Genomic DNA, 288358 nt, shown 5'->3' on the forward strand with positions numbered 1-288358 from the left:
TAAATCAAACAAACTGCTGAACACATCACACAGCTTGCCAGAACGGCTCTCTGCCAATTAGCTTTTCACTGCATATTCAATAAGCTGGGGGGGGGGGGGGTAGAAAAGTGAGGGAGGAAGAGGATTTAACTGGCGTGTCACTGCTCAATCAATAAATAAAAGTCAGAAAAGCTGTAACTGTTTAAACTTCGAAGAGTGTATTGTCTTTCAGTCACATCAAATTCGCTGAAAAGAAAGATTTGTCTAAAAGGTTTGAAGTTACAGTAGCTTTAATATATTCTACATTTGCAAGACAAACAGCAAGTAAAAGCCCCCTTGGCAATGTAATAACTTGGACACAATTTCATAAATGCTCACCATTGTACAACTCTGATTTTTTTCAATAATTTGCACCGACAGTTTTGAATCTTTATCCACACATGAAGATGGAAAACTTTGTAAAATTAGAGCAGCTGGAATTAGAACTCTACGTTCACACACTGTCAGTTTTTACAAGTTATATTGACTCCTGCTACAATGTAGCCTACGTATGTCATTGTTTGGTGCATGAGAGCTAAAAATCCTCAAGAACAAACTTAGTTCTGGTATCAGATTAAAGTATTCACAATTCTAGAATTTTGTTGACATGAAAAATAAGAAAAATGGTCCCAATCTGTTGAAAACCTGAAAAAATCCAGTGGTTTTCTCTAGCAGGAGTGCACTACCAGAGAGTAAAACAGAGTTTTCAGATATTACATCTGTTCTTTAAAATGCCTGAGTTTTGTACCACTTGTATGGTAAAAGATGTGATGTAACTCAGAAAGAAAAACTTTACAGAAAATTCTCCCTATAAGGTGCCACTATCAATGGTCTACACAACAAGCAAGTCTGCGTTCCTTGTAATTTGGGGCATTAAATACTAGGAAAATAATATGTCCTTCTGCTGTTTTTATTATTATTAGTTCTGCTGCAAATATGCAGTGAGGCATAGTTTTGTTTTTGTCGGCTTTTTTTTTTTTTTTCCTTTCAGTTGAAAAATTCCAAAAAGGTTTATAAACCTTACCAAGAATAGTTTGCAATCGCTCACTGAGGTATATTAGGTGTGCTGGTTGGCCAAAGTAGTGGTTGGGATACATGCCATGTGGCTTCTGGAACTGTTTTCAGGTCATGAAGAGTGATCTGCAAATGCTCTATGTCAACCCTTCACAAGCATTTGACAGGACGGAATTCACACATGGCTGATTTGCCAACCTCCACAAAAGGCTCATTAATAAGCTAATTTGTTTCCAATGAGTACCTGAACCAGATGAAGTTCTAAAATTCAGAAATCCTTGGAAGTTGTTAGCTGTATTCTTCATTTTACTATGAGGAATTTCTGTGGGAACCCCTCATTTTTTATTTACTTCAGAAATTGCTTCCTTTTCTACTGTGCAAAAGGATGTACTAAGGCTTTTGTGTCTTAAGAGAAAGTGGAAACTTCATAGAAATGACTTTAGAAGACTAATGTCATCAGTAAAGCAATGGGAAATCAGATGACAGCATTTGTCATATACCATCTGTCTTAACTTCTCATAACACTCTCTTATCTAAACATGGAAAGGGAAAACATTGTTTAATTTAGGCCTGATACTGCAACCCTTTAATAGTCATTAATTACTTGCTTGTCTATGAGAACACAGAGAAAAGCAGACTCATAATTAATCTAGATTTAACTTTTCAAGAGAAGACACATCCTGACCTGACAGGGTTGTACGCAGCACAGTGAAAAGTGTCCTATTCCCTGCAGTTTTCTACTGGAGCCTGAAGAAGCTGATGATAGACAACTGGCAACTAATCTCTTTTCTACACCATCCCACACAGTAACTTCTGTTTTTCTAAGACACACTTAATTTTCTAGACTCTTCAGATCACTATATACACCAACATAATTTTCCAAAACACATTAAACGTTATGTATTTGTTGCTTTCTCTCTCTCTGTGTCATTTTAGATGATTAGACTCTTCTGATGTGGTATGCCTGGACCGATAAGGAAAGGCAAAATAATTTCCAGTGTGAGAAACTCAAATGAATTATGCTGAGCTGAGCAATCCTCCCCCCCCCCCCCTTTTTTTTTTTCTTCTTTTTCTCCAAATCCCATAATCTACTTGTATTCTGGTAAGAAAATAGGAGTACCCTGTCTTGATTTACAGGAATCTGCCAATCTGCCTCTAGGCATTTTAGAAAGAGCAAATCCAGGTAAGTGTGGCATTAAGTAGTAACAGCATCCTCTCCACAGAGCAGGATCTGTATAACCATTGAGCTGGAAGTTCCTATTTCCTCAGTCTTAGTAGAAATAGAGTGATTTTGCCTTCTAAGTAGAAAGGTAAGTGTAGGAAGATTTTGAGCTCTTTTTACAAAATACAAATACTTTCCAGAAAAGGAAGACATAAAATTTTAAATAATTTTTCCCAAGAAGGAAGAGAAGAAACATTAAAGTAAAAAGTATAAGTTAAAGTTTAACTCTATCAACAGAAAAATAACAAACCTGAAGTTTAAAACAATTGTTCAACTACGGTTTATTCATAAATTGTAAATGCAGAAAAAGGAAATGTAGATGTTTGCTCCCCCCCCCCAAAAAAAAAAAAAAAGAAATAAAATTGATGTATGAACACAAAAATTCCTCAAAATTTGAAACATTTAAGTTACTACAAAATAACAAGAAAGAAGAATGAAAACATAGGTAAACATAAAATAATAATTGAGCAAGGCATATGTTAAATTAAAATATTAGGCAGCAAAAATAAAAAAATGAATTAGAGATCCTTCTGCTAAGCAATGACAACAACAAAAACCATAACACTTTGGCAAATTCCATCTGCTAACAGAAGTAAAAAATATATTACCAGTAAGATTCAGAGAAATAATATAAGTAGTAGTATGAATTGACACAGTACTAGTTATTCTATATAAAACCACAGGCCACAATGCAGCAAAGAACTTTAAACATGTGCGCTGCAGTTTCCCATGATGATGTGTGGTAAGTTGAACACATTTTCCTCCCTAACTTCTTGTTTTACTGGTAAGTTCTACTTTTAAGTTACTAATGGCTTTTCTCACAAATTTGGTGCTGGGTCTACTATGGACATCTGCCTTTTCTAAGATTATTGTAAATGTGTGATAAGCACCTAAGTAAAGGATCAATAAGGAAATTTATGAATGTTACTTTATTTTCAGGAGTAGATGCACCAAGGAAGCTCCTCTTCTAGGTCAGGATAGCATAATATATGGAAGACAGAATGAGTTTAGGGACCTTTATGGAGGTGTCTGCCTGAACGACAAAGGAATAAATATGTGTCAGTTTTTGAGCTGGAAAGCCGTTTTGCAGAAAGGGCCTGGGAGTCTGATCCAGCAGCATGCTGTCACGGCAAACATTCTCCTGGGCTGTGCTTTGAACAGCACTGCCTGCAGGCTGAGGGAGTTGATCCTTCCCCTCTGCTAAGGGGACATGGTGAGACATCTGGGGTGCTGTGTCCAGTCATGGACTTCCCAGTACAAGAGAGATGTGGAGATATCAGAGACAGCCCAGCAAAAGGCCACTAAGATGTTAAAGGAATTGAAGAATCTCTCCTATTAGGAAATATTGAGAGAGCTGGGATGGTTCAGCCTGGAGAAGAGAAGTTTCATGGGGGAATCTTCTGCATAAATACTTAATGGAATGATGGTGAAGAGTACAAAAGAAGGAGACAGACTATTCTCAGTGACACTCAGTGATGAGACGAGGCAACAGGCACAAATCAAAGTACAGGAAATTCTACTTAAACTTTTAAGTATTATTACATTTTTTTACTCTAAGGATGGTCAAACACTGGAAGACAGTTGCCTGGGGACATTGTGGAGTCTCTGTCCTTGGAGGTATTCAAAATGTGACCAGACAGAATTCTGAGCAACCTGCTCTAGGTGACCTTGCCTGAGGGGGAAGACTGAACTAGAAAGTCTCCAGAGGCACATACCCACATAAGCTGTGCTGAGATTCTGTGACTGTGAGATGAAAATGAGAGAGATTTAAAGAATACAGAGTCCTGTTAGGTCAGGTTGTCTTTGCATGTCTTTGTGTAGGCATGCTCATGTAAAGGGTAATCAGCTGTAAAGGACTTTCACAAATTTCTTGCTTTTGTGAAGTCCACTTACACAACTGCAAGTTGAGAGGTTTTAGAATTTTTTTCAGCCATTTTTCATACGTATGAATGAACAGATATCTGTATGTAGTGGGTTGGGTAGGTCAAATCTCTTCTTAGACATTGTACTCACAAAACTACTTTGAAAGTTTATAGCATGTCATTGTTAATCTCAAAAAGAAAGAGGAAAAACATAATCAGCAAGAGAAAAAAATATCTATGAAAGAAAACATAGCCTTACACGAGGAATCCAATTGTACAGATGAGTGATAGAGAGTATCATGCTTCTCTTTTTGGCTCACTGTAACCCTTATTGCCAGTTAGAAAAAGGCTGGAGAAAAGGTGAGTTTGTGATACTTCAAAGCCCTTGCAAATGCCTATTTTACCTACCAACCTTATCAAGACAGAAAATCTGGTGTACCCTTTTTAAAACCATCTTTCAGGCACTATATGAAAACAATAAAAGCTTTATTTATGAAGAAGTGATATAGACTTAACTTAAGATAACAAATAAATTCTAATCCTGTAACGTTAGAAGCCATGTGTTTAACATCTTTTCCCCACTATCAGTATGTATCTTCAAAGCAGTTCTTTCACCATACCTTATTACCTGCCCATTGAACCTCTTTCACTAGCAGGGTAGGGGCAAGGGCATTTTTTCATCTTTGTCTTCAGAACGGTCTTGAGGATCTAGGTGCTGCCTGCTGGCACGTCTACCCAAATTTGTCTGATGACTAATGTGAAATTGCTTGGTAAGCCAGACTTCCCGTACAGCACTCCATTCTCCTGTGTCATATATCTAACTGAAGATTTCTGTATTTTATCTGTTCTGTCTTTCACAATAAAACTGAAATATTTGTGGCCATTTTTGACTTTATATTTTATTATTTTATATTATTTTAATTTATATCTGCTTGGATCTTTACTTTACTGTGGAAACTCAATGTTACTTCCTTCCCCTCAATGTCTTACAACCAAACCAAGTTTCTTCCTATTTAACAGTGGCTCCTGAGGTTATGTGCTAGGATCGCAGGTTAACAGCTTATACAAAGAGGAATGTCTGGCATCATGCTGCCATTTTCAGCAGATGTTTTTTTCTTCGCTGTTTAGATCTGGAGTTTGGGGAATGTTTGGGTGGAAATTGTTCCAGCTCCTCCCTGAAATCCTACAGCAGGATTAAATACATAGTTCTCTTAGGCTTATTTCTGTAAACACTTTATGCATCTGTTTAACACTTGTGAGTAGTTCCACTAGACCCATAAAATCATTCACAGGAGTAAAGTCAAATGACAGAGGATCAGGGTGTGATTTAGAAGAGTGTATACAATGGTTGCTTAGATCCCCCTATAATCTACTGGGGTAGGTGTTGTTTTATGTTTCTTAGTGTGCTTGAAAACTGTTTTTTCTCTTCTACCATTGTACTCCTGTTAATTCCTTAATTAATGTCAATCTCTTAATTATGACTGTGGAGACAGGTGCTAAATTAAATGCAGAATTCTTTTTTACATAGAGTTATACTAAATAGTTTGCAAAACCCACTACTTAAGCTAAGATGAACTCAGTAACTAATTGTTTTATTTAGGAAAGTAACTGGAAAATTTAAAATAGAGAGTTTCTAATCTCCAGTTTCTAATTCTCTAGTTTTTGAATGGATATTTTGCCTTCAGAAAAAGGCATGGTACAGTGAAAAAGAGACAAACTTCTTAGTCATATGAAACTTCTGAAGAGACTGCTGTGTAAGCTACTGCTATCTGAACCAGGAAAATGTGTTGACCACTAAGGAATCAGATATCAATTATCTCCATATGTAAGCACCACATGTAACATTCCTCTGTCTCAGTGTCTTTATGTCATCCTTTGAAAACAGTATTTAAACTGTTTATTAATTTCCATATACATATGCATGCAAACACACATTTTGTGCTTTTATATGCATCACACCAGCCAGACCTGTTTGGACTTTTAGTTCAGCAGTGTCATCTTTATCACATTCATCACATAGCATTCACTATGATGTATTCATCAGTGTGTACCATTCTTGCATGATATTCAGGTAACACAGAGCCAAGAAAAAGCATGAAAAGAAATTCCACTTTCAACTTCAGGTCAAATAGCATAAAGGTGGAAGAGAAATTCTGAGTCTGCTAGTACATGAAGAGCTGAATCCTCTGAAATAGTATAGAAAAGTTGGGAAAACAGTAGCACAAAGGGATGTTGCAAAAAATAACAAGGAAGGAGAAAAGAATACATTGAAAATGAAAAAATCACAGAAATAGCATAAGGGTAATATATGTGTCAGAATACAAGCAATATTATATAGCACCAAAACTACTAGCATCAGTCTAATTTCTGAAATGTCCAGGGTGATCAAGGAAGCTTAATATAGCAGAATACTGGGGAAAAAAATAGAAGCAAGCTGTTAAGTAAACTTTGTAATGTACATATATATTCACAGTCTCATCTGTTCTACTTAAAAACATCCTTTCATCTCTAACTTAAAACACCTATGTAGTTCCTCAAATTTCACAAAATGCTATTCAAAGACACCCACTTTGAAGTTTGCCCTCACCAAGTGAAGACAGCTAATAACTTAGCCACCAGAAAGATAAACATGAGGTCAGAACAAAGACTGTACATTTTTTTGAAGAACTGAATATGAGGCTTGCACAAGGTTGTATGCTAAAATTAAAGGGCTTTTATTATCAAGCTGAAGGCGCTGAAAATAGCTATGGGTACAGTAATGTTTGGGTGGTAAGATGTGTAAACTGAGGTTGGTTAATGCTGGCTCCACTAGTGGTTTCCTTGATTTGAAATGGTTGTGCTGATGGGAAGTGCACTTGAGCAACCTAACTGTAAATGCAGAGTTTTGGAGGTTTGGGGATTTCCTTTGGTTATTTTCCTTCTTTTAAGTTTAAAGAAAGTATTTCTGATCTCTCAACATTTAAGCTCCAGCTTACCACACAGTCTTCCTCTATGCTTACTGCCTTCCTTCCCCTTCTACTTGAAGTTATTTCCCTTTCCACTCTGCTTTTATCAGTTTCCTTTCCTCATTGACTGCTCTTCAGATATCATCCTTCCCTATCGACCATACTGTATCTTTCTCAGTAGAACTTCTATCCACTAAAAATATACAGAGCTCTCCACATGTCTTTTCCTTATCTCCATTCCACCTCTGTATAGACTGCAATATCCAGATTTATGAGTAGAATTGGAACATTAGAGAGCCATGGACAGGGAGAGAAAGAAGCCTGGAAAGGGGAGGAACAGTAGGGAAAGTAGAAGATAGTAATGGGTGCAGACCTTAGCCTTAGCAAAATACTACTACTATATTCCAGTTCTAATAGATAAATAAATAAATAAATATATTTGTAAGAAATAGAAAAATAAAAAATATATTCTTTAACACTTTATTTCACTACAGCTCCATCCATGCCATCCATCCAGCTAGGATGAAGAAATCTCAGGGAGTCTATTATTAGAATTTTGACCACAAACCACTCCTTCAAGCCTTCAAAAGAGCTGATACTTGTCGCATCAAAGTAATTTTTCAGCTATACTTTATTGCACTTATTTCAATTACAGTCAGACCTAGAAACCTCAGCCTGCCAAGAATTAATACTCAATTACTCAAATGTTGTTTACATTGTTACAATGTCTGTTTTTGTATTTCCTCAATAAACAGAACAATAAATGGCTTTTTGGAGGTTGTCATGGACTGTCAAGTCAATACAAATGTAGGCTATTTTAAGGTTGTTTATACCTGATATCATCTTTGGTAGAAGAGAGCTGTCTTCCTACTATTTTTGAATGAGCTTTATACTATAATCCTAAGTACTTTAAAAAATATACTACTGGAAGTTATCTGTCAGCTTATGCTGCATCATCTACCATTAAAATACAATGTAATACACTGTTCAGAATAACTTTGATTTTTAACAAAATATCTCCAGAAAGCTCATTCACATTATTTCAGACATATACAGCAAAGCTATTATTGGACTTCAGAAACGTAGCCAGTTTTTGCTGGGTCAAGCATTTCTAGAAAGGAGGTTGATGCTAAGAACACAACCAATGGCTTTGTAGAGCAGTACCAGCATGTACCTCCATAATTAAATCTATTTTTAAAATCAAAATCCCTGTCAATCTTTGGATGTTCTCCTGCTGTGATCATAAAAAATAGAAAATAGGTAAGTGTTTAAAGTGTTTTTTCTTGAAGTGGAAAACAGGACTAAAATAAACCTTATTTAAAGCCAAATGCTACCAACCTCACAGAATATGAAGTGTGTAAACCTAATACGTATTTTCTTTGCTTTAGCATGGAAATGCTTACAGAAATAGGTCAATGTGATAAAAACATCCTGTGAGCCTCCCAGAGAAGCAGTCCATCACCAAACATAAAATAAAGAAAGACAAGGTACATCTTTTTGTGCAATATATAGGCACATCCCACTTACAAAGTGGAGATTTCTGTTTGAATTTTAGGCATAAATATTACAGCTGTCCTGACCATTATTATTATTGTTATTATTATTGTCGCTTTGCTTTGTGTGAGGAGAATGTGTATTAGACTCAGTGCTTTCACAATATCCATGATCAAAGATTTATATACATACAGAGAAAAGGAATGCTAGAATTATTTCTGTTGGAGACCTTAGGGATATGTGACTGGACAGGACATTTGCATTTCAAGCCAAACACACCCAAGCACAGGTCAAGTTAGATGTAAGTTGAATTCCAAAAGGCATAAAACAGCCTGTTCAGCAATAAGTGGAGAAAAAAAAGGAAAAGTGTCTAAAGTAATCCTATATTGTTATTAAATACACTCCCCTCACCCAGTGCTTAAGCACTGTTTATATTGTGGCACGAACTGACAAAAGCCAGAAAATTCAACATTACACTGACACCTCATCCCTTGCTCTTGGCTTTGTGAAGAGAAGGGGAAATAGATATCACAGCATGCCCTGAAGACAGTATCAGACTTAGTTTTGAATTTCTTGGCTTGCATCACAAGCTTAATGTTACTTAAGCTTAAGTTTCCTTAGAGTTTAACTTGAGGGAAAGAAGACATTAAGAAGCAAACATGCTTATATTGCCCCTGAGACCAGAATAATTTTTACAACTGTTTTTGCAGATAAAATGATAGTTAAGTGATTTTAAAAGAATGCTTATTATTTTCTGGTATATATATTTATACTGTGGTAAGTTCTTTCTTATTCAAATATTTTTATGGCCACTTACTGCCTATCAGGTAAATACATATTTTGGTACATGTTCCAATTTTCTATATTTGTATAGTTTATACATTAATTTATAATATATATATATAATTAATATCAGGTTCCTGCAGACCTCATATAATCAATTGATGCAAATCTTCGTTAGTTCTTAACTTCATAGGCCTTCTTGGCTACAACCTATTGTACTGATCCACCAGTCACACGTGTATTAATCTACTGAAAGGATGTGTAATAAACATTCTCAAGAAATGTAAAAATAAAAAAACTTGTTCATTCCCATTCTGTTCTTGAAACAGTTCCCCGCCCCCTCCCCCCCGCACCCCCCCCAGTGCCTACACATGCTATTCTAAGCTATAAATGAAATGTTTATAACAAGCATGAACTTTATTTAGTTATATGGGCAAAAAATCATATTTCACATTTTATTATTTTAACACCTCCCAGGATTTAAAAAACAAACAATAAACAAACAAACAAACAATAAAAAAAAGAAATTACTTCCTCTCCATTTTTAAGTATCATCTAGAAAGCCATACAGTTTGTAAGCTAAGTACATTGTACAAAAATACAACAGATTACTTCTGTCTTCCTAGCAAACTGCCTGTGTAGTACTACCATACATCTTTGTAGTATTTTCCATCTAGTTTTCCAGCAGCTCTTTACCAAGGTCTGTATTAGCACATAAAAGAGGGTCAGGACAGACGAGGGCTTGAGCAATGACCTATGCTTTTAGCTTCACCTCCATACGCTCTTATACAGGTGCAACTAGCATTCTCCCAGACATGCCCAGGTACCATTTAGGAAACAGTGTGTGCCTGGGACCGTTCCCAGTGGGCATTTGGGAGGCAGCCATTTTTTGTTGTTGTTTAGAAACAAGCATTATTTAACTTGTGGGTGGAAACCCATCTGTGCAATTTGACCTCACAAATAAAGCAGTGCATCCCACTACAGTAGTATAGAAACAGCTTAGCCTATATGGGCTCCCTTGATATAATACTCTCTTCCTCACCTCAAACAACCACAGATGAAAGGGAGTTTCCAGGGAAACCTCACTGGTGATTTTCTCCATTATCTCATTACAGTATATGTATACACTAGTCTCTCTTTTTATACAAATGTGTAGACTCATTGAATAACAGAACCACCACAGGTTGGCCTCAGGTTACAAAGAGACCTTGGCATGTCATCTGGTCCAACCCTCAGTTCAAAGCAAGCCAACTTTGAAGTCACATCATTCTCCTGAGGAGAAGATATTTTCTTTGTTTATGGATTAAAAAAGAAACATTTTTATTCAGTTTGAAAATACCTAAAATAATTTAACTACCAAAGAGTAAACAATATATGATGAATCCTTTTGCTTTAGGACAGAATAACTACTTCAGAAAACCTATATATGTTTGAAATGTTATTTAGGGGAAAAGTTACAAACCACCCAGAAGTGGTCCATTGAAGAGATGGAGAAAAACCTTAGTGCTTGAATTTCCTCGGTGTAATAGATTGTTCTCTACACTCTCCAAAGAGCACTTTATGTCGAGGTAAAGAAAGATGGTAGAGGTCTCAATCAATCTTTTGTTTATAGTAAGTGGCTCTGGAGTGGGGGAGTAACAATGTCCTTTGAGGAGATCACTTGCAGTGTGTCCCTCTACCTGGAGAAATACAGGAAGGATGCCTGGAGAGAATGCCTTCCTCCTCCAGGATGGGGAACACTTAATGGAGTTGTTCTTGGCTGATACTGTAGAGGTGCAATTATCTCCCAAATTGTCTAATGCTAATCAAAAGTCCATCATGACATTGACATAAAATATAGAACTGTTATTTTTTTTTCTGTCATAAAGAAATACATATTAATATAAAACACATCTATATTTTAATGACAGGTGTGCATTTTGGTTATAAAAATATTTTCCAAACACAGAAGGTTTTGAGTGGGAAGGAGTTTTTACCTCAAAAATGTTTTTTTTGTGTGTGTGTGTGTTTTTTTTTTTTCCTAGATCATCAATAGCAAAGTAATGTGTCACTATAGAAATTTGCACTCCTCTCAAATCTGTCCTTCAGAATTCCTGAGACTTTGACAGAAAAGGGTGCTGAGAATCCAGTGAAACTCATACAAACCCAGTTATACAAAATATCTTAAAATTAGATATTAGAAGCATTTAAATTATGTTAAAAATGGAATGACAGCAGACTTCTGAAGATGCAAGGTATTGAAGATGCCACAAAATGCAATCATATTCAGAAATACAAATGATGTATTTTTGCTTTTGTAAACTGCCTCCAGCACTCTAACAGTAGAATATTTCACAAGATTTTTCTTTTTATTTCCCAGTTTGTCCCAAGAGAAACAGCTTGATTGGTATGTAGTTTGGGTATCTGCTGTTTCTTGTGAACGACAATTTAGTGTTGAGCAATAAGGTTGAAGAAACCAGCTCTTAATTTGAATCAGAAAGGAGTTACAATTTTCAAGCACTTCTAGGTTTCAAAGCTTATGAAAAGCCTATGAAAACTTCACAGGCATCACAGAAATGGTCCCAGTAATTCTGCAAGTGTGTGTATGTGTGTGTATGTAACCGTGTGTGCAGTCTGGGGCATGAATCAATTTCCCAGAGCCAATAATAGAGGCGTAGCCAATTCTGAATACCTTGTATACTTAGATGCTTGTTATACGTGACTGAAACAACACTGGTGCAATGGGCTGACGTGTTGATGGTCTTAGTCTGTTTGCTTTTCAGTGTGACTTTTTGAACTTTCAGAGGCAAAGAAAGAATAAAACAGACAACAAAAGTATAGATGTTAAGGATCAGTTTAGAAGTCTGAGGACAATGGCTTTTCATGGCAGAGGACACTAGAAAAGAAGCAAGCCTACCCAGAGTGCTGCAGTTTTCCTACAGTTATCACTGCAGTTTAGTTTGGACCAGATGCTCTTCATCCAGCTGCTCTTTATCCAGCTGCTGATTTGGAAGAAGAGTCAGTGAGGAAGATAGGAGTGACTGTATATTTACAGTAGAATTAAGTAATGCAAAGTGGCTTCTCCAGAGCTGGCTATCATCATGTTGACATTGGCTAAACATTCAGTGAGGCCAAAATGGGCAATATTTGATAGCCCTTAGGTGTTACACAACAGAAACTGGAACCAGCTGAAATATCTTTGCTGCAGAATCAGTCCAGGATCATTGTTCTCCCTGCCAGTCCTGCATTTCAACAAGGAAAAACAGTGGTTAAGTTTCCTGCATATTATGGAAAATTAATTATAAAAAATGAATATGATCATTATATCAAACTCACGAGATAGATGCTGAATGGGCTATGTGTTTAATTCATACAGTGCAAAGATTTTACTTTATAAACTCACTGGGTAAATGCAAAAAAAAATATAAATCTAACTGTTAATATTTTAATGTTTTAGCAATTTTCTTGAATATCTCATTGGTTTTCTCTATTTACCATAACACCCCATAATTTATGGTCATGTTGGATTATATTTGACAGTTATTTTCAGAGAAACTACATATTTCCTGATAATCAACAGGTATTTTTCATTAACATCTTGAGCAATAAAGCAACAGAGTCATCCTAACAGCATTTAGGCAACTGAATGTGAAAAATTTAGTCCTGTTGAGGCATACAGTCTTCCTCAACAGTCAGTAAAGATTTTCCTATTTCCATTTCTAGACTCAGCCAGCCAGACTTGTCATATTGCATTTAAAAACAGAGGCCATAGGATTATTAAACCTAATAAATGACGGAAGAATTAACCTTAAACTACTAATGAAGTAACTCCCATTAAAAAGTCTACTGGCTAGAAACATTTCTTTCCCTTCCTTTCTGCGGAAAAGGGAACAGATATAAGGAGAAAGATGGCTTGAGTTATCCATTTTTACCATGTAAAGTCATTTTCTAGTTTCATGCTCAAAAAGTCTACAAGATTCTAGGGATTTCAAACAAAACTTCATCTGCCATTTGAACTAATAGTTTAAATTAACTTACACCACACATACTCTCCACACCCCCAAATGGAAGGAAACAAAAGCAGTTTGTAAATTATAGCTCTGAGAAAAATTGCTTTCGAGCCTCAGAATAAAAAGATAATCCTACATGAGAAATATGGAAAAAGTGTAACAGTATCCTAGAATATGATTACGTTCTTCTTCTACCCCTGCTGCTCGCATCCCAGAAAGATCAGGAATGGATGAAGCAAACTCCTATGGGAGACATATCCTTTCCTCATTCACCACAAAGTCAGGAAAGCAAGGGAAAAGAATGAGAAGAAAATGATTTGTCTCCTTCCCTTCCATGAGAATAAGGAGGATCCAAGAGATCACACGTAGATTTTCACTAGTTCAGAGAACATCCTTCCCATTTGAGAAAAGGTCATTTCTATTGTTACTAATTTCATGAATACTAGCTAGCAGAGATCTTGGGTATTTGGCAAAGTACCTGAACACTAGCAATAGAGATGCTCATGTTTTCCAAGCAAAGCACTTGCTGCAACTACTTGCTGCATCAGGCCCACTGTAATATGGAATTTGTCAAGAGTTACTGTTCCTGCTGGCATATTGTTTCAATTCCTCCTTCAAAAATTAGAGAGAGAAACAAGTGGCTCCCTGTTGGATAAATAACAGATCTACTCTGTCAGAAGGACTGTCTCAGACCTCACAGACAGAGCCAGTCTGGGACATCCTGCAAATTTTCCTAGACACTATCCAAAATATATGGTGCCCTGTTTTTCAAATATCACACCATTTATCTGTGCTTTCTGGAAACATTTCAGACAGACACACAACATACCAAGATGATTGCTAGAAAATGGAATATTCTTTCTTCCTATCTAAATGAAAAATGTTGGCAGCTCTTTCTTTGGAACAAAATTAATGCTCACCAGCACGGCACATGCAGGAAGATCAAGTCATAGCTCAAATTACAAAGTGAGTGCAAACATAACAGGAGTTTAGCATGAGGAGGGAAAAAAGGATGGAGATGGTATTTGGCCAATGTTCAGATGGGCCTCATTACCAGAATTAGGCCTGCGATTTTACATGTATATGCAATTTTTCACATTTTTCTGTGCTTCAACTGTCAGGACAATTTTTGAGATTACTTTTGGGAATGTAACCTACTGAACATGAAGCATAAAATAGAGTACAAAAGGGAAACTAATGTATTCTTAGGCTAACTTCTAATTTATTTTCAAGATTTTCTTCCCATTATCGTATATTAAAAATCAATAACATTGAGGATGGGAACAATTCAGTAATATGTTGAGAACTCTGCCTAATTAAGACAGAATCAAACAAACAGGCTTAATTCCAGCAACCAAATACCAAATGCTCAGAATGCTTCACGAAAGTAAGTCTTAGGAAAAGACCCTGTTATAACTAAATCCAGCCACCACACACTTCAGTCTGGGAGGAATTCACAAGCCATACAGTCCTTGGACAAACCTTGTAATGGAAAAATTCTGTGTGAAAATCCTGCAGACACTTTCCCCTTATAAACAATGTTGTTATTTCTTTGTGAAAGACTTATCACATTGGAACTTTATCTTAATTTATTTCTCACACAAGACAAGAAATGGTTGTGTACTTAATAAAATAAAAAATCAGATTGTTACATTATTTGAAATTGTTACGAACAAGACAGTGACTAAAATTAAAATGGTGTGGAAGAGTTTTCACAACGCTAAACTCAGGTGCATAAGTGGGGACCTTGGCATCCTTAAATCTTTTATACAGTCAGTGGAGAAACAGAGCAGCTCCCACCAAGCAGTGTTTCAGAACAAGGATTAATTTTAGTGTTCTGAAGTACACTCTGGCAAAGATCATTAGAGAAATTCAGAGAAGGCCATGAAGGGTGAGTAATGCTTTCTGTACTAGGACTGAGTAAGTATGCTAGGGCTCTTCAATATGCAAAAAAAAAAATAGATAAGGTGAAAATATAACAAAGGCCTATGAAATCATGAGTGACTTGCAAAGTTGGAATTGGGAAGGAATGTTTATTTGTGTTATCTGCTTTATGAGCTGGTTGCCATCACTTAACAGTTGGTAAATTTGAAATAAAGACAAAAATGTGATTCCTTACCCTCTGGCTTGGAAGCCATGAAACTCATTTCCACAGGGTGTGAAGATTATACATAGCAAAAAGTAGAGTGGACGAGCTGATGGAAAAGAATGTTTTTGCAGCTTGTGAGACTTATCTTTGTCTCAGGATGTCTGTAAACCACAATTTACCAGAGTTTGAAAAATAATCGAGGACAAATAATAAATCTACCTTTGCCCCTTCACTCGTTTTTTAGGGTTGGACCAGATGACCTCTAGAGGTCCTTTCCAACCTAAATCACTCTGATTCTGTCCTTCTGTGATTCTATGGTGTCTACATTTGTCCATTGCTAAAACTGAAGAGTAGGCTGAAAGAACCTTTGGTCTAATTCAGCTTTGCTGCCCTGTTCCTACCTCTTAGATTAAGTCCTTCACAAACTCACCTCCTGACATAAAATACACTGTTAAAGACTGAAAATTGAGTTTTGAAATACTAATCGGGGTAAATGCACTCTGCTGCACTTCCCTGACAGCAACCTTGGAGACAGATTGGCATTCTGTTAGTGACCCCTTTACTTTTAACAGGGAAATATCTGACACCAGGTTTGTGTTTAGAACAGCATACTTCCTTTGCTGAGTCAACACACACAGGTTGGATAATCTGTTCTGGTGCAACTGGCAGTGGGAGAATGGGATTGTTTTTGCCATCAGTCTCGGCCCTGGCAAAAACACAGGTGGGAAGTAGTCAGTCTCTGGAAGTTATTTCTCTTGAGCTTAAACCTGAGATGCCTAGGGAGTAAGGGGGCAATTTATGACTCTCTATATTCCTATGTGGCTGGAAGCCAGGCTGTGATCTGGACATAAGTTTAATGCTGTCTTTTCTCAGATAAACTCCAAACTCCTGCAGCCAGAATTTGTCTGAGTAAGAATAACAGTAAGATGAAACATTTCACGTCTTTAGCTTTAAGCAGAGTTAAATTGACATTAAATAAGGGATTTGGGTTCTCTTTTCTTTCCCTGGAAAGATAATGACAATACATTTTTTTGCTTCTGAGGCACTTCATTGATAAAATGATCTATCTCTGTTAGCTACTTTCTCTGTAGAAATAGGACACAGATTTGGGAGAACCAGCAGGGCTGGGGCACATCTTGAACTCTGTAAGTACTTTGCCATAGCAAAGTAGCTTTGGTTAGTGAAGAAGCTATTTGTGATTAATGATTTGTGATTATATGTGACTAGGCACCTATTTTCCCTAAGAACTGTAAAATCCATTTCTCAGTAGTAGCAGTTTCAGCTGCATATGAATAAAAATCTTTCTCCTAACTTTTGGAGAAATGGCAGCAATGATTATTTCCTTCCTGTCAACCACAATGTTGTAAGATATTTCATTTTGAAATTTTGGAGTCACTAACTATTCTGCGTTTCAACATTTGTGTGGAGGCAAATGAACTCTGTAGCCAGAGGAAGAAAAACTTACTAATCCTGACCAGTAAAATTATGGAAAAAGTAGGAATCCTGTTAGGGGATATTGTGAATAAAATAAAATAAAATAAAATAAAATAAAATAAAATAATAAAATAAATAATAGTTGAATGCTTTTAAGAAATTCCAACGTGGTTCTCTCTATAATCACATTTACTTCACAACAACAATAACAAATTACAGTAAAAGAGACATTTCCAAAATGCATTATTCCATTTTAAAATAAATGTCCAATGCGGATGTAATGATCCATCTCAAAACTGCCTGTATCTTCCTATTCACTGTAGGGGAAGCCTAGATTATTGAAACTAGATATATAGTTTTTAGGTAGCTGAGGATAGGGGAGTTCACTTTGATTTTCCTGTTGCACGGTTTAATTTTCGATTTATTTTCAATGTGAATCTTTCTGTTCTCTTGAGCTGACGTCTACTGTCGCTCACCCCTGTCACAGGGGATGTGTCATCATCATTGTCACAGTCCCTGGAAGGCAATTTTCACCTGTGGCAGCTAACATGAAAATCCAGAAACATATGTTTTAACCCTCATTTAAATAGAACCTGCAAAGCTTCTGACATTTCATATGCAGTCCTTGCTAAATTAAACTGTGTGTTTCCATCTTGCTTTTTATTGAAGCTTCAAAGAACAGTTAGAAAAATGTTGACATCGAGAAACAAGCTGAGAGCAACTAATGCATGTTTCTCTGCGTGCTGTGTATGTACAATGAGACCCTTTCACTGTATGGTATTGTGAATTAAGAAAACGATATTAATGGTGTCAATAAACACTATAATTTCTTTCTGAGCCTCAAAATACATATAAAAATTAAATTCTATAAAGACTTTGGCTTGGCCGAGCTCATTCATTTATGGTGTCATGTGCTTCATGACACAATTTAAGTATCTTTTTGATTGCACAAGGTAAAAACCAAAGTAATTCTATGTCCAGAGCTAACCATGAATGAGGTTAATGTATGGCAAGTGATAATGCTGAAGAAAGAACTGGCAGTAGTACATGTGGGCTTTCTCCTGCTCTATGAGGTTCACTCATTGGAAGCCATAAAAACTGGTTGGTATAACAGCAGTGTTTGTAATTAGAGTTAATGGAGTTAGTTGAGACCACAGGAGGGGGAAAGTAGCTTTGATCCCAGGTGGCCTCATAGCAAGAAGGCTCTCAGCAAGGGAGCACTCTGAATTGGAAAATATTAGAGGCATTTGCTGCAAAACCAAGAAGTCACTGCTGGAAAAGACCTAAGAATATAATTTACAAGCAGCACTAATTTAGTTTTCCATCTCTATCTCCTCAGCAACTTTCTCTCTAGTCACAACATTCAAAATAAGGATGAGTTTGTTTAGCTAAAAATGCTAATCGTTTCTAATTATTTCTTGAAGTTTATATTGTCTTAATCAGGAAAGAAAAAGGTAGAATTAAAACAGATCTACCAAATCATTCCTGAAGGGGAAGAAACATCATATTAATTATTATTAATAAAGTAACAGTATTGTTTCATTATAGCTAAAATATTTGATTTTGTGGCTTTTGGGGTTTTCTCTTGTCACTGTTACTGAATGGACACTCTTGGAAAACCTGTGAAATAACTACCTTACTTAACCAATTTATTAAGATTTCAGCTCACTTATAAATAATATTTAGAGTCTCTCTATGGTGTGATTAGTGTATCATGACAGACTTTTGGAACATTACCTAAGAGATTTAAAATTACTCATTACTTAAAGACATTTGTGATTTACAACAATAAACTAAGCAATCAAACTCAGTTCAATCAGATGGAAATTACATTTGCAGGCTGCATTTTATTTTTCATAGAAAATGATCTCCAACTATGTTAACACTTATTTTTGCTTTCATCTTCCCATAATCAATGAATGAATGAATTTAAAAGTCTATTGCAACTTATTTGGTTAAAAAAAAAAAAAAAAAAAAAGAGAGAGAAATCATAAGAAAGAACAAATTAAGGAAAAAAATGACAAATTAAAGAAAAAAGTGTCTGGGGCCTTCTGCACTTCTGCTTTTAGCTGAGTACTAAGGTTGCAATGGGAAACTGCTGAGATGGAGGGACATACTATACCGCAAATGATAAAATCTATCAAGACAATCCATTTGTAAGTTCTAGGAGTTTGCTGACACCATTACTTCAGTAATAAAGGAAAGAGTTGGGGAGCATATCAAGAGAAAGTTATGTAGTGATATTTCAGGATCATAGATTTTTGAAATCGGAAGGTGACTTTTAATCAGATATAGAGATATATGGGAGAGGACAGTAGTTGTGATCTGATCACACATCTCTGCACAAAAACTCATGAGCCTGGGCTTTTGGGAGCTTTCAGATGGGAACATTTTAAGGAAAGCATCCACAATATCTTGCAGATGAAACAAAAACTTGTGTAAGGATCTTAGGAGAGCAAGACTGATGATTTACAAGGGAAGAGATGCGTAAGTGTTGGGAATAAAGTACTTTGGATCTAAGTTTGCAGATGAACCCATATGTACAGATGCTTGCTGTGAGGGAACAACCTGGTAGGCTACACAGTAACCAGGAACAGATAATGATAGGAATGTCACTGGCACCTTTGGAAACAATTTGGCAGCACAGATAATGGAAAACTGGGGAGTCACTTGGCTCCATCAGCCACAAGTGGAGGGCACATGGTCTGTGAAGACATGGCAGAAAATGACTGTGCTTCATGAAGAAGGGGTTTAATACATTTAGCAGAATCAGAGGTTCATTATTTAGTTTTAATCAACAATATTGTTCAAAATTTTATTAACCAGCCAGAGCTCTAGAGAGTGATAAAAGTAATCTTTTTCTGGGACCAGTTCAAGCAGAGTTTGAGCCTTGGAGGTGCCTGGCAATTAAAGGGTGGATTACTCATAACCAAATAAAATGTTTGCTTTGGGAGGTGGAATGAAGGCAAAGGGAGTCTCAGTGCAATTAAATATACCATCTTGAAGAAGCTTGTATATATATATATGTATATGTATATAGATATTTACACAGGCTATTGTCATTCTGTTCTCATGCTGATGACCTCAATATTCTGCATTAGGAATACTCATTTAACTATAAATATTTCAGCTTTATATTGAGTGTCAAAAAGGCACAAAGAAAAAGACAAACAGGCTGACTTCAGATCTCTGTTAAATGCTCTAAGATCTCCTCTGACTTTACACCACTGCTGTCACACACATACAAGGAGATTTATGTGTCCATCCAGTCCTTTAACTGAATTTATTAAAGATGGTATTTCCGGCTTAGTGAAAGTGACTGCCAGCTCTGTCCATTCCCACACTTGAGCAGCATTTGGCAAAGATAAAAAGGAATTTATCAGTAAACTATATTTTTTTATGTTTTTCTGTGCACCTTTCACTCCCCCACCCATTATTTTTTCACCAAATATCAACATTCTCTATGGAAAACAGTCACTTCCTTTCTGTCTGATTAAAATCAGCAGTGAAGGAAGGGGGGGGGGGGGGGGGGGGCGGGAGGGAGTAAAGAAAGAACCACCCAGTGCACCGAGAGAAACCTGAGAATGATCAATTAATCTTCTGTTTTCAATCTGTGAGCTCTGCTGTCTTGAGCCCCATAGTCTTTTGTTTGTACAAATAAAATAAACAAATTAGACCTGATTGAGTGTACTGGAAAAAAAAAAAGAGGGGGGGGGAGGGGGATTTTCAGTAGAAAGTTTAGTAATTACAAAAAATCCTTGCAGCCATTAGATAAATTCCTGGGAAATATGAGATTCTCCAAATATTTTCTTGTACCCAGTGTTCTGATTCCATCACGTCCTATGCACTATGGCTTTGATTACAAATGAATCAAGGCTCATCTTTTTCTTGGGCCATGGCAAGTGCATTCCCAGCATTTAAAAAGGGAGTTTTTTACATGCCAAGATCATCTGTGATTTATTGGCTCATGGGCTCATCTGGATTTAATTTTTGAGTCTGGCACCAAGTCCCTAATTGGTTTGGTCAGTTCATTCAATTTCTCAGTTCTGAAGCTCCTCATCTGTAAAACTAGAGGGATGATAAACACACCAGAAGCCCTGTCAGTAACTTACTGGAGCCCCTATGAAAACAGCGGGGACATAAAACATGGCCTGAGAGAGTAACGGTGTTACCTTGTAGGATCTTGCCAAAGACCCACCTCTTGCACTTCAAGTCCTAGGATGTCACAAGGAAGGTAACAAATGCAGGCTCTGACACACTGAGGTAGGAATATTTTGCAGCTGCTTCCTGCTCTTGATTTTAGTTCACTGTACAGAAAAAGGGTATTCCACCATGTCACCACCTACATGTGATCTTTCCTCAAATAGTGCACCTGGTTTCAGGTAATTACTTTCTACTGGATGTTAATGCATATTTGTGGTGTTTGGATTTGAATGGAGATGACAATCATAATGAAACACATAATTGTTATTTTCCTTGTATTTTAAAAAGTTTTCATAGGTGACTATAAATGGAACTGTAATTTCAAATAAATGCAATTATTCAATCTGATTTCATGTGCACTGCAAGTGGAAAAAAAGGAAAAGAAAAAGCACAAGCCGGTGCTGAGCTGCTTCTCTGGCTTGCTATTAAACAACTACAACAACAACAAATTCCTTCAGAGAAAGCCCTCTGCTACTTACTTACTTTCCAAGGAAGATCTCAAGGCAATGAATAAACGAGGAGACAACTCTCCTTGCAGGAAAGAATTTACCAGTATGTGCTCGGCCAGACCAGAGACAGGCTTACGCTACTACTCCATGACCTACTTCGTTTGGTCATTCAATTAATTAATTTATTTATCATTTGCAAATGGAAAATTGCATACAGGAATGAGAAAATGAGGTTATATACTTTTGGACTATCAATAAGTCCTGAAGAGATTTCATATAAACTACCTGGGGACATATACATTCTTCAGGAATAACAGGGGAGATATCTTGAAAAGGAAGTTCATGAAGTTCAGTGAGGAAAGTGCAGAGTCCTGCACCTGGGGAGGAGCAGCCCGAGGCACCAGAATGTGCTAGAGGCCACCCAGCCAAAAGCAGCTTTGCAGAAAAGGGCCTGGGGGTCCTGGTGGACACCAAGTTGAATGTGAGTCTTCAATGTCCCTTGCTGCTAAGAAGGCTAACAGTATTCTTGACCGCGTTAGGCAAAATTTTGCCAGCATGTCGAGGGAGGTGACCCTTCCCCAGTATTCAGCACTGCTGAGGCCTCACCTGGAGTGCTATGTCCAGCTGGGCCCACCTGTACAAGGGAGACATGGACTTACTGGAAAGAGTACAACAAAGGGCTACAAAGATGATGAAAGGACTGGAGCATATGTCAAAAGGCTGAGAGAGGGGATTCTTCAACATGGAGAAGAGGAGGCTTGGGGGATCTTATCAATGTATGTAAACACCTGAAAGGAAGGTGCAAAGAGGATGGAGCCAGGCTCTTTTCAGTGGCGTCCAGGGACAAGACGAGGCAATGGGAACAAAATGTAACACAGGAGGTTCCATCGGATAGGTTGGAGAGCTAGGTGATCGCCAACCGCATGAAGTTCAATAAGAGCAAGTGCCGGGTCCTGCACCTGGGACGGGGAAACCCTGGCTGCACGTACAGACTGGGCGATGAGACGCTAGAGAGCAGCCTAGAAGAGAGGGATCTGGGGGTCGTGGTAGACAGCAAGTTGAATATGAGCCAGCAGTGTGCCCTGGCGGCCAGGAGGGCCAACCGTGTCCTGGGGTGCATCAAGCACGGCATCGCTAGTAGGTCAAGGGAGGTGATTGTCCCACTCTACTCTGCGCTGGTGCGGCCTCACCTCGAGTACTGTGTGCAGTTCTGGGCACCACAGTATAAAAAGGACATGAAACTGTTGGAGAGTGTACAGAGGAGGGCTACGAAGATGGTGAAAGGCCTGGAGGGGAAGACGTACGAGGAACGGCTGAGGTCACTGGGCCTGTTCAGCCTGGAGAAGAGGAGGCTGAGGGGAGACCTCATCACAGTCTACAACTTCCTCGTAAGGGGGTGTCGAGAGGCAGGAGACCTTTTCTCCATTAACACCAGTGACAGGACCCGCGGGAACGGGGTTAAGCTGAGGCAGGGGAAATTTAGGCTCGACATCAGGAGGGGGTTCTTCACAGAGAGGGTGGTTGCACACTGGAACAGGCTCCCCAGGGAAGTAGTCACTGCACCGAGCCTGTCTGAATTTAAGAAGAGATTGGACTGTGCACTTAGTCACATGGTCTGAACTTTTGGGTAGACCTGTGCGGTATCAAGAGTTGGACTTGATGATCCTTAAGGGTCCCTTCCAACTCAGGATATTCTATGATTCTATGATTCTATGATCTAAATCCATAAGACCCACTACTGAAAGACTCCTCAGAGAATCATAGAATCATTAAGGTTGGAAAAGACCTCCAAGATCATCTGGTCCAACCATCCCCCTACTACCAATGTCACCCACTAAACCATGCCCCTAAGTACCACATCCAACCTTTCCTTGAACAACCCCAGAGACAGTGACTCCACCACCTCCCATTACAGTGGAGCAACCCACTCCAATGTCTAATCACTCCTTCTAAGAAAATTCTCCTAATTTACAACCTGTGCCTGAATCTGAACTTGAGGTCATTCTCTTGTCCTAAAAGAAGTTGGGAAATTTTCCTCCTTGGAGATAGTCTAAAGCCATCTCGGCATGGTCCCAGAAAACCTGCCTTAGGTCACCCTGTTTGAGCAGGGGGGTTGGACCAGATGACCTCCAGAGGTCCTTTCCAATAATAATAATATTATTATTATTATTACTATTTTAAGTACTTAGTATGAGAGCACATGGAACATTTTCCCACTGGCTTGGAGAAACAGAAGAGAATAATGGCAACACTATGAGGAAAAAATCAGGAACACAGGTATCAGAAATGTAGAATATGGTATGAGCTTACATATAGTATAACCTACAGATGACTGTTCTGGTGTCTCTGATAGAAACAAAACATCCTAATTTCTCTCATCCATGAAACAGTGTTTATGCCTGAGTAACATTTCCTGTGATCACACATTCAAGTATAAATATTATTTCATATGCTGATAGCAGGCAGAAGGAAAAATTCCTTTTATACTGAAAGATTAGAAAATAAGCAAACATAACTCTTCTAATTTTTTTTTTTCTTTACATGCTCTGGATTCGAAAGAATGTAGCAGATGCTTTTTCTCAATTACTCTTTATCAAGAATATTACATACAGATGTGTTTTGGAAAGTTTATTTTTTCTTTCAATTAAAAACAACAAAAAATGTTCCATGGGATGGGGAACACCTCTTTCAAACCTTGACTTGCCAATATGTTAGTGGTCACTGGGTAATTTTATTATATAAATCCACAGCTAGGAAAGAAAAAAAGAAAAAGAAAAAGAAGAGAGAAGAGAAGAGAGGAGAGGAGAGGAGAGGAGAGGAGAGGAGAGGAGAGGAGAGGAGAGGAGAGGAGAGGAGAGGAGAGGAGAGGAGAGGAGAGGAGAGGAGAGGAGAGGAGAGGAGAGGGAGGAGGGGAGGGGGGGAGGGGAGGGGAGGGGAGGGGAGGGGAGGGGAGGGGAGGGAGGGGAGGGGAGGGAAGGGAAAGGAAAAAGGAAAGGAAAGGAAAGGAAAGGAAAGGAAAGGAAAGGAAAGGAAAGGAAAGGAAAGGAAAGGAAAGGAAAGGAAAGGAAAGGAAAGGAAAGGAAAGGAAAGGAAAGGAAAGGAAAGGAAAGGAAAGGAAAGGAAAGGAAAGGAAAGGAAAGGAAAGGAAAGGAAAGGAAAGGAAAGGAAAGGAAAGGAAAGGAAAGGAAAGGAAAGGAAAGGAAAAGGAAAGGAAAGGAAAGGAAAGGAAAGGAAGGAAAGGAAAGGAAAAGGAAAGGAAAGGAAAGGAAAGGAAAGGAAAGGAAAGGAAAGGAAAGGAAAGGAAAGGAAAGGAAAGGAAAGGAAAGGAAAGGAAAGGAAAGGAAAGGAAAGGAAAGGAAAGGAAAGGAAAGGAAAGGAAAGGAAAGGAAAGGAAAGGAAAGGAAAGGAAAGGAAAGGAAAGGAAAGGAAAGGAAAGGAAAGGAAAGGAAAGGAAAGGAAAGGAAAGGAAAGGAAAGGAAAGGAAAGGAAAGGAAAGGAAAGGAAAGGAAAGGAAAGGAAAGGAAAGGAAAGGAAAGGAAAGGAAAGGAAAGGAAAGGAAAGGAAAGGAGAAAAGAAACCACACTATTTCCTTTGTCTGAAAATGTACAGAAAAGTTCAGAAGTAATTGTCACAGCTTTAAATATAGTGACCTCGTGCCCAATTCCCAAGCCATTTATTTCTACCCATCTTGCGTTCATTTGCCTAGTTCAAAATGCTGTTGATCTCTGTGATGCTTTCATCTAAAGCTAAGATTATTTGTATCTGGGTTTCCCCAGATGTGTCCCCCCTTTTCATTAGAAAACATTGTCTGGATGGCACCTGAAGTTCCTGAGTATTCTTCCACGACTTCTGCATGTCTGGGCAAGCAGCAGATGCCAGGGAGTGGAAAACACCGGATGTGCAGGTCTGTTGTCAGAGCATGAGCAAGGAATGGGGCTCTTAAAGAGGTACCATTCTCACCAAGGAGAAAGCATCAGACAAGATAAAGGAAATGTGTGGCAGGGTCAGAAGTAGGCTGCCCTCAACTTCTCACTTGCAACAGATCTCTCCTGAATGCCTTGACTACACAGCAGTTACAAGCTGGGTGCTGTGGTTGTGTCCTCCATGGTCAAGGCAGACGTCCGTCAAGCATACCCTTTGCTTCATGTGCTGTTGTACACTTTCAGTACAGACATTTGATGACTCCTTCTATTAACCCTTAGAAAGCACAGATTTATACCAGCTTGTATTTAGAAAGGCTCTCCAGAATCACAGAAAGAAATTGACTCTTTTTGGACTTTTGGACTTTTTTGGACAGCTTATATAAAAGGAAGCGCGTTTATAATTTATCCATTTATCAAGGAAACAAATGTTTTCTAGCAGGACATTCGAAAAATATATATTTCTTTCTTTGAAGAACATTTAAAAAATCATGTGTCCCAGGGTGTTCTGGTGGCTTCCTTCATGTGTGAAAACATCCAAAGGTTGTAACTGAGTTTTCTTCTTCATGGAGTAGTTGTACAACCTCAAGAAAATAATGTGTTTTAAACACACTACAAAGTTGGAAAGATCATTGCTAAATATGCATTCTTTAGGAATTTAGAAAAGAAATGTATTTTAAAATCTTGTTTCATTTTATCTGTTTTTTTTTTTTTTTTAAACTGAAATGCAATCTTGCATTTTAATATGAGAAACTAGTGGTCAGTATTCCTTCTCATTACTCTTTTCTTACTTCAAGGATGTAAGACTGAATGTACTAATGATTAGTCCCTCTCTCCCCTCATACCCAACACACATTTACAATACAATTAATTCAGTGAAAAGCCTTGAACTTTCTTTTCTTTCTTTTCCTTTTTTTTTTTTTTTTTTTTTTTTTTTTTTTTTTTTTTTACGAAAGAAGGAAGAAAAAGCAAAGCAAAATATTGAATTCTCTCATTGCATCATTAGGAGGTAAATCCCATCTCAGCTATGGCCAGGCTGTCCTAATTTTTGGTATATAATTCTGGTAGTGGCAGTCTACACAGGCTCCCTTCTGTGTGCAAAAATAAGCCCTGGTTTTTATACAGCTTGGTGAACTTCATTAGGAGGGCACTGGGGAGAATAAACCAGTAAGCTCAAACTTTACAGCAGCACAGACACATTCAGAGCTCTGCTAGGTCAACTAGAAGTCTTTTGATATCAGAGAGCACGTGTCCATTGAGAAATTGTACATTAAATGAAAAAGAGATGGGGAGGGAGGGTGAAAATAATTGCTCTGGAAAAATGTGCTTCTTGTTCTATGATATTTTCATGTGACTCTTCAGAGTGAGAAGAGAGCAGCTGGACTTGTGCTCATTGTTTTGGTCAGCCTAGACTCTTGCACTGAAAAACTGCAGGAACTAACTTTCAGGGAACTGTAAACATCATAATTTCATTAATTGCTTTAACATGTGTTTCTTTTACATGTCTGAAAGCAAATGCAATTGAAAGTTGAGGTTTCTGTGGCATTCCTGAAAACAAATCTGACTAACACTATGGACCAAACTTTATAGAATATATTTTGGAGAAGAAGCAGTTATACAAATAATAATTTTTTAGACTGATTACTGAAAATGTGTGACAAGTGATTATTACAATTATACCTTGAAACAAATTTTAGTGTTTATTTGAAGGATATTACACCATTTAAAATACACACTATAAAAGTTCTGACATTGTGAAGAAAGTTAGTAGAGATAAAATCATGGGGTCCTGTAAAATTTTAAACACTCCTACAAGAAGTGATTTAAAAACTACATAGGAACAGGTTTCCCACTGACTTTCAGCTATGTGTCACGTATGTGATTTATCAAAATCTAACAAGGACAGGAATACACAACCAGGACTTACCAAAGGTTGTTGTACCTAGAAAATATATATGGTCGTTAAGGATATTTCATGTTTATCTGCTTTACGGAAACATTTTTTACTTGCTGTGTCACTCATTCTCTCTGCTGTTTTCTTGGATTCTGTGAGCCTGGCTCTCTGTGCTTTTTCACAGACAGAAAACAATTAAGGAAAACATCTTTCTTTTCTGATCTGTCCTCAAGTGAGAATTGTGGGTTACTGAGTAGATACATGCTTCAGAAACAAAGCAGAAGATTGCCTAACAACAGCACGCTTTCTTTAGAAAAATCTCCTGTGCTTCCTATTTGTCTGCATCTGAAATGCTGCAAAATAAGTCCTTTTTCTGATTCCATGTTATTTCTGCTTTCTAACTATCATATCTCGGTCAATTCCTCAAAGAGGAAAATACACACTTTAGAAAAGTATATTAACACAAGACGTTACCTTTATTATTTACAAAAAGAAGCTTCTGTACAGAGTATTAAATGCAACTTTGAGTAAATATTCAAGCAATACTTGAGATATTAATAGAAAAGTAGAAGTGTCACTGACTTGAAACTCAGAAGGCATGCAAATAAATTGTAACACTTTGAGACCGGAAAGGTTACAGAAGAAATCCTTATGAACAGGGACTGTCTTGTTTGTGTAGTTGAATATCACTTTTACTGGGACTCTTAAGTGTTTCAGCAACATCAGGAAGAATAATAAAAAGAATAACAAGAAGTATAATGTGGGCATACTAAAGCTGATAGTACCATGCAGTGATATTCAGCACTGTTCATTCTCCTTTCAAATGGCAGTGCTTAGTAAATAAGAATGTAAGTGACTTCTTTGTACTAAAAATAGGAGAAATAAACCCTGCAAATAACTGAGAATAAGGATGTTAGTATACTATGGGATATTTAAGCCATTAAATCATGAAAACACATTATTATTAAATAAAAGGGAGTAGCTTAACATCAGAGACTGCCAGTTGCCACCCAAGGAACATGCCTGCATACAGCAGGAAGTGTGAGGCAGCCCCTAGCCCCAGCCCCAGCCCCTCCCCAGGCTGGGAGCAGGCGTGCAGCCAATGTCTTGGCAGTCTTGGGCTAGCTGCCTTAAATCAGCACTACATGCGCAGTGCGACTGAAGAGCTTCAGTAACCATGTGCATGCAAGAAGGGTTCACTTTGCAAGTTCTTTGCATTGGGTCCCCCTGCTCAAACGACGTGGAAGCTCTGTGCCCATGTGTATGTCCTTTCAGGGCCAATGGATTCTTGAATACAGCCCTAGTGAAGGGTTGAAAATTGAGCCTGTTTTGTTAGGAGTAACAAAACAAGTAAAAGGCTGTGCTTGTCATTTGGGGAGAAGTTCCTTATTCTGCTTTCTTTTTGGTACTGCTGTAAGAGGTAGCCATGCTACCTCCCCTTGCTGCTGCTTCTTCATTCTAGGCAAATCACCACTTCTGCCTTCCTGGTGTCACCACACCCACACACACACACACACACACACACCCACACCCACACCCACACACACACACACACACACACACACAGACACAGACACAGACACAGACACAGACACAGACACAGACACAGACACACAGACACACAGACACACAGACACACAGACACACAGACACACAGACACAGACACACACACACAGACACAGACACAGACACAACACACACACACACACAGACACACAGACACACAGACACACACACAGACACACACAGAACACACACACACACACACACACACACACACACACACAAACACACAAACACACAACACACACACAAACACACAAACACAAATACAATCACAAACACACACACAAGCACACAAACACACAAACACACACACAAAGTAAAAAAAAGAGGGGGATCATTTTCTGCTGACTTAGCTTAGTGGATCAGCTCACTGTGTGGTCAGGTAGGACCTGAGCTGAAAGAAAAATGGGTGTGCAGCCAGGAGCCTTGGTTTGGAGCTGGACTGCTGTTTTGGTGACACAACCTGTCAGTTCAACTGTAACGTGAAACATCTCTTTGACCTTAATGGAGCTACTTGGTAAATCGGGCAGCATTATGAGGCAAGGAGGCAGAATCTGACTTTCAGAAACAAAAAAGATTCAACTTTGAGAAAATTTGCAATACTTGCTATTGGACACTGAAGAAGGAATGCAAACTCCTGTAGCTTTGACTTTTTCCAGAAGTATAGTTGACTGAGATGTTTCGGTGTCAAGTGTTTTTGTAGAAGAACAGAGTACCACCCACTATTGCTAAGGCAGATTTAGTGTGGTCTTTCTTCTATTAATTGATGCCATTGCTTGTAAAACAGCGGATATATGAAGCTCATAAATGTTAGAAAAAGAAACAACAACAACAACAACAAATCACATGAATCTTGCAGCATTCTTGCAGCTTTTTTTTTTTATGTCAGCAATCATAGAGCAATAATAATGAAGTCTTGATATTCTGTATTCATATATGAAGAGTATCATTGCTCACAGCACCAATGAAATGTTATTGTGCTTAGTCTGCACTGGTTAGCTCGATTTTTGCACCTTCCATGCTTTAAGGAAGCTGCTATTAGTCTATTCAAGGGATTTAGTTAATCAGAAGGCAGTTTTCTCTGCATTGGTGAAAAAACAGGTAAGATACCTCTAATGCATATCAATGCAAAAACAGACTCTTGTACAGGACTGGTCCAAATATTAGTATTTTTTATCTGGAAATGTGACTGGCAATAAAGCAAATTACAGCTCTAAAAAAGGCTGAAAGGAGACAATGAACATCTTTATTTTGGAGCAGGAATCTGACAGAAGTGTAGGATGTAGATGCACTACCTTTTAAGATTTATTTCTGATACTATAAATCATGAAAAACTTTTAGGACAGGAAATCATCTTGTCCCAGATTCTGTGCTTTGATACAATTATTAAAAAACAAGGATCTGGGAGCTTCCACAGTTGACAATTCAAAATCTGGGTCTGCAGTCAGTTTTTCATTTTGATTATTTAAATTAAAGGCATCTTGTTAAAGAAGGTTTGAAACAGGTCAATATGAACCAAACCTTTCAATCTGTGCTTGAATGCAAGTTTGTAAACTGTTCATACTCGGGATAAACTTTTGCCCCCTTTTTCCCATATTTATCAGTAAAATTAAGTCACTTGGTTTCTACAACAGAGGGTTTATTCATAGTTCTCTGTTTTGTTCCTACAGCACATATTATTTCAAGGCAGTATCCCACCTGTATACTGGACTCACTTGGGGGTGATTATAGTTTCCAAGTTTTGAGAAAATGAGGTGCGCTCAACCTAATATGAGTAAACCCACAACAGCCTTTAATCTTTTCTTTAGTTTTTAGTGAAAATCAATGCATAACCCCAAAGGAGAACTTAAGTCTGGATTTATGCCACTAGTCATGAAGACCTTCCAAAAGCTATTGTATTTTTGGTATAATCAAAAGTAATACTCTTATGCAGTTACTGAATACAATTCTATTCTGTAGGACCATGGTGGAATGAAAAAACACAAAACCCCACAGTTTTACCTGAATTTAAACACTGTCAAACAGTACATCACAACTAATTTATCCTGTACTTCACTCACAATTTCTCCTTTGTGCCTCATCACAGCACATGCCTCATTTGTATTTCCATCCACCTCACTGAGAAAGGCATGCCTCACAGGTTGAGAAGCAACACTATAAAATGAGTTCTTTACATACACTTAGCTTGACTGTTTCCAATCTCCTTGGCAATATCAAAGTTCTCTGGTTTAAATTAATTTCCTTAGTTACATATAGTATCTTGCAATTAAGTGTTTTAACTTTTTGGATTGGGTGAAACAACCTATATCCCCATTCCAAATGTATGGGTGGTGCAGGAAAAAATATCTCGATTTTCACTGGGACATGCTTTGCCTTGCTCCAGAGTCCTTCCTAATCAGCTTGTAAATGATTGATCTACACATACAGTTGTGGTCTGTTCACTAAGCACAGACATATTAGAAGCTGGCATAGTGAGGAGATACAGTAACCTGAACGAGTGGTCTAAAGTTGGACTGAGCAAGACGTTTCTGCTTCCTTACTTCTGGAATAGCCTTCTCCTGTAAGGAAACGCCTTGTGTGCATTGATAACACTGCAAAACTGAGCAGAATCTAAATTAAATTAAAAAAAAAAAAAAAGGTATTGAGGGAGCAGTATAAAAAGAAAATTTTAGCCAAAGAGAGCTATTGCCACCTCATAGTCCATATAAGCAGAAAGTACGTTCCTCGTTATGTGAGGAACACTGAAGTCAATTTCTTGGTCTGAAATGCTTTGTGGTGAATCTATCTCCAGATATTGACTATGGAGGCAGCCTTGAAAAATGGCATCAATCTTTTCAAAGTTGCCTTGCATTGAGATTGCAATATGACATGTTTAATTACTTTGTAGTCTCTTCTGGGCATGCAGAGGTGTGCTGTCTTCCTGTACTGTGTTGTATGTATGCTGGGTGAACCAGGAAAAATGGCAAAGGGCTAGCTCCTTTAAAAATAAAAAAAGTTCAGTATTGGAAGTAACTGCCTTTTATAAAGGAGTGGCTTTTTCTGAGTAGAAACATTCTATTAGCCAGTCTCTACTCCAGGACATTTAATGTATTTCATATTAAAGAGCCCTTGGGAAGCCTCACCTTGGGTTTAGTGGAGCTGGAAGCTGAGCTTTTTCCTTCTTCCAAGCAAAGTCGTCTAATTACTAAACTAGGGTGTCTTGCTACAATTTGTGCTCTTTATTCTTGCCCTACTTACTTCAGAATTATTTTCTGCTCAGGTTATGGACTGGAAAATATCTTCATATTTTGGTATCAAGCCAGAATACTCCAGTAGCTTGGATACTCTCTGGGAATATTGAAGATGTGAACTCACAAATGCAGAGAGAATTTAACCCAGATTTTCAAATTCATGGGAGAGGGAACTGACTAGTAGATTACAATGTGAATGTATGAAGAAGTGGAGCTGTATAGTGGTTCTTTTTCTGTGCTTGTTTAAAAAGAAAGTGCCTTCAAAACATTTGCTTAGAATCCTGTCCTTAGAGTCCGCATTAAATCTACATTGACAATATTTTCTGACTCTGTGAAAGGGCAGGTTCCAATGACTGCCTGAAGAATGAGTCTGCTTTGTCAGTTAATGCAAACAGTAATTCAACAACAACAACAAAAAGTGCAGTTCTGCTAGGACTGGATTAGATTAAAACCATAATGAATTTTTGGAAGGCACCCTTGGATAATGCATTTTGGAAGGCCAAAACAAAGTGAGAATTATCTAGAGACTTCCAATTCTCACTAATTTACTTAAACCACATAAACATTCCTCCTTAACACTCATAATGAATTGTTCTAAATTAAAGAGGTCATTTCAGATTTGAAATCAGCTGTGATTAAGAAAAAAAAAAGAGAGAGAAAAAAAGAAAAAACACAACACAAAACAAATAAATGGAACACTTAACCAATCTAACACTTAACCAATCTATACATCTAGGGTTTGTAGCAAAATATCCATAAATATTTGTGTAACTCAGCTTATGCATTATTCAAAATATATCAGTCAGGAATTTGACTAAGAAAAAGAAAACAACACAATAAAACAACAACAACAAAAAAGAAAACGAGAAATAAATAAAGGTGAGTGATGGACAAGATATGACTAGACTATTAACAGCAGTGAATAAAAGAAACATTAGTCTTTTGTTAGGAATGAAAAAAATCTACACACGGACAATCTTGGACTTGGATAAGTCTCACTGGAATACAGGGTCTCTTAGAGCTAAGGTTACCATATGTATATACTTCTCTTGACACATTTTTTTACACACACACACACACACACACAAAAAAAAAAAAAGGAAGAAAAGTAGGATTGTATCATGCCTAGATAAACAGTACATAACATACGTGCTGGAACTCATATTTCCTGGACATGTCAGATCCCCTGAATAATGAATACATACACAGCATATGCAAATGTTACAGAAATAAGGCAGCTGTATTGTGAAAGAGATACCTGCAATTAGGATTCAACAGGATATTAAGGCATATCCTTGCCCCTTTCAGAAGCAAGGGACAGGCAAGTAGCTTGTAAAAGAAGCAGTAACGTTGGCTGAGGCACTACTGACTCCTTCTCTTTTCTGTGTAAGACCTAAGAGATACTGAAGGACAAATGGGATGTCACTCTTCATTTTAATCAGCTCCCCATCATCTTTGAACACTCACACTTCATTTTTCCTATTTAAAGACAAAAGTCTGGAACCCCAGAAATAGGTAGGAACAGCCTGAAGAAATGGGATATGCATGCGTGCACACACATACATGCATGTATGCACACCAATGTTTTTTTGAAAGGGGGATCCTAATAACACACAAAAAGTATATTATGAAATATTTTGGTCAAGATGTGGTAAGGTGTACTTCTACAAAAATAAATAAATAAAATAAATAAATAAATAAAATGGGGCATTTCATTCAGGTAGAGAAATCACACCTACCCTGGCCAAGTCCTTCCTTAGCCTTCCTAAGAGCCCAAGAAAGAAATGCTGTGGACAGTGCTTACCTAAGGGATCACAACCAGATCATCAGGAGCCCCCTGTTCCAGACATACTAAAAGCATGACTTTCTCTGAAAATGTAAGTAGGCAAATAAACACTTCAGATGGGCTTCATCATACACAAATTCTGCATTTGTAGTGCAGAATCCCTAGATGGTCAGAAACTTGGCCTAGAATCTCTTGACCCCACAGAAGCACTTGTGAAGTGCTGAGCACCACATCTTCCTGGCCTATTCTTGAAGCCCAACTGTACGTCTGTTGGAAAAAGAGATGTAATTCAGGGAAGACACATCTCCTGAGAACTGTGAACAAGATACCACACAGTTGGTAACAATAACAATCAAAGAAAATTTTTGCCTGCATGTGGCAAAAGAAAGGAGTTATGGTAAATTCAATATGTAAGAAGCAAATCACATTCAGAAAAGGAAGCAAGACAAAAAAATCACATGCACCCCCCCCCCCCCCAAAAAAAAAAAAGGCTAAATTGCTAAGGTGGCTGCTCAGAATCTAGTCACAAATTAATACTGAAGTGAGTAGAGCAAGTCTGACTCATTTTTTGTCAGGTAGGGACAGGACATGATAGTGGTCCCTTAGTTACTGCAAAAACCAAGAAGTCTTCAACTCAGAGTAGACATATGCTCATGGTATGAATGTGCATATGGACAGTTTCTCAAAAGAAACCAAATCATTTCTTAGCAGACAAGACCCCGATACATCCAGTCTGGCGTCTTGCCTCTGGCAATAAATCAGGCTCAGTGCTTCAGAAACAATCTCTAAAATCCTACAGTGTATCTGCCCATTAGTGTAACATGAAATATAAGTAAGCAACAGGGAAATTCCTTCATGATATTTCTGTCAATCATGCATTCTGGATCATTAGTTTTTCATTGCCCTTATCATAGTACGAATAACCATTAATATTGTTACTGGCAATAAAATTAGTCCACACTTTAAAAAAAATAAAAAATAAAATCAAGTTATTGCAGTTAATTCTAACCAAATGGTGCCTGCAGTGCAATATCTCTATTTATTCTATTTTTGTCTCATATTAAAAAGTAATACAAGTCTATATCATAAAAAATGACAGGTAGGAAAATTTGCTCTTATCTCATGTTTTAGGGTCAATGTTTTAGGGTCCCAAGCATTGCGTGCAATAGATTCACAGACAAAAGGAAACATTTCATCGAACATCACTTCTCTTCACCTCTATTCTGATACAGGCTAAAAAATGGGTAGGTCCGCTTTTTTTTATAACTTTCATAATTACCATATGTTAATCATTTTGAGATAAGATTTTAAGCTTTTGCTTTGCGTTTTCTTTTTTCTTTTTTTTTTGGCATTGCTAGAGCTACCAAAGAGCAGAAAAATATGGGGAAGGTAACAAGATCCAAGACCAAAATAAAGAATGAAATTGCTCTGAAAGGTTCTGTTTGTAATCCCCACACAAATAAACCCCCCTACTGTAAAATTATACATTATCTGTAAATATGTTATACAACAATTGCCTATAATGGATGAGTTCCTGTTTTGCAATTCCTGACAAAAAGTGCTAATTTGTCTTCCCACATCTGATACAAAAGCCAGACATTAGGACATTAGTCTTTCTAATTTAGCTACCTTTCCAATAGCTAATATATATATATATATATACACACATTTATTTATTAACTACTGTACCAACATACTACATATATAATATTCATATCACAGACACAGTAATACACATAGCTAACCCAGTGAATACACCCAAAGTGTTTTCAGTGCCTTCATTAACTCTTTGGACTACTTAAAAGATATTGTCTTATGGAAAGCACCATATAATACACAGCACTGTGTATTTATTTTTGCAGTTATGTAAAGGGGCAAAGAGCAATTGTTTAATCAAACCAACAAATCAGGTTTTCAAGAAAATGAAAACCTGAAAAATGTCACATGAACCTATGGTAAGATTTCATTTTTGTTTCTTCGCCCTTTTATCCGTCCTTCTCCTAAGCAGTGTAGGATGGTTTTCAGTGAAACAGAAAGATATTTCAAAACCAGCACTTGTAATACTGCATATTGAAACTAAGGGTGTCAGCATTTCTAAAATAAAACTGTTTTCTAACCTGTCATGAAAAGTCAATATTGTCAATATCTTTTCCTTTTCTCCTACTGCTAAGTTTAATTGCTAATTTATCATTCAAATATTATTCACAACCAAAATTTCATTTTCAAATTGTTGTTGTTGTTTTGTTGTTGTTCAGCCAAAAAAAATATCTGCAGATAAAATCCCATGCTAGAAGTAAGGTCTGAATCTATATATATATTTTTTTACCTGCAAACAAAACATGAAATCTTTTACAACAAAAATCAAATGACTTGTATTTTATGGTGCACATTGTTTGCTTTAATCAAATTATCCACCACCTGAAAAGAGAGCATTAATAGAGCATTGGAATTTGTGTGAGTGAATTTGAGGAAAATGATGTTACTGTGTCTGGCAAAATGAACACAAGTATTTAATAGTATTTTATAAGTATGCCCCCAGATCAATTAAATCTACACTTCACATTTTCCAGACTCATCTCATTTTGCCATCTCTTGTAAAGAAATTCTTTTATGCCTTTAGCCATATTTATAGCCCTTGTTTGGTACACCTCTCTCAGCAATATTATTTGTCAGTAAGGTGGCAGAAGGATGTGACAGGTTATGGTATTAATAAGAAAGGTAAAACCAAGGACTTTTAAAAAGCCAAATTGCTTTTACCTACATCTTTTAGCTAAAGTGATTTGGGAGATGGATATAAACCCACTCTTCACACATATTTTGCAATTCCAGAGTAATTAGAAAACCCCGTATAATTGATAATATTTGATTATCAGCCACATATTCACCCTCCAATTTTGATAGATTGGTTGAAATAAGGTCCTTTGTTCAGCATAACCAGCTTGTGGCAATTGATTCTGTGGACTCCAGTGTCCTCAATCCATCCATCAGCCATGCTTTTCATGCTCTGTTTTCCAATTCTTTTGCAGCAACAGGTATGACCTAATTATGGCAGGACATGAGGGGATATGAAGTTTGCCAGCAAACTTCTGGAAGGATAAAAGGTGATAGAAAGGACAGGGGATAGTGAAAAAAAAACATTGTGTTGGTTTAATATTCAAGAGCAATGCGTAATCAGAACCTGTTGTTCAAATACAGCATTAGGGTGAGGCACTTGAGATTCTTAGCAAAGGTTCTGGAAAAGAAAAACTTTTTCAGAATAAAAGCATGACATCAGATATTCTTCATGCTAGGCTTATTTTTCTTTGAAGATTTAAAAAAAAAAAAGGAAAAAGGAAATGAAAGGAAAGGAAAAGGGAAAAGAAGACAGAAATCGAGGGGGAGAGAGAGGGAAAAAGAGGGAAATGAAAAGGGAAAAGGGAAAGGAAAAAAGTCCTGGAAGGTTTAGTCAGAGACTTTGGATATAATTTATAGGAGCTGGAGAACTCAAAACAAGTCGTGCTGATCTAGATTCTTCAATCTGTCAATGCCACCATCAGTGACTGCAGTACTCTCTCTGTTCTCAGTGCAGTGGACTATGATATCTTATTTCATACATCACTTCATATTCTGAAATGTATAATCATACATCATACATCCAGCAAATTGCCCTGCACAGCACTGAATGAGTGTTCTGATCTCAGATGGTAAGATTGCCCAGCAAGGTAAGTAAAAATAACAGCTTGTGAAACATTAGGTAGTCTCAATTCATTGTGCTGCTTTAGACAGGGAAAAAAGGTTTACAATATACTACTATTCTGTTCTGGTCTCTGAACATTTCTGTGCTCAGTGGTCCCCAAAGTTCAGTGAAGCCGTGGTGCTTGTGCTGATTTCATTTGATTTCTTCTGCAAGATTACCTTAGCACATCTGGTAAAAATTAGGTAAACAGATTAGTTACGGTTCTGTTTTCAGTTAATTTCTCAAAGCCCCTGCCCTCTCTTGTCTGTTGCAGAGGAAAGACATACATTTCTGATAGGCATAGAGGTTCTCATTACTGGCCCCAGTTAGGGATTGCACAGCCAGTGTCAAGTCTGATTAGATTTCAAGAACTCCAGATCCATAATTTGTGACAATTGCAATGTGTGCTGGTGATGCACCTCAGCTGAGAGCGCTGCTTGTCCATTAAGGAGAGGCCCTCTAATCCACAGAAATATGTCACACACTTGCAGTTTTAATGAAACTGTAATCAGCTGAACCCAACTACATTTCATCTGTATTATGCTATGTAAAATTATTTGGTGGTCTATAAAGCAGGCAAAGGACATCTTAAAATGCTCAGGCATGAACGTTTCCCTGCATTTTAAATCTTTATGTCTTTTTTCCCCTTTAATACAAGATGACTGATAGTTGCAGAATAATTGCTTTAGGAGAAGTGATAAAAACACAAACACACTCTTTTCATCGACATCTTGTAGCTGGCAGGCTGTGCTAGACAGGAATGAGCGTGCATCGCTATCACCATGTCTAATGGATGGCAGAAACAGTGAAGCAGGGAATACCTGTGGCCAGGACTGCCACTTGCATAATGCTGACAAGAGCCGTTTCACACTTCCCAGGTTGTGCTAAAGCTTACCTCACTTAAGGACAGGACACCACTGGTGCTTGGCAATTGAGGAAAATGAATAGCAACAGTAGAAAGACAAGCTTTCAACATCCCATCTGCCAGGAAGTCAGGTGGTTTTGAACAAAGGTACAACACAGATGATCAGTGAAAGCCTTATCTTGAGCAAGGTATCTTCCTTTGCTGGAGACCTTAATATTGGTACTTCAGAATACCACATGATGTACTTTTTTGCCCCTAACAACTTCTAGGTTTCACTTAAATCCAGCATCCTCATGTCTTGGGACTTCACTTTCTGTTTATGATATTCAACTGCTACACTATATTAATTCAATTTTCGTAGGGTACAGTTCTCAAGGAAATGAATACCAAGCATAAAGATGTATTAGATCTCTCTGTTGCTTTCGTGAATCCTTGTTTTCATTCAATCAAGAAAACTTTGTTTACAATTTCAGCCACAAACTGTCTGTTACCAAAGCAGCAATGTCCTGTCTGAGTTTGCACAGAGCCTGAAATCAGAGCTGAGTGCTGCTCACCTCAAGCAGATACCCCTCGTGGTGTTGGGTGCACCCTCAGAGCAAGAAACTTATATCCAGAACAGAAGAAAATTAATCATCTTATCATCTTCATTCAAACAAACAAATAAACAAACAAACAAAAGGCCAAGTCTGGAATGCTAAATATTAAGGCCAAGGAGAGTGCAGCTGGCAGGTTTTGAAGCTGTGCCTTCAATTCCAAAGTGTTGGCAATCAAGAGCATAAATTGAGATGATTGAGAGCTGTTAGGAAAAGGCCAAATTCCCTCCAGGAAGAAATCATAGCACCTTCTAGGTCTGCAGTGTTGCCTGTCTGTCACAGTAGAGAATAAGGCACATAGTCCTTGCTGAGAGGGAATCAAGAAAGGAGCAAAGGTAAGACTTCTAGGACCCTGTATAAAAACCCCTGTTCTTCAGAGTTTACCTACAAAAAGCACTACAATGACAAGGACAACTGTTTCTCAACCTGTGTATACAAAGCAAACAGGGCACCTTTTGGGCACTGATTTTTCACTCATAATTTCCTATTTGAACCCTCAGATACTTGTATGTATAATTTATATAGTGATGGCACAAATCTATAAATGTATATGCATGACTAAACCAACGTTGACAAACAAAATGCAAATGCTGCTTAGAGTCTGCTGCTGCATTTTCCTTTTTTTTTTTTCTCTTGAATAACGAGTTGCACTCCAGAGCATCATATTAATGCATATTGAAAAAGCACTAAAGAATTGCACTTTAAGATAATTATAATAATGACTAGCTCCTGGTTCCCTTGGATAGCTAATATTTTCTCTGATTTTAAAAAATACTCTGATTCAGAAGTAGATCTGTTAAGAAACTCAGTGTTCAGACAGAAATGAATACAGCTATTTAGTTATTATTTTTTTAAATGAAGAACAATGATTTCATACCTTTTGTGTTACAGCTGACTTTAGTTGTCTTAAAATTTACCATGTCATTTAATAGATATTGGCTGGAAGGCATCCCACCTACAGCTATCAGAAACATTTTGAAACTGAACTACTTTGCAGCTGCAAGCTCTGGACCATGAAGCTTCTGGTGAAGGAATGATCTTCATTACAAGAACTTTTCTGGACTTTCTGCTTCTCTCTGATCATTTTTGTTCTCGTGCCAAAGCTGATTGTGATATTGCCATCTGAAGGTCATATGGCTGTGTCTGAGTTAAATAAACAGCACATTTTCTGCCTTAACATAAACATCTCATCTCCACTAAGATGAATGTTGTAGTGTCTGTGCTGTGTGTGCTAGGGTTCAGCTGATTTGCCTGCAGTTCCAGGGCAGGAAATGAGAGCAAGGAGAGAGAAAGTAACATAATCATTTATTCACCTCATGATTTTTTTTTTTTTTGGTCTCAAAATAAATAGTGACATTTGACCTTTCTCTGAGACAACATGGAAATTAAGACACATGACAATCTTTCTTTCTTTCTTGTGCCTTCCCCTTAAGGCAACTAAAACCATTCCTCACAACATGCTTTGACCGTCTTTTCCACAGATAAAAAGCCAACCATAAAAGTAATGAAGCTTTCATGCCAGGCCATGGAGTAGTTAACCCAAAAGTCTAGTAAATTAACATTATTTTATGTTATGTTATTTTATGTTATTTTATTTATTTATTTATTTTTCTCCTTGCATCAAGGGAGAGTTTATAAGCCTTTAACAGGAGGGAGCATGGACATCTCTGGGGGAAATGGCTTGTCTGCTCTGAGCCTGTGCAAAGGTATAGGGAAGGAGCATCCCCTCTGGCTGCGGTGTTCATCATTCATCTCTGTGTGCGCAGAGGGCTCACCTTATCACACTGTGCATGGCACTGACAAGCAGCAATGTATCGTGCTCACGCGATAAGGATGGGCTCTGCCTGCAGAATTGTTTTGGGTATAATACTAGGCTCCCATATAGTGCCTAGATGGCATGTACAGGGCATAATCTATATATGATTGTACAGTGATGTTTGTTCTTCCTGGACCCTTTCCAGCCACAATTTACATCAGATGTCAAAAAAAAAAAAAAAAAAAAGACGAAGAGTTGTAGTCATTTGCAGGCAACTAACTGCTCAGCTGTATCACAGGCTATATCTTGTTGAAAAGAAGGGAAAATCACACTGTACCAATTCAGTCTGTTGACAGCTGAGGAAAGGGCCTTTCCATTTTACAAAGAGGCTGCTAATTAAAGCAAAGCAATTGGAGAGTGAAGAGAGGATGTATTTGGAGTGCTGCTGTACTGGAGAGGTTCTGCTTTGAAAAAGATAAACTGTCCAGGAATAAAAAATCAAACCCTAGAAAACTGAACTCTTAGTAACACAAAAAACAAACAAACAGAAAACTGCTTTGGTGGATGAGACTTAGAGAATCTTTTCTAAGATAAAATAGATAAGATTATAACATAATCCTGCCAGCCCTGTTCCTTGTTCTCTCTACTGGTTCAGCCTGTTGGATGGCATCCCATGTCTCTCACCTTGCAGTTCTCAGCACCTAGTATTGTGCGGGAGTCTGAAATCTGATATACTGACCACCGACTCACAAATGTACAGTGTTGCTTTGTTTGTGTTTTTTGCCTTGCTTCACAAGCCCTTGATGTAAATCCAGTAATTCCTCAGTCACAGAGAAGAAAATAAAGTTAACGCAAGAGACAGCTTACTGTCAGTATGAGCTGAAGTTGCTGGAAATCAAGCCCTGCATTTACTGGGTATAGGTACTAACAAATCATGGTGTTTGCTGTTCTTTTGTCCATGGGGACAGCTGTGTGGCATCTGTAATTCCAATTCAGCGCAGGTCCACCAGAGAAGTGTTTGACCAATTGTGTACGTATCATCAAAGAATTGCATTCCCTAAGTCTGTCTGTGGAAACTATTTTAATCACCCTATCAAGTTAATACTACTGGGAATTCATTTAAAGAAAGGAAATACCATGTACAAAATATATCGGATGAAGTTTTCTGGTTTATGTTTTTCAGGAAGTAAATTCTGGCCTTTAAAGTTTGTGACTCCATCAAGATGGAATGATTCTCCTTCATGACAGCACACGTGTTCTTAAAATCATCACAAATGCCTGGCTTTTATATTTACAATTTCCTGAGAACTCGTTGTTCAGTAGTGGAATCTCTGCAGATAACCTTAAAGTGAATACAACTCAATGTTACTTTAAGGCTTATCAGATAGTCTTTTAAGGAACTTTCTGCTTCTCATCATGCACAACTTCCACTCATGGGATGGAATATGCTTCACAACAGGGCTTTGGAATTTTTAAAGGAAAGATAAAACAAGCAAACTACAGCAACAACAAATCCCTGCATTTCTTCCTTAACGAATTATTGACCATAAATCAAAAACTGTGGTATTCCACTGGCTCCATAGCAGATAGGTAACCTTATGGATTATTTTTATTTTGGGGATAAAGGTTCTGCCCCCTCGAGAGGCTGGGGTTTTCAAGGAATGTGAAGCTTTACCATATACTATAGAAGCTGAGAGTAGTTGATGGCTTTCAGAAAGTACGTTGTAGTTTGAAATATTGAGCCAAAAGAAAGAAGCTGTATTGAAGAGCTGAAGACAATTCGGTACATTGGGTTTCTTATGTGCTGAGTTTCATTTGAAGGTTGGAGTTAACTTTGTTTTGGTTAACTTTGTTAGCTAACTCATGTTATAATTTCAGCATACTACTGCAGAATACAGTGATGAGATCAGAAATATAAATATATTCATTACCTGGTAAGCATACCCATTAGCTTTCTTCTTTGGATTGGCATCCTCTCCAGCCCACCAATAAAAATGTCAGACAGGTTAAGAAATAGTGACATTTTTGCTTCTTTTAAAGAGATGTGGTTTCTAACTGTGGATATAGAATCCTTCTATCCTACAGTCTTCTTGGAAAACTCTTACCAAGATGGGAATACAGATTCAGATGCTTATTGAAAAAATATGACAGCTGCCACAAAACAAGACAGCATGACAGATATCATGACAGTAAGGTAAGGTAATAACTGACTCTCCCTGAGGGGCATATCAGTTCTTCATGCATGTTCACTATGATCAATCCTTATGGTTTAAATAAGAAGATTTTTAAAGTAAGGTATCTTTTAACATAAATTTCCAGACATTTTTCTGGAATGAATACCAAGTTTGTTATTAAACATTTCATTCCTGTACAGGATGTCACACGTGTTCCAACATTTTTTAAACCATTTTTCATTCCTCTTGCCTACACAAGTGAAAGATTAGAACATTTCCCCCATTATAAGAAATGATCAAGAAAGTAGACGGTTCATAGACAGTTCTTTGGTGACATATAGTTCTCTCAACCCACCCCTTCCCCTACCCTCCCCCCCCCCCCCCCCCCCCCCCCCCGACACGCACTCTTAGTTGCAATAGGAATGAAATGCCAAAATAGATGGCCAAATAGGAATGAAATGAAACAGGAAAAGCCATGCAAAGGCAGAACAGTTTTTGCTATGCTATTACAGACCACTGGAAAGCAAGTTAAACTCCCTTTCCATCTATTCATCTACCTGGAGAACGCATATCTTACCAAGCCAACTGCATAAAGCTAATCAATTCTGAAACTAGGCAGTAAAATATTTGAAGCTTCAAATATATTCATGAGATAATGATCAGGGAGGGCATCTATTCTGCATAAGCCCCTTTCTCCTATCTGTTTATGCTCCATTAACATCCTATGCTCTTCCCATCCAAAACCCTTTCATTTTCTTGAAAATGTCCAGCCTGGGACAAATCCATTAAAAAAAAGAAAAAAAAAAGAAAAAAAAAGAAAAAGAAAAAAAGAAAAAAAAGAAAGAAAGAAAGAAAGAAAGAAAGAAAGAAAGAAAGAAAGAAAGAAAGAAAGGAAAGAAAAAGAAAGAAAGAAAGAAAGAAAGAAAGAAAGAAAGAAAGAAAGAAAGAAAGAAAGAAAGAAAGAAAGAAAGAAAGAAAAAAGAAAGAAAAAGAAAGAAAGAAAGAAAGAAAGAAAGAAAGAAAGAAAGAAAGAAAGAAAGAAAGAAAAAGAAAGAAAGGAGAAATCTTAATTGCAAATTTCATCATTTTTATGGCTAGATCGGTGCTTGTTGATGGAAATATTGAAATTTCACTCTAGAGTAAAGGCCTGAATTTTGGCAAGTATAACATTTTTGTCTGCTAGCACTGACAAGGCTGAACTTGGCTGTCTTGCAGAACTCAAACTTAACACATGAGCATATTCTGGCATGTGTGGAGGTGAGAGACTGAATCCTTGCAGGCTAAATTTCCTGTTTGAACTTTGAGAAGAGGGAAGGGAAGGGAAGGGAAGGGAAGGGAAGGGAAGGGAAGGGAAGGGAAGGGAAGGGAAGGGAAGGGAAGGGAAGGGAAGGGAAGGGAAGGGAAGGGAAGGGAAGGGGGAAGGGAAGGGAAGGGAAGGGAAGGGAAGGGAAGGGAAGGGAAGGGAAGGGAAGGGAAGGGAAGGGAAGGGAAGGGAAGGGAAGGGAAGGGAAGGGAAGGGAAGGGAAGGGAAGGGAAGGGAAGGGAAGGGAAGGGAAGGGAAGGGAAGGGAAGGGAAGGGAAGGGAAGGATTCATTCATATTTGTACTGCCTAGCAGTTGTCCCAGGGCCCATGCAGTGCTACTTTGGCCTTTTGACAGTGTGGACAATCAAAGGACTAAGGTCCTGAAATTAAACAGAAAACACCAAAATGACAGTGTGGACAATGCCAGTATTGTCCAAACATGCCTACTTTCTTCTGCTGCTAAACCAGCTTCTGCTGGTTGGTCTTCCAATATTAATGTGACTGCAAAAGACATAATCTGGGTTTGAGGGCTTCCAGAATTGTTAGGGGAGGCTGCATACTTGAGGCAGATGGGAAGGAAGGTGACCTGGCTGGCTACCATGTTACAGATGCCACCCAGCACACTGGGTTTTTGCTGCTTGTGTAGCTGTTTCTGCTAACTGGCTACTCTTCTCCCCTCTTATACATAGCTAAGAGTATGTTGTAGCTTACACCTTCTGCATATTAACAAGTAAAATCTGCCAAGGAGCACACATTCTTACTATCTCAGAGGGTTGCACTGTAATTTTGTGTTCAAAAGCACGGAGATAGAAACAAATATCTATACCAGAGTGATGTTAATCAAAAATGCATGTGATTCCAAATGTCCTGTTTCCCTTGTTCTTATTTGTTGCATCTCACCATATCCAAATACAACTTTTTTTTTTTTTTTCCCACCTTTTCCTCAGAATCTTGTTTATTAAAGGATAAAGTGAAATGTTTTTAAGAAGAGGAGGACTTAAGAAATCTCCTGCTGGAGGTAGCAGAATATTCTGTCTCTGGAAGTGGCAATAGGAGCTGCTATTGGGAACAGCATGGGAGCCTGCTTGCTTCCTGGAGTCTGCTGCCTTACACTCCCTCGGCATCCTCATTTGCTGTCAAGGATCCTTGCCTCACCCTTTTCATATCCATGCTAGAAGGCACCCTTTTGAACCTGATAGTTCTGTCTTCCCCTCTCAGCCTCCTGTGGCAAGCCTTACCCTCCTGAAGCTCACTGCCCGTAGTGGAAAGTACTCTTCTTCTCTCATCTTCCTTGTGTTGTGGGAGCTCCTACCACATTTTGTATTGTGGGACTTGTCCACCACTGTCCATTTTCTCTGCAGTTTTGAAACGTTCGTCATAGACTTCCTCATCTGTCTTTTCTAGAAATCTGAAAAGTCCCAGCTTAGTTTTGGAGGGGAAAAAAAAAAAGGAAGAAAAAAGACCAACAGAAAGAAAACCCCCAAAGCCCAAACACAACCCAAGGTCCTTAACAAAATACAGAAATGAGTTTTTTATGCCTAAGTGGCATTTATCTCACAATGGTCTAACAAAAGCGCAATTTTCCTTGATTTCATATAACAACTGCTAGTTTTCTGTTGTTGAAAAGAAAGAATATTATTTTCACTAAGATAATTAACTAAATAGTTATATCTGTAACTCATCAGCAGTTTTAATATCTTCCACAAATATACAATATCTCTTGGAGCATTCTTTTCATTTCATCATAGAAAGTTAATAGTGTCATGTTACATTAGAAAAAATATGGTACAATTATTGACAAAGATTTCACAAGAGAGGATGATAATAATCCCTACCTGGGGGAAATTTCTGTTTCTCTAAGCACAGAGACATAAGACAATAAAATCAATGTGATATGCATTGGAACAAAATAGAAGTCGTTACAATAGAGTCTGATCCTCATCAGAGTTGTCTTTTTTTTTTTTTTTTTTTTTTTTTTTTTAAGATGGAAGCATGCTTTGGGGAAAAGCTGGATAAGATATAAGATACTGGCTGTGGCCAAAATGTGTGTGGAAAAAAAAAAGCTTCTAATCAGCTACAGATTTTCTTATTCATTCCCTGAAGCCGTGTGGGGAATTATAGATTGACCGCGTTGCATCTCTATAGTTTCACAAAGAAGAATCTTTCCCCTTAGTCCCTGTGTAGCTTTCCAACATAGATATATATGAGATATGTATGGGAAGGGGGGAAGTAAAAATGCCTTTGCAGCTCTTAACAAATGTTAGGGGGAGAATTACTGTTTGGACTGCTTCATCATTTAATGTCAGCACAGTTAAGTAATCCTCAGAAAAGTTTGTGAAGGAGGGAATTTTGTGTTGCAGTACTTTACAGATGGAGAAACTCAGGATGTAGGTAATCAAGGATATTACTGTACAGTAAACTTGGCTGTGAATTATACCTTGATAACTTCTGGACATCAGACAATTTTTTGAAGATACTTAGCTGTACAGTTGATTAGGAACCTCAGTCCCATTTCAGCAAATGGCTTTTCTTGTTTTACAGACCTTTTCCAATTTATGATTTCACTGAGAGCTAGGCATTTTTTTATTTTACTTTATTTTTAAATTTCAACCCATCTTGTTTGTTCACTGTTTTACATATTATTTGTTTCTATTTTTGATATTTAGTGGTAAAATTCCTTCCTTGTCCAGTGTATAGCTTGTCAAACAACTGTGAACTTTGTGGCAGAGGAAGAAGTAGAATACAGAATTCAGTGTCTAGTCCATCCTTTATGCAGTCATCTACTGCATGCATTGTACTATGTTCAATTGCATTAAATTTATATTTGCAATTTAAAATGCAATAGGTGAAGGAAAGTGTGGTAAATGTTTGTGACACATGGCAGGCTATCTTTTCACTTACTCTATTGCAGAACAGTAGGACAGTCATATTTCTCATTTCTTTCCTTGTGTTAGACATTCAATGGACAGACCACTAAGTATGAAGTTGAGAACATTCGTAATTTCAACGCTGACCAACTTTTTCAGAAAGCAAACATATTCCTGCTCTTTTTTTTTCCCTATATTTTCCACAAATATAGGGTATTTTTCTTAAACTATTTTTCAATTGAGGGTGTATTATTTTGCATTTTTCAGGAATATACACCTTTAAAGTGATCCTTTTAAGTGGACTCCTCTCCACTGGCTCATTTAGAACCATTTAATGCAATGCATAATTTGCTGCTTTAGATTAATATGCATGCATTTTTTTCCTTTTTTTTTTTATCCCCCCCCACCTTTCCCAACAGCTACTCAAGACAGTAGCTAAATAATTATTAACTATTCATGAATCACTTGTATGACCTAGTTCTAATATTAATATTAAGTCCTATATCAGTCACAGTTTCAAGACAGAGAAACAGGGGTCTATAGTGTACAGTCCAGATCCAACCACTGCTAATTACAATACTGCTTGTAATTGATTTCATGTTTTTATTTCAAGCCCTGCCTGCCATCCCACCTAATTGAAAGAGGTATGCGTTAGGCCACACATTTCAGAGATGGACATTAAATTCAGGAGAGTTCAGACCCAAGCCAAAGTGATTAATAACAGTTCAAAGGGAAAGGGAAGCACGGGAGAAAAGGTGTTCACTGGGAAAATTCAAGAGCCAGACTCTAACACAGTCTGAAGTTCTTACAGCAATAACTCAAAGCATTGTCTTTATAAAATGATTTTATCTTATGAGTTTATTTGCTTTCCAACTTGGAATCATGTTGGGAATTATCAATCTTCAGTTCACTCATTTTTCCTTTGAAAGCTACCATTCTTTCTGTACAGGGGTGGATTAGAAACAAACACGAGCAAGAACTGAACTTCTGACCTTTCAATGGTTGTATGCCAGTCAGTCTTTTCTGCTTCCACTTTCTCCCTCAGATTAGTTGGCAATCTCTCTCTCTCTCTCAATTTAACCAGCTTTTCAACAGATGAGCTTGCAGGAAAAAATTGTTACCATAATGGCATTTTAAAAATACCACTGCAATTGCTGATATGACAGTACTTCTTTTCCTTCTCCTTCCCAGATGGGCAGAGTCTTGCCACTTCTTTTCACCTAAAAGTTTCCTACCACATGATGCTGACACACATTTTTTTTTTTTAAGCTAGGAACATGCTGAATCTCTTACTTTTAACCCTTTTCCAATTCTGAAATAAAAATAAAAGCAAATGACAATCTGTAGTTGTTACTCTTCATATAATATATGGCTTGCTCACATTCTCCCATTACACGAGTTCAAGTCTAATGATGCTGGCAGTGAACTATTTGATGTCCCTGCTTCTGTAGCAATGCTCGCTTTTCCTCCCAAAATACTCTGATCAACCATGCTGACTGATGAGATCAGTCTTCTACATGGTGGAAAAGGTATGATTCAAATAATATACAGCGAAGAAGGAAATGAAAAGAGATGTTCCACTTTCACTACAAGTGGCCCAATAACTACAGTATTGCTCAAGACATAAACAAATTTTTCCATAGCTGCCATTTTCAGGAAAAATGAGCACTGCTCAGTCTGGCATCACACTTCAAGAGTAGATCCCATGCTATGGGTCTTTTCATGGAAGAAATCACATACAGCCTTTTCTAAGGTTTACTGTTGGCTTGCTTGGTGTATAAGTTTTCATGAATACAAAATCTTCTCCAAAAGCTTTCTATGGATATTTAGGGGCTTTTAATCACCATGATGGGGTCATGTGTTTCACTTTTATGATTGCTGACAATTAGTTCAGCATTGCAGATTTTTGTTTACATGGCTTGGGTTCCTAAGTCCTGTTATCACAACAAAATTATTATATGTCATTTAGACAGCTAAATGCTGCCTTTGTTTTGGTGATGGTGTAAGCATTTTGCTTTACAAAACAATAGGTCTCTTTTTCAAGACTTGATATTTTCTGTAATTCAGGCTCCCTTGTGGCATGTCATCTGATTCCTGAAAATTGTCCTAAAACCCTCCCTGTTTAATTACTCATTGAAAAGCTGAGCAATGACCTTCAGACATAATAAAGAACATTTGGTAAATTAGTTACCTGATGGAATCGCTGTTACATTAAACACAAGTGTGCACGAAGAAACTGAGTGTTAAACTGACTGAGCTAGAAAACTGGCTGCTTAGTGATAGTGTGAGATTACCTCTGTCTCCTGCTATGGCCAATCTGTCCCTGGAGGCTGTGAGAAAAAGGAGCCTAAGGGGGAATTTCAAAGGAGCCAAAACATCATTCAGCAGATACCAATACTAATTTGTCAAAATAATTTGGTAAAATAAACTTTCCATTTTTTTTCTTTGTAAACTACCAATAAAGAAGAACTGGACTTTACTGATTTGTTCAAAATGCCTTGGCATTTGACCAGAGATTCCCTGTCAGACTGTATTTCTTCCATGCTAACCTTATCATTCACTTCCGAACATACAAAAACTATAATGCATTCTTAGCATTTGCCACACAATTATTTCTGTCTTGTGTCGGATATTTCATGGGCAAAACATCTGATACAGGAATCGTGAAAATAACACAAAACCCATTCTATTTTCTCCAGTTCCATTCTTAATGATCAAGGATCAGAGAAAAGGCGTTATGACACGTATTACCATCCCACTGTTTAGTTTTAAAGTTTAAGTAGTTATGAACAAAAGCAATGCACATTTTCATTGGCAAACACATGGAAGAAAAATCAAATTAGTCATCTGCCCAAGTTTAATTAAGTCCCCCATTTGAAAATTGCTTTCCAAAAATGGTTAAGGTTAGCACTCTTATTTTATTTTTTATTTTATTTTATTTTATTTTATTTTATTTATTTTATTTTATTTTATTTTATTTATTTTATTTTATTTTATTTTATTTTATTTTATTTTATTTATTTTATTTTATTTTATTTTATTATTTTATTTTATTTTATTTTATTTTATTTTATTTTATTTTAATTTCTTTTACTGCAGATACTAAGATTGATTGCTAAGCTTGCTGTGGAAAATGGGCAAAAAAAACCGACACCAAGTGTGGATGAATGTGAAGCAAATGCATTAAAACAAGTGGAACAGTTCTCCATGGAAAATGCATTGCTCAGCAATAAGGATAATTTGTAAATATTTCCAAGCTAGGAAGAGTTGGAGAAGAACCCACTTGGAAGAAAACCAAGCTAGAATACGCCCAATTACTGGGCCTTAAATGCTTCCAAGATTTTTTAGAAGGTTGCGCTGGTTCATGCTGACAAGTGTTCCCTTTTGGCATCCCAGCCCTTCCCGGGCATACCAGCAGCACGTGTGCAACAGCCTAACCTCATCAGAGGAGGGCACCAGTCCAGTCTTCTCCTGGCAGCTCTGTTTCCCAATCCTCTTCACTGTTTATTATTCATCCAAGAGATAGCTTGTGTAGAGACATCAGTGTTGTTCATGCAGCTATTTAAACTGACTTTGAAAGAAGGTTGTCCGGTAAGCTACAGGGGGAAAAGAGGGATTAAGGACAATGAAATCATACTGTTTCATAAACACTTTGTCATTACCTTTAACTTAGTGCACTAAATTGCAGCAATATGTCATAGTGAGACATTTCGTTCCTATTACAGCATGTACAGCATGTAGTAGAAATTTGATATCCAAACCAGACACACAAAAGTTGGCTTGAAACATCAGTGTCTTAAAATGTATAGCATTCTTTGTATGGTGAAATCAATCTAAATTTAAAGTGAGTAGAGCTGCAGAGAGACACAAACTCCAGCTGACAAACATGACTGGTTTTACCACCAAGGACATTCACACAGACAGGTTAGAGTCAAAATCACCAGCAATGCTGTCAATATTTAAGGGAAAATTTCTCAAGGAATGCTGTCAGAGATGTGCCAATTGTCATTTACTGAGGCCTTGGCTGACCACTCTCCCTCCACTGGTTTATTCCTATATAACCTATCTCCACCCAAGTCAGCGATGTGTGTGTATGAAAAAGAGTAAGGAATCAAGTCCTTTAACTTGGCTAGTAGTTTGATTTGAGCATTTCATCTTTCCATCTCTCTCACCCCAATAACATAGTCTCTAAGCTCAAAGTTTTTAACAACATGTTTTATAGGTCCATGTGGTGGTTTCACCCTGCTACGGAGCTGAACTCCACCACAACCTCTCTCTCACTCCCCCTCCTCAAAGAAATAAAAGGGGAGAAACTATGATGGAAAGGGCTCAAGGATTGAGATAAAGACAGGGAGATCACTCAACAGTTATCATCATGGGCAGAACAGACTCAGCATAGGAAGATTAATGCAATTTATTACCCATTACAAACAAGCTAGAGCAGTGAGAAATTAAAAACAAACTAAAAACACTTTCCGCTTGTCCACCCTCTTCTACATCCTCCCAAAGAGTGGCACAGGGGAATAGGGAATGGGGGCTGCAGTCAGTCCCTAATGTTTTGTTTCTGCCACTCCTTCGCAGTCACTCTCTGTCCCTGCTCCACGTGGGGTCCCTCCCACGGGATGCCATCTTTCCCAAACTGATCCTGTGGGGGCTTCCCACAGGCAGCAGCTCTTCAAGAACTGCTCCAACAGGGGTCTATACCATGGGGTCCATCCATCAGGAGTGAACTGCTCCAGCACGGGTCCCCCATGGGCAGCAGTTCCCCCCCAGACCCCCTGCTCCTGCGTGGGCTCCTCTCCACGGGCTGCAGCTCCGGCCCGGGGCCTGCTCCTGCGGGGGCTCTCCATGGGCCGCAGCCTCCTCCAGGCCACATCCACCTGCTCCACCGGGGGCTCCTCCACGGGCTGCAGCGTGGAGATCTGCTCCATGTGGGACCCATGGGCTGCAGGGGGACAGCCTGCTCCACCAGGGGTCTCTCCACGGGTGCAGGGGAACTGCTGCTGTGTGCCTGGAGCACCTTCTGCCCTCCTGCTGCACTGACTTGGGGGTCTGCAGGGCTGTTTCTATCTCCTCTCTCCCAGCTGATGCTGCACTGCAGTGTTTTCCCTTTCTTAAATCTGCTCTCCCAGAGGCACAACCAATGTTGCTCATTGGCTTGGCTCTGGCCAGCAGTGGGTCCCTTTTGGAGTCATCTGGAGCTGACATGTCTTATCTAACATGGGGCAGCTTCTATCCCTGCAGTCCCCTTGCTACCAAGACCTTGCTGCGTAAACCCAATACAGCCCAACAGTTTAGGCAAGTCTCACTTATTCTCATCATTTCTGGTAGCATTTTAATGTTGCTAAAATTAATAGTTCTCTCTTCCTCTTAGTCTCTCACATTTTAAGCAGACAAGTCTCTTGTACTCTGACATTTAAGGCAGACAACTTGCTGCCACCGCAAATTTCATATATTAAATATTTAACTTACTGTCTCAAGCTACTAGTCCTTCCCTTCTGTCTTTCTCTTTATCATCAATAATATTGCAAGAAGTAAAAGAAGAGTGTCCTCTGTCTTCTCTTCTTGCTCATTGGATTTAAACACCAGGTCTTTCCAACACAAGCCACTTCAGACCATTAAAAACTCCTTTGTCATTTTTATGTAATGGAAAGTATATCCATTTGCATTTAACTCCACCTAAACATATAATTATAAGTAAAAGACTTATATGAACTACAATTCTAAATTGAAAAAAAAAAAAATCCATCTGAATGTACATACTTATTTTAGGCAAATTTTAGAAAGACAGGGTCACCAACATGGTCAGAATTAAATTCATGCTCAAACTTGTATGAATATTCATGGAAAAAGTTTCAAGAGAGCCATCTAACAGCTCACAACACAATTACAGTTCTTACAACCATTTCTCCACAGAATATGATAACCCAAATGGATGTGGAAAAAATAGAACAAATGTGCTCAAATGTCTGAGCCAGCCCCCAACAAGGAGCATCCATGTCCCTTGTTTGTGCTCGCTGTGCCTGGTTGAATCCTCATGAATTCCATGTTGAATTCCATGTTGAATCCTCATTTGGCCAATGTCTAGCTGGCTAGAGAAAAGTGTAGGCTTGTGCAGACTGTCTCAGCTCCCTTTGGTAAATTTTTCTTTTTTCTCTTGGGACCAGAAGTTAATTCAGGTTGAAAGGATACTCGGGAAGTCCCTGGTTCAATGCCCTGCTCAGGTAGGATCAGCAGTGAGGTCAGATCAGCTTGTTCATGGCCTTATTGAGGGATTTTTGTAAAAACCTTCATGGATAGAGCCCGTGCTACATCTCTGGTAACCCTGATGCATAACTTGACTGTCTGCACAGTGATTTTTTTTCCTTGTATCTAGTACAAACCTCTGTTATTTCAGTTTACACCCCTACCTCTCATTCTCTTGCCAGTCACCCACATAAAGAGCCTGCCAAGTGATGCCACATACCATGCAGTCTACATAAAGCTAAATATTTTTAACAACATAAAATTCTCTCAGGAAAGATAATTACAAGTTGCATTCTTATGTGACTGACTTACGGTCTCACTTTGGAAAGTAAGGAGATAAAGGACAGCTGAGGAGTCAATAACTAAATGAAGATGGTTTCCCAGGAGAATGAGAAGTGTAAGGGAGAACATTTATATGAGATATACTTGCAGAAGTAGGGAATCTCTAACAAAAAGAGGATGGTCTTCATACTCTATGTGCAGGCTAGTGAGGCCATCAGTAGATTGCTATCTCCACTTCTGATGTGCACTAGATTTTTATTTTTTATTTTTTAATTTGCTAAGCCAGAGAGGGTTTGGAAAAGAAAATGTAATAATTCAAATACTGAAAATCTACTCCAACATGAATAAATACACTAAATCTATGTATCAGAATAAGTAGTAAGTTTAAAGCTTGATTACGATTTAGAAGACACTTCATAAAGAAAAGATTTCCAAGTAAACAATAAGTAAAATTGTAAAATGAAATAAATTAACTGGAAATTGGATATTGCAACATCTCAGAGGTTTTGTTCTAGATTCCAGGGTGATATTTTGATTCAGTTTACATGCAAACTGAAACCCGCAGAAAACAGAACGAAAACGTATCTGTTAAGACCTCATTTCAGGGAAATCTCACCTCATTTCAGGTTTCAAATCTTTGACTCAGGCTGCATTTATAGGAAAGGACTATAATGTTTACAGACTTTTAAAAGAACCCAAACCTATTTGCACAATACTGGTTAAGAATTCACAGATTTCTAACAAAATCAGGCAAACATAGTGGGTTTAGATGGAATTCTACTTTGAAAATTTGAAGTGAAACTTAAGGGTCAGCTATAAAGAAAGTGTTGCTATAGGTTCATACAATCAAGCTGCAAGGTTTTCAACAATGCTGTGATTGATGACCAAAGGAAATACATCTTGAAGAGGACAATTTTACTTCATTGTGGCTACTGGCAATAATTACTTTCTCACAACAGTTACATATAGTACCTAGAGTCATAAAACATCAGAAATGTTTATAAACATTCGCAGAGACAGCAACAACATCATCTCCACTGCCATCAACTATACCTATGAATCTATAATAATTTAAGTTGCACTGAATAAGGGTAATTTGACTTTTATTTATTTATTTATTTATGAGTAATAAGCATGGCTTACAAATAGTTACAAAACACTAACTTTATTAAACAGTGATTGTTATTAAGCTCTTGAACTATTTTCGTTATGAAGCATATTTCGGTAGCTGATGAATTTGGTTAAAATGAAGAAACCCTTGAAAAAGTATGATAACACCAGAACCAAAGAAAAATAATGAAACTCAGATCTTTTGTTGTGAATGAATAGCCTGTTCCTTCCTTCCTCTCAACTGAAGAATAGGTTTCAGTAACTGGAACTGGAGTGTCTAATTTCAGTCTAAATTACCTCAATCTGCAGGTTTTGAAGGAGAAAAAAAAAAAAAAAAAAAAAGGAGACTATACGCCAGGTGTAATTTTGGTATTATCCTATACAGCAAAAGGTTGAATATAAGTGGGAGTAAAACTAATGTTGTAATGAGTAGGAGTAAAACTCATGTCCTCCGTGTCATATTTGCAGATGATAGTATGATCCAATTGCTCCTGCATTCATAGGTGTTGCTAATTAGAGTCAAAAAAAAAAAAAAAAAAAAAAGGCCAGCATAAATCTGTAGTCTGCTCACAGTCCTAAGAAGTTTACAAATTTAAAACTGTTAACCGTTTACCTTGATATTCACATGGTATTTTGCATATACTAACAAAAAAATGTCACTGCTAACCTTCCAATCTAAGTGCATAACTGTGATGCAGAAGACATTTTGAATTCATTAAATCAGTGGCAGAAGTGTCTGCAAAGAAAATATTCTCACATAGATTCTGGAGAAATATCTCAAATATATGCAGATATGAGCAGGTACCCGAGGAAAAAAGCGAACCTATAGTGATTGAAAAGATGGAGACAAAAATTCTTTCTAATGACATGGGAAACATAAAAACACATTTTCACATTTAAGTTTATGTTATACCTGTACTGATTTAGTGTACTTCCTGGGTCCACCATACACGTATTCACATGTACTGAATATCAGCACTTAACCTCCCCATGCCTGTGTAAACGTGTAACTTGAACCTACTGAATGGATATACACAATGGCTTTTATTGAATTGTTTCAGGTTTCCTATCAAGGCTTTGTCTCCCCCCTTCTGTCTGAGTGTTCAGATTTCTAGAAGTGGTTCTTTGATGTATGCTCATAAACACCGGGGGATTTCCCCTCCCTTCTCTTTCCCTTCAATTCCCTCTTTGTGTTTGGAACAGTAATTCAACTACTAACCTTTGTCTGTGCTGTATTTACAGCTACGCTCCTCTCAAAGGGCTGCTTTATTTATTTATTTGGGCTGGGAGGGGCTGACATGCATGCCAGAGAAGCGATTTTGGAGAATCTTTTTTGGTGTTCTTGCAGGCACTGCTTAGAGAAGAGCAGCTCCTCCAACATAGGGATTTTTTTTTTTTCTATCATTTTTACCTTTTCCAACCAGCTGATGCATTACGATACAGCTATTTTCAATTTGCCATCGTGTCTTTACAGGTGAGACTTCATCAGAGCATTTATAGCAAAAAAAGGGCCCTCTCTCTTTTGTTTTGATGTTACTCATTCCCAAACTGGTTTGGCAAGTCAGTTAAAAATTACTCCATGCCCATACATGTGTGCAAAGTGGTCTCCAGCAATCAGAAACATCCATCTCCCCTGGCTGAAAGTTCCTATAAAGAATATACAATAATCACCCCCTCTCCACCCAGAAACAAAGGGTTTGTCTTCTGCCCCTAAACCTTAATAGAAAAGACCTTAACAGAATAGATCAGTACCTCCTTAGCACCCAATAGCCTCACATTTGGCGCTCTTTCTTAGCCACTGTATTAGCTTCAAGGAAGATTTGTGGCAGTTCATTCATTTGCCTCTTCTCTTTTGTTGAGAAAAGTGTAGTATTTTTTTTTTCCTTCTCTGTTTTGTTACCATGAAGGCTCAAACTGTAAGGCACCTTATGTGTTCTGTTCTTAGACATGCAATACTCCAGCTGGAATTAAATCTTTTTTTTTTTTTTTTTTTAAACTACAACTCTTATAGTGTGTGCCATTAAAAACATTTGCTATTCTGAAGTGATTACAATCCCACAGCATCTTCTGCTCCATAAAAATACTATGGTATGAGGGACTGAATAGAGGGACTGAATGGTTTTCCTTTAGGGAGATGTACATCTCCTCTCTCCTGAAGAAATTCACACCTTCTATGAGCAATGGTGATGATTTCTAATTAAATAAGAAAGGCTAACCTCCTTGATGAACAACATTAAGTTATTAGTAGACATTGTGACAAGCCCTTTTGTTTATTGTGTTTTAAGAATGACATACAAGCAGTGTAATGCATGACTAAATGTATCCAACTTTGCTAACCATACAATTTGTTCCCCTCTTACGCTATTTTTCACTGATATATTGTAAGGGTTATATGTAATTCACAAATATGTAAGAGGGTCGGGGCTGTGGTATTTTGCCTAAAACAAACCCAGATAATGTCTCTTTGAGAATACTCATCCTCAGCCCTTGCTGCTGTCATCCTGCATATAAGCTGAAGAAGTAGTATCACTGGGGTAAACAGTTTAAAAGTTTCAGATCATGGATGCCATTTAGATTTTCCAAGTCAATGTTTTTCTTGTTAAGTTTCTGCACTAAGAATTAAAGAATCTACGGACAATGTGATATCTGTGTGCTGGTGTGGCCTCACCTTGAGTACTGTGTGCAGCTTTGGGCGCCATGGTATAAGGACATACAACTATTAGAGTGTCCAAAGGAGGTCTAAGAAGATGGTGAAGGGTCTGGAGAGCAAGACGTGAGAAGTAGTTAAGGTCCCTTGGTTTGCTCAGCCCAGAGAAGAGGAGACTGAGGGGAGGCCTCAGGGTGGCCTGCAGCTTCCTCACGAGGGGAGTGGAGGGGCAGGTGCTGAGCTCTGCTCTCTGGGGACCACATACAGGACCTGGGAGAACAACATGGACCTGCGACAGGGGAGGGATCCAGGGATGGTAGGAAAAGATTCTTCACTGAGAGGTGGTCATGCACTGGAACTGGCTCCTCAGGGCAGTGGTCATGGAATTGAGCCTGCCAGATTTCAGGAATTATTTGGACAATGATAATAGATATATAGTTTAATTTTTAGCCAGTCTTCTGTGGCGCCATGACTCGGACTCAATGATCCTTGTGGGTCCCTTCCAGCTTGGGGTTTTCTATGATTCTGTGACTCTACGTTCCAACGCCTCAGTTCAGGGTATCCATAAAGCAACCTGTTCCAAAAGTAGAATGTCGAGGTCTTTCTGAAAATAAATAAATAAATAAATAAATAAATAAATAAAAAATCCGCAAACCAACAAATAAAACCTAACAGGTGAATCCCATATGCTGGTCTCCTACAATTACCTACTGATAGACAGTTTGGTGGGATATTTTTCCTGTCTTTCTGCCTTTGGGATGGCTTCACTGGGTACTTGGAGGGTTCCTTTGTCCTTTAGCAGCTCCCAGGTCCAGCCACAAACTGGGAAAGCTGTTCTATGCTGCTTTGTGACCATGACCAACTCTGCTCTGTACGGCTTTTTTTTTTTTTTTTTTTTTTTTTAAATGAAGAATGGCTTAAAATACTCTTTCTTCTCTCTAATAGATTTATTTGATTACTCCCTCCTTTCCCCCTACTTGTTGGCAAATATCTTCAGAGGCAATAATGAGATATGTGAACATATGTAGTTTTGTATGTGGAAAAAGAAATGCTGAATTTATAAATATTACATATATATAGAACTTGCAATGCATAAAGGATGTCATTTGTCTCTGAAAATAAAGACTACACTTACTTTTTTGAAGACATACCAAACATAAACAATGTTTAAACGTAAAGAGAAAAGTCTCATTTTTGCTGTTTTGAAGACCCTGTGCCCTCTGTGTTCAGGTATAAATGACCTTGTAAATTCACTGGTTTTGTTAGAATAAAAGTGGGCTTGACTCTCTTCAAAATAGTCGGCTATGGCAGGGTGCTACCTATATTATCTGTGGCACATCTAGCTTGGTGCTGCTTGCCCTCATGAGTGACAGCTAGCCAGTGTATACTGAAACTAAGGCAGGTTCCAGGATCACATTTGCACCTAAAAGCCGAGGCAATGGAATAGAGAAGTCTATCCAAGCGTATTACATGCACTCCTTTGTCTGCCACTCAGCCAGACAGCTGTGGGGCTTTCTTTATTACTACTACTATTATTATTGTTATTACTACTATTATTGCAACACTGTTTTCCTTCACAGATCCTATCATGAATTTACTTTTCCTGCAGCGAGACTGCTAATACCAAAAAAACGAGGGGATGTACAAGAATGGGAGCACTCGGGAGGACAAATAGGAGCCAAGGAGAGGGAGCCTACTCTCCGTGTAGCTTCCTGAAACTAATCTTGGTGCTCTGGAAATTACATGAATAGCTAATGTTCTCCATGGCTGCTGGAAGGAGGGGGATGGCGTGCAGCTCTTGTCTGACTGCCTCCTGCTCCTGTCATCAGAGGGGGCTCTGGGAGTGAGAGGTCAGGGGGATAATCCTGCACCTGCAGCACACAGAGGGCCGGGTGCCCAGCTCCTGGCCAGCCCCGCTGTAATTGATGCTAATTATTACAGAGCCAGCGTGCCCGTCCATGGAGGAGCAGGTGGGAGCCTTTGTTGCACTCGGGACCATTATCCTAATAACAAGCTTACCATTCTCTGCACAGGCTTAGGAGTACAAAGACACAGGCAATACTTTGGGGAGACCCTTAAAAAGGTTTCTTGGGCATCTCCTAATATGATGAGGTAAAAGTCCCCAAAAGTGGAAGGGCAGAACAAACCAGTAGATAAAAAAGGTAGTACCTAATGGCCAGCAGCCCCCCCTCCCTCCAGTGAACCTGGTGGATGTTACTTTGGGAGTTTTAGACAGCACCCTATGGTTTCTTTGGGGGTAGAGATTTTGCACCCTGTCAGCTGTGAGAGGAGTCAGGTGTAAGCAGCCACTTCAGGGACCTGGAGGCCTCCCAGGGGAATCTGTTCTGGAGCTGTCCATCTGTTTGCAAGTTCTGATGTGAAGGGCTGGTCTCAGGAAGGGGCCTGAGAAATAAGACAAGAAAGCACGGGAGTCCAGATGCTGATATGATATTGGATTTTGGCCAAATAAAAAGTCAATAAATGTTAATACTAGAAAGCTTATTTATTTATTTATTATTTACTCCTTCCTCTGTGCTTAAAGGGATTGTTCCCCTCCCATTTCCCAGAATGCCAGGCACCCAGATGGAAGAAGATACGAGCTGCCAGCAGTTTGAATGAGTGAACACTGTCTATACTGAAAGATACATCCCAGGATTTTGCAATCATTTTGGTAGCACTTTAATAAATATCAGAGAATTAAAGTCAAAATTAGAGCTGAACACTGAGGACACAATAACTAAAAATAAACACTTTAAAAGGGCTAAATTACTGTTTGTCAATGTATGGTTTGTGTACTCTGTGTAGTGTGTTAAATGATTGCAAAAATATTAGAACATTGCTCCTCAAAAGCCCACACTTGAGTTCCTGTGTATTCAAATAAACAAACAAAAAAAAAAAAAGAGGAAAAATAAAAGAAGAAAACAAACAGTGTAGGCTAATTTTAACAGGCTTGTAAATAAAAGTCTGGAAACACCATGCAAAATGGGCTGTGGATTTCTCAGAAGCCAATTAGAGAATCCTTTTTAAAACCCTGGAGTAGATGACCTTTTGGATAGGCTTTTCTCATCACTGATACACAAATATGTGATTTATAATGCAATCAGCGGATTGCATTAAAAAGTTAATGCATGCTGCTTGAGGATGTCACATCCTGCATCAGTTGGTATAGATTATATTGACCATTTTATGTAATTTACTGTTATTTTTTTTCAGAGCTTGACACTGAGGTGTAGTTAAGCTCCTAATTTAATCATGTGTCTCTTAGCTTTATGGGATCACTGTGCCTAGGGAAGTTGACATGATGATTCATTAAAAAGTCAGTTATACTTTGAAAATTGAAAAAAGAAGATGAAGAAAAAAGAAATATTCTTGAAAGCATTAGGTTAAAAGCAGAAAGGGGAGACATCATTTATGAAAAATCGTAAACCCATTCAGACATCACAAGAATACATTTTCAGATACAGACCTTGGGTTACTCAGGGGTCAACAGTCACAGCCAAGCATCACCTGCTTCTTCAAATCCCTTCTAATGACCCTGGAAGTGTTAGTAGCCTTTGCAGTTTTAAAAACAAACCCAGACCCATTAGGTCTGCAGAAGTCATGAATTTAGCTTAAGAATCATAGCAATAAAAAATAAATGGCAATAAAAAAGCAAGCAAACAAACAAACAAAACCCCATACAAAACAACAACAAACAAACAAACAAACAAACAAAACAACAACAACAAAAACAAGCCCCAAATCATTGTCTGGGCTTCTTCTTATTTACATTTTCAGTACTTGAACCCTGAAGGCTTGATTTTCCCTGTAGCCAGAGAATTAAAAAAAAAAATAAAATTATTTTCTTGATAAAATATTTTTCTGAATAAAATTTTCAAGAATCACAGAGTTCCAGGAAGTGGAAAATCTCATCTCCCACAGCATTTTTGAAATACAGCAAAATTGACTTCAATTTTTAGTGCCATCATACCTGGAGTATCCAGACAAAAGATTTAAGTCATTAAGACATTGGAAAGAAAAAAATAGATAAATACCTGTAATAACTGACTCAATTATTATGTTGGATAGTCTGTGCTGTATCACAATAATTTATTAGAAGTTTTGCTAGGAAATGAATCTACAGAATGGGTATGGTTCTTGTCTTTTGCATCTCATCAACTTGGAGGTGATGAAGTGATTTTAGGTGGTCTGGCTCAGCCTATTGAACCTTGCAGACCACATTTTTTCCAAGAAGATTTAAATACTTAAGCCTGCTGGGAGAGGAGCAGTGAAGTTTCAGACAGATATGTGCTCTCTTGTAAGAAGGTTGGCTTCCTAAATGGCTCTGCAAGTTGTGAGTATATCAGCAACTGTAGATAAGAAGAGGATACTCTGGGCAGGAGCTTCAGCTGCAGTTCAATGCCACAACTTTTCCCCATTCTGTGTCCTCAAATCCCACTCTCTGCCCTCAAATTCCAGGAAAAAACAAACAAACAAACAAACAATGTTTGGTGGTCACTGTGTAAGGCTGACAGTCTGAAACTGTCTTGTGGCTGGCAGAGGAAGAAAGACATGGGCTTATTTGTAAGAGAAAGTGGAATAGACACCAGATGTGTGATACCCACATGGACATACACATTGAGAAAGCTTTAACAGGCCTGTTGGGATGTCTGTACAAAGAGACCCACTTCACAATCATGTCATGGAATTAGATGATCTTTAAGGTCCCTTCCAACTAAAACCATTCTATGATTCTATCATTCTCTGTCTGGTCTGCCAAGAAGAGAGCAGTAGCCAATTCCCCAACACTCAGAGCTGGGAAAATTGCATCAGCCCACTCAAGGAGGCAAGGAGGTAAGCTTGAGATCTTGAGGATACTGCCTTTGAGCAGATACAGAATAGAATTAACCTTGTAATGTCCATGGAGGTAGGAGGGTTAACCAGAGAGTGCTGAGAAATAATATTCCTCTCCTTGAAAGCATCCCTGAGAAACTACTAACTAGAATACACAGTTCCTTAGAACTGTACTATAAGCTGCAAAGCTTCTTGTTTCATGGTCTCATTGTCTGCCCTTCACTACCAATGTAGGCAGGACATAATGTAAATGAAAAGGTAGTCACCAGCCAAGCAAATTAGAATAGTGGTAGCATCAAAGTTGTTCACTGCAGTGATATAATTGTCTGAAAATTATAATGCTTTGCAAAGAGCTAATATTTGTATTCATTCTAGATACTGAGGAACAATTTTCTGATGAGAATGCCAACGACGTGATGCTATTTTTCACACATTCCCTCACCAGCCTAATTAAAATAAGAGACTATACAAATTGGCAGAGGTGGCAAGTTATCTGTATTTCCTTTCCCATTTTTCATGAAGATTCTTGTCTAAATAAGAATAATTCTATTTGTTTTAAAGGAAATCGTATTTTCAGGTGCTCCATATTCTTATGCGTACATTGATAGAGAGTAAAACATTAACTAGAGAAAGAAATCAAAATAAAAAAAAACTCACAAATGGAGACACACAAGAAAAAAAAAAAAGACCATTTATGTGGTTATGTCTGTTGCACCTACAACATGATATCTTTCAGAGTTTCCTGCCATAACATACTGTTGATATGCCTGTCTTACTCACAGAAATGGGCTAGGTGTGGCTTTGATTTTTTCAAGACTATTTGCAAAGACTCTTTGTAAAGCTTCATGAACTCTCCTGCATTCTTTTTCAGGCAGAAAATATGCAGTTGTTATCAGTGTACGGTCTAGGAAATGCTCAGCTGCTATCTTCTGTCCATTTAATTGCCATTATACAACTGTGAAAAAAAAAGTATATTAAAAAAAAATCGTGTTCTTTGTGAAAAGCCAAGGAAATATGTTTGAGAAAGTCTTGCCATACAAACAAAGAGTTGGCATGTTGCTTCAAATTTTCATGGATTCTCATGTGCTGGCAGGCAATTTTCACAGGGATAAAAGTACTTTGATCTTAGTGAATGACTCCCTTCTATTTTCAATAATGCAATAAACCATTTTCTTTTCTGCCAAACGTATTTTTATAGAGATGTTTTGTTCAATTTTCTGTTATCAAAATACTAACAATTAGTCATGAAGTCATATTGAACAAAGGTCAGAGAGGCTTTAATCAAACAACAACAACAAAATAATGAAGCACATAGAGTTTTAAGATACATTTCTAACAAAAAATGTGACAAAGAGCATTTTTGTGAGCTTGGGATTGGTTATGAACTGGAATTCACCTTATCTTTGCCTAATTTTGAAAACATTTCAACAATCTGATGTTAAAGTTTAAATAAATTTTTTGGACAGTTTCCATGGGAATGTCTGGTCTGAAGCAGTCATTATCAGTTCTAACTGACTTTTGTGTTGAGATAATTAACCACATTTAAATTCAAACTTTAAAGCAAATTTTCACATCTTAAGTACCAACCTCCACCAGTTCTGCAGCAATAATATTGCAAAAAAAAAAAAAAAATTGTTGGTGAGAAGAGATGTTTTTTGTGCCACTCTGCATAGATTCAGTTCACAGTCTCTGCAGACTTTTTGACCTAGGTAGTCAGTAAATGGAAGGTCCAGATTGTTCTAATTTTTTATTTCTTCTTGCTACAGTTTTATTCAGTCATCCTTGTTCCTGAACAGATACAGCAAACACCATGAATGCTATTGCACTGATTGCTGTATTTCTGCCTTTTGAATACAACATAATCTGTTAACTTGTTTAAAACACTGAGAAACAGCTCTAACAATTTTGGGACTGCTTTGAAGACCATTAGTTGCAAATTATTAAATGCACATTGTTAATAATGGATAAGACTGAGAACTAATGCAGTAGGCATTATTCCCATTGAAGATAATGGCTCTTTGCCAAATGAGTTTGCAGTAATGGTGCCAATTGTGAAATCTACTGGGCATAAACTGAAATAAATGGGAATGGTTCTTCAATATATTCATTAATTATTCTCTTAACTACATTTTAAAAGTGCATCTGGACACTGGACAAAGTCTTCAGAATCCAAATGAGCCAAAGACAAGCTCTCTTCACAGCACAACAGGGGAATTCAACCAAATGCATTTATTATACTCTGAAATCACAGCTGACTTCTAGGAGTGCCAAAAAAAGAGGTTTACACAAACTGCTCATAATTTTTTAAGCACTGATTACAGCTGAAGTGCTATTTTTCTGTGTGAACAGAATTTGTTATTCAAGTGCCATGTCATAGAATATAAACTTTGCATAGGTCCAGAGACTTGGATGTTATTTCAAATGTACTTATAGAAGGAAAAAAAAAAGGGGGGGGGACACGACAACAACAACAACAACAACAGCAACAACAACAAAACACCTATTTAATGATCTATTTTGACTCCATTACCCTGCTTTCATACCTGTATTCCTTCACAGAGACAACGAAAGAGACAGTATAAAATAAAAACTCAGTTCCATCTCAGGCAAATTTGTTCAAATCATTTTCTGCATTTGCTCAGGTAGTTTCTTGCAAAAAATCAGGCTTCTACCAGGATTATATCAGTCTAAATAAGTAAATAATTACAGAATTGTCTAAGAATTTCCTGTCACTTTGCTCATATATTCTAGGTTTAATTACAAGCAAGAAGCATTTTGTGGGGTGCAATGTATAAAGATCAGTGTCATTTCTTCCTAGTCCCATTTTTAAGTAGAGAGAAGATATCCCCCATCAAAATTTCATTGTTATTATTTTGTCTCCTGTTCATCCCATTTTTGTTGTTGTTGTTGTTGTTGTTGTTGTTGTGTTGACGTACCTTTTGTTCAGGAATTGTTCTCTTCACAAACTGCAGAAGAGAGTTAATCATATGCCATACTCCAGTGATGATACAGTCCTCAGTAAATTTCATGTCACAGTGTTTCACTAAGGCATTGCTTTCTCCTTTGCTATTTGGCCCCGGGGGAACAGATTAGAGGGTACAACCCAAGCCTCAGAGTGTAGGCTAGGGGATGTTAACAAGGAGATTAAGGGAGTACTTGGCAGCAGTTCCAAAACTGCTGATTTATCTCTGAAAAATTAAGCGCCTAGAATAAAGACTGCAAACTCTTCAGCTTAGAAGACTTGGACAAAAAAACACTCATGTTCCAAATGGTTAGAAGCTGAGCAGTGTCCTGGGCTCAGAAATGTTCATACTTCAAGCTTGCCAGTTTGAATGGCAAGTATGTCAAATGGGAAGGATGCCAAATAAGAACCTTATTCTGTGAAATTACATCTCCTGTCACCTGGGGAACATGACAGAATTCCACGTCTAGAGGGTCTCTCACCCTGGAGAGTAATATTTGTCTTACAGATTTCTTATTGTTTTGACTGTGGTAGCACACCCATACTAAAATATTTGTTACCCAACTAACACTTGCTAAAATAGCTGTAGCATCAAATCATTAAACCCTCTGGTATCCTAGTTTTGCCAAAGGTTCATGTTTATTTGAAGTGAAGAGTTGACATCTTTAACTCAATATATGTGTGCAAAAAAGCTCTTGCAGGAACTGAAAGGCAACATATCTCATGCGTACTTGCTTCTGCTAGTACTTTTAATGAAATAACTTTTTAAAGGGCCAAAGAAATAATGTGTCCCTTCTGGTAAAAATATGTGGTGCAGTAGAAATAAATGTATGTAATGAAGTGCTAAAATAGTCTTAAACTTTTCTAAAAGTTTGAGAAACTCAGAGGTCAAGAACATCCAGTCTTCTGATTACCAGCTTGAAATACAGTGTTTGTGAAAACTCTTCTTCTTTTTATTTATTTATTTTTATTTTTGGCCATGTTTTCCTATTGACTTTGCTGTAACTTTCATATGGAAACAATTGTAATCTCAAAAACACACACTTCCTTGGATGTTTTCAGTCTCTTTCTTTCTTTTAAGATCACTTGGCTGCATAGCTCCCATCCCAAAGAGGTAGGTGTTCTCCTTCTCCATCCATGAACCCAAAGCCAGAAAAAAAAAAAAAAAAAAAGAGAGAAAGATATCTTCTGTCCCTGCCCGTCTCACCTCTTGCCCTACCTCTTGCACATGCATACACAAACAATCATAATTTGCAGCAATAGATGGAAAACTTTTCTGAAGGTCTAGCCCCTGGTCCTAATAAACCCTGGGAATTTACAAAATACCAGTGCTGAGCTGGTAGGGAAGAAGAGTTGCTGACAGGTACCAAAGCTTCCTAAAGCAAAATGGCAAAGGAAGAAAGCAGTTACTTTTATTTACCTGTCCTGACTCTCGCCTTTGCAACATGTGTGTATTCTGTGAGTTTGAAAGACTCCAATCAACAAAGGGCTTCCTGACTCCCTACATATCCCTTTTTATGATAAATTTGATTAGAATTCCACTGATGAAAACTTAGAGAACTACTGTGAAGACATACAAATATAAAATCTCAGTTTGTTGCAACAAGAAGAAACTCAGATAATAGTTTTGGCTTTGAAACTATAGGCATGAAGTTTGGTTGGGGATATCATGTCATTTGAGAGATAGAAAAACATGTTTGCTTAATCTAAATACAGCTAGTTCCCTTTAGTCACAGAAACTACACATTTTCTGCAAAATACTCAGTCTACCAGTGGTACATATTCTTCTGGCTTATATATTCTGCATCAGGAGACAAGTAAAACAGATTAAACGATACACAGGAATGCGGTTTCTCTTTTAGTAGAATGACATATAAACAACAACAACTTTTGTTATCACTTTGGGCTGGGATAACAGTATTTCTCATCTAGGTTCATAGCTTGTATTCTGAACCAGAGAATATTTTTTAGTCAGCCCACTTTCTGTAGTCATGGCTGACCCCTTTCTCCTGCCCTTACTGTTCATTTCATCTTCTTTACCCAGAACTTGTTTGGTCAGTTAAGCTTCCTGTGTGGATTCGTGGCTTCATCTTGCATTTTATTTCAGTGATTTGCAATTCCTCCAAAACCTAAGACATATTAGTGTCTTCTCCCAGCTCCAGTTTTACCATGCATTTGAGAGAACTGTTATTAGATAAAACATTTCTCCCTTGTATGTCTTGGATACACACACAAAAATAAATAAATAAATAAATAAATAAATAAATAAAAATATTAGTGGCTACACATATTGCCATGACAGAGCATTGCTCTTGATAACAGCTTCATAATTTCAACATAAATAAAAGTTGAACTTTGGAAAATTCTTTAAAACCTTGCCTGTGAATTGTTCTATGTTGTTATTGATTATTCTGCATTTTAGCAGAATTATAAGAGTCTGATTAATGGGACCTGATACACATCTTCTATCCCCAAATGATGAATACTGAAATACCAATTTTGTCTCAGAAATGTTTCTTGCGATTTCAAGGCAAAGCTTTTAATTAAGCAGAGACAAAGCCCCAAATTCTAGGTTGGATCATATATCCACTTCTAATTTCAACTTACTAAGATATAATTTTCTTGAAAATGGTAAACTTAAATACCTAGCTATGTATTTGATAATGTATAACTGATAGAGCTTCTTAGATGTATGGAAACAGTAAGTTGCTTTGTCATAGCATATAAGAACACTATATTCTGGCAATTAGAACACCTATTAGTGCAAGATGAGCTAATTTTCTGAAAACCACTTATGATTTGAACTGTAGAAGTATCTTGAAAATGCAGAATAAACAAAATTGAACTAATCAACTTAGATCTATACACTATATTCTACTGAGAAATAGTTAATTTATGCTACAGACAAAAATAGATTGCATTTGTTCATTTACTGTGCAAAGTTTAGCTTTGAATGACAACATCTAGGGTTCTGTTACTATCTCAGATTCAGCAAGCTCTGTTTTTCCCACTCTCATGTTTCTTTTATTCTTTTTGCCAGATCTTGTTGAAGAACAGGCCTGTGTGAAAATCAGGATAAATTTTCATTCTCCGGGTCTCCGTGTTTGAGGACCTCCACATACATCAGCGGAAAAAGGAACCAAACCAAGGCACACACCCACACACCCAACCTAACAAGCAAACACACAAAAGAATTATTTTGATGGTTATGTGTACAGATCTTGAAACCAGACATCAAATACATGGAAGTTTCTTCAGGTAAATGGAAAGGAAAATTCTTGAATCATAATTAGTCCTTGATCTATTCATGCTGTAGTCAGATTTAATGGAAATTTTAAATGTGGACTTTTGTTCCTAGGAAAGATAAATAGGACAGGTCTGCAAAAAGTTAAGCAAATGCTTAGAAAAAATCTTTACAGGTGCTAAAACTTTAAATCCTACTAGTTTCTTTTCTTTTTTTTTTTTTTTTTTTTTTTAATGAAGATCACATGCAAAATAGTTTTAGAAATTACTAAATGCTAGAGGAACATAATCATTCCCTAAAATAATGCCTTTTATGGGTTCCAGTTATGTCTGCAGACAAAAAAGAGGCAGTGTTAATTTGGACCAGATCATCATTCTAGTAAATAAATGCAATCTTCATTACACTTCATTACAAGGCATTCTAAGCCCATTTTTGTTTGTTTGTTTGTTTTTGTTTGTTTTTGTTTGTTTGTTTTCAGGTATAAGACATCTGTGCAGTTTTTCTAATATACCAATATGATGCTTTATTCTCTCATATATTGTGTATTAAAAAACATCAGTTCTTGCCAAAGGACCAACAGTGATAGCAGTGATGTAGCACAAACTTGAGGATTTGAAACAATCTTACATTAAGAAGTCAATGACTGATATTATAACACAGCAGTCATACATTAGAATGAACTATGAACTATGTTAGGGTACAATGTAATGATACTGAAGTAACAGCAGCTTGTTTTGAACTGCAGCTTTGTGATTAGTATAGACTGGCTTTAAAAGCGTATCAGTGTAACCTTGGTATTGTCAGTCATTTATACAGGTTGAATGGAGCACTCTTACTTGATTTAACTTGTGAAAATTCAAGAACAACATAAGAAAAAATCACCATCATCCACATTTATGCCACTCCCAACCCTAAAATAAAAGCTCAGGAAGTGAACACCAAAGTTTGCTTGCATTGCAAACACAAATTACTCCAAGAACTACCCAGAACAGAGCAGGCTGTAAAGCTCTGGAAAGGACAATAGCATACCACCAAAGAAGAATAAAAGGAGAGGATTAATGTTCAAAGTAAAACAAACCAGTGCATTTGTAAATAGATAACTTGGACAAAGCAAGATATTGAGGTTTTCAAATGTACTGTTGCTTCTGCAAAATCTAGATTCTTAAATTTTATAGCCTTTCCATAGCTTTTATTTTATTTAAAAAAATGTTTTCAAAAATGTTATTTATTTTATTTTATTTTCAAAATATTTAACATTTTGGAAGAAAAATACAATTTTTCATAGCCACTATATTATTTCTTGATTTTATGTAAAAGCTATTCATGGAACATACATATTAGCATAATAAATAGAATTATGTGCATATGGGGAATTTCTTAATTTTCTTCTGATGCCATTAACAGTCTCTTTCCAAACGAGGAATAAATTTTTGTTCAACAGTGAACTCTACCTTCTTTTAAATCTCACTCACCCTGACTTTTAATGTCATCATCATCAATACAAAATGTGAGCTCTTTCCATAGGATACAGTGTACCTGCCAGGTAGGCATACACATTTTATGCAATTTGCTATTGCATTTCTAGAAGTCTAAATGCCACCTCAGTTTTGAAACTGCATGAGTAGCAGCCTCAGACCTAGCTGATTGATACACTGTGGCTTCCTCAGGCAAACCCTTGCTGAGATAGTTTACTCCAGTAAAAAAGGCAAACCTGCTAAAGGAAAGTTTCTGCTACCGTAACTGCATCTTTATTAGTGTTTCTGTTGACACAGAAACATTTCACACATTTTAATTATGGGCATGAGTAAATATTCACCAGGACATAGACCTCAGCCTTCAGAAAAGTGTTTTCCCACAAAAGCACTGCATGAGCTGGTATGACTGCCACTTACTGAAGAAGGATTTGTAATAAAGGTGGGAGCAAGAAGAACCCCACGTAAGGTCCATCTTTACAAAGTCTGGGAAAGCTGTGGACTGGCAGATATTACTTTTGCTAGAAGGGAAGATAAAGATGGGAACCAGTGTGTTTTGTCATTGTAGAGTTTTCCTGAGTTAACTCCATTCAAATTAGGGACCTGATTCACAATTGCAGAGAATGATTTATGCTAACTGAAAGCTGTCCGGCTGGGTTGCGCCTGCCCACTTGGAGGTTAATATGGCAAATGGGGGGAGGCTGATACATCACCTATTCAGATGAATACTGTCACAGGGCTTAGCACAGAAGTGGCTTGTATGGTCCTAAGTCATGGTCATCCACCACTACAACTGCAGCCCCAGCAACTGTAAATAAGAGCCCTGTGTTTATCTCAAGGGAGAGATATCCAACTTCAAAAAGCTACTGCTGCTGGGAAACATATCCTAATATGGAATAAAGGGAGAACAGGTACCCACCAAGATGAGGAGAATCATTAGCCATTCATCTGTACCTTGACAAGTCAACAAATTCAAGTTTAAAGCCTCACTGAGTTTGATCTCCAAAATGTTATGAACAGGACTCAGATGCGTGGAAACACTTTATTTCTGGCTATCATCAGCACTTCCTTACCCAGAGAAAACTCTGATGTCTCTACTGGGCTTCTGGTGATGCAAAAGTTATTAAAAACATGCACCAATTTTCAAAACTTTTATGTTCTGTTCTGTCTTGTTAAGAATCCAATAAAACAAAGCAGAATTATTTAGAATTCAGCAGTCAGATTAAGATAATAAAAGTTTTCAAAAATCTTAATCTCCAGTGAATTTTTCTATTGTAATTACTTTACACTCAAGCATAATGTATAGAAAGCATTTTCACTATTTTTTTTTACCCCGGAAAACATGAAAAAAATCACACACAAGGTTTTAGTTTTACAAGAATCTTTTTTTTTTTCCAGATTCTAATGTCTGATTAAAAGACCATCAAGATTTTTGCTTAATTACAATAGTAGATTTTCATAAATGAAATAAATGAAGAGGACCTTAAAATAGATTAATGTTATTAGCAAAAACCCTTACTGTTCTGTCAAAGAATACTATTCTACATAATTTTCAAGGGAGCATCTCTGCAAATGCAAACAAATGTCATATCAATATATATGTCAATTCTGTCATTAAGGAAAATAATGGCAACTAAAATAATTAATTTCCACTAATAAGCATTAAATTTCAAATTTTAGAACTAAATATAATATAGTTTGACAGACTGCATATGCATTTATGTGTACATATGCATAGAGAGCAAGTCATCAAAACATGATTAAGAGTTAAAACTGTTGCATTAATGTAGAAATACTGGATTTCTCACCAAAACTGACTGAGTTTCCATTGAGCATGTCCTGACTATAGATGTACTTGATCTTGTATGTCTGGTATTGCACTGCATTCCTCTAAACTTATTAAACTAGCAGCATTGTGTTAGAAATTATCACTTGTTTATGCAGATGAGAGACATACGTGACTTCAGAAACTTCCCAGTTCACTAAGCATACTGCAGAATGATTGAAATTGTACTCCCAAGTTATTAGGATACCTGAAGGGAATTCACCCCTCAAGTTAATTCAAGGATGTAAAGGGGATCTAATGGTAACTCGGAGTCTAGCACTGGATTTTCTATATTTTACAGTAACAGTCTCTGCTGTTTCTTTCTCCGATTTTTCAGAATCTTTTGGAAAGCACATTTTTCTCCTACAATTTTTCAGGTCACTAGAATAATGAAATCAATATCAAAGCAAATGACAGGAAATTACAATGATCAGTTCTGCACCGCATCAACCTGACAACCTTATTTCATGCTTTTTCTTATCCTCTTGGGTACTTATGCTCTCTCCATTTGACTGAGATGCAATTTCTCTTGGATCTTTTTTATTATTTTCAAGCTTTATCTAGCAAATGGTTTTCTAAGATTCAGTAAGACTTGTCATGGAGGTAAAAATTTATGCTGCAGATCTGCAACTGGAGTAAATCAGCATACCTGATAACTGAGGATCTGTGTTAAAGGTGATGTTGGTTCCCAGACTGTGCATGGACAGTGGGGCAAATGTTGCATCGTGGAGAATAACCATTCCTTGGACAAACTTCCACTAGCTGAAAATTTGCCAATGTCTCTTAAAACCCCTAGAAAGTTTCTAACCTACCATCCTTAATGCAAATGTTTAACAATAACAACACTAACTGAGGGTGTCAATATTTTAATGTCAGTTGTAAACAATTCTATTGGAAACCTATTTTCAAGATTTGAGGAAACTTTTTAATACATGCTGAATGAATTTACCTAGAAATGTGAGCACAGATTGTTTGGCAGCCTAGCTATTTTTTCCAGGCTTTTGAAACCCATTAAAAACATATGGATAGCAAAGCTACAGTGTAATGTCCTCTGGAAAAATTAAATAAATAACTAAATAACTAAATAAAAAATAAAAAGAATCTTTCAAATCCTGTGAAGCTACTTAATTTTGGTATTATTTCTAGCTGCTATGTTTGACGTCTGCTGGAAAGTACATGGCTGACTAATGCCATGAATCATTGGTGCTCCACTAACCTAAATCACACTGGATTTGTTCTATTTACAGTCTCTAGCAAAGTTGTTATGAGGTGTTTGGAGGCTTTTAAACTCCATAGGTTCCTAAGTAAAATACACATTGTGGTTTTACCCTTAGTTTTTTCTTACTTTTTTTTTTTTTTTTAAATTCAGCTTCCATTCAAGGGCAAATTGCTGGAGCTTTCAGACTGTTATGAGTAAGGCAGATAATTTGCCTCAGCTATAAAAGACTCCTTGTAGTTAGGAGAACAGTGTGGAGAGGTGCTGGGCATGTCCTCTGACAGTTCATCAGAGGTGATGGGCTTACCAAAGGACTGTGGGCTATAGCCCCACAGCTCTTCACCTCTGCAGTTAATTTGCCTATGGAGTTTGTTACTTCCAACAGAGCTATTAGCAGCTTTATGCTTCTAACACTCAGCCTCATAACTATGACCTCTTCACTTCTGCCTATTTCACTAAGTCCAATCCTTTCTTTGGGGCCGTCAATGTGTCCTCAGACCTCATTCAGTTTTGGAGATCAGCAGGCCCTACCTTCTTCCTTCTTGACTGGTAATTAGCTAAACTATGGGCTTTTCAAAAGGAAGGAGACCCATATTTATCCAAAATTTCACACCTTTAGGAAAATATGTTCTTGTTGAAAAATGTCAATTTCACTGAAAAAGTCTGAGGACATTACAATACCGCAATAAGCGAAATTTAAAACAGTATTGTGTTTTAAACACAATAGAGCAGAGTTTTAAACACAGAGAGCACATTGATGGAGGTTTCTTTCTGCAGTCTGCGTGTACTCAGCACTCCTCCGAACTATCCCACTCCAACTCATGCATTCTCTGAAGTCAGAACATTTATGTTTGTCACTCCACTCAGCTCACTTTGTGCTGCAGCAGCAACTAAGATGCAAGTAGACGAACTCATGTCTGACATTTCAGTGTTGTCCATCATTTCCCCAGGATTATTGTCTATTAATTCCCTGTAGGTTTTTATGTGTCAAAAATTGCTATTCAATTTGAAGCTTTAATTTGCACACCCCTGGACAGCTATTAAATTCTTATCTTTCACTCCTGACATAAATCTATTGTCTTGTTTGTGTTTCAAGAGTAAAATATGAGCAGACACTAACATCTCTCTATTATTTCAAGAGTGATCCCAGCTAGAGTTAGGAAAATACATTATTTCTGCTGTTCTTTAATGCAGTATTAGAATGATTACAAAATTACAGAGGTGAAATTACTTGAAATGTTGCCTACCAGTTTTTGATGTGCAACTGGTTAGGGAATTTTCAGGAAAAACAAAACAAAAAAGACTGCACAAAGAAGAAAATGGTCAGGAAATTGCATTTATGATTTTTATAACTCTTCAAAATCTGTGGTTTTAGAGAAATAAAACAGATTTTTTTTTTTTTTATTCGGTAATGTAGTGTCTAGTCTATTCTGTTTTATTCCATGTTTACTGTCACAATATTTTAGAATATTTCAGCAATACATGTAGTGACAAATCTCACATCAATCACCTATGTTTTCTGCTTTCTAAACTTATGTGTTAGTATCCTAAACATAAATTATATGTCAGGTGTGGGATTTGGAGGGGTTGCACAAAGGATTCTGTCAGATTTTCCAAACTCAAGTCTAACAGTTTATCTTAACCTTCAAGGTTTTAATAAAAATATGAAATTATGACCCCAGTTCATGCTTTGAAACAATTCCATTAATATCAGTGGAGCTCCATTGGGAATGCATTTCATTTTGTTGTTTTTCATACATCCACTCATCTGGTTTCGAATATGCAGTTTCTTATTTTGTGTTCTTTGAGGGAAAAGATTAAAAAGTGAAGGAAAGAAAAGTACAAAGAAAAGTAGTAGAAAAATGAGATCTCCCTCCTTACATCTGCTGACGTTCACACCTTATAAATGCTTTTCTATTGCAACTATTTACCAAAACCACATCCAACTGTGAGACTCTTACCAGTTTTCCAGATATAACTGTTTTTTGTTTGTTTGTCTTGTGCCATTGCTCAGTTGCTGTGCTTCCCCCAGGGTTAAATATTTAACCCTTCTCCTGTATTTGGCTCACCAACCTTGTTTTCAAAGGTTGTAAATGTAACAATCAGGCTTGTGGGCTTCAAGCAGAAGCATTTGCCATGGAGCAATACACCAGACTGGAATTCAAAACCTGCTGCATCTTTTTGCCTTTCTCAGGCTTGAAGCCAAAAATCTTGTAGGGGCACTGCAATAACTCTGCAAAAATTAGCTGTATTTAAGCTTTGCTTGTGTTAGAGTGCAAGAGAAAAAAAAAAAAAAGTATTTCTGAAGTACTAAGTGCAACAATTTCCTTCTCTTGGACTTGTGCTCTGGGATATTTCCTATTTCTATGAAAATGACACAGTATCATTGAAATCAGAAAAAGTGTGCTCATCCCCCCAGTTTTGCAATTCATTTGCACAGGCAAAGAGCAATTCTCTACTAAACAGGGACAACCAGCTTGTTTCAAAACTCATCCTTCCCAAAAATGAGAAAGCTTCGGTTAATAGAAATATTTTCATTGTGGGGTTTTGTCCTTATGATTAATGCAGATACACGGGAAGATGGAAACAGATACAGATTTCAAAGGCAGGCTGCAACAGCTGGTTTAGTGTGTCAATAGCAATGTTTTGTAGCCCTGATAGCCTGATATCTGTTGGTATAATGAAAGACGTTGCTCTTCCTTGCAAGCATTGCATTGCTTTATACAGCAACAAGCTCCAGCACAGAATTTAAATGGTTCCAGTCTCACGAGTTTTCTAGGCTAGATGTATGTTGGCTTACAAATAGGGTTCAATTAAATCCCAATAGTGAAATAAGGTGTTGAAGTTGGATTCTAGAAATATTTTAGGTCACTATTTCTGGCAAAATCAGATTTCTCCTTTAACACTTTACTTCTTTAATCTACATTAAACACGATTTACAAGCTATGATGATCTGTACATTCCTATCAACCAAACATTATTTTTTAAATCCAGCACTCACACATGCCAATACTCATCCTGACAGAAAAATCCCTTACAGATACCACCCATCTTTCAAAACCAAGCCATCAGTGATCAGCAAACAGTGATAGCCTATATATTCTATAGACACAGAAAGGTCAGGGTAATCACAAGAAATAAAAGTCTTAAAATGTTTGCCTTAAAAAAGCATTGAGAGATCATGAGGGAACATATGAGTTCTCATCATTTTTGATTCTTAATGGGAAGAAGAGACCTTCCTCCCTCCACGAGGAAAAAAAATAAATAAAAAATCTATTTACTTGCATTGTCTAGGACTACTGTATTTGATTTCATAGTTTAGTGGATGATGGCAGTGTGCATGCACTGGTTAACTCAGGGTCCCAAGCCCAAAACATTTAGAGAGAGTTCGATCTACTTCCCAAGCAGAGACTGCCTGTGTAATCTTAATGCAATAAATCTGCTGCCGCCCCAAAGAGTGGGATTTACAGTACGTGCTCACATCAACTTTGCTGCATGTGCCAGGAAAGCATCAGAACTACAATGAATGTGTTGAGAATAGTTACAATCCCTACAAGCTGCAGACATCTCTATTTCTGGGCGTGTAGCAGTATATGAAGGAAGGCCCAATGTTCCTGTACTTAAGCAAAAGAGATAGACAGACAATGGGCAGCAACAGTAGAATTTTCATTCAGAAATAGATCTACAATAGGAAAGGGTATCTTTGATAAAATCTGTCTAGGTAACGTATCAGAGTAGAGAAGGAAGAAATGCCCAGAAGGGACATATTTTACCTCTACAATTCCCATCTTCTGAGAAAACAACTCATCCCTGCAAGTCTGAGTGAAGTCCTGGTCATGGAAGAAGGAGAGCAGGGTAGTTTCAAATGAAGAAATTTTCATGGCTAACATTTTATTTTCCAGAAAAAAATAGAATCAGAAGAACAAATTTTCGTTTTAATAAGCAACTTTTTTCAAGCTTAAGCTTTTAGTGGTAGCTTGAAAATATTCTCCTGGAAAAAAAAAAAAAAAAAATATATATATATATATCAAAATGAAAAAGTTTGCTGCTTCTTCAAAACTTCCTGTAGGAGACAAATTATATTTTTTCTTACTGTGTTGTAGCCACCATCTTAAAACTTCTGGCACTATATTTATCCCAGAATCCATTGTTGCTCTCTTTAGCTAAAAACCAACTTCACTTTCTAATTTGCAAAATACTGCAAATACTGCTAATTTTCAAGTACTGTACAATTTTTCCTCATGCATTCTTTTTGCTGCACCTTTGGGAAAAGGAATTACATTTTCCTGCTTAGGACCCAAGTTCATGAGCACTGCTTCCTTTAACCACCTTTGGGATTAATATTTTCTGCTCCATTCTCTTGGGCATACCCAACAATTATTATTCCCAAAAGAATGATCACAGTCATCCCATCCATAAGGCTTCAGTTTAAAATCCTGAAGGAGGACATTGAAAAAGGTATTTTATTTTAAAAGCCTTTAAATGCTGCACAACTGCTGTCTGCTGAAGAACTTCCTGCTGTTCCCTCCCAATTCTTTTTCTGTTTTTTAATCCATCTCAGTCACTAATTCTGTCATGCTCTGGCAAACTACATTTAATTGCAGTGAATGTGGGCAATCACTTTGTTGGAATATTTTCTTTGATGTACTCACGCTGCTAACATTAGATATCTAATCTCTGTGCATAAATTAGGAGACTAGTTTGCCTAATGCCTGTCTATAGGTGATGAAAAGAAATAGGCTCATCCAGAGGGAAATGTAGCACAGGAGCATAGCCCAAGTCCTTTGATTAGCATTCTGGAGATGCCTGTCACCCACCATTCACTGAGTGTCACACATGTGTATCCAGCTATTGGTTCATCTACCAGGTGCTGCTTGCAGGCTGCCCTCCACAATTTTTGCAGAGGGTGTTACCTGACTGGTGAAGACAGGTTGGTGGGGGGCTTCTGGTTGCTTCAAAATCCTGGCCACGGGTGTCAGGAAGACAGCACAAGCAAGCAAGACTGCTTATGAACTCTTCTTAACTGCCCTTTTCCTCTGCAAGATGTATTTTATGTACAGCGTGGCTCTAAGCCATGTGAATATTGTACTATATGACTCATAGATCTAGGGTATGGGTTATGCTGTTGGTAAAAGACTGTGAAGAAGTCAGCCTCCAAATTTAGTCACTTCATTGTTTAAATCTGCTATGCTCCCTCTTATCTTCATGGACAGAACAGCTCAGTTAGTATTTATTTAGGAATGATGTGAAGGAGTTTTGAAACTAATTTCTAATATACCAGGCCTTACTCTCTTTGTTTGCTATGGCTTCTACTTTGTCAAAAATTGGAAACCTTGGAACTTTGTCTACTTCATATTATATAATTATTATTATGTTATTGTTATTGCTGTTAAGCAGAAGCCCCATAATCACACTTGGTAAGCACTGACCAGCCATTGTTATAATTGCAAACTACAGGTCTTGTGGAAATCATCTCCTGTGATAATGAAACAGCATCAGAACTCCTAAAATGTAGGCAATATCTAAGCTGAATGCTGAAACTGGGTTAAAGAGGGGCTGAAAACTCATATTACCACTCTATTACAGAATGTGGATGTGCTGAGTACCAGAGAAGACAAAGTTTCAGCATTTTAGGGTAAATTGTATATTGCTGACTATATGTTTAACAGCCACATTTTAAGAGGCAGATTTATGTCAAATGTAAAATATTTGGAAGCAACAATAAGATAAATTGACTAAAAAAGAGGAAGACAAAGAAGATAAACCCTACATTTTTAACATTTTCAACCAAATTACATTTTCTTTAAAATATTTTGGCAACAAACATTCCATTAACATTGTGTCAATATGGTCATATTACTCATCTCAGCTCTCATATATTTTGTTTCTGAGCCATGAAAAAATTATCCCTATCCAAACTGATTAAATTGAATTACAAAATAAAAAGAGCCTTTTCTAAATTTCAAACTTTCCTGACAAGCTAGAACAGGGTCAAAGAGATTTGAAGAGTCATTGAAGAAAGTGTTTTGATTTACCTCAGATAGACTCAGGGGAACTTTGTTCCAGATGGTAACCTTCACCTTTTACAACAAACTGTCTATCTGTGGTAGTTCCTTATTACAATTAGATCCATATCTGTCTGATATTTTGGTGGTCAGGAATTTCCTGGCATCATACTACCTATGATATATATTTTGCAACATTTATTGTAGTTGTGTGTAATAACAAAGGAAAGGAATTTAATTTTGTTTTCTTTAGATTGACCATGGTATTTTGAAACATATTCAGCATAAACACTTTAGAAAATTGCTATATCCTCAAACCTAAGGTTATTGTTTGTTTGCTTGCTTGCTTTTAGCAGTTTAAATGTTAACACAACCACTGTATTTCTATTTTGGTTTGCAATTTCGGGCCATAAAAGTTTAAGAGGGATTTTGTGCCAATGGTCAGTCTTATACATGTTAAAGCCACTTGTGTATCTAACTATGAGTTACGGGCATAATAGCATTATGCATAGATGAATGCATAGATAAATGCATATCATTATCTATATTTCCATCTATGTTAACACAGTAAAGCAAATGAAATAGTTTGTGCAAGTCATGAGAAAACTAAAATATTATGTTTCTAATAGCCCCCCCACCCCTCCCAACTTTTTAGCTATTTAGGTTATATAACAAATATTTACTTTTGTTTCACAGAATACCTAATATTCAATGAACCACAGCTGTTCACATTTTAATACTAGCCTCCACTAGCTGCATGAATATCTTATCTAGATCATTACCAGACCCTCCATTTCTGCACAACACTGATAGAATTGACCCATGTTCACACATTTAATGTGGTATTGTATAGACCTTCTCCATTTAAATTGTCAAATAACACTTTTGTAAAAGCTTGAGAGAAATTACCTCCTTTACCACCACTATTAAATTGAGTCAACTTACTTTGAATATTGAACAGTAAATTTCAGGTTTGGATCCATGGGCACCCTGATGTTTGTGGACTATTTCCAAGAAATTTGTATAAGATGACTAAAAGAAGTAAAAGAAATGTCAAGAAGCTTAAATTCTCTTCAGAAAGGTGAGCCAGTCTGATGGAAAAAATGTACAGGCTTGTCAAATAATCATAATAAAAAGTCGCCTTATGGATGGATTTGATGAGTTACAGGAAAGCATTAACAACTCTAAAGAAGCCATGCTGCAAATAGTATTATCTTTTCCTCTTATAGAAACAATGTCTTATTTAAAGCTGCAGGCACGTTGCAGGCATTGTTTGTAGCTTCATTTCTTTTTCTTTACATTCAGATATTATCTATTTTTCTTTTTCTTTTTTTTTTTTTAACCCAAATATTTCTGCCTCTTTCATTTTTGACCTGATGTTTAAGATGACACCACCTTGACTGAATTTCTTTACTGACCTGTATTTCTGTAGCGTTTTAAGAATCAAAACATCCCCCCAAAACAAGAACTTAAATATAATAGCAACCACAAAGACAATGGTCAATCAATAAATATTATTAGTGATTTAATATTTATTATTATGTAATAGCATAAAAAAATCCTCAGTTTCAAAAACAGTTTATTAACTTTAGTACTCAGAAACAAAGACAGTAAATATCTTTACTGTAAGTAGGATAAATAATAAAAATCTCCCTCCCCTCCAACTCAGATTTTTTTTTTTAATGAGGAAATATCAGTATTTTTATTTTTTTTTTTACTTTTAGTGTTACTATCCAACCTTCTCTCTTTTCCAAAATTAGGTTCTTATACACTTTCAGGTTTTTACGAGACTGTTTTCTACTCTTACTACTCTTCTTAGAGAACTTTCATAAGATCCTGATCAATAGAACAGATGCCTTGTTCTTGTGTAGGTGGAAGAAAAATACTTTTCTTAAAAAAAATAAAAAAGTAAATAAAAAAAATAAAATTTTTAAGATGTGTGTATCTTATGTTAAGAATTGTATCCTACTATATTTTGTATTTTCTAAGCAGAGTACAACTTCTCCAGTGCTTTATAGGTCACAATGGAAAAAAAAATCTAAGAAGGAATTTAAGAAAAAAGGAGATGTATATTGCTTTTAACATGTGATCAGACGATTCCTCTAAACTGGAGGGATTCGGTAGTGGTAGATCTTCTATGGATAATATAGTTTAATCATACCCTTTTGTTGTCAGCCTTCATTTCATTTCTTATTCCATACTGAATATAATTTTCCTTTTCCTTTGCTAGACATTTGGGTTAAACTGTCATAATGCTATTGACCTCAGGTCAGTTGTTGTAATTTAATAAAACTGGAGATGTAGCCCTGTTACCTGATTCCCCATAAACTACTATGACAGTCTTGTACAATTCCATTAAAGGCAGAATATTCTTATGAAAGTTTCTCCCTCTTGACTTAAATATTTTGTGAATCCAGTGAAGTTTACATTTCCCAAAAATCATTACATCAAAGGCTGTAAATATAATTTTAATTCAAAGAGTACATTATGTTTTTATAATTAATATAATAAATTAAAAATATCTTGTGAATTTTGGGAAGCTCTCTAGTTTATGAATGGTTTACAGTAGCAAGAATGTGTTGCTTGGCATTTCTTTGCATTCTAGACAAGCTAGACTTCTCACGTTTTTAGGCACCAGTATTTCCCTAGAGATCCTTTCCTGATAGGCTATCCTTTGACTGGAATAAGTAAAATACATTGTGGCTGAAAATTCTGTGCTCAAAACATTACTTCAGTTCAAGACACAGGCCTCAAATCTCATACATACATACACATACAAAAAAGTGTCTGTTTTTATAAAGCCTTTGCTGCTGCCAGAATGAACACTTGCAGGTTCCTATTTTCAGTTATCAGGCTTACGCCTTTCCTCAGAACAATTTATTCATAATTTTAACTAGTTTAGCTTTGTGGAATTACTCATACCACTGACAGGATTCCACCTGGTGATACAATTTTCTTTTTACTCTTCTGTCAGCCAGAAAGACTCCTTCTTTTTCTCTTTTTCTTGTTCTTTTTCTTTTTCTTTTTTTCTCTTTTCTTTTTTCTTTTTTTTTCTTTTTTCTTTCTTTTTTCTTTTTTCTCTCTCTTTTTTCTTTTTTCTTTTCTTTCCTTCTTTCTTCTTTCTTCTTTCTTCTTTCTTCTTTCTTCTTTTTCCTTTCCTTTCCTTTCCTTTCCTTTCCTTTCCTTTCCTTTCCTTTCCTTTCCTTTCCTTTCCTTTCCTTTCCTTTCCTTTCCTTTCCTTCCCCTTTCCTTCCCTTCCCTTCCCTTCCCTTCCCTTCCCTTCCCTTCCCTTCCCTTCCCTTCCCTTCCCTTCCCTTCCCTTCCCTTCCCTTCCCTTCCCTTCCCTTCCCTTCCCTTCCCTTCCCTTCCCTTCCCTTCCCTTCCCTTCCCTTCCCTTCCCTTCCCTTCCCTTCCCTTCCCTTCCCTTCCCTTCCCTTCCCTTCCCTTCCCTTCCCTTCCCTTCCCTTCCCTTCCCTTCCCTTCCCTTCCCTTCCCTTCCCTTCCCTTCCCTTCCCTTCCCTTCCCTTCCCTTCCCTTCCCTTCCCTTCCCTTCCCTTCCCTTCCCTTCCCTTCCCTTCCCTTCCCTTCCCTTCCCTTCCCTTCCCTTCCCTTCCCTTCCCTTCCCTTCCCTTCCCTTCCCTTCCCTTCCCTTCCCTTCCCTTCCCTTCCCTTCCCTTCCCTTCCCTTCCCTTCCCTTCCCTTCCCTTCCCTTCCCTTCCCTTCCCTTCCCTTCCCTTCCCCCTTCCCTTCCCTTCCCTTCCTTCCCTTCCCTTCCCTTCCCTTCCCTTCCCTTCCCTTTCATTTTTCCTGTCATGCTTGAAAAGCTCTTGAGGTGAAGTACTTTAAAATCACACTTCTGTTTCTCTCTTGTCTTCTGCTAAGGAAAATTTTGGGTGAACAATGAACACACACAGTCGTGGGCACCAACTATCTCTGGAAAAACAAGTAATGCTTCTGTCTAGCATACAGATGCTTTGTCTGTAAAGGTGCAACCCTAGTCACAGGACACTGCTTCATCTTTCCTTGGTGATAACTAAGACTATTTGTCTTCATTATGGAACATAAGAAGAGAAACAGTCTCTTCAGAGACTGTTAGCACAGAGGAACACATTCATTATTTGGTGGCTGTTTGGAATGTGGTGTGGGGAGGAAGAATTTTACTTACATGCACAGCACCCTGCCCTTCACTTGATAATCAATGGATAATTTATCTGTTCAAATTAAAAAGTTTACTTAAGAATGAGTCGAAATAAGGTGTATATTTTTTCTATAATAATTTTCTAATGCCCTTGTTAGCCAGAAGTCTGAGGACTAAGCTTGGCTTTTCTACCTACTTAATACTCCTCTAATAACCTTGCAAGACATGCAAGGTATACATATAAACCTCTAAAGACACTGTATGCTTCCAGAGTAATAGCTGGAACATTGTTATTACAATTTGCGATTTAAATGATCTGAACATCTTAGTCATGGCTTTGGGTCAAGTACTTGTAATTCCAGGCTCTAAACATGATTGGAAACCACAATCTGGATCCACCTTTACATAAATCTTGACATGAAAATTGAAAGAACATTTTTTGCACTTAAGGAAATGCAAACTAAAACTTTTTTTTTTTTTTAAATTTGAGTTATGATTTTGCTGAACCTTCTACTTATGATTTTCATAGCCTGAACATGTAGTTAAAGCATGGAAATGTATCTGATCATATTCATCAACATGGTGCTCTGTGATTAATCAGGTTTTTCTGATCAACCAGATGAGGACACCTGGTTTTGAAATATGCTGTGTTCTACTTCTTGTTGGCATGGCTGGTTTTAGGTTGGAAATTAGGAGACATTTCTTCTCAGAAAGAGTAGTCAGGCATTGGAATGGGTTGCCCAGGGAGGTGCTGGAGTCACTGTCTCTAGGGATGTTTAAAGAGAGGTTAGACTTGTTACTTAGGGACATGGTTTAGTGGGTGACATTGGTAGTAAGGGGATGGTTGGACCAGATGATCTTGGAAGTCTTTTCCAACCTTAATGATTCTATGATTCTATGAAATGGTGAAGGGGAAGTGATAAGCTTTGGACCTTGATTGATATATAGCCAAGAGGTAGCTAGTATACATATCTGAGCCTAAATGCTGGAAATCCCATAGGTGATAGCAGTCCAAAGATATCTTCAAGGACTACAGTAATGAATCACACTCTATTTCACCCTGTTACCAATGAAAATGAGAAGTGTTTTTTTTTTTTTTTCCTCTCTTTTTTTTTTTTTTTCCCCTTTAGGAAATCTGTAACAGAGTAAAATATGACTTAATTCTTGTATTGAATGCAGCAATTCAACAATAAATCAGGTCATATTATTCTGGACTCATTGCAAACTGACCATTATGTGTCTTTCATCACAAAAATGGAAAGAAAAACCTTGAGAATGATATTCAACAGACACAGATACTTAATAATAATGTTTCTTAGAGCACTTAATCAGGCATATTTTTTTGTATGACATCTCCTTAAAAAACTCATCTAGAGTTGTGCAGTTTTTTTCACATGGAGTCCAGTGAATTTCTGAGGAATACATGCTTAGGAACATCTCATTTTCTCCTGAATGTTTCACAAAACCTTTTTGAAGTCTTTGGATTTAAGATAGGGATATAATTAATCCTATTCCTGTTATACACAGATATAAATCAGATAAAACTACCAAAAACTGATGGCACACAATTTGACTGGTACATATCAGTGTGTATCTCACTGAAGTCAATGGAACTCTACCTACTTGGAGTCAATTTGGCTACATTATTTGTTTTATCACTGAAGACATATATATATTTCTGCAAATGAATTTCCAATTAGCCAGTTGTATATGTCATATATTTTTTCCTGCAGCATACAAGGCAGTATAAAGAATGTCTACCTTTAATAATTCTAAATGCAACCAATAACAACTAGGCTATTCTTAAGGAAAAGTTACTAGATTTTGAAAATACTTCAATGAATAATTTTCACTCTTGTGTCTTTTATATGGAATAAGTCATCATTCTAAAGCATGTTTTTCACAAGAATTGCTTTCTAGAATGGACGTGAATTATCTATTGCAGAACTGCTGCTAGCATCTGTTCTTGTACACCATAATGAGAGACCAGACTTAATCTAGTTCAGTATCTTTTCTGTAACAGCCAGCAAAAGTGAACGCTTAAGGAAAGAGTGTAAAAATCAGTACAAGTGGAGGTCCCCAAGACTTTCTTCTTGTTCAGCAGCAAATAAAACCGTGTACATTCAAAACCAGCAATGATCCAAAAAGAACATTGAAGCTTTGCTGGGGTTTTTGGAAAGGTCATGACAAACTTGTATCCACTGTTTTCCTCCCTCTCCCTATGTTTATCTAGAACCCACATGCTAAATTAGCAAAATGAGCTGAAGTAGTCCATAAGTTGACTTGAACTAGTTCTAGAAACATCACCCTGCACCTTTTTCTAAGCACTCGTCTATGCACAAAGGTATCAAGCCTGATTCACAAAGCTTATAGCAGACTTCGGTATAATATCATTGATTTCCATGAAATGAACTACACAAATTCATAAGTAGGTAAGGATAGTGAAATCATTCACAGTTTGGCTTAACCAATTTTGAGAGTGCCTCTCTATGAAACTAAGCAGAGAAAGACCACATGTATTGTGTATTGTATAGTAACACCATGTGCAGGAGAAAGTGCAAGTATGCATTTTGTTATTCACCAGGGTATTCCAAAAGCGACCCATATTGTTTTTAGGTTTATAATATGAATCCATTTTACATTAGAAAGAATAATGGAAAAGCACACATTTTCAAGGTGAATATGATTGCTGTTATTTGCCACTTCTTGCAGAATTTCATTGTATAGTAAGAAACCAATAATCTCTTATGCATGCTAAAGAATATGCCAGAGAGAAATATATAGAATTTATTTATTATAATGTATCTCAGCTTTTACTCTAAACGTGTGCACAATGTTAAGAAACACAAATGTAGAAGGACCAAAAGAAAAGGAAAAGGACTGCCAGAAGAGGAAAAGAGACTTCTCACACAGCCAGTAAACTCCAAAGCAGACAAAAATATTCTACGATACCTTCATTTTATTAACCTCACAGTACAATTGCCTGTGAGACAATGTACATAAACTCCTTTCAGGTCAGTGCTAGCATGAGAGGGGGGAGGCAATTTACGTTAATTCCCTTAGATCAAGAACTGGTAGGTTGGCTTCTCTGCCTCACCAGCTGTTGCCCACTCACTGCCACTGGTGCTGTCACCCTCTGTAGTGGGTTTACGTGGCAAGGTTTTGGTAGTGGTTGGGCCATAGGGATAACTGTGAGAAGAATCCAGAAGGTGCCCCATGTTAGATAAGGGCCCCGCTGCTGGCCAGAGCCAAGCCAATAAGTGTCATTGTTTGGCCTCTGTGAGAGCATATTTGAGGAAGGAAACCAAAACCAAACCAAACCAAACAAACAAAAAAAACTGCTGTGGAACAGCAGCTGGGAGAGAGAGAGGAGTGAGAAACAGCCTTGCAGACACCAAGGTTGGTGAAGAAGGAGGTGGAGGGGTGCTCCAGGCACTGAAGCAGAAGTTCCCTGCAGCCTGTGATGAGGACCATGGCGAAGCAGGTTGTACCCCTGCAGCCCATGTTGTACCACAGTGAAGCAGGGTTCCAAGCTGCAGCCCGTGGAGGAGACCACAGTGGAGCAAGTGGACCTGCAGTGAAGAAGGCTGCGGCCTGTGGAGAGCCCCTGTATGAGCAGACCCTGGGCTGGACCTGTAGGCTGTGGAGAGGAGCCCATGCAGGAGCAGGTGACCTGGAAGGAACTGCTGCCTGTGGGGGACCCATACTGGAGCAGTTTGCTCCTGATGGATGGACCCTGTGTTACGGACCCATATCTGGAGCAGTTCTTGAAGAGCTGCTGCCTGTGGGGAGCCCATGCAGGATCAGATCGGGAAGGACGGCATCCCGTGGGAGGGACCCCTCGTGGAGCAGGGGCAGAGAGTCACCGAGAAGGAGTAGCGGAGATGAAGTGCTGTAGACTGACCACAACCCCCATTCCCCAGTTCCCCTGCACCGCTCAGGTGGAAGAGGGTGGTTGGGGAGAAGGCATTTTTGGTTTCTTTCCTTTGTTTTTCACTTCTCTAGCTTGTTAGTAATAGGCAATAAATTTTACTGGCTCCCTACTCAGAGTCTGTTTTGCGTGCCACGATAATTGTTGAGCGATCTCCCCATCCTCATTTCAACCCTTGAGCCCTTTGCATCGTATTTTCTCCCCCTTCCCCTTTGAGGAGGGGTAGTGGGAGAGTGGCGGAGGTGGAGCTTGGCTGCCCACCCGAGTAAAATGACCACACCCTCCCCATTCCTCCTGGCCTTTCTCTCCGTTGGTATCTGCTGCTTTCTGGGCTTGGTTTGCATGTTGCTGGTAAGAAAAGGGTGTCTAACATGGCAGAAAGCAACATCTGAAGGGCAGGCAAGGAAAGAAAATGGCTGAGATGAACAGCAGCAAAGATTGTACTTGCTTGAAGGCTTGAAGCAACTCCTGGTGGCCCTACAGGCCTTGTTATAACCTAGTTCTGTCTTCATGGACAGTGGAATTACTCTATAGCTTTTTATTAACGACACAGCTACTTAATCCTGTATTGTTTGCTTCTGATAGCATTGGAAGTCTGTAAAATGTGATGTGTGCAGTATTTTAGGTTAGAATGGAGCAGCAATTGTACTGTGCTTAACATTCTTACTGTCAAACAAGCAAACCAGACAATGCCAGAAATGCAGTTTGCCCTAAAACACAAAGTGCAGTCATTAGATATTGTAGCTGCTCATTTCTAAAAGCCACAAATATTCAAGAACCAAAACAGATAAATCTTAATGTGAAAATATTTTACTTTTCCCCTGGTAAAAGTGCTTGAGGAGGGTAGCAAACATAGTGGAAAAATGCTGCAAATCAAACAGACAGCCTATTCAGCCTGTTTTGTCCTTTCCATGTATTGAACCAATACTTGCTCTGAAAAAGAGAACATTTGGAAGATGTGCTTCAGACCACTGCTTGGAGGCCTAGTGTGTGTGCAATGCTTAGTGCAACTGTGCTAGCGGAGAGGATTGTAGCTGGTTTGCAGAGTAGTGCATGGGAAGCAGAGAAACCTTCAGTCTGCTTAGCTTTCCCCCTCCTCCAATAAATCCTCCTTTACTGTAACTTGATAACATCACTGAATATTGAACCAGGCATCTAAAATCCCGTTGTTTAACTTTGAATGAGCTTGATGCTGCATACTCCAAATGTATCAGTACTGTATACTCCAAGGTGTAAGCTGTGTTTCAATGGTGAACTGAAGGAATTGCTGTTTATATGCGCTGTTATTATTGCTGTTTTTAAGAAAATAACTTTTTGGTTTTATCCAGAATCTAAAATACACAATCCATTTACTGAGATAGAAGTGTCTCAGTATAACCCAGTCTTCAGAAATAAGTGCCTTAGGGACAGGAAATGAAAGTTCGTTCCCCTTAAGGCTTCTCATTCAAATGGGTGAAGAGTTGGCTTTAATTACATGCACAGAGAGTAAAATACTTTAGAAAGTATCTCTAATACAATGCTGTTTAAGACAAAGAAATAAAAGTCCCTGTGGCAAGTTTCATTCACAGGAAGCTTCCTTGTATTTGCAGTATCTGTAAACAATGCATTTTGATGAATAATGATGAGGTAGACCTGCTTAACACTTTAAAGGAATAAAAACCAGTATTGTTTTATTCAGTGAAGAAAGCCTTTCATTTCTTTTTTGGTCTATAAGGCAATTTTCATTTCTTTTGAAATTCACCTTTTTTTTTTTTCATTGAAAGTCAGGAGAAAGCCACTTTCCATTCTCTCTCTCTTAAAAAGAAAAAAAAAAGGGGGGGGGGGCAAAAAAAGCCCCACAACACAAAATCAAACAACAAAACCAGAAGCAACCAAAATCAGTCTTTTCATTATTTCGAAACATATATATTTTTTAGTGAAGTACATGTCAAATGTAAAATAGTAGTAATTTCCTTCAATTTTCTGTTCAAAAGATGAATGGAATATTATCTTGTTAATTCTGAGAATCCACAAATGATGGAAAAGGGCTCTTTATTTGTGGAATACACTTCTGTTTTAGTAGTGAGCCTATTAGTGTCTGTGCTGCAACATGTACACCCTGCAAGTCTAACTGTATTCACAGGAGGGATTTCAATGCCTGAGCTTGTGCAATGTATTGGCGAAATCTGCAAAAACTGAAACAATTCAAATGGCTTGGGTTTTGTTGAGGGAAGGGTGAATTCATAGTATCATGTCATGTGTTTTCATTTATTCCAGTGAGTAATATATGTGTTTCAGGGCTAACCCATACAAGAAACAACTGATGCAAAATGTGATGAAAACAGACCATAACAGAAAAATTCTTTGCTATTTTATAACCCAGAAGACAGTCTAGTCTTTTTGCTGTTAGAAAAGACAGACAGACAGAGAGAGAGAGAGAGAGAGAGAGAGTGAGAGAGAGAAAGAGAGAGAGAGAGAATATTTGAAGTTGTAAGGAGTGCAATCTTTTACTGAATCAGCAAGTTAAAAAAGGTTAAGTAAGTCCTAGGGGCAGGGACTTCTTTTCATTATAGCCATGTAAAGGGCCTACCACAGCAGGGTCCCTCCTTTACATCTGGAACTCAGGGTGCTTCTGTGACGCAATTAGTAAAATCACCACCAACACCAAAAGAGAAAAAGCCCACACAATTTACTATGTAGATTCTGGTCTTCATTACATTGTGGATTAGAGGAGAAAGCCCAGGCACAAAGCAGGAGAAATACATTTGAGGGATTAGAGCTGTGGGGTAAGAATCTCTGCTGCTGCTGCTAACTCTGTAGCTCCACTTGCTTCAGCTAAGTAGAACACTCTTCTCTCAGTAGAGGGTTAGCATAGGAGTCTCTCTTGCTGTTTGAATCCATCACACAAGACAACCACATGTATAATTATGTGTGTGAATGAAAGATATCCTTATAGTTTGAAATTTTGTTGAACAGCTAAAAACTAAGGAAAATAACATTTTTGTTCTGCAGTATGTTTAAACAGATACCATGTGTGAACACCATTACTGTGTGGGCAGGGCAGGGCAGGGCAGGAAGAAAAAAAAAAAAGAAAAAGAAAGAAAGAAAGAAAGAAAGAAAGAAAGAAAGAAAGAAAGAAAGAAAGAAAGAAAGAGAGAGAGAGAAAGAGAGAAAGAGAAAGAAAGAAAAAGAAAGAAAGAAAGAAAGAGAAAAAGAAAGAGAAAAAGAAAGAAAGAGAAAAAGAAAGGAAAGAAAGAAAGAAAGAAAGAAAGAAAGAAAGAAAGAGAAAAAGAGAGCGAGAGAGAAAGAGAGAAAGAGAAAGAGAGGAAGAAAGAGAAAAAGAAAAGAGAAAGAAAGAAAGAAAAAGAAAGAAAGAAGGGAAGAAGGGAAGAAAGAAAGAAGGGAAGGAAAGGAAAGGGAAAGGGAAATAAAAAAGGGAAAGGGAAAGGGAAAGGAAGGATAAAGGGAAAGGGAAAGGAAGGATAAAGGGAAAGGGAAGGTCCTGGAGTTGACATACGTGGAAGTTTTTCCTGTGTGAAGCATGCATGATCGGGCTTCTTCTGGAACAGGTGCTGTGTTCTGAACATTTAAACTGTAGTAGCACAGAGAAACAGGTTTTCTTGTGTGTTTTTCCTGTGTATAAAAGACCCTTAGATACAGTGTGATAGGACAGGAGAACTTTCTTTTGTGGAAAGGTATGCATCTATCTTAGTTTCTTCAGTACCCATCTGTAGATACTGTGCAACATGTGACCTACAAGGTAGAAGTATAAATTCCTCTAGGTAGAGCAAGTATTGTCTTACCCATAATTTTTCCCTGCCTGAGATTTGGAACCAACAGGCTCTATGGTGGTAATGAGAACTAATCATAATCCTAATTATTTTGGACACTGCAAGCTGAAGCACCCAGAAGTCTGGGTAGAAGCAGGGGACTGATAATAGAAATGCTACACTGATGTAATGGATCTTTTCAGACACTAATGCCAGTGTACGCTTTAATGTGAGTCCTTTGAAATTCTTTATTATAAAGTGGATCGGCACTTTTTTTCTATGAGAAAATCCCTGCTCCCTTAAATGGTAGTCTCAGAAATACCACAACTAAAAATTCTGCTTACTGTGTCCTAAACAGCATATTTCTATGTACTAGATAATGGGCCCCTCACTTACTTTGTACACATTTTAATTTCTGTCAGCCCAGTTTTGGTCAATTACACCAATACTACAATGCTTCTCTTTCTTTTTTTTTTTTTTTCCTAATCTTACCTTTGAGAACTACTTGTCAGATTTTATATGTATATGTATTTGTATATATGAAGAATAATATACATTTCTTATTCTTATTTTCCCATTCTTATATTATGCTCTTTTTTTCTTTTCTGTTTCTACTGTTTTTACTAATTGGAAACAAAGAATATAAAATTCTGAATCTCTAACATCAATGGTTGTTGCTCAGGAATATCCAATATCAGATTTGGATACATGACAAATAAACTTTACAGATAGAGTAAGCATTCTTTGGTAAGCAGATTGTATCTTCTAGATTATGTTAAATGAGTTGGCAAGCATACTGAAACCATCATCTCCCAGAAAGTTTTATCTCCCTCTCAAGTAATTAGAACTGGAGCTACCAACTTTCTGTGATTTTACTGAGGATCTGTTTCAATACACCAGATGTAAACAGCATCACCTAGATTCTTGTGTCTCCAGGTGACAATAGTAGACTCGTGCTCAGAGAAACAAGATCTATGCTTATGGTGATCCTCAGAGTGAGTCTATTTTCATTGGCCTATGATGATGATGAGGTAATTACTCTGGACCTGCTTCCCCTGAGATCTTATGCACTGCCACTGAAATAAACAGAAGCTTTGTCATAGACCTAAATGAAAGAAAGAAAAAAAAAAAAAAAGGAAAAAAAGAAAGACAAAGAAAGGAAGAGAGAGAGGAAGAGAGAAACAGAAATAGAAAGGGAGAGAAAGAGATAACAAATGAATGAATCCAAAAAAATTTTTTTTTTTAAGGACTTGATCTCTAAAGTAGAGTCTATAGCCATGAAACAGAAGTGTAAGAGCTTCCTGTACGGCACTCAAGAGGTGTTACACAACCCTTAGCAAGCTGTTTGATAACCAGTATGCAGAGGGGGGGAACCACATAAGCGAACCTTCAAGAAAGTGCTCAGGGAGGAGAGGCCAGAAGTAGGCAGTTATTGGGGAAACTGAAAACTGATAAACTGACGGTATGAGTCAAGTTGAGGTGTCTAAAGCATAAATGGCAGCAAGGAAGTGAAGGGTAAAGGGATCATGATTTTAGATTCAGCCCCTTCAGTTCTACATGTATGGCATTAAGAACATACTGCTATTCCTCAGTTTGTCTTTTATTTAATTGAAAGTCCACAGTTGCAGAAAATTCAGTTTTGCTTAAATGAGTTCACATACTTTGTCTATAATAAGCCCTGACACTTACACATGAATACTTGCATTATGCTGAGTGTGAGGTGATTCACCATGAGAAGCCTGAAAACTAGATATTAATCAGCAAGCTCTACAAGCCCTAATTACTAGATACCTGTGAAGTTGATACTGCATGGATGATGAAGGAGATATACATCTTTCTCATTTATTCCTGCAAACACAACTAGGTGTGGCTAGGGAACAGGCAAACTCATTTACTTATATTAGAAAGCTAGTATTGCGGTACCCAAGCTTCTTCACCCCACAGGAAAAGATTTTATTAGCTTGGAGCCATGTCATAATGTATTATATGAAGACATACTTTGCAACGGGTGCATTGAGCAAAGAGTGTGTGTTCAGAAATGAATTCTGCAGCAGTAACATTCAGGTTTCTCGGCAGCATGTTGCACAATGACTGTTTCTCCCCGTGGAAATCAATATAGTACACTAACCTGCTCTGGCTTCTTTTGACTCTCCCTTTTTATGATACTGTCAAAGAGGAATAATTTAGCATCCTTTGTTGTCTGAATGTCTAAACTAATTACAGACAGGCACTAAAGCTGTATTTGCTGACTTGGCTTCTGCTGACTCAGCTTTTTTGTGTTTAATGACCTTCTTTAACAGCTAGAGTACTAAAAGATGGTTTTGCATACAGAGTATATCTGAGGTGGCTACAGAACTGGTATTTATCCAGTGGGTTCTACACTACTTATACGTGTTTCACAAAGCAAAGGAAAAAAATCAGTCTTATCAACAGATTTATCCCCAAGGATATCCTCTGCAGTTTATATAACATGATTTGATTTTCAAGAGCCATATTCTGTCCAGGGGCATAGTCAGAGCTGCCACAGAAAACAGAAGGTTAATTCAAAATTTTAGAAATTAAGATTAAATTTTGAAACACTCCAAGTATGTGTCTTTTTTAAGGGCTTTGTGAGGTTGTGCTGCAGAGGCTAAAAAAGATTGCAAACGCTGCTGCTTTAGGTTACCAGGCACATCCAGCAGTGTCACAGAATCACTGAATGGTTGAGGTTGGAAGGGACCTCCAGAGATCATCTAGTCCAACACCCCTGATTAAGCAGGGTCAACCAAATGCTACAAATAGCTGAAGGGACAATATAAAGAGGATGGGGCCAAAGTCTTCTTAGTTGTGGCCAGTTACAGGACAAGGGGTAATGGGCATAAATTGAACCACAGGAGGTTTCATCATCTTACGAGGAAGAACTTTACAGTTCTGGTGACAGAGCACTGGAATAGGCTGCACAGAGAAGTTATGGAGTCTCCTTCTTTGGAGATATTCAAGACCTGTCTGGATGCGATCCTGTGTAACATGCTCTAGGTGACCCTGCTTGAGCTGGAGGGTTGGACTAGGTGATCTCTGGAGGTCCCTTCCAACCTCAACCATTTTATGATTCTGTGATTTTGTAATTCGCCCATATAGAATAGATGTGCTTGGATTGGCATTGGCAAAAGTAATGCAGAAAAACTTAAAGGTAGAGGAGAGCCCAAATTATACCTGTCCTATTATGCAAACCAAAGAACATCAAAAGTGAGAATACTAATTTGTGCATTTCCCTCCAGAGAGAGAGAGGATTCCTTTTTCAACATTCTCCATCAGTTGGTTGGATGCACTGGAGGCTCTCATAGTTAGCTTTTGCACATATAGTGGTGGAGCTAACTCCTGTTACGTTTCCTTTTTTCTCATTTTTAAAATGTCACTTGTAGAGACATTTGGATGACTCTGTAGATAATATTTTTAAATCTCAGTAAGGTACTGAATAGAAAATTCCTTAGATGTTAAATTAAGGGTATGCTTTGAGAAGTGTTAAACAAAGGAAAAAGAGAGAAAGGTTTAAGGAAAACAGTACTAGTAACGTCATTCCGCTTCTGAAAATGGCTGTATTTTATTTACAGAGTAGTCTTTTAGGAATCCCAGTCCTTCCTCCCTCCCTCCCTCCCTCCCTCCCTCCCTCCCTCCCCCCCCCCCCCCCTTTCCTTCCTTCCTTCCTTCCTTCCTTCCTTCCTTCCTTCCTTCCTTCCTTCCTTCCTTCCTTCCTTCCTTCCTTCCTTCCTTCCTTCCTTCCTTCCTTCCTTCCTTCCTTCCTTCCTTCCTTCCTTCCTTCCTTCAATCTTCCTCTTTTCCTCCCTCCCGCCCTCCCTCCCGCCCTCCCTCCTTCCCTCCCTTTTCCTTCCACTTGAAGGTAGACCAAGAACAAAGCAGACCAAGAAGATTTGCCTCCCCACTTGGGGCTGGGAACAGGAAGAGGTCCCACATGGGGCTGAATGAGTGCCTCACATCCAAGCATGACGACAACATCGGGAAGTAGGTTGGACTTTGTCTCCTTACTCACTGAGATGGGAGAGCTGAAGCAAGGGTAGAATGTTGTAATTTGCTGCTGGCTCAGCCCACAGAAGGGTCTAACTTTTCTCCCACCCAGATAAGAAGTGCTAAGAAGATTGTTTGTGCTTTTATATTTTCTTCACAGAGTCCCTTTCCTTTTTGATTCTTGGCTTCTAGGACTACAAAAACAGCTCCCACACAAAACTTGTGGCAAAGCCGCAACTAGGTCCATTAAAAATATAATGGCTTGCCAAATGCATGCATTTTTTATTTTAACCATAGTTGTCTGAGTTATGAGATTCTTAAATTGGCAGGGTTCCAGCTTTTGAGATGTATATATTTTATTAGAAAATATATGAGGAGTTTAAAACAGATTTTGTAATGAAAATATGCAAGCCACTATAATTGCAGTGATACTAGCTGGTGTCACTGTATTGTCATGCACGCTTATTTTTATATGACAGCCACAATGTGACATAATTTACAGCAAGTGAAGGATTTGTAGTGTGCAAAAAAGAAATTAAACACACACTGCTTTGTGAAAACAAATCACAAACTATTATTCTCTGCTTAATCTATTCTGTACTTTTTTTAGTTCATTTAATTTCTGAGAACTGTCATCAATCTCAAGATTTTGTATCCCGAAAAGGACAAGTGTAGTTTGAGAAACCAAATGAAACACTCATAACACATTTGAATTTTCTTACAAGCTTCTAAGTGTTGGTATTGAAGGGATTTTCTCTGGTGTGAAGGGTTACTGAAGGGGTGTAATTGTGACTCTAATCTTATGTGATTTCTGGAGAAGATGACTTGCTCAGTCATTTACACTTCTACAATTTTATTATTGTTATTACATGAGAAGTACTACTTAAAATCATCTGCTTCGTTAGCATCATGGATCATCAGATGAAGTAACAATCCACTCTACTGTAACAGCCTGAATACTTCATTTCATTTTTAAGTAATGTCATCCCCAGAATTGTGCCTGAGTATGAACACTTAGTAAGAAAGACAACTCTGGGTGGCTCTGCAGAGTGAAATAATTGCAATTTAGTCCATTCCTTTCTCTGAGATTCTATATATAAATTGCTATTTCAGAAACAGCCACAAAAATCCTTTTAACAATAGAAATGCCCACTATCTCTAATACTAATTCTTATATCAATATGGAACATGAAGTACAAATGTAAGACATTCGGTATGCTAACAAGTCAATCACTTGTTTTGAGCACAGATCAGAGAATGTGTACAGGTCTGTGGGTTGTTAATCTTCCCTCTAGTCTCTTTTAAAAACATTTTTTTTCTTCTATTCTCTCCTGCTTCCTTTTTCCCCTTCCCTATAGCCCATGTTTATTTTATTTTATTTTATTTTATTTCATTTCATTTCATTTCATTTCATTTCATTTCATTTCATTTCATTTCATTTCATTTTATTTTCAAATAAAAGGTTCATATTTCCTCCTTCAGGAGAAGGCCCTAGACTGTTTTGTGGAATAAGGCCTAAATTCCATAATGGGCAGGGTTAGGCCTACTCCATGCTCAGGATTTTCCAGTGGCCAAGTCTCTGTGCAATGATGGATTTAATTCTCAGATGTACACAGGTTTGGGGAAACAAGTCACCTTGCTTGGCTGTTGTTCCCATTACCAGGTGTTAGTTATTGTAGAGACCAGCTAGAGTATTTATGTTTCTTTGTGCAACTCTGCACTTGGTTCACCATCTGTCAAGGGGCAACTATTACCTCATTGTAGCTATGTGAACAAGGTGGTATTAATTGCATATGTACCACGACAAGAAAGGCAAGATGAAAACATACGAGGATTAGTTTGCCATAGAGGATAATGAAGACAACAAATAAATTCTAAAGAATAATCTAGTGGACTCCTAAATCAGGACAGGTAATAACTTTTTTCTTCTCATACCTAATCATTAGTGCATTGAATCCAGGATAAATAAAGCCCAATGTTTTCTCAAATAAAAAAAAAAATAAAAAAATAAAAAAATACTTCATTGCAGTGAAAAAGACTTCTTGATTTGTTTCATGATCTTGGAGGTCAGCCATTTACATTCTGCTTGCTGATTTTCTAGGGTTTTCCTAGTTCTCACAATTGTACGTAATGTCTCTGTCTAAAAAATAATGGAATATCCAAAGGGAAAAACTTTTTCTTTGTTCTTTATATATAAGCCTAAATATAGATATTTGTGGAAGTAAAAGAAAAATGCTTGTGACAAGCTGCAAATGTTGCTTGGCAAAAAAAATAATTGTCTGTCTAATTGCTATTTCTATAGTAATCTGCATGCGTTCTGTTTTTTCAGTTATGATTGTCAGCCAGAATTGTAATAATGGCTAAAAATGGGATGACACTATTTTATTGAATTTACTTTCTAGAAATTATGGGATTTATTTTCTAATTTATACAGCACTAGACTTCTTAGGCCTAGCTAATGATAACTGTGCAGTACCCTTTAAAAAATCCATCTTTAATATGCGTTCCTACCCCATCTGGAAAACATAGTGTTTTCTAAAGGATGTGGTTCTAAAGGATGTGCCTCTATACAAGCCTTGGTAAAAACAGATTTTAGTTTTCTGGATGGGACTTCAGGGGCTTTATGACTGCTGATATGATTTGACATGATTGGTATGATATGATATGATATAATATATATTATTATATGTTATGATACAACGTGATATGTGCCCCTATAAAGCACCCATCACATTCCCTGCTTCAGTCTAGGCTACCTCCTCTCTCGGTCAAGTCTCTCAGTTCCATGAAATGATCCTGCATCAGCATGGACTGTCAGTGATTTACATTTATAGGTCACCTGGTGCAATTTGGTAAATCAAATTTGTTGTAATAATTGTGGATGGAGAGAGAAATAAAGCTCTGAAAAATTCATAAAACAAACAAACAAGCAAACAAACAAAAACATATACAGACAAAAATGGTCCTACTACTTTGGCACTGGATAGCATTGAATTAATTAATTCCTGCTGAACTCCAGGAACCATTATGCCTGTTATGATTAAAGTAGGAAATATAATACTTCACAGCACAAAATCTCAAGACACCAAGATCTCTAATTCTGTCTGAACTATCACTCAGAGGTATACAAAGTAACTCAGAATATCTATCCTGTTTAAGATGAGCTCCCATCTGTCCTACCATACCCAGCGCCATTCTAACCTGAGCATTAGGTTAAGAAAGGAGATTTGAGGGACAGTGATATATAAATAGATGTAGCAAAAGGCCACATAAGAAAAAAGTCTTTCCCTACTTTCCAAGGATTTTAGATGGATATTTGTCTTTCTAATTTGGTAAGGCTATTATATCTTTTAGACAGATGAATCTTCAGTAGGCTGTCTGGTGGCAAAAACACTAGGGATAAAACATATGTTTGCTATTGGACAGGAGTCAGATCCAGATAAGGGCAGACACCTTAGATGTCTTCAAATAGCTGTCTGCAACAAGTACCAAAGTTACCATCACAGCCAGCTCCAATTAGAGCTAATGGAAATTTGTTCTGTATTGTCAGTGGAGCCTAAGCAACTACTTAGCTCTCTCCAAAAAATAGATATTAATATTGCTGATGAGCTCTCCAATGAATGTAATGGAAGCTTAGATACCTACCTCACCTATAAACAAATGTATGCAGGCACATAAATGTAGGTCTCTTAATCAGGAGATAAATCACACCATTGCAATATAAGCTTAAAATAAAAGTAACAGATGGACACAAATAAACATGTGAACAATCTCAAGGGAAAGAAAAAAAGTGGGAGATGAAGAAGCTTTGTTTGTGCAGTAGATCACATGCCTAGTCTTTGAGCGTAGAGTCCATATTTGGGAATACTTTCTACTCCCACAAGTATGTATTTATTTGCCGTGTTCCATAAGGTGCTCCTACATAGCAAATAATTGTGCATAGTGTCTTTTTTTTATTATTTTCTTTTATTTTCTTTTATTATATTTTATTTTATTTTATACCACATGAAACAAACTTCTTGTTTAAGCTTTCCTTCTACACAGAGAAAGAGAAGCCCTTCTAGGGAGTAAATCACTCACCTCTGAGACATCTGTTCAAGTTTAACGACCACAGTCACAAAATAGTCTTCAAAAAGTAGGTGCTGTACTAAACTGTAGGTGAAAAGCAACAACCTTTGGAATACTATATACAGATCTTCAAGAAAGGCAGCTGAGAAAAGTGGAAATGTATCCATAAGCATTATTCTATCCACTGATCACAGTACAATACTGTTCAAAAAGGATCAGTAGAGAGAAGTACTACAGAAATTATTTTTTGTTTTTGTCAAGGCCAGAGAAGAAGACTTTCAGCAGCTAAAACATGCTTGAGAGAGATTTCATATAGATAAAGCACTACTGGCATCATAATAAGGGTGCTCTTTTTTTGGTGAGCTGGCTTAGCCAATAGAAGCAAAAGTGAAACCTCCTATAAGTTCCAACAGCTGATAACCCTGCAGACGAAGTCTTTGGGAGAAAAACAAACAAACAAAAAACACCTCCTTGTAACTACTATATGGAACTTCAGACTCTTGAAACAGTCAGAAGAGTGAAAAGGTGAAAAGGTTTTCTTTAAAGTTTCCTTTTCTGGCCTTTTTTTTTTCCCTCCCTTTGTGGCTATTTTGGCCTGCAATAACAGCTTTTAAAGCCTGAAAATCTTTCCCATAGGCAAAGAAGCTTTTTGTGTGTCTGTTTGTGTACAGTTGACTTCTCTTTCACTTACAAAGTCATTCCTAAATGGAAAAAAATGCAGCCCATCTTAAAAACAAATCAGTTCAAAAACAGAGAACAACAAAGGAAAGTAGAAAGCAAGCATAAATTGACAACGGAAGGGGAGAATTGGGCTTTAAGTCCATTCCCACCAGTACAAGCCATGTACCAGGTCATCCTCTGTTCCGTGATTATGTTTGCACCTATGCAGATGCACACGTCATTTCCTTTCTTTTTGCACTATTCAGATCTGTACCTCTACCTACAGAGCAAAAGTTTTGAGAGGTTCAATATATGTGTTTGCTTAAAATGTGTACTCAAAGATCACACCTTTGAAAAATTAGATGTCTATATGACTTACTCTGGACTGCTAAACCTCTAGCTGAAAGTTCTCAATTCATTGGCATAACAAACTATGAAAAACGTGTGCAGCCATAACTTGTTAATCTTCATCAATCATGGTAATTTCTGGAAATGAAATAGCAGTCCTTCAGCTTCCAGCCCCTTCCAAATTTCCTAGCAAATGTGTCAATTAGATAGAGTTATTTTGATGAAGTGGATGCCTGTCATTCATATAAAAACCACAAAACCACATAAAAAAATAATGATGTTTATTTATATTTATTTTTTATTACTTGGATTGTGGTTCAGAAGCAAAATAATGACTTGTGGGACATACTACATGGCATAAAGCTGACTATGCAGGAGTTAACTTTGTTCGAGTTAGTTTTAAGTGTTTAACAAGCAGCAGTGAAAGAGGTTTGCGTAGATGGTGAGAGACATAGGAGAAAACCTAAAGAAATTAATTTATACAGTTCCTTCTTCCTCCTTCCTCATCCATTTGGTTCACTTTAAAGACAATGAGTTTAGAAGGCTTTTATTTCTGTGGTTTTGAAACACATCAGCTTTGTTGCCTGAAAACAAATACCCAAGGAGTGGTCAAAGCTTTATCTTGCTGGTCAACCTGTTTGTGTGTCGGACTCCTTCTGAAGTCACTGGTAGCCAGTATCTCAAACATAATGACAGGGACACAGAACTAAAAGTATGTCATGCATTTCAGTGGCCAGAGAAAGTCATCACAAGCGTGAAGGCATTGATGTTTCAGCTGTAAATATGAAAAGACAACAGAAACAAACAAACAAGAAAAATTATATTGAAGATGTTATGTTCAAAAAAACACTCTCAAAAACTGTTCAGTGTTCACCAAATAGTTTCTATTTGCACAAACTTATCCCATTTGAATGGAACTCTTCTTTTTGTGGGGGAGAGAAGGTAAAAGGGAATAAGGAAGGGACCTTGCACTTGTAAGCAAAAGAGAAAAGACTTGTCTTACTGGAGGGTGCCTTGTGGTGTTCCCGTTTACTCATCAGTTCACAGGTCAGACTGCATGTTGGAGAGGAGTATCTCACCCATGTTCATCCCATCCATCTGCCTGTAGCAGGAGGAGGTTGAGGACAGCTGTTCTCTTCCAGACTCAGCTGTGCTGAGAGGTTTCCTCTCCAGCTGCTCCTCACCATGTCTCCCCTGAGGCAACAGCCAGCCTTACGTTGGCTGACTGACTGCATTAACTGTCTCTAACCTACTCTGAGTGAAATAAACCAGGGTAACTTCAGATGTTTAAATAGTAACTAATTACTAATTTGGCCCATGAAGATTAAAGCGTGCTAAGGCATTTTCCCACATGCTGTTCAGTAGGTGTTGCTGAGGAGAGACAATTTTGGCAGCATGTGGTGAAGGAGCAGCCTTATAAGAGCATTTTTCTCTGGCGTAAGAGTTTGGGGGGTATTTTTGTTTACTACATCTGAAACCAAACCAGACATTCACTGAAGCAAGAAATGCAGGTATTCTATCTTTGAGATAAATGGTCCCAGCAGTATGTTCAATGCTCTTATACTGCATCTCAAACTCTCATTAAGAAAAACCAAGCTATGGAAGGTTGGTGGTACTGCTACCTTGTCATACAGCTTTCACTGTCCTTAGGCAGAGAGAATGACTGAATGCATATTTTGTGCATGCTCATTGAAGAGCTACAGATTAATAGTAGACTATAAGGTAATGCAAACATTAAAGAGTTAAAAAGAGAATCTTCTTTGTACACTTTGAGTATTACTTCAACCTTAATAAAGATAGAGCTTTTCTGAACTTTGTGCAATTTTTAGAAAGGCCAATTTTTGTTTGACTTTTGGAAGAAAGAGATTTCAACATATGTCAAGGATTTTTAAACAAAATTCATCAGAGAGGATAACCTTGGACCTCCATTTAATATCTTAGCATGCAGAGACCCCCTGTTTCAAATGATACCACTGTGAAGCTGTATTTTGTATAATTTCCAGGAGTAAAATATAAATATTTCCAGCAAAGCATTCTTATCTTATAAGAATATCTTATATCTTATCTATGCTTACTTATAAGTTTGTTTTCTAAGTGTGTCTATTCCTTTTTGGTGCTTGTTCCTGTCAAAGGAAACCTTTTTTGTCTTAAGGGAAAAACAAAATGGATGGATTTCCTAGATTTTTATTTCTACCACTCTGCAAACTCACAAAACCATAACGTAAGGCATTTCTGAAAGCCCCTTGTTATAATATAAGCCAAGAATACTATTTCTGTCACTTCCTGTTTCTCGCTACACTGGAAAGAATTGTAAACATGACATTTCTCCTACTATTTGTGCACTTCTAAATTCTGATCTCAGCAGGAGCCAGGAAAAGCACAAGAACACAAACCTAACTACTACATAGTAAGGGAAGCTGAGATCTGGCACAAATGACCATTTCCTTGTTTTAGATTTGCATTTATCTTCAGAATATAGCTATTCAAGGCTTATAAAGCATTTTCAGCACGTGGCCTATTTCTGACATCAGTTAGTAGACTAGGGTGAATCTCATCCTATTTCCTTCCACTGACTGAAGTGTGACCATCTCTGTTGTTCATGTTTACATGTTGAATGTCTCCATTTGGTCACCAAAGTCCCATTTTCTCTGCTTGCCTACAAGCAGAGCTGTCAGTCTGCATATTGATTTTTCTCTTTATATGTCATCAAAACAGTTTTGCATCAAATGAAAGAGACACCTTTATTTTACTGCGTATAGCAGGAATTGCTATAACCTGGTTACTCGACAACCAAGCATAGCATTTAACCTCCAGCTAAACAACCTCTGTCCTATTTAAAAAAAATAAAAATATATAATATATTCATACATGCAAATTTTCCTGTATCACAGTCACACTAATAACTTTGCTTCTTTTCATTAGTGTTCTTTGCTGAGGAATAAAGACATTACACATTTATTGGTTTTGATTCCCTCTCCTTTTTACACTCCTTTAGTGCCAGAATCAATTCTATGTCACGAAGGAAAGTCCCAAATGTCTGTTTGGCATGCTGTTTTCTATACACTGTAATCTCTAAATACTATTGCCTGCCCTCCCTCTTTTAGGTAAAGGCAGAAAAGGAGTCCTAAGAAGAATAGAGTTTGTGACCGTGATGGCACACAATGTTCATGGAGTGTGTACTCATATGGGTCTAATTCTGCAGTTCCTGGAAATTAAAGAAGAAATTTCTGCAAAGCAAGGTATGTCCCTTAGGAAGGACATTCCTCTGCACAGCTTTAAGAAAAGAGTTTCTACTAGCTATGTTACCTTGTGTTTAATTGGTAGCATCTTGTAGAAGCATCTGTGTAGTAAAGCTTTTGGAAGAGGAAATCTGGGTAAAATGGTCTCAAAAATCTTAATTGCTAATGAACAATGTATAAAAGCACTTGTATGTCATATTAAATATTGAAATATTGGCCAATTAAGCAAGGACTCTGATATTCTTGGGAATATATGAATGTCATCCAAATCTGCAGAATTGACTATGGCAACTTAATTACCAAACCCATTTCCATAGTAGAACAGAAATAGCATGCCTGAATCTGTACAAGTTAATTGCTGGTTGAATCTACAGTACACTAGGACAGATGCTTCCTTTTATTTGTGCAACACAACAAAAATCCCAAGCTGGAAAAGGAATAATGACTGAAAGTTCTTGCTTCCAATGTTTGTTAGTTTGTTTATGTAAAGGTAACAGGAACTTTTTGGAAGTTTTAATAAGGATGCAATATAAGTATTCTGCAATGGAAAAGGGCAAAATTGCCAACATAATTTTACTCCTGGTTATATTACAATCACCACAATAAGCAGAGAAAACTCTGACTGCATTTTTTAAACATGTGGGTGGAAGTCACATGTAGTTGGAATGTCTCTGCAGTCTGGGTTTGCATTCAATCAGCTGAGTTCAGCTATAATTTTTCCACTAATAAAAACTCGAATAGTTCAGATCGACTTCTTTTTCAAAGAACGCACTGAAATCTTAGCTGTGATAACATTCATGGACCTGGGAATATGCTTTATATCACCCTAAATTTCTAGAAAGTGAAAAGAGCTGGAGAAGGATTTCTTCTCTTACTGACTTCTAAATTTTTATTTATTTTTCGGTTTAAAGGATTTGTGTATTATAAATATGTTGATGTAATATAATATATATAGCTTGGATATAATGTTATTGCCTGAACTTCACAGTCAACTTCAAATATTAGTGGACGCAAGACAATTAGGACATATTTGTTGAAGTGAAAGTAGTTGATTTATAATTTTGCAGCCTTAGTGTTGGAGTACCCCATTTCTTAGAACGGCTCATGTTGGAAGGGACCTTAAACATCATCTAGTTCCAAATCCCCTGCCATGGGTGATTGCCATTTAATACGTATGCCATTTAATACATATGAGAAGGCCAGATTGTGAAAAAAAACATCAGTTAACATTTTCTAAAAGTTAGATTTAAAGGTGTGTGTGGAATTTGCCCACATAAACAGCAGAAACCTTGAAACTAGTCTCTTTGAAAAATGATGCCTTCAGCATCAAATTTTCCTCTCTGCACAATTTTCAGGAAATATATTTTTTTAACTGAAGTTAGAAAGTGAAAGGAAGTGATCAGATGTTCAGTCATTCAGTGGTATCTGTAATTCATGCCACTGCTGACATTCAAATGGTAGACAAGTAAACTTCAACACCATGCTTCTTGGCCTTTCTTCTAATGTCCAACCAATCAGTTCGCTTATGCATATAGGATGCTTTCAGTATGTTCCAGTTTTTGAGGTGAACCTTTGTGTGCTCCAGTACTACAATTAGTGCAAGATCTAGGACAGGAAGGCATTTATATAAAGTGTTAACTAGTGAATCGTATTTCCTAAATTAAAAACAATAAAACAAAACAAAAACAAAAACAAACAGCAACAACAAAAATCTAGTAATCTGGAGAACTGCTCCAGTAAATGACTTAATTATGTGCTGAATTGATAAATTCCATAAGATTATGTATGTGGTTAAATGCTTTGATGGATCCAAGACTTAATCTTTAATGGTTAATTTTTATTGTGGTATGTTTGTAGTAGGCCCAAAGGTAGTTTAACTGTCTTATTTAATTTTGATATACACAGTGTAGACATAGTGGTTGCATTAACAATCCTATGGACGAGTTATAGAAATAGTTTTATTATCAAAATCTTTAAAATATTTCCTAGTAAGTTTGCAAGTTGTGAATACAGAAGCATTTAATATTATATGTATACCCGTGGCCAAGCATTTGTTTTGCAGAATGAAAAAGAGACACACAGATTAGAACCATACGAAACAGGAAAAAATAAATAAATAATAATAAAAATTCTCTAACGTTTTTTTCCTCTGTCTATTTGAATGGCAATCTTCCATTGGGTAGTCAAGCATTTTTCTGCTGGCTACAGCCAGTTGCTTTTGTAAATGATAACACACTACTGTACTGATTGTTTTTCTACCTTCAGTACATCAAGATGTATCTGATACAGAATTTGTAAAAGATTAATTACAGTCTAGCTTGGGAAAAGAATCACCGTTTACAGAAAGCAATCCAAAATGAAATAGTACAAAATCGATAAGGAGATAATCAAAGCTCGGGAGTGAAATTCAGACCTGCAAACTTCAGACTTCCAAATTACAAATGTAATTGTGAGGTGAGGTAATTGAGGTAATAAATTCAATCAGAATGTAGTCCCCACAGAAGCCTTAAAAATCTTCCATATACACCAGAAGCTGATGTTCACTCTTAATCCTAGTCTCTTTCTCACTGTTATAATCTCATTTGGAGTTTTATTTTTAGTTATTTATTTATTTGTTTGTTTATTTATTCTCTTTTAATGTTGTTTCCTTGACATTGTTGGACTCTCCAGTCTTCTTTGCTTCGTTATGAATTTGATAGTTGAAAATTGGAAAGCAAATACAAATTACAACCCAGTAAACTATAGTTCTCATACTTTCCTAGCATGTGATTGTGATTTTGTAGGTACCGCATGCATATGTGAGCACTGTGCTACTCACAGAACTGATTAAAAAAAAAAAAGTATTAAGATGAGAAATAACCTGAAGATAGAAGTAGTGAACAACAACAACAAAAAAGTAATTATAATTAGCAAAAATTGACTTGCACTGACATTTCTACATTTTGAGAAATTTCACTGGTGTGTTTTAGTTCAGCTTTTCAAATTCTTTAAGGAAAGAGTGAAAATTTGTCAGTGAGTTTCCACACAGTATAAATTTAAAGAACAGAGAACACAGAAAATTAGAAAGAAATCCCAGAGCTGTTAGACATAAGCACAGAGAATAACATTAGCAAAGTGTAAGTTGATAGCTATAAAGGAAATAATTCAAAAACCCTGCATTATTGCAGAAGAGAAATTGGAAAACAGGAGTACCAAAAGTAGCTATGAGGTGTTATTAGACAGCAAACAAGATATAGTAGGAGTTTGCATTATGATATGGCGGAAAATCACCAATATAATTTTAAACCGTCTCCATGGAGAAATCATGCCCTGGAGGAGGAATATAATAATACCTATTTGTCTTGCCCTGCAGGAAATATACCTTGGATAGTTAGTTGAAATTTGGGTACTGTATTATCAAAAAGATAATAACCAGGCTGCAGAGATATTACAGAGATACAAAACAAACAAACAAAAAACAAGGCAGTTAGGACAACTAACTGATTAACTGGAACCATACAATGAATACCATTGAAGACAAAGAAACAACTCACTCAGCTTAAAGATTTTTAAAGTTCTGATACTCATTTCTGGATATGAGGGAATTTTAATAGTGGAGATTTTATTCTGTAGGAATATATGTATATATTTTCGGAGAATTAAACTATTTGTGAGGGAGAAAAAAAAAAAGAAAAATGAAATCTTTAACTCATCTTGATGTGTTTGGAGTGAGAGAGGGAGAGCATGGAGACAAGAAAATGTCAATGAGTAAACCCAAATTTGAAAATTAACCGTTTTAGTTGTGTCCTCATTTTTGCTGTGTCTGGCTGGTGAGCTAAAAGATCTACTCACAAATTTCTTGTTTAGGACCTTGCAGCAGATAACCCTGAGACAATCCTATAATCTTTCTTTATTGAAACAATAACACAAACAACATAATTGTTCCAAAGGGAATAGGCATGATGACATACTACAAGTACCAAGGGTGCATCAAAACCCCAAAATTAACGGCCTGAAGCTGAGTAATCAAGATGGTTAGAAATGGGATCCAAGGAAAGATATGCAGACAGGGAAGGTAGGTCAGACCACTAGGGAAAAATTGTTGGCAGAAACGACCATTTGTTTCATTTAAATGGTGTCTTCAGGAATAAGGACTCCTGTTAGGACTCCTGTCCTCCTCTGAACAGGACTTGGACTTGATGATCCTTATGGGTCCCTTCCAACTCGGGATGTTCTATGATTCTATGATTCTATGATCTTGTGTACATGGATAATGCCTAGCACACTCTACAGGAAAATGTGGATAAAGTAATAGTAATAATAGGTTTCAGGAAGATTCTCCCTGGAAGATTTGAAACTAAATTGTCTGCAACATTGATTTCTTTGTGGTAAAGGAAACCTCTTGCACTGGAGAGAGAAGGAACAAGAAGAACTTTTTCATTATAAATGTTGGAACTTCTGTGAAGCTAAATGCCTGAAAAGAAAAGAAAAAATCATTCTCAAGAATGTGGTATCTGCTGTCAGTATTATAGGGAGAATGTTTCCCTTTCTCACTTTGTACTCAGTCAGTGCAGTAAATAATCTAAATGTTTGTGTAATTGTTGCAAGACTGCGTAATTGATGCAGCCAAAGATGTTTCTGCTGCAGAAAACCAGGCTCACTGGATGGGAAAAAAAAAAAAAAAAAAAAAAAAAAAAAGAGAGAGAGAGAGAGAGAAGAGGAGAGGAGAGGAGAGGAGAGGAGAGGAGAGGAGAGGAGAGGAGAGGAGAGGAGAGGAGAGGAGAGGGGGGGAGGGGAGGGGAGGGGAGGGGGGGAGGGGAGGGGAGGGGAGGGGGGGAGGGGAGGGGAGGGGAGGGGAGGGGAGGGAAGGGAAGGGAAGGGAAGGGAAGGGAAGGGAAGGGAAGGGAAGGGAAGGGAAGGGAAGGGAAGGGAAGGGAAGGGAAGGGAAGGGAAGGGAAGGGAAGGGAAGGGAAGGGAAGGGAAGGGAAGGGAAGGGAAGGGAAGGGAAGGGAAGGGAAGGGAAGGGAAGGGAAGGGAAGGGAAGGGAAGGGAAGGGAAGGAAGGGAATATATCATGCCTGAATTATTCTATAACTACACGTGGTGGGTTGTTCATCAGAGAGAAGGAGGGAATGAAATTGAGCCAGTGAAAGCAAATTCCTCAGATAATCAGGAATGGGACCTGGTTTCACCTGCAGAGGAAGGGAAGACTTTGGCTTCTGTAGGCCCCATGCAGAAAAAGAGTAGTTCATCACTAACCAGCATGCCCTGTGAGCATGCTTCTTTGTATTAGTGTTGGTGAAGACATGTCAGGGACAAAAGAGATTGCTTATAGTGTTAGTCTCACGTCAGACCACTACTCAAACAGAAGCAGTTACAGCGCATGCTTTTTTGGGAGTTTGTTTGGATTTCTAATCCTTAAAGCTGGTCCTTTTTGGATGTTTAGTTCCCGAATAAATATTTAGGCACCTTATAATAGCAAGCAAAAGTGTTTAATGTGTTTGTTTTCAGTTTGTTATGTAAATGTTGCAGACGGGTTATACCATTAAAGGAACATGAAAGTGGTCAGCTGGGAGGAAAGCTCTTCATGAGCCATGAACTTGTTGCTGCTGTCAAGGTTGGAGTAAGCATCTCAGAGGAGTGTAAGATGTTCTGAAAGCAGCTTAGGCTTGGCATGGAGAAACTTCATGGGGCAGATAGGTGTAGAAGTAAGGCAGCTGTGATACTCTTAAGAGGAGTTGTCTATCTTGTCTACAACAGGGAACAGACTCATAGCTAAGCTTTACAAGCACTGGAGAAAAAAGCATTGTCAGCTTATAACAGAAGTTAATCACTGGGAAAGCAGGAAGAAAAAAAAGGACGTATTGTACAAAGATTCTCCAATAAGAGACAGATGTCTCTTCAAGCCTTTATTTACCATATCTCAAGCACCAAGTTTTCTGTATTTGAAGATAAAGTTGCTCTGGTTGTTTTTTGTTTTTGGTGGTGGAGTTTTTTTAACGTGCATTTTTAGACATCAAGTAGTATCACTAGTGTCATCTGGCAAAATCTTTTCAGAATAAAAGCAAGGAGAAGGTAGTTTCACAATGGTTGCTTTGGGATCCTTTCACATCATAGTAAAAGTTTTAAATGTCCCAGATGTTTGTGATTCATGTTGACCTCACTGGCCTCTGTGAATATTAAGCAAATCAGAAAAGGTAGATGTATTTTCATTAAATGAGTCAAGGAAGAGTTTGGAGTCTATCCCCCAGTATGTAAGTTTCAGAGGTCAATCTCTATCGATTACCAGTAGTAATAAAAACCCAACAGTTTCTACTCTTGAATTACCTTGCAAGTTGTTGAACATTAAAGCCACTTTAATGAAGAAATATGACTCACATTCATTGAAAAATTATATCAAAAATTTTAAACTATTATTTTCCAGTAGATATTTTGCAATTCACCTGTCAGTCACAGAGTCAGAAGAAGGCAGCATGTGAATCATTCATCAGTAACTGAAACTAAAAGACCTGCCTGTGAGATGGAGCAGTTGAAATAAAAGTACATGGGTTTTTTGGTTTCCTTATTAGAAGAGTCTGTAACCTTTGATGGTACCAAAAACTGGGAGCAGTAAAACCTGTAACCACTGTGGTGAATTTTGAGTGAGGTTTTCTGTTCCAGCCTGAGCCTGATTCCTTTGAATTTTGAAAGAAGAGCAACCTAACAAGCTCTTAACTGATCCTCTACTGGCCAGTGGTAAGATGGGTGAGAACTATAATTAGGAGTGGAACTTGTTATGCTTCAAATAGATCTGTTTTCAATGCAGGATTAGTATGCATGATCATAATTATCATGCCAAATAATTTCACAGACAGTAGAGAAATATTCCCATAGGTTCATTGCTGGTGGTTCTGTATGAAAATCGACCCTTTGTTCATTGTGCTCAATTAGTATGTTAGTTCACATAGTGGTGTCTGTATATCTCTTTTTAGAAAAGACCGTAACTGTTAACACATGTGAATGACTATTATTTGAACATGTTCTTAGTGTGAAAAATGGCCATTCATTCCCCAAATGCACAAAATAAACTTACTTAGAGTAGTATTTGTAAAGAGAGAATAGTAAGTGAAGTGAAATCACTGATGGATCAAAATTTTCCTGAAAACATCTTCAGAAAAATTCAGCAAATACTGGCAGATTTTCAGGTAGGAATAAGTATTCTTGTTTCCCAGAGAGGAACAGCTCCAGCAAAACATAGCAGTATGTGTATACATACATATAAGTATCCAAAGTCAAAATGGTGATTTAGCCATATGAATCTCATTGGCGATAATAAGAACCACGTGGCCAAGGACCTGCTTACAACATTTTTCTTAGTATCTCTATGTAACATGAAAAAAATGTTAAATATTAAAACATTGCAGGTCTTAAAGCCTTTTTAAATGCAAAACACATCTTGGTCAATAAAGTTTTACTAAAAGTTATAAGAATACCATAAAAATCTGGGCTGTGCTTACAGAAATTGTGAAAAAATAACTATAATCATTTAGAAAGAGATAATTTCCATTTCATGTTAATGAACTAACAAAGACAAAAGTTGTTTTATCATCTACTTGTTCTACATGCCTGCTAATGTCTTCTAAAAATATTCCATTCAAGTAGGAATTCACAGAGAAATTCTAGAACTGTGATTATTACAGCTACAAGGGGATGAAAAAAAAGTCCGTGACATCTTTTAGTCTCTAATGGTACCTGAGCAGCAACTATTTTCCCTCAGTATGACAAATATATTATAAATCTGTTGCTTAAAACCCTAATAAGACACATATTTTTTAAGATTGATATAGGCTCTAGCTGCAAAGGAAAATCAGATAATTTAGAAAGGTTAATTAGATAAACAGAGCCTTAAGGTAAAAACTCATCCTCTTGGACTGATGTAGAGTTGAAGGAAGTGAAATGACTTAAAGTGGAACCTTTGGTTGATCTGTGTCTGATGTATACCACTCCACCTTTTAAATGTCCCTTTTGGAAGTATGAAAGAGAAAGTTGCCAGAAAACCTTCTTTCTTTGTTTTATTTTTATTATAGTATAAGATGGAAACCAAATTTTAGGGTCAAAATGTATGATATACCATCTGGGAACAAAACAAATTAAAATATAGAGCAGAAGAGGATATCTGTGTAAGTCAGATTGATGCAAATGGCAGAATATGAGAAAACTGATAAAAAAACCCATAACAATGGATAAAAGTTCTCTTTTGCTCATCTGTAAGGTCTGGGATAGTGTCAAGAGAAACTGGTTTCTCCCAGTGGTTTTGAACTCTAACCAGCCAATGCCTGAACATTTTTGATTGCCTTTATCATAACTGGAAAGTAAAGCTTAGACTGAAATTGGAAGATGTGTTGAGTGAGCAAACCAGTTGAAACCAAAAGAACTGAAAAACAAAACAAAAACAAACAAACAAAAAACCACCACCAACAATGAAAACAAAAAATCAACCCAACCCCCCCCCCCCACACACACACACTATTTTAGGAACTTTTCCATGGAATTTTGCCAGATATTTCAAAGGCTTATGTTAAAACCTGGTTCCTGGTTGACTTTCTTACTCTCTTTGTGCACTGCTGTGGGTTAAACCCAGCACACATCTAAGGCCCACAGAGTGGGGTGGAAGACAGAATCAGAAGGGTAATAATGAGAAAACTTCTGGGTTGAGTTCAGGACATTTTTGTAGGGCATGTAAAAGCTGTGCCTGAAAGCGAAGCAAAATCAGGAACTCATTTACTACATCCCATGGGTAGGCAGGTGTTCAGTCATTTCCAGGAAAGCAGGGTCCATCATGGGTAACAATTTCTTGGGAAGACAAATGCTGTAACTCTCAACATCTCCTCTCTTCTCCTTTTCCCCAGCTTGTGTTATTCAACAAGATACCATATGGTATGAAATGTCCCTTTGGCCACTTTGTGTCAGGTGTCCTGTCTTGTGTCCCCTCCCAGCTTCTTGTGCACCCTCAGAATTCCTTGGGCAGCATGAGAAGCAGAAAAGCCCCGGACTCTGTGAAAACACTACTCAGAGCAATATAAAAAACAAACAAACAAACAAACAAAATGGTGTGTTATCAACGCTGTTTTGGTCACAAATCCAAAATATAACACCATAAAAGTTACTGTGAAGAAGATTAAATCTATCCCAGCCGAAATCAGTGTGCGCACGAAAGATATACGTATGTAAATGATACATTTACTTTAAATCTAACAAATTTTTGATAGTGCATGATTCTGGCCATGCAAACATGCAAATAGCTTATGGATGCACTCTCAATAATGAGTATGCTATATACTTCAGCCAACTGAAGCAGCCACCTCTGCCTTTTTTCATGCAGTGCACAGTATTTGCAGTTTTGTTATGTTGGTAGATACAAACTAATGTTTAGTTTTTGTTTGTTTGTTTGTTTGAGTGGCGTAACTGTAGCCTAACAGTCACTCTTTTGAGTGATATTTTAATGAACTGTTAAATTCTCTAAACATATGGAAAAGATATGTCACAGAGAAAGCCACACTTACAGCAATGCACATCTGGTTACAGAAAAAAACAGTTGCAATGCCGTTGAAGCACAGTGTTCATTATATAAGCCATAGGCAGTGCACTAGTGGTTTAACACTGAAAAATTATGCTAATTGACTTTGTACAGGTAAGTCAATTTTATAGTTTGAAACTCCTTTTGTTTAATAATTAATATTTCAATGAGTCTGGACATAGTCGCAGGTTATAAAAGAGAAGCACTTTAGCTATTTCTACAAAGTACATCTTTTTAATGTGACACTTTTCCTTTTGTCCTATGAGTTTTATCATGCTTAAAGGAGAGATCTTTTAAAGTATGTAGGGCTGAAGCTGTGAACTGTTTGGATACGTTACTGTGGATTTGATGGAAATCCTAATATTTTTCTTAGGATGGACTTAGGATTTTTCCACTTTGCTTTGGTAGGATCATTACACCACTGTGCACATATGTTTTTTCATAATCACCCACTACCAGTTGTAAAGTATGGGTCCTTGTTTTGAGATTAGGTTTTCACAATGCATGTAATAATATCTAAAATTGCAGAGTGCTGAAATTGATGTGAAAGTACTTTTTATCTTTTACCTATGTAATAAATTGAAGCTTTGAAAAAAAAAAACAGTCAAAAACTTGATGTTGTAAAAAATGTTTTAGACCTTGGATTAATGTCAGAGAGACAACTCAGACAACTAAACTAATGAAGTCATTTATGCTGATTGCTCTTAGGATAACCAGATATTAGCTTTGTTTTAGGGAAATGAGTAGAAATCTTCCTCACTGCCTTCACTTTTTCCAAATATAAGAAGGATTTAAGAATTTCAGTAACCAAAGGAGAAACATACATGTTATTTCCTACCACAATGTTAGGTATATCATTTCTTTCTTGTAATTGATCTTAAATCAATCAACATATTTTTCTCTTGAAAAGTATCTCCAGTTATGTAACTTTCTCGGGTTCTTCATATTCTCCTTCATCTTGGTATTCTCAGCTTCCTAGATCTCAGAAATCTGCATCATTTCCCTCTGGTAATTTGAAACTGAAGAAAAAGCCATAAGATGAGGAAGATGGCTTACTCAAACCAAAATATATTGCCTTAAGAGAAACTCATGGCTACAGAATAAATGTAAGTCCTCATATATGTGCAAATATGTACACATATTATATGCATATCTATGACCAGGTCCTAAACTTTATAAATCCTAATAATCATTCTCCAGCCTCATGTACTCAGGTTATCTGAGCAACAATCTCAGTCCAAATCAATACCTAAATCAATGATATCTAGCTGAGTAACTATGTCATTACTATCCTTTTCTTTTGAACATATTTTGCCAGATTTTTAAGGCCAGAAAGCCACTCTGTTATCTTCTAATATCGACTGCAACACAATATGGACACGTTAAAAAATAAGTGTAATTCTGTCTTCATGTTCTAGGAACTGAAATATGAGAATTCATGAAGCCAGGAAAAGTTCACAGGTTTCAGAGGAAAAATACTTCAGTTATTGCAGCCAATACTGTGCAGTATGTATGCAAAACAACATACATCCCCAGACCCAACAAATGCCATAAAATGTATTTATATGGTAGTGCATAGTACCTTAGTGACAAGGTTCTCTCTAAGAAGAGCTCTCAGCTCAGTATGAGACTTCCTTTGCCTTGGAGTTTGTTTTATCATTTATCTTTTTAATTTATTTTATTATTTTTTCCAGAAGAAAAAAAAATATAATATATATATATATAAAACTATATATATATAACTATATATATATGTGTATATACATAGTTATCTGGAGTTGATGTGGATTTTAAGGACTCTTCAAATACCGCTCAAAGAATTCTGAGTTCCACATTAGGCTGTTTAGGATCTTCCTCCCATACACCCTCCTCCACCCCCCTCCACCACCCCTCCACTCCTTCAGTAAATCCATACCTGAATATGGTAAAAAAAAAAAAAAAAGACATTTATGTCTGTACAAAGATCATGTCAAGAAAATAAACTGAAGGGTCAACACACTAAAGGCAAAAGACTTTTTAATATTTTCTTTTACTTTATTTTATTCTGTTTTATTTATAATTTGCCTGTTGCCTGTATTATTTGCCTAGTCTCCCTGTATGTCTTTCCAAGTCCAGATCCTGCAGTCTCACAGCCTGAACAGGCAGTCATTTCCCTTTTCTTACAGTGAGGTTCTGGCTGAAGGTGTTCCCCTGCATTCAGCTGCATGCTGAAATTTGCAAAAGGAACACACAAGAAAGTTGTAATTAACTCCTCTAGGATTTAAATGGGATTGAGTACACGACTTCTAAAGGGGAACCTCAAGGCCTTGGTATATTTTAACAAATGCAGTTTAATTTCATACATTCGGTTAATTTGTTTTATCTTTGCAGTGTCCCTTGGGATACAGGTCCTTAAACTACACACTGTTTCAGCAGGGAAATATTTTGTCTGCAGAGTACTTCATTTAGTGGAACTCATATCTTCACGTTGCCTCTAGGACTACTGGTAAACAAATGTTAAGTAGTAAGACAATAGCATAGTTGTTAGATGCATTAGATGTCACAATAGCATTCCTTCAGATCTACAAGAGGGCAAGCAAAATCAAAACAAGGCTCCTGGTTTGTAATAGATATCTGTTACAGATGACAATTATTATGAAACAACCACAAAAGGGAGAATTGGCTGTCTAAGAGGATCTCTGCAATTTCTGGATCATCAAGGAAGCATAAATTAGAAGGGCAAGCTGCCTACACCCATGGTGGTAAAGCTAGCATAGGATAAGTGTTATATGTCAAAACAAGCAAGCAAACAAACAAACCACTTACCCCACAACCACTTACCAATGAACAATGTGAAAGTATTGGCTGACAGTGGGTGAAGGACAATTATTTTATATGGCCTCCAATTGTATCGCTTTTGTCCATTCTCTAATGCTTGTTTTACTTTGCTGAAGAAACTGTTAAGGCACTAAGATTAACAGCCATTGCAGCACCATTAGAGGCTCAGTGTTGTGCAGAAGTCTATGTGTTACTGAACTGACACATTTCCTTACAGACTAAGCAAGTACAGAATTGCTTATCATTCCTCTAAAAACAATATAATTTCACAAACAGTAAGATGATCTGGAAAGCTATAAAAAATTAACTGAAGTTTACTGTTCTTAAAGATCTACAACAGAGAGTTCTGAATTCCCTGAAGGCATATAAAACCCTGGTACAAGATGGGAACACTTCCACTCGACTCCTTTTAGATCACTTCCACTCTACTCCTTCTGGTAGATGCAGAAGCTGTGGAAATGTGCTATCCCACTGCCTGGAAAAGGGCTTTCTCCACTGTTGTGAAGATGACTATCGCTATTTTAGGAGGAAATAATACTATGTAGATGCCTGAAGTAACAAAGTGACTCAAAGTCTAAATTTTAGTTGCACAACAATATGTCAGAATAGTCCTGAGAGAGATGTCTGTATAATTCGTTCCTCAATCTTTTCTATAGATGAATTAAGCTTCCCAGTTCACTGACTATGGCAAATGTTAGTAAATACTTTATTCTCTTGCATTCAGTAACAGAGAATAAATGCACCTGATTCAGGTGTCTGAATCTCACGTTAGGACCTTGTCCGTTTACTTTCTATTTTTCTGTATGAAGCAGGGCATTACATAACGTCTTCTGACTCTGGGCACTGAGTGTTCCTCTAGGTCTTTTTCAAATCTCTCCTGAGCAATATTTTTCACTTTATGTTCAACACACACAATTGAACTGGGGTTTTGTTACATTTCTATGCTTCCAACAAATGCAATCACATTCTTTGTCTGACCAAACAAACATTCAATTATTTACATAAAGTGGAATAGCTTTTGCTTTCTATTTATATCCCATTAGACAGAAGATCTGCATCCCAAAGTTGCACTCAGTTCTGAATTCTGTTCAGTTTCAGATACCTTTAGTGAAGTTGTTCACCGGGAGTCCAACAGAGAAAGCTTAACTAGATATATGACACAAGAAATATTTAGTGATAAAGGATTTATCCTTATGGATTTCAGGAATAAAAAATACAAACTACAAAGATGCAGTGTCAGAGGTGTAATACCCAACAGGTATGTTCACCTAAAATTCTGCCTTGAGCGTAGTTTTTTTGGGGTCTAGACAATGGTGTGAAAATATTTCTCTTTTATCCTTACTGTACCACTACAAGCAGCTATTTAGACTTTGCTTAGGTTGTAAAAATAATAATAATAAAAAATAATTAAAATACTAACATTCTGGCACATCTTTTGGGGATAAGGCAGAACAAATACTACTCAATTAGCCTATAAAGCTGATCTGTGGAGAACCTGACCCCATTTGTCTAACAAGATCCATAACTGGTGTGAAAGATTTTGACATGCCACAACTATGAATTTTAAGCAGAAGCCCTTTATCCGTGAAATGGATGCAGTTCATGCTAGAAATACTATATGGAAAAATAAAGTGATATTCAGATATCAAGCTGTTATGATATCTGTTTTGTGGTAGTGGATGAATAGTGGTAAAAGAGAAGCTATAGCTGAATTAAGAACTGTGCATTTTTTTCCCCCTACACTATTCAGAAAGAATTATTATTATTATTTTCCCCAAAGCGTCCTGAGTAAAGGACTAGTGTCTGCTTGTATTTGATTTTATAGTTAATCATCTATCAAGGACATGCCATAACAGATTCAGTGGAGTTCAAGGAGAGGATATATTAGATAGTATTAAGAAATGTATAGAGATAGGAGATTTTTTAAATTATTTATTGTCTTTCCAATACTCTCTGCAATATTGTACAAGATTATGCAAATAAAGTAAAATAAAATAAAATAAAATAGTAAAATAAATATACATTTACAAATTCCTAAAGATGAAAGAAGTTTATTGACTTAAAATTACAAGAAGTAAACAAACAAACAAACTAAACCCAACAAACTACAACAACAAAAACTGCAACAAGGAGATGGATACATGTTCCACTGCTCATTTTCCAACAACAAGAAAGGAGAAAAAAATCCTTGATGCAGTTATTTTGTTATGCTTGGTGTGGATTTCTATGGTGCTTCTGTCAGGTAATACTCCACTATGTATTTGACCATTCACTTGGAAAAAAGATAGAAGAATCAATATGTAATACTATGGAATCATGAAACAATACTTACAATTATTTGGGGAAATATATATCCCAGTTATTTAGTTTTCTAGTACAAACAATGTAATTTTCCAACTGTTCTGCATGCTATTTGCCATGACAAAACCTTGTGATATGGCCAACATTTACGTGAAGCCACATTCTAAACTCAAACAAACTTCCAGTGAAACTTTTAAAAATCTATGTGAGGCCATTAGGAAATTGTCTCATTTCTTATTTCTTCTTCAGTTCTTAAAGGTTTTCTCGGTTCTTTAACTTTATGCAGGCATTTAGGATTTAGGATCACTCTTATTTTGTAAAATATGAAGGCAATAAAGCCTTCACTCTTGTATTAAACATCATTTCAGAAAAACAAAACAAAACAAAAAACAAACAAACAAACACAACAACAAATAACCCAACAAAAAAGTAATATATATCAGAATATCCTTGAAAAATGATACAAACATACACTAATATTTTTATTTGCAACAAACCCCAATTTTTCAAATGTTAGTAATTTTGCAGTTTTTGTTTTGCATTTACATATACTCATTAGCATTTTTGAATCCATACATTAAAAAAAAAAAAAAAAAGAATCTCAAGATGCCCTGAAGTAGTTCTATCACATTGGCAATATCTGGTTCTGTCTGATTGTACAACACAAAGACATACCTCCTGTTTGACCTTTCTGTAGTAATGCCAAGAATCTCTCAACAAAAATAAGGTTCAACATCCGAATTAAATCACAAACAGCATTATCTTCATGTACATAATGGATTTTTATAAAGAGACAGAATTTCTTTTTCTTTAGTCTTAGAGAGATTAAGGTCACATCACAGTATGTTTAAATACACAAACCTCGATAATCTTTGGCAGATTTATTAGCTACCACACACTCCCAGATCCCTATGAATCTTTGTAATTCTTAACATGAACAGCTGGTAGTAAATAACCAAACATAAATTGCTTGATGGAAAGAGAAAGATACCTTCTTATACTTCCAGTGAGGTTCTTCATTAGCAAGCTAGTCAAAGAATGATTCAGAAGAAAAGCTAAAAACAATGTTCTGTTTGTTTTTGCAGATGTCCCAACATTTGAGCTTTAATTTATAGAGCAAATATTTCAGTAAAACAACAAATACTAGAATCTGAACTAGATAAAATTTATCAAGAAGTTCCAGTTTATTTTCTTTAACCCATCTGATTTAGCAAAATTTTCTGTTTGTGAAGAATTAAGTCACCTAGTTGTATAGGAGAAAGCATGTAATGGATTAGGAGGTAGAAGAAATGAAGAAGAGTAAAATGCTAGCCAAGCATTAAATAGAACTAACTGAATTTCTGGACTGTTTTTGGTTGGTTGGAGGGTTGGTTGGTTGCTGTCTAATCTCAATTGTGGAAGGTTCCTGTAGGAGGCTTGAATCCTGCAGGAAACTCGTTATTTTTATTTCATTGATTTTGTTTTATTTTCTGAGAGTTTATGGAACACTTGCTAGAACTCAGTTGTTGACAGCCATTCTCTTATCACTTGTATATCTTTACACCTTGTTTATCCATACAATTGCTCACATGAGGGGGGTGAGTACAGTATTAACAGTACAGCACAACAAGCACACTGTTCACTCATGGCAGCCCTGTAGGGCCTGTAGAGAGTAATCAAACTATATTTGTTATTTTTATCATCTTTGTCACTGACACAGAACAAATCACAGCTGATCCCGATGAAGATTCAGGTGGAGACAGAGAGAAGGTGAAATAAGCTGAATTCCAGACACTTTCTCTGAACAGTCATGTTCTGAATCCTCTCAGGGCATTGGAGGGATGGGGAATATATGAAGTTCTATAGAAGTATGTAGCTGCATTATAATCTCATTTGGTGAAAAAACATGGTCACGAGTATTTTGAAGTGGTCTTATACTCTTTGTTTATGCTGAAGATTCACTTGTAACTAATACTTTGTATCATCTGCAGCATGGTAAATGATGACCTCACTTTCAGCTGTCAACTGGTCATGAAGATGTGCTATCAAAAATGTTAAGCAGTACACAACATAGCTTGCATCTCTCAAAAATAAGAACCAGTATCAGTTGAATCTTCTCTTATTTATATCAGTTTTAAACTTCAAAATGCATGTCACTCTGTTTTAGGCACTTAAGGGGTCCAAGGCAGATCAAAATTAACCGAAATTCTGATTCCACTCTTAAAAGAGCACTCCTTTGCAAGAGCAAGAGTTTTCTCAGAGATTAGAATGCACTACTCAGAGAAATTAGGGCTCTTAAAAACTGTTTTTAATACCCCCCTTCTCACTTTATGTTCTGTGTTTAGTATAAACTCACATCCCCAAAACAAAATAGCCCCTTATCTGTCATTCTTTGAGGAAGAAAACACAGATATTGCTGACATATAGAGCAGATGGAATGCATTCAGATATTAAAGTAAGGAGCAGGGAACAGGATGGAGTTTAACAGAATATAATAGCATATCATGTGGGGAATGGTGTATTTTTGGCTCATCTACAAGGTCTGAGAAAAAAAAACAGATGTCTTTCTACAGCTCTACATGCTTGAAACTAAACCTCATTCTACACTCAAGTCAAAGACCATTTTCAATCTAGCTAGCCATAAATGGCTTCATCAGTGGTCTAGAATGAGAGGCAGATTGTTGAACCATTGCCAAGACACCTGGTCTTTGGGAAACCATAAAGTTGGTCAACAGATCACCAAATTGCAGATGGACATCTGAGCCTGAGCCTCAGACCTCATCACTGGTGTCAGCCACTGTGTGAGTTTTACTTTATCTGAGCAAAATACTTAACTGAATTAGGCAAATTACACTGTTTTTCTTTTACTGAAAATCCGGACCATTTCTTTTTGCTACGTTCTTGCTATGTTCCAAGAAACAAATTTCAAAAGACACCTTGATGTCTCCTTGACATCAAGAATAATACAGTGTTAAGCAATTATAGCCCACAAGGAAAGGAGCTAAACTGATACTAAGGACATCTCCATGTTCAGGTGTCTTTAATAACCCATCAGAAAACAAACAAACAAACAAACAAAAAACAATACACCAGAAAATGTCCATATGAGCTTTTCAGTTTCACCAGATCTAGGAGTATATCTGCAGATAGTCTTATTTGAATAGGGAATGGCTTGAACTCAACAGGTACATATAAATCTTCATAGACAACATTTTCAGTAGCTTAACACAAGGAAACATGACAGAAAATATGCAACAGGTTATTCGGCTTTTAGCCATAGGCATGGATATAGTTCATGTAGTTACCTGTGTAGTTACTCTTCAGAGCAGGTCAACAGAGAGTGTCTGATACTTTGGTTTTATCCCTTGTAGTTGCTTGAATGAATTGCTTTTTTCTGTTATTATAGGCTAGCAGTAAATTGGTACTCACACAAGGATTTGTTCAGCTGAGTTGAAATATTACACAGTGGTGTCACTGAGTCACAATATCTCTAGATCTAGGCTCATTGTGTAGTTCATATACCAGCCCTTGTTCAGGTCACAGCTTAGCGCAGTCTGTTCTGAAGAATTTAAAGAAATTCACTTAGAGTTAAAGGTTTATTCACTGAACACTTTCACTGTTTCTTTCTTTCTTGTTTGTTGCTGTTTATTTGTTTTGCTTGTTTTAGTTTTTTTTGTTGTTGTTGTTTTTTGTTGTTACTGTGTTTTGTTTTTCATTGTGTCCTTTGTTTTGTATTCTCTTATGCCATCTCCCCTTCACTCCCCATTGCTTATTACTCAGCTTTGTACAGTTCCCTGAGAGCAGTAAGCCATGGCTCATGCATGCTAATTATGAGCTATTTCCTCTTACCTTAGGAATAGGAATGGAAGAAAGAAAGAGTCTGGCATCTAAACTTATTTCGCTTTTACTTTTGAGAGATTTATCATTGTTCAGTTCCAGAGTGGAAGTGCTCTTTTCTTCACACAGCAAGCATCCTATGTTGTCTTCCAATTCCTCTCCCAGACCATTTTTAAAATCAAGTATTTGCTTTAATTCCAGTGGTGTCCATTTACATTTTCTTTTCTTTGCTCTTTCCACTCCTCATCCTCCATTTGTGTTCTTGTCTTCCTGGTCATTTTGTGTTGGCAAGAATAAAAATTATACATGCATATAATTTACCAGAATAATTAATTCTTAATGAATGTGTCCTTTCATCTTCATTTCCATTCTCCCAAGCCTTTCCATACATTCTTGAATATTTCATTTCAATAAATGAAGTTTCCAAGTTGGCCCATTATGTGGAAACCAGAAGTATGGTCTTTTTTCTCTCTCTGTTTCTCATTCTTTCTCCTTGGCATGGCAAGAGTCGGTAGTTCTACAAAAGTCTGCCATAGACATTGCCATAGACATTGGGCTCTGTGCCTTTGGGAGAGTGAAACAATGTTGGGAGTCACTGGGAAGCTGTGTGTGCCAGGGAAACCCTCTATTTCAAGTGTTCTTGTTCCACTGTTATTTTTTCCCTCTGGGTTCTTTTGATGGTTTCCAGGTCTCTCTTTTGGGATTAGGCTATTTTATTTGCTGTTGCTGCTAGGAAGCATCATCAAAATGAAGAAGCAAAAGAATCTTCCTATTTTCTTTTATTTTCTTTTTTATTTATTTTTTTTTAGGTCAATTCAACTAGATTGTATTGGTGAGATCTTGTACCTGAAGCATATGCAGATGTAGCTGAATCATATCTAGAATACAGTGAAAATGACATTAAAATCCCTTAAAGTTGAAAATAAAAATTACATTTTCGTTTGAAATCATGAATTCATTATCAAAAGAGTAATCTTGATCATATGTTGATAATTGGTGTAATTGTGTAATACTTGTATTACATTTCTCCAGCTTGTTCGCCCATTATAAAGTTCATTAGACAATTGAATACAGGACTATAGAAATTACAACCAAGACTATACAATAATTTTTATGAAGTCAGTTTCAATGAAGTCATGTTTTTCCATTAATTTTGTTTTTAGGGTTATACTTTCTCTGTTTGTGGTATTTTTCACTATAGGTGCTTTGTTGTTTAATTGTTCCTCTTACAAAGTCATAGGTCTTGGTAGAAATTTTATGGCCTGTATCAGCATATCAGTAACATCACCTTCCATCAAGCTCTGGGAATAATCTTCCTCACAAGGAATGGGAACCGTAACCCACTTTTGCACTTAACTGAAATGTCAGAAGTTTTTCAGGACAATAAAAGTCATTACCAAAAGCCTAGAGTAATATGCATTCTGAGGAACATGCATATTACCAGGATATATCCCACATTTAAAGACATGAGCAACTTACCTCAACTAACTAGGTCCTATATGTAGTGTAGCCATAGATCCTCATGCTTCCATGTGGTGAAAAAATGGTTTTGATTTCATTCAGCCTTGATGTCCAGGGCGAACAGTTCAACAGATGTCCTCAGAAAGCAGCAGTGAGACTGATGGTGGTTTGCAGCATTTAAACAATTACCGCCTGTTCTGGAGAACTTAATCTTTAATGTTTAGAACATTACAAAAAATCACTGACCACCTATTAGTCACAACTTACTTAAGAGGTTTAGATTCATTCTGACATCTGAATTCCCTTGCCAGTGAGAGTGTCACTGATGGGTTATTCTGCTGTGATTTTTCTGCCCCAGAACCTGCTTACATGCATAGCCAACTGATGTTTAAAAGCTAGCAAGCTCCTCTCACTTAAACTGTCATCCTATACCTTTCCCTGTATTTGAGGACCCTTTGAAGAGTTAGTAGGGGAGACATATGAAAGACAAAACGCAAATCATTCACAACCACTTCTTCCTGCCTTTGTGGCCCTATGCCTGGAAAAGAGGAGGCTGAAGGGAGACCTCATTGCAGTTTACAGCTTCCTCATGAGGGGGAGTGGAGGGGTAGAAGCCGATCTCTTCTCTTTGGGTTCCAGTGATAGGACCTGAGGGAATGGAGTCAAGCTGCTACAGGGGAGATTCAGGTTGGATATCAGGAAAAGGTTCTTCACCGAGACGGTTGTCGCACACTGGAACAGGCTCCCTGGGGACGTAGTCATGGTATCAAGCCTGTCATAGATTAAGAAGCGTTTGGACTATGCTCTCAGTCATATGGTCTGAATTCTGATTTTTGTGTAGACCTCTGTGGAGCCAGGACTTGGACTTGGTGATCCTTGTGGGTCCCTTCCAACTTGGGATACTCTATAATTCTATGATTCTAAGTCTCATGTGACTTAAACACCGCCTCTCCAGCCTGACCTTATACCCTCCCAACTCTTCAAAACTACAACCCAGAGCACCTCCTTCTGGATGTCCAGCCCCTTGCCATCATCCTTCACCACTGGTTCAGCTCTACTCCCCACAGGCTTCTTGCCATGGTGTGTAACAGAGATGTAATTGTTTCCCAGAACTTGCTTTCACTGAACCTGCACTGCCACAAAGTGTATCAACAAACCAGTGAAAAAGCCAAAAGAGTCCCCTGTTGCTGGCTGGAAGGGAGATGAATCGTGTCGTAGTTCAGAGCACGGTTGTTGCTCTGGCACCGAGTAACTGCACTTGGTCTCTGCCAAGGCGGGTGTCAGCTGGTGAATTATAACATTGGCAGACAGGACAGAGATAAGCAAAAAAATACAATGACAGCTGCTACACAGAACTATTCTTTCTGGCCTGCTGAATACAAAAATACATTGTGTAAATAAAGACAGCTTCATTATGCAATTGTCTGCTACTAACTTGTCTGCTGAAGAAGTAGTATTGATTCAGGAAACTATACCCAAGCTCATCAGCCTAATGTGTTCTTGCTTTCAGGTTCCCAGTGTAATAAGAAATATAGTAATGAAAGCCTCTAACAATAGTATTACAGAAATATATGCTCAATGGGGAAAGAAGGTCCTGGTGATAATCTAGTCAATTTGTTTCTGATAAATGTTTCCTACAACTATTTGAGTCTAAAGAAAAATCTGGAAACAAGTATGTTCAACTTGCATGGCAGATATTAAGATGTAACTGGAGTTAACAAATAATCTTTGTAGAAAGATATCATCTCTTTCTATCAGTGCAAATCAGCATATATATATATTTTATGTTGTGTTTTAGTATAAGTGGTAAAGAGGTGTTAAATGTGAAAACTGCAATAGATAAGCAACTGAATTAAGCTGAAGTTATTTTATTGCAGTGTTTTTATTGAATTTTGTTTTTACTTTTTCACATAGTTATCTCTGCAAATGATGCAGTGAAACACTCTAGAGTGTGGGACACAAGAATGTAGCATTTAAAGACTTTTTCAAATGGCCTCATTCACCTTTTACTTTAACCTGACATCACTGAGCTGCTTAACTGAACAAAATGAAGCAAGGAATGATTCTTCAGAGATGTTCTTATGAGTGAGAAGCAGATGAAACTATTCATTTTGAAAATGAAGGAGGGGAAAGTTAAATCAGAAGCATATTGTGTTGAATATTGCAGGGCATTCATCTTTGGGAGAGCTTGGGAGTAGAAGACAAAACTTAAAAAAGTGGGGGTATAAATAGACTGTAAAGAAAGGGTAAGTAGTTTTATTCTCAGCAGGAATTAGTCAACCATCCAAAGCTCATGAGAATGATTCCAGTTTTCAAGGGGCAATTGTGTCTGAACTGGCTCAGCTATACATTTGTTGGGATCCTGGAAACAGTTATGTGAACTGTGAACAGAATTTTGAGAAGGGAGAAAACTTGTGGAAAGCTACTCTTGATTCCTGAATTCATTTTTTTAAGTGAGAAGGAAAGGTAGGGATGACCACAGATTATTTTAAGCTCTTTTTATGTTACCTTGCACTTGCATAGGAGATTATCATCATTATTCAGAATTGTTTTAAAATGGTGTTTGCCTGAACAAGTCAAGTTGAATTGTTTGCATAGATGTATTGTTAATCAAGAAGAGAGACAAGGATGAGCAAAGGTCTTCCTGGATGTTTTTATAAGCTGTGTTTGCTCATGCACTCTGGTTTATGAACCAGCTCTTATCTAGCCATCTCACAGCCTGTGCAGAAAATCTGCATCTGTCTGACTCTGTCCAAACCCTAGGTGACCCTTGTTAGAAAAATGTTATAAGTATAAAATGGTGCAGTCATTAGGAACTAAATCTTCCACTTAATTTTTAAGGGAATAAGTAACAATGTCAGAGGGAGAGCTAGACCAAAATCAGGTGGCAATTTAAAAAAAAAAAAAAAAAAAAAGTTTGTAAAATCACGTTCTCCTCCATTTACAGTTGAAAAACCTAAATTTGTGGTTGAGTTACTCTGCCATTTCAGGTGTGCGAATAAATTCACATTGCAAGTGAATGTTTTGCAGTGGATTTTTCTTGGAATATTTACCTGGTGATTAATTTTAGTGACATTATAACAGTTAAATAAGAAATTGCTACCATTTTAGAAAGAAATAGCTTTAAAAGATGTAAAATCGATTATTGCTTTTCAGTTAGATGTTGTTTGGCATAAGTTATTCCAGTTTCAGGAACACATAGAATATTATTAACATACCTTAAGATCACAGCTGAATTACTGTGCTTGTTTAGATTTATAACTCCAAAAATGTAAATTGTCCTTGTGTTTATATTGACAGTTTCAGTGAGCTTGGGTCATTTATATTTAACTTGTTATTTCTCTGAAATGTGCACATCACTTTGCAAATGATGTAACCCAAAGAGAACAAGGTTATTTGTAATGAGACTTAGCCTAATTTTTTTAAATTTTTTTGAATAATATTCAGTCTGTTGGAACCCAGACAAAAAGAACATGATATGGTTATGTTGTACATATTTACCATTAATTACAAACATAACAGAAGTGATAGCATTTAAATAAATAAATAAATAAATAAAATTAGAATAGATTCAATGAATATTGTAGAGATTTCCTCTCAAGAAAAACAGGACTTGACTCTCCTGACCCAAGCAGCAGGCTCAGAGAGCTTCTAATGTCTGAGCATGACTGCAGAAGTCTTGTTGGGGGAACAAGCTCTTCTCCTGAATTCTGATCCCCATTCTTTGTAGCCAGCACCCCCCTTCTCTTATTCCATACCTGCAGCAATGTTGCTAAAGACCCATGTCTGGAGTTTGAAGGGTACTGCATACTTCCAGCCACCTCCTCCTGCAATGGGATCTGGACTATCAATGGGATCTGTTCAGCGTACCATAGTAGAAACAAAACAAAACAAAACAAAAAAAAAAAAAAAAACAAAAAAAAAAAAAAAAAAGAGGAGGCAAAGATTGATTATTATGGCAATATGCAGTATTTGAACATCTGGACTCTGCCTCTTTAAGTAGAGGTAAAAACAACATCATGGCTGTAGCCATTTTGTTAATCCTGTAGTTCCCTGCTATAAATAGGTCCTGCTTTCCCTATTTTAACTCACTCTAAATAACCCTGTATCGTGGCAGAAGTGCTTTTCATCCATGCTCCTATGCAAAAATAACATAGGCTTTGCAAAAAATTGTTTCAGGATGTAAATAATTTGGTTAAAAATTAAATGAACAAAGACACAGGAATGTCTGTGATGGATATGGTATCTGTTAGCAGTATCTGGCTGTATTTAGTTATCAAAACATGGAAGTGGGATAATATCTTCCAGTGTTACAGAAATGTCAAGGCTATATAACTGTTATTTAGGCTAAACGTGACATTGCTATTGTTGTTCTTGTTTATCTTATTTACTACTGAGCTCTGATATGCTCTAAATTGCTATCATACTGTAGGAATTTAGGACAAGAACTGTAACAATTCTTGCAGTGTCCCTGCTGCTTTAGGAGTCTAGACCCTTATTACTGGGCTTGGATGTTACCTCAGTATACATTCTTATTTCTGCTAACTGTACCTAGAGGAGGGTTTAAATACCATACAGTGCTGTTTCTTTTACTGTGACTCTACATGTCCACTGTAGAGAGAAGATGATGTCTCAACATACTGTAAGCAAAGCTGTTCACGGCCATTTTCAGTATTTCCAGAAGCCAGAAATTCTCCGAGGAAGAATTTTTCAAAGCATCTTAACCCTACTTTCCTCAATGTAGAAGCTATGTGTAAAAGTAAAGCTAGCATTAAAAATATATGTAAAATATTTGAAAAGTAAAAGTAGGCCATATACAGCATTATCATTGACTTGTGTAATAAGTGTAAGCATAAACAACCATACTATTGCTTACACATTTAAAATTATACACTGATGGCAAGCAATTGACCTTCAAAATATTCCAGTAAACCATATAAATGTTAGCATCTCTGCCGTACAAAAGAAGCAAGAGACAATAGTATTTGCCATAATTTAAGCAAAGGCCTTTAAAATGCCAGTGGCAGGACTGTGTTTGAAACCTTAAGCAATTTCAAACTCCAACTTTAAATCACTCTATGCCCTGTGGTGAAAAGAAAAAGAAAAACAAATTTCCTCTGCACCTCTTGCTATGACTCTGCCTCCCCCATTCTTCTACTCCTCCTGTCCCTTTCCATAAGCATATTTTCTTACATCCTCACCTACTGTGAAATGCCTCACTGCAGAAACCTGAAGCTTTCATTTTAGGGTGTAATTTATTCTTCACTGAAACAATGCTTCAACAGATGTGCTAAGATACACTGAGGATTAATTTGGCCCATTTTTGTGTGTATGTGTGTGTGTGTGTGTGTGTGTGTGTTTACTCGGAAAACCTTGATCAAGATGAAGTTTGATGAAAAAAATGAAGAAAACATCTTTGACAAAAAAAAAAAAACACTTCTAAAATATGTTTTCCATTTTCTGGTGATCTCTGAAATTCATCGAAAGAAAATTCTATCTGCAAACAGGAACAAAATACACCCTGACTCTAATTATTAAACTGATGAGATAACTGGCGTGATCTTATCTACACGGCTGTTCATAGCTGGATTCTGAAGTGAATACTGCCAGTGATGCACAGTCCCATTTTCTAAATAAGAAAGAAGACATGAAGTCAGCCTCAGGCTTATTTCCTGACCTAGAAATAGAAAGCTGCATACAGATGTAAAATGTTTAGGACAGGGAACTGGGCTCTCGTGTCCCCTTTGTATCTTCACCTGATCAGAGGGATAGGGGACAGAAGACTGGACTCATCCTGTCCCACGGCCATTGGCTTGGTCTCTGAAGGGTTCCTGAGATCTGCCTTTGCTCTCCTTTTTCTGTTTGGTGCCACGACAGAGGTGAGCCCTATCCTGGTCTCAGTTGTCCTACTTATGGGATCCCAAGCTTACTTCTGCAAGTGTGGCCATGCTTAGTGACATCCATGCTTTAGAAATAGATCGCTATGTGTTAGGTCTTCTGTGGCCTAATCAGGGGTCCTAGTACTCACCTCCTTTCCTAAAGTGATATAGACATGTTGAATCACTTCTCCTGAAACTCATGCTAAAATTATTAAGTTCTTAAGTAGATATACAACTTAGGACTTGAGCTGGCTGTGTTTAGATAAACTTCCCCAATGTCTTGTTTTGACCTGAGTGGTCACTGATACAGAATGGATATTAAGTAGCCTGAAATAGATATTGGATATTGGAATATCAGATACAGGTTACAGATATCAGATATACGTGGAAGCACCAAATTTGCCCATGGGCTGGCTGGGCAAATATGACTTGTACAGGGAAAAAAGAGTGCTAGGTCCACATTTTAAAGGCTGAGAGTTTTGATCAGAACTACACACTTTTTTATGACTTCTTTCCACCCTGGGGTTACCCTCAGTCCAGCAGCCCCAATGTCTGAGCAGTGAGCCCTTGCTTCCATGTTGACATAATATGTTTTCTTGCCAGTGTCACCTTGCAGTGATTTTTAAATACGAGCTGTGGACACAAGTAGAAACAGTGATAATTTATTTCAATCATCAATGTAGTTGGAGAGGTGAAACTAAGCATATCTCTCCTTCCATTCCACCATAATTAATATCACTCATGCAGCCAACCCCACATTCAGTGCATTAGTGGTTATTAAATTGGTTCAAAATGTTTTATGACTGAGATAGGACTGAGTATTTCTCAGATGATGTTACATACATGTATTTTGTTTTTATTGTTTTTATAGATTTTTAGGACTTTGGTGTCTCCTGATGCACCCTGTGCTGTAAATGTCATCTTTTGTTTGAGCAGGCAGTGAATGTACTATCTGTGGTGTCCTTTGTCTCTCCTAGCTTTACTCTGATTTCTAAAACTTACCAGTGTTTCTTCATGTCAACCATCGTGTCTCCAATATCTCTCTCACCTCTTTCTCCTGACTTAGCATTACTTCTCCTGAGGCTGCACAGAGGACAGTTTCATGAGTGGTTTCCTGTCAACCCATACAGTTCCCTGTATGGGATTTAAGGTTTGGGACATGGACACACCTGGCCCCAAAGCTCACAGATAGCACTTAGCTTTAACAGAAGTGACTCAAATCTAGCTTAACTTGTTTGTAGAAAGGGGGCCAACCCAATGAGTTATCTTTCCCATAAAGCTACCAAGGAATTTGTCAATTCTTTTGCACCTGGAGTAGACAGCACTAGAAATCAAACCATGCTCTGTCTGTGGGGACAACTCATCTGTTTAGTGTGAAAGAAGGAACGAAACTTCTTTGATAAAGTAACACTCCTGACCACAAGCTTACCCACGCTTGCCCTTATGACTGCCAGACTACATTTCTAGGTGATTTCAAACTAATAGGCTCCCATATTGAGCCATGTTGCTACTGCTGCAGGTGTGGGGGTTCCACCAATGCACACAGGGCTAGTGTAGTCATCCTGGTCTCTAAGACATCATTTGCTGCTGCGGTAAAAGGGCTTACAAATTCAAGGTTTAAATTTCCCAAGGAAGCCTTCCACAGTACCCCAGAAATGTAACAATGAAACAAACCAATGAATTTATGCTGGACAACAGATTTCTGTGTGGCCTGCAGTGCAGTGTGGTGCAAATCACTGCTATATGATCTTGTCAAAGTGGCAGTGCTTACTAGCCACTAGTTTTGGAGACTGAAATTTAATGTGAGTATAAGAAGATGGTTAGTGTCTTGGAAACAGACCATGGGGTAAAGATGCCAAAATTGCCTATAAGAAAAATATTGTAAGGGTAGACTAAAGGAGAAATGTACATAATGAATGTTAATAACATTTCCACTCTATTAGTATTTTCAGGTCAGAAAATGAAAGGTTAAAAACTGTTTATGTGAAATGCAGAGGGGTCTGTTACATACTTGTGAGTTGAGATATGGGTGACTGTCTGGGGTGTGGCCCGAGTGTTAGAATACTTCATATTTTTATTACAAATTGGCTTAATTACTCTACAGTTACCCTTGTAGATTGCTAAACAAAAGCATTTGCAAGATTTAAGCATCATTTATCTAGAGAAAGATTAATGTTTTTGAACAAGAAATATAAGTCTTTGTAACTCAGTGCAAAAGATGATATGGAGACAAGACATCACCTGAAAATCAGAGAAACAGCTTCATGACACTTTCTTCCCTATGCATCAGTTCTGTGTTGAAATTCCTTATTTGTTTTAAATTTTTCAAAAATATATCCTCAAACATGCTGCTTCTTCATCTCCACACCACAGATGCAAGCACGGGGATTGCATTCTTTCCTCCTCTGCTTTGCTTGAGAGAACCCACAACACAGACATCACACCTACAAACAAGGAGAAAGAAGGTACATGTGAGAAATGGGATCCTTCATTCTGGAGATTAAAAATACACTCTGGACAGGCCAGCAGATAATGTAAAAGCCTAGAGAGCTGATTCAAAGACATTTGCAGTTTCAGGTAGGTACAGCCTCAGCCTGCTGTTAACTGATTCAGGATCCAGCATCACTTCCCTGTCCTATGTATGCTTAATGTCATCTTACCCACTTAACAGCTATATGTGCACCATTAAATACTCTATTTATTCTACAGAAATGTTGAAATGCCTTGATTCTGTACCCCAAAATAAGCCCTTGCTGTCTGTGATGTTAGGCAGAAGACTGATTTGATCAGACCAGCAGCATGTTTGAGGATGAAGATTGTAAATATGATTACTCTTATTATCATGTAAAGAATCATATTGTGTATTCAGCCATTCAGAAAGAAGGAGAGATCCACTTTTTTATCTATAAAAAAATAAACAGATGCAAGGTTAAGAGTGTTAGGGTTAAAAACAGTCAAAGACAATGTATACGCAATGGTCATATTTGGCAGAAAGCAGGGAAAGAACCTGGGAGTGTAAACATAGTAAACAGAGCCACAAAACTGTCAGCAAAATGTATTTCTGCAGTCAAACAGGAAAGTGCCAGAAAATGTACACAGGGACCCAGGAAATAAAAGAGAAAATAATTCCAGATGCCTACCTGTGGCACTGTATTTTAAAATGTGTCACTTCTATACCAAATTTTACACAGTATGTTACTGAGATAATGTCAAATATTACAAAAAGCAGGCAAAAGAAAAGTATAGAAGGCAAACTGAAATAGAGACTGTGCTAGATTTGCAGTTCTGGGAGAGAAAGTGATTAAGAGACATATGGATCATAATGTTATTTCTTTTCTGATTTGTGAGTTTAAGCACATCACGGGCACATTCAGTATTTTGCATAGTTTTTCATATATTGCTATATTTGAACAATTAGGGACCAAATTATGTGGTCTAAACTTATGGCCATCTTCTGTTATCTATTTCAAACTAGTACTAATTTTAGAGTACACAAAATGTCACCCACCAACAAACTATTAGGGCTGAAGGTAAAACTTACAGTTAGAGTAGATATTAATAAAAACAAGCAATTTATTTCAATTTTTGAGATTATAGATTTATTTAAATAACTATTTTATTTTTCTTTTTCCTTAAAAATGAAAGACCTTAATATCTTGGTTAAGTGTTGAAAGAGAACTGCACACAATATGCATCTATTTTATATGCTCTTCCTCTTCCTACTTCTCTCTCCCATCATGCCTAGGGAGGCTATTTTGCAGGTGGAATTCTAGAATGTTGTTTCATATGTAGAAGCTTTAAATATGTTCATATGTTTGCAAATGCACTTGGATTTTTGTCCCTTTGAATGCATAGCAGACTTTTTTGCTCTGATAAATTACTTTGGCTATTTTGTGTTCTCTTTCCAGCCTCTTACATAAAATCTACCCATTTATTTCCTAGGGTTGAGCAATAAAACTATAAAAAAATATATTAAAAAAGTAATTAATGGTCTCTGTACAGGTTGTCCATCCTCCAGATTCAAAGTCAGTGATCAGAGCCATAGTCACTGTTGGAGGAACTGCCCATTTCTTCCTTTCCACCAGCTGTTCCCTAAGAACGTTCAAACTGTTATCTCAATAAGCTCCTAAGTGATCTGCTGAAATTTAGTATAACAGATATTTAGAAAAGAAGGACTTTGAAGAGGCATAAAAATATTTAAATCAACAATACAAAGAACTCACCTTGGCACCAGATGAGTTTTGTTTTTTTCTACAGTCCATGACACATGCAGGAGCTGTTTAGAATGATATGTCTGTATGTGAATCACTGCAACATTTTACAATATACATCTTTATTTCCAGTTTTACCAAAATATGTCTTTATTTACCTGTGTTATAAGCAGAATGTAAATACTGAAGTTGTGGGACTTACGGAAGAAATGCCAGTTATAATATTAATTATATGCCAGTTATAATATTAATTTGGTGTCATTTTTCATGTGGAAAGATGTTTATTGTTCCCTTGTGTCGATGCAATACTTTATGAAACTATAGATCACTTTCACAGTCCTGAGTCATGTTTAGTAGTTTCTTACAAATCAAGTTAGTAATAGCTATAAAACCCCATCATTTAATGTCCACCTCACTTCACTCGTTTCAGACTGCTACTGACCTCTAAGTTAATTATGGAACATTTTAAATCTTTACTGCCTCATTTCTGCTATAACAGGGAAGGTAAGGATATGGGGGAATTTGCTTTTCTCAGATGAATTTAAAGATACAGCATCACAGCTGAATATGAATGCCTTAAGTACAAACTCCATGTGTGTTGCACATTCTCCTGAGATCACAGGGCTTTTTAGTTCTGGAGTGGTTTTAGCTCTTTTGTCTATATAATCTCAAGATGCTTGTAAATCTGTTGAGTTTCCTCATCAAATGTCCTTGTGAGATGATCTTGTTCACCCCTTGTCCACCCTGTCACTGTCTGTTTCTTAGGAATATTTCATCCCTTCTCTCTCTTCTTGTATTGATCTCATGCTAGCCTTACCTGAATACTCACATACAAAATCATAGCCACTCTGCTAATACAGTCTACCTCAGTGACTATGAAGAGGTTTTAAGGTGTGAGGCTAGGTCTGGGATTGTTCTATATATAAATACTAGCTAAAATTACTCCGATGATTGTATACTTTTGGTTTCAATACATGTTGGCCTTCCTTCCTTTCATATTCCACTCAAACACACAGCGACTGAATCATTGCTTGCAAAGAACTATTATTAATTATATTTTATTTGAATGGTGGAATGTAATCACTGTAGAATTTACTTCCCCCCAATAAAAACAAAACAAAACAAAACAAAAACAAAACAAAACAAAAAAAACACACGACAACCACCAAAAAACAGTGATAAAAATAACCTGTGAATAAAATTCAAAAGCATCTGAGCAGGGAATGTGAGAAATATTATCATAGTTCCTTGATTAATAGCAAAATTTTAGGGCTAAAATGCGATACAAAATGTGTTTGCATTTATGGTTGGCTTGGTCACTTCTTTCACCAATGAAAATTCCAATGTAGTACGTGGTAGGTATGAGGTAAGAATATGGGACACATTTCTTTTTCCTTTATAGACTAAGAATTTCCCTCTTGGTGTAAAAAAATAAATAAATAAATAAATAATAAAAAATAAAAAGTACTGTACTGTACTGTGTATGTTTCAAATACAAAATAGGATCCATTTTAAAATAAGATACAACTAAACTCTAGACCGAGCCTGTGAATAGCCAGCTGTCTGCTTATGTCAGCATTTGACTTTGGTGACATTCTATGCAAATGCTTTTGTATATGGACTCAGCTTTCTTTAAACACTTTAGCCAATTTAGTCTTGGCTGAAAATATAACCACCAGCTCTATGATGACTGTTTGAGTTGGCTGCAGGGAAGAAGACAATTCCTGGTTAAGTAGAATTGATAGGAGGAAGATTAGGAGGAAGAAGGAAGATTCTTGTGTGAGGGTGTTCCCTGTATATCTTAGGAATGATCATTTGAAAAACATCATGCCTAAATAATGATTTCTAGCTAAGCATCACCTGGTTATTTCCAAAGGGAAATGTGGAATTTGGAAGATGATGATCTGGATTCCATAAGTTCTGAATATGCCTCCTGAAAGAAGAATGGCAGCTCCTCGCAGAAGCTTGAAAAACGGTGAAATTAAACATTTAGTCAGGGCTGGATTATCATGCTTTATTTTTTCCACAGCTTTGATGGATAAACTGATATTTTGTACATTTTGGCCATGGCAAAGGACCAGAAACTGTCTGTAGAGACACAGTAAGAAGCTCCCACAGTTCCTATGATTTTGTTATTGTCAGCAGCAAATCAAAAGGCCAGCAAGGAAACAAAGTGTCAATAATGGAATATGTTAAGCATTCCTGATATGTAATTAATTCTCTTAGGCAAAATGGACAGTAATTCAAAACAATGTACAAATGGACTCCAGCTGCATTTTGAAAAAAAAAAAAAAAAAAAGCCTTGTTACAAAATTCATTTTGTTGTTATTAATAATAATATTAATAATAATAATAAAAAGAAAACAGTGGGAGACACATTCTTAAGTTTTCCTATTGTGTCATGTGCAATCTAGAGCATATCCATGCTACTTTCTTGCTGCAAACCATAATAACTGAAATTTGGCATGATTACCTACCTATTTCTAAGTTTGTTTTCTGCATGCAGTTGTCACATTTTCTTATATCAGCAGATTGCCAGGAGCAATATTGGTAGATTAGTTTACAAATGGATGCAGTAGATTGTTATAGTCACTTGTTTTCTCTCAGTTCTGAGCATTATTGTACCAATTCATCGTTCAATAAAGAGCACTTACAGTTCATATTGGGATTTTATAGAGCTTCTTCCAAACTAATTCAATGTTTTTCTCATGCTGAATTGGACTTTGAAAAGACTATTGATCTTGAATGATTTTTTTTTTCTTCTGTATTCTCTTTACAGTTTTTTCACTTTCCAGCATTACTACATTTTTGATAGGTGGTGTGGGGCTTACCCACACTGTTTGGAAAAAAGTGACTGATTGGAATTTTTCTCTATTTAAAAGCACTAGAAGCCAAAGAGAAAAAAAAAAAAAGAAACAAAAATCAAGCCCCCCCTTCTCCCCAACCCCCCCCCCCCCCCCCCCCCCCCCCACCCCATTTACTATGTTTTTATTATTACTGGAAAATAATTTGGAACAGACGATCAGCTGAAGTGAAACTTCATCATCTTAGTCTCTTCCACAAAGATATCACTATATGTCATAGTTATTAATGTGCAGATGATGTACCACAAAATAAAAGAAGCCATTTTAGAACATCTTTTCAGTTGAAGGGTGCCACTTTCACTTATAAGTATAAAAAGGATTAAAGGATTAAAATCAAAAGAATATGATGAGGATAAACATCTTAGAAATGGCCAATTGCTTAAGGTTTATATGCATTCACAACCTTCAGTTACTCTAGAAAACCAGTATAACTTTCTTATTTTTCTTTCTGAACCGTCTCGAAAAAGAATATTGTTTATATTGTTTATACAACATTTTCAGAACTATGAAGTAGAAGATTTATTCCTTAAGGAAAGCTTTTTTTTTTGGGGGGGGAGGAGGGGGGAGAAGAGGGCAAGGAAGGAAGGCTCCTACTCTTATTTCCTTTCTCCCCATAAAAAATACAATTAAGCTACTGTATCATAATAGTAAGAAAATTCATAAATCAGTCTAGTATCTAGATGTAAGTAATGTGATGAAAACAGACAAAATAAGAAAGTAAAAATAAATCTGAATCACAAAGTCTCAGAAGAGCGTGAACAGAAGTAATGAGCTATATATAAAAGTACTAGAATTTCAGTGACAAACCTGGTTCAATAATTCAAGTTATCACTAGGACTTTGTGATAGGCTTCCCATATACAGCTGTTTTAAGAGTTGCATAATTATTTGAATGCCTGAGTAATTTACAAGTGTTCTTTTTCATTTTCCTGAAATCAAACATGCATATACTTAATTCTGATATAGGTAAAGAATAGATTTATTTTGTATACAATACTATAGATTCTTTATTCAAAGAACTTCAAAGCTCTCATTAAAACAGTTTACATCTGAGTATTAAGTTTGAACACACACTGTAGTTAAACAGCATGTTGCCAAACACAGCAATCAATCTAAGGTAAGAGATTAAGTCATTCTTCTGAAAGTTACCGCTGAGTAAAATCTAAGCCAAAATAATAATAATAATAATAAAAAAATGTATTTAATCCCATGTCAAAAATCCTTCTAAATGGGTCAAAAACTAATCTGGCACCATAAAATGTGCCAAATTCTAGACTTATTGGGGTGATACTAAAAGAAGTTTCAGAAGAGCACAGCAAGTGACCACAACCCCAAAATTCACTCCTATCTTTAAGAAGATCAAGGAGGGTGTAGGGAACTACAGGCCAGTCAGCATCACATCTGTCCCTGGGAAGGTGATGAGAGCTCATCCTGGAAACCATTTCCAGGCATATGAAGAAGAAGAAAATCATCAGGCGTAGTTATCAGGATTCACAAAGCAGAAGTCATGCCTGATCAACCTGCTAAGCTTCTGTCATGAAATGACCAGCCTGATGGATGAAGGGAGAGCAGTGGAACTTGTCTTCGTGGACTTCAGTAAGGCCTTCGACACTGCCGCCCATAAGATCCTCATAGAGAAGCTGTTGAAGTATGGGATGGATGAGCAGACAGTGAGGTGCTTTGAAAACTGGCTGAAAGGCCAGAACCAGAGTGTAGTGGGCAGTGTGCAAAGTCTCATTGAAGGCCAGTAAAAGCAGAGTACCCCAGGGGTCAATACTGGGTCCAATCCTGCTTAAAAATGTCATTAATGATCTAGATAATGTGGTAGAGTGCACCCTCAGTAAATTTGCAGATGACATGAAATTAGGGGAAGTGGCTGATGCATCCAGGGGGCTTGGAACTAGATGATTTTTTAGATCCCTTCCAACCCAAGCCGTTCTATGATTCTATGATTCTGTGATTCACCAAAGGGCCACACAACCATCCAGAGGGACCTTGCCAGGCTGGAGAGGTGGGCTGACAAGAATTTCATGAAGTTCTACAAGGGGAAATGCAAAGCCTTGCACTTGGGGAGGGACAATCCCAGGCACAAGTACATGCTGGGAAAGCAGATCTGTGGGAAAAGACCTAGGAGTCCTTGTGGACACCAAGCTGAATATAAGTCAGCAATTTGTCCTTGCTGCTAAGAAGGCTAACAGTATTCTTGGCTGCATTAGGCAAAATATTGCCGGCAACATTGGTGAGGCTGTGCCTGGATTACATTGCCCAGTACAAGATACACATGGACATACTGGAAAGAGTCCAATGTAGGGCCACTAAGGTGATCAAGGGAGTGGAGCACCTCTCCTATGAGAGGTTGAGGAGAGGCTGAGAGATCTCTGACTGTTCAGCCTGGAGAAGAGGAGGCTATTATTGGTATTATAGGTGGTATTACACATATAAATGCTTGAAGGGAGAGTGCAAAGAGGACAAACCCAGGCTCTTTTCAGTAGTGCTCAGTTCCCAGACAAGAGTCAATGAGCAGGTACTAGAACACAGGAGGCTCCATTTGAACATCAGGAAGCACTTGTTTACTGTGTTGGTGACTGAGCATTGGCACAGGTTGCCCAGAGAGGCTGTGGAGTCTCCCTCCTTAGGGATCTTCAAAAGCTATGCGGACATGGTCCCGGACAACCTGCTGTAGATGGCCCTGCTTGAGCAGGGTATTGGACAAGAGGACCTCCAGAGGTCCCTTCTATCTTTAACTATTCAGTGATTCCGAGATTCTATGCAAGATGGCAAAGGCAAAACTCACTGCATAAAGTCCTACACTATAGCAGCACTCACAGAGTAGGTTTAGGACTTTTTGAACTTGCCTTAGTTCTCAGAGAAAAGATTGTCTTATGGACCAAGTCAAGTTTTTGTCTTGTGTGGAGCAAAACTAACCTGCCTAAACTTCCAGTTTGGTCTAGTGGTATGTTCAAGCACCACATAGTTGATCCCTGAGGTTGGAACATTATGCGGAGAACATGAAAATGAATCCTTATCACTCTGAACTCATGCTTCATGTATCCCATGCAGTATCTATAGTAGCACTGGTGTTGCTTGTGAACTCTCTGTACACTTAATTGCCTGAATTATGGGGGAGACAGAGTTTATTGCAAGGTCAAGATGAAGGAACTGTATGTCAATCTCTTCTTAAATCTTTTATAAGATAAGTACTCAACTATTCTTCTAGTCTTCAATATTTCTCAATTATAAGAGACATGGTTAGAAATTATTTTCCCCCTAACTCGTCATACTGGTTTTCCTAACTCGTTCAGTAGGTTTTAATTAAGATTTTGACAGTGTTATTCTTTTCCTGTTACAATGGAGGGCACATTCTGTAGTGGAAACTGACTTTTTGTCACTAAACTATAGTTAACTTTGATTTTAAGAGACATTTATTCCTTTTGGATACTTGCATCCTTGTATCTGCTTTCATCTGTATCTTTGCAACTGTACGGTTATACAAGTGATTTATCACAGAAGTTAGTCAAGTAATCCAAAGCTGTCTGCATGTGCTCAGCAGAGAACCTTTTGTCTGATACAAGATTCCTCTTTTACCAGATACAGTTTGCTCAGATCTTGAAGTGCTTTGACGCCTACTCATCTCTTCATCCTCTCTCAATTTATGAAGAAGCAATTTGAAAACTTCCTGTAACCTTATCGCACTTCTTTGCAGCCCAGGTTTATGACACATGCAACTACCTTTAGGAAAGGAAAGCAAATATGGGAAACTTAAAATAACAGACAAAAAGAGCAGGGCAGTTAAAATCATTGTAGAAAGGAGTATTAGTATTTCTTCTTCAGGTCAAGATATAGTGAGACCTATAAGTGACAGAGAGCAATCCCAGAAAATCTACATATAACATTAAATCGGGAAAAGTGGCTGGCAAGATGACTGACAGAGTCTCAATCTAAGAGAACACTTTTAAAGTTAAGGATTAAGTTAACAGAATGCTTATGAGGCTCAATAAAAATATAATGTAATAAAATTATTATATTATATTATATCTTATGATATAATATAATATAATATAATATAATATAATGCAATACAATACAATACAATATAATACAATGTGCAGTTCTACACTAAGGAGGAAGATATGTATGCATTGGTAGTCTGGCAAGCAACTGTTTGAGTAGCTGTCCCAGGGAGAAGGACCCGTGAATTACAATGGAAGCCAGACTGGAAATAAGCCGACAATGCACTCTCACTACAAACATAAACCAGATCAGTTTATAAAATGTGATACATATACATCAGATCAAGGGAAGTTATTATTCCCCTCTACGTGTTGCTGGTGAGGCCATGTCTAGAATCTTGTACCCAGTTTTGTGTCCTTGAGTTAAAGGGACTTCTATAGGTAGAAGAGTCCAACTGCAGAACTAGCAAGTTGGCCAGGAGAGAGGACAGGGCAATGTGGCTTAAAAAAAATAAATAAAAAAATAAAAATAATTTGAGGGAGCTAGGATTTAGTCCAATGAAGAAGAAGCTAAAGGGCGATTTATTTGTCTATAATTGTCATCTAACTGTCTACAAGCACAACTAAAAAGATTATGAAGAAAAACTACAGAGTACTAGTAGCTCCAAAACAATCTAACAGAGCTTGCATCTTGGGAGCCTCATGTTGGACATTATAAAAAAATTATGTACCCAGGACAATCATGCAGCCCTGCAATCAGGTTACCCAGAGTGACTAAGGGGTCTGCATCCTTGAAGGTTTTCAAGAATTACCCACGAGTCTTTCTTTAATTATTATTATTTTTATTTTTTGAGCTTTTCAAGATTAAAAAATAAAAATAAATATGTTTTTAAGGAAAGACAAGCTGATCTGATGTAGCATTTGTGGTAATCCTACTCCTACTGGGATGTAAGACTATATGGCATCCAAAGGTCCCTTCCACATCGTCTTTCTGTAATTCTATAGTTATGCCTCCTCTTAGAAGCCAGTTGTACCCAAAATCCATCACAACCTTCTGTGTGGAGCCCCAGCAAAAGTCTGGGTGCTAAAATAACTTTTTTATTCTTCAATTTCAAATTTCAAGACTTAATATTCTGAGGAAAAATGGGACATCAGGTATTTAACTCTGACTTTATACATAACCCAGACCTTTCTGTCTTTCTATTGAGCTCAAATTTCTGATTCAAGTAGTGAGGATGAATTGTTTCAATTTAAAAGCAGAGAGATGGAGAATTCACCTGGTCCCTAAACAGTTTGTTTCAATAGATAATAATGCTTAGGGCTAGGCTGTATTTCTCATTTTATTTTCTTGCATAGAGGTTAAGTTATTACTTTTAACAAACTCTTCTTTTTTTATAGATAAAATCATACTTTAGTAACCAGTACTTTTGTGTACATTTTATTCAGATAATGATTTTTGTGTCAAATGTACACATTTATAAATGTATGTACTCATGTAAAAGCTGTAGTTCCTCTAACAGATTACAACAAATCTCTAACTGTTTAATGCAATCATGTTTCAGACTTGGATTTCAGAAAGGTTCAGGATATTTTAGCTGTTCATTCTTAGCACATCTTCCACTAATTTGGAAAAACTGAGTATTAATTTGTAGGACAGCAATGGAATCTGCCTTTCAGCTAGTAACAGGTTAGACTTTGTTGGTGCCAGTTGTTCTGTAAAACTTGCCACTGGATAGTCTCAGCTCCACAATATCTTTGGATTACTAATTCAAAAACTGACCTGTTTCTTGACAGAGTCAATCACCTCTAACCTAAACTTGACCTTCAAATTCTAGAAAGCAGACTATTTTCTTCCCTCATGTTATACCAACAAATGCCTTAAGAAATTTTATATTTCCAAAAGCTGTGTTTACGTTCAAATGAAGCCCTTGCTTAGGAGACAGTAATCAACCAATGTCATTGCATAATCTTCCTCCATGCATTTCTGAGGACAGAACTGTCCCTTTTTATAACCTTTTTTCATCAGTGATGTTATTTGAATAATCAGAAAATTACTTGATATGGCTTATTTCATATTACTCCGTAGGACACCATTAAATATTGACAAATTTCTGTCACTACTAAAAAATATAAATTTCATCACACCCCTTCATCCCTGAGATTCCTTGGCAGCTGAAATGTATTTGCTGGAAGTAGTGTTTCTATTTGTTTTCCATTTAGAAATGGTTTAGAAAATAGTTTCAGGGGATGATTGCCTCCTTCACATGTTTTAATTATGTAGACAAAAAATAAGTTACATTTAAAAACAGATCATATTAACAGTGTACAGTAAGAAAACAACAACTTCTATCTCTTTCCCAGGCTAATGTCACATTATCCAATCCCATGCTGAGAAACTGCCCAAGAAAGTAGTTTATTGATATAAAAATGCCATAAGAAGTCTGAGGAAGATAATGAGAGATTTTGTTCAATGAATGTTGCAAATACCATTTTGTTAACTACTGCAGAAATGTCATTGATGTCAACATTTTTCAGTTTCCCATTGGAGTTACAGAATCATAGGATCATTAGGGTTGGAAAAGACCTCCAAGATCATCTGGTCCAACCTTCCCCCTACCACCAATAGCACCCACTAAACCAAGTCCCTAAGAACCTGGTCCAACCTTTCTTTAAACACTCCCAGGGACAGTGACGCCACCACCTCTCTGGGAAACCTGTTCCAATGCCTGACTGCTCTTTCTGAGAAGAAATTTATCCTAATTTCCAATCTGAACCTCCCCTGGTACAACTTGAGGCCATTCCCTCTAGTCCTATCGGTAGTTATCTGTGAGAAGAGGCCGACCCCCAGTTCCCCACAACTTTCAGGTAGTTGTAGAGAGCAATAAGGTCTCCCCTGAGCCTCCTCTTCTCCAGACTAAACTCCAGTTCGCTCAGCCGCTCCCCATAAGACTTGTGTTCCAGACCCTTCACCAGGTTCATAGTCCTTCTCTGGACACACTCCAATGCCGTGATGTCGTTCTTGTAGTGAGGGGCCCAAAACTGAACACAGTCCACAGACCTCACCAGAGCTGAGTACCAGGGGACGATCACCTCCTGGTGCTGCTGGCTACACTATTCCTGATACAAGCCAGAATGACATTGACCTTCTTATGGGTCACTCGAGTCAAAGTCTGCTGAGATTATATAAATAATATATATACATATATATGCTGCATTTTATTGACTCCTGAGAAGTAATCTACTAACCCCAGAGAGCTGTCTAAATAAATGTTAGAATAAGTTGATATGCCTGAAGACAGGCATGAACAATTGAGACTGTTAATAATAAATATATAAATAAATAAATAACCCACATACTTTTACACTGATTTCCTACAGCATCTGGAAAGATAGCTATTGATCCATGACTAGCTTCAAGTACCACTGCAACAAAAATGTAAAAAGAAAACTATAGTTATGTATTATTTATTTGCAGTATAACTGTATTCATAAAGGCAATGATGAGACAGTTAAATGGAAAGATTTCACTTGGCTACAGAATCTCAAACCCAGTGTTTATGTGTATGCAGACATAAACACAAACATAAGAGATTCTACAATTGACAATTCTTAACTTTGCAAATCACAGAAAGGCTCAGTTTGGAAGGGACCTTAAAGATAATCCAGTTCCAGCTCCCTTGCGATAGACAGGGATGCCATCCACTACACCAGATTGGTCAAGGCCCCATCCAGCCTGGTCTTCACCTTGAGGGATGGGTCATCCACCACTTCTCATGGCAACCAGTTCCAGTGTCTCACTACCGTTACTGTGAAGAATTTCCTCCTGATGTCTAGTCTAAATCTATGCTCTTTTAGTTTAAGACCATTCCCCCTTCTCCTATCATTATCTACCTGAGTAGATAGAGTCCTTCTCCGTCTTTTTTATAAGATCCCTTTAAGTATTGAAAGGTTGCAATGAGGTCTCACCAAAGCCTTCTCTTCTGCAGGCTGAACGTTCCCAGCTTGCTCAGCCTTCCTTCATAGGAGAGGTGCTCCAAGTCCTCTGATCTTCTTTGTAGCCCTCCTCTGGACTCTCTCTAGCAAGTCCACATCTTTCTTGTGCTGAGGGCCCCAAACCTGGATGCAGTACTCGAGGTGGGGACTCATGAAGGCAGAGTAGAGGGGGACAATCACCTCCCTCGACCTGCTGGTCACACTTTTTTTGATGCAGCCCAGGATGCAGTTGACCTGGTGGGCTGCAAGCATGTACTGCTGGCTCATGTCAAATACAATCTTTCTTGTCTTGTTTTCATTACCAAGATCTGGAAATTGTATCTACTGGATCGTTCTGAACTTTTTGATTATTTTGCTTCTGCTTGTAGTGTAACATATATGGATACTAGCTAGAAAGTATTTTTCAGTTTGTAAACATATCCTCTAATGGAAAACTGCTGGAAAGATGGAAAGCATAGTATCTTTATACCTTAAGTGGCTTATTGAAAAATAATGAAAGAAAGACCCAAGAAAGAACAGATAATAACAAAGAATTTGCCAAAACTTTTTGAAAAACATGACAGATGAACAATCCTGAATTACTATAGCCAGGCAGAGAGAAACTTCAGGGTCTTTCTGTCTATGATAAATAGATTCAAGTCTAGCACAAATGGCTTTCTTGTGTCAGAATGTTTGAGCCAACTCAACTATATAATGTGAAAGCAATTAATTTATATAGCTATCATTAATAAAAGCAAATGTAAAGGAACTGATATTTCTTGTCAGTATCAGTTATGTTGAAAATACTACCATTTTCTCTTGCTAATGATGGGATCATAATCCATACTAAAGTATATGTTAGCTTAAACAGAATGAAGAATTATTAGGTTTCATATATTAGTCTATAAAATCAGCATTACTTTGTTATTGGAAGATTATGCAGTCTGATTAATGGAAAAGACCCAACTGGTCTAAAAATTGTACTTTATGGACTCTTTAGTTAACAGCCTGCAATGGACAGTCATCTGGACTACATCTGAATACAGCTGAATGGAACTTAGCTTAATGAAAAGCTACTGACAAAAATGTGAATATTACAAAGCAGAGCACTGAGTATTTAGCATACTCAGCACCAACTGACCAACCAGCTGTTTTATACATTTGTAAGAGATTGTCTGAAGACCAAGACAATCTTAAAACCCATTTCTTGTCCCCAATATATAGGCACTTCAGTCCCTCTTTATTCTCCAATATTTCAATTCTATGCCAGGTAACAAGAGACAGCAGTGCTCTGACAGCTTCATGTGCAAGGTCAGTGAACATCCACTTGCTCTACTCCCATTCTGACAAATTCTTCTAGCCCTGTAAAATTTTTCATATGTTTTTCATGAGGTCAAGTAAAACCTCGAAACAGTTACCCAGCCTGTGACTGCATAGCACCCAAAGAAACAAGATGAGAATGTCACATGGAGTGCAGAAGAAGATGGTGACTTGGACTGGAACTCAGGCAGTAATAAATTTGTAGTGCATGGAACCAATCATATAGCATCAATTAAATCTTTTAGTCACCAAGCCTGTCAGATCTGTGTGGCAAAAATGTCAGCACTTGTTCTTGCCATTCGTTCCAAGCTGGAGCCTCCCTAGACAGAATGATTTCACCTGTGGTTCTCCACATGGCTCAACACAGTTCTAGCTTATACACACTTCTCCTTGGACGTATAAATGAGCTGAGATCGAGGCCATGCACTTCAGTATTGAGTAGCCCAGAACACTTTCATTAGTCGTGTATATAAGACCTCTAATCGTATACATCCAACCCATTCTGTGCAGTTACGTATGGTCTGTAGAAATGCACAGCACAAAAAGCCAAACATCTCAACTGGCTGTGGACTCTGTTGTCAAAAGTGTTATATTCCTGTATTTCCTCACCAGAGATCCTCTGTGTTTTTGAAGTGTTCAGAGCCTTTTGAAAAACAGCATAATATGTAGCTGGATTCCTCATTGCACATCCTGGAACCTTCATGCTTCTGTTGCCTGTACACCTAGAGCATTGTGAGTGTACAAAAAAAAAAATTATTGCATCTTCTAAAGAAGCAAGATTGTCCTGAATGTTTTAGTAACTTCACTTTCCTCTCTCCCAGCAATGAAAAAGTAAAAGTTTAACTTCAAAATTACCTGCTTTGGATAATAATACTTATTTCAGATCTGCTGTCTTTGTTTGCTTGTTTTTCTTTAAAAAGATTGTGCACACACTTTGGCATATTAAGGCTTTGAGTGACCTTGGCTAATGCTCAGCTATGACAAACAGCCTGTTAACATGACAATGTTGTTAACCTCAAACTAATTCCTCTCCAAGAATGCAAACAGCAGAAGTTCACATGGAAGTGAAATGATGCAGTTGTACATTGTTTTCAATTGCCTCACACCTGCTGTTGGGTCTAGTAAAATGAATTAAAAACACAGCAAGATACAGCAACAGAGATCTTAGGTCAGAGTTGTGAAAACGACTGATGTTTTTTTATTTTACATATATATAATAAATACATATACATAATATATATATATATAATTTCCTCCACTGAAAACTGTAGATAAGCTCCCCGGGGGGGTTGGTTGTATTCCAGACAGAATTAATCTTTCTGCATGATGTCATGTAAATAAATTAGTGTTTCTTATTGTTGATTTGTATTCACTGGCTAATTGAATGTGGTTTTGTTTTTGTTGTTTGTTTGCTTTCATTTTTGTTAAGACAATATATTAGATGATAGTGTTTCCTTACATTTGTGTGTACTCTGCCTAAAAATATCAGTGGTTGGATAAAAGTAAAGGGGAAAAAATAAAAAATAAAATAAAAAACACATGGAATTTCATCATATTAGAGGCAAACAGAGCTAAGAAATCATCACAGTATTTTCTTTCTTTTTGAATGACCTGTTATAATCAAATATGAATACAAATGAAGCCAGAGACTTCTTGTCAAACCATCTGTATCTATTGTATTCTTAAGAACAGCTTTCCATACCTTGGAGGGCATGCATAGAACTAAACAGATATAGGAGATTCATAGCAATGGGCAAATGGAGGGCAAGGAACTGTGCTGAGCAATGTGTACTTCTGCATACCTCCTTTCCTCCTGGTCTTTACTCCCAGAAGATGTTAAATTAATTTTATAGAAGACACTGAAAATTTCCCAAAGCCTTGAAGATAAAGTGAGTCATTTCTCTCTAATAAGAGAAGACTATAAGTCTGGGCAAGATTTGATGATCTGTGGTCACTCACTTCAGGTATAACTAGCAAAGTATTAAAGACAAAAAAAAAAAAAAAAGGTGCCGTGTTCTTTCAAGCATGTTATTTTAGGAGCTGGTATATATTGATGACTAATAAGAAGTGAATCCCAAGGAATTTTAGTATTTTCACAGCCTACTCATAGCCTGCTGGATCCAGGCCCACTTGTTTTAGTGTTTCCTTGATCTATTGCTGGAGCACAAATGAGAGTTTGCTTGATGATTTGGAGACTGAAGCTTTCTACTGTTTTGAGGGAATTCTGAATAAAGCTACTCATGTGTGCAAAGGGATTTGACAACTTAAAGATGTGTCTCTGTACTCAGTGAAATTCAGTACACTTCACTTTAGACCAGCAATGGAGAAATAGATACATTCTGGGAGATTTCTTTACTTTTCCTTCAAATATTAATTCACATTCTTAATGATTTTGCAGGTCCATTCTGACTTCAGCTGTGGTCTTCTGGGAAGATCATAAAACATGAAAGACCATAAAGCAAGAATTGACTTTAAAAGTATTCTCACAACATGAATTTCAAATATAGGAAACATTTCAGCAGAACATGCTTTACTTTTGTGTCAACAACTTCAAGTAGTTCCACAACTTCAAAATTTCCATCATAATGGATATAGGATAAATTCTATTTATCTATTTATGCATTTCAAAAAGTTAAACTTTTTTTTTGTTTTTTTAAGGTTCAAATGCTATTTTATTTTTAGTAATATAATCAAACACAATACTAATGTAATAGCTGAAACAAAAAAAAATGCAAAATGAGACACTAATTTCCTTAAGTTTTTAGACAAAATACTTTATATAAGTTGCTGCTCTGTGGTTTCATTTTGGCCCGGTTCTGAACATAAAATGAGATTTAAACCTTCAGATTTCCCCATGAATCAGAAATTCCATTTTCCAACTATTTCTATATCTGTGTAAAATTGTTCTTTAGATTTTTGTTGAGGGAAGGGAATGATAAATTAAAATTTCATATCAGAATATCTAGGTAAATCATGATATATTCTTCAAACTGAAAAAAGTAATCAATTAATATCTTACACACTGCAAATCACTTCCCTGCTGCTAGTGATGTACCTTTTTTGATGATGGGAAGAAAAGTTTCCAAATGATGTTTGTTTTTGCTTGTTTGTTTTCTTTTGTTTTGTTGTTTTATGTGTTTGTTTATTTTTTCTGCTTTTGGGTTAAAAAAAAAAATAAATGTGGAGCACTAGCCCGCTGGGGGTAGCATAAGAAATTCCCACAGAAACAACATTTTAAGTCATAAGATCATTCTCTTTAATTTTTTTTTCCTTGTTTGTCTTTAAATAAACAAAAAAGTAACTTTACCTGCACTGGTGGAAAAATGTTAAATTTTTTACTAAGGCTGAAATACTTTTCATTCGATAAGAGTTTGAGAACAAGATAAGCAAACAATCAAAAACAAACAATTTTAAATGGTGTGGACTCAATCTCTCTATACGCTGATGTAAACCAAGAAAGACCATAAAATTGATTAAATAGTGGAGTATTTATAATTGATTAAAAGTAATTTTGTTTTTTTCAAAAATAGTTTTATTAGCAAATCTCTTCCTTATGTTATGTATTGTTACATGTTATATATGTTACATATTCTATATGTAATTTTCTGTCCATTCTGATATCACAAACATTCTGTGTCCCAGCGCTCAAACAAGCAGATATAAAATATTGGAAGTGTGGTGGTCATTGGCAGTGTAAAATCTGTATACTTCCTTGAAAGCAGCCACTTTGATTAAATCCACCTAAGGACTTTCTGTTTTATTTTTAATGTAAATATACAGAGAATTCATTTCAGACATTTTAATATAAAATTATAATTTAAAAAATGGTAAAATCAAGTTTTTTGTGTCTTTTTAGATCATGTGTAAAAGATGATCTACAAGATAGAGAGTGATACTAATAAACTTAGATATCACTAGCTGGATTTAATTCACATGGTGTAGCAGTACCTGACCAATTTAAGGGACTCAGTCTGAGGCATTTCACTTTTTCAGGAAGCTCTAGGAAACTCATTTGCAAGACAATGTACATAGAAATGCTTCTGCAGGAGTACCAGATGGTGTCTTGTTTATAGCTGTATCTTTTAACAGGTGATCATCACTTTGTCTGCTTGTTCACATCATTTAATTCATTTGACCTCCATCTTTTGGAGTAGGTAAGGGGATTAGGTTCTCTTTGTAAATTCTGAGTTGTATGTGCCTGTACTGTATATATCTAGCAGCTGGTAGTTAAGTGCATTATTCCCAAGTGTTTAGTTGTTTTCATTCTTTCATCTAATTTTTAAGCTCAGGAAAGGTAATACTAATGGTTTCTGACTCAGTGTGCTATAATAAATACCCTATATAACTTTTTTAAGTGTTGCTGACTTGGCATTTTTCTCTCCTTCTTAAAACAATGTAATCATGAAAATAAATTCCTTATTTAAATATATGAGGCAATATCATGGCACGATTAAAGGGAATAAAAGAACCAAAACCCACAAGAATGTAACAATTGAGGATGCGATTATAATCAGAAAATGTCAGTGGTCTTTCATTTCACCAGTCAGAAAACTTTTCATTTGCAGTTGCTTTTGCAGTTACAGGCACTGATAGATATTATAACTATCAGATCTACCAATCAGTTAATCATAAATTCAAAGGGTCACAACTAGAGTCAATTGGTGTGACATTTATTTCTACTCATGTTGGCCATAATCAGTACTTTGTCAAAAAAAATAAAAAAAATAAAAAAAAATCATGTTTTTTCTTCAACAGCTTAAAACCATTTTCTGTTCTTTCTCTTTTTCTCTGTTCTTTCCCCTTAGATAACAAGTTCTCCAACCCAATGGACCTTTTCTTATTTGCGTGCTGTAAAACATTTTCCCCAGTACAGCCTTCCAGTATGAATAACCTTATTAACAATCACTGAATTGATAACCAGAATTTGGTTCTCTGGCCTCCTGCAGACTAACTGGTGTTTGTTTCTATTCTATTTCCAAAATGACCAATAACACTAGTGACCAATTGCAAAGACAAATATGAGAAAAGGAGTGGGGAGGAGAAGGAAGAAAGGAAGCCCATGTTACATACTCACTTTCAGAATGTGGCAACTTTACTCATAAGTCCTTAAAGCATGTCTGAACAAGTACTAAACTTTCATTACTACTAGCATCCACTTACTTTTGCAGCCAAGATTGTCCGCTTTATAGTTAGCCTTCTTTTTCAGTGTGTGCCATCATAACAAACCAGGCTAGCAATATTCCTAAAAAGAGACCCTTAAATATTTATAAGTAAACCCTTATATCTCAGGGACTGGAAACCTGAAGGAATCCATTTGATTCTGAATGAGCATATGCTGAAATAAATGGAAATTCTTTGTTTTATTTTTCTCTTTGTGTCCTGTGCTGGTATTTGGAATTAAATCCAGCTGAGGATTGCATGTTCAGCATAGCAGCAATTGTAAACAGTATAGAACGAGAATGACTTGCCTCAAAACATAACGTAAAACAGGAATGCAAAGTTTAAGAGCAACAAGTGTGCAGCAGTACAAAATTAAGACAATTTTTTCCCTTCCCTCACCTCTTCAGAGTATACCCATGCTGGAGACTGTGGTAGGGGAGAAGAATAACCTCCGGGAAAGAGAGAATTTGAGCAGATGTTTCCTGCATCCCAGATGCCAGTCATGAGGGTACAGGGAAAAGGCTGCCATGGGGTTAAGTATGCCTTAAATTTACCAATGGCAAGGCACAGAAAGCAAGCTAGGCAAGAAACCTCACAATCTATGTCTCTGTAAGTTCACTATAGAGCAAATTAGAGTTGGATGAAAACATTGTGAAAAGCCAGAATGGCTGTACTGGACTGTTAAAGGTTCAGAAAACCTTCCGCTATCTCAGGCAAGTTTAGGAGCAAAACCTTTTGATCATCAGGCAGGTCAGGCACTGTTCTGGGAACTTTTTAAGCTTGAGGTCTCAAGCCCTAACAGAGCATGGTAAGGACTCCCTCGGGTGCCATTAGCTTATTATATTAGCAGTGAAGGGTAAGAATCAGTTCCTCTGAGTAGCTATCCGATGTGTGATTAGTGTTTAGAAATATCAGAGACAATTGGTTGTGACCCAATCCAGTTAAAAAAAAATAAAATAATAATAAAAAAATCCTACAGACTGGAAAACCTGCTTTTAAACCAGAATAGAGGTAAAATATTCTGCTTCTTTCTTCCTTTAGGATGCAGTTCTACACCAGTGGTAGGTCTGTGTTAAAAAGTTACATACCTTTTTTGTTATTAGTTTATTTTGATGTAAATTAGAGACAAGGAAAAAAAAGGAAAATAAAAAGAGCCATTCCTATGTGGCTATCCAGCTTTTGCAGACCACCAGAAATTTCTGCAATCAGCAGAGTCACTTACTGTCAGAACAGATATTTAACGTAGATGTAGCTTGCATTACGTTCTCAGAGAGCGTGATGAGTAAATGCCTGTCACTCAGCCAACTGACCAATACAGCTCTGATCTTCCTTCTATGCCAACAGCAGTCATTCAGCCTGGGCAGTAACCCATGCACCGCTGACAGTGTCTCTCAACAGAAAACCAAGTCTGGGGCTTGGGCCTCCATCCCCGTCATGCAGCTAATTTTTTTTTTTTTTTTTCCCCACTATGGCAATGGCTTACTTTCTGCTATTAAATCTGGTTTACTGCCATCTTAGGAGGATGTATGGAACATTCCTACATATCCCCTATGGAAATATATTACCAGTTTATTATAGCATTTCCTCACACACGTTTTATTTTCTTTGACCCTCAGGGGGAGAATTGCCTTACACTGTTCTCAGGAATTTAAAAACTCAATTTGATGTGGACGTATTGTGTTCTAACACTAAGCTGATCTTTCATTTGATTGTCATTTGTTTTCTGGAAGTGATACACAGTCTCTGTTCTTATTCTCTGCTAAGATTTAATGAATAAAACTAATGAAAAATAATGTAAGGATACTAACTGTAGATTTCTTCCACACTTGATGAAAAGTGTCTCACTCATCAGACAAGCTGGAAAGAGTAGTTAAGTATGCATTTGAGAGGGCCAAACCTGGACACTTTTCAGGGTAATGTGATCAGGGCAAAGCAATGCTCAAGAGTGAAAATAATTGAAAACTGTTAATATGGTAAAGGATAATATCTCTCTTTTCATTATATGAAAAATATCTCACTCTTACATTTCAAAGAAAAAAATGATCTCAATCTTCAATTTCAAAGGAGCAATGTAAAGCTCCTGTAAAAAACTTCTCAGAAGTACAGGCACAACATTTTTTGAAGAATACCTATTTCTACAAGACATATTTCATTGCATATTGCTTTTAATGACACTTTCCACTCTGAGAGAAAATAAATCATAAAGTCTCTATGTGAGTCGTTTCCTCAAACATCACAAGCAATTGTCTAGACTACTTAGATAACCAATTTAAGTAGGCCCTTTACCCAGACATTTCTAAATACATGCAAAATCCACCATGTCACTCAGGCTAGGAATTCATCTTAACAGTAGGACCAGCTGGCAAAACTCAACTCCCACTGGCCCAGAATATGTTATCAGTGATACTACTGCAATTCTGACGTGACTTCATTTCAGTGAATTGCTCCAGATTTATAAGTTTAAAAGAGTAACAGAGAGAGAGAGAGAGAGAGAGAGGAGAGAGAAAGGGTGAGGCAGGGAAGAGAGGGAGAGAAAAACCCTTGAAAGGCTTGTTTGATTTATGTGCAGTTTGAGGAGCAGCAAAAAATGAAAAATCTAACTGTCACACCGTTGCTGGACATCATTAGTGTTTTATTATTATTATTATTTTAAATAGTTTGTTCAGTATTTGTTTCAGTGGTCAGCGGGCCTAAGTCTCAACTTTATGGAAGGGCTGACAATTTTCAGTCCATAGGCTGAACTGTATAATCTGTATGAAGATGTAGATGTCTTCTGCCAAAGTGCTATATATTTTTTAGTGCCTGAAATGAAAAAAAGGCTTTATAATGCAAAGTGTCATGCAACCTCAAGATTAGGCAGTTGCAATAGCCTGCCAACTATAATATTTTCAGATGAGCAGGCTTTCTTAATTCCCAGTAGGCTTCACTGAAGAGATGATCTGGGAGAGTCATTAAATTCTACTATCTTTCCAAAGTGAAACTGAAGGTTAATTAATTCTGCAAAAGAGGTTCATGATTATATCTTACAGAACATGAATAATTTCCATACTAGTCTGTTTTCCTTGATTTGTACCAAGTGAATTAAATGATCTTTTACAAAAAATGATAAGGAAGATTATTTTTTCCAGTGATATAGTAGTATCCTCTAATAATTTTCGTTTAGTGGATTGAGTTTATAATATTTGGGAAGTTTTGAGATGCTAGAGTTAGAATGTTCTCTCATGTGTTTGTTGACCCAATGGCTTAGTATGAAATATATTTGATATTAAATTTCATACTCTAGATAATTTACGGGATGACTGTGAGTCACAGACTGGTGAGCTGGGTTGAATATGTTTGCATTTGTCATGCTCTAGTGTGCTTGGTGCAGCTTGACTAAACTAATGACCTCTAACATTTTTCCCCCAAACAAAATGTTGTGGGTTTTTTTTTCTGTTATTTTCCTTATTGAGCAAAAAGGATATAACCTCCTTCTATAATGTTAATTTTGTTTTATTATTTTATATATATATATATAGTGGAAAATATTTTATTATTTTGTATATATATACTGGAAAATAGGTAAAAGAACCTCAAACTCTGTGTGGTAAATTTCTTATTTTTCCAATATAACAACATAATCATGTGACTAATAAAGCATGATTACTAGCCTAGCTATTATCCATTAAAATCTGTTAATGATCATATTGAAATGATGATGAGGACAAAACTGGCTGCACCAGTCAGTCAGGTGCACCAAGCTGGTTGGGTAGTTGTTGTGTCTCATCACAAAGACAGCAGCAAGGTTACAAATCTCAAAACAAGTGGGTACAATGATCAGCATTTCGAGAACTTCAGAGTTAATTCAGAAGGTATTCTCAGCGTTTAATCTGATAATTGCAAATTTTTAAAGCAAGCTTTTTCTTTTTGTGAAAGGTGTTTTAAAAACAAATTTTAAACCTTGTGATTTCAATGGAATTGAAGAACATTTTTAAGTACTATGCTGAAAATTAAGGTTATCCTATGTATAACCTCAGATCCTTTCATCAGTCTTTGTGGTAGGCTCTGCCTCACATATTCCATGTGAATTTGCAAAACTGAGTTTCAGCATATTTTGAAGGAGTCTTCAAAACTTTTTTCAGTTACAAAACATCATCTAGAGCCTCATTACCTCTAAAACATGGGATTTCATAGTGCTGTATATTTTCCTGGGATCTGAATGCCAGACAACTAAGGTGTGAGGATGAGAATGTGAATAGATAATCTTCAGATTTACAGTGTTAATTTGTTTATGACAAGATAAGACTAGCTGATAGGTGCTTAATATTTACAGAGTGAGAAGGAAAAACAGCAATTTTGCTTTATTTCTCAGAGAAAGTGGGGGATAATGTATTATAAGTTAGCAAATAATCATCATTATGTAACACTGTTTTCTAAAATTACAGTAGAGAGAATCAAAGAATATAGTAACGGTTCCTATTTGTTGGGTAAATGGGTGTTTTTACCTCATTGATGCTTAAATATTTCTGTCATGTACTTTATTATCAAATGACAAATAATTCTTCTTGTATTAATAGTGTTCATGCAGCTTTTGTGAAGTAATTCAGCTTATATTTAAGCTTTCTATTAAAAAGAAAGAAAAAAACACAACACACACAAATAATAATAATAAAAACAAACAAACAAAAAAACAAACAAACAAAAAGCAACAACAGAGCAACCTGATGTAAATGTTTCACAAATTATATTTCTTTAGTATTTTTATCAGACAGCTTTCCCGGATAATAAGGTAAGGCCATCCATGTCTGTGTGCTTTAGGAATATAACCTCACCAGGAGTCATATTTTGTAATTTTCAATGATGAGTGTGGCAAATGCTGACAGAGGGAACTCTTTAATCATAAAAGAAATTGATTGTGCTCAGTAAATCCATTAAGATATTTTTCACCTTCCCAGATTGTCTCTAGGAATTACTGGTCTTCATTGCAACCTTTTTAGAAATAATGACTATGTGTTACTTTTCTAACAACCCCAGCAGATTGAGATTAGCTATTTTGGGGTATAGATAATTCACCTATTGAATCTGAGAGAATAAAAATTTTTTGCACTATAAGTTTCAGAGCCGCAGAAATGGAGTAGTGTCTTATTAGTAGAGAAGAATACAGAACCACTTATGGATAAAAGTCCATGGTGCTGGCTTCAGCCACTTGAGTTTGTAGGATCAAGTCTAGAAAACCCACTGACATCAGTCTAACTTTTTCTTGTGATCTTGCTGATTAGGTTTAGGCATTAGGTTTCCAGTGGTGCCCAGTGACAGGACAAGAGCCAATGGGCACAGACTGAAACACGGGAGGTTCTCTCTGAACATCAGGAAGCACTCCTTTACTGTGAGTGTGAGCAAGCACAGGTTGCCCAGAGAAGTAGTGCAGTTTCCCTCCTTGAAGATAGTCATAACCTGTCCGGACATGGTTCTGTGCAAGCAGCTCTGGGTGTCCCTGCTTGAGCAGGGAGATTAGACCAGATGACCTCCAGAGATCCCTTTCAATATCAGAGATCCTGCAGTTCTGTGATTAAGGCTCCAGTCCTGAATATATTTACATTCACACTTCACATTAGATAGATGAGCCCTGTGCACATTCCAGGAAAATGTTTAGCTTCTTGTCTGCTCAGAGAAAACCTCTTTTTTCAACTGCCTTTAGTCTCAGTACAAATTTTAAATGACTAAAACAGTTTTCCAAAACATCACCAACCATCCCCAGTCTCCATTCCTGGTGTTTTTTTAGCACAAGATGTCATTGGAAATAAGATTTGGTACTCCATGACACAGTGAACTTTTGCATGTTTACTGATTTTTTTTTTTTTTTCCCTATTGGTTTTCCTTAACCTAGCTTTCTGTGTTTATGATTTGAAGTGTCAGCCTGTAAAATTCATGGATAGAAACATCTGACTCCTTCCTTCTTTAATAAAAATGCACAATTGATTGAAAGCAATTTTGCTCTTGTAAGTGTTTTTATGGTTGACTGCAGGACAAAAGAGGAAACATGAATTGCCTACTTGTGGTATCTCAAGAAAAAGGTAGCTGTTCTTTTTTTTTTTTTTTTTTCCACTTCCCCCCCTTTTTTTTTCTTCACATCCCTGACTGCTTTTAAGTGAACTCTAAATGGTGATACAATTATGTACAAGAATGATACAGTCAAGTTGAGCTGTTTCTCAAGAACAGCTCTATGCTGAAGGTAGGGCTCTCTGCTGTTTGTAGCCCTGCAAAGGGCCTGGTCCCCTTTGGACAGTGATTGTTAGAAATGTTAACAAAGATTTTGCTCCAACTGAGAACCGCTGCGTAGGCAGATCCGCTGGAGTGTGAGCTGGGCCTTCCTTTATAGTTGAAAACAGATTGGAAGAGGAAAGGAACATTTCTTCCTGTGGACCCACTCTGCCCTCCTGGCAGGAAGCTCTTTGCAGCTGCACTGCTGGCCACCTGTGACAGCAGCCCTCAATAGCTGGATATCCTGTTGTACAGCTCTGCTTCTGAGCAGTCCAGGATGACTATTTGGAAAGTAAATTGTGACTTTCCAGGGTTTTAAGCGTGCCAAAATCAGGTAAGAAAAAAAAAAAAAAAAAAAAAAGATGTTGGAACTCAATGAATCTCAAGTCTTTTGGCACACTGCAAATAAAGCACTAGGTTTCTAGGACACATGCTCATGTGTATGTGTGTGCATGTGTTTAAGTGCAAGAGACAGAGATGTTTTATTGCAGTTATGGTTTTAGATTGCCAGCAAGCTCTTGAGGAGATAACAGCTCAGGGAATTGAATTTTCTGATATGAGAAAGAGGGGAGATAACTGAAATCTGTAAACCAAAGTAAATCAAACTTAGCCACAAAATTCCAGTGATCAGATAAAATTAAAAAATAATAATAATAATAAAAAAAAGTTGTTTCAAATAAGAATGTCAGTGAAGGAACCTCAGTGTTGGCCCTTCTCCATTCCTTTGTGTGGGGAAAGTGAAATCAGAACATGTGATTTCCTCTTTCAGAGACATGGAGCAGAGGGAGAAATGGAATTTTAAAACAAGGTCTGGAAAACCTTTCTATGCATGAATCAAAATTTTAGATCCTGGTTGACACTTATTTTAAGGACTTTCCAAAGGTGAAAGCATTTTGTATAGCCCAGGGCCTAAACATTTTGCCTGAAAGGAAGACGAGGGGACAGATTTATTTCTTGATATTATACATTTGGATAAATGTTCTACAGTGGTTTTCTTTGAAACACTGACTCTTGCGTGCCAGTAAGAGGCAGGCTGCCTTCTTTGTGTGCTATGCAGTCTAATAACTCTTACATTTTTATGGTAAGTTAAATAAAACATAGGATTCTTGGGAAATTAAAACTTGAATGAACAGGCAGACTGTCACTTATCCCTAAACTTAATTCCATCTGACAAATAAACAAGAATGGACTAGTAATATAACACTGTAACAGAGATGCGTTCACATTTTTCAGAGGAAGTTAAGTTTCTTGACACTGAATTTTAGTGAATATTGTTACCTAACACATTCAGACCCTTTTGAAAGCCCATCTAGAATGGAATTTGTTTAAATGAATTCTCTAAACATCAAATCTAAGTGTAAAGCTAGGATATATTTGCATGATCACTCACAATGCCTGTGTTTGGGGGTATTTGCTTTACATGTTTAGACATACAAACTTAGCTTTGTTAAATGCATATATTGTCATATGTATGCATTATATATCAGCATGTATCAGTTATATACTGATGAAATTGTAGCAAATGTACACACACAGTCCTTTAGTGTTTCTGCACATATGAAATATTAACTATAAAGCTGTTTGGTGTCATTGAGACTGATGAACTGTCCTCAGGAACTTAAAATAAATTTAAGAAAAAATAAATAAACACAACACAAAATACTATTGTTTTCTAGAACTAATAGATGAAATAGCAGGGCCAACAACTCAAAGTACAGTGATATAGTGAGATATGCCATTTTTCCAGAGATTTCCTTTAAGACTGGTATAACAGTGTTAGATCACAGGTTAGCATGTCAGAGTGGAAAAGAGAAGTGATTTTAAAACATATTTATTCAAGCAGAATCCAAGAAAGCTCACATATAGTACACATTCTCAGGGATCAAAGCACACAGATAAGTATAGGTACTACTACACGTGACTCAGAACAGTAAGAACAGGACTAGATCTTCTTGGAGCCCAGGGAAATAGGGCTAGGTATATTCTTTGTGACTAACAGAAACTGCTCATTCTGTTGCAAATTCTCTCTTTAATAATAATAAGGAAAATGAAGTGCAAGATATGCCAAACCAGTAAAACAACTGAATCTGAAAGGAGACATGATATATATGACTAATTTGTCATCAAAAACAAATCTAGAATGTAAGATCTCATTTAGGAAGTTTAACATTCAATAGCCAATCCTTTGGCTTGTCCCTCTTTCATAAACCCCAAATTACCCAAAAGTAGACTGGTCCATCCCACTGGAACACCTCTGAATTAACTAGAGTTATACCAGGTTTATGTTTGGCCACACAAGTGGCAGCTAAAGCAAAAGGGTCTAGCAGATATCAGTAATGTGATTTCATTAAAAAATTCAGATGAATGTCCATGGAAAATGTTGTGTAGTATTCCCACAGTCCCACTTGGCCTGTTTCACTTACTTCAGTAAAGCAGAACTCAATCTTGTTTTAAGAAACAACTGTCCTCTCCTATAATATGAGAAATATTAATTTGTCTAATGTATATTAAAAATATTATTAATCAAAAAAATCTGATGCCTAGATTTTTTCCAGATGAGCAAATACTAGACTGGGATTTCTCAGCGTTGACTCTCTCCCCTGTTAATTTTATTGAGAATGCCTTTGTTTTGTTTGCAGGAACTCATCTTTCTCCCTATGAGTATGTAAAAGGTCATATGTTTCCACAGTGTCTCTGCCAAACACAGGCAGAAGAACGGGTCCTTTGAATAATGCTCACTTTCAAGTGTCCTAGTGTTTCAGAAGACTGCTTATTTTGTTGCTCTTTTTTTTTTCTTTTTTTTTTCCTTGTTTATTTTCAAAGTGAGTATAAAAACTGTCATCTTAGAACTGTTGCTTCATTTGTTCTTTTCTTGAGAATACCTACTTTCTCTGAAGAGCCCTAAGTGGTAAGTTTTCTTGGTAACATACGTGCAAACCCAGATTTGCTATTAACTTTGCCTTGGTGTTAGGGCTGTCTCTTTTATAAGTCTTAAAGCTTATAAGAATAGCCAATACCCTTATATGTGATTACAGTATATATAAGAAAACAGGGGATCGAGCTGTAGTAATGTTAAAGTATTCAGGACAACCACAGGTTAAAAGTAGAGATATCATTGCTGTACCTGCACTCAGAATTAGGAATTACAATGTAAGGAACTAGGGAATATGATAGCTCTTTGCTGTTTATTAATGAATTTGCTACTACTATTATTTCATATATCTTAGCTAATTGTTTGTCAAAATGACTCAGAATAATATCCTGTTAGCTAGATTGAATCTTTGTCCCTCATAGAAAGACACATCAACACTGCAAAGTTTCCTTTGACACCAAAATAGTTCTCATTATCACTTTTTTTCTCAAATTGGTTAGACATCTGGATCATTCACTGCATTTTTTTTCTGCATATTCAAGTTGATGAGGTCTAGGCATAATGTTATTTCAGTTTCAAAGAAACTTGGTTCTTAAACTACTGTAAAGCTTTTATTCCAAGCCAAATGTTCTCTAGAAAATTTCACAGGTTGGGAGAAAAAAATAGCTCAGACTTTTTACTTTGAAAGTCAATAAAAATGCTGCAATAGTAGCACACATACAAATAAAATACATTTCATATAAGTCATGGATATCAAAATCATTGAGATGCATAAAAGTAGATTTCTCAATAACCACAAGCTCCAGTTTGTCTGTAGAAATTACCATTTGGTATTCCTGCTAAGCAAGAAAGCAGAGAGATATCACATATTCCATTATGGCTCCCACAATTACACACTATGAGTTTTATTTAGGAATAAAAATTGGAGACCTAGGACATTTTTCAAGGGGCAGACTCAGGGTAAAGTATGAGAAAAGGAACACACAAAATATTCATGCAAAACAAACCTGTTCATCGCATGAGTGTGTGAATTAGGCCTGGTAGCAGTAAAGCCCATAAAGTGGTTAAACATTCAGACAGGGTAGGTCTTTCTGGTAGGTGCTTGACTCTCTCTCTCTCTCCCTCTTTTTTTTTTTTTTAATTTCACAAAGTTTTGTCCGATAGTCTTATCATGTCTCTCAAGAGAGCATTTTCCAAGGAGGCCCTTGGAATCAAAGTAGTCCCTTTGTTCCTCACAATCTGGCATGCAAAATTTATAACGAATTAGAGCAATAGTAAGAAGGATTGAAATCTTACTATCTTCATATGGACATCAGTTAAGAACACTTACTTAACAGTCTTTTCTAAACTATGCTGGGACTAGAACTGAAACAAATCCCCTGACAGTTAAAAAATTTCCCCTTTTAATAATGTATGGTTGTATCACTGTTCAGCAAAACATGTAAACCGTATATGTTTCCTATATCACCCAGCATCTCTATTCAAGGACTCTCCAGAAAGACCATTAGTTTTTCACTGCCTTTTCTCTAGAATAAATCTTAGGCAACTGTGACTTGGGAGAAGCAGAAAATATATATATATATACAATTATATATATGCAAAAAAAAATCAGCTTTAATTCCGTAGATCTAGGACTTTTCTCGTATTCGTACAATTATTAATGGGAAAAGATAAATATAGGTTTCCCATAGGGGTTGGAAAAAGGCAGGGGTCTGAAAACAAGACATTTATTTCCTGGAAATTGTGAAGGTTTCAAAATTTCTTTTTTATTTCTCAGTGGGATGAAAATGAAGCATGTTCATAATCACATAGAGAAAAATCCTTGAGAAAGATCAAGAAGAGTCAAAGAAGGGTTGATAAAGGCATACATCTGGTTCTGCTATGACTGAAGCAATTGTCTTAACCACTGGATTGGCAGTTATTTCATTCATTTCTCCACTGAGACTCTTTTCCTTCATAGGAATAATCTATTATTTGTTGCCCTGTGGCAGAGCACAGCTCTAGTACCAGAAGTTCTTAGATTTCAGAAAGCTTCCAGATAAAAGTTATGTCTAAATATGATCCTTCAAGAAATTTTGCTGTCAGAGTATCTGCACTTTAATGAAATGAAGTCTCTTTAAAAAAGATCCCGCCAATCCTATTTACACAGAAAAAGAAAAAACTGTCATCTATCTGTTCACTGGGACATTGCAAGGAAACAAGAATTTTCCTATAGACAATTTAATTCAATATAAATTGGTCTTGCTCCAAAATTGCTACACTACCCTTACTATACCTCAAAATATTTCAGGAGAATGAAAAAAATAACTATAGGTGATAACAAGGAAAACCCTTCCTGGCTTAGAAAAATGTTCTCCTGCCTTTTCCAAGAACTGTCAGTGAGTAACGCACAAAATATGCTATGACGAATCTGACAAAAACAGACAGGAATCAGAACAGTCTTTGAGAACAGAAGTTTGAGGGTACTGCTGTGTGAGTAACCAAGGTTTGGGATAGAAAGGAAAAATACAAAAGCAAGCAGATTTATTTTTCTTTTCTTCTTTATAAGTAAGCTTGATGAAATTATTAATTGCAGGCCCCCAAATCTGTTTGATTTTAGATTTCATGGCTATTTACTTTCAGGGTAAGACCCCAGCTTCAACAATTTATGATACTTTTTCATCATTTTACAAACAAAATAATAATCATAAAACCTCTTAAAATAGCAACAAACTTGGCTGAAGTTACATGTGAAAAATTAAATATACTTTTCATGAGATTGCACGTCTGCTGAGGAAAGCTAGAAGTTCTAGTTCTATCTTATTTTATGTCTCAGAATTACATATGCAGTTATAAGACTTTCGCTCAATACAAAATCAATAATTTATATAAAAAATCCTGCTTATGGCTCTCTACTACCAAATAATAGATGAAAACTGACAGATAAAAGCCCAGCTTCAACAACATCTCAGAGAAAGATACTGTGTACATGCAGAGCACCAGTTAAATCTGTTCTCCGGAGTATGTACTATACCGGAGCTGGAAGAAAATCTCAGCTGAGGAAAACAAAAAGCAAAAAAAAGCCAAAACAAACAACAAAAACACACTCTAATTTTTACTTTTTGGCAGCAATAAATTAATTAAGTTGGACTCCAGATAAGAGGACAAGAAGGTCACAGGACAATTTAAGACGCAGTTATGCTTCTTTCTTCCAACCTCATTTATGATCAGATTGGAAACCTACAGGGAATGTTATCAATAAAATGTCTTGGCCACTTTGCAGTCAGAAATGTAAGATTCATGGGAGAGAATCCTGAGATTACAGAGAGAGGTAGAAAGCAGGAGACTAGTTCTTGCTGTCTGGTGTAAAGGGTACTCTCCAGGACTTGAATCCTTGTCCTCATGCTTTCATTAAGCAGTCTTTGGATAAAATGCATAGGTAATATTCAGAGCAGAGACTAAACGTCAGACTCCCCATTTTCAAACACGCCTTCTTAACCAGGGGCTACAGTGTCAAGCATTCACTCCTGGGCTCTCATGACTTTCATTTCTGTCTATGCATATGTACTGGGTCCAGCTGGGATGGAGCTCCTCTTCTGAGAAGGGGAATTGAGAGAGCGGTTGTGGTGGAGATCAGATGCCTAGCAAGATAAAACCACTACAACTTTGTCCTACCTTTGATAGCAAGAGTGGACATCCCACTTTCTCATTTCTGCCTTCACTAGGGCCATCATATATCCTCCTGAGAAGTATGAATGTGGATCTCTTTAGACTCTGGAGGAAGATGAGTCCACTTGTTGTGCTCTAATCACTATGTGACTGTGAAGAAAAATGGGCATTTCTCCATTTCTCATAGCTTTGGTTTCAAATGAAAGAGACCATAACTGCTGTACTTTGCACTGAATTCTGCTGGCATTGTATATGAGCACATTTTTCTAAATAGAGTGCCTCAGAGACGTAGATGTTGAAATATGCAGCCAGAATGGAAGAAGAACCAGAAATACATGCACCTAACAGGCTCCCAAACCAAACTGTACTAGCCTTGCCCCCTATAGCCCTTGAGGTGTTGCTTCTGGGAGCCATTTGTCCTAGACCTTGCAAATGCGTCTGCATGGGTTTTTAATGATCAGATTCAAACCCAGACATTTGACCTGTAACTGGAGCTTTAAAATCATCAGTCTGTCTGGTCTACTTTTACAGCGCCTAACTAATCAGGTGACATTTTTAACGATTCTGTTTGTTGGAATTAGAAAACAAATTCCCCTTGAAATGAGATTTGCCCCAGTTCCACAGGAAAGCAGGATCCCACAGGCAATGGTTTAGTATATGAACTGAAAGAAGACGCAAAACATTTCAGAAGCTTGTATTTGTTCATATTCTTCTATGAAATTTCTTTTAACAATTGCAAAGTTCAAAAGGAAGAGTTCTCAAGTGTTTGAAGTATCTAGGCCTATGAGAATTTTTCCCCGTGTTTCCTGAATTTGATGTTCTATTTAGATCATGTTGGCATCACCTTTTCAAACAGTTTGTGTTTTGTTTGACAAGTTCGTTTTTAGCAGACAAGGAAGCAATCAGAAAACTTCTGTATTAGGGCACCCCTTGCTCTCTATCTGCTGTCAGTAGAAAGAGTTCCTCTGCATCCTACCATGTACAAACCAAAACATCAAAATGTGTCTTTGGTCCAATGCACAGCTCTGTCCAGATAGTGAAGTTCAGTTCGTGATTTGCATTAACATTTTCTTAGAAGAGGAATGATTTTATTTTTTTTCCCTTATCAGACTACATTAATATTTTATGTTCCGCATACTTTGGTTTTGTGTTTTTTGCTTGTTTGTTTTTGTTACCCTGGAATTGATCTGAATTTATGGGAATATAACCCAGAGAAGCTGAACAAAATTCTTGTATGTCACCTGAACCTATGTCAGACTTCATTAGTATGCAGTGGTGCTGATACCTATCTTGCTTCTTTCTGAGGGCCTGGAATTCACACAAGATGTGTGCATTTGATAGCTGCCAATAAATAGCTAAATTTCATGTTTGCTTGTGACAATCTGCTTTGAAAAATAAAAGTATCTTAGCTGAAATTGTACCCAGAGACAGAGGAAATATGGTGGTTTAAAACAGAGGTTTTTTGTTTGTTAGTTTGTTTGTTTTTAATGTTGAAAACATGTGATGTATGAAAACTTCTGGAAAACTAAGACCTGAAATCTACAGATGTGCAGTACTCCACTACAATTGTTGACAGAATAGAAACTTAAACTATAAAGCTATGTGATTGCTCTTCTCTACATATCTGACTTCTGACTCCCAGGCCAGCCAACAACAACTAATAAAAAGAGAATTCTGCAATTCCACAGTTGACTATAGCATAGGAAAAAAAAAAAAAAAAAGAAAAAAAAAAAAGACTATTCCACACACTCATTGCCTTCTATTGGAAAACAGACTACTTATTTAGGTATATATATATTTATATATATATATATATTTAGGCATATATATATTTAGGCATATATATATATACACATATATTAATGTTTGCTGATGAGTTTTGTAGAGCAGTTCATCTGTTTTGTGTCTGTGAGTAGTGAGCTCATCTGTTCATAGCCTTTATATAAACATGCCAGTTTAGAAATAAACAAATGCTATTCATTGAAAGAATACACATCAACACAAGCACCTTCTACTATATCTGCCCTATCTCTGCTGACTGTATGGAATTAAGTTAATTTAAGTACATTTAACTGAACTATACTTAAGATTTACAAGGAACAGCATTGAGACAATAATCATATGAGTAAGAGTGCCTACTGAGATCAGAGTTTAATTGTTTCAAGCCACTCAAACACAGAAGGCACCATTGGGGAAACAAATTGTATTTGCTTTTGCTTCAGAGAGGATGAACAGCTGAACTGTGTTACCCCAGAGGTAGAGTACTAACAGTATGTCCCAGCGGCTTACTCTCCTTTCTAGACTTTAATCCAAAGTGCTGACAATAAATTCAAGACCACTGCTAACTATTTAAGGTTTTCCACTCTATGAATTACATGTGTTTCAAAAATGCTTATATTGAGGCACCTTGCTCTCCTAATCTTGAGAAATAAAGGGCCTAATTTTTGGTATTTGTGTTCACTATACATTCAAGTAATGGTATTTGAAAGGTACTAAGCTTTGGTTCTGTTAGATGCAGACTGACATTTCAGAGATACATGTAAATTCAATTTAGCTAATTTATTTTTAAAACGTATATTTTACCTGACTTCGGACAGATGTGACATTCCTGTTGATGCCCTTATGGCAGAAAGGATGGGGCCTGTGTAAGAACTGCCTATCCATTTTTCTTCTCTTCTGCCTTACCTATTGATTTCTACCATCATATTCTTCACTTTCCCCTCAGCTGTATAGACGTAACTTCTGGAGAAGCCATGCAATAAATGGGATCAATGAGATGACCTGGGCTAAAAGTAAATTTTCCTCCAAGTTATTTTTTAACACTTAGTGCACTACGGTGCAGAAATGAAATTGAGGAGCAGAGAGTCCTTAAGGCAGCATTGTCACTGAAATGCTTCATAGTGTGGAACCACAGATCAAACAATGTACTTCCATGTAGATTTCATCTGTCAATGAGGATGTTTTCTCCTTCACCTTGTGTGGCTACTGTGCTGTCTACATCTATCCTCTGCCACAACTTAATATCCCATAAGTTACATTGAGGCAGTCTCCTCTGCTCTCTTCTCTCTCTCTTTCTTTTTTTTTTTTTCTTTTGGATGCTTTTCTTGAAATATTTCATTGACACACCAAAGAAGGTAGAAAACTAGATGAGAAATATAGATAAGAAATAGACAAAAATAGCAGATAATTGGACATATAGGCAGTATTTCACTCCATATAAGTAGGAAAAGCATACAGTGCTCCGTTACTCTCACAGCACTCTTCCCATTTCCTGGTCTTTGACACCGGTGGTGTCACCCAACAAAACAGTAACCAGTAACTAGATACAGAAATCTAATCTAAGTCTTGATATGATATGCTGAATTCCCTATCTGTCCAGTCTACTTTGTAGGGGTTTGGCCACAGCTGTTGAAATAACACCTTCATTTTCAGACTAGCCTTTCTGCTTTAACAACACAATAAGCCTTTGGGAATAAAGTTATTGGAAAACTTTTTTTTTTTTTTTTTTTTTTTTGTGTGTCATGAATTTGACTTGGATTCAATTCACCCAGGTAATTTAAAAGCAGATTGTTGAAATTATTTGCCATGCCAAAAATATATGTATTTTTTTTTTCAGTATGGTTGTTTTAGCAAAATCAATTTAAGTGAAAACAAAACAAAATTAAACAAAATTAAACAAAACAAAATTTTGGGGTTTGGTTTAAATGTGCAGGGTCTAAGACCTTGTAATCTTCATTGCCATTACGTGTTGAAACAGAATTAATTCACCAAATACCTTATACAGAAGATACTTAACTCTGTGGCCTATGATTGCAGTTTTGTCTTGTTTTGTTTTGCTTCATTTTTTAATTTAGACTAAACTTTGGAACTACTTTTTTTTTTTTTTCCCCAAATATTGCTATATTGCTCTATTGTAAAAGTTTATTTCTTATGAAATATTCTTTTCTTGAAAACATCATAGATGATTTTTAATGGAAAATTGGAGTGGAAAACTTCAGAATAAAAAACATTTTCCTCTATTTTATGTGGAAAATGCTTTTCTGAATATCTATGGTGCCCATGATAACTTCTTAATTGTATTTAATTTTGAAACACAGTGAGAAAACTTTGTTTCCTTAACTGCTGTAAAAAAAAAAAAAAAAAAAAGTAGGGAAAAAAACAACATCAATAACAACAACAAAAAACAACTATTTCCACCAGTCACCACAGCCAAACACTCTCTTCCAAAGAAATTAAAACATTAGACATTACACTGTACTTAAATTTGGCTGTAAAAATGGCATCTTCTAATTTAAGAACTCTATCCTCTATTTAATAAAACTGCTTATTTAGGATTATATCTGGTTAGGATTATTAGTTGACAGAAACAAATTTACAACCTTGTTAAAACCTTTTAGCACAGCAGAAAGAACATAACAGAGCTGTCGTCTTTTCCATCTTGTATGGTAACAACTAGCTTGTTTACAAAATTTTGAGCAATTATGTGCTGAGGAAGTCCACTTAAGACAACAACAATTACTGTTGGAGAGATTAAGTGGTTTTTTTTTAATTATTATTAGTATTTTTAAGTGGATGTGGATGATTAAATATTAGAAAACATGAGTTCAGCTTGACTTTCAGATTCTTAGATCTGAGTTTGCAGCACTAGCAGTTATTATATTAACTTGTAGCTTGTGGTATTCGAAGGAAAATAACCACAGGCAGGTCTGCACTATAAAATATTGCCAGGATCAATTTTGTGCTTGCATTTGTGAAAACAATTGCACCATTTGAGTCCTTGCTAAGAACAAATCAACACTGGAAATGCAGTTCATTTTGTGATAATACAGGTTATTTACAAAAATAACCTGATAGTAGTCTTACACTACTATCAAAAAGTATACCTTTGTGTGACTTTGCCAGTAAAACTTTATAGAAAAGTTGCAGCAGTACAGATGAGCCATAGGAGCCAATAAACAAGAACTTCCCAGGTCTTTCATAAGCAGTTCCTATAGTATTGTTGCACTAAAAAGGAGACCTCTTTTTTGGGGCAATGAACAATATGGGTAGGTGATATGAAGTCCAAGCAAAGCTGGTCAACAGAACACTTTCTTGTAAGTCTTAAGGCCTACTAGCTATAGACTATGAAAACAATGGTACAAAACTTGGTCTTGTTGAACATGGGATACAAACATTTCCAGTCTCTTTGCAGTCAGTTTTCACCAACTTCATGGAAGTAAATGAAATATGGAGGTAGTTGCGTCTTCTTCTGGATGTTAACCCCTGTCCACTAATAGCCCTTTCCCTTTTTTTTTTTCCTTCTTTTTTTTTTTTTTTCTAGCCAGAATGACTTTTTCTCTAGTCTCTTTGTGAATAAACTCAGCACAGCTGTGCCAGCCATGCTCCAGTGCACATCTCTGCAGTGAGGGCCAGGCAGCTGTGGTTTCTCCCTGGAGAAGGCTAGCCGTTTGTCTAGGAGCTTTGGAAGGGGGTATATAGACCACATCTTGGAAAAAAATGTCAGATACATGTGATGGCTGGGAAAATCAGTCTGGAAAGAGAATTAGGAGTACACAACCTAACAATGATTCCTTTAATATGCTGTGGATTGGTAATGTTTTTGAACAAAGTAAAAGAGAATAGCTTGGAGTGCCCGTGGAGGAGGAGGAGGGAGAGACAATGCGCTTATTGTCCTTTAACAAAAACAATTCTGAAGTGTACCTTAGCGAAACCCATGGCTTGAAATCTTTTTTTCTTTCCAGTTCAGGCCCAATGCGCAGCATGTTCCCCTAGCACTCCCCAGTCCTTAATTGCATGTACATACAAAGACTTTTGTGCTGAGCACTTTTATTTCTTTTTCTGAAAGGAGAAAAAATTGTTGAATGTTTGAAAAGCTGATTGACAAGGATTTTTTTTCCCCTAACTTTTAAATGTTTTCAGCAGTGCTGCCCTATAGCATTAGAGAATGCCACTGACCCTTTTACAAATCTCTGTACACATTGAAGAGTGAAACTTTATACACAGTTAAAAAGAAGCTTTTTGGCCAGGTTTTGACAGCTGTTATTCTAAAACAATGTTTTGGCTCTAATCAAAAATATGACTTTATTTCCTTTTGGGTTTCTACCAGAAGCCATATGACTCAGATAGAAGTGGAGGAGGGGTGGGAGCAAGAAGCTTGTTCAGTTGCTTTCCCTGTAGAGCTCAGACTGTGCAAAAGGAAGTGACAAAGGAATTGCATTTATCCAGGTTGTTGGTTGTATGATAGGTGGTCCCTGAGATACTATGTGAAGAAGTGAAAATCATGCACCACAAATTTATTACCAAAAGTGAGGTCCTGATCTGTAAAACTGGGAGATGAGACTACACTTTAATTTTCTGCTCTTCTCTTTGAAAAATAAAAAATGTGTTCATGCATAGGGTGGTGTTTATATTGCTTTAAGAGACAGAATTTGAACCACCAATGGGTTCACGAAAGCCCCAGGTGAAGCTAAGGCAGGTGTGAGATAATCTGTGCCCTCACCCACATATGACATTATTAACTTAAGTTCCTAACTTGCCTTAGTGGGGCCTCAGCTTGGCTTTTGACCACAGGCAATTGCTGTGGTTGCTTTTGCTAAAACCTGTTCTGGTTAAAGATCATATCAGGGAGTTTAAGAGGTGATCCAAGCACGTCTGTGCTGGGCGGGCTGAGCCAACACTGCCTGAGTCTGTAAGAGCTCTGAAAGGCAGCAGCAGTGGGAGCAGGAGCAGACGTTTCTGAAAGGTGACACAAGCTAAGGGGTCTGTGAAAGCGTACCAGGTTTCACTGGAAAACCATTTTGGCTGCAGCATGTGGTAACTTTGAAGTATAGAAAATATTTCTGTAGGAATTTAAATAGAGTAGCTAAGTACTAGTGATTGCTGGGATTTCCAGAGGTGCAGGAAAATGAAATCTAGTGCCTATTATGGTATTACTTACACTAAACAACACAGGCTTGACATTCCCTTTTAAAAGCCCTTTTAAAGTATTAAGCAAAAAACTTTCAGTTGAAGCTTCCATCTGTCCTGGTTCCAGTTAGGACAGAGGTAATTTTTCCTCATAGTAGCTGGTAGGGTGCTATGTTTTGGATTAGGATGAGAAGAGCGCTGATAACATGCTGATGTTTTAATTGCTGCAGAGCAGTGTTTACACCAGGCCAAGGACTTTTCGGCTTCTCGCTCTGTCCTGCCAGCAAGCAGGCAAGGGGTGCAGCAGAAGCTGGGAGGGGACAGACCCAGGACAGCTGACCCAAAGTGGCCAAAGGGGTATTCCATACCATCTGACGTCATGCTAAACAATATATAGGGGTGGCTGGCCGGGGTGGGGGGCCGGCTGCTCGGGGATAGGCTGGGCATCGGTCAGCGGGTGGTGAGCAATTGCGTTGTGCATCACTTGTTTCTTACACATTATTATTATTAATACTATTATCATTATCACTATTATTATTATTGTTATTATTATATTTCTGTCTTAATAAACTGTCTTTATCTCAACTCACAGGCTTCACTTTCCCGTTTCTCTCCCCCATCCCAGAGAGGGAGGGGGGAGGGTGAGCGAACGGCTGTGTGGTGTTTAGCTGCCAGCCGGGTTAAACCACAACACCATCTGAGCTCACATCTTTGAGACCTAATACCACCAAGCTTTGTTGAGTCTGTCACTGCTGCGCTAGTAATCAGACTAGCTGGCTGAATTCTGACCATCTCCCCAAAATACTACCAAGGGAAATATCGCCACACGAGCACTGACTTCAGCACTCTCTACTCTTCTTTCACCAAAATATGTCTGTCTTGAAATTCTCCATCTCTGTAATGAGCAAGTAAATTCTGGATGTAGGACTTGGAATATGTAAGCAGATATTCTTAGAAAATATGATGAAAGAAAGAAATTATTGGTTTCTCTGCAGTAGGATGACAGCAAGACATCCTTTAAGAAACAGTGCATATGTATGATGTTTGGTATGTGTGTAAATTTCAATATATGGGTTTGTAGCTTTAAAACCTGATTTTAAGAGACATTATCTTTTGCAAGTTATAATAAATGTGAAGAATTTAAAACTGTGGACAGAGGGCATACATGTGACAGCTGTGAAAGACACATTCACCTACATGGAGTTTATGAACTATTTAACTTTGTCAAGGTCATCATGATTAGCTGAATAACTGCTGATCCTGCAAAGTGCTTTGCATGACTGAGCAGATGTGCATCATTTTGAAAAGAAAAAATACTGAATTTATAAATTTTGAAACGATAAAATGGGTACAGGTTTGCATTCAAATTTAAGAAGAATCCAAAATCTGTGAAATATTGAACAATTTTTAATTTATCCTCTCACAGTTGACCCTGCTAATAGTCTGGAAAATAAATAAATAAATAAAAATTAAAAATTCTTCTGAAGTTGAAGCTTTGCTGGTGAAACTATTCCTCAGTATTCCTCATTTGCCTCATTTACAGGGCTTAACGTACAATTTACCATCTAGTACATCATAGCAATTGTCAATATGAAGAAAATTGTAATAATATATATTAATGGCCTGCCTCTGTTCTTTTAAAAGAGATATGGTCCGCTGATGTAAGTTCGGTGAAGATATTTTGGTATCGGCTCCCCTCATCCCTTATCTTTGACAGAAAGAGGATGTAAAAGAATTTACCTATAGGAAACAGATAGGAGCTGATGCAATGAAGATAGAATGGGTAACCAATCTAATTTATGAGAAACTCATTAGAATGTTCTCTGTTTAGTTCCTTACCTCTTAAACTTACAGTATAATAAATACATAAATTCAAGCAATAGCAATGCATCCGGTTTATCCACTTAATATATGCAAAAACAATTTATTAAGCAATTTATTTTATGAAATGATAGAGAATTGAAATAAAATAATTAAAGTGATTTAAGTAATGCAGCAATTCATAGCAGCTTTCTAAGAAGTGGGCACACTACACTCAAACATAACACTTTTTGGAAATTTTCAAAAGACCTTCCTTCCTTCATTTTTCTTAGTTTATAAGTCTTGCAGTATTTTTGCCAGCTTGACAAATGCCAGCAAATTTTATTTTTGTCTTCTAACTTTTGAAAGAAAGACATTTGAGAACCTCACTGGATATCCTATTCACATGTATTTATTTATTTATTTATTTGTTTGTTTGTTTGTTTATTTTTCCTGCCATGATTCCAGCTTAATTCTTTTCCTATTAGTTTGATAAAATTTCTCAATATATCTGGAATAACTTTCATATAAAGAGACTTTTTTTTTTTTTTCCCTAGGTCTTCATGTTTCCTTTGCATGCCAAAAAGCCAGTGGTACATATGCCTTCGAATATGGGCTTAGAAGCAAATATTCATAAATCCCTATGCTCCTTCCACATGGACCCTCCATTGCATGTAACAGTATATGCATATGTAAACTAATTTTTACATACTGCTTAGATAAATTTATTTATATGTACTTGTCCTTTGTCCTTAGAAGACAACTTTCAGTGAGGATAGCTTCAAGTCTGTGAGGGAAGTTGTCTTCTAAGTCAACATACATCTTCCAGCTCTGCAAACTGAAAGACTAGGATCAATTTAAGTATATCATATTTTATATGTAGAGATTAATAGTTCATGTTTATGTAACTACCTGTTCAAAAATGATAGTATTCCATTTCCATTCTAGTTCTGCAAAACCAGAAAGTTACGAATCTAGCCAGGTCCATCTAATCCAGTATTTTAAATCAGAGGGCAGACAGTTGGTGACGGTTATACAAAAGAGTTATTGAAGCCTCGGTTACATGAGAGTGGAACATTTTTCCCTTCAGGTAAATCCCACCTTTATCTCTATTAATTATCGTAATACTTAAACATGCAAGATATATAATTAAAGGCACAAAATGCAATTTTTCTCCTAAAAGTAATATTTTTTCCTGCTAAATTACTAAACCCTTATATCCTTGACTTCGTTTGCCAATGAAATGTGCATCCGAGTTTTTTGCCTGCTCTTTTAAGACAACATTCATTATTTTCACTAAGTGATACAGCAATCTAAACCTGCTATCTTTTTCAGATATTTCAGTTAAAAAATAAGAGAAGACTAGGGATGTATGTGTTCTAGCTAACTCTTTCTGTCCTCTTCAAGCTATTTTGTAACTATTGTGATGACAGAGATCACAGTTTAACTGAAATTTCTGTTAATTATGTAATTACAACAACATGCCTTTCATTTTAAAAGTAATTTTGAGTTTTTAATTCACTGCAAACATTTTTTTTCATTGACATTTTAAGTAGTAAAAACAAATGTTGTGGTTGGTTCATTCAACTCCTCTTTTTTTTTTTTTTTTTTTTTTTATCCTAAACCGTGGAGGACAAAACACTCTCCAGAAGAGAGACATTCAACCTTTTACCCTAAGTCTATCATTTATCCACACAATATGTGTGAATAAGGAAATTAGTGGCAGAGATATATGACTTCTCTCCATATTTTGGGAGGGGGAGGAGAACATTGGTCTTTTAATATAGTATTATATATCCTCTAAAGTCTGAAATGAGAAACACCATCTGGAGGTAAGATACAACTGTATTTTGCTTCCTTTATAAAACTGTCTGCTGAAGTAATTCAAAAACAGGCCTCGTGTTGACTCTCCGGTAACATCTCTATCACTCTCCTGAACAGAGACTAACGATTATGATGTTGTTCTTGATGTTTATCAAACCTTTCCTTAAACACATATGTTACGTGATGTTATTAAGTGTTAAACACAGTGAACACAGACTCAGAGAGGATCAGGGGAGGCAAAGGGAGTCCAGTAACCTCTACAGGACAAACAGAGCACCCTGACTTGTCTACACCTAGGATCATCAAAGGAGAATGATAGTATTATTGCTCTGGTGGGAAAGCCATTAAGAGGGGTCAAGGGAACACTGTGCAGACTACAGGGGATTATGATCCCATTTAGGGGAAGGGAGTTTTTGTGGGGTGTCAAGAGAGTGAAATTTTGCATTTGTATAAAACTTACTATGGAATGTTTTAAGGAGACTTTGGAAATGTGAGAGTTATGGGATGTTTAGTGAAAAATGTGGGGAAAGCGAGAGATGAGTTTGGATCGGGGGGACAAGATATGGAACAACAGAGGGACCACTGAAATGTAAGCAGGCTGCTGGTCAGCAGACTTCTCTGACAGCCTGTGATCACTGCAGTCTGTCCTGTACTCTTACTAAATCTTATTTGTAGGTGTTTTCCATGTGGATGCACTCTCTATTCTGTATATGTGTGAACCTTGACAAACTTTAAGTGGCATGAGCTAGTGTATAGGAGAAGAATCATAGAATCATTAAGGTTGGAAAAGACCTCCAAGACCGTCTGGTCCAACCGTCAAGAGATTTGAATGCCAGCAACTGGAGTGAGCACTCAAGGTCTCATAGGTCCATGGGTCAGCAACAGGAGGAGACCAGGGTTTGAGGGCCAGCAACTTAGGCCATAATAGGCCATAGGCCATAATAGGCCAGCTGCTGAAAATGTCCATGTTTTGGTGTATGCGTTCCACTGTTAAGAGCTTCAGTCCTGATTAGCAGGAGAGGAGGAACAGGATGGTGCCATCTGCACTCCTCATGACTGTGTGAGGGCCACTAGTGTCTGTACAGGTACTGGTACAGGTACCGTGCTCTGACTGTGCTAGGTGTGCATAGCCAGGTACGTGTATTCGTGTGTGTGTGTGTGTGCGCGCGCACCTACTGGGAACACCAGTGAGGTGCTAGTGAGGTCTGGTTGAAGGATGTGCAGCAGCCTCACCCCCGTGGGGCCAGGACAGACAAGATCTGCTGGGGCCTGAATCCCACAGGGCTCAGCCATCTTTGACTGATGACAAAAATGTACCCTCTAGGCATTCTGCTTCAGGCCTTCAGTGTCTCTAATACTAGAGACTTTTCCCAATGTCTAACTGCAGCTGAAAGTGACTGTTCCGTATTCCAACTACTATTGGCACTAACACAGATAATTTGTACTTCATTTTGCTTCTTTTCTTTGCAGGAAACTTCAAGGAGAGGACAGATCATTCTGGAGACAATTAATGAAATTTAAGTAAACACAGAAAGACTGCAGTGGTTAACTGAAATGTTCCATATTTCTCTCCAGAGAGCTGTTGCCAGTTTTTTGATATTTAATGTTTTCCAATGCACTCTCAGCTTCATGTTCTGTAAATTTAATAGACTTAGCCTATGTTATATCACCTATTGTTAAATACATTGAGCAGGCCTGGACTGAGGCCCAAGCGAAACCTTAGTGAACTCCACTTGTTACATCCGGCCATCCTGGCAGTAAATCATTCCCAGATATTCTTTGGGTACGCTGCAGTCATTTCATCAAGACCATAGCTCCCTGGCTTGGCTATGGGAATGACACCTGAGAGAATATCAGAAATCTTATTAAGGTTCAGATGTATGACATTGCTGCTTCTCCTCCGCTGCCTCTATCCTCTTACCCTGTCATTAGAAAGAAATTAGATTAATTTGATAAAATCTGTTCTTGACAAATCTGAGTTGGCTGATGGGCAACTCCTTTTAGTTATGCTAAAAGCTGTTGCACTAGATATGACCCCAAGTCAGGGAGATGTTTTGCTAATCAGCCAAACAGAACTGGGAGGAAGGGCTGCAACTTGACAAGCACCTTCAGACACTTCAGACACTTCATCAAAAAATATCTGCCATGGCATCCAACTCACTCTAAAACTGAGGCATGTGGTAATGAAATATTTTACCAATGGGTTGCAACTGCAGGAAAATAAAACTTTGGTCAAGAAGCAGAAACTTGTATAACAAAATGAACATACATAGTAAATTTGGATTGCTTCTAAATCAAGCCAAAGAATACAACTTAAGAGCATAATCTCACAGTAGCAACAGTTATTGATGTTTAGTATCATTAGGTTTTAATCAGCTTTCTGGCAAACACCCTGATTAAGTGTATAATTTAATTAAATGAATTCCAGTTACGATTTTTTTTTTATTGAAAGTTTGAACACTATTTCTTAATTTCTCTTCTATTGCTATCATTTTTAAATCTTTCCCAGTAATTGTACATTTCAATTCTGAAAAATTGATTCTATCATGCAATGTATTAGAAAGATGTCAAAATAAATTGCAATTGAATCACATTACTTTAGAAGAAGAAAATTTCTGTAATTTAGTTGCTGAATGAAGCCTAGGAAACTTGGGTTTATTTCTTCTCTCCACTACCAACTTCCTCATAATTCATGTAAATAAACTGGCAGGGCCTCATGTTACTGTGATTTACTATGTTCAGAAAGTTTCATACTAATGAAAGAACCATGTGCTTACCAAGACTGAGGAAGGAAAGATAACCTCTGTATGTGAAATTTTTTTTGGCTAGGATAGACAGGTGTATACTTCCTATGGAACTATGGTTTTGTTCAGTCATCTTCTAGCTATCATTAGCTTTTCCTTCAGGGCCAGATTGACTCATAGGTTCATATCATTGTCTTTCAGACCTCCCTGCTTTTCCCCTCCCTTCCCCTCCCCCTCTCCCCTCCCCCCCAACATATTATTTCTACTTATGGCTTTCTAAGGTGACATCAATCCATCTAACTTAAAGGCCTAATTTAAGCACAGCTTCATTGAAAAGTTCAGTGCCTGCCCCAGGGGAAGTAGGGGTCATGTATTTTGATTAACTTAACTGTCTTAATTGAAAACCAAACCAAACCACACCTAATTTGTAGTTACATATCTATTAGGAAGATGGCACGTACAGTGGTACAGAGAGTAATAAGCAAGGCTAACTGGCTCAACATGAATTCTGTTTCTTGGAGGTGGTAACTACATTTTTTGTGAAAGGTTTTGAGGTTTCTCTCACTTATTTGTCATTATTCTTCTTCACATCTTATTTTATTTTTTTATTTCTATTTTTTGTAGGACAGATGTATAGCAAAGCGACTGACAAATGAGTGTCCTAGCATCATTACCATGATTTAGCATCATTAACTTTGTGGGAAATGAAAATAGAAGATATTCTGCAAAGTTATTCTACTTGGCTGCAACAGTCAGAGGCACAAATACTGGCACCATAGATAAAGAAATCAACAATATTTTCTTGCAACCTAATCACTTTCAAATATGAAAAATAATAGTAATAGGAGAGGAGAAAGAAGAGTTGATGTTTAAGCATCTCTTACACCTAGCCAACAACAAGGTATCTTACAAACTGCAATCTTGTGATGTTTTATATGACTAAAACTATAGCTTCATGGCATAGTAAAATTTAAATGTAAGAAAAAAAAAAAAGTGTCCAAATGTGTTTTATCAGGAACAGTAGAAATATATATATATATTTAAATATAAAAGTCTTTAAAGTAATCAGATTTTTTTAATTACAACTCACCATGTTCTATAACATCCTGGAAGATAGTACTAGGACAACAACATGTCATTGGCTGGAGAAGTCACTAAGTCACTGCAGTGGAATACTAATATAATTAGATTTCTTGTTCTTTTATTATTATTATTATTATTTATTTTTTGTCAATTTCTCATAAAATTGACATTGTTTATTCAATTTTTAATAATAACTATTTTCGACAAAGTTCAGATTTCAAAATGAAAGCAAAAATCAGCTCCCTGACTAACTTAATTTTCTAGCTATAAAGCTAAAGTTTCCACAGTTAAGGGAGCCATGGGACACAGTGAAATTTTTAAAAAATAGTAATCTGAGTACATAAATATGGTCAATGGACATCTAAATCTTCGTCTTTTGTAAGTGCACTAGAAAAGGTATTGTCCGGGTCTGAATGCACTGACAGACAGAAACACACATATTGAAAGAAGCAGGTGAGTACTGGTCACAAAGGATACACAACCTGAAGAATTTATCAGAATTTTGCGAGACTTAAATCATCCCAAGCTTGAGTAAACTAGAAATAATTATTTTTCTGGTGAACTGTTTACTGAGAAATTTTTTTGTACTTGAAAAACACTTCCAGATTTCATCATCTGCTAATACTTCAGCTATTTGTCTTTCTTCTTTTATTGTTTGTCTCTCCAAGTTAACTCAACATGTTGTTTATAATTGCTGACAGTCTCTCTGTCAGATGTACACTATATCCCTCCCAAATCTGCTTTTATCTTTTACACAAAATAAAGTTGCTCTCATTAAAGCCTCTAATGGCTGTTAGCCAGATCTCAGAACCAATACTTCTCCCTCATCTTCTTTGACCTGTTTCTCTGTTCATCCTCCCTTGTGACTCATTTCTCTGTAACCTCATTGCACAACCTACCACAATGATTTTCTTAATATGGATGACTCCCAGATGTGTGTTTTAGACCTATCTGCTTCTCTCTAGACCAAAAGCTGCTCAAGAAGATAGCTAAAATAATTTAGTAATCTCCATCCCCACACCTTCCTTTGATAGGATTCATTGCTTATTTTTCCTGATCCATAGACTGTACGTCCTCTTTATCTGCAACTCAGACCTTACTGTAGGTCTTTTTGCTTAGGTTTTTCCAAATATTATCATAGAATCATAGAATCATAGAATATCCTGAGTTGGAAGGGACCCTTAAGGATCATCAAGTCCAACTCTTGATACCGCACAGGTCTACCCAAAAGTTCAGACCATGTGACTAAGTGCACAGTCCAATCTCTTCTTAAATTCAGACAGGCTCGGTGCAGTGACCACTTCCCTGGGGAGCCTGTTCCAGTGTGCAACCACCCTCTCTGTGAAGAACCCCCTCCTGATGTCGAGCCTAAATTTCCCCTGCCTCAGCTTAACCCCGTTCCCGCGGGTCCTGTCACTGGTGTTAATGGAGAAAAGGTCTCCTGCCTCTCGACACCCCCTTACGAGGAAGTTGTAGACTGTGATGAGGTCTCCCCTCAGCCTCCTCTTCTCCAGGCTGAACAGGCCCAGTGACCTCAGCCGTTCCTCGTACGTCTTCCCCTCCAGGCCTTTCACCATCTTCGTATTACAGTGTCTATCAGAAAAATTTGTCTGAGAGCTTTGCTGTCTAAACTTTCAACTAAAGCATGTAACTACTCCAAAACTCAAACTCTTGCGTAATGTCTTTTCCTTTGATAAATATCATCATATCCATTCTGAAAGCTGCAGTAGAAGACACTTTCCACTAAAGTAGTCACATAGCCCTGTACATTCTTCCATGTGCTTACTCTTCTCTCTTATCAAACAGAAGCTCTTTGTCATCACTACAGAAACTCCTACCAACACCTACACAGAATCCCTATTACTTTTTATTTACGAATCTGTCTCTATCTACTCCTTTCAAAGTGTCTGTTGCTCAGAGACTGGCTGAGCATCAGTCTGCTGATGGGAGGTGCTGATTATTTACCTTTGTATCAGTTTTTTGTTTGTTTGTTTGTTTTTTTGTTTGTTTTTTCCTTCACATACTAAAGGGTCTGTATCTTGACCCACAAGTTTTTCTTGCTTTTGCTTTTCCAGTTCCTCCCCCAACATGCCACTGTGGGAGAAAATCAGTAAGCAACTGTTGTGTGCTTACTGGTGCTGGACAGGGTTAACCTATCACAGGTGGACAAAAGAGACTTTTTTTTGTGTCCCCCTGATATGGCACCATTAGGAATCCTGCAGCTTTCAGATGTTTGACAGCAAGTGTGTAATTGCATCTCCAGGAAAAGCTGACATAATTTAAACAAGCTTGTACTGTAAGCTTGAGTATTGCAAACCCAAGTCATGAAAACCTTTTCTCACTTTTAGTTTCAAAGTCTTGGAGCTTTACATTTCACTCTCTGCTATTCCAGAAGTTCAGAGTGAACCAGTGATCTGTTTGGAACATACTGGAAAGCTAAGAAGCATGGTCCTGCTTCATTCCTTTTTTTTTTTTTTTTTTCCTTCACTTTTTGAAATATTTCTTTTGGTGGTAGAAACAGATAGTAGTAAGTAAATAAGTGTTGTAAACATCCATGTTCTTTTCTCATCTTCACCATCTAAATGTTAATGTCATAGAAATAATAAAGTAGGTATTTCCAAATACATGCACATTTGTCCAACTTTAAATGAAAAAAATATGTTGCTATTTGGGCAAGTTCAAACATACTGAGGTTCACCATGGATGACTGGTTTTCCTACATTCCTATTTTTCAAGATTAAGAGATCTGCTTGCCATAACAATTATTAAAATAATAGAAGTAACAGAATGAGAAAATAGTATTCAGCATGTAAAGTGTCTGGACTATCAAGCTGGTTAACCCTCTGAAGGCTTTAACTTACATTTTCTGTGCACTATTATCAAGACAAAAATCAGAGCAGAAATGACCTGGGCTTGAACCAGTCGTTAAGATAAAATTTCACCACTTGCAAAGCAAACAATTTCTGGCAGGTGGCAGGTACTGCAGAATAAGTAGTAATCTTTTTGGCAAACTGCATTTGCCAAGTGATTGCCAGACTGTGTGGCCTCAGCTGTCAGCAGTAGATTTTCAAGAGATAAAGTACAATAAAATAATAATTAAATAACAAAACAAAATGAATCCATGCTTTACTGAAGAATGGTAACTGTCATTTAAAACACACAAGCTGTCCAAAAGACAACTCCAGCAGCAGAAACATTAGCATTCACATGGTTCCTTGCATGTACACATGCAAATCCTATCAAGTGCAACTGAGTTCTCTAGGTACTGCAGAATAATGCAGTTTTTATATCAATTTTTGAGTGAACTGGTATAATGAAAATAAATGAATGCAATAAATGTAAACGTATTAATGGCTTATTTAACTTTATTTTTTACAATAGTAATCATGATCTGTGACATTATCTCAAATTACTGAAGTCATAAAAATATAAGATCATTACACTATGTGGTGTATTTAAGTGTGTTAGTATTTTATTTTTGTTTCAAAAATATTGATACATGTAATTTTAGGTGCTGATGTATGTAGTGTCTTAGCGAAATAAAATCTCAAGTATTTGAGGAACTAGATTTTCTAATCATAAATATCTGGTCTTTTAGATTGCATTTAAGTTCTCAAAACCATTTTTTTCTCTGTCCCTGACAATTTTAATAATTTCATTGAAGATACTTCCAGAAAAGAAGCTCTGGACTTTGTGACAGCCTGATCAGCTATGTGAACTCAAAGGCAAATTCTGTGCCAATTCTTCAAGCAAGGTCTGTCTGCATACATGATTTGATTCATGTTTGAAGTTCTGACCTTAGAATGAGAAACTAGAATAAGTATGGTGGGGGAAAAAAAAAAAAAAAGATAAGTTGATATGTTTTGACACAGAAAACTCTCTTCTGCTATGCCACAACCTGAAGTTTGTCCTTCTCCCCATTGCCATAGCTTTTACAACTCATAACCATAAAGATGTTCTGATTTGTGAGCTGACTTAATAACCCTGGGGGAAATGTCACAAATCACAAAAGAAGTCTAAACCAGTTCAAGATCATTTTGCCAATCATTTTGCTATACAGACAAAACAGAAATCTCATGAATCTCAACAAAGTAGTAGGGAGAAAATTCTGGGCTGGATCAAGTTCATGATGCTATGCTCTCTATTTTGGGGCTTTCCTGAAGTAAAAAGGGATCAAGTTCATGATGCTATGCTCTCTATTTTGGGGCTTTCCTGAAGTAAAAGCCTTTTGCATGTACTATACTGCAAAGAAGAACCTAAATCCAGGACTCACCCCTCCAGAAGAATGTTTTCATTAGCAGAGGCCATGAACTGTGTTCTCCACTAGGCTGCCAAATTTGTCCAACCTTTAGCAGGAAGATAAAAGGTAAATCCAATCCAGTGGTGCATTTCGTCCACTTCTGATGGGGCTTTCCTGTTCAGAAAAGGAGGACCAAAAACTCCAGTCACCCACTGTCTAATCTGTTAAGTCAAGCAAATGAAGTGTCTTCTCTCTGGTTTTCCTCAGGTACATAAGCACGTAAATGGATTTTTATCCATCAATTCCAGTCCCAACAAGTGACAAAGAAACACAGGCCAGCACTTCAGTCTGAGAAAGAAATGCAGAACATCCTGTGAGGATGCTGTGAACGTGCTGTGATGTTCCTTTTTGCAGGCATAGGATTTCCACTCTTGGTATGCTGAGCATCATAAATCCCACTATAAAGCTCTTACCTTCATTTGTTGCCTTGCTCAGCACTGTGAATTACACAAGGAGTGCAAGATGTCTCAATGTATTGATTGCCAGATTGGACATAGACCCCTCAGTGAATTTGACAGGTCAAAGCATAAAATCTAATTTTGTTTCAGGGAAGCTATATATCTTTTTCCACTTCAAGACATTTGAAGAAATTTAATGTATTGTGAGAAAATTAGTCTAGGTTCTGAAATCCATTGGCAGGGATCTTTAGTTACAGCAATGATGGTGACAGAACTTGAATTAGCAGGTCTGTCTTATGCAAGGTAATATATATAACCACAGGACAATTCAGTATTTATGCTAAGAATCTGTTACTCTTGTACATGATGACAAGCAGTGTTGTTTATCATGTCAAGCGCTTGGTACATCTTATACTTTGGAAAAGCATGACTTTGTTTCAAATGCAACCTTATAATTACAGTGGTTTGTTTTGTGTTCTTGAGTTGAACTTTATGTTTAATGTCTTTGCATCCTCTCTGAGTCAAGGTTTTCAGAGGAAAAGCATTAATGTTTTTGAAATTTTTTACCTTTAAAACGCAGACAAGTGGCCAGGGATTGAAGAGAGATATTGCAAAATAAATTAAAAACTGATTGAAAGAAGAAACAAACAAACAAACAAAAAACACAAAATACCCACAACAATATACTGTCAGTCAGGTATATTTAATGGTCTGGAAGTTATTTGGCTCCTTCTGAGTACAAGGGTAGCTATCTGTATAGGATTACTAGCGGTTTTGTCTAAGTATATAAGTATTAGTCTTTGTCTATTTTTATTCATTTCTGATTGTCTGAGTTAGTGGGTACTAATTTCACGGGTAGCTAAAGTTCAATTTAAAAGCACTTAAGTGTACACTTAGCAGTAAGCACTTGTGTATTGCCATTGGTTATATCAAAGGAATTATATGAATATTTAAAACTGAGATTATTTTCTGTTCAACTTTGCTGAATGGTGCCAAATTTTGCATGATCAAGCTTCAATTCAGCAGAATCACTGTTATTCAACAAAACAGAGAGCAATGTGCATAATTGAAAATAAGTTCTGGAATTTCCCTGACACAAAATTAGTCGACTTTATAAAACTATGTTTTTCACTGATCAATTTTTAAAAGTAATTTAAAGCATCCAAAGTCTATGGAGGCTTACATCAGTATTCTGGACCCATTTTAAATCTGCCTTATACTGACCATCCTTATGTCAAAGTACAGAGCATTTTGAATTTTGACATTAGAATTGTGCCGTGAGAGTATGTAATAAAGATGTCAGAATCAAGACTTGAGGAAGTATTGTTGAGTCTGTTCTCAGCACAATTGCCATAAGCAATCATGAATTCGCAGCATTTTCAAAAAAAAATACATTTTAAGTATGACACAAAGTCCAGCCAAACCACTGAAATATTTCATTTTGATTTGAGTGGTTATTGCCCATACTTAGGTAGATAATAATTTAGGAAATTAAAAAATAAATAAATAAAAATAAATGAAATGAAATGAAATGAAATGAAATAAAATAAAATAAAATAAAATAATAAAATAAAATAAAATAAAATAATAAAATAAAATAAAATAAAACAAAACAAAACAAAACAAAATAAAATAAAATAAAATAAAATAGAATAAAATAAAATAAAATAAAATAAAAACTCTTTTAAAACAAATTGTTATAGATTTTCTATGTCTTGATGATAATTGGCTGCCCAAAACTGTTAGCATAACACCATGAAACTTTTGCTAACCACTACCGCTGCTCTTATCATTTCTGGAAACTTGGTGCATTTTCCTTTCTTCTTTACAAAATATTTCTGATAATTGAATCAAGCAGACTAGGAAGCATTTCATGTTTGTTTAATCAGGCTTTTTTTTTTTTTTCTGATGAGATTCAATAATAACTTTGTATTTGTGACATCAAAAAGTGAAACGAAACACACCCCATAAGGCTGAGGCTTAGATATGAGCTCAGTCAGAAGATAGTCTTCTTTTCACACACCAAATTGCTGGAATTTTTTCACATTATGATAAAACAAGATGATTTCAATATTGCAACACTAGATGTCATCACATCATGGTACAACATGGTGAAGTGATATTTAAACTCTTACCAGAGTAAGGATGAGTAAGTTATTCAAAATAAATAACTTATTCACTGGATTTTTTTTTTTTTCCCATGAAATATTCAAAAGCAGATTACAAAGGTCTGAAGTGTATTCTGGTCCAAAAATAGTCTGCCAGTTTCTTCATGTTTTGTACCCTATCACATAATTATGAACTGTTCATTGTGAACTTCAAGATTCAGTTATTGATTAAAGAGTGTTACTTCTGTTTCTAATTTATTTAACGATAGCATAAACTGGCGAACAATAAAGACAAATGAAAATCAAAGTTGACAGAAATGGAAGTCTGCTACTAAATTAAAATTTCCAGTAGAATTTTAATTTCCATTAAAAATATTTCAAATATATATTAATATACATTTATATTAATTTATGCTAGTTATTTGGCTTTCTGTAAAATATTATTTAAAACAGAAATAACAAATTTCCTTGAAATCAACTTCTACCAGTACAGTAAAAAAAAAAAAAAAAAGAAAAAAAGATTTTTTTAATGAATAATGAATTCCTAATAATTATCATCCTTCAGGTTTGCACTTTTCAGTACAACTGAATTCCATAACTTATGCTTTCCTGCATACATGCTCATCTGACTTTGTTAGAAATGACCTTGTTTATGCTGGGCCTTAACTAAGCCTTGTATCAAGCTGCTGCAAATTCAGGTCTCCTCTCTTTAAGTTTTACTACATGATAATGTGAAAAATGCAGTGCCTTTTGTAAATTATTTCTGAGGATGAGCTCAGGTCACACCACTGATCTGCAATCCCTGGAACAGCGTTTACCAGCTTCTTTCTTCAGCTGTGCTAACTTTGCAATACATTTTGGTCTAGAAAATAGGATGCCACTTTCTGGTGCTCAGTCTGCTTAATAATAGTTGAATAATTATTATTTTAAAATTCTCTCCCACTCAGAACCATACTTTCCTGTACTTTGAAAGCACGGGAAATCTCCAGAGATTTTCAGCTACCTTTCCTCTCTTCGCACTCTCCCTCTCTTCTCTACCACTTCATGTTCTTGCATAGGGAACTAAAAAGGGAAAATTCTTAGTTCCATAATTTTAGGTAAATCCATTGAAAAGAGATTTTAATCCCAATAAATCAAAGATTGGAAGGAAAATTTACAAAATTATTGTAGCAATTTAAAGGCAACTATATGTGCTTCCTTTCCAGTTCAGTTAGTTAGGTATTTAAATCTTCTGAAATGGATTTGCAAATACTGAAATGGCCATTAATTCAGCATTTTGTCCCATATCTTTCACACACACAAAAAAAATGTAATGATAGCTTGAGAAAAGGAAACTGGACCTTGGACTAATAACAACAGCATTACATAGCAAGGCTCATCCCATACGTTTCTAATGTTAGCCTGATTTGCACCAAATATTGTTCTGCATGACAGACTGAGAAACAATCTCAGCCTAGACCAGACCATAATGGTTGGGGTGCTTTCCAGGTAGGCCCCTGATTTCTTGGATGATGTATCTACCAACTCCTCTTCCTGTTTTAGAAGAAAAATGAAATTAACCTTCTCAAATGCAGATGCCTGAAGCATGAGAAAAAAAAAAAAAAGGACACAGACAAAGCAGAGATTTTGAATGCCTTCTTCACCTCTGTCTTCAACACCAATGATGGGCTCTAGAACTGTTGGAGCCCTGAGTTGGAGGACCATGACTGTGGGCAATAAACTCCCAGCCAACCCCAAACTTGTGTGGGATTTGCTGTTCCACCTGGATGCACATAAGTCTATGTTGCCCAATAGTATTCAACCCAGGGTACTCAGAGAACTGGCTGATGTTATTGCAAGACCTCTCAATTATTTTTCAGTAGTCTTGGGAATCTGGAGAGGTCCCAGTTGACTGGAAGCTGGCAAACGTTCCAATTTTCAAGAAGGTCAAGAAAGAAGACTCTGGTAATTACAGATCTGCACTTCAGTGCCTGATAAAATTATGGGGATTATTCTGGGAGTTATTGAAAAATATTTGAAGAACAATAAGGTCACAACCAAGACGGGTTCACAAGGAGAAAGTCCTGTTTAACAAACTTAATTTCCTTTTATGACAAGGTCGCCCATCTAGTTGACCCAGTTGATGTAATCTTTTTGGATTTCAGCAAAGCTTTCAATACTGTTTCTTACAATATCTTTCTGGACAAAATGTCTAGTATACAGTCAGACAAATAAATATTACAATGGATGAACAATTGGATGGTGTGTTGGGCTCAAAGAGTTATAGTAAATGGGTTGGCAGCCAGTCTCTAGTGGGGTTCCCCAGAGCTCCATTTATGTTTTCATAAATTACTTAGATGCAGGGCTCGAATGCATACTAAATAAGTTTGCAGACTAAATTGGGAAGAGCTGTTGACTCCCCCAGAAGTTAGGCCTGTCAAAGAGGTCTTGACACTAATTAGCAGGATGGACAATCAGCAACTTCATGAAGTTTAACAAGATCAAATGCTGTATTCTGCACCTGGAATAGGGCAACTCCATCTATGCAACGTATAGACGGGGGGATGAGAGGTTGGAGAGCAGCCCTGTGGAAATGACTTGGGGAGTTCTGGTTGACTGCAAGTTGAATATGTGTCAACAGTGTGCCCTGGCAGCTAAAAGGGCAAACTGTATCCTGAGGTGCATCAGGCATAGTATTGCTAGCTGGTCAAGGGAAGGGATTGTTCTGCTCTACCCCACGCTGGTGTAGCCTCAGCTCGTACTGGGTATAATATTGGGCATCACAATATAAGGACAAAAAACTACTAGAGCATGTCCAAAAAAGGGTTATGAAGATAATGAAATATCTAGAAGGCAAGATGTATGAGGATTGGCTGAAGTCACTTTGTTCAGCCCCAAGAAGAGCAGACTGAGGGGAAGCCTCATGGTGGCCTACAGCTTCCTCACAAGGGGAGTGGAGGGGCAGGCCCTGAACTCTGTTCTCTGGTGCCAGTGACAGGACTCAAAGGACTGACATAAAGCTGTGACAGGGGAGAGTCAGGCTGGATGTTAGGAAAAGGTTCTTCAGTGAGAGGGTGGTAGGGCACTCGAACAGGCTCCCCAGGGCAGTGGTCATGGCAGAGAGCCTGCTGGAGTTCAAAATGTATTTGGACAATGCTCTCAGACATATGGTCTGATTTTTGGGTGGTACTCTGTGGAGCTGTGAGTTGGACTTGATGATCATTGTGGGTACCTTCCAACTCAAGATATTCTATGATTTTATGAAATTCAGATTGTGAATCTTAGTCTCAGTCAGGGAAGACTTCAGGGAAGGCTTCTACTTTGCAAATATTCAGAAGACCTTGCAGCAGAAGCTAATGTGAAGTATATGCTTAATGCTATTATTCCATTATTATCAGTAGAGAAATGGGAATATACAACTGAGAAAGTTCACTGCCTCTTTCTAACAACATCTCCTATCCAGCCAAAAGACAAGATGAAAAAGAATCTGCTTAATTATTTTTAGCAAGCCATATATTCCTTTATACTTTCATAAAATTTCAATTAAAGGAATATATTTTTACTAATTCACCTGCTACTGGAAGTCACTTAATAAACATTTTATTCAAAAATGAATAGAGAAAGTATGTTAGCTGCTTGATGTTTTCATGATTTGACACCTGATTGCCTAAATCCTTTAGATTTGTTATTCCAGTAACCATTTATGAAGCTGCATATAAATAATGTATTTAAAATCTTACAATTTCAGGAATTCAAAATCATGCTATTTATGGCTCTTCAAAATGCAAACCTTTGTTACCAGTCATCACAGAGGGGAATAATTGTCTTTATGGTCATCAGGTATGAAAGGTAGTTCTCTCACTACTGCTCTAAAAAGAGAAGAAAAACACCATTTTATCAGACTGAAATTTATACTTTACTGCAATAACAATTTGTAACTATCTGCCATTAAACTCTTCTTATGTCTTTGAGCTTTGACAGATTTTTGGAAAACTGGATGACAGTCATATGAACTCTTAAAATAGTAGCTGAAGGATGAGGAAAAATATAGAGCCCAATCCTGCCATGGAAACTGTGTGGGTGCAAGGCTATTACAATTCATCTCTGTCTGCAAGACACTAACACTGGAAGAAAGGAGAAAAGAATTGATTCAAAGAAAGAAATTCTTACTCATGATAAAATTTAGAATGATAGCCAGCTTTTGTAGGAACCTTATGTTGGAAATATAAGAGAATACCTTCATAAGTGCTTCTGCTCACACTGTTATTGTATGTACAGACTTAGCCCTCCAGGAGTTTCCAGTCTGATTGCATTTCATGCACTGTTTCAGCTTTACAGCTATCATTTTAGTCAAGCAGAAAAATCCTTTTATTGTGTATTTAACTATTTTTATATTACAATATTGAAATATCATAAAACATTCCTATAATGATTGTTTCACCTGCTTTCTCACAGGGAATTTAGTGGATGACAAATTTATAGATGCAGTTGTGTTGAATTTATTACTATTATTTAATAAGCATCTGCTGATGGGTTTTGATTTCACCTATGAGTCCTTTACCTTGGAAGAGCTGAGATCATATATGGCTCCTGTCATTTGCCAGTGAAAGGAGTGTGAAGAGGACGGTGTTACTAAATGCCAGAAAACAGAATTCTGAGAGACATTATTTACATGCATATAAGGGCTACTCTTGTTGTATTTCAGTATTGAATCAGACATGGGGTTAAAAGCACTATGTAACATAATTTTGAATGCAGTGAACAAGAGTCGACATCAATATTGTCATATTTTTATTAAGTGTCTGTGAAATAATAGAAGCTGAATTATTTAGTTGTTTATATAAGAAAGGAAAGATCTTTTGATTCAGAACTGCTAGTTTTTCTCTTAGAGCTAATCTATAAATGAAAACTATTTTCTTGCAATACATTTTTGAGGAAAAAAAATTGACCATTTTTAATATTTTAGATCAATTTTAAATTGATTTTACTTACTCTTTTGTGGATTAAGTTATTAATATACTGATATTAATATTAGTATATTTAATATGCTAATTAAGGATATATTAATATACTGTTATCCAATTGCTCTTATTCTACATGTTTTTAACACATACATTTGTGTTTTCTTCTTGGGAATATGGTGCATAACCTTTTCAAGACTCTTGCTATACAGCTTGCTCTCCAGGGAAAAAAGGGCAATACTGAGTATGCATCATGTATACATATGTAAGGCACACATATGTAAGGTAAAAAATAGTAACTGTATTGCATGAAGTAATTTTATGTTTTACAGTGGTACTAATCCACCTTTTTAAAGACAGTAAGCCATTATTTATTCTTTTACTTATTTCCACTGTGGTAATGGAATCTAGCCCACCCTAATTACAACATTAGAAATAGGCTATCACAGTTTTCCTCATTTCATTCTCTGGAAAACCTTTCATTAGCTGCTTGAGAGTTACTGTGTAGCTCCTTTCACTGATAGGTTTCCACACATGTTCTACCAATAATGTGGGATGATATGATCTAGGACAAGAAAGCCATTATTACCCAACTATTTAAGAGTGTTTAGTAGCGTTTTTATTCTTCCTTTCTGAGAAGAATATAAGTATTATCCTTTGCCACAAAGGGTCAGCTATTCCTCAAGGGGAAAAAAGATCCAGGTTAAACAGGGCAGCTTTAAACTTTAGCATTCCAATGAAGGTATGCTAGGTCAGTGAACAACTTGCCCTATAATATTCCTTCTTATATTGCTCATACGATTTGAACTCAATAGAGATAAAGAAATAAAATAAATTATATAATAATTCAAAAATCTGAGTAAATAGCAGGTAGGAAAATTAAGATGTAGCCTTATGTAAATATCAAAGAGAATAACTTCCCAAGGCATATTCAGAACTATGTAAAACCTCCAAGAGTAGCATACAGAAAACCCTATAGAAAGGAAAACAGACAAACAAAAACAAAACAAAACAAAACAAAGCAAAAAAACAAACAAACAAAAAAAAAAAAACAAAAAACAAACCAACAAACAAAAAAGATGGTTGACATAAACTGTAAGAAGATAGTGCTGACTTCTCACTGACCTTTCTCCAAGTGGAGCTAAGAAGAAAGGAAGAAAGTTAAGATTTCTGCAGCTCTCATATTAATGGTGTGTGAATGTAGTGGTAGTGGCTGTAGCAGTAAATAACTTACCCTGCTACTATGAACATGAGATGAATCCTGCTCTGTACTGTGGAAAAGAATAAGTAAGCAGGTTAAATATACAACAGAATGCAACAACGATATTGAAATGAAAGACATTAACACTGACTTCTCGTAAGGACAAAACTGAATGTTCCATACTTTCTTTCTTCTTTTCCTATTCTTTACTTTCCCTATTTGTTTTTGTTATCAATGTAAGACTGATGGTCAATTAAATGTTTTGAGATTCTGGGATGGAAGAATTTCTAACACTATTGCTAAAAGAGATCTAATCCTTAATTGGAATATTCTTCATTTCTTATTCTATGATAAAAAGAAAATAAAAAATGTTCAGGCCTACTATTGTATCTCTAGTCAAGGTTGATATGAGCAATATGTGTAGATTTATACAAAGAGTAAGTGATTTATAAAGAAAATGAGAATAAGTCTCATGAAGAAGGTGTGGCTCACCACCTTTTGGGTGTCATTGGTCAGAAGTGGGTATACTTTTAGTCGATGTTATATAGTAAGTATGAGATGCGAGAACGTGCCTCAGTCAAACTCCATGTTCTGTGTCTCATTTTCTGTTTCTTGCTTCTTAAACATTTTCCTTCTGGATCAGATGAGTTTCAGCCACTGCCTGCCTCTCACTTTCAGGGTTGTTTTGTGGCTAACAGAATAGATTCAGTAAACTCCGAGGCTGATATATTCATTCTGTACTTGTGCCATAGATTATTCATCTTTACAACTAGACCAACTGTCTGATGGAGTAGCAATAAAGACATCAACTCACGTTGAATGTTCCTGCTAAGTTAATGAGACTAAAAAAAAGATATCAGCTAGCAGTGGTTTTGTCTTTCCCTTTGCCCGATAATATTAAGGAACAGTTTCTGAACTCTGTGGGAGCTTACACTACAAAGCAGCACCTTGCACAGCTCATACAGAGCCATGTTGTCTGTTGATGTAATCACCATGCCTGAACTAATTAAGCTCAGAATGACATTTTCTATATAAGACAACTGCAAAGTTCCATAAAGACCAAACTACAACAGATCAGAAAACCTCTTGGCCTAAATGTCTTTTCATATACAAGGACAGATCTGTCCCACTTTTCTGAAGCATAGGAAATGCATTTTTTCCTTCCAGCTCTGAGAAAAAAAATTAGAACAATGCAATCTGTGCAAGCTGACTTGTGATATGAAGGGAACTATCATTTAGGAATGTCATATTCTTAGTTTACTCTTTGTCCTTACATGACAACAAAGTATGGCATGGGCATTTAAAATGCACAGGGATGGTGGGAGATTTTAATATTTTAAGACATAAAATCATTAATTTTGCAAAAAGTAGAGGCTGAAGGGAAATTATCATTTAAAAAAAATAAAAAATAAAAAAATAGCAGTGTCTATGTGAAAAAACTACTGGGCATTTGCTCTTCCACCGTGTCAGTTTGACTGTTCATCAGTCGTCTGGGCTGCTTGCACTGATGCAAGAAAGGGACTTTGTAACAGCCTAGAAAGGGAACATGAGTAAGCAATGCTTGAATTATAGACTAGGTTGGTAATACACAGTAAAGTAAAATAAACAAGCAAACAAACAAAAAACAGCATTCATATATACACAGGTATATACATTTGTTTATGCAGAAGTAGGAATAAAATCACTTCTCAGCTGATTCCTTACCAATGCATTATTCCACAGTGGAAATAATACAATTTTAAGACCTTAAATTTTCTTACAAATGTTACCCAAATAAATTTTAGAGAAGAGAGAAGGGAACTCATGGAAAGTCTATATTTTTAAGTGATATCAGATAAAACTAAGTACAACAGTTTTCATGTAACATTACCATTATTGAAATGATTTTGGTTTTAGTTGGTTGGACAGTTTTCTTCTTCTTCTGGCATTTTCAAGGAAAGGAGGAGAGGAGGGGAGGGGAGGGGAAGGGGAGGGGAGGGGAGGGGAGGGGAGGGGAGGGGAGGGGAGGGGAGGGGAGAAAGGAAAATTGTATATTGCGACATGACCTGGTGACTTATAAAAAATATAAATCAAAATATTTTTGATTACTTCACAAGAGTTTCTGGAAGTGCTTCATAGATCTACCGTTCAGATGAGGGACAATAACAGTGGAAGAAAAAAAAAAAGAATCAAAAGACTCAGAATGAAATATCTAAAAAGGGAGGGGGGAGGGGTGGAGAGAAGAAGAGAAAAAATCAAGGAGACATTATTTTTGTTGTTGGAGGTGTTTGTTTTTTGTTTTATGGTGGAAGGAGATCAGCCCATGAATCTATTAGATACTGAAGTGTTATCAAAGGTAGACTGAAATACATTTTCGGGCCTACCTCTTTTATATAACTCTTGCACAGTATTAGCTTGAACTAAGAAAAACTTTTTCCAAAGAAGAATCTTATTCCAAAAGCATATTTCAAATATGCATGGTCTAACATTTCAAATCAGTTTTTGTTTGTTTGTTTGTTTGTTTTAATTTTATTACTTACTAGTTTATTTTTTGCAAATATCATTACTTAGTAAACCTCTATTTTAGCTTTCAGACTAACCTGAGCCAGCTCTGATGGTCTTATTCAATATCTTTATTGACAATATTAAGAATAAAACTTGTTTGCAAACTGTTGTATGTAACAATTCATAATTAATGATGCAGGTCAGCTAAGTTACACTGTATTCTCTCTCACTCTCATAAGCATGATGGAATAATTTAAAACCAGAGTCAGCAATCTTTGGTGCCTGGTTGCAATTAGATTCTGAGTCTTCTGGGTTGCAGATCCTGCATGTTACAGGTGAGAGGGTCTCTCAGCCTTTACCAATCATAAAGCAGCACGGTCACTCATTCTATGCAATTTGTCCAGATGCCTTCTTACAGATTTCTGAGTTTATTTAAACTTTTATTTCTATCTAAATAAATGATAAAACTGTTTACAACATAGGGAACTGAGAATTCACAAATATGTATTTTACATAAGGAACATGAATGAATATTTAGAAAGAAATGTAACTGAGCAGTATAGATGCAGGTAATACAAGAAAAACCTTACTGTGGATTCTCTTTGCTCCCAGTATTTTGCCATCTTTTGGTCCTCACAGAAAACCCCCTCCAATGTAACAGCCCTTCCACCCCTGGATCTACAAGTTATGTGATAGTGCAAGCTATCCACTAGTTTCCTTCAGTGACTGGTATTTTTTAAGGGAGTGTCAGTAACTGGTGATGGGGGTTGTGCACATGGAAATACAGACTATACATAGTCTGCTTTGGCCTCTTGTCACATTATTTTTATTTTATCTTTTTGTGTGTATGTGTTCATATAAGATCACTGAAGAGGTTTAGACTAAGACTGTCAGAGAAATTTCTGTTTCAAGGGAGGATGCTAGATATAAGAAATAATTAGGATGTAAGAAAACTAAATCAAAACAGACTAATTTGCAAAGCACCAACCTTAGCTGTCAAATGGTGGCCTACACTGAATCATCTCTGAACCACTCTCTTTGAAGTTCACCACAGAGAGAAGTAATAGACTGTTAAAGGAATTTTGATTTAGCCAAGGATATGCTGCTCTGCTGGTGACTGCTATCTGATAAGCAGTAAATCTGCACTACACTTCAAGTTGTGGGTTCCTACTTTCAATCAGATGAGGTCATCCTATACGCAAGTGTTGTGGGTTAACCCTGGCAGACAGCTCAGCCCCACACAGCTACTTGCTCACGGCCCCTAGGTGAGATGGGGGAGAGAATCAGAAAAATAAAAGTGCTTGGTCTCATGGGTTGAGACCAAGACAGTTCACTAAGCAAAGAAAAAGCCACACACAAGCACAGCAGAACAAGGAATCCATTTGCTGCTTCCTATCAGCAGACAGGGGTTCAGCCACTTCCAGGAGAGCAGGGCTCACCCTGCAGCACGGCTCCTTGGGAAGACAAACGCCATCACCCCAACATCCCCTCTGCCTCCTCCTTTCCCCCAGCTGCTATTGCTGAGCACGGTGCCACACGGTGTGGGACATCCCTGTGGGCAGCCTGGGCCAGCTGTCCTGGCCGTGTCCCCTCCCAGCTCCTGGGGCACCCCCAGCCTCCTCGCTGGCCGGGCAGCACCAGGAGCAGGAGAGGCCTTGGTTCAGTGTGAGAACTGCTCTGCGATACCTGAAACATCTGTCTGTTATCACCCCTATTTTCATCACAAATCTAAAACACAGCATTGTGTGAGCCTCTACAAAGAAAATTAACTCTGTCCCAGCCAAAGCCATGACACTAAGTCACTTTATATCTCTCCTCTCAGATACTGTGACACTCTTCACCACAAAGCCACCAGATTTGTATTTCCTTTATTAATCCTGGAAATTGTTGGGGAGGACACAGAGGCACACCCTGTAAGAAGGAATTTTAATTTCAATACTTTGTTGCATGCGCAGTATTACAAAATAAGTTTAAAGATCTATCTATTCTAGGATTACTCTTAGCAGAGACTGACAACAGAAGATTTCACCTTACCTATCCAAAAAGAAGTAACTAAATTGAAAGTAGTTTAAATTCCTATGAACACTTGGAAAAAATAACTAGAATACAGTGATTTTACTGGCTTTCTGCCAAGATGAGGAAAATAGTTAATATGTTTACACTAGAACCAAAAACATTTTCATCATTTGTGTAATTCAAAATTATCTTGATAAACTATTCCATGGACTTAGTAAAAAAAGCACACACTTTAGTGAAAAAGTAACTGAAATTTCAACTGAGATATCAAAAAGAAAGTTAGGATGTCTGTATTTTAAAGTAATGTTGTGTTAACTTCTCTGTGGTCAGTTCTAAGAAATGTATCAATAAGAAGAGGTTCAATTCTGTAAGTCAAGGGTTTAAAAACAAAATCAGCCCTGATTTTGGCTTTGTAACTAGAAAACAAACAAACAAACAAAAAACTAAACTGAGTTTTCTTTTCAAATTAAAACATGACAGACTGTCTTGCGTCTGTAGATATTCATATGCATTTTTATCATGGTCCTTTTAGACCAGCCTTGCAGAATATATGCAGTGCATGTATCAATGTAGAGGCTTTTCTATCTTGTCTAAAGTGATAAAAGGATCAAATATGGTATCGTTAAAAATCACAATATGGAAAATATATATATATGTATAGCAGTAAAAGTGCTTAATTTAATATGATTTGCTGCTATTGTAACATATTTGAAACTCGTTCATGTCAAACCTGACATAGAAAACAAATTTTCTTGGGCCAGATTGGTCAAATGCTCTAGATATGTTCAGCCCTTGAATGCAGTGGATACTTTGGACAAAAAATATTTTCATACAGAAATCACAAACAGAGGGAATCTTGATCTGACAAAGCATCTAAAATCTCATTTTAATTCTATGTTGTTTGCATAATAAACCTGGAAATTACATTTCAGGAGTCATAGAACATTTCCTGGGAGATATCAGAAAAGATGAGCTCTTGAACACTTTTGATGTGATAATTTCTTTATATTTTCAGTAGTTTAAGCTTTTCCATGCTACACTATCTTCCTCTCATATATAACTTGCTCTTCATTATAAGACACTTTGGAAAAAAAAGCTCTTCCATTTTTATGGGGTAAATGGGAAGAAAATACATCTCAATTAGTGAAACCTCACTGTAAACTACAGCTTTGGAATAAATGGTTAAATTGTCATAACCAAATATGTACATGACACACGATTTGTTTTACACAATTTCTTAGTGAAATGTTTTGAAAACGGCTTTCTGATTAAAAAAAAAAAAAAGTGTTTATTATCCTAGACCATTTTAAATTAATAAATATCACAAAAACTGTTGTTGTTGTTGTTGTTGTTGTTTTAACTTATATTTATTAATTTAAAATGGTCTAGGATATTGCTAAACATTTCAGCATTTATGTGAAGAAATGTTAAGGGAAACTTTTCCATCAAAAACCCCCAAAGTTTCAGAGTCAATGAAATGAGGGTGAAATTTCATTGCCATACCTATATACCAAAATAGTTCCCTATTGACTGAAGTAGAACTATACTATTAACATACTGTAATGAAAAGGTAATTGATTGATAAGGGGCCTATTACAATTAATTTTCAAGACTGTTCGTCTTGCCCTAACATACATACTCATGATAAATACCTGCATGAGATGAAAGGAGTTTTAAATTATTTGTTGGTAAGTTCCTGTAAATTTTATAGGACCTAACAGAAGCTCTTGGAAAATTTTACATTGAGTTTTATATTTACATACATATATATTATTTGTTTTATTTTACAGTGATCTGGATGCCAATAAGTTGTCCAAGCTGGAAAGAAGCTTTCAAGTAATTTTTTGGGATAAAGATTGTACTGTGTTACGTTACATGTGGCAGTACTGTGATATGTTGATATGGTAAGAGAATATTTGCATAGGACAGATGCTTATCACAGCTTTCAACCTGCTTTCAGTATCTCCAGTCTTGCTACTTTCACTTTTCGCTGCAATATAGCTCAATATACCAAGTTGTCAGTGCATTTTTCTTTCCTCCTTCCTCTGATTTGCTCCTACAAGCTTTCAAGGAATATCAGTGAATTAGAAGGGTTCCTATGAAATAATTATTAAGATGTGTTCACAGCAAGATATTTTCTTTTTAGCTACTGTAGTAATATTTCCCTGGCACATTCCAACTTAGCAGTCAGATATTCCATTCAAATAATTATCAGTGAATTTTCTACAGCAAAATAATTTAAAGGCTTGAGTTTATTTACATCAGTCTGCAAGAATCCTGTGTCCAACCCATAAAAGACATCACACTATATAATCATTTTCGCATTTCAATCTTCTCTTCAGTTCTAGAATGCATGCTTGGAAGGTTATGAATTTATTTTTTTTTATGAAGAATGATTTTTATGACCTCAACTGCGCATCAGCCAGTTACCTTTTAACATTTTACAAGTCACAGGCAGTTTTCTCCATTTCTATACCATCAACATTTGTCTGACATGTTGCATAGTTCATCTGGATCTCTCTGATTTATATAGGTTTTAGGTACCTGAATTCAGAGTGCTTTCTGCTTCTTTAACTGCCTTGATCATAGACTGAAGCTCTTTTACAGGTAATCCTGTGCACATCAAACTACCAGCACATTGGATGCTATTTTTTATTGTCCTGAAGAAAAATAGCATGCTATAATAAAGTTAATTATTTTTCTTAGTCTCTTCCATAGTTTATCTCTGGAGATTGGTTGGCAAGACGTTTTCCCATAATTATTTTGCTTATTTCATTTCAGACAGTTAGAGGCACTGCGTTATCCTATACATGTACCATCAGCACTTCTCAATGGAAATCTATGCTTATACTAAGTAAAATGGTTGAGCCTTTGGTTATTAAAAAAAAAAAAAAAATTAAAAAGACAATTTATTTCATGCTGCATTGTAGTGGGAGAAAAGAAGCATGGAGAAAATGAGAACTCATCCAAGATGAGTGTTTGGAAAAACACTTCTAAAATGTAAACATTTTACTTTTTCTTACACTACCATCTACAAGTTAACATAAAACTTGGTTACAGCTTGCTCACTAGTCTTTTTCTGTCCCTGCTCTAGAAATGCATCTTAACAAATAAGTTGATATAGGTAACAGGTGTAATTATTTTAGTCATATCTGAAAAGATATGTTTGTGTGATAAAATTAATCCTCAGAATCAGGAACTAAGTAATTTAAATTTTAATAAATGTAACTGTAGCTAATCTGTAAGTATCTTCACAAACACAAAATGCTAGAGGGTAGGTAGAGGGAAGTGTTTGGGATGTATAGTTAATGTATAAATTGTACAGAAAATGTGACACCTTCCATATCACTGGTCCTTCTTTTAAACCCTTATTACTATTCCTGAGCAGTTTGCTGAACAAGACTTTCTGCAAGAGCTCTCTTTTGAAGATTAAAATTGTATAAAAACTTTACTGAGCAATGATAAAATTAAACAGCATCTGCTAAAACAAAGCAATATTTGCAAATGTGTGTAGTAAAACTTGAATTAATAACACTCCATTTCCCTGTAAATCTTATAATTAAGAACCAGAAGTGTTAGATGAAACCTAGTTTAATCCTTATCTCACTGCTTCAGACTTCACAGCTTTGAAATAATGCATTATTATATCTAAAACCAACCCATTATTTGTCCTCATTAAACTACTGCTGGAGTAATCAGTGATCAAAATGCTTACATTGACCAAAAGTACAAAAAAATCTCAAGATTTGATCAGAAATACTGTTTACTTGTTTTCATGGGACATTTTTAGATAACTGCACTTTTTTCTTCCCTATGTAAATTATGTAATTAACTGAAGTCCAGGTTATGGGAAACAAACAAACAAATAAAAATGAAAATAAAATAAAATGGAGGGAACAAAATGGGCATCTTGAAGAACTTGATGTCCAGCTGATATTTTCGTCTTAGTGTTACCACAGAGTCTTGCACTTTCCATCCAGACTCTGGCTCATACTCTGTTCTCACTTTAGTTAGACTTGGGACTGTTTCTCCCACAATTTACATCTTCTAGACCTATTAGACCAGCACAAGTATTCAGCAAGCCATTTGTTGTGGTTTAACCCGGCTGGCAGCTAAACACCACACAGCCGTTCGCTCACCCTCCCCCCTCCCTCTCTGGGATGGGGGAGAGAAACGGGAAAGTGAAGCCGGTGAGTTGAGATAAAGACAGTTTATTAAGACAGGAATATAATAATAACAATAATAATAATAATAGTGATAATGATAATAGTATTAACAATAATAATGTGTAAGAAAACAAGTGATGCACAATGCAATTGCTCACCACCCGCTGACCGATGCCCAGCCTATCCCCGAGCAGCTGGCCCCCCCACCCCGGCCAGCCACCCCTATATATTGTTTAGCATGACGTCAGATGGTATGGAATACCCCTTTGGCCAGTTTGGGTCAGCTGTCCTGGGACTGTCCCCTCCCAGCTCCTGCTGCACCCCCAGCCTGCTCGTTGGCAGGACAGAGTGAGAAGCCGAAAAGTCCTTGGCCTGGTGCAAACACTGCTCTGCAACAATTAAAACATCAGCATGTTATCAGCGCTCTTCTCATCCTAATCCAAAACATAGCACCCTACCAGCTACTATGAGGGAAAATTAACTCTGTCCTAACTGGAACCAGGACACCATTGATAATGGACTGTCAGCTTCACTTTTAAGTTTGGTGTAAAGATTCGAAAGTCTATTGACCTTTACGATGTCACTTTTAGGATGTTTTCATTTCAAGAGGACACATAATACGTCATGCTATTGCATGGGGTGTTGCACAAGCTGTGAAAAAAAAAAAAAAAGATATTCACCTTGTTTTAAGACATTTCTCCATTCACTCAAAATTCAAGATCCTCATTGGCAGGAAGGGAGAGTCAGAATGGCAAAGCACTTGTGTATTATCCTCTTTTAAGCAGATATTTTTAATGACAACTTCTCTGTTTATGTTAGTACTTGTGCTTTGCATGTTACTTGTATTTACTGTTCAGTTGGAGGATCCTAGTAAGGTTTATGGACTTTTTATTAAAGATATTTGGATCATGCCCTGCAGAACACTAAAACACCTACTTAATGCTAAGTAGCATTGACTATATGGCCACATTTAAAGCCTTATAAAACTTATGTGTTTCTGTAACTTGTTTTGTTGTATCAACACCTTAATTCAGTTTCAAATATGTATAACTACTCTTTATAGCAGCCGGTTGTTGATGATTTCTATAGAAAAACAGATCCTCAAATGAAATATATTCTAACAGTCCAACCTGTCAAACAGCACCAGTGAAATCAATGAAGCTACGCTGACTGAGAATTTGGTCCAGGAATAATAGACGATAAAACTACAAAACCACAATTCATAAGTATTCTAGATAGTCAGGCACATAATAGTAATCACTGGTATATGCACATCTGGGAATGAATAGGAAAGAAATAACAAATCATCTGGAAACATTTTTATGGAAAGTGCTTACTCAGGAAAAATGAGGTTTACAGTAAGTCAAGCAAAAAATAAATCCACGTGAAAAGAGACATGTGGGTAGGTAAGGAAACAGCCTTTTTTGGTTTTAGTCTGACAGCAACAACTTTAAACACAGTTTGAATGTTAAGGAGTATACTTTTTGATCTCAAGGAACAAGATGGAGTTTCCCGATTCTAGCCAAGAGGGCAGTAACACAGCTGAGCAGAAAGCTCCTTGGGATCCAAGCAGGAGAAGCCAAATGTTTGTCACAGGGTGGTGCCCTGCCACATGTCCTTGGGCATGAACTCTCTGCATAAGCTGTTTGAATCTGTCTGATTAATGGTACAGACCCAATCCTAAAATGGTGTAAACTCACTGAAGCCAGTGATAAGGAAAAATTATAATCCTTTGATTCAGTTGCATATGTTATTATTTCTTCATTGTGTTTTTGCTTTGCAGTTAAGAATGTGTGTGTCCTACAAGTAGGGAGCATGTATTAAAGCACTAAAACCTAGTTACAGGATCTAGCAGCCCTTACAGCTTCTTGAGTTATAGTCCCTGTTCCCTCACCTGCACTGTCACCAAATTCAGGTAAAGCCAAATACAGGCTTTACAGAAGCAACACTTCAGCCTGAAGTGATAGTCCACCATGACAGGGAGCAATCTGGGTGGGTTAATATAACTGCTCAGTAGGATTTTAGACATTTTAGAAAACCTTGCTTGTGCTCTAGCTACCACTTCAGAAGGCACTGAGTATCCTACAGGTTCTGTGTCATACCTTCTAGCTGTCTGGGTACCTTAGACACATTCAGGAGTCTACACATTAAGGTAATGTTTCAGGTAAGAGACAAACCTCAATCCCAAAGCTTAGGACTCTTCAGTGAAATCTCTTTGCTTTTCGTGACATGAAGTGTCACTAAGAAAAATAAGCATAACTTCTGGTTCAGCCTTTGATGAAATATTTGCAGGCTCCAGACTATGTAGTGTTTTTAGATAAAATTAGTATCTCAAACCATACTGGTAGTCAGTAAATATTGTATTTAATAGAGAAATATGTCCCTACTACACAAAATAGGCAGAACCAAGAGCCTTACAAAATCACCTAGATTATCACACTAACATTTAGGTGGAGTTGCCGAAAGCTCTGTTTTATTATAGATCTGAAATAAAAGTCTGCCATGCACAAACGCGGCACAAATAAAAGAATGTATCGGTACTCCTGGGCACTAAGTATATGAGGTAATTAATTGTAATTATCTCTGTTACAGTTTAAAAGCTTTTCATGGGCAGGGAAGTGTATGTTTAGAATCTGGCAATATTCACAGAATCATCACTTAAATTCATTTATCATTAATAATGGTATTAGAAAAGTTTATCTGTTAAATTGAGCATGAAAGAGAGAAGCAAATTCCAACAACATTCACTTTTTTAACTATTGTGATTTTATGGCTCTAAACAGTTTCAGTTTGTTGACCTTCAGATCTTCTCCCAGACATGATGCATTTCATCTTACAGATGGCTTTTTCAGTATCCCTTAAGAAGCACTATCTTATAAAGTTGAACTGTACCTCAAGACTCTGTGAATAATATTTGCATTTATGTCAATAGCATAATATTTTCCACAACTGAACATTTCATTCTGCATGGATATATATATCTTTTTAATTGCTGGTGATCTATTAAAATGTCTGATGTTCATCTGAAACGTCTTAGTATCAGTTTGTAGAGTCAGTTACAATCACTGCTTCACAACCTGTAATATAAAGCTGTTGGACTCACAACTAATGGAAGTCCTTATCTAGGAGAGGAAACAAATGCAGACCAATGTGAGATGAGAATTCAGTCGAGTGATGTCTTTCTAACTACTGACTTTGCCAAGTACATAGTAAACCTCCTATAAGCCACCAAAATGACAATTGGGAAAACGGTCAGGAATGTGAGATACAACAAAACTTATTTTTCCATCTTCCATATACATTGTTGACATTAACATTTAAGTGGATACCACACTTCAGTAAGTTTAGTCCACGTCATTAATCACAGTAGAGCCTGATGGGTGTCTGGCACTCCTCCAAGAGACAGGAGAGTGAGAACATTTTATGCCTGTACTCTATTTACCCACACTCAATTAAGGCAGTGAAACCACTTCACCTCAGGTGCTACGACACCACACAGTTTTTACGGAGTCCACCCTCGAAAGGAAATCTTTCCCACTAGAACTCCTAGCTTGAGTAATGTCAGTACGTTTGTGTAAGTGGCCATACAGTTATGCCTTAGAAAAGAGGCTGATTCTCCTCAGCCTCCAGAGTCACCCCAGAGGACTGGAAAAAATGGAGGAAGCAAGAGACAGTGTGGAAATCATAAGCCTTCTTCCCAAGAGCAGCGCTCCATATATTAATGTCTCGTTATTTGCTCACCCTCTTAGCTAATGCTTTTTATTGCTAACATTTTAATTCAATAATTAGCAAGGAAAATACTCTCAAAGGCCAGATCTTTTTTACAGTGTTTCCACTTTATAGAATTACATTTTGTCTCAGTAAGCTGAAGAGATAAAGGTTCCTCCCATTCGTGCCCCCTTGCTCTCCCTACACACCAGCACCATGTTTGGTATGATGGAGTGGTGTTGCTAGGCAGCATTTCTGGGGACGTCAGTCATGAAACTTCACAGCCACTGCTTTCTGGCTGAACTTACAATAAAACTAGTTTTTGTTGGTACACATTTCCAGCTATTGCTGCATCTCCAAAGAGTACCAGAGATAACAGGAGTCCATCAAGCAACATGTCGGGTGAACTTGCTAATGCAGGCAGTGTTCAGGTGAAGATATCCTCCACTCCTTTGTCTTTACAAAGTACATCACTCATCATATAAAAATGCTCCTGAGTGTTTGAAAAACAACAAATTAAAAGCAAAAGTGCCAATTTGCTGTACAAATCTTACAGTTTAGCTTTATAAGAAGTATCCATCACATCTCAGCCATCTGCAGAAAAGAAAACGTGAGCCACTTTGCGCCAGCCATCAGACAAGCTTTTCTGTCATGCACATCAATCTGACTTTTTTTTTTTTTTTTTTTTTTTTCTGACACTCTTGTGTCTCTGTCAGTATCGGTCTCTGTTTATCTGCTGTGATCCTGAACTTCCTGCACTGTGTGCAAGTCTGCATGAAAGATCATAGATTTCGCTCCTGCTTTGGGCTGACCTACATTACCAAAAAGATTAGACAGACCAAAATACAGTCTTTAAGTTTCTGGGACACGTCTGAACAACAATTAACTTCATGAAGATGAACATACATTAGCACAAGCTCCAGTTCTTGTCAGTCTGCTCTCCACGCAGAGGCTCTGAAGTAGTGGTGTCACTGAGGGGCATGCACACCGCTTTCTGATCTTCTGCCGAGTGATATTTGACTGGTGATGGCTTGCCTTTTAACAGCTTTAGAAAATAACAGCACAACAATCCTGTCAATGCTGTTTTATTTACCCCCAAAAGGGACCCATTCCCCGTTGGAAGTAAGTAAATAAATAAACAAACTCCAGTTAGATAACGATCAAAACCTAGATGACAGTTCAGCTCTTTTGTGCAACACAGATGAGAAACAATAGGTTCTTGCAATGCAAGCTCTACTTACTATAACCCATTTGAATACCTAATGCTCATTATTGATGCAATTAATGAAAAATTACAGGTTAAATTATAGATGGGACTCCCCAAAACTCATCTGTGGGAATAAACTATGTCCTTTCTAGGGAATACTTAATGACAGTAAGAGCTGGGATTCAACTCCAGGTTCAGTCACCTACATGAGGTGTGTATATAAAGGAGGTCTTCACACATGCTAGATGTCTAAGCTCCTTACACAGTCATGGAGATCTAGTAAACCTAGGCCACAGAGCCTAGGGAATTCCTGAGTTCCGTATAAAGTGGACACCTGCATTTAGACAGCCAAACAGCTCTCAATAATCACATTAAGAGGCATAATTAACACCCATTATTTGTTTGTTTGCTTGTTTGTTTCAAGCAGAAAGTTTTTAGGAGTTTCAATGATGGAATACAGACACAGGATGATACAGAAAAGGAAAAAGAAGGCAAAGTGTGATCACATGATTATTTTTGGAATTTATTTTTGAGTTTTACAAAATTTATTAATGACACAATTGCTGTCAGTCAGGAAATTATACATTTAAAATTCAATGACAATGATTCAATAAAGAAAGCATAGGATAAGATACATAGGAAATACTAATAAACAGCTACAAATTTATAAACACCTTTCTGTAATTAATCCCAAGACCCATACACAACTACACCCATGCTTACAGAATCACATGCCCTCTCCATAGCCTTATCTATATGGCAATCTTTCACTGAAACTAACTAGTTATGACTTTGTTCCTGGACCACCTAGACCGTATGATCCTACTGAACTGTTCCACACAAAAGGCACCCCGACCCTTCAGCATTCACAACCCTGTCACTTAGAGAGTACAACTTAGCACTCACAAGTTCCAGATAGGTCAGTACAAGGAAATGGTGAAACTCAAAATGGGAAGAAGTGCCTCTGACAGTGTGCCAACATTGCCCCCAAGTCTGGTGTCCACCTCAGATCTGCTGTCAGGTGTCTCTTTGGCACCAGAGATTATATTAGGGGACACATGCAGGCAGCACAGCTGAGTTCACAGCTGGTAGACCTGTCACCATCCTTCATGCATAAGATCAGCCCTCCCATTCTCTTAATTTCCAAGATGCCTCTCTTCCCCTTCTCCAGTTGCATGCACACACTGACATCTTTACCTTTTTTTTTTTCTAGACAAGAACCCTGCCCAAGGAAGTGAGGTAGATAACAAGTTTTAGTTCAGAAACAAAACAAAACAAACACACAAAAAACACAAATACACCACACAGTTGTTGTACAGGTCATCCAGGTCATCTCTGACATCTTAAAAATGCAGTTTCTGAGGGCACCCTTGACTACAGCAAATGAACTATCAGAGTCCCAGTGCTAGACAGTCTGTATTTAAGATCCTACTTTGAAAAGTTCATTGAAACTTTGTTCATTGATCCCACACATTTGACATTTCTTCATTGCCTTGCTTCTGGTGTTTAATACACTTTGCTGGTTCCATCAATGTGGCATCTGACAGCAACTGGTAGACAGCAACTGTATCTCACCCAGTTTAGGGAGAAGCGCAGCTCTTTGGATCCTTCTTTCTCTCACGTTCACAAAACACCCTTTGGCAAACCCTCCTTCCTCCTCTCATAACTTTGAGGTCTAACTGAACATGTTAGGCCATAGAGACACTTCTCCACTCCTTTTAGTCCACAACACATTGAAGAGTGGGCTTTCTTAAACAAAGACCTGCCAGTCTATTCCCTAGCTGGTATTCAAAGATTACAATTTTAACCAGTGATATTCCAATGTCCCTGTAAAAGTCCCAATGTTGTGTGCTCCTGTTCGTGGGCGTCCTTAGGGAACTGTTCAGAGGGCTACTCCTCACCAACACATTGAGATCTTCTTTGTATTAGGGCTTCAGGTCAGCTTTCCTAGGACCAGATCCAGCTGTGAAGTGCACAGAGGGGCTGGTAACTATCAGTCCCCAAGGGCAAATCTTTGTCCACTTCATCATACAGCCTGCAGCAAACTCACTGTTTCTCTTCAAGACAGTCTGACTAGAAATGGATGGAGAGCCTTAATGGTTCTACTACCTTTAGACAGGTGGATGCTCATATGTTACAGCAAGGCATCCTAACACGTATTTTGACGAGTGTGTAAATTATTCTGTAGCTAGAAGTAGCATACTCCCACTACTGCTTTCTGAGGCTTTCTAAAGAGCAAAGCATTTAGTCCAAGTTTTTAAAATCACTGACTGAATTATGGTAACTGTTATTTGGATTTGCTCTCCCTTATACTTTTTCCATTTGGGTAGTGGCTAGACAAAATAAATAAATAAAAATAAAATTCAAAGCCATCCTCTGTTTCTTCACCTAGTAATAATACCACATCACTTCATATTGTTTCCACTTACTGTACCACTCACCATATTGTTGCTGAAATAAACACACTTACATCATTATAAAAGTTGAAAAGTATTCAGAATGGAAAAAAAATAAAATAAATCAATCAGTTGAACCAGATGATTCTTGTTTTTCACTCAGAGAAGAGCACAGAACTTTAAATTACCCTGCAAAAGAAAAATTAAGATGGTAAGAAAGTGTCAGCAACCAGAAGAGAGAAGATTGTAATAACAAAAAGCTTGAGAAATACTGATGTTAATGTAGCACTATTAAAATTTAATAAATGAGACAAAACTTCAATTTCCCTATAGAAACAATCTAACATATAGGGTGTTTGTCATTAGGGGTTGCCAATCTCTCATAGATATGACCGAACTCCTGTGAAACAGAAAGGCTACAGAATATTGCTTAAGGGGAACACCTGGGAACCCAGCTGCTGTCCTGACAGGGAATAGGACAAGAGGAATGTGTTATGAGACTTTGGTTGGAGGAGCTCCCACTCAAAACAGAGGGATGAAGGCATGAACAGGGAACAGCACGCAGTGAAAGTAAACAGGGAAGGAAAAAAATTGTGTTAAGAAAAAAAAATGAACTTTTCCACTGATGTTAAGAATTGAGATTTTTTAACTTGCCTTGATTTCCTTTGAAATCCTTATTTCTTACTTACTATATACTAAACTTACTATATTTGTGTATGGTTTTAGAAGACACTGTTTTGATTCTATATTTTCTGTGCTTTAAAGCCTTAAAGGACTGTCTTGGTTTGTAGCAGTGTGTTTGGGAAGAGATAATAGGAAATATGAAACAAATAATTATCTCTTGTGTATCCCCAGTTGCAATAGCATGTGATCACTATCTTAACTACATTTGTCAGAGTTTATCGATGACAGATCACGGGCATGATAAATTTTCAAGGCCTGTGTTAGAACACTGTGGGCTATGTGGCTGATAGTCCTCACCCCCAAGGAACAGAACAGATAAGGTTGTGCAAATATGTGTGATATGAACCAAGGTAAAGTCAACATATTTACCAGATTGTAAATGTGTACTGGATTGTGTGAAAATTATTCTTTGATCTTGGAGATGTGGGGCTATACAATACTATTGTATTCAATTAAATTTCAGAACAGAGCTATAAAGAAAAGAAATGATACACAAACACTGGTTGCAAACTTAAAAACAGAGCATCTGAAGAACATATGTTTTTAGGCTGCAAAATCACATCCATCAACCAGAAGAGGTTTTAAGTCTTGTTTTAAAGTAATATTCTAAAAAGGTAGCAGCCAGCATAAATATATATATACTAATAAATAATAACAATAATAAAGCCCTTAGAAATATCATCTGAAAAAAATAAAATAAAATAAAAAAATAAATAGTACCCATAAATTTACCATGTAGACACTGCAGATCCCTAAACAGGAATTTTGATTATAATAAATGATTAACCATTATTAGAAATACAATCTGGTAGCCAGACGGTCTTTTTATGTAGTGCACATGCCAAGGTGTGATCTGAGCACTGAAGCCATCCAAATACTATCTCTAGACACAGTTTGTCTAAGGATGACATTTCTGACTATAATGGAAAATTTGTAGATGACAGCACACAAAAGAATTAGTGATATTTCTTTTAATACAAAAAGGAAAATAGATAATTTTATCTGAGTTTAAATTCAAAAATATGAAACTTATATATTTGATGAAAATACTTGAGTAAACCCAACCGCTCCAGTTCAGATTCGAGTCTTTTGAATTTCTGTAGAACTTGCTTGTCAAATTTGCAACTATATAAATAGATCATATTTGCATGAATGTGAAGTTCTTTCTCCATTTCTGCCTAACTGTAGACACATACATTTATTCAGTACTGGTTGCCATAGCTCATGTGAGGAAACAGCAGGAGCTGCGCTATTGGGCGGGATGAACCATGAACCAAGGGGTGTTTTCGGCATAGGCTGTGTCCTTTCTTCTGGGGTGCAACATCCAAGGTAGGGAGAGCATGTGTTGGTAGGGAAAGCATCCCTCAGTGGTCCCAGGCAATAAGATAGATGAGTCAGATCCCTGCCAGGAAACCCACACAGAATGAAAGGAGACAGACCCTGAAACAGAACTGGAGGCAAGGTAACCTACAAGGTCTGGGATCAACGCCAGAAAAGCAGTCAGTGAGTCAGGATAGCAGAGGCAGGGGCAAGCAGTGTTTTAATTGTACAGGCAGTATTACTAATTGTATAGTATTATCAAAATAAATTTATTCTGTGCACACAAAATTGTTGATTGGGGTGAGTGGATCTGCCTTGACCAGCCTCACCTGGACCCCATCAATTCATCATTTAACCATTGCTTCAGGGCTCCATTTAGACAAAACCCAGGAATCTGGTGGGCTTTCATCACCTTGGTCCTGCTTGGATGCTGTACCCTAGTCAGGATGGTTACTGTTGCTGCCTTTTTGGTTATTTTCTTGTTTGCTGGGTACAACACAGTCTTGCTGCTCAGAGACAAAATCCTAATGCTCTGTAGTGTGAGGTGTCTGACTGTGAGTGCTCTGGTGGTCTCATTGCTGAGAAATATGAGTAAAGCTGATCTAGCCACCAAGATCTTAGCTACCAGGGTTGCTAAATCATGGTTTAGAGGGTAGTATTGGTGGTTGGAGGACAGCTAGACCAGATTACCTCGGAGGTCTTTTCCAATTTTAATGATTGAATGTATCTATGATCTCAGAGAGTCTGCTTATAAAATCTATGCATATAGTTTATATCTACAAGAATTAACCCAGGAAAAGAAGAGGTCATGCTATTCATTAGCTGCAGAAAAAGCTCAGAAAAAATCTTGATTGAGTACTGAGTTTAGCTATTCCCTAAAGCTTAAAGTTGTTGTAACCTTTTTTTTTTGTCAAAGAACTAATCTACAAAATTCACAGAGTTTTTCAATGACTTCTGTAACAATAAATTCTTCTGTTAGTTCATGTTTTTAAAACATAGAATCATTAAAGAGTGAAAAAGTATTAGATTAGTTAGACATGTATATTTGGAGATGTTGACTATGCATATGTATAAATTATATGTAAAATGTTATTTTCAAATTTAGTACATCTGTTACACATAAAACTTATTCAGTATGTCTAGTTGTGATCTCACTCTCTAAACTATTCAGATATTTTCGTTAGCAAGCTTCAGATGACAATAACACTTCAACTTTGTAAGAATGATTAATTTAATCAGACTCTTTGTCTCCTGCTGAAGTATTTGTGTTCTTAAACTCATCATGAATATTTAGCTTCATAAAGCTCTCCAAGAAAGCCTTGTTTTGTCTGGTAATCATGTGGGGAAAAAAAAAAAAAAGTGCCAAAATGAGTATCAGGTACTTATCTTAACTATATGTCTTTTGCACTAGACATTAGCTGAGTTAACTAGTCACAAACTGGTAATATATAAGTAATATACAACAGTTTTCTATATTCCTATTGAAATACATTATTTAATTGCACACCATTAGTAAGCTATTGATTACACAGGTACAATCCTGATTCTTTTTTGGAATTACATTTTCACTTACACCATATATTCATCATAGCTGGTGAAAAGAGGGAGATTAAGATGTCTTTATTAAAGTTATTACAGTCTTACATTTTCCCTACCTACCCTCTATGAACTTTGCTTGTGCATACCTATCAGTTCTGAATCTTTAACAACTCTGCTAAAAGAGTAATTGAGGGTTGCCTTTGTATAGTGAGGAAGATTAATGGTCTATATAGTGCATATCCTTATTTGTTGGAAGCAGAAGGAAGCTTTTTTATAGACAACAGGATATGTCATTGTCAGTAGAAAAAAAAATGCATATAAGAGAAAGGTTAGAATGTGGTTCCTTAACTTCTACACATTTCTGCCTTTTGAGATTTTCACGGTAGAATTTCATTCTTATTTTTGCAGAGTTTCATTCATATTGTACTGTCTTTTAAAAGTGATGAGTTATGCAATATATATAATATATATAATATATATATATATAAATCATTATATTTCAGGTGTAGTATATTAAGTACCTTTGCACAAACAATATATAATGATTTATAATGACCAGCATGAAACTATGAAATGAGAGCAGAATAGTTCAAGACTTCTATATCACCCAACTTTTTCTCCTGGTAAAAGACATTTCTGCCAAATATTATCTTCCCACTGTAAAATTAAGCTAATGAAACTCAGAAGGTAGGGATCAAAAAGTTGAAATTGGTGTTCTCTTCTGCAGTGAGCAATTCTAGTGAACACAGGAAATAATACTTGGACTCTCTTCCAGAACAGTGACAGAAGCTTCATTAGCTAAGTAATGATGGTGGGTGTGTAGGAGACATAAGTGTCTTAATTTTCTCTTAAGAGAAAATAGGCAGATGTCCAAACTGTGTATTGAAATATTTAGGTGAAATATTGCCCCTGCTGAATTCAGATTACACATTGGTCTCAATGCAGGCCAGACATTGTCGCCTTTGGAAATTCTGGCAAGAGTTTTATTTCAGTTAAATGCCTATTATTTTGCACACACAGAAATCAATATAACTGCAACAAAGAATAGGGTCCTTCTTCTTTTTTTTTTTTTTTCCTTTTTTCCTCACTTATCTAACGTTTCATCCAACAAGCAGATTTTAGATGACAAAAACTATTTTGCTTTCATGAAATAAAATTAGTACATCTTTAGTGCAGTCCTTGGGTTAAGCATAGCTAAGTCCTAAAAAATTGTTAAACCCCAGGTAGAGAAGTGAAAAAGCTGTAAAAAGCTACAGGACGAGCAAACACTACAGTATTAGTTCTCAGAATGTGTTGTTTTCCAAAATTAATTGTTGAAGAAATCAAGAAATTTCCTACAGGTATCTAAGCTTAAGGAAGGGTTTCTAATATTTGCTTTTTAATATTTATCATGCCTACATTTGTACTTGGATCTCCTCAGTTAGTTAATATACTATTTATGATCTCAAAGAATAAAAAAGTGTGGGAGAAAACAATACCGGGATTAAAAAAAAAAAAAAAAGTAATTTCATAGGTGTCTTAATAATAAGTACTATGAGACATAGCAGAGCACAGATGACTAGTTTATCATCTTCATATAGGACATCTAGAAATGGAATTGTCCTTAGATATGCAAATGATGAAGCAGGAACCATTTAGATACTTTGTGTGCAACTCTTAAGTGAAGAGGTAAGGTGATTTCTCAGCTGTGAAGATGTATCCTCGCAGTTTCAGCTTGGGTGATTGATTGCTTCCTCTGACAGCTCTTTAACTACAGCTTTGGAAAGGCTTAAAGATTGGAAGCTGGTTTGTATCTAGCCCATTTATTTGTAGGAAAGGATCCAAAGAATATCCTGTTAAGAAATAGAGCTTTCCTGACCTGTCATAAAACACGGCAATTGAAAACAGATATCTAGTTGGAGATCCTTTCTAGTGATAAGAGATCATGAAGCATGGTCTGTCCATGGAAGACTACAGGTTATATGGTATCAGTCATCTTATTTTAATCTCTGTAATGTTCAGAATGAGCAAAGTCAAAGAATAACACAAAAATGTTGTAAAATGAAAATTCTTAAGTTGGAAATAAACTATTTTAATGGAATTATGATACTAGTGGGAAACTACAAAAAAAAATTCTCATAGTTTTGATTATTTTGTTTGTGTAATATCTTTAACACATACATACATACAAAAAGCTTTTTCTCTTACTCCTAAATCTGCAGTTTCAGGTCAGTAAAATCTGTAAGTACTGACATTTTCAGGTTTAATATAAGGTTTTGCTTCCATCTTTTTAAGATTTCTTTAAAAATCTTATTTCTTTCAAAATCTCATTTCTTTTCCTTGCAGACACAAAATTAGCTGTGTGAGCAAACTAGTTGTGTTAGGAACTGAAAGGAATGAAACACCATTAGCACCTAGGGAGATGTGTTTCCAACAATCATCTTAATGAGGTGGCTTTCCTTTGAAGTTAGCCTGACCTGTGGGTAATTGTTTACACCAGTCCCAATGCTAGGAGCAGCTTGACAGTATGTTAATCCATTAAGACACAGTGTAACAGTCATGTTATGTGTTTTCAATTAAATGTGTGTTCTATAGATATAAAGCTGTAGTATTGCTAAGCCTGAAGAAGACTTTCAAATGTTTTGAGAATATAGGCATTTCCCTTTTTATCTAGACATAAGTCGGGAGTTCAGATATGTCCCGGTTATAAGTTTGGATTGCATGGTTAGAAAAGAATGAGTAGAAAAGCAATGCACCAGAGGAAATGGGAGTCTTCACGCTGATTTATCAGCCCCCTTATACTTGTGCAGCTTTCCTCTCTAAACTGTCCCATTGTCTGAAAAATAATAGTGAGTAACTTTATCTCTCTTCTACAATGACCATAATTATTCTTTATGTCATATCCTTATACCGTATAGATAAATTTCACATCTTTGGTTATATGAACAAACATGATGCGATTATTATTAAAACTGCGACACCAATCCATCTACTACTCTGATATTTAATGAGGCCTACCTCAGAGAAATATATTTTGTATGAAAAAAATAAACTTTTTCCGTTTTGCAAATTTTATTTTCAGCCATGAAAGGTCTAAATGAAATATTTCAAAACAAGTCAGTCCAGATAAGAATACTGCACTCTGATAATTAGATTTCAGGTTTGATTGAAGATGTAAAGAAAAAATGACTTATTAGAAATTCTGGCAGGATAAAAACATTCATGCTAGATGGATCCAAATGACATCAAGCAATAACAGTGACAATCCTGTAACTTCAACCCTTCCCCTCTCTCTTCCATTTGTATTTATTTTGCTAAGTCTGAAATGCAACCTTCAACAATTATAATCTAGGTTAACATACACATGAGTCAGTAATAACCTGAAGTCAGATGAGCTGCCATACTCAAGAAGTTAAATATGTGTGTGTGTGCTGGAGTGGAGTCTTATAGGAAATTTTGCTGAGACAGAAATACAAGCAATTAAAAAAAAAAAAAAAAAGGAAAAGAAAAAAAAAAAGGAAGTTGCAACTTAAGATTTGAAATTCATTGGGACACTTTTGAACAGTATGTTTCAATACTTCTGAATATGATATCTTCTCTGTTCCCTCAAGATGCCAGTCACAGCTTCTGGACATTACATTTCCTCTGCGATTTTGATATTTTTGTTGCCAGCTGTACTGCCTGGTATGAGGTTATAGATGAACTTCTCACTGCTGCTTTGACAAGTTTCAGGCAGAAGAATTGTGCCATCAGTTCTCTTCAAACCATGCCACACAGCAACAGTTGACGTAGATGGAAAATATTGCCAAAATGAGGATGGAAGTGTTTTAGAACCCAGTTATTAAAGAGAAAATACAAACTACATTTCAAAACATTGCTTGATTTTTTTTTTTAATTGAAAAAATCCAACTGGTGAAGAAAAAAAATAAACAAGCAACAACAACAAAACAACAACATGGGTACAATGTCTGAAAATTCTCTTTTGAATATAACTCGTTATTTTGTAGAATTATAAAAAATAAACTTTGAAATATTTTGAATAAGAATGTGGCTCTTGAAGATGAGCTTCACTCTTGTGTTCATTTTTTAATTTTGTTAGTTGGGCACTAATTTATGTGTAAGAAAGGAAAGCACTAGTTTGAGAAATTTCTGTCAGAAACTTGATTTATGCTTTGGTTTGGTTTAAGATGCTATGCGCAAAGTCATTATCCATAGCTAAGATTTTCAAACGGATCTAAATAAGATAGATGATAAAATCCCTTTAAAACACGTAATCATTATTCTGGTTAGCTCCTATGAATCTCTGCTATACGACTATGTTTCTAAAGACAATGTGATGTCCAGACAAAACTTAAAACTTAGGACAGCATATGCCTACTCATAGAGCTGAAGTACAAATTAAAAAAATAAAATAAATTATGTTGACCTTGTTCATACTACCCTAGATTGCCAAGTCTTCTCAGTGAAAGACTGCAGATGTGAATTATGATTTTTTTTTTCTCCCCAAAAGACTTCACTTTTTTTTCTTTGAACACACAGGAAAGAAAATTAGGTGAAATTTCTTGGTGCTTAAAAGAAGTGCTGGACCATCACAAGATAACTCTTCACAGAAGAAAGCAGAAATTTAATTCCTCTTTCTTTCATAAGAGATTGGATTTTTGTAACACCACGTCAGCCAAATTTATTGAAAAACCTCCAAACCACTGGTAACATTATTTTTATTTTTATTTTTAATAATAATATTCTGTATTCTCTTGAGCTAGCAAGTACCTAGTTGTCATGTATACAGTATCATATAGAAGTAGTAGTTGATACAGTTCAGTGATAACTACATCAGCCAATTGCCACACTCACAATAATAAACCATACCATCCAGAGTTCTACCTTACTCCTAGGTCAATATTGTATCTCCCAGTGACATTACAGAGAGTTCCAAGGCTAAGGAATATCAGTATTCGTAGTGTCCCACACAATAGTCTCTTCACAATGTGGATACATTCTGAGTATTTCAAGGATGTATTTATATTTAATTTGATGTTAAACATATCAGAAATATTTTGAACAGAATGGATCTTCATGTGAATTCCTTCTTCATCCAGACTTGTTATTGCTAGCTGTCAGTGAGCAGTAAGAAGATGAGAGGACTCCAGTAGACTCTACTACAGGTATGTTGAGATGACTAATAATCAAGCTCAGAACCAGAATCTGCATTTTCCCTGCATTGCAGAGGATACATGTCGTACATGTGAAGAATATACTTCTCTGTTCCGTATTCAATACAGCTAACTTAAGCAATGTCTTCTGTAGTTTCTAAAAATTTGTGTTAAACTAAAAGAATGGTACTCCTTTTTGTTTCAACCATATAATGCAACTTAAAAACAGTGGAGGAGATTTTGATTAAATTTTCTAAACAATATCACCTTTTGGAAAGGTAGAGACATGAAAACTTTTAGGAAGAACAGTGAAAGTTTTGGAAAACTCATTAGTAATTGAAAAGAGATTGTAATCTTAAATGGTGTTTAACGTAGACTTTAAACTCTGGAAAGCTGTGGGTAATCCTTACCCACATAAGTCATTTGTATACCATAAAGAATGAATGCCACCTGTTGTAATAAATATAATGCTCTATTCAAACTTACTACATTATTTCAATATGTTTTATTTATTTATTTATTTATTTATTTATTTATTTATTTATTTAGCAGCTTTTACCAAAAAAAATATGACATCTGAAAGCAAGTTAGCCTAAAAATATGTCAAGAATAGAGGGTTTTAAAGTACCAACTTGGAGTTCTATGCAGGGAACTCCCCTTCCTCCCATCCATTGTTTGCACACATTGAAGATCCTGCTGAGCCTTCTTTTCTCAAGATGAACAACCCTAGTTCTCTCAGCCTTTCCTCAGATGTTTCAGTCCCTAAATCACCTGTGTCCCTTTGCTGGTCTCGATTATGAGGTGTCTACTGTTTATATCAAGCTGCACACTATTATTTGCCAACATGGTCTACCACTTTCTCACTTGATAAGAACTCTTCATATATCTCTGCCATCGTTTCTAGTTTAAATTTGTCCTTATCATGTTGGTAACCCTGCTGGCAAAGAAGGTTTTTCTCCACTTGATTTGGTGTATCCCCTCTTTCCAGCAGTCTCTGATCCTCAACAAGGGTCCTATGGTCATAGAAAGCAAGACCCATCTGCTGACATCAGCTGCATAGGAAGTTTTTGACCCACAGAATATATCCATTCCCCATCAAATCCTTCCAGTTCACCATCAGGATCGAGAAGATACCACCTGAACCCCTATGCCCTTCACCATCTACCCCAGAGCCAAGTAGCCATAGTTAATACATTCCAGGTCTTTCCTGGCACTATCATTGGTGCGTATATGAAAAAGCATCAGGGGTCTGCTGTTGTCTGAGTGCTGAAAAGCTTTGGCAGACTTCCCACAATGTCCCAGACCCACCCCTAACCAATTAGCAAATCTGTCCCAACAGGTCAGGTCACCAGTTTGCGTCTCTGTCCCCTGCAGCAAGGGCACTGCTGTCACTTACCACTTATTCCTTGTGCCATCAGCCATCTCAGAAAATTCATTGGAGATACCAATGCCTTCTTCATCATTGCCAGTCTGCATATGGAGCATTCTGGTATTGTCATCCAATCAAATTTAATTAAATCAGACTAATTCTGAACAGTCAGGTTGAATGAGTAAAAGAAAGGAACTGAAATGGTGAAGAAGGGATTGATTCTTTGTCCAGATCTCACCAAAAAAAAAAAAAAAACAGCATCATTCATCATTAGAAGAATCAGAATAAATCAGATAAGGTCAATCAACGATAGAGAAGTAACAATTAATTCCTAGGGAAAATCTTATGCAATGAAAAGCCAGTAACAGCACTTTTTTGAGTCTCTATAGTCATGTTCTAGGCCAGGGTCTCTTCAGTGTGAGGGTCATGACCCCTCCAGAGGTCACCAAAAGTAATCATGGGGTCATGAAGCGCTGACAATTTATTACAATTACTGTAAAGAAAAGCTTACCTTTCCACTCCTAATATATCTTTCAACTTCAAGGCCAAGTGTCAATCTATCAAGAGCCTCTCAAAAATGTATGCACAGATAACTCACACAGTCTTGTCACTGTTAGTATGCACTGGCATTTTCCTGGTGATTTACAGGAAATGCAATGGTTTCCTGGCATTCTGCTTGCTTGTCTCTTACTTCACAGAAGCTGCCCTGGTATTCAAATAATCCTGATAAGAGAGGAGAGATGCATCTCTGGGAGTTCAAAGGCACAGACGAGGCAGAATCCCACAAGGGAATAAACATGAAATAGTGTGACATGTGGACAGGCTATGGTGAATAGCATAAGGTTATAAGATAACCTATATAAAATATACAACTTCATGAAGTCCCAGTCAAAGTGAATCAGGAAGCAAAATAAATTGCAGCCAAGAGGGGATGGCAAACTGCCTGCTCTGAGTATGCCTGAGGAAATAAAAATGTGCCTTTCCAAGATCATCAGCAAATCCCAATCTCATCTTTGCAATTCTGTTCCTGTCACTATTGCCAAAGACAGGAGGGAGGACTGGAAAGAGAGAAGGCGGCATTTCCCATCAACAGTAGCTCTTCTGAACCTCTTTTCTGGCTGTCCTCTCTGGCCCAGACCTGAGATTCACACTCTTCCCCTCACTAAAACAGGACTTCTTCAGTTATCTGCCAATTCCTGGTAACTCAAGAAAAGTAGGGACACTTGCATGTGAAACATTGGTGTTAAAGGTGGGAGATTGCACAGAAGAGAACAGGGAATAGGGAACAGGAAACAGGGACTGAGATGGGAAAAGATGAAGGGTTTTCAGGAGTGAGAAGCAGGATAGAAAGAGGACAAATGGACTCAGTTACCTTCCGTGAAGCTTCCTGACTTCTTGGCACCTTTCTCCACTCCTCCCCATGCTTCATATTTCTCCCGTCTGCACTCGGCTACAGCTGCATACATTTTTTTTTGAGTTTATTTGTTCTAGCCATGGGTGGAGGAGGCTATTTCCATGTCCAGGTGATTCAGTTCAAGTTCCCATTGACCTACATGGACAAAATAATAAAAAAATAGTTTTGCTTTCACCTGTTGCACTTTCCTGTGCACTATTTTTGTTATTTCTCTAAAGATGGCAAATGTTGTCCCAGTTTTCAAGAAGGGTAAGAAAGAAGACCCTAGCAATTACAGGCCTGTCAGTCTCACGTCAGTGCCTGGTAAAATTATGGAGAAGATAATTCTTGAAGTTATTGAAGTGCACATGGGGGACAATGTAGTCATTGGTCCCAGCCAACATGGGTTCATGAGAGCTAGGTCCTGCCTAACAAATTTGATTTCCTTTTATGATAAGATCACCCATCTAGTTGACCGAGGGAAACCAGCTGATGTGATCTTTTTGGACTTCAGCAAGGCTTTTGACACGATTTTCCATAGGATCCTACTGGACAAAATGTCCAGCATACAACTTAACAAAACTATCATACGATGGGTGAGCAATTGGCTGATGGGCAGGGCTCAAAGGGTTGTGGTTAATGGGGCCACATCTGGCTGGCGGATGGTCACTAGTGGGGTCCCTCAAGGCTCCATTTTAGGGCCAGTCCTCTTCAATGTCTTTATAAATGATTTGGATGTAGGACTAGAAGGTTTTTTGAGCAGATTTGCCGATGACACCAAACTTGGAGGAGTTGTGGACTCTGATGAGGGTGGAAAGGCCTTGCAGAGAGATCTGGACAGATTGGAGAGCTGGGCGATCACCAACCACATGAAGTTTAACAAAGGCAAGTGCCGGGTCCTGCACCTGGGATGGGGCAACCCTGGCTATACGTACAGACTGGGTGATGAGATGCTGGGGAGCAGTCCCGCAGAGAGGGATCTGGGGGTTGTGGTTGACAGCAAGTTGAATATGAGCCAGCAGTGTGCCCTGGCAGCTGGGAAGGCCAACCATATCCTGGGATGCATCAAACACGGCATCGCTAGTCAGTCGAGGGAGGTTATTGTCCCGCTCTACTCTGTGCTGGTCTGGCCTCACCTCGAGTACTGTGTGCAGTTCTGGGCACCACAGTACAAGAAAGACATTAAACTGTTGGAGAGTGTCCAGAGGAGGGCGACGAAGATGGTGAAGGGCCTAGAGGGGAAGACATATGAGGAGCGGCTGAGGTCACTGGGCCTGTTCAGCCTAGAGAAGAGGAGGCTGAGGGGGGACCTCATCGCGGTCTACAACTTCCTCGCGAAGGGGAGTGGAGAGGCAGGTGACCTATTTACTGTAAACACCAGTGATAGGACCTGTGGGAATGGTGTTAAGCTGAGGTGGGGGAAGTTTAGGCTGGACATCAGGAAGAGGTTCTTCACCAAGAGGGTGGTCGCACACTGGAACAGGCTCCCCAGGGACGTAGTCACTGTACCAAGCCTGTCTGAATTTAAAAAGCGATTGGACTGTGCACTTAGTCACATGGTCTAAACTTTTGGGCAGACCTGTGCGGTGCCAGGAATTGGACTAGACGATCCTTATGGGTCCCTTCCAACTCGGGATATTCTATGATTCTATGATTCTATGAAGATTTTTTTGCAGCATGAAAAGTGTATCTTGAGCAGGTACTATCTGCTCTGAGAACAAAATACCTCTTGGCCTTTTAATTTACTTTTGCTGTTCCCTTTCAGTTGTCACTCTCACAAAGTCTGTCACCCTGTTGTTTTGTGGGTACCCAAGACAAGGCACCTTGATGTTTAATCATTTGCTGCAGTGCACAATAGCTAATTGTCTCAGCAGAGCATGTTAGCTACATGTTACCTTGCAAAACAGGGCTCCAGATACCTTATCACAGTTCTTGGGTGTGCTCCAGACAGTCCATGCCAGCAGAATAACAACACATAGGAAACAGACACAGACAGATAATGACAATCTGAAATGTCAGAAAATCAAAGGAAACAATAAGCTGAGAAAACTGCACAAACAAGCCAGTTTTGGTCTAAAATCAAATTGCCTTACCAACCAATCACTGAAGGCAACGATCCAAACTGCAACGTAAAAGAGATTGTAGAGAGTTGGCATTAGACTCTCAGCAGGCTTTGGGACATTGTCAGAGTATTAGGTGGCAAGTGCTTAACTTGGGCAGACAGACAAGATTTGTACTAGGTTGACTTTATATGGTCTGTTGCAAGAGATTTGGATGAAGAGGCATAAAGGAAGATAGAAATTAGGTTGAGTACTTCATTTGTTCCCTTGCAGCCTTAGTAGGGACTAGTGAGTTGTCATACAACACAGTGAAGTCAGGAAGAGGGTGGAAAAAATGCTTACATCAACAAGCATTGGAAGCATTGGTCAAGCATTGGAAGGGGCTACCCAGAGAAGTGGTGGGGTCCCCATCCCTGGAGGTGTTTAAAAGACGTGTGGACATGGCATTAAGGGGCATTGTAGATCAGGCTGATGTTTGGACCGGATGATTTTGAAGGTCTTTTCCAACCTAAATTATTATATGTTTTTATGAAAAAAACAATTTAATAAAGGAGTCAGCGTAGAATCAGTTAAGGCAAAAGTCCCACAGCAAATGATATGCTAGGTATCCTATGTCTAGCAAATAAACAAATGTCTTCACAAATCTTATTGCCTAAAAGATAATAGGAAGTGCTGGAGGTTGGAATCAGGGTGTATCTTGAAAGGTAGTTGCAGCTTTGTCACTCCATAATTTTTTTTTTTTTTTAATCAAAATGATGAGATGTAATTTGTGAAAGTAGAAACCTCCTGAGTAGGCAAGACATGAAAATGTGAGTCTTGTACAGATCTCTGTGTCCACATTCAAACTTAAGTTATTCTTATCTGCCCTAGAATTTGAATGAAGTTAACATGAGATGATTTATATCTTTCAATGATAATTAGAGATTGTCAGATTACTTACTTCAGTTACACTTTCCAATGTGAATTTTGTTCCCATTGAATTAAGTGAAAATATGAGTTGGAAACATACAGTATATATGATTGTAATTTGTGTACACTATCACAAAAAGCAAACCATATTTTAAAACACATGCTTACTTTAGTGGATGTATCAGGTAGTTGTAGACAGTAGGAAACATATGTAAGAAACAATGCTGAGATGACTTCAAAGAGATGTGTCCACAATACTTTAATTATAAAAACACTTTTTAACAGGGGTTATAGCTTCTTTAAAAAAAAAGAAACACTGTCTGGCTACAAAAGAACCTACAGTACAAACTTAATAACTCAGTATTTTTCAGATAAACTTTGGAAGCCAATATTTTGTTTCAGTGTAAGTGTGGACTCTGATGCGTTCATTTCAATAAGAGAAATTTTTAAATTTTGGAATCTTAATCTCAAAGTTAAGTGTAAGGATGAACAAAAATACACTAGAGGAGGTTTTCAAAATCTGGATTTTGATACACATCACTGAAATGTATATTCTTGAATTTCTTAGGATCAAAATAGAATATCACATTCACATTTGTGCATAGGTTGACAACACACAGAATCCATGATTAAAGTAATTCATATATATTAATATAATTTTCACTGAATTTATAAGACACTAATCCTGAAAAAAAAAAAATAAAATAAAAGCTCAATTCTATTTATATTTATCAGTCAAGTTGCTACAAGGCAGGCTAAAATAAAAGATAAAAGGAGGTATTTTCAAGTTTTATGAACAAGATTAAGAAAATGACAATATATGTCTACTTTTCCCCAAAAATTAAAATTTTACATAAATTAAGATCATTCATCATCATAATGTAGCCAGTTAAAGTCCTGCACACATGTAAGAATGAGCTATAAGCTCATAGGTTTTTAAGGCCAGAAAAATCATTGAAATGATCTTGTCTGACATACATTATAACACAGAACATAAAACCTCATCCTGTTTCTTTCCTTTTTCCTTCATGCTATTAACATGCCTTACTTTAAAGAATTCCAATAAATAGTAGAACATTTCTATAAAACTCTTCAATCCCTCTTTTTTTTTTTTTTAATGGAGTAGGTAGTGGTTTACGCATTAGGCTGTGGGGAAAGTTTGCGCTATTTATAATCTTCACTGAAAGTGTTATAACTGTATCTCTCATTCCAGACCTTGCCTGCAGGTTAGATGCAATTGCACAAGTCTTTCTGTCATTAAACTAATGAGTTTAAGTTTGCAAAAGCATGTTTTATGGCAGGCAATGAAGCATCGCACCTGATTAGTTGATTTCTTAGAAAGGAAGGGTTTTGTTCGTGGTGGTGGTTTTTCTTTTTTATTTTTTTCTTTTTTATTTTTCTTCTTCTAGTTGTAAATGTCGTTCGGATTTCAATATTAGAGCCAAGCTTAACAGTTTACTGTGTGGTTGTACTGGAAATTGTAAATTGATGAAAAGATGTTTCCTTTCTAAGAAAAACAGTCATGGCCACTTTGACCAGTTGGATCACAGCAATCATATCCTCATAGGTGTGAAATCATAGAATTATAGAATGGCTCGGGTTGGAAGGGACCTTAAAGATCATCTAGTTCTAACCTCCCTGCCATGGTCCAGGGATGCCATCCACTAGATCAGGCTGCCCAGGGCTTCATTCAACCTGACCTTGAGCATCTCCAGGGATGTTCAACCTCAACCACATCACATCATCCAGAACCTCTCTCGGCAACCTGTTCCAGTGCCTCATCACTCTCTGAGTGAAGAGTTTCCTCCCAACCTCTAATCTAAATCTCTCCTCTTTTAGTTTAAAACCATTTCCCCTTGTTCTGTCATTATCTGACTGAGCAAAAAGTAGCTCTCCATCTTTTATATGAGCCTCCTTTAAGTATTGAAAAGCTGCAATAAGATCGCCCTGGAAAAGGAAAGCTACATCTTTACCAATGCAGAGCTTCCAAAATTCTCTTAATCAGAACATCAAAACCTCACAAGACCATCATAAAAATGATGACATTTTAATATACAATACTTGTGTAGTGTATATGGAAGTTGTTATTGAATCATGCTCTAAATATACATTCTTATCTGATCTAGAAAGAAAGAGAAGTTACCATGAGATCTAATTTTTACATTTATACATTCTAGATCTGTTTATACAATTGATTTCTTGTCCAATGGGTGGTGGCTTCTATTAAGATGTTTTTGTACAGTAACAGTCCTCATTACAGTCTCTGTTCAAAGAGGCTCAGTACACTTCTATTTTTGTGCATTATGCAAATGTAAAAAAAGAAATGGTTGTCTGTCAGTCTAGCCATGATTTCACTTGCTTTTCAGGAAATGCTCGGATGTTGGAAATAAATCAAATGCAAAGAAATTAAATCAGTTTTTTTCTACGCTGACACTTCTTTTTCTTACATGGTAACAAAATATTTTTTAAAAGAAATATCCTGTTATTGAAAAATAAAACAGAATCTGAGAAACAAGAACAAAATCTGCAATTCTAGAGCTGAAAAGAAAAAGTATTGTGACTAGTATTGTCTGAGTAACACCATCAATAATGGGGTGCGTGTTTCAACATCTCTTGCTGGAAGGATTTATCAGAAGCCTGCTGCGGCAGGGTAGCTATTCAAACAGCCTGCAGCTCTATAAGGCTGACACTAGCGGTAGTTGACACAAGCGGTAGCTGACACTACTGCTAGCAGTCAGCTTGAGAAGGTCAAGATAGATGATCTTTTCAGATAAGTGTCTATGCATTAGGTGCATGTCAACATGAATGCTATAGATTATACATGCTAAAGTATGATATTATTTTTATCACCACAAGAAAGCCTGTATGAAGCCAGTTACCATACTGACTTTGTCTTTTAAACTTCTATTCTTTGCAAACCCTTTTCTTTCCTTTTACTTTTATTTCACTGCTTCTGTTTATATGGTCAGAGGACAGAATGTTCCTAATGGTAACTAATTTATTTTCCCTGTTAGCTTTCTTGATTAAGCTTTTCCTACAAGGGCTCTAGATTTCTCTCCTAAGCAAGACTATTTGATAGCCTTAATAAAAACATTAAATACTGCTTTGTGCAGACACCAATTTTAAGGAGCCGTTATCTCTAGTTTCTGTATAAAGAAGAATAACCAGGCCCATTCCTGATCTTATCAGCTCTATTTATTAGATCTCCACTCCTGCAGTAGTTGTGTTTCTCTTCGGAAACTGTAGTAAGAGGTACTAAAGTGCCTATTCTAGCAGTCATGTTCTGACAGCCATGGCATCTGTGGAGGGAGCTCTTCTCAAATGTCTGCTGTATATCAAGATGTCTTTAAAATCCTTCTGTCTTTTGGGCTAAATTGGAAAGCAATGAGAACTTTCAAATATTTGGATCCAGCTGTCACCACTCACGCAGGGCGACCTCACTGTCAGAGTTATATTAAGAGCTACTCTGAGCTAACTCCAAATGAGATGGTATATCTATACGATACAAGCCAGAGTTTATAGAAAGAGAAAAATCCTTCATTAGGGTAACTAGTAAAGATGGAAGGAAAGAGAAAGGAAAGAGAAAGGAAAGAGAAAGAGAAAGGAAAGAGAAAGAGAAAGGAGAGACAAAGGAGAGAGAGAGGGAAGGGAAGGGAAGGGAAGGGAAGGGAAGGGAAGGGGAAGGGAAGGGAAGGGAAGGGAAGGGAAGGGAAGGGAAGGGAAGGGAAGGGAAGGGAAGGGAAGGGAAGGGAAGGGAAGGGAAGGGAAGGGAAGGGAAGGGAAGGGAAGGGAAGGGAAGGGAAGGGAAGGGAAGGGAAGGGAAGGGAAGGGAAGGGAAGGGAAGGGAAGGGAAGGGAAGGGAAGGGAAGGGAAGGGAAGGGAAGGGAAGGGAAGGGAAGGGAAGGGAAGGGAAGGGAAGGGAAGGGAAGGGAAGGGAAGGGAAGGGAAGGGAAGGGAAGGGAAGGGAAGGGAAGGGGGAAGGGAAGGGAAGGGAAGGGAAGGGGGAAGGGAAGGAAGGGAAGGGAAGGGAAGGGAAGGGAAGGGAAGGGAAGGGAAGGGAAGGGAAGGGAAGGGAAGGGAAGGGAAGGGAAGGAAGGGAAGGGAAGGGAAGGGAAGGAAGGGAAGGGAAGGGAAGGGAAGGGAAGGGAAAAGGGAAGGGAAAAGGAAAGGAAAGGAAAGGAAAGGGGAAAGGAAAGGAAAGGAAAGGAAAGGAAAGGAAAGGAAAGGAAAGGAAAGGAAAGGAAAGGAAAGGAAAGGAAAGGAAAGGAAAGGAAAGGAAAGGAAAGGAAAGGAAAGGAAAGGAAAGGAAAGGAAAGGAAAGGAAAGGAAAGGAAAGAATCTTTCAAGAAAGCAAGAACTTTCCTTTAATAGAATCAACATACTTCAAAGCTAAATGCAGGCTGAAAAAAAATTGCACTGAACGTAATAATATATGATAATTGGTTGGACAGTGAGAAAAGGTAGCTGGTACCTTGTAAAGCAGAAGACTGTTTCAAGTGGAGAGAGTCATCAAGTTGTTTATCTTGCTATCAGAAACAAGGAAAGGAAGGATTTATAGCCTGTGAAAGATAAGATTCCAGCACGGAAGTGGGAGATAGAAGATAGCATGTTTGAAAAAAATGCAGCTTCTACCAAACCCATGATAATTATTTTCTTGTTGGCTTGCTGACTACAAAGGTGAAATTGTGCTTTAGTCAGGTTGCAGTATGTTTGATTTATGATTCAGTAATTAATAGCATGGAACATGCAGATATCAATGTGGCTTTAACTTGTATAAATCCTTAGTTTTGACTTAAATTGTATGTTAAGATGTGAGCTGAAATTGGTTAACTGATTACTCCTGTAGATGTTGAACAATACTGACATAAGTGTTGGCAAGTTATTTGTTGTCAACCTGCAAGTTACTTGTTATCACCACCATTAGGGCTTCATCTTTTGATAAGAAGCTTTCAGTGATCTAGTATACAAACGTGCACATGAGGTTTTATTTTTGTGAAGACCTTTACTAATACATTGAACACTATTCAGATTTGAGTGGGGTACATGACTTTCCTGAGTGAACTCAGTTTCTTTGACAAAGGTGTTCTTCAACAAATAGTGATAGACAATGCAAAAAGATGTATTTGTTTAAGTTATGCAGATGACAGAATAAGGCATGTGACTGAAATTCTTCCACTCCAATACATCATAACTTGGTTGCAGGAATTCAAGAGTGCTCAGGGAGTTTTTTTAAGTAACATATATTTAAGGATCATTCCAATGATTTTTCTGTTCAGCTTAGGTTTTGTCAAGAACAATTTTTGCTTTGCCATTTTTAAAGGAATTAGTTTGCAGAGTTAGTTCATCCATTGTACATGACTCTCTGCAATGATGAATCTACCGCTTTTCCTGTCACTTATTGCTTGTTTAATGTTCTATAACTTTCCTGGAACTGATACATAAATTCATCTGCAGTGACAGTGAAGGATTATTCTTTCTATCTTAGATCACTAGGAAGAGTCTGTATGTTTGTACTCTCTTTTCTGACTCATATCTTTATTAAGAAGATTTGACATTATTTCCATCTTTCCTCAATTAATAGAGAAGCCAATCCTTTAACAACTGGTAAGACCATCACAGTTAGAATCTTCAGCAAGAGGATCCACCTGAATTACCTGTTTATTATTTCGTCTTGATGAGCTACTTCTGGCTCCAGACACTTAGTTCATTCTGCAGCTTCCTGAGATGCCCACTGAAAGCAGTCTTACAAAACGATCATACATTTCTAACAGTTGTTTACTAATTCCTTCTAATCTATGGTGTTAGATTATTTAATATAGGTCTTCACAGTTTACCTTTTAAAATTTAAGTGGCAAGAAAAAGTTACTCCTTGTGGTGTTAGAGCTGCTTTTATATTTATGGTGACCAAAACAAAATGGGGCAAAAGACTATGACTAAAGCAGGAATTTTCTGTGCAGTCCAGCAGTATTGCTGCTAAGCCCCATACAAAATATGTCAGTATTATCATTTCTATTTCCTGCTATTAAAGCATATAGAAAGATTTGGGTTACAGAATAAGCCTAGCTGTCAGACACCTGTCTGCTTTGCAGCTAGTTACTGTATGCATTATTTGCTTTTAGCAATTGATAATGTTACAGCTGTTGAAATTACTAATGCTCAACCTTCCTTTGCTTGTAAGTTGCATTTGGTTTTAAACTTTTCAGACAAGGCTTCTAGATAGTCATGATACAAAATACTGCTACCATCTTTTGACAGGATTTCAGTGTTGCCTGTATGAATTATGAAGAGTGCATTGACAACAAGATCAGATTTGACAAAGGTTATACTGCTATATTGCTTGTGAGTGTTCCAATAACTAGCTTAATCTGTGATGTTACTTTTCAATTTGTGTCCTTATTGACATAGCACCTGTCTCTGTACTTAGTGAAGCCTGAGGATACAATCCTTTAAAGTATTGTTTAATCAGTGTGAGGCTTCATGAAAGGCTTTTTATATAGCACTGCCAACATGATTAACAAGGCATACCTGTTGTGACAGTAGTCACAACATTAAGATTTCCAGATTGTTTAAACTTGTCATAAACTTCAGTGTAAACTCTCCAATAATGACACCTCTGACAGTACTAGTAAAATAGTGCTAGATCATCCTAAGGAACAAACTACTACTGATGTTTATAGTTAATGTTGTAGTTTTCCAGAAAGCTTTGTTAGAGGCATCTGACCATATGCCAGTGACAGCTTGTGTAGATATGTGAGGCATTTTAGCCAACACTGTTTTCATCCCTTTCCTATCTGGACATAAATGTTCTTTCAGTTGATCAACAATGCTGTTAGTTAACTCAATATTCCAATAAAACTGTCAATACAATAGCTGTTCATGATGTGATATTATGGCACCACTGGATAGAATTTTAAATTAAAATCCCTTGGGTGTCTTACCTTCTGGAACCTGTAATACTTTTCTTTTGATGTGTTGATTTAGAATCTGACCTACAACAAGAAGAATTATAGGACTTTCAGAATATGGTAAATGAAGAAGATGAGTGCAAAATTGAACTGACAAGTTTAAAGGTGTCATTGTTCTTGTGTGCAATGGCAGCAGCTGGTTAGAAGAATTGTCCTGAAAAGAAGTGGTTCTCCAACCAAAACGTGTCTGATAAATGAGAAAAAAAAATCTCTTTTTGGCACCTACCTTTAAAACCAACAACATTCTCCAAGAGAATAAAATGAATTGTTCTTTTCAGTAAGGAATTACCTATGTTATTAAAAATTGTAGGAAATTGTAATAGAAATATTCTGAAAGTGTACTTCATAAAGTATTTGGAAAAAGCTGCCTAGCAAAGGTAGAAGCAAACAGTAAATGAGCAAATTAGTAAATAAGCTAGTGAGCTATTTAAATACTAAGATGTAAATACAAATGATAACAACAGAAAAGTACCTGGAAAAAGAAGAACCTACAAGGACTTCAGATTTTTAAATATGTTCTAAACAAGATTGTTCATATGTTCCCTCACTGATCACATATATATTTAATACATATGGTCTATCTTCTCTGTATAGGTTTTTATTCTATTCAGATCCTTTCAGTATCTAGCTAAGTAATCCAGTTATATACAATGCAAACACATAACAAATCACATCTCTTCACATCTACGGCTGTTGCCCCAGAAAATTTGATGTCTGTTTTGATGAATATAAAGAGTTTTAATGAAAATGGAAGGGATCAAAGCTTACTTTTTTCACATTCATGAAGTCTGGAAAGACTAAAATAAGAACAGTTCAATAAAGGGTAAAGTTGTATGTTGTATCCAGGAAAACTTTACTCTACAATACATATGAACTTCTGTATTGCCTGAAAGCAGAATAGACTGTTCAAACATTATGCATAAAAAGCACAGAAGAGAAAATGGAAACAGACATGCTAACCAGATCTGTTATTGAGGACTATTTGTGGATGATATTTTTAACTTTGCATTAACATAACCGGTTATCTTGGGTTACTTATGAGCTGTTGCTCACTTAATTATTTTTTTTTTAATAATCCCTTTGGGACAGACTATATTTTTCAATACATCTGTATAGTGTGAAAACCATAATGTGCAACAAGTATTATAAGAATCTTAATGGATTAATATGATTGGAGTGTATAGAATAAGGTAAAGGAAAGACAGAAAAGTTCCCATGAGCATTCAATTGCACAGTTAAAAAGTAAACATTTAAACATATTCTCTAAGTACATTATATAAGAGCTTGTTAAATTGCTGAGGCAATTTATGTAAGTGTTGTTATGGTTATTATTATCATCATCATCATCATTAAGCACACAGACAAACAGACTGTATCTAAACATCCACCATGTCTACTTTTTACACATTCCATAAGACTGATGCTCACAATTACTGGGCATATTGAATTTCTTCAGGACATGCCTTCTATTATTAGAATTTGCAGTGAGCACAGAGATAAATGTTTTTAGCAATGAAGTTTGTGAGCTAAACTACTGTACATCAGATCAAACATTCCTCCACTGTGATGGATGACTTCCTTTCAGCTCTAAACTTCTGAGGCTTTTCTGTTTATTTCATTTCCAGCTCACTTTAATCCACACTTGAAGGAGCGAAATCTATATTCAGCGTTGTGACTGCACTGTGTTCTTGTCAGATCATTCCCTTTATTTTGTTACTGATGCTATTTAAAGGTTCTCTGCTAGAAAACTTAGAATTTGAAAATGCATACATGTTAATTTTGCATTCTGTATGCATGCTCTGTGATAAAAACCAAATGTTTCTGTAGCTAATAACCACATAACATGTATTATGTTCCTCTGGCTAAAGATCACTTTTGCATTAGGTAAAATGGTACATTAGCTGGTCAGATTAGGTCATCAGATTAGATCAGCAGGCATTTATTATTATTATTATTATTTTTAACTGTTGCTGTATTGAAAGTTAGCAAAAAAGAGAGAGGATGTATTTGTACTAATGCCTTCTTTTTTTCCATCTCCAAGTTTGAGCCAATTGGCCTCTATATATTCAGAGATGTCTGAAGAGCCACAGCTTTCATCATCAGCTGTAGCTGAAAGCATCTATTTTTCAGTGGAAATCCTTTAAATCTGCTGCCAAAATGACACTAGGAAAGGAGAAATCCCCATTATCTTCAACTGACCACCCTATATCAGACACAAAGCCTTGAGCACTAGCCAAAACTAAAATGTTTCCCTGTTGTATTTGTGTTTGGTAGTGTTTGTGGTAGATATGATCATAAAACCACAGAATTCAGTTTTCAACATCTCCCCACTCCCATCTGTATGCTCATCAGTAGCAGCTAAGCAAAAGGGTACATTTAGCAGCATGATTCAGATCCTAAGCCACTGGCATGATGTTTTGGTCTCATAAGCACATTAGGCAGCTTTATGGGATTTGCATTTAACAAAACTGTAAGGAGATTAATTACTGCTCTTTAAGCCACTGGAAAGTAAAGTAAAATCAATTACTTTATTATTGGCTAGGCCAGACCACATGGTAGCAGGCAGGACAAAAATCAAATGAACACAGCACTCTAACTCTCCTTTACAGGTTCCCATTACCAAAGACTTTTCAGATATGTGGAGATGATCATGAAACATGAAATAATGATGACTGATTTTTAACAAGGGGACATTTTTGGATTTCAGTGATTATTAGACATAAGGCCTTTGTAGGACTACAGTGGCCTTTTCTATTTCACTGAAGGCTGTTGAAAAATTTTGCAGATAGTGATTAGGGGTCCAGTGTTTTCTCCCTACAGATAAACAGCCATGGGTTTATCATTTGATAATCAATGCATAGCTCAGTGACAACAATTCAATTTGTCTGCATCTATTACAATGTTCACAGTGTTTGCACTGTACTGTGTTTCACAAAGCATTTTAAACAGTTCATCATAAAGAATCAAATGAGAATTTGCTTCTAGATTTTTGATAATAAGGTTGAAAATATTTTTGGGGGTTTTACTTAGGGGAATGACTGTAAAATCAGTAAAGCTATAAACAACCTCCCAACTTATGTTCATTTTTCTCATTTGTCTGATGTCCTCCTTCTTCCATGGATTCCTTAGAGCACAGGATATTTTATAGTGACTTAGAAGGGCAAATCACACATAGTGGAGGCATACCATGGTGCAAGCCTGCATGTCTGGGAAAAAGACTTGCACTTCCAGCTGCTGAAAGCAGTACGTCTTGTTAGTTGGGAAGGAGGCAGAGAGCAGCTACAGTGTTGTGAAAGTGGCAATTTTATGTCGATTGCTAGAGGGAAGCTAACAGGGGGTAAATCTAATAAACCTAGGACTGCTATTAGTATAATGTCTATTAAATTCTTTAGAGTTTTTCATGATCAATAATGACTCCAAATCCAAGTATTTGGTGACCCATCAGGGAGTCTAATTCTTGGTATAGAACTTATATGCTAACTGGAAAGGGAGTCCTGCTGTGCTTTATCTTATTATATAGCCCCAAAATATGAATTTGGGAAAGGACGCTTTCAACCAGTATTTTTTACTGAGAAGAGCTATGTAACCACAAACATTGCTTCTACAAGTGTTCAAAGATGGTTGAGCTGTAATTGTACACTGTTCTGACCGATGAAAAATTATTCTCAGATCTTGTCTGATTGTAGATATCCTAAATCATTCCAGCCTGATTCATATCAACTTATTTATTTATTTACAATTACGTGGAAGAGGGGGGACATCATTACAGCGGTTCAAAAATGTTGTTACCCATACTTATTTAATATGATAAACTTTATTTTCTGGATGAATGGATCACACGTTGTTACCTTCTTGAATATAACAAAAGTTGTATTTACTTCTAAAGGGGTTAAATATACTTAGCAAATCCTGAATCTTGCACAGACACATTGAACTGGGATGAATTCTCACTAAATTAAAGGGGGGGGGGGGGGGGGGGGGGGGGACACCAAGACACAATATAATCAATGAAACACATTTAACTAATTAATATAATTTTGTAATCTTCAGGTAAAATAGAGCCATAAAATGCAAATTCCTTCAGGAAATTCACACACCTCATTGACTGTTTCAAAATAATTTTGTCTTCCAATGTAACAAATGCTTATAAAACAGAGCTGGTTGATCCTAAATCACGTGAGCATTTGTCTGGAAAAACAATTGAGATAACCACAAAAATAAGGCTTGAGGAACAAAAATGCTGAAGAACAAATACTTCCTGAGAAGTTTGTTATGAAAAAAGAAACTGTGCTCTGCTCTTTTGCAGGAAAATAAATTTTCATGTCTTGAAATGTGAAGGAATGACCAGATTCTGCAGCTACATCCAAACAGGTCAGAGAGCATCCCCCTGCAGACTGTGATTCTGTTGTGCATTAGACATCAATGGAGACTCCATAAGCTCGCTCACATGGACACCTCATACGTTCTCTCATCTGGGCATTGGAAAAAAAATGGGTGCAAGCAATTATGTAAGAACTTTTGGCCAAATAAACAAACAAGCTGTTTTTGCCTCTTCTCCATTTTCTTAACTCAAAATACTCAAATAAAAAAGCAGTGATTAGGGAGAAACTGCTCATGGGTCAGGAATGTGACTGTCTGCTTTTAAGATAAGGGTTGGCAAAATTCTGGCCAGAGTCTTGGCACACTGAATTAGATAGGAATCTAAATGTGTCTTTTTTACAGCTGGTCTTCAAATACTTGTCTGATGAGAGAACTTAGTGAAATTTCCCATTCAAGCCGCTAAGTGTCATAACAGCCTGAATACCTAAGAATGATGTCTTGTAGGTAGCAAATCCCTTCAGGAAAAAAAAAAAAAAAAGAAAAAAGAAAAAAAAAAAAGAAAAAAGAAAAAAAAAAGAAAAAGAAAAAAAAAAAAAAGCTTCTCAGATTACTTAGGTTTTGGTCACTTACTGACTAATCATCTCCTGACTAATCCTCCATAAAACTGAAGTCTCAGTGGTTTCCTTTTACCCCCTTCCTGATTGGAAAGTTAAATTCTTCCAGAGAGGAAGCAGGAGCAATCTCATGTGACATATACAATCATGAACGAACATAGCCAGCATTTTGAAAAATGAGCAACAACAAAAGCTCACTGTAAGGTTATGTACATTTTTCCTGTAAATTATTCCCTCATTTCCAACATATTTCTATGAAAGACGGTATAGAAAGTGCTGAAAGAGATATATGGTATCTGCTTAAAAGAGAACATGCTGATAAGGTGTGACACGTAATGTCAAAGGCATTTCTTCTTAGCTCACTGCCTCTCATTCTTTCTAGTTTCAGCTCCTCTCTTAGCTGAAATGTGACTAAAAACAATGATTAAAATGTCATAATGCTCTATCATTCACTGTTCACCTTATTTTTGTCATCTGCCCAGACAGATGCATGGAATTGTGGAGGGAAAATGGTAACTCAGTGAGGCTGAAGTTATTACCCATTTAAAAGATGAGCATCATGCTTTGCTGCTTACTCCATGTGAGGATCTGTAAGTATAGAGAGACAGAGATGAGGGAGCACAGCAGTGACTGTGAGTACGTGTGTGCATGTGCAAGTTATGTATGGTATAAGCTTGTAATCATCAGAAGGCTTATTTTTGGTGGGATGGGTGACAACATATATATTTGGCAGCACAGCTTGCCTCCTTAGAAAACTGTTTGTAATGTTATTATTAAGCAGCATTAAACACTGAATGATTCTGCCTATCTGCAATATAAAACATTCATGAAAATTTCATAAGTCCCTTTTTACAGCAGGCATGCTAAGTAGACTCTATGCAACTGCATTATGGTTGCATTTGCAATTTTATAGTTAAAAATATATTAGTGCTTTAATTATTAATCCTAATATGCAGGCTGATAAAATATTCTGCGGAGCAGCCAAGCTCTCAATGAGAAAAGGCAAAATATATCTGGAATAGAAATCATCAGTCTCTTCCCCTTTGAAGAACTTAAGTATTTTTCACTAAAACTGGATTCATATAAATTCTATGAATTCTTTCATAATAGATTGACTAGTTTATACTCAGTCCCTCCCTAAGGCATATTTAACAGAGGAAGGTCACTACCAAATTGGCCCATCTATTGGAGATGCCAAGGAGGAACTGTTCATCTTGTTCCTTCACATAAGAGATCTGCATTCTGCCTTTATGAACAGTGGAGTTGCTCTACTTCTTTGTCATTATGAGCGCTGCTGAAAAATGGCAGGATAGATTTTGCCCCAATTTGCACAACCATATATTCGTGCTGTAAAGAAGCATCTGATCTTTTCTCTGGCAACTAAAAGGCAGGCAAATACCATTTTAAGGACTTCCTTCAACTCACAGAATAATCAAAAAAAATAAAAATAGAATGTGAGATACATTCAGACAGTGAGTCACTTAGGTGTGAGTAGAGCTATAACCATGAAGTGTGCAGACTTCTACCAGAGACTCTTCCTGCTGTCTAGCTCCTCCTGTATCTCAGAGAAACAGTCACTAGTAAATAATGATTAACCAAATGATTCTACCATGACTGTATATTTTAGCACACAGCTGTTGTCCAGAAGTGAAAACAACTCTAATTATTTAGATTTAAGTGGACCAGAGATGTCCTTGCATTTACAGTACTTTTGAAAACAATGTCTGTAACATATAGACAAACCAAAAATCATTTTTCTTATAATGTTTCAAGTGGATACAGGAGCCAGGACTCAGGAGATCATTGTCTACTACTGTTCCTCTTTCACGGTTTTCTTGCAGCTGTCTCTGTGTCTACCTGATAACTCTTGCCTTAATTTTAGCCTATAACCTTTGTAGGGCAGACTGTCTTTTTAAGCATTTGTAAAGGTGACTTCTGTGCTAACAAATAAAATGGTCTTGGGTCAAAGCCAGTCCTCAGGCTGAAGCACACAGCAATACTCCTACTTAAACTTTCTCCCTTTCCCCCTCAGGGTGGTCTTACTTCAGTGTATTCACTAGGAAACTTCCCAGACTTGTGCCATCTCTTGGAGCAGCCCCAGCCAGCATCTAAATGATTACAACATGGCACAAGCCAAAACTACATGCAAAGGTGTGTGCTGATAACTAAATAGCTGTGGGGGTGTGTTCAAGCTTGAGTCTGTGTAGACACTGCAGGAGCACTGACACACATTTGGCCTTCTTTATTTTACATGGTGACATACAGTGAAAGCATTGATGAGGTTTGGAAGTTCTGTTTACTAGTAAGTAAGTCAAAAATTCCTGCTGCTTCATCAGTAGTATCTGTATCCCTGTTTCAGGGCAGAAAGATGTCCCTACTATTTAAAAGGTAAATCAGATGATCTCAGTTTACTTTCCCAGTGATTCTGGAATCCTACAGTCCCTGAACTGCATGCTGTGTTCTTATAATCATAGAATATCTTGAGGTGGAAGGGCCTCACAAGGATCATCAAGTGTAACTCCTGGATCCACAAAAAACTACCTAAAAATCAGACCATATGTCTGAGAGCATCATCCAAACACTTCTTGAATTCCAGCAGGTTCGGTGCCGTGACCTTGGGAGCCGGTTCCTGGTGTGCTTGTATGACTGCTTCATCTTGATACATATCCTGTCCATCTATCTAGTCTTCTGTACTCATCACAGCTGTTTCTGATCACATTTCTACTAAAGGGAAGATACTAACATCTTTCTTATTTTCTTAATCTCCCATGGAAAGAAATTCCTTGAATCACACTGGGTACTGAATATATTAACTAGCATCTCTTTCCTCTTTCCCATGGACAGACAAAAGAATTCCATCATCAAACTAGTGCTCAGTGTAATTAAGTTCTTTGACCTCTCTAAATCACCAAAGACTAATTATTATGGATAATTCAGATATGAATGCAAACTTTGGGATCTTTATTTTAACTGAATTAGAAATCTCAGATTCCCTATTCTCTTTTCTTGGGTGGAATTTTGCCTGTGACAAGTGAAAAATGAAGCAGTCATTCTAGTCATTATCTACCAGCCATATACTAGATTATAAGAAATTGAAAATATGTCATTTTCAAGAAACAACTTACTGAGCAATTGAAGCAACTTGGCAAAAGTTGAAGTCTCTTTCTCACTGATAATTTGTAAACCGAAATAAAGTTCTTTCCTTTTAAAATTATATTTTTATTCAAGCAACAATACTGTGATCAGTGTTATGGAGGCCTATTCAGAGATTTCAGTGACTACTTCCAGTTTTCTGTTAATATATTTATTTTTTTTTAAACAGTCTAAAAGTTATTGTAAAAAGCTGGTTAATCAATCTAAAAATATTGAAATTTCTATTAATACAAACATTGTATATGTAAAATTGTACAATGTACAAATATACACTGTTCATCAAAACTGAAAGGATGCCCCCCCCCCCCCCCCCCCCCCGCGAAAAATACTCATGCAAATTTGAAGTGAATTTCTCTTTTCTGTTCTGCTGTTCTGGTTATCTTATACCTTCAAGTGATCCTAGTTTAACTGGCACAGAGATGTGAAGAAAAAAAAAAAGAAAGAAAAAAAAAAAGAGGGAGTTATGAAGCTGCATTCAGCAATTTTTTTTGAAGATTATTATAACATGCACTTTTGTACTCAGCAGCACATGTTCTTCAAGTTTTGCACAATCTTTTCATGATGGAGAAGAAGCTTTGTGATTTATCACCCAATCAAAACTAAGTTGCACACCTAGCAAGATGAATATTTATGAACTTTTCACTGTCTAGATTCTTATCCTGTCCTGAATCCAGTAAAAATACATTGGCTTACACCAGCTGAGAATCTATCCTTAGTACAGGAAATCTTATAAATAATATTGTGCCAGCAATAAAGAAACTAAAGCTGAATTTTTCATTCTGAAGTATTGAGTCAGTTCTGTTACTAATATACCTATAAATATCAGAGAAGTCTAATCTTATGGAGCTATTATAAGTCTTTTAATAACACAGGTTTTGCCATTCTCTGCTCAAATGTAATACTAAAGCAAGAACTTTGCTTCTGAACGTAAATAAGACTGCACAATATGTTGTGGAAACCTGCTGTGTTTAGCTAATGTGTCCCAAAAGAATGTGAATTAGGGTCAAAAATGAAAAGTAATGTGCTTAGGAAACAAATAAATAAATGTTTCTACATAACTGGTTTTGGGTATACTTGATGTGGTTTAAGTCAGCTGAAATTTAATGGTGGGTTTCTTTGTTTAGTAAATATTCAGACATCAGTAATATTTTAACTGTATTGAATGGTTATAATTATACCTTTTTTTTTTTTGCATTTATCTTTAAATATGGATTCCAGATTTTATTTCTTACTGTTCTGCATACTAGTAAACAGACTAAGGAAGGCTTGAAATACTGTCAAATCTGATAAATAGATTTACTGAGAAGTAGCATATTCTTTTGAAATATACCTTTGAACACAAGAAGGGCAAGCACCAAGCAATCTCACTTACAAAGATGATGCTGAACACAAAACCCCCTTAGTAAAAAGCAAGGAACAATTTACAACAAAATATATACAACAGAATAAATAAAAATGGCCATTGCAGTCAAAGCCCTTTAACCTTTGTCTAAACTGTATAAACACCCATTTCTAAAAACCCAGGGGGTACGGGGAAAATCAAATGAAATTCTGTCTCTTTCAAAAAAAAACAAAAAAAAAAGGAAATTATGCCTGGCATATGTCAAAATTCTGTCCCAAGAAATATAGTGAGATAGATTATAAGAGAAATGATCTCTACACTTTTGCAGCCAATTGGTGTTGGCTCCAGCTCAGGTATGTAACAGTAGGTCACAAATTTGAATTGCCCTCCTGAAGTGCTGACTTGACAGAAAAATCTAAACTTCAGTTATTGCCAAACTATTTCCTCCAGGTAACAGCCATTTATCTATTTGCATGCTCTGCACACCCTCTATTCTGTAAAGCTGCACGCTTGTGTCAATATCTCCACAAACCACAGTTAAGGGACAGCAGTTAATGAATTGATTTATGTTGAAAGTGTTTCCTAGTAAAGAATTGAAATGCAGGATTCATAGTTTTATTTTTTCCAGTACATATTGTGGCATGCTTATCATAATACCTTTGAAAGTAATCAAAGCAATCTTTATTTACAATGAAATTGTTATTTGCTTATAAAAATTTCACAGCATGAGACCTTTCCTTGGTCTTTTCCAAAGTCTTGGGAGAACATTACTTGACCATAAGTCAAATACAGCTTCTTTAAACGGTCCAACTTCTTACAAGACTTTGCTTTCATATCTGATCAAGTAATGAACAGTCTGCATGCTTTGTGGGTAAGAATGTACAATATTTTCTTTTGTTGGAAAGTATATTTTGTAAAGATCAAATGTCTGGACTGAAGGCAGAAAAAGGAAAGTAAGGCAGAATGTCATCAGGAAGGGCCTAACTAAAACATCTGGTTTGCTTTCTTCTCTCTCATTTTTTTATATATATATATATATATATATTTAAATATTAAATGAAGTCTAAAGTCTCTGTGTTAAGTGCTAAGTATATTTTTTTTATATTTGTTTTTATTTTTTTATGAAGCTAGGTTTTACAGGCTAAGTGATCACTCATTTCCTCATACATCGGTGATAATGTAAACATGGAGCAACAAACCACAGATTTCTTATACCCAAAATTTTTGAAAAAAAATTGGACACATGCACTACAAAACACAACATTTTTAAAGAGCATTGTCTCTGAGGTTTTTCAAGATAGTCAGTAATCCTCATTACCATTTGAAGATTTTGCTTACACAAAACCATTAGGGAGGATACTTCTTGTCACTGACCTAATCACAGGTTCACAGAATGGCCAAGGTTGGAAGGGACCTCTGAAGATCATTTAGTCCGACCCCTCTGCTGAACAGGATCACCTAGAGCACTTTGTGCAGGATGGCATCCAGGCGGGTTTTGAGTATCTCCAAGAGAAGACTCCACAACATCTCTGGGTAACCTGTTCCAATGTTCTGTCCTTCTCACAGTAAAGAAGTGGCCCACACATTGAGCCGGAACTTCCTGTGCTTCGGTTTGTGCCCACTGCCTCTTGTCCTGTCACTGGACACATCTGAACAGAGACCGGCTCCATCCTCTCGACACCCTCCCCTCAGATATTTATGTACATTGATGAGGTCTCCCCTCAGTCCTCTCTTTTCCAGGCTTAACAGGACCAGTTCTCTCAGCCTGTCCTCGTAGAACAGATGCTCCAGTCCTCTAATCAACTTAGCCTTCCTCTGCACTTGCTCCAGTAGTCCTAAGTCCCTCTTGTACTGGGGAGCCCAGAACTGGACACAAGACTCCAGCTGTGGCCTCACCAGGGCTGAGTAGAGGGGAAGGATCACCTCCCTTGGTCTGGTGGCAGCACTCTTCTGAATGCAGCCCATGATACCGTTGGCCTTCTTGGCCACAAGGGCACATTGCTGGCTCATGGTCAGCTTGCTGTCCACCAGGACTCCCAGGTCGCTCTCTGCAGAGCTGCTCTCCAGCACATCAGCCCCCAGCCTGTACTGGTGCTTGGGATTATTCCTCCCCAGGTTCAGGAAAATGTTTATTCCCAAGCCAGATATACACAACCCTTTCATCAAACCTTTTGCTGATGTAAAAAATGATGATGTTATTACACAATTGAAGATGTGCACAATTTTACACTAACAGCAATGGAATCCTATTTATGGAATCCTGGGGTATGGGTATGCAATGGTTTCTGGCTAGATGTGAGACACTGGTTATCTCCTTGTAAGCAGGGATCCTCCTGCAGACAAAAAACAAATTGAAAAATTTTAGATGACTTTGGCCTGCTTTTTGTGCTCAAAAAATAAACAAAGCCAAAAAAAAAAAAAAAAAAAAAAACAAGTCTTCATGGAAATTCCTCCTTGACAGTTCTATCCATCCAAGGTTCTATGCAATCCCCAAAATCTCTAGCCTCAATTTAAGATTGCTTTCAGTTCAGCCTGACTGACCTGTCCAGGGCCATAAATTACAGATGCATCAACACTAACCCAACATGAGTTTCTGACCGACCTCTGGATTCTGGCTAATCAATTTCAATCTAGCCGATAATATCTTTTGCTACCTTCCTACAGTCTCTCCTAGGTGAGCTATTCATCTACTATCATCTTATTTTCTTTTCAATGAAGAGAAACATCGGCTAAGTGTTTAAATTCACTGATTTGTTAACATTCCAGCTTTGGACATATTTCTGGTCCTTTCACACAAGCCTCACAACTGAAGAAAGAGAGCACTTCATAGATTGTTTTTCAGCACCTTGCAAGCTGACACAAAGAGCTCCCCTTCAAACCCGTTAAGATGCTTAATTTGGAGCCATCTGATTCAGCTCCCTGGTCCTATCATACCATCTCCAGAAAATTAGGGAAATAATAGGTTGTATAGGGACTAGTGGAGGACTTGTTAGTGTTAGGTCAGAGATTGGACTCGGTGATCTTGGAGGTCTCGTCCAACCTAGATGATTCTGTGATTCTGTGATTCTGTGACTTCCACGTGGCAATCCAAGTAGCATGAAGATGAACAGCTTGACTCTCGACAACAAGAACAAGAAAGCAATGATCATTCTCTGGTGAAGTCCTCTCCCTCCCCCTTCCTCAGCATTCATACATACTGTGCAGGATTCATGTAATGTTTTGTAATATGCAATACAGCAGATCTGCAAAGTGGGGACTATAAGCGCAAGCCAAGTAATGCAGTAAATGCAGGATGTTAACAACCATATTTCCTAGCATGTGTGATACCTCTTGAGGACAATCCTGAGTTGTACTTCATTTGTACAAAAATAATCAAATGAATTTTCCAATAGCAACTGAAGTCTAGAGAAACTAATAATGGAGTGTCTCCATTGAATGACTGTTGGTAATGAATACTAATCATCACAATTCAACTATACGTTGCAATGGGCTGAATGGAAATGCATATTCTGCCAAAACAGAAATATTTATAACTGAATTAACAGTATAACCTATACTATAACCCTAACACAAGGGCCAAGAAAGGACAAACATGTTTCCCGCAGCACAAAACAAAGCAGTTTGCATGGAGTGCAGCTTAGTGCAACACTGAAAGCACAGGAATTGACCTCTTGAACTCCTCAAGCTTCACATCAGAGAGGGGAGCACATGCTTCAACTCAGCAGCTGGCACGTGCCCATTCATACCTAGCAAAGGGCAAGGCAGCTGCTGGGACCTCAGCACTGATACCTAAGGTTACTTCTGCAAGAAAGATAAAAGTAATGCTATTTCCTAAATGATATGAGGCATTTCTGAACTATAATGAATTTAGTAAATAAGACAGCCACCCTTCACTCTGTTGAATAGAAAAGATGGAGAACAATGAGGTGCAAAAAAAAAATGCAGCCATCCTTTCTTTGTTTCATTTTCTATCATGTTATTTAATAACACTGCAAATCAGAAGACAAAGTCCAGTATTAAAAAAAAAAAAAAAAAGGGTGGGGAGGACAACAGCTGCCTGAAGGAGTCCAGCTGTGCAGCCTGGGTTCTGCTTGCAGGCATGTTTTGTGCAAAGTAAGTGAAACTGAAAGCTTATAATAAAAGACCAGTGATCTGCGAGGTTTCATAACTTGTTTTGTAGTTCATAGGAGGTTCGCTAAGCCCATGCTGGCACAGATGAGAAACAGAAGTGAAAGCAGGGAGGAATTTGCATACAGAGTGCAGAATTCATTGTTCGAGGCAAAGCTGCCCTTGATTTGCTTCAATCACTGCAACAATCAGCCCAGCCAACTGTTTACATGCTCTCCATTGTGTGAGTGTTGGCTAGGAAATGGCAGACGCAGGGAGGCTTGCTTTCTGCTCGCACCCTAGGGAACAGGGGGAGTTTGCACACTTGACAGACAGACAAGCAGACTGGGCTCTCTTTCCAAGAAACAAGAGTGTTTCTTGCTTGCTCTTGAGCTGTGGTAATGTGGCAGTGAAGTCAAAAAGATGCGTAGCTTGAAACGGCATGCAGCACAACCTAGATTCCAGGGATGAAAAGGTGAAGAGTTAAGTAAAGTGTTGAGAACAAGCTACACAGAAGGCTTTAAATAACATATTCCTCCCCAAAACACTCGCACCTAATTTACTCTTAAGAAACTTTTCCTGGACAAACCAGGTGGGGGGAAAGGCAAAATGTATTCATCCTTACGTAACAGTTAAGAGATGTAAGGACAATGAAACTCAAGCTGTACTAGGAATATGTAGTTGTCCCTTTCCTGTAAAAGGACTTCAGTATTGTTGCTGTCATAGCAACATAGTCACAGCTGTAAACATAATAAGCTCTCAAATTTAAATATAATCACAATCAAACAGAAGGCCCATGAAAGGCAGTCCCCTTGTACACCCCCCTGCCTCTTACATTCACAACAATCTTGATGGGTTTATGTTGATAGGTTTTTCCTTGGCCCACCCGGGTTTGATTTGAAATGCACAGATGAAAACACTTCCCTAAGCTATTTGACAAACATGGTAAAAAGGTTAAAACTGAGCGTTCCTTAAGTTTCATGGTCTTACTCTTAGAGATCTCTTTCCTAGAACAAGAAAATGTATCTCTGTGGAATAAAGGAAGGTTTACAGTCCCAAGATAGGAATGTGTTTGTAAACTGATTTGTTTTAAAACTTTCATAGCTTTAAGAATAAGAAGAATATCCTATAAATGATATACTTAGAGATCACGGCTGAAATAGGTTTGGGATTACTTATTTATTTATTTCATTGTTTTATTTTCTTTTAAAGACTTAATCACAACCATTATTATTCTGGCAAAGCCAAAACTTACTGTTGGGAGCATGCACACAGCTGATGTGTTACTGCAGACAATAATCAGCAGTCGGCCACATTCAAGTGCCTATATTTCTCCTTTAAAATATAGGGAAAATTTGCTCCAGATCTTCACAAACTGTTAATGAAGAAATCTCAGTCAACAGTAGTCTAAGTCTTTTTCATCAGCCCGCACGCTAGAATGATGTGATATGAACCTCTGAAAAGCATACTCTATGCTCAAACTAAATGAAATATGATGAACAACCTACAGACTCCAAGCTCAAGAGAAGGGTTCTTCAGCCAAACAAAACACAAAGGAATGTATACTTGAAAACAGAGAAGTTAGACCGGTGCTATCAAAAGACTGAATCCCCCAGTGAAACAAAATATCCAGGAATATACTTTAATAAGGTAGAGAGCAAAGTAAGCGTTTCACACCTCTATTAAATTTTCCCTACAAGTTTTCTCTGCAAATACAGAAAAGACGAGAATACCATTTCTCTTATATGGATTGTTAAAGTTTTGTAAGTTGTGATTTATTTGTACAGGGCTGACTAATGACTTGAAATGAAATGGCTATAGCAGGGAAATGATAAATTATCTAGTGTATAACACTGCTTAAAACCTAAACATGTGTTTATAGTTGCTGTTCTGGGATAGTTGCCAAAGGGACATTTTACTTAGCAAGTTGTGTTAGCATAAGTATTTTTTTTTCCTATAAACAACAAAAAAGTCTCCAAAAATAATAAGATAGTGTGGGGAGATCTCACTTGCCCGCTGCTAGGAAGCACCAGGAATCTGATTTTCAAAGGAATTTCCATGGTGTTTTAATTAAAAATTCATTTCTTAATATCATCTGGGTAGAATTTCCAGAAAAAGTATATGCTACCTAGTATATAATCGAGTTATATGATAAAGAAGCAATTCCTCAGCATGTGAGCCTATTGCTGTCTAAAGTCAGTTGTAGTGCACAAAAGGATCTTGTGCTTCACTCTTCAGAGAATGGGTTGAAGAAGTAACTTATAACAGTTACACCATGGAGGACTACCGACTACAAACTATTTTCTTTGCAGTCCTTTGAAATAAAGGAAATGAACTGAAAGTGACTGAATCTTATTCCTGAAGATTTATTCTGTAACACTGACCATAATATACTTGAATGAGGCAGTCTCAAAAACTGGAAGAAAAAAAAATGGAAAAGTCCACTATGTAACTTTTATCATTAAAAATATTTACTACATGAAGATCTTTATGATATGAGAATATACATTTAATTGAAAGGAAATAATAACAAAAAACAGCATTGAAAAGTAATTGAATTAGATGTCCACAGTAAACATACACCCCATGAAGCTAACGAAATAAAAAAGGTATTCCACAAAATCTGATCATATTCAACTGAAGAAGATGGAAAATAGATTAAAGTTCAGCAGATTAAATGTAAACCATAATAAAGCAGGCCAGAGAATATTTTTCTGAGTAACTTGCTAAAGGCATAGAAACTATTAATGAAAACATTCTGAAAACTTCAAGAATAGGAAGCTTGCTGAGAGCTACTGGGGCCAATACATAATTGAGTTGAAAAGAAGAACTAAAGGAAAATAAGGCAAAAAGCTAAGTGGTCTCTTTATATCAGTGTTCATAGAAGAATTTGTGGGTTTCCCATAATAGAGTCTGGCCATCCAGGGAAGAAGTGTCCCATATATATATTACCACAGAATCACAGAACATCTGGTTCTTTGAATCACAAAGCATCTGGTCCAAGTCTCCCATGAATACAATTAGGCCTTTGGAAAAAATCATTAGATCATGACTACTAGACATTATTTATGCAAAAAGTAAACCAAAACATATATATAAAATACACACACACACACACACACAAAAAAAAAAAAAAAAAAAAAAAAGATATACCAATAGTTTGAATTGGCAAGATAACAGATTTGATACAAAATTCTTCAGGGCAGTTAAAATTGGAATTAACCATTGAAAATATTGTGTTGATCAGCTGAATTCAGTATTCATAACTTATATACATATATGATAATTTTCACTAATGAGTGTGGAAAAGATATCCAGGGAGCACTTTATACTATTTGAGGAAAACATCATTGCTAAAAAATACTTTACAGAAAATTCAGATACCTTAAGAAAGCAATAAAGAAAAACAAAGAAGCAAACAAACCCTGAAAACATTTTGCCTCTGTTTTTGAATGCTGCATGCAGTTCCAGTTTCCTTATCTCAGAAATGATATAGTTAAGTGAGAAAGGAAAGAACACTGGAAATGAGGAAGGCCAGAGGAACTGAACAACCTTCATCCAAGAAGAGGTACAAAGTAATAGGCAAAAAGATCAAGGATCCTCATGGTTGAAAGAGAACATCTAAAAGATAATCTACTAAAAGTCAACAAAATCATGATTCATAAGATCATGAATGAAGTTGTGATCTTTCTCACAGTGTCCAAGTATGAAGTCATCCAATGAAATTAATAAGTCGCATCGTTATACTCAAAATAAAAGGAAGAACTTCTTTTCACACATTGTGCTAATAGGCCCACAGGATGTTGTGCAGACTAAAAATAGATATAAAAATAGAAAAAGAATAGTTGGAGGAGACGACATGAGCAGGCTAATAAAGTCAGTGGCCTGGACACAAACTAATACAAAGGAAGTCCTTAAATTGTTAACTGCTACAAACTGGAAGCCATAGAGACGGAAGAACTATTCTGCACTTGCTCTCTTTCTTTAATGTTCCCTACTGATGACTATCAAAATCAGAGTAGTAAGCTAACTAGACATTTGATCAGAATTAGTGCCATCATTTTTACTTATGTTCTCACGAAAACTGAGGGAAAACTGACGAGCAGATGGCCAAGAGATAAAAACAAGAAACGAAAGAAATCTAACGATATCGGGAAGGCTGTGAAAAAAATCTGGCCTAAAAAGATTGAGACTACCACAAAATGAATTATTAAAGAGGGATGCTAGGCCAAGCTGAGCATTTAAAAGAAAAGAAAAGAAAAAAAAAAAAGACAATAATTTACTAGACCTGTATGAGTCACTATACTAAAGGGATCCAATACTGTCCTGGCTCACATAATCACCAGGGATACATCCTTTTACTGTTGTAAATGTTCTGCTGCTGTAAATGGAGCAACTGGATACAGCAGTTTTGTACAGATGCACGTACTGATCACATCCTAACTTTCTGAAACAATCCTGAAGGAAGAAGGGATAGGAAAAAAAAAAAAAAAAAGCAAACGCATTATGCAGACAAGCAAAATACAGTACAATCATTCCTGAGATGCTGGTAGAAGTATATATTCTCCCAGTAATTAGGGATTGTCTCCTAAATCATACAGAAAAACACACTTAACTTTTATTTCTGGAGAGTAACCCCAGTTAGAGATGACCTTCGCTGAAATGACCATCAGGCCATGTGGAAGTTGTTTAGATGATATGACTCCAATAGTTTAAGAGAAATCTCTAGGTGAGCATAAAAGTTAATAGGGACAGACCTTAACATTTGTTTGTGGTCAGATTGTTGTCCTTTATCTCTTAATCAGTGTTTCTGTAATGAGCATTCACAGTCCATTTCTCTCAGCAAGAATTTATTCAGTTATCAGGCACGGGACTGTTAGGCAGTCCCATTCATTCAGTCGTGTCATTTCCTTGTTTCATTAAAGACAGCTTTCATTTCATCAGCCCAGCATGGGGTTGTATTTGGAGGGAGGGAGTGAAGTTCAGCTCACTGTGTTAATAAAGCCATGCATGGTTCCAGCTTGTTATCTTTAAATTTTACCCTGCAAGGACAATTGCTTTCCATTAAAAATAATAATAATAATAAATTCAAACTCTGATGCTTTTGAAAGATAATCCTTCTGATCACTTTCTGCCAACAAAGGGCTACAGTTGAAAATGAATGTTTTACTATGGTTGTGGGTGATACAGTTCTGTCTTTGATTCACTACACATGGGAGAGAGATCTGTGTGTTCAAGTCGGTCTGTACTTGCTTTGACCCTGTGCCTCAAAAGGGCCACTGAGACTGGAGCAGGCAGGCAGAGGGACATTTAATTCCTCCAGTCTCCTTGTGAGGTCATATTTAGTGGCATACTGTTCCTCCTAAAGTGCTTCTCCAATATTAACCTTCATATTGAGGTGATGGTCACCGTTCCTTCAGTGCCTCTTGCAGTAGTATTTGAGATTCACTCACTTAATCTTTTCTGCACTGGTCTGCCAAAATGATATTTATATACACTGATTTCCAAAAGAACAAAAGTGTCAGGAACTAAAAGACATGGGGCACGCTGACACACAGCGCAGCAATTCCGAAAAGTGAGCTGGGAAGCTCAGATCATGCCTGACAGTCTGGGGATGACCCAGGGCTGTAAGCTGCATCTCTGTTGCCTGCTCCCTGTCAGAAGGGTGCTTACTGGTGCAGTCCAGGAGGGACTTTTCCTTAGAAGCTGGCACCTGGCAATCCCAGTTTTCATGTTATCTAAGCAGTTTGTTTGAAGGAAAGCCCAGCTCCCAACCCTCTCAAACACGTCTTATGTTATGGGTCTCCCATGTGGTTGATTTAATTTATCACTTTAATAAGGTTCACTACTACTGGAGATTTATAGACCCAGGACTGACAGTTACTTCTGAATTCATTTTTAATATCAGACAACTTAAAGTAGAAAAATGTATTAGCTTGCTGTGGAAAAACAAAAAGTGAAGACCTCAATTGAAAAGTATGAGATAAGGTCACAGAGAAACACAAACCAGTAAAATTCAATCTACTCTATGCTTAAAAGCATATTTCATTCTTAGGCACCTAGGGACTTTTCTCCTATAATTCCTCCCCCCTGACCTCTACCCTGAAAACACATGGGTGAGGCAAAGAACTGGGACCCTTGCACCCCTGGAGCTGAGCTCGCTTTCCCTTCTATCCACTCCTACTGCTCAAATCAGAGCCACCTTCTCTTTTCCTACCCATTTACTATTCTTACCTTGCTTTATGCTGCCACTGAAATGCAATCACCTTTTCCTTTCGATTCACAAGGAACAAGTACTGGGACTCCAGGTGAATTGAGTTTACTATTATAGCAATTTCAGAGGTGCCACAGAATTCCATCTGCTATGGCAGTGTCATGGTTCACATTATAGGGAATATCATTGTGCAAATTTTTAAAGCTGTATCCAGATTAGAGTGGTTTAAATGCACAGTGATAGCTTCTAACATGTCTCTATGAATGGAAACAAGACACATCTGCAATACCAGTGGAAATGTTCTCTGAAACCAGCTCAGCTGAAAATCTCATAGCTCCACACTTGCTTTCATCAGTGACAAAAATATATATATATATAATATATATAAATAAATAAATTAAAGGACTAGAGCATGAACTCTTCCTTTTCCAACCAAGTGCCTCACACAGATCATAGGTGAGCACAATAATGGGTGTTTTGTGAGGTCCTGACAGCCTCAAGTATAAACTGTCTGCATACCACCATGTCAATATATGACACCTATGGTCAGCATTCCTTTGGTGTCTTTCTGCCTGAAATAGGATTTTTTCTTTACGCTTTCCTTCTCTGATTGTCCATCTGGCATTTATTCAGTATTTAATGGCAAAGTACTGTTCTAAGGAAGTTTGAGAAGTAGTGAGTGGGAGCCAAATAGATTTAAACTACCTTCACAACTATCACTAGCAGCTGAAGCCAGGATGAAAAAAATAAATAAATAAAAATAAATAAATAAATAAATAAAAATGAATAGATGACAAAATTCAGTAGCAAAGAAGAAAAGTGTGAGAAAGAGGTTGAGATAGATGAAAAGAGAAACTCTAGAAACCACAATTTGAAAAGCAAATATGGAGAATTAATAATATCAGACCTTACAGACAGATTAAGAAATAGGAACCCAGCCAACTCAAGGAATGGAAGAACAATATTATAATTGTTTCTTGAGAGATATGGCAATGGGCCATTTAGCCTGCTTGTTTTTACCTTGGGTCATTGCCCAGACTGGACAATTAAAAGGATATTTTTGTCATAGAAACAGTCATTTTATTTCTCTGCTGTTAAAAAGTGTCACTACCAACTGTGCACATTGATTTAATCCGCAGTTGTAGGATTTTGAGAAACAAAAAGCATTTGCTACAGTCCAGAAAGCACAGCCCTAATGTGGTCTTTCATATCTTGAGGATATTTCAAATTAAAAGAATGACTTTCTAAGAAGTACATGAAATCTCACCACCAATATCTTCCCCATCAGGGAAATTCTAAATATAGACCACCTGCCAAATTCTCCATGATCACCTACACTTTTCCTCTTTCCCATACTGATTGTTGACATTTGCCAGAAACACAATGAATCTTTAAATAGGAACTTCTGAAGACTAGTGTCACTTATTTTGCATCCATAGCTAAAGAATGGATGGTGGTGAGTTTAGTTTAGTGTTTTCCATTCAAGACTATTAGCACATCTGTTTTCCAAGGCTCTCTTTAAGAGTTTCTATGTTTAGTAAATAAGTTGATTGTTTGGATGGGTTTTTTTGTTTGTTTGTTTTTTTTTGTTTTTTTTTTAGTTGCATCAGATCTGAAAGAATTAAAACTTTTATAACATTAACGCTTACTATAGGTAAAGTTTTTTAAAAGCAGAAAATTCTGAATCAAATTGATTCTAGTGTATTTAAACATTAAATTTATTATATATTAAACAGAGGAATTGAAGGGCTAGATTCATAAAGGCGTTAGGCTGTCCTGTCAAAGGAAGAGACTTATTGCCTCTATTCCATGTGTACCTGAAGAAATGTAAGTCTGTAGTTCCCAGTTTCGAAGACAGTTCATTGAGCTATGAGATCATCTCTTAGAGATGTTTTTTGTTTGTTTGTTTGTTTGTTTTCATATGGAATCCTTCAGTTGTCAGCCCAAGAGTGAGACTGGGTCTTCTGCTGAGTGACTAAGTTTTGAACCTTGAGGTGAGACACCTCAATTCCAGGACACTTTTGGAACAGCATAGTGAAAAACACTCTAAAAGTCCCGTGCCACAAACTGACTTAAGTTTGTCATTTAAGTGACTGCATGGGAGACCTGAAAGGTGGTTTCAAACTAACTTGTCATGGGGAGAATAGAACTGGGTATAAAAACATGGCACAGCATTGACTAAAAGTCAGTTATTCCCAGCTGAAAAGATTTGGCAAATTTGGGTTGAATTCATCAAAGATCTCTAAAACCAGAAAAAGTGAAATTAAAGTTTTAGATAAATATATTATTTTTTCTAAGAAAGTTTTCCTTGCTGTTTGGTTAGTATTTACAAGTGGCTGAATATGGGAATATGAGAAAAAATATACCTTTGGAAAAAATACATATATATATATTAATAATTATATTCACAAGGTTCATTTTTAAAAATTTTTGTCTCATACAGTGCTTTGAAATGTTAACAGTTTCTTGTAGATTATATTTTTATTTTAATATTTCAGTTTTGAAACAACTGTCTATGCCTGATTAGCTTAAAAGAAAAAAAAAAGAAAAAAAAAAGAGACAGGAAAAGTTATCTGTAATGTAAAATAAGTAATTAAAAAATCTCATTGTCTCAGTTTGAAGTAAGAAAAATAAACCACAGAGTAGGATGTTACAGCTGATTCTGCTTGAAAATGGGTGGGGAAATTTATTTCCTCATTCCTCCAACATTTAGTTATGAATTGATCAAATCAAAATATACAATATCAGGCTCAGATCCAAGATCAACACATCATATTCTAGCTATCCTACATTTCTTCCCATATATTCAAGACATATATAAGCAGGTCAGTGACTGTATTTCAAGGCTATTCTCAGTCAAGAGAAAATTAAATGGAACTGGTTAATATTTTTTACCTAGTATTCCATTTCATCTAGTCATCCTGTCAAGAAAATCAGACTTAAAAAAAGGAGAGAGAAGAAAAATTAAAAATTAAAATAAAATTTAGTCTTGGAAAAGAACTGGAAGCCCCATGGAGCCCCTGGAAAATACCGAGTTCATTAGAGCTGTCTAACATAATGGGGTGCAGAGGAGTGAGGACGTATGCAGAAATATCTTGATGTACTGTATCTTGGTACTCTCTGATATTTAAAAACTGGTAATCCCAGTAGTTTTCTCAATGCATTAGAAGCTCTGTGGGATCATGGAGTTCACTTTGTCATAAAAACATGTAGGTGGGAAGAGTCCTCTGGATGGACGAGAAACTGAATATGAGCCAGCTGTGTGGGCTTGCAGCCCAGAAAGCCAACTGTATACTGGGCTGCTCAAAAGAAGCATGGCCAGCAGGTCAAGGGAGGTGATTGTCCCCCTTTAAGTCCACTCTAGTGAGACCCCAACAGAGTACTGCATTATATTGGGTTTATGCAGCAAGGTCTTGGTAGCAGGGAGGCTGCAGGTGTGGCCTGTGTGAGATGAATCCAGAAGCTGCCCCATGTCAGGTCAGAACATGCTCCAGATGACTCCAAAAGGGAACTGCTGCTGGCCAGAGCTGAGACAATGAGCAACGCTAGTTGGGCCTCAGGGAGAGCAGATTTAAGAAAGGGAAAATAGTGTTGTGCCACAGAAGCTGGGAGAGAAGAGTGAGAAACAGCCCTGAAGACACCAAGGTCAGCACAGAAGGAGGGCAGGAGGAGCTCCAGGCATGGAGCAGAAATTCCCCTATGGCCTGTGGAGAGGCCCCTGGTGGAGCAGGCTGTCCCCCTGCAGCCCATGGGTCCCACACGGAGCAGATCTCCACGCTGCAGCCCGTGGAGGAGCCCCCGGTGGAGCAGGTGGATGTGGCCTGGAGGAGTCTGTGGCCCATTGAGAGCCCCCGCAGGAGCAGGCCCCGGGCCGGAGCTGCAGCCCGTGGAGAGGAGCCCAGGCAGGAGCAGGAGGTCTGGGGGGAGCTGCTGCCCATGGGGGACCCATGCTGGAGCAGTTTGCTCCTGACGGATGGACCCCATGGTACGGACCCCTGTTAGAGCTGCTACCTGTGGAAAGCCCACACAGGGTCACTTTTGGAAGGATGGCATCAGGTGGGAGGGACCCCATGTGGAGCAGGGGCAGGGAGTGACCATGAAGGAGCGGCGGAGATGAAGCGTTAGGGACTGACCGCAGTCCCCATTCCTGCACCTCTTGTGGGGAGGACATAAAAGAAAGTGGATGGAGGGGAAGGTGGGTTTAGTTTGCTTGTAGTTTCCCCCTGTCCTAGTCTGCTAGTGATAGGCAATAAATTATATTAATCTCCCTACCCTGAGTCTGTTTTGCCCATGACAATAATTGTTGAGTGATCTCCCTGCCCTTATCTCAACTCCTGAGCCCCTTTCATCGTATTTGCTCCCCCTTTTAATTTGAGGAAGGGGAGTAAGAGAGCATCTGCGGTGGGATTTGGCTGCCCAGCAAGGTAAGTGCACCCTCAGTAAGTTTGCTGACCATCCAAAGCTGGGAGGAATGGCTGATACCCCAGAGGGCTGTGCTGCCATTCAGGGGGACCTTGACAGGCTGGAGGGTTGGGCCAAGAGGAACCTCATGAAGATCAACAAGGGCAAGTGCAGGGTCCTGCACATGGGGAAGAATAACCCCAAGCACCTCTACAAACTGCGGGCTGACATGCTGGAGAGCAGCTCTGCAGAGAGCGACCTGGGAGTTCTGGTGGACAGCAGGCTGACCATGAGCCAGCAATGTGCCCTTGTGGCCAAGAAGGCCAACGGTATCATGGGCTGCATTCAGAAGAGTGCTGCCACCAGACCAAGGGAGGTGATCCTCCCCACTCTACTCAGCCCTGGTGAGGCCACAGCTGGAGTCTTGTGTCCAGTTCTGGGCTCCCCAGTACAAACGGGACTTAGGACTACTGGAGCAAGTGCAGAGGAAGGCTAAGTTGGTTAGAGGACTGGAGCATCTGTTCTACGAGGACAGGCTGAAAGAACTGGTCCTGTTAAGCCTGGAAAAGAGAAGACTGAGGGGAGACTTCATAAATGTATATAAATATCTGAGGGGAGGGTGTCAAGATGATGGAGCCAGTCTTTTCAGTTGTGCTCAGTGAGAGGATGGGAGGCAATGGGCACAAACTGAAGCACAGGAGGTTCTGGCTGAGTATGAGAGGACACTTCTTTACTGTGAGAGGGACAGAGCACTGGAACAGGTTACCCAGAGATGTTGTGGAGTCTTCTTCTCTTGGAGATACTCAAAACCCGCCTGGATGCCATCCTGCACAAAGTGCTCTAGGTGATCCTGCTCGGCAGAGGGGTTGGACTAGATGATCTTCAGAGGTCCCTTCCAACCTTGGCCATTCTATGATTCTGTAAAACCACCATATGCATTCACTTCTGGGGTCTCCAACTCAAGAATAAAATTGGGTCTGTTAGACCAAGTTCAGAGGAGTGCCACAAAAATGATCACAGGGCTGGATCACCTCTCCTATGAAGACAGGCTGAGAGAGTTGGGTTTGTTCAGCCTGAAGAAGAGAAGGCTCCAGGGAAACTTTATAAAAGGCCTTCCAGTACCTAAAGGGGACCTACAGGAAATCTGGAGAGGGACTCTTTGTCATGGAGTGTAGTGACAGGACAAGGAATAGAAATTTTAAGCTAAAAGAGGGTAGATTTAGATTAGATATCTGGATTTTTTTTTTTTTTTTTTTTTTTTTGACTCAGAGGGTGGTGAGACACTGGCACAGGTTGCCCAGAGAAGCTGTAGATACCCCATCCCTGGAAGTGCTCAAGGCCAGATTGGATGCAGCTTTGAGCGACCTGGACTAGTGGGAGATGTCCCTGCCCCCTGCCCATAGCAGGGGTATTGGAACTAGATGATCTTTAACAGTCCCTTCCAACCCAAAACATTCAGTGATTCTGTGATTCTGTGATTCTATCTCCGGATCATTCATGTGCTCAGTGCAGGACTGGTTAGAGCAAGATGCTCAGGGTAGTGTCCACTTGAATTTTTGTATGTTTGCTTGTTTTTTTGTTTGTTTGTTTTGTTTTTGTTTGTTTGTTTGTTTGTTTTCCTCTAAAGCCACTCTGGTCAACATGTACCAGTGCAAATACCCTTACAGTGGTTATTTTCTTACACTACTGCATTCCCCTTACATGCAAAGCATCTCATGTCACCAGCTTGGTCTGGCATGACTTCCCCTGGGTAAATCCATGCTGACTGTTCACAGTCACCTCCTTCATGTGTCCTTCATGTGCCTGGAAGCGGCTTCAGGCAGGATTTGCTCCATAATAATCCCACTGAATGAGTTGCTGATTACCCTGAAGTTCCCTGGATCCTGACTCCTGAAGATAGGTATGATGTCTTTTTTCCACTCCTTTACCATGGGTGTTGTTTCAGTCCCACAGGTGTAGATAATAGGCTTGGGTTTCCCCTTGGAAATGCTATTTTGGCTCTCAAAGCTAAGTCCCTGGAAATGCTGGGAGCAACATAATTTCCATGGCCACTTACTCTGTACCCTGATATGACTGTCTCACAGAGGAACTGCAGGCAGACCCTATTTCACTGAAGAAAACCTTTCCAATAAAATAAATAAAATAAAATAAAATAAAATAAAATAAAATAATAAAATAAAATAAAATAAAATAAAATAAAATAAAATAAAATAAAATAAAATAAAATAAAATAAAAATAAAATATATAAAAATTAAAAATAATAATAAAAAGAAAATCACCCTCTACTTGCTACACTACCAAAAATGCCAGATAAAGGGGTTTCTAATGCTTAGACAACTAGTTCAACATTATGAACTGGAAAATCAAAGTTGTACAGGCATATGTCTTTGTTATAGAGCCTTTAGAAACATCACTCATAGGCACTAAAATACTGAGCTGTAAGGATTCATAGACTGTATAGATACTACAGAAAACACACACACAAACAATCAACAACAAGAAAAAAAACACAACAAAACAAACAAAAACAACCATTTCACAAGTCACATTCCTGTACCTCATTGTAGTAATTCTTCCCACAGAAGTTGCAAAAAAATATCTTTGAAAATTATGTAGGAAATCACCATTCTTAACTGGGATGAGCTGAGGTATAGGTGGATAAAATGACAAGAAGAAAGTACTTTAGTACCATGTACACAATTGGCCAATAATGCTAGTGTTCTAGCAGCTGTTTCTTTGCTCAGTCCTATAAGTCCCACATATTGTCATCAAAAATATTGGAAAATGTTATTCATAGGCAGTGCTATGACCACAGAAGAAATCAGAGTGAATCTGAATCCTAGTGTGTCTGAGATAATCACAGACATCACAGGCTTACATTTTATCCTCAGTTGCTTCCAAACCCGCTTCCATTTGGATGAAATAATGGCAGGGAGATTATAATGAATTTATTGTCATGTAATCTGAAGACAGAGAATTATAACATTCTGAATGCAAACAGTGATTTAAGGCACTGAGGAACAATTTCTGCCCTGGCATTTTGCATGAACAATTGCCATTGTTGATTTTGTGCCGAGATCTAAAAATAAAATTTGGTCCAGCTTTTGGCAAATATGTCCATGAGCAGTTGAAAAGGATGAAGCCTAGACTGGATGCCAGATCTCTTTTTGTGTTCTCAGTCCTAAACAGTCCTGGTCTATTTTGTTTTCATGTTGAATGTTGTACTGGCATGTTGTTTTTGAAGAGGGCTAGTTTAATCCAGAAAGCAACAGTGTAAAACTCAGAGCCAGCTGTGAGAATCCAGGTAGAATTCCCATTAAAAATCAGAGGAAATACCTGACTTCTGTCTTTGAGACTGCAAACTCTTTATAACATAGACTGCTCTTTACAGTATATCTTCATTGTTCCCGCTTTGTTAGGAGTACTAAACAGTCCCGGATATGCTGCTATGAATTGTCAGCAGCAAGCTTGGGACCACCAACTCTTGGGACCAGACAACTTCAATCTCACTGTTTTTAGGTACTAAAACTAATTCCAGCTGTCCTACATATACTTGTTATATTCTATTATTGTACTTTTTTTTTTTTCATAAAACATGCTTTTGTTATAAACTGGTCTCTATACAAAAAAAAAAAAAAAAAAAAAAAAGTAAATCCAGGCAACAGAAACTGAGTAAAATCTTTAAAAAATACCGAAATATTTGATTATCTTTCCTTTTTAATGCATCATATCGAAATATGATTTTTTTTCCGTTACCACTGAAACTTTTGTATTATTATTTTTATTTTCTGCTTCTCTAATTCTTTGTAACTTTTCATGTATTTCTAACACAAGGTAATTAGAATAGCATTTTCCTTTTAAAAATGACAAACTGGCCCTAGTAACTCTCCAGAAAAAATATGAGATTATATGGTAAAATCAGCCCTGTTCAAAAATTTATACTTTTGCTTAAAGATCTTGAGTGGCATGTAGCAGATAATAGCATAATCCACTGTCCACCATTTATGTTCCATTACAGTAGTCTCCATTTCAAATCTACTTGTTATTAAATTGCAAAAGAAAGAAGTGATTTTGAGAAGCTTCAACCTCAGGACATCACCAAATGGTTTTCTTATTTAAATATGTGTCTCTGTGCGTGCACATTTATGTATATATGCATGTAAAAAAAAAAACAAACACTCAGATCACAGCACTCTTTAGATCAAAGTATAAAAGAACCAACACAGTAATCTTCACATTTTTTTTTCTTGGACTTGTAAGGTTTTTAGTGCTGCACCCAGAACATGCACAGTAAGAAAGAATACAGGGAAAAAAAAGTAAAATAAATGTAATCAGGGATTATTGTTATTATTGTTTTGGTTGTTACTGTTATTTAACTGAGAGTGTCTTAATTAAACATTTTTATGAAAAAAATTTCAAGTGGGGTAGACTGCACCTGTAGAGATGGAGGTAAATGTAGATCTTAAGAGAGATCCGAGTTTATATTGCTCTGTAAAAACTCTCCATTTTTAAATGGAATTTTTGAATAAAACTTCTGAGGCATGTGAACTCTCCTCAGTCATCCTGTTAACTCCTAACTACTGGCAACTGGGAGGCTTTTCCATTTAGCACAGCCAGAGACAGCTTAAATTAATAAAAGGCAGCAGACCAGTGGTATAATCTGATCTCCAGTAAAGCAGTCTCTGGTCTGGAAACATCTGACTTTAACATGAATTAAAATCTGAAAGTTTTTCTAAACTTTCACTGCCTTCCTATGTTCCTACAGAGATTGCAGTCTCGTGTTTCACAGCACCATTCCCGGAGTATTTTCCTTTTGTGCAAGCTCTTTCTTGCAGATTGTTGAGATGTTAAGAAAATTGATATTATATATACATGCATATGCACACTATATGTGACCTTCCATGTCCAAATAGGAGGTGGGAGGAATGGAGGCGAAAAGCCTGCATGTAATGAGCTGGAATAATATCGGATGGAGGGCTATCTGGAAGAGCACTCTGCTCTCTTAAAAGTAGGCAAAAGAAAGGATGTAATGGCATCCTTTCATTCCAAGTAATTGGATCTGTTAAAATATTTTTAAGTATCAGTGAATGAGTATCACAAATTATGTCATTTGGCAGTCTTTGAAATCTCTTTTCCCTCAGGGTGAGCAGCAGTGGTAGTGAATTTGGAAGACGTTAGCAAGGCTTTTTAAAGCCTAAGTGGTCTCCCTCCACCAAGAAAATCTCTTTATCTACTCGTTGGATTTTACAACACAAACGCTATATCTCTCTATATTTCTTGTTTTATACATACTAAGAAGAAGCAAGAAATTGCTTTTAAAACAACTGCTATGTGCCAGTGTGGACAGTACAGTAAACCATGTGAATAGATTTTCTTTTTCCAAGGGGTTTTAATTAGCAACAGAAAAATCAGTTATGCTTATGCAAATCTATTTGGGATTTTAGTAACAATTTTCCTTCATATTCTTCAGTTCCTCTGTAACTCTACCTCTACTTCTCACATGCATATTCTTCTTCCTCCATTTATTTCTATATCTCTTCAAATATGTACATACTACCCCCTTACCTTTGAGCTTATCGTATAGCTCAGTGATAAGGGCAGATTTTTTAGCTGAGACACATACTGAATTTTGATAACGTGTGATTGGGGAGTGCACATTCCCAAGCGCATTGCAAGACCACAATGTGGCCTTCCTTTGAGCAAGCTCTGCTCAGCGTAGCAAGGCTCTGGCTTGCAAACTGTCTGGAGTGCAGACAATCAGGTCATTTGTAAATGTCACTCTGGAGCCTCTCTTCAGAAAATGCCAGTGGTTTGAGTCCTTCTGGGTCAAGGTTCTCATCCCCTCTGCTACCCTTGGCCCTTCCTGTATCCTTGGCCATCTGAGAGTGCCTTTCAGGTAATCATTTACAGGAGACTCAATGAAGTTACTGCAGTGTAGGCAATGAAGTTACTGCAGTGTAGGCACTGTGGCACTGTGGATGCCATTTGATATGATTACTTAAAGGTCCCTGAGACATCCGCATGGGTCTTTCCAGGTGGGAAAAAACTACTTATTGAGTGGCATTTATTCAAGACCTTTATACAATGATTCCAAAATACTTTACACAACTACTCTTCACACAAGAACAATATCCACAATTAGTTTTTAAGGGCCCCTTTACAGATTTACAAATAGAGGGAGAAAAAATGTTATTTTATCCATTGTTCATAAAAATAATCGAGAGCAAATAAAAATTTGCATACTACCTGACAAAGCTCCCTCAGCCATAGTTTCTGAAAATAAAATGATAGAAATAAAGTTGAGACAACCTGAATGTATGTGAAATTTTATTCTGATCACTGGTTACTTTTTTTTCTGTGCTATTTGGATCTCCAGGCATATGCTTTTTTTTTCTTTTTTTTTTTCCCTCTAATATGTTTATGCAAATTTGCTCCAATTGCTTCTTGCAAGTGTTCACAACATGACAAGTATTCTGACATATTTATGTGACGTACCTTTTGAAGAGATGATAGGGACATTATAGCACCACACTGGTTCTATAGATGAGGACTGTCATGCTTTCTATCCTAAAACACTATTTTTAGAGGACTTATAATCCTGGAACAAAAATTCTTTTTGGACCTCAGTTTCACTTGCATGACTGCAATAACATATCTCTGGATACAATGTGAGAAAATACTGGTTCTGTAGAATTTAGAAATAGAGTATCAACGAATATACATGATTTGCAAGATTTTTTTTTTTCCTATATAAGTATTCTTTAAAATCTGAGTTTGCAGCTGATGTCAACTCTGCCATAGCTACGTAGATTTTAAGATGCAAACATGTGCACATCTGTGGTGATTTATATAAAAATAAAACAATCCTGTAAGGGTGAAGAATGAATGTCCCTATGTTGCAGGTGTTTTTAGACAAGAGATGGTAACTATTCAAAAGAGCTGCTAAAATACAATTAATTCTATATGGAAAAAAGTAGGAAAAAACAGAACTCAATGGCTAACTGCTGCAAGATCTCATGTTTCCTCTGACACTTAAGCACATGTTAAGGATGTTGCACACACAATCACTATTTTTTAAAATTCTTCGTGTTTATGTTTCTTAAGTGTATGGAAACATTTATCCATGGCAAATGAGCCTTAAATGCTTGGAGAATCAGTATGTGACAGACATTGATGTTTCTGCACTTCACAATACCTTACGTTCTGTCCAATCTCTCACATAGCAAGGCAGCTTCCTTTTACTGGCACTAACAACTGTGGAACCTTATAATTTTTGAGATGCTTAATACCTGAGGAGTGGATGATGTTTAGAAGTTGTTCTCTTTAGGAGACAATAAACCTAGCAAAATATAATTTCCCGACATCCTCTGAAATTTCTTTCAGTGGAAAAACCAAAGTCAGTAAAACATAGAGTGGATTTCTGTTCACCAGGATCCTTTGCAAAACCTAGTTGTGCTAAACTGCAGTGAAAAGTTTCTGCCACTGCAAGAATTTAATCATCCAACAAGCTGGTAATGTCTCATTGCCATGCTTCTGCACAAAATCTCGTGATATTGCCTAGGACATTAGTAGATCAAGGATCAGCAGGGTTTCTGTGGTACTTCTAAGCCTCTAGTTGCTCTGTGTGCTTGTTTGAGAAACCTAAGTGGTAAAGCAATCACCTTGGGCTTGGCAAGTGAAGTCATCCTGTAATGGGTGGGAAATATGAAGCAGACTGTGTTCTCGCACCCATTCTTTTTCATTGCTTAAATACCATACTTTTAAATGACCTATATGTACACATAACACCACATCACAGCTTTATATACTGCATGAGCCTCAAGCACCTTCTTACAAGGAGAAGTCAGGTTGATGGATAGACAGGTGAGGTCACATTTCCTGGGATGAGGAAATATATGTGTTATCCACCCAGTTCAAAACAAACAAAAAGCCATTTTAAGTTGTTTGTTTGTTTTTTTTTTTGTTTTCTGAGATGTGGAGCAGAAGACAAGGTTTCAGTCCATGTACCACCTTACACCTATCAGTCCTGCTCCTCTGTGGACTTCCTATCCCCCTACATGATTTAACTCATTAAGTACTTCCTCTGTTCACCAGAAAGGCCCATGAGCTTTAGGCACTCATTCATTCATGCCATTCATACAGAAACTACCTTCTACCTACTAGAGAGGGAAATCTTTCATGAAACCAAATGCTAGAGGGAGCACTGGGCCAGGAGCTGGGGAATCACACACTAAGTTTTTATTAGCATGCGTGCACTCACTGGGTATCCTAATTTCCCATTGGTATGCTAGGCCTTCAAAAATTAAGTGTACTGGCTCTTCCTTTAGGATCTGCTTTTCTCTTTTCAGTTTAGGAACTTAGTATAAGGGCACTAGATTTACCTCTCTCTTCTCCCCCTTGCAATAAATTTAGGTACTTTGCTCCCTAACTCTGTTTCTACCCTGAACAAACCACTGTAAAAATGACTTTGGTGGATAATATGATTTGCTAACATGTATGATTAATGATCAGCTAACATTTCTCTTTTTAAAATAACACTTTTTTAATGCTAATAATAAAGAAATAATGAGGTAAGAATTTGTTAATTCTTCATATTAAAAATATAATAAGTCATATACATTAAAAAGTAAAGGCTCTGTTATAAATCACAAGATACAGAGAAACAAAACTTATTCTGTGTTTTGGAGAGTTTGATGTCAATTTTTCCAGCTTTAAGCAGAAGTAGGGGGGAATCCTATGTTATCTTATATGCAGATTTTTCACAAAGCACAAATCAATGCTCCTGCATGGGATGACTATCCTCCTTAGTCCCCATAAGCCTACATATCTACTGGTAAATTTGTGCCTTAGGCCACCTGCTACCATGGCATCATGCCCACTCACACTAGGTGAGTAGATCACAGAAGCCAATCAACAAATCTCAATGGCTTGAGGAGGTTAATACACAGAATAGCAAGAGTTAGGCTTTTGAAGAGACTCCTGGCATATCTTGTGTTTTTAATGATTAGGAGCTCATCCTCAGGTCTGTGTGTTATCAGCTCAGTCCGTGTAGCAGGGGACTGGAGCAGATGGCTTGGCAAAACCAAAAGGCTCTTGCCTTTTCAAAAATTAAAGATTAATTTGTTGTTTTCTTCTAATAGGAAATTTCATGCTGACAAACAATATTGAGCCAACAGGCTGGTATTTCTCCATCTATCTTCTGTTCAGAATAAAGCATAACCTTCCTTACATTAACTCCACAGACTGTCTATATCCTCCTATGCAGTGATGAAAGAAAATTTCAGCACTCAGCTATTTTGCTTTTTGCCCCTCCACTGTGGTTTCCAACAAGGATGCTATCACCGTGTGTTTATGGATTTATTTGTTTGTTTTTCATAATGTGGGCAATAGTCTACTACAAGCTGGATCTCCAGTTACATCATATAGACCAGCCATCTGGTTCAGAATTAGTTAGTGGTAACAATTTAGCCGTTACCACCCTGGTCTAAATATATAGCATGAGAGGCAAGACTTTCTTATTGCATAAGGAGTCACCTGGTCACCTGAAACAGCCAAATTTTTCAGTACCTAGTGCTGAGTCCTGGTGGACATTGATGGGCAGCAAAGCACAGAAGTGCAAAGTAACACTTCTCAGAATATTAGACAAGTGCAAAAGGTGTAAGGAAACCAACTCTTTTCTGCACAGGGACAATTGGAATTAACCGTGGCTCATAACTTTTCCGCTGGAAATTCTCACGTTTCTGCCTGATCACAATGTGTAACAACAGAGGGTTTGTGCAATTTGTTCATTTTTGTAACTAATGAGTTTAATCAATTTCAAAAGACACAATTATTGAAATAACTTTTTGCTGAAAATGTCAACAGATATTTGAGTGACACTATTTATCCAACACCCATAGCACTTTTAAAGGCTTTTCTAAAGCCCAATCTTCCAAAATCTTTACCTTTTTGAGCCATGAACCCTCACACGAGGTCATTAAGCATATAGGCAGTGGAACTGAACAGCTGCTCCTCCAGTCATACTAATCTCTAGACAGATGCTCTTCATGTTCATGTGCTGTGATGAATGCCAAAGAAACTATTAGAGAACAGATTGACTTAGACTGGACAGTGATCCTTGGAGAACTGGTTTCAGACTTCAAGAAGAGCTGACGAGTCACAGAGGGAGCTGCAACTCGTGACAATGTGAACAGAGAGAGTTTTGGCTAGACTTTTCCCTCCAGCATTTCAGAATGCATCCTTGCTTAGAGTGCCAAAATCAGCACTAAAGAGCAGATTACCATTGTTTTCAGTGCCTCCTTGCTTGCTGGATTTGCTGCAGCTAGCCTGGCTGCTCAATTTCATTTGAGTCTGACTCACAAAAAATTCCTAGGCTTTTCTGTATAGATCCCATGGTCATCCCGTGGCTGCTGGGATCTGCTACTGTATCTGTTGGGAATCCTAACAAGCAGCAATGGGAGGGCTCCAAGCAGCATGTCATTCCCCATCACACTCTTCCTGTACAGGAGGCCTGAAGTCAACTTGTTACGAAACTGAGAGATCACACCTGCTCCTCTCCTCTGAGGCTCACAAGAAAGATCACATGCCATCATTGGATTTGAGTCCAGGGGCATGTCTGTCCAAAGAGAGGTGTCATCTGTGGTACGTCCCACTGCGGACTTTACTTTTCTGACCTCCATAACCACAGCAGATGTTCTTGTTATGTTGTTATTCTGAGGAAGGGGTTTTGTTGGCCTCTCTGGGCTCCCGGGCTCTCATCCAGCTGCAGCTGTGGAAAAAGGATACATATAATAATAATGGAATCTTCTTTCTGTCGTTTCAGCTTACATCATCTTGGCACCAGTAGTCAAGGTAGCGTTAGTCAGTCTGTCATAAGGTTTCTGCAAATTCCTCCTCCAAACCACCACCCTTCTGTCTCCACTGCCACGTTGCCTCAGCTCTTAGTTACCCCTTCCCCAGTGGAATGATTTCAGATCTGGGAAACAAGGAGTTGTTTCTCTGCTGACCACTGCGCATTTCCTCAGCTCATACTTCCTGCATGTGCTAACTGTGATAATTTTCAAAACACAGAAATCTGATTCCATTTAGTTATACTGTATCCATGTAAAAGTCTTGCAATGGGTTGCTTGTAAATTAGCAAATAGTTACACCAGTCCTCATTCTATGGGCTTCTTCTTCGGTTTCTACCTTCTATAAAGAGCAAAATCTAAGTTGTTCCTACCAATAACTGAAAGCTGATCTCAAGCAGATTTCTGTATGTATATCCCAAACAGATGCATCTCTGAGGGATCTCAACTGCACTGGGAAACATCCTAAAAGTTATCTGTATTACATATCATCAACTCTTTTTTGAATGATACACAGAAAAATACATCCGTTACAACTTCAAGTTGTCATGCAAACAGTCCCTGGTTACTTTGTAGGGGAAGTTCCTCCAAGAAAGCTCAGGATCTGTCAATGTAAAGAATGATGGGGTGGCAGAGGGCAGGCTTGGGGTAAAAAAGTGTAGTTCAAAGTATACTATTATAAAATAATGGAATAATGTATGTAGTCTTATTTGGAAAAAAAAAAAAAAAAAGGAAATACTGCAACTTTGAGGCCTTTTATATCTTTTGCTTATTTTTTCAGAAGCTTGTTAAAGGCCATTTATTTTGAACATATTACAAAACAGTTAGGATTCAGAGTTTGTATCTATACAGAATACGTGAATAAGCAATGACTTACACATGCAAAATGTCATCAATGTGGAGTATAGCTGTACCTTCACAAGTACCCACAATGTTTTGATGGTGACAGAGTTTCCTAATCTACACCATCCAGACAGGAATGATTGTTGCCTCTTTCATCTGTGAAAATGCTCAAGCAGGAAAAAAAAAAATATATATATGAAATAAATATATATATATAATATATATATACAATAAGTAAATAAATATGTATATATAATCACTTGATCCTAACAATTCTTTTGTAAAATTTAATCAATTAAAAAAAAAAAAAAAAGTTGCTCAGGGCAGATCCATCTATACTGATCAAAAGTTCCCTCATCTTCCTATATCTTGCATGAAAACTCTACCCTGAAAATGCAGCTTGGCAGAGGAGAAAAAAAAATAAAGCCACTGTTGTACATTGACATATCGGACAGAATGAAAATAAGATATTTTTAACTGAAGTACAGGAAAAACAGCAGAAAGGAATTGTTTTTAAGCAGGTAGTTCACAGATTTGATGAATGTGGGAACACAAGGAGTACAAGAAATCATAATGATTTTTCCTTGTTAGCAACATCTAAATTGTTGTCATCTATGCATTTGTGCTAAGCTTGCTGTTGGGCTAAAACTAAATATAATTCCTGGACCAGAGTGGAAATTTCAGGAAAATTAACACTGTCTTCCTATAAAAATAGGGAATCCAGAATTATTGGCTTTGGCAATGAATGAGATGTAAAAGTAGACTGTGTTGCTGAAGTGGTCTCTACTTGACCTTAAAGATCCAGTATGCTCAAGCATTATTTTACATAAAGAGGAAGCATGGAGGCAGCTCTCCAGACTTCTTTTCTTGTTACCCCCCAATGGTTTCCATCTCTTCCTTTCTCTCCGTTTCTTCTACCTGTCAGATTCCTCAGGGAAACCATTTGCAGCTTAGACAACCCAAGTTGGAGTTCTTTTCCTTCAGCTTTTTTTATGTTTGCTATTTCTTCCAACATGTTTCTTATTTTTCTGCCAAATAGCACTTGACAAAATCCCTCTAAAGAGAATAATAAGAAAAAAGGCTGAACAGAAGGTGTTTAGTCTGAACACTGGCTTTGTTTCAGCAAATCAAAAAGTGAGTATGTTTCGACAACTTTGTAAATTTCAATCTCAACACAAACATTGGAGACTCATCATATTACACTTTGGGATACAAGCACCGGTTTCCTATGGATGAAGAGCTTTTCTTGCAGATAGGATCCTTGTGGAAGAAATTTTAAAATTTTCCAAAGATTAGGAACTAAACAAGAATAAAGGACAAGAAAGAGAAGGCATTTAACATTTACGTGGTTGCATTTTACTGTGACCAGGGTTGAACCTTTCTATTTACAGTTGTGGAGAAAGAAAATATTTTCCTGACCACAGCTGAAGAGAGACCCTGACAGGGCTTTCCTGCTCGCCATCTCCCATGTCATCAATGTTTTCTGGGAGAAGAATTTGAGGTGGTTTTCCACCTAAGTGGTTACAGCTGTTTCCACAGGATCAGTCAGATGGAGTTTCTGCCTCTGTTTATTTTGGCTCTGATTTTCGGCTGGAGCCCGGCAGGATGACAGTGTTTGCTCAGGGTCTTGGGACTTTAGACAAACATTCCAGAATTTCTGACTTCTTAGCATTAATGTTTGATGAATTCTTCTGCTCTTAATTTCTCCTGGAAAAATGTCAAGCCCACTGGGGATTACCCTTAGTCTTACAGCAGTCTTTTTTTTTTTTTTTTTTTTTTTTTTTTTTTAAGGGAAGAAGAGAATCATTTGCTGGCCTGTGAAAATGAGCATGCTGTAAAAATCTGAGAATGCAGTTTTCTAAAATTGCAGACTGAAATAATTCTGTATTTTTGTTTTCTTGATAATAATACTCTACTTGGAGTACTCTGATGGAAACATCCACTCGGGTATACCTATAGCTGAAATGTCTGTAAAAAAGATGTTCAAGAGACGACATTAGTTGAGAAAGTTATTATCCAATAGTTAAGCAGCTGTTTCTCAAAGTTGCTGTTTTGAAAGCCTCAGAACATACTGCGTGAATACGCTGTTGTCAAAGGTGACCTTTAGAAAACAAAATAAACACCTATGTGAAATTCTGACCCCAGTGGAGAGAATAGTCTTTATCTTTGACTTCAGCAAGGTCAGAACTTCCTCAATACCTTATCTTTTGAACAATAGAGAAACAGAAGTCACAGAAGTATATCTTGAGGAACATTTACAAATTCAGAGATGGAGAGAGAAATGTCTTTACTGAAATATGCAAAAATATGCAAAAATGCACTAAATTAAACCTATATTTAAACTATGTTCAACGAGCATACTATATTGCATGCAGTGGCTGCTAATTTTTATACCTACACATCTTTAGTAACTCACAAGGGACATCTAAATGTATATAACTACATAATCATCAGCTGACTCCAGGTTAGCTAGACAGCTTTACTTCAGAGGATAGTGTCTGATTTACAGTCCGGCCCTTAGCTGCTAAAAACACAATGGGCAGGACGGGTTTCCTCCAGTGAGTCCCAAACATCAGGAGAGGGCAGGCATAGATTAAGTCCAGGCATATTTTGGAAGAATTTAGGTCCCAGCTCTCTATTTTTTTTTCTCACCACCTCTTCTCCCTCATGCAGTAAGAAAAGAAGGAAAGACTGCTTCCTCAGGTGACAGTTATAGTTGAATCTTTGTTGATTTACACAAGCTAAGGAATTACCTTCAATAGTTATTATGCTGTTTTCAAAAAAGAAGAAAAAAAAAAAAAAAGGAAAAGGAAGGTGTTTGTGTACATATAAATAGACACAGGAAGGTGTTTTCCTAATTAATATATCAGCTTTTACATTAGTAGACAACATTCGTTGTGCAAAATGTTCCACAACACTGCAAAAGCTGCAAGCAGTGTGGCCCCTGGGCCAAGGTGATAGTGTCCACCCATCTGGAGAAGTTAACATAAGGAATAGATCTGCCTTACTTTTTGGAGCCTGATTGCTGGCACTTCCTCCCCAGACTGTTTGTATTGTCAGTGGTCTAGATAAAGTGTATATTTAATCTGTGCCCTTGCATTTAGCTTTTCCATGCATGACAGCCAAAAGGGACTGGAGAAGAAAAATTTTGTAGATACAAAACCTTGTGCTTTTATTTTCAAGTGCAGAAAGGACAGATAAAACCATATCATTTATTGAAGCTGATACCACAGTACACATCCCTGTGGAAAGTATCCTTTGAAGTTGCCTTCCCTGGGTCTTTTCTATGGACCAAGGATAGCCAGAGGCCCTCAGTTATGAGCTTGTTTTCTTCAGCCAATATAACATGGAAGTCCTAAAGAGAAAGTTGATTCTTTCCCATTTCCATTATCAAATTAAATTTGCATTTCAGTATCTCTGTACAGCACTAACCAATCTTTCATTTCAGAATATGAAATTAGTCATAAATTAGTAGCAATTATTTAATGGGAAGGAGGAACTAGCATACATTCATTGGCTGTACCTTACCCATATAGCTAGGCCAACCCTTGGATTATGGATAGATGGAAGGAGGAAACCCTTGGATAGATGAAAGGAGGAAATTAAATACCTGGAATGCTTGGAAACATGGTTACTCAGTGGAAAATAAGGGTTCCAGTATACACTTCACTTGCCTGTGCATCTCAGGACTGAGTTACTGAGATGTTAGATAACAAGAACAAAACTATTTCAAGTGTATTGTTAATACTATAGCTGTATAATGAATACTATTTATTTATTTATTTATTTATTCTGATATGATGTTTTCATCTTTGGAACATCTTTCTTTAAGCATAAGATCTTGTAATAGCAGCTAAATGGGTTATATTAACCAGGTGCCGAGGTTGTAGTGGAACGCTATATACAACACCAAGTGCATGAGATGACTGAAAAATACATGTCATCTAAGTCTTTTGGTATAATTCTGAGCAGCTCCTGGTTACACAAGTAGGTTTTTTTTATTTGTTTGTTTGTTTGTTTGTTTTTTACAAGGGAGGTTCTTGGATCTTTAAAAAGGTAAAAGGTAAAAGATCAGTTAATAGAAAAAAAAGACTACATTAGTGAAGATCTGTTCATTATACAAATGCTTGCTGGTTGCATGATTACTAGAGGAAAAGAGTTAAGCAGGGTGAGATCAGAAATAATACATTGATGAAGAATGTGGGTGTGACACTTTTTAAAAGAGAAACAGAGGAATCTGTTATAAAGTTGACATTCCTCTGAATGAGGCTTGCTAATGTATTGTTGTGACATACAATATTCCCAGTGCATTGATTATAGAGGCTTACTGTATTTGTCCTCTTTAGTTAGAACATAAAAATACTTTTGAAAAATCTATTAACTTTAGATTGAAGCCATGTGCCATTTGGAACACACTGAATCCAGTCTTCTAAAAGCATTGAGTGACTTAGTGATCCTTAATTTCAAATTTATCTTTCCAATGTAATTAATTCCTCAGCAGAGTTCAGAAACAAGGGAGCAGCATGAAACAGTTCTATCAAACCAACTCCATAGTACATCATCATACGAAGCAGCACAGGTAAAAAAATATGAAAGACGTGCTCCAAAAAGTAAACTAGGATTCTTAGTTGGGCTATAATTGCATACAGGAATATATACAGAGAGACGGACTGGAATCACTTTCTTCATTAATAATGGCTAATTGCAACTGTTGAAAACTTGCTCAAGTATTTTTCCAACTTAGTATTATTAGTTATATATTTCCAAATTCGTAGTATTTTTCTGCTTCTTTATAAAAGTATGACAGAAGTTTATCATTCCTATAACATGGCTGAGCAGGTAGACATATGACAAGAAAGTCAGTGAGGATCAGTTTACAAAACAGCAGAAGATGGTTGTGTAAATAAAAGTGCAGGGAAAATAAATTGAGTAAATCAGGAATAGGTTTCATTCAGAGACAAGCAGCTGCAATATTAAAGTTTGTCACATACTGCAGTGCTACAAGTATCACACTATATCATCAAAGTACAGAAAAGTAAGAAAAATGCTTTCAGATCTGAAACAAAATCTTCATCTGTTGTGCAACCATTTGCAGTAGATAATCTATTAATCTGGAAAGAGTACTGGAGTACTGGAATATTCACGAGTCTGCTGCTGTCTTCATGAGGCTGATTATTGTCATATCAATTCTCGAATAATATATAATATTTTAATAGAAGTGCTGTCAATAACAGCTGGTAATACTTTTTCACAAATATAATGAAAAAACGGTATAATAAGCATGAACATACACGTTGCTTTAAAATAGTGTAAAATTGGGGCAGAGGGAGACATCTTCAGTCACATGTTATGAAAATCTCATGTTTGTCACATTCATCAGTCATCCAGGAATCTGATAGCAGCATGTTTTTATCATCTTCAATGATAAAGCAATATGTATATTGTATATGATATGTATAAATACAGAATATATAAACGTACTTGCCATCTGTATGCCTACCTATAAATTCAGGTCCTAGTCAAGCAAATGCTTTAGAAGGTCAGTGTCTTGGGGGGTTCTACAAAAACTGTCTCTGGAAGTCAGACTGCAAGAGTGCTAGCAGCAAAATATGAAAATGCTGTCACAGTCTCATTGACCAGTGTATCTTAGCTGCCAGAAGAGGCACCTCTAAAAATCAAGAGGTTAATTAAAACTCTCCAAGAAAATCACAGAAAATTATTTAGTGTATTACTTAATAAAATAATTACTGGACTCCTACATTTCTTTGGCTACCGGAGAAGATAATGGGTATCAAACTAAGATTAGAATGTGCAGCTAAAATTTCAGAGCAAAAAGACCTGTTTGTAAGTGGAAAGACAGAACAAAATACTCTCAAGTTGCACTGAAAAGCAACTAATCACTCCAGCAAAGTAATTTGGAAAATGCAGTCATTTTCACAAGAAGGTAGTAAGGGCACCAACACCTCTTTGAATCAGTAATTGCCAGCAATGTCTACAGCTATTTATTTATTGATTTCTGGTAGTTCCCGTGGAGCTTATTTTGCTATGTAGAAAGCATCAAATTGTGCTTACTAGTAACTGTGACTGTAGTGGTAATTTGTTGTTTCAGACTGTTTTTCTTTTGCCTTTTCAGCAGCAGCCTGCAGGAAATACAAGGCTGTCTTGTCATTGTTGCCTGTCATTCAGTGCACTGATTTGCTTGTCTCAGAGAACGAGAGGTAAGGCAAAGGCATGTGCTAAACAAGTGTGTTATACTAGTCAAGACTGTAAATAGAGATAGGGCATTAAAGTACCTCCCACTGAACCACACAAATAGCTTTGTTGAAACACAAGCCTTCTCCAAGGAGAAAAATGCTTCCAGCTGAACTAAAGGTCTTTAAAAAGCATTCGCTTACTGATTTGCACAAGCTATTCTTAAAACAAAATAAGAATGCCCACACGTAAAGGAAGAGGTGCATGGATGAACTGTTTCTCTCATTTAGAAGCTTTCATGTTGAACTGATCTTGTTCTGCTTTTAACATTCTCTGCCACAGTTTAACAGCTTCAAATATTTATTTTTAAAGGCAGAAAATTATTGTTAATTTTATGTTGGCAAACAGCCAGCCCATTCTTCATTTGGGAGTTAGCAGAGAGAGACAAGTGTAAGAAACATCCTGCTATCTAGTGGGCTGGCAACTGTATTATAAACAATTTAACAAATTGAGTGTAAAGGAAAAATGTTTCACAAAGGAAATAGCTCAGCCCTTGTCTTGACTCTTAGGCAGTGTTCCCTCACCCATTCTTCTATCACACCTTCTCCTTGTCCAGCCAGGACTCTAACCCCATATCCTCCCCCAGTATGTTTTTTTAACACTCCTCCCCTCCTCACTCCCTCAGCTTCCTCTAGCCTCCTCTCATTCTCTCTCCTTCCAGATTGAATGCTCTTATTTTCCAAGCCATTTTTAATTCTTCCTTCAACATACCATGATTTCTAAGCCCTGCCATCTCCACCATGGGTATCCCTTTTATCTTATGATACATGCTGTGTGATTCACAGGTGCCATCCCTTGCTACAGAGTGCTACACTAGCTCGTGTACATCCAGGGAGAAGATGGAAATAGGGACTCCCATCCATCCCTCAGACTGCATATAACTAAGGGTGATTTGGGTTACACTGTCATACATTAGTGCTACCTTCTTTGAAACAAGGAGAGAATTTTGGCTTCATCATTGGGAAGGGCAAAGTTTAATCCTTTTCAGGGTTCAGGGGTACCCAAACAGAGTATGTTGTGGACTTGCTGATTTGGACTTGTGCATGTCTAGCTCACTGGAGTACTCCAAAGATATCACTCAATACATGCTAGCTCCCACAGCATTCTTGAGTTCATTGGTGATGCCATACCCACTGTTATCAAGGCTAATACAACACCAGCTCAGATAGAGAGCTAGGGAGTACAGATAGACATCAGCTACGTCTGGGTTGCACACACAAGATTTTCTTACATCCCCATTAACTATATTCCTGCCCTCCTCCTGCTACAGTTTCATCAAGTAAAGACAAATTTATTTCTGCTCATTTGTAATTATTTCTGAACCTGTAGCTGTAGCTTTAGATTGACAAATATCTATAGCTTTAAACTGATGTTAATTTTTGCATCTTTTCATAACAACAGTAAACTGACTATTTCTCATTTAATAAAAACATTTCACTTTCATTAGACCTGAATACCAAGTTATTTGGACTAGTAAAAGGACTGAGCTCTCCTTCATAAGCAAATACCTGCTTTCAGTTTGTTTAGCTCTCCAGAATTTTTTTCATTGAGCAGAAGGACTTAGTCAAATATTAAAGTCAGGTTCTGCAGAAGTAACCTGTTTGCCTTCAGCTTTGACTGGATTTATCACAACTCCATTTGCAGCACATTTTGGAAGAACATATTTTAAGACATATTGCTGTACAACAACTAAATCTCAGTGCTGATAAATCACAGATCTCATATCTGGTCTGAAAAGGCAAGAAAAAGAGGAAGGAAAAGGTCTATGAAAACTTTTACAGCTGGCTAAAGGAGAAGCATATGGAATTTTAGAAGGACTGTACTTCTCCTGACAGTTAATAACAGCTTTCACTTATAGAGCAGTGCTTGTCAAGATGGATCCCAAAGCACTTTACAAACTCCAGCTACTATATGCACAACACCACTGAAATGCAGTAAGCTATCCTCAGGGAGAAAAGGTCAGCTGGTATTGTGGAGCAAAGGGCTGTGTGACACTGGATATGTATGAACATTCAGTTCTTATAAACTGGAATACTAATTCACATCAACAAAGAGCTTTCTGGGGTCTGTAAAAGAAAGAGGCATCTTGGCAAACAATTGGCCTGCATCACTCTGAATATGAAAGGAAGAGAGATTTCCTGACAAGAACACAAAGAAAAAGAAGTATATTCTCTCAAAAAACATCAGGGAAATCTTTAATGAGCATGGGAGCATGATCAAGTGGAAGATATTTTACCTTTAATGACTCACAAAAATACCATCTCCTAGTGTACTCACTGATTTCAGCCTAAAATGACATAGCCATGGCTGAGTTGCGTGTTGCTCCTTATCATGGTTACATGCATTGAAATACTCTAATTAGTACTGCTAAATCATTTTTGTCAAGGTTTTATCACAAGCTGGGATTAAGAACAGGATGAATAAGGTAGTGTCAGGAAAAAATAAATAAATTAACACAGAATCGTAAAAAATTATCACGTCATAAAATGAAAACATGTTGCTTGGTATCCATGGCAACTTCAGAAACCAATGCTCTTTAACAGCCTTGCCTGGAATCATGTAAACTGCTTTGATAAAACATGAATTGTGGCAGATGGATATGTGAAAATAAAAATAACTTCATATCCAATCTATTGCCCACATGGGATACCCTTGAAATACAGCATGAGTTATATAACCCTATCAGGAATCATTTTGCTCTGCTACTGAAACCAAGATAGAGACAGCTTTTTTGCCATATATCTCCACAGAAGTAAGAACAGAATCAACAGCAATGGTGTAATGATTAAAGCCCAGCAAGAAAATGCTTGCTGCCACTATCTGAGAACTAAATCTAACCCTCAGCTCCACCAAGGATGTGTTGTGAGTCTCCTGTGCCAGGAAAAGGTTTGGGTCTTTAACCCAGTGTAATAGACACCTGCTGTGTGGCATAGGCTGGAGCCACAGATTTGCTTTCTGTAAGGAAGAATCATAAAGAAACTGTGGCAGAGTTGAAAACTGGGCCAGGGACACATTCATCCAAAGCATCTTCTCCCAGGTACCTACAATATGGTTCCATGGACCTGTGGTAGAATATTGTTTCACTTATTTATTTGTTTGTTCGTTTGTTTTCATTCAGAAAAGCAAATCCATCCCCAGCTCAGTATAAGCTGAATTACCTGAATAACAGTGAGGTTCAGAAAAAGTTAAAACATACGAATGCAAGCACCAGGTTGCATACTACTGATCTGATTTAGATAAGCTTTCTGTTAAGAGAGTTGTCTTGCTTTATTACATATATATATATTTATAAGTAGAGCTCATATTTATCCAGAGATTGTGTGGTCAGTGCAGATGACATCCTTGGAGCAGGCTAGGGACATCCTCTGTTCAAAGCATGGAAAAGCACCTTCAATGAAGTGTTTTTTTGCAAAGACCCATATTTATGGACTTTTTTTGTATCTCTTGGAAATTAAACTAAATGTATCGCATCCATTTTGCACAATCTGCTAAGAAATCATCAAACAGAGATTGCTTTTCATCTGTGCAAATCAGAACACATGAAGCCAAAGTAACCAGATTTTAGAAAATGTAGTGCTTCATTATAGAGGTTTTGGATTAACATCGCCATCCCTGAAGCCGGTGTGCTTCTCCAGTGCTGGAGACGAGAGGCTTTATTCATGAATGACAAAAATATCCCTTTCCATAGGAACACCCACAACTTTTTTTTTTTCTTCATCTGAATGGCCTTATCAGATATTAATATGTAAAATCTGTCCTCAAGCTTATCGTATCACTAACAAAACCAAAGCAAACAACCACCTAAAACGTGTGCTTTTCAAACAGGACCTCTTCCACTGGAAATACCATGGCTCCCTCTCATTTCCCTCTCTTCTGGTAATCTCCTTGGCCCTTTCAAAAGATACAGGTCACATGAACCCCAGGAAAAGCTGTTTCAAGTCAGAATGGAGTCCAGTCCAGAAATGAGGTCAAATGCAATTATGTGAGTGAAACTGACTGACTTCAGGAATAGGCTGTGTAAACACTGAAAGCAACTTCTTATTTCATTGTTGGAGTGCACTAAGGGCTGAGCTCACAAAGTTGTACTGTCAATCACAAATGGAGAATGGCGGTTTATATTACCCCATATCTTGTGCAAGTCACACATGAACTTGATGGGTGTATGAAGGGAACCTCAAGACATATTGGGGTTAAAAGCCTATTTGTTCCCTTTGCTGGGTTCTAACTCATCATATTCTGAGCAAGCAATCTAATTAGTGGTATGTAATTGTATTTGATTTTATTTTCAAGACAATGTCCAAAATATAATGGTTGATGTTCCAGATGCATAAGACCACAGTGCTTTTCAGCTCTTTTTTACTTACTTGAAAGTGCTTTTTGTTTGTTTGTTTGTTTTTTAATCAAATGGTCATATGAACTATAGCTCTACTGGGAGATACCTCTTTGAAGACTGTGGATTTCTCTCCAGTTATCAGATGGGAAAGAATTTTTTCTTCTCCACACTTAGACTTTTCATTCAAGTTCTCCTATCCAGTCTCTTTGGCTCCATCTTGTGATACGCTTGTATTAGAGTCTATACATTGCAATCATCACCTCGTTTTTGCTATCTCTCTCAGAAAGCCCTGCTATTTTATTTATCTATTTATTTATTTATTTATTTGTTTATTTATTTGTAATAATCAGAATTTTCCATTTGCAACAGCTCAGGACCCTGAACTGATTTTGTGTATCAGCTCCAACACAGAAAAACAGGGGAAGCAGAGAAAGCTCTAGTAGTGTAGTCCCTTTGGATTTATCTCAACATAAGAAATGAATACAGAGTGTGTTTTTTGTTGTTGTTGTTGTTTTTTAAATCATTATGAACACTAATACAATATGCATATTTTCAATAATAATGACAACAACAATAAAAATATGAATTCTTTTCAATGTTCTTATGTGAAGGCTCAGAGCAGTTTAATAAGACTAAAATTGTGTAAATAATACTTCTGAGGCACTCGTAATGTTGTGATTTTACTATAATGTGTATTTGCAAACTGTGTGAAAGAAGTGAAGCAAATGATGATGTCATATTCCTAAGGTAGTAAAAGTAGTAGTGTGTATTATTAACTAGCGTGTGCAATTTCCTGAAAACTATAGTGTCGTATAATTCCAAAGCTATATTGGTTTTGTTTGCCTTCCTTATGGGGATAGAATAACTGCATAATTAAAGTTACATACTAGTGGCATTGGAAATAAACTGAAAGGAAGAAAGAGACTCCTGAGCTACTTTAAACTCTAGAAATGCAACGTAGCATATGTCAAAATCCGGTCTACATCATGTCAAAGTTAAAGCATGTCCCAGAAGAACAGACTGAGCCTGATTACAGTCGCACAGTCACTGGTACAATTTGGACTCCATCTTGTTGAAATCACAGGTGTGAGATAGAATCTTTCTTTTTGTGTTCCAATTTTGTCACAGAAGGGCTTTTATGAAGGGAAAGGAAATTTGATATTTCTATCTATTTAAAATGATCCTTTTGAACCACATATACTCTTTGTTATGCTTTGTGTTCATACAGCTGTAATACACACCACATATAAACGAACAGAAGTCTTTTACAACTTACAAGGCATTTTTGAAGGTCACTTCAAGACCCCACACCTTAACTGCAAAGACCTACATCAATGTAGGAAACACACCTCAATTGTTTTGCCAAAGCTTTACTATTAGCCCAAATGAAAGCAAAACACAACAAAAACGCATCGTCTTTTTCCACATCATTTAGTTTTCTTTTCTTTCAACCATTTTCCTGTTTTACTTTAGAAATCCCTTTACTTGGCTTTCATGTTTCCTGCTTGCATCACTTCCTGTGCATCACTCGCATCCTGTCCATCTCTCTCTTGCAGGTGGCATCGCCTTTGCTAGAGAGACTTTGCTTTGTGTATTGCAGCACTTCCTGCTCTGCTCCCTGTCTCCCTGGGGCCCAGAAGCCGTCCATTTCCTTGGGAACATTCCTGTCCTGAAAGGGATTGTCGTCATCCTTCATTGCAAATACTCAGAGGCCTCTGCTATGCATAAGCACAAAGAGAGGAAACAAGGGGAATTTTAAACTTTTGAGGAATATGGTAATTTATGAGGGACCAGCATTTATGAAACAAAAGCCAGCGGTGGCATTAGAGGGTCAAGAATAGTTTCCTCATGAGAGATGGAGATGTTGACACCATCAGCCTTTTACCTTCAGTCAAGCTTATGAAAATAACTTTCACCAGAGGGACTGAATGAAAAAGAAGTATTTCTAGACTTCCTAATCACAATTTGCCTCAAAAGCAAAAAAAAAAAACAAAACACCACAACAACAACAAAAAAACCTGCCTTTGGCATCATTGTATTTTCCAGTGACTTACTGTAAATGTACATGGCTGTCCTTGTTATTGCATTTCCTATACGCAAGAAAATGAGTGTGATGTAAAAGGAAAAATGATGAAAATAGTGCAAAGAAATATGTCAAAAAGAAGCTGTCTTTTCAATGATCACTGGTTCTGTTATTATACGCCCACCTCTAAGTAATTACCAGGTGTTAGCATTTTTAAAAACACCAAACAATTGTTTAGCCTATAATTTTTTCCTCAAAAATGAAAAAAAAAAGAAAAAGAAAAAGAAAGAACCTGTCTTTTATTTTAGAGTACAGTAACAGAACTCTGTTATGATACTACTGCTCAGAAAAAGGGAGCTGAGACTACTGACATCAGCAGTTCCTTACAAGCTGCCGCTTCTACCACAACAGTTGTTAAAAACCTTAACTTAAATTCAGTCTTGGTCTGAATTTCTCATCTGTGCCATGTGTTCTAAGGAAAGTGAGCCACTACCAAGAAAAAAAAATAAAAATAAAAATAAAAATAAAAAAAAAATAAAAATAAAAATAAAAATAAAAATAAAAATAAAAATAAAAATAAAAATAAAAATAAAAATAAAAATAAAAATAAAAATAAAAATAAAAATAAAAATAAAAATAAAAATATTCTGTGATAGGAAATAATGCTCTGTGGGAAGATTCTAGGAGTGTCACAGTTAATAAGCATTCACAAATTCTTATAACAGAATGGTTAATAACAAGTGATATTTGGTATCTGAGCAGTCAAACAAGCTGCTTTTCATCTGATCAGGAAACAAAGAAAAATTATTCCACATATACCATCACTCTGTACATTTTAAATACTGAGTGTTGAGCAACTACACCAGCTGAACAAGTCCTTTATGGCAACTTCAAGATACGCTCCATTTAGACCCACTGTGATTTGTTTGTATTAAATGTGTTATGTCTTTTCAGAGAAACAGGTGAAAGCATTCGAGTTTAGGAGAAAAATGTATTTGCCCAACTAGCTTTTCTACCCATGCCTTTTCTTTCATCTGAGAGTTTTAGCTGAACTTCAAATGGTGGACAAGTGCAATATGTGCTTTCATATATGAAATACTTTTAATATGACCTCAAACTCGTCGCATTTTTACCTCTTGTATTCATAAGACTACTTTTTGGCTCTTTGCCCAACCTAAAGAGGCAGGAAATGGGAGTATCAAAGACCTGAAATTCTTTCTTGTGAAAGGAAGGGAGAGAATGCTTTCTAACTATTTTTTTTTTTTCTGAGCACAACATTCTCTCACCATTTCTGTACTAGTTTTGTGCAATTCTGTTACATTTCAGCCATTCCCTTCAGACATCTACTTGGCTCCTCAGTACAGTCTTAACTGCAGAATGATGGATGGGTGGGAGCACACCCATAGATAGGGGTGCTCCTTGGTTGGGTGTGCTCCATAGGAAAGGATTCCTTCCTCTGCATCAAGTATGAATGCACCATTCAAGAAAATGAGTGTGATGTAAAAGGAAAAACGATGAAAATAATGATGAAAAAAACATGCTGGTTTGAGCTTACAGCACTGCTTTCATTGTCCTGCATGTGAGATCATGACTGTCTTTCTTTCATGTCTTTCTTTACAAACAGGAAAACATCGTATAAGTGCCTTGCTGAAGCAAAACCCTCTTTTATATCTCTAGCTTTTACTTTACAGAGTCCTTACGATGAAATATCTCTTCCAGAAGAGAGACAGCTCTTGTTCTGACACCTCATGAAGTTGTCCCTGCTTCCTTCAAGGTTTCACAAAAGTTCCTGCTACTGTTAAAAGCCCGACCATTTGAGATCTGCTAGCCTGAAAATCTCATGTATCAGGGTTATTATGCTCCCATAACTCCAGTCAATCAAATCCTTTGGAGATGGGTCTTTGCTGGGAGCAGAAGGCACATCACAGCTAGGCTCCAGTAATGAGTTGCCCATGCAGATCAGCAGCTAAATAGCCCATAAAAGAGTATAGCTACATCCAGCTGCTACTCTTAAAAATGAAACACAGCATTGAAGACAGAATTTTTTTCCTTCAAGTTCATACCTGAGGTCAATGATAATACTTACAGCACAGAGGTGGGCTAAACCTGATGTTCTCCAAACACAGCTGTTTAAAATATGGCAGGTCCCTATGTATCAGTCAGGTGGATGGCTCCCAGATGACATCAAAGCTAGCAGCAAGTAAGGGATTGGTCATAAAATATGTGATGTGAATTCTTTTGAGGACTGCGCTGTCTACTTTCTTTTCTTCTTTATGGCATGCAAGGAATTGGTCTCAGCCCATGCAAAGCTCTCTTAAAGTGTTACCTTCTGAGTCTTACTCCAGCAAGTAGCCTTTCTGAAAGTCAGCAGGTCTGAATTTAGCAGAGTATGAAAAATTTTAGTAGTGTGCCCCTATGACTTTTTATTTATTTATTTATTTTCCTTTTAGGTGGATAGTTTGTGCCCTCACTCACAGATTTAATTATTCAGCATGGCTATTGTATTCTGGAACATAATAAAATATTTATTATGAAAATCAGTTTTGAAAATATGAATATGTGCAGTTTTTCAGTGGGTTCACTGTTGATCTTTAGGCTCATATTCATCTCATGTAACTCCCTGGATTCTATAAGGGTTGATTTGGCATATTTGGCAAATATTTTCTTTATTATTCATTTTTTTTCTTTGTTCTGCTACTAATTGTAGGCTTATATTCTGCAAGGACAGAAAGATCTCTTGCAGAAGTATCAATATTACTTTAACTCTGGCCAGCATTAATTGCACTGGCTTGCATTTTTCAAACCTTTCTCACTGTTTCCCTTGTGACAGATGTAATGCACATACTGGAGCCAAGCATTTACAGTCATCTCCTTTCCCTCCTTTTTGGCTTGTGCACACACCCCTGAGGAGTGTGCACAGAAAGCCCAAGGAAGCCATTAGCTTAAGGTTTAGTGAATACAGAAAGCATGAGATTTACAGAACTTGCCAGCAAAATTCACTGTTCAGTTCCAGAATACATTATGCTGTTCCTGGTTGTGGTCTCGAGGTTAAAACAGGGAAGTGGAATTCCAGAGTCCTGGCTTCTTTCCTGCAAATTGTCCTGTATAAAAATTTCTCTGCCTCAGTTTATTCCTTGTAAAGCAATAACTGCAGTTCACCTCCCTCCACATACCAGAACTTCTGGTACACTTTGGAACCTTAAAAATATGCTAGGAAACTTATTAAACTTATTTCAACAGCATGTAGGCAGTCACCTACAACATGCTGCACAACTGGGCTAGCATAGGAAAGAATAAACAAGTACATCAGAAAAGCAAGGGTAAGAAAGATTAATGTTTATGAAAGGCATTTAAGAGACAGATGCTAAAAAAGTTATTCTTCTCATTTCTATCAGTGACCAGAGCTCAGACTTTCCAGAATCTGGAATTAGTTCTCATCTACTTTGGTGTCTCCTCCCCCCAGCCTGTAAAACAAAGTTGAATTCCCAAGAGACAGGAGCACACTTTCCTTAGAAGATATGTATTTAAATGTATGCATATATATGTATAAATATTCTGTGGGTAGCAGAAGACAAATTCTCTGTGTTCTCATTAGACCCTTCTCCTGAGCTGGGGTGACCTTATTTGAGCAGCTGGGATCTACTCCCCTCAAACTTCAAGCTTCCACACAAGATGAGGATCCTTTTCTTCTCCTCTACCCCTTCCACTGAGGGCCTTCTATTGTAGCACAACAACAGTGCTCAGAGGAGCACCACAGGTGGGAACAGGGGAAAGGGAAATGTGAGACCTGCTTCTAACACTACTCCCCCTGCTACCGGAGCATGGAGTCTACAGAAGGAGCATAATTCCAGCCATTCATAGAGGAAAAGGAGCAGGACTGAACTTGACTGTTGATAATCAACTACTGTGAATACCATGAAATCACAGCAGTTTGGTTCCTCATTTTATCTTCGTTTAACATGGCATGCTTCTGGAAAACCATACAGTAACCTTAGCATTTTATCTATCCTGATTGTTGCTGTTATGAGAGACAACTCTTACTGCAGGCATATCTTCATGCTGGATTTTTCAAGTATGAAATCCACAGGCACTAAATTATAATGTTTCCATGCTCAGCTTGTGGTTAGCTCAGTTCTCAGATGATCGACATTTGGAACTCTTTGGCCTTAATGGAAAATCCCTTCACCTTTTCAGAGTGCTGCTGCATATTCCCAGGAGCTGCTGCCATCTATGGTTCCTTTAGATGCCTCTTAGACCTTCCAAGTGTTCTGTTCCTTTCACATGAGCTGAGACAGAGTCTCACAGGAAGCCCCTGTCTTCCTTCTTTGGACTCAAAGGGGTCACCAGACTTCCAGAATCATCGTGTGAGCCACATCCAAAAAAGGTTCTGTGCTTTGTATTGTCTCTAAAAGTTCATACCTGGGGAATATCCTCAGACTCACAGATAACACAGGCATTGAAGTCCACGTAATGGCTTCCTGATTAACAGGTAATATGTAGTTCCTGAGCTCCCTGACTCTGTGCTTACCGAATGTTGTTTTATTCTCCTCTATTTTTCTGCCCTCACACCCCTTGCCATTAGGTGGGACAAGAAACAGTGAAGATCTCACAGAGTTTAGTGACCATAAGTCATTCAGCCTTACTTGCACAAATTATTTCTACAGCAGTGGATCTCTCTTTCTATATTTGCACAAAGACTAAAACTACAAATCACATGCACAAATGTTTTGGGAAAATACATGCATTATGTCTGCACCTGTTTTGCCAGACACTGAGTGCGTTAGAGAAAAAGCTGAGTGTTCTGATGTCAAAGGAAAATGTTCTGCAACACAGTGACAGCTGGATGCAGGAAGAGCTACAGTCTGCAGCTCAGGACTGGCAGGAATCTGAGCCAGTGCCATGGCAACAGGCATCAGTACCTGTCAGGAGTTGGGAAGTCACAATATTCATGGCGTGCGTTATTGCTGTGCATTTGTGTCAGTGACATCGAGGCCACATTGCAGTTTACATTACAAAGACTTGCTCCCTGTACAGAATTGCTCTCGGGCAGACTTTGACATTGAAGACTGCAAAAGCAGATTCCCACCCCTAAATACTCAGACTGCATTTAAATCATACCTATGAAAGCCCTAAATAAAAATTAAACCTGGCCATGGCTGCAGGGGGGTTTATGGAAGAAAAATCGTAATCACTAATTGCTAATTGTTAAGCAATTAGCCAGTTATGCTACAGGACTTTCAAAGCACGTTAAATTAACTAACAGACAAAGCTGATTTGTAAACAAAATGGCTGGATGTTCAGGAACCAATTAGAGAAGGAAAATTGGCAGCAGCTGGGAAGCTGTCAGGAGTCAGACTGGTATCACAGGAAGGCTGTTTGGAGCAGAGATCAGCTTGTCTTGTTAAGTATGAGCCAACTATCAGGATTTTAAAATATAAAAATATATTTATATTTATTCATTAAATATACTTAATGTATGTGATATCTATTTTATAGAATTATACATAAAAATATAATACCCTGTGTATAATTTTTCCTGGTGTTTTTAACTGATTTTTAATCAAAACTCTTGTTTTTGAAATCATTTGAAAACAGAGTAAAATACAAGGTGCTGTTGGAAAGCATTTCACTTGTTTCATACATTCTTCTCTAGGAGAAGAGCACTCTGTGACTCATACCCATCTTCTCAGAGCTGTAGTGGTTTAGAGCATCATTTGACTTTATGCAATTAGTTCTCATGCAATTGGATTTGCAATTTATTCCTCTGCAGGTGAGGCTATGAACATACACTGTTTAGTAACAGAGACAATCTGGAGATAAACTCAATGACCAGTTACACAAAGGTAACACTTTTCTCAAGGGAATTTCAGAACACAACCACTGTTGTTTTAGCATTTTGAAATGTCAGAGGGTCACATTCTCCTGTGGCACAAAACAACAATGATGAAAAGTGTTTATTGGTAAACCGTGAGTCATATCTGATCATTTAGTTTACAACAGTGGCCTCAGTATGGGAAACAGCACAGGAAGTCCTGTCACAAAGCCACAGTCAATTGTGAGTCTTTGCTATGATTATTCAAGAGAGGAATTGAATCTCTGAATCTCCTAAACTTCAAGAAGAGTCTCTTGGTTTCTCTAGCCTCTTTGCAGCATATTATTTCATTCCAGTCTTTCCCTCACTGAGAACCAGTATTAAAGGAAGAAATCTCTTTGGAAGCAAACTGGAAAGCAAAAATAGAGACAAAGCCTGAAGGCTTTCTTGAGCACTACTGAGGAAAATCTCTCTTCTACATCACTGAAAGTTGGGTGCATATAAGGAGTTAGGTATGCTTTTAAGTGCCCGCCTTCGTGTGTTTCACTCTAGGAAGAGGTGGAGTCATTCGCTTCTAGTGAAGTCAAAGGAAAAGACAGGAGAACAAGGAGGATTTTCAGCATGAATGAAGGGTTCAAAGTCTGCCTTAGTAACAAATGCCATTACGTTTTCAGCTTTACTATCTTTTGTAGGAAGAAAAAAATAATGCAGAAAGGTATATGTAAAAATGTAACTGTTGTAGGTTCATCCTGATACTTTGGATCAAAAAAAATATGCGGCAGGTAACGACATATTACCTGCATCTGTCTTGTTGTTCTGATTGCTTCTTTTTAACTTTTCAGCCAAAAGTTTCTAGAGAAATCATTGCCTTGGCTGAGCAATCAGCCTCTAATCAAGATTCCCTAACACTAGGGCTTTAAATATATATATTTTCTCCTGTCTTAGATATGGAATATGACCAAACTTATGTCAGTCAAAATCCCCATTGGAGCTGCCTGACAGATTCACATCCTTTTAATGAACTCAGAGCCTTGTTAATTCTCATCCATGTAACTCAGAGCACGCTATCTGTTTAGATAGTCTGTTTCCAAGTAAAAATTTTGTTTATTCAATAACCCCCTTTCAATTCATCTATGAACACACTCCAAATCAGCTGCGAACTCTCATTCAGTTGTAACAGGAAACAAAATGACATCTCTGGATCCAAAGGAGCCCTGAGAAAGTGGAAGGGACCGATGCTGCTAGGAGGAGAGGAGTGCAGCTTGTGGCTGAGCCTGGAGCAGAGCTGTTCTGCACAAGGGGTTGGTGCAGGCTGCCTGGGCTGCCGGCTGGAGCACAGGCACCAGCGCCAGCTGCCCACAGCTTTACATGACATAGTTGGCACTGTTGATTTAAACAGACTGATGAACGTGACCTCCTAAATGAAATGTTAGTAATTACACATTATAGACAGAGAACGCTCACATTAAGAGCATTTCATAGCAGGTTTCTTTTTTATTGTTGTTTATTTGTTTGTTTTGAAAAGGAGAAGTTAAGCTAATGTTCAGATGTGCACTCATTTGTTAATACAAATACTCAGTAGATATTCCCTATTGAGGGACCTTGGCTCTGCATTTCCTGCTCCAGTTCTTTTGGGTGGGGGGAAGAACACAGACAAAAACCAACAAAACAAAACAACAAAACAGAACAGCTTTCAAGTGGGTGTAAAAAGGAAGGATACTAACGTGTGAGATGTCAATAAGCATTTGCCTTGTTAAAATGTAATCTCACATATGTTAAAGTAAGAACAAGACCTAAAACGATACAGTTGTCCTTCGTGGAAGATTTATCATAGAAAGGTACACCATCAGCATCTCATTAGTAACCACACTTCTGGTCTTTCTTCAGGTTTTAGTGGAATGAGACATTCTTATGTAGCTGTTACTAGTACTTGAAGAAACTATTTTTGCTTAACATCCAATCTTCAGTAAAAATTAAACAAGAAAAGGAGAATTCAAAGACACAAGTCCCTCTGTCACAGCCATCCAAACAGTGACAAGACAAAAATCCTTGTTCTAAGTGCAAAGGGAAAAGATGTCAAAGGAAATAAAGTACTGTTGTGTTCTTATGAAGGATAACACTGTGAGGGCTACTCAGTACTGAGAGTGCCACAGAGTTTGCTGCAATACTGAGAAGAACTTGAGGAACAAAAGATAGGAAGATCTTCTGAACATGTTATTTGCAGGGATCACATACAGTACATAAATTATCTTTTAGTATTATTTAGATTTAAGTTATGCTAAAAATAGAGATGATAATTAAGTCATTTTTGTACCTCTAACTATCCAGTATAATTTATCATAAAGACCAGCTCCCACAGACCTTTAGAAAATAGGTAGCGTAATAGGTAGTCATAACAATTTATGTATCTAGCTCAGAGCTATTTGGGGCTCTCTTTACCATGATATCTAAGAGCTTTTTAAGGTTAACTGGGTAAAGTATTATCTAGCAGACTTCATGTTGGCTCCTGCTCTCTCCCTCACTTTAGTATAGAAAACTTTGTGTTGGCTATAAAGTAGTTAAATTTGTGGAAAAGTTGTATACAAATGGAATTGTAGTTTATACAGCTCTTTCTCCCTTTCTGAGGAGTTTCAGTTGTGTGTGTATATATATATATATATATAAAATCATATTTCTCCCTTCTGGTTTGGAATAAATAAATAAATAAATAAAAGTAAAAATTGACTATCAGAAGATGAATTATTAGTTAACATACCAGTAGCAGAACAGTGTCTTCAGAAGAACAAAGTGTTTCAGAAATCACTTGTTGTTCTTCCATAACTGGGATGTGTAAGAAGAAATGAAAGGAGTGGAAATCCCAAAGGGGAGCAATAATTTAATCAACTTGCATTGTGAGAATACTGTAACGAGCCTATAAAGCACCTGGGAGAGATAGAATATTGCTATCTACCCTGATAATGCTGCTTTCATGCATAAGATCAAACACTGAAAAGACAGCAACAGGCGAGTCATGAAAGAATAAAATTAGGAGCAAGCAACACTCACTAATGGAGAAATTATTTATTTTAGCTGGCTGTAAAATCAAGCCAACTCTTTCACTGAACCAAACTGAACAGAAAAATAAAATCTTTAAAAAGGAAAATACCCTAAGGTGGTGTAAAGTTTTTAAAGTAGTATTTGCTATTTTCTTAAAATTTCTTTTTCTTTTTTTTTTTTTTCTGGTTGTTGATGTGACTGTACACCTGTGTACGTCAGAGTTTCTTTTTTATATATAGATAATACCTGTCTACACTGTACCTAAAAATGTATATTGTTTCCACTGAAGTGCTCTAAACTCTGAATTTTTGTCTGGTATAAAATATCAAAATTTCACTCCATATTTTTGGATCTATAATGATCTAAATCAGGGGAAGAACTGTCATAGCTGAGACTTTCCTTGCTTTCTGTACCAGCTAGGATTTTTTTTTTTTTAGTCTCTCCCTTCTGATACATTTAAGACAGAAAGCCCTTATTTAAATGTGCAGAAGTTTTGTTACAGGTGGAAAATGATTACATTCCTGATCCCTGTTCTTTGGGAATTCCTATTGGTCTGAATCTATTTATGATATTTTTTCTTTAAGTTTTCTTTACTTTTCAAAGTGCCTGTCATCTCTTTGGACCAAGAAGATAGACATATTTTTTCTGCACTGTGTGTTCATATACAATCAGTGATGCCATTTGGTTTAAGTCACTGATGGCCTTGAAGATCAGGGATGAGACCTTAAAAGAAATTATTACACAATCTGTTGGAATTGCAACAACAAAATATAAGTTCATGGCTGTCTTACTCACTCGGGTGTGTAATGGAACCACCTTTATTACTGTCTTGGTTACTTGTCTAGAAGTGACCAATTAGATGGAAAGCAGTAGCTGAGCTGGTGATATGTGAAAAATGTAGGAATTTTCAGTACTGTTAAAATAACGTTCTTCAGAGGGACTGGCAGATTCACCTCTCTAAACTGCCACTTCAATTAGCAGCAAACAGAGTAGTTATTTTCTTTGGATTTCATAAGCCTAATGTTGCAGGCATCTTGGCAGAACAAGTCATTGCAATACATCTGAGCTTTCCAGCACTCTGTTGTTTCTCTTCAGCTCCTTTAGGTTTTCTTTGTTCCTTGTCTCTTATTAAAGTGGAGACTCTCTATCTGCCAGCATCTAGACCACCCTACTTCTCTCTTATGTCCATCCATTATTGGGATGTATATACTATTTTCTTTCATAAAGACAAGTATTTCATGACTGCTTCCTCTGGTGGTGGTGGTGGTGGTTTTTTTGATTGTTTTTGTTTTTGTTTTTCAGAATAAATATTTTAATACTGAACAATGTTAAATAAATAATCCAAAATGTTTACACTAAATAAAAAAAAATGCATAAAAAATGAAATTAAGGGAAGCCATTTTCAGAATTTTAAAATGAATGTACTGTCTGTGCAGTGCTTTGCATGGCAGTTAGTCAGCAATACCACAGTCAGCTTAGCATTGTGCAGTCCTGGTCCCCAAGCTGGACAGCCTCTTGCAGGTCTCCTCCTGCGTATAGGTTTGCTTTCCACCAGAACCTGGATGAGACAGGCACTTGGGGACATGTTTTACACTCAGGTCTCATAAAAGTGGTTCTTTTTTTCATGATGAGCTCTTCCCCATCTGCAACAGTGCCGCATGTGACTTGCCATGTCCTTAGTAACAGCCACCAAGAGAACACCGTTTGATTCCTACCATGGGATGTCTTATGGCTGATGGAGAAAAGGGTTCTTCATTCTTTTCTCTTAACTTTTTCCTAGATGACATCTCTTCTTGTGTATTAACAATTATGTAAACGCATAGCTGTGCTTCGTGAGTACATTTCCTCCATGATGCTGGGAAAATAAAATTACTTTTCCAAAATCAGCTCACAAATAAAGCTGAATCTATTGGGATATGAAATTATATTTTTTATCAAAAACTGATGATACAGATTGAATCAAGAGAAAAGCATCTCCACAAGCAAAAGCAAATTTCCACTTGTAGTTTATAGTGACATAAATAAGTTTTCAGTTGACTTATAGGGAAGAAATAGGCTATGTGAATTATCTCTATCTTCTTTTTCTTGGTACCTCTCAGCTGCTTTAACTTTAAATTTGCAGTTTACGATCAGTGTAAAGTGTGCAATTCATCATAGCATGCTTCTACATATTTTCAGGACAAACAGTCTTTGGGGTGTCATTTGTCTTAAACGGAAGGTTATTTGAAAGGTCATTGAAACAGATAAACTTTTTTTTTTTTTAATTAATTGGGGCATACTGAGTGTAGAAGATTGTATTTTATGTGCATACTGCTAAAAGGAAAAAGGGAAACCCACTGTGATTAAAAGGGTTTTATTTGTCTAAAATTATTTTCCCAAGGTGGAAAATATTAATTATATCTCAGTCAATAACTCTGAAGTTAATCTACCAGGTATTAGGGAGGTAAAGAAAAATAAATGTGGCAAATAAACAAAATTTTATAAGTTTGCACACTATTTTACAATACAGTAAATGATGTTATGTAGAAACCTTCAGCCAAGTAAATTTATTGCAAAGCCGGAGGCATGCTCTGCTTCTTTTATCAAATGATTTAGTCCTTTCAATTGTATAAAATGTTAAAGCTAATAAAGAGCAGCAGAACCTGCATTCCACAGATAATGAGGAATACAGTATTTAATACATATTTACAAGCTCAGGTCAGGCACCATTTAAAGAGATGGTGACTCTCTTCTCACTTTCTTCACTAGGTGTAATCTTCAATATAAGATACTCCATTAGCTGGGGAGTGCAAGGGTATATCTTTTCATTAATTATGCAAAATTTTTGTAAATGGATTTTGATGTTAGCTACTCATTGTAGCTATCCTTTTAATATCAGCCACAGAAATACATAAATGAAAATACACATCAGTTGTGATGATCTGATTTTTTTGGTCACACTTGAGTGGAAATTCTTTGACTGGTAATATGTGGATGTTTACAATATGCCTGAGCTGATACTCGGGTATAAGACCTTTCCTTTCAAATGTATGTTTCATCATTCAGGAATTTATATCTCACTGAAAGTCATTAACACTAACTTTTTTAAAGGTTTTTGGAAAAAAAAAAAATCTTGTTTCTTCTACAGCTTTTCTCCTCTTTTGCTTCAGGAACTTAAAAGACAATGTTCAAAATGGGTTTTACAGGTGGGCACTCGGGTCACAGCTCAGATTGGG

The 288358-nt window shown here is 37.1% G+C and overlaps 1 long non-coding RNA gene across 2 annotated transcripts; it reads left to right on the forward strand.

Annotated features, from left to right (window-relative positions):
* The first annotated feature begins 168518 nt into the window (after positions 1–168518).
* On the forward strand, positions 168519–179860 carry LOC106032551 (uncharacterized). 2 transcript variants are annotated; one of them, XR_010830412.1, is made up of 5 exons: positions 168519–170559; positions 172457–172573; positions 172656–172760; positions 172848–172989; positions 175194–179860. It is a non-coding gene; the product is annotated as an uncharacterized lncRNA (long non-coding RNA). The 2 variants fall into 2 exon arrangements; XR_010830411.1 differs by having other exon boundaries at positions 172457–172760.
* The last annotated feature ends 108498 nt before the right edge of the window (positions 179861–288358 follow it).

The sequence above is a fragment of the Anser cygnoides genome, chromosome 3 (assembly GCF_040182565.1).
Source record: "Anser cygnoides isolate HZ-2024a breed goose chromosome 3, Taihu_goose_T2T_genome, whole genome shotgun sequence".
NCBI lineage: Eukaryota > Metazoa > Chordata > Aves > Anseriformes > Anatidae > Anser > Anser cygnoides.